The 240,506-nt window shown below is 43.8% G+C and overlaps 1 protein-coding gene across 1 annotated transcript; it reads left to right on the top strand.

Annotated features, from left to right (window-relative positions):
• The first annotated feature begins 8,121 nt into the window (after window positions 1-8,121).
• On the top strand, window positions 8,122-134,262 carry LOC120994921 (amine oxidase [flavin-containing] A-like). Its single transcript, XM_040423808.1, has 15 exons — window positions 8,122-8,302; window positions 49,596-49,690; window positions 64,481-64,618; window positions 90,279-90,383; window positions 93,441-93,532; window positions 95,108-95,249; window positions 97,500-97,649; window positions 98,185-98,344; window positions 99,592-99,688; window positions 101,267-101,320; window positions 105,019-105,076; window positions 106,561-106,658; window positions 118,374-118,485; window positions 121,525-121,587; window positions 133,944-134,262. Exons 1-15 carry the CDS (start codon window positions 8,257-8,259, stop codon window positions 134,100-134,102), a joined length of 1,569 nt encoding a protein of 522 aa, XP_040279742.1. The 5' UTR covers window positions 8,122-8,256; the 3' UTR covers window positions 134,103-134,262.
• Window positions 134,263-240,506: the final 106,244 nt, after the last annotated feature.

The raw sequence follows: 240,506 nt of genomic DNA on the forward strand, positions 1-240,506 counted from the left end.
CTTGAAACAAAAGCCATTGAAAAGCAATTGCTTAACGCATTTAGTTTAGATAACACGTCTCATAAAGCATGTGTGTTACTTGTACACAGACATGAGAAGACACAGAGGGGACCAGCATAAGATGCTATATACCCTCTGTGTCATCCACATATCCCCCCATACCAGTGTCATCCACAGATCCCCCCCATAACAGTGTTATCCACAGATATCCCTATAGCAGTATCATCCACAGATCCCCCATAATAGTGTCACCCACAGCTCCCCCATATCAGTGTTTCATCCACAGATCCCCATAACAGTGTCATCCACAGATCCCCCATAACAGTGCATCATCCACAGATGCCCCCATAACAGTGCATCATCCACAAATCGCCTCCATAACAGTGTCATCCACAGCCCCCCATATCAGTGTGTCCTCCACAGATCCCCATAACAGTGTCATCCACAGATCCCCCATAACAGTGCGTCATCTACCGATGTCCCCATAAGAGTGCGTCATCCACAGATCCCCTCCATAAGTGTCATCCACAGATCCCCCATAATAGTGTCATCCACAGACCACCATTAGTTCAAAACCCACCAAAAGCACACCTTTTAGCTCAAAATATATCTTTTTTTATTTTCCTCCTCAAAAACCTAGGTGCGTCTTATCATCAGGTGCATCTTATAAAGCGAAAAATATGGGTATTTGTCGTTCAGCTGTGCAGTTATATGTTCTAAAGCTCCTTTTGTCGTGTAATAGTGGCAAAATAAAAATATATTTGCCATTCAGCGATGCAGTTATATGTTCTAAAACTGTTTTTTGCGTGTATTAGGCCTCATGCACACGACCGTGGTGTGTTTTGCGGTCTGCAAATCGCGAATCCGCAACAGACGGATGGCGTCCATGCGCGTTCCGCAATTTGCGGAGCGGCTCCGACAGCCTTCAATATAAATGCCTATTCTTGTCCTCAAAGCGTGGACAAGAAAAGGACATGTTATATTTTTTTAGCGGGGCCACGGAACGGAGCAACGGATGTGGACAGCACATGGAGTACTGTCCGCATCTTTTGCAGCCCCATTGAAATGAATGGGTCCGCATCCGAGCCGCCAAAACGGCGGCTCGGATGTGGACCCAAACAATGGCCTTGTGCATGAGGCCTTAGGCCCCTTTCACACGAGCGAGTTTTCCGCGCGGGGGCAATGCGTGACGTGAACGCATTGCACCCCCACTGAATCCGGACCCATTCATTTCTATGGGGCTGTGTACACGAGCGGTGATTTTCACGCATCACTTGTGTGTTGCGTGAAAATCGCAGCATGTTCTATATTCTGCGTTTTTCACGCAACGCAGGCCCCATAGAAGTGAATGGGGGTGCGTGAAAATCGCGAGCATCCGCAAGCAAGTGTGGATGCGGTGCGATTTTCACGCACAGTTGCTAGGAGACGATCGGGATGGGGACCCGATCATTATTATTTTCCCTTATAACATGGTTATATGGGAAAATAATAGCATTCTGAATACAGAATGCATAGTACAATAGGGCTAGAGGGATTAAAAAAAATTAAAAATAATATAACTCACCTTAATCCACTTGATCGCGCAGCCCGGCTTCTCTTCTGTCTTCTTCTTTGCTGTGCACAGGAAACGGACCTTTGATGACGTCACATCACATGGTCCGTCACATGATCCATCACCATGGTAAAAGATCATGTGATGGACCATGTGATGACCGCAGTGGCGTCATCAAAGGTCCTATTCCTCAAAGAAGAAGAAAGAAGAGAAGCCGGGCTGCGCGATCAAGTGGATTAAGGTGAGTTAAATTATTTTTTATTTTTTTTTAACCCCTCCAGCACTATTGTACTATGCATTCTGTATTTAGAATGCTATTATTTTCCCTTATTACCATGTTATAAGGGAAAATAATAAAATCGACACAAAACCTAACCCAAACCCGAACTTCTGTGAAGAAGTCCGGGTTCGGGTCTGGATACCAAACATGCCGATTTTTCTCTCTTACAACGTTTTGCACCCGCACGGAAAAAACGCAAACATGAAACGCAATCGCAGTGAAAACTGACTTGTTTTAGTGTCAAAATCGCACCATTTTCCCTGAACGCATCCGGCCCCAATCCGCAACGCCCGTGTGAAAAGGGCCTAAAAGCTTTCTGCAGCCAGGAAATAACTGTTTTTTAACGCGATTCGCCGTGAATGAATTCGGATCGAACCAAATTTTTTCAAAAAATTTGGCGAACCGGCCGAATCTAATTTTTAAAAAATTCGCTCATCTCTAGTAATAACTTCAGAAATGAATTTCTACTGTTAAAAACCTTTTACCGAACTTTAGTTGGAACCGAACCCGAGTTTGGTAAAAGATTTTACACAGTAGAAATTAATTTATGAAGTTATTACCCAAAGACCCGCGAGACTTCGCAAAGTAATAACTTCGGCTCATAGGAGCTCTATACATTCTAATACTGTATGTTCACTCCGTACAGTATTCTAACAAAGTTTTATGCTAATTGACTTCGGATGTTTCATCCGAAGTCGATTCGCTCATCCCTAGTCACGATCATCACTGGTGACCCTTATTATAAAATCAGGTCTTATATCTACCTACTACTTTCTTTGTCCTTTCCTCTTAATTAGGACTGTTTAATACAATGGCTACGTAGATAGCAAAAGCAAAGAAGGGGCACACTCAAAAGGGCGCACGTGAAAGAACAAAGATGCACAATTTATTCAACCTAAAAACATATACAGTGGGATGCAAAAGTTTGGGCAACCTTGTTAATCGTCATGATTTTCCTGTATAAATCGTTGGTTGTTACGATAAAAAATGACAGATAAATATATCATATAGGAGACACGCACAGTGATATTTGAGACGTGAAATGAAGTTTATTGGATTTACAGAAAGTGTGCTATAATTGTTTAAACAAAATTAGGCAGGTGCATAAATTTGGGTACTGTTGTCATTTTATTGATTCCAAAACCTTTAGAACTAATTATTGGAACTCAAATTGGCTTGGTAAGCTCAGTGACCCCTGACCTACATACACAGGTGAATCCAATTATGAGAAAGAGTATTTAAGGGGGTCAATTGTAAGTTTCCCTCCTCTTTTAATTTTCTCTGAAGAGTAGCAACATGGGGGTCTCAAAACAACTCTCAAATGACCTGAAGACAAAGATTGTTCACCATCATGGTTTAGGGGAAGGATACAGAAAGCTGTCTCAGAGATTTCAGCTGTCTGTTTCCACAGTTAGGAACATATTGAGGAAATGGAAGACCACAGGCTCAGTTCAAGTTAAGGCTCGAAGTGGCAGACCAAGAAAAATCTCGGATAGACAGAAGCGACGAATGGTGAGAACAGTCAGAGTCAACCCACAGACCAGCACCAAAGACCTACAACATCATCTTGCTGCAGATGGAGTCACTGTGCATCGTCCAACCATTCGGCGCACTTCACACAAGGAGATGCTGTATGCGAGAGTGATGCAGAGGAAGCCTTTTCTCCGCCCACAGCACAAAAAGTGCCGCTTGAGGTGGGCTAAAGCACATTTGGACAAGCCAGCTTAATTTTGGAATAAGGTGCTGTGGACTGATGAAACCAAAATTTAGTTATTTGGCCATAACAAGGGGCGTTATGCATGGAGGAAAAAGAACACAGCATTGCAAGAAAAACACCTGCTACCTACAGTAAAATATGGTGGTGGTTCCATCATGCTATGGGGCTGTGTGGCCAGTGCAGGGACTGGGAATCTCGTCAAAGTTGAGGGACGCATGGATTCCACTCAGTTTCAGCAGATTCTGGAGACCAATGTCCAGGAATCAGTGACAAAGCTGAAGCTGCGCCGGGGCTGGATCTTTCAACAAGACAACGACCCTAAACACTGCTCAAAATCCACTAAGGCATTTATGCAGAGGAACAAGTACAACGTTCTGGAATGGCCATCTCAGTCCCCAGACCTGAATATAATTGAAAATCTGTGGTGTGACTTAAAGAGAGCTGTCCATGCTCGGAAGCCATCAAACCTGAATGAACTAAAGATGTTTTGTAAAGAGGAATGGTCCAAAATACCTTCAACCAGAATCCAGACTCTCATTGGAACCTACAGGAAGCGTTTAGAGGCTGTAATTTCTGCAAAAGGAGGATCTACTAAATATTGATTTCATTTCTTTTTTGTGGTGCCCAAATTTATGCACCTGCCTAATTTTGTTTAAACAATTATAGCACACTTTCTGTAAATCCAATAAACTTCATTTCACTTCTCAAATATCACTGTGTGTGTCTCCTATATGATATATTTAACTGACATTTTTTACCGTAACAACCAACGATTTATACAAGAAAATCATGACGATTAACAAGGTTACCCAAACTTTCGCATCCCACTGTACTCCCCTAAAAATAGATATACATAAAATGCAGGCTTTATACGGATATAAGACCTCTAAGTAGATAGGAATGAGTACCGTATATCAATGCGCCAGTCCCAGGGTGATTCCAGTAGCATATATGCCAGCTGTATACAGTTGAAATGAAGCCCGTGCTGATGAATAGAAAAGATGGTACATATATGCCGGCTATATAGCACTGGGAATGTAGCAAGTATCATGACATATACAGCGGCGCCCAGAGATCTCACTGCACTTACTATTATCCCTGGGCGCCGCTCCGTTCTCCCGTTATGTCCTCCGGTATGTTCGGGGACTTGGTTATAGTAGGCGGTGTCTGCCCTTGTTCTCCTGGGCGTCTCCTTCTCCCAGGCTGTAGCGCTGGCCAATCGCAGCGCAGAGCTCTGCGCTGTGATTGGCCAGCGCTACAGCCTAGGAGAAGGAGATGCCCAACAGAACAAGGGCAGACTCCTCCTACTATAACCAAGTCCCCTAAGTCTCCGCCTACTATAACCAAGTCCCCGAACATACCGGAGGACATAACGGGAGAACGGAGCGGCGCCCAGGGATAATAGTAAGTGCAGTGAGATCCCTGGGCACCGCTGTATATGTCATGATACTTAGTTCACAATGTTTGGACCGATGAAAGGTCCTCTTTAATATCAATGACTTCTGGTCGTTCCCAGTTAAATTCCAATTCATGTATGCGGCAATATTCACAGTTGGTAACACTGCATCACTTCCAAAAGTCACCTGGTAAGTTCACAATACCATAATGGGTGCTCCCCAGGAGCTGGGTCTTAACCGTCTTCACTGCCTCTTTGCAGCGCTGATTCCAGGCGGCCACACACCAGCGGCATCCCACGTGGTGTGCTAGACCTCAGCGTGGCGTCCCACGTGACCTGGTTGCTTAGGAGACCGGGTGAAGCTGAGATGACGTCACAAATAGGCGACCGCTTGCTCAAGATCCGGACAAAGCTGATTCTCCTTTATCTTCTTTTCTTATTGCAGATATTCTCTTGTAGGATTAGTAAGTGCAACGCTCACTCCTCACGCCATGGCATGCGCCGTCTCCTCAAACAGCTAATCGGCGGGGGTGTCAGGTGTCGGACTGCCTTTTTAGCACATTATTACAAGATGTAGGTCCCCCCTTTTGATTTTGCCCAGGGCCACATTTTGTCTAAAACCGGCCCTGCTGTTATGGGGACAGTTAATAAAATAAAATGGGTATATAGGGCTACTAGCGATTTCCCTGTAAAAAATAAACGAGGGCGTGGATTGGCCTCCTGGACACCTTTGGAACAAATTCAATAAACACACAAACAGACCAACAATCCATACTCGGGCAGCGCCAGGTACTTTTTCTAGTATACAGTATATATATATATATATATATATATATATATACACAATAGAACACGATGGCGGCACTGGACAAAAAGAGTGGCGGGTGCTAGGTGCAAGGGTATAGCTGCTTACCCAGTATAATAGACAGGAAACCGGACAGCACTCCAGGTAAAAATAAGTGGTTTATTCACCCATGTGGTGTAGGCCTACATCACATGGGTGAATAAACCACTTATTTTTTCCTGGAGTGCTGTCCGGTTTCCTGTCTATATATATATATATAATAAAAATCAATCTCTGTCTGTTCACCTGTCCTCTATAGACATCCAAATGCCTGAACTGTTGGACACCAATTTTGGCACTTAGGTACATCGGGTGTCTGGTAAGGTTTTCGGAAAAGGTCTCAGCTCTATGTAACATACAATTCTAGAGATAGTCCCAAAAAATATATTAGCCAACAGAAGGTTGCAGGTCTTTCACTCAAATCGTAACTGACATACACAAGGTCACATGTCCCTTATTAGCCAATTGAAGCTCGCAGGTCGAACAGTTTTCACATACACACAGTTTTACACCAGGTTTCCATAAAAACTCATCCATTTTTCTTCTGTTATAGGTCACTGTTAAGGGGGCGTGGTGATGTGGAGGTCACTGTTAAGGGGGCGTGGTGATGTGGAGGTCACTGTTAAGGGGGCGTGGTGATGTAGAGGTCACTGTTAAGGGGGCGTGGTGATGTGGAGGTCACTGTTAAGGGGGCGTGGTAATGTGGAGGTCACTGTTAAGGGGTGCGTGGTGATGTGGAGGTCACTGTTAAGGGGGTGTGGTGATGTGGAGGTCACTGTTAAGGGGGCGTGGTGATGTGGAGGTCACTGTTAAGGGGTGTGTGGTGATGTGGAGGTCACTGTTAAGGGGGTGTGGTGATGTGGAGGTCACTGTTAAGGGGGTGTGGTGATGTGGCGGTCACTGTTAAGGGGGTGTGGTGATGTGGAGGTAACTGTTAAGGGGGCGTGGTGATGTGGAGGTCACTGTTAAGGGGGCGTGGTGATGTGGAGGTCACTGTTAAGGGGGCGTAGTGATGTGGAGGTCACTGTTAAGGGGCGTGGTGATGTGGAGGTCACTGTTAAGGGGCGTGGTGATGTGGAGGTCACTGTTAAGGGGGCGTGGTGATGTGGAGGTCACTGTTAAGGGGGCGTGGTGATGTGGAGGTCACTGTTAAGGGGCGTGGTGATGTGGAGGTCACTGTTAAGGGGGCGTGGTGATGTGGAGGTCACTGTTAGGGGTCATGCACATGACCGTATGTATTTTGGGGTCCGCAAAAAATACGGATGACGTCCATGTGCATTCCGTATTTTGCGGAACGGAACTGCTGGCCCCTGATAGAACATCCTATCTTTGTATTTAATGCAGACAATAATAGGACATGTTCTATTTTTTGGCGGAACGGACATACGGAAACGGTATGCAGCACGCAGAGTAACTTCCTTTTTTTTTTAGCAGACCCATAGAAATGAATGGTTCCGCATACAGTCCGCAAAAAAACAAGCTGGAACGGAAAGAATATACTGTGTCACAACTGTACAGGTCTGTGCGCCTGAACAGCAAGGGGACAGATGTAGATTTCCGCTATAATCTATGGTGGTTTCCTGGTGCAGAGTATAACAAATATGACGGTCTGGCTAAGCTGACCGCACACCGAGCGCAGATTTGAAAGGCGATAAACGATGCGTAAAATCCCAAATAAGCTGCAACATTTTTTGTCAGCACAGTGTGCGCCAAACTATGTGATTTTTTGGCGCTGTAGAGATGATATGTGTGTATACAGGATATGATGCACGGTTTGGGTGTGTAAAACAGAGCGCGGATACAGTTACAGAGCGCGGATACAGTTACAGAGCGCGGATACAGTTACAGAGCGCGGATACAGTTACAGAACGCAGATACAGTTACAGAACGCGGATACAGTTACAGAGCGCGGATACAGTTACAGAACGCAGATACAGTTACAGAGCGCGGATACAGTTACAGAACGCGGATACAGTTACAGAACGCAGATACAGTTACAGAACGCAGATACAGTTACAGAGCGCGGATACAGTTACAGAGCGCGGATACAGTTACAGAGCGCGGATACAGTTACAGAGCGCGGATACAGTTACAGAGCGCGGATACAGTTACAGAGCGCGGATACAGCGCCTTTATAAATCATGCAGTGTGTACAGACTCCTAGTGCATAACTCTGCACTACAGATTGGACGCTATGGGACTCTCCCTTCCTGCTGTTGTTGTATGCAGAGGACTTTCTGAGAGGGCGGATGTCTGACAAGTTCTCCCATAGCCTTCAATGGCTGGGAACAGCCAATCCCTTGTACATTGTGCCTGTCAGTCCAAACCTGCAGCACACACAGAGCAGAGGCGGCAAAGCCCCTCACTGGAGCCATGCAGGGAGGGGGAGGGGCCGTGCGTCTGTCAGCCGGAGCTAGAAGCGCTCGCAGGGCTCTCAGAGGCCAGTGACTGAGGCAGCACAGCAGCCATGAGTTCCCTGCAAGATGTCATTGTCATCGGTGGAGGCATCTCAGGTCAGATAATTCTTCCTGTGCTTTATATACCAGCAAACCCCGCGCCTTGCTGCTGCTGACTATTGTAGGTTTCCAGGCAGGGAGTCCTGTGTGTCCAGCGTCATAGAAAGTCTAGAGCAATGCAGTTATCGCAGGCAGAACCTGCTCGGTGCAATCTGATCGTTGGCATGTAGGGTTGGATCCTCTGTGATGAAATCTGGCTACCTGGTCTCTTCTGCTACTTTATTGATGCTAATGGCTGCCTGGATCACATAAGGTTTATGTTCTGTATCCTTAGTTACTTAGATGTGAAAAGCTGACCTACCTGGCAGGGTGCCTGGTGGGTGGTCTGATGCTCCACACACACCCTAGGGTGGGCTCTTTACACCGGACCTATTAATAGAAGTGGAGATGGACGGTATACTGCGCTTTCCTCCGGTATGGTTGTATAAAGATGCCATTGTGTACATCTGGCATGGCTTTCCGTAAGTCCCCTGTGAATCACGGACTCCTGTTGTCTCCATGAACGCCATAGGCACCCATTGGGGCGCATTTACTATAGTGTTTGCGCTAGGGAACTTCGGTTTTCAAGTTCGGCGTACAAGTTTCGGGTTATCTAAGAATTGCGTAATGGATTCCCCTACCACGGACCATACGTTATAATCTATGGTAGCTGAATCCATAACGGAATTCATAGATACGCCGAACTTGAAAACAGAAGTTCGCTCATCCATAGTCTGCGCCCGTTTTTTGGAATAAAAATGCTGCTTTAGACAGTCTAATTAGTTTTTTGTCGCATTTACTACTGAAATTGCTGCTGTTTTGGTGGCTTTTTGTGCCTCGTTTGACTTAGGATTTTGAGACTCATTCAATAGTGTTCTAACTTTTGCAACTTTTTCCCGATCTATTTATGTAGGACCTAAATTTGTCACAAAAACAGTATAATTTCTACTCCGCTCCAGGGCTGGCGTACTTTTCTTCATCAGTTTTGAGTGGTGAAGTCCGATTTTTTTTTTTTGCACTAAAAGTCGCACTTTCAGGGAGACGTGCAACTTTCACAGCTCATTTGCACCTTTTTGTCACACGCATACTAATGAGACCAGTCCAAGTGAATATGAACCCGTCTAACTGAAACTGAACCACCAGAGGTCAGACTAATAAGGCTGAGTTCACACGAGCGGATGCCGTGCGTGGCATCCGCTCCGTAAAAGAGTGCCAAGACCCGATGCAGACTGCAGAGGCACGAAGCATTAACATGACTGATAATGCACCGTGCCTCTGCAGTCTGCATCGGGTCTTGGCACTCTTTCACGGAGCGGATGCCACGCACGGCATCCGCTCGTGTGAACTCAGCCTAACAGTACACATAGTCTACCGTACTTCATGCAACTTTTTATACGTACTAGACAAAAACTGACAGACAAATCAAATACGTTCATCTAATTTTTGCGAACTTAAAAAAAGGTGCCACGTTGACTTCTCTGTACAGAATCTCTGTACTCCCACATCTGTGGTTTTCCACGGACTGTGGTGACACCACGGAAGCATGCCCTATTCTTGTCCATTATTATGGATTCCTCATGCACATTAAAGTCTATGGGTCAGTGAAAACCATGGACACCACACAGATACCGTCCGTGCCGGATCTGCAAAACAGGCATATTGGCCGTGTGCGTTCCACATTTTGCGGAATGGAACGTCTGGCCCATAAGAGAGAAGTCATATATAGTGTTGAGCGAACTTCTGTTTTAAGTTCGGCGTCTAAAGTTCGGCTTCCGGTTAGCGGAGAATCCCGATATGGATTCCGAATTCCGTTGTGGTCCGTGGTAGCGGAATCAATAATCGGCCATTATTGATTCCGCTACCACGGACCACAACGGAATTCGGAATCCATATCGGGATTCTCCGCTAACCGGAAGCCGAACTTTAGACGCCAAACTTAAAACAGAAGTTCGCTCAACACTAGTCATATACTATCCATAATGCAAGAATAGAACATGTTCTTTATTTTTACGGATGCCACGGAACGGACATACGAATGCCGACCGCATCCGATCCATAAAAAATGTGGATTAGATGTGGACAAAAAATACGTTTGTTTGCATGAGCCCTTACTGATGGAAATAACTGACCAAATAAGTGAAATGTTAACTTTCGGACTCTTTTACACAAGTGTATTTACAATCCATATATGGGCTGGATTTTACGTACCGGAATCTGCTGCTAATTTTAATAAATAGATCTATTCACATGGGTGTGTAATGTCCGTCAGTATGTCCGTTTTGTCTCCAAATGCACGCACCTACAGTCTATGGGAGAGCATGAAAAATGCAGGGAGGAAAGAATACGCATATAAATCCTGATGAAATACTGATGACAATACTGATGGTAATTCATTAGGAATCCGTGCATAATCCAGAGCCAGAACACGGACAGATTTCAATACGCTCTTGTGAAAGAGGCCATAGGCCCCTTGCAGACGAGCGTGTCCAGATTAGATCCGGATGTGTTGCTAATGCGTTCAGTGAAAACTGCGCAATTTCTCAAACAAGTCCATTTAGATTTGTTTGCGATTGCATTCAGTTGTTCAGTTTTTATCTTGTGGGTGCAATGCGATTTAATGCGTTTTGCACGCGCGTGATAAAAAAACTGAATGTTTACAAACAACATCTCACACAGCCCCATTCACTTCTATGGGGCCAGCGTTGCGTTAAAATCGCAGACTATAGAACATGCTGCGATTTTCACGCAACGCACAAGTGATGCGTGAAAACCAACGCACATGTACACAGCCCCATAGAAATGAATGGGTCCGGATTCCGTGCGGGCGCAGTGCGTTCGCATCACGCATTGCACCCTCGCAGAATACTCGCTCGTGTGAAAGGGGCCTTAGTCTATTAGTCTACTTTCACACTAGTGTTTGTTTTCGGTATTGATATCCCTCATAAGGGCTGAATACCGGAAAAAACGCTTCAGTTTTATCCCCATTCATTGTCAATGGGGACAAAACTGAACAGAACGGAATGCTCCAAAATGCGTTGCGTTCCCAGACCGGAGAGCAAACCGCAACATGTTGTAGTTTGCTTTCTGTCCTGGGATGCGGAACAAGACAGTCAACGGGGACGGATCCGTTTTCTCTGACACAATAGAAAATTGATCCGTCCCCCATTGACTTTCAATGGAGTTCATGACGGATTCGTCTTGGCTATGTTAAAGATAATACAACCGGATCCGTTCATAAACGATGCCGACTGTTGTATTATCAGTAACGGAAGCGTTTTTGCTGGACCCTGCCGGATCCAGCAAAAATGCTGGTGTGAAAGTAGCCTTAGTCTCAGTATAAGGCCTTGTGCACACGACCGTTCTATTATGGGCGTCCCGTTCCGTAAATAGCGGAATGCTCACAGGCGGCATCCGTGTTTTGTGGATTGGCAATTTGCAGACCGCAAGACGCGGCACGGTCGTGTGCATGTAGTCTTCTACAGTAGCAGCAAAGTAGATCAGATTTTCGAAGTCTCATCTACACGGTGCGGAAAGTTTGAGCCCTTGTCAAAATCCATAAGTAACATGTGGATTTTTCTGCAGAAACGCAGCGCAGTCTGCACAAAGACTACACTGCCGTGTGCATGTGCCCTCCCAGTCCCAGAAATGTAATCTGCTGTGAATGCACTCTCGCAGTTTGGCTGACGAGATAAAGGGGAAGTCGGTGGAATGAAAAGTGACTTGGACCAGGCGTCAGCAACCGACTGCACTCTTAGGGCTGTAAAATGACAACTCCCAGCGTCCACACTTGCTTGGCTCCTAAAGAATAGTATGAAACATTCTGGGAGTTTATAGTCAGAACAGCCGGAGTGGCAGAGGTTGCTAGTCCCTGTCTTAGGCCTCATGCACACAGCCGTATCCGTACCAGACTCTGGTACAGTACATGTTTATCAGTAGTTGTCTTGAAGGGAATGGTGTTTATAGACAGCGTGGCCTATGGTCGCTCAGTAGCTGCACAGAATGTGTTGATGAATACGGCACATTCAGGTATACTGCTCAGTGATATGTCGGTATTAAAAAATATGGCTATATAGTCAGCGGGTGTCAGTTCTAGCAGAACACCTCTTTAGCCCCTATTCCTCTGCATGGAATCGGCTCGATTATACCAGGGATCTCAAGTCTCCCGGAGGTTCAGGGAGTCTCCCTCTATTAGATAGCGGCTCCCTGACACCCGCATGTGAGACAATAGACAATATATCCCGGAAAGGTTCACTGATAGCAGAGCAGAGAGATAGGAGAAGTGACAGGACACAGAGTTTAGATTGCAGGTTGAATTAACCCTTTAGGGTCAAATTGGCTTCTCAAGGAGAAATATATGTTAAAGGCATCCCTTCTTCTGTCTCATTCAGTAGCTATATAACTATTGAGAGAGATGTATTTTTTTTTTAATACATTTACACATTTAACCCTCCATTTTAATTATATTATTTACCCCAGTGTTAAATTCACCCCCCTGGATGCTTGTTTTTTTTTTCCTACAGTGGGGTAGATAATTACACACAGGGTTTTAAAGAATAAACTTCCTGACTCAGACCAAGAGCCGACTCAGCGAGTCAGCAAGTGAATGGAAGCATCCGCGCATGCGCATTGCGCAACCTAAGCTTCGGTTCACTTGCTTCATGTCAGCTCAGCGAATGAACCGAAGATTCGATTCATGAATCGGTTCATTTGAATGAACTGATTCAAATGAACCGATTAATGTGAAAAATCAGAACTTCCCATCTCTAGTTTACTCGCAGTAAACCTTTCCAGCAACCTGTAGCAGTGTCCCCTTCTCGGCTCGTGCGCACAGTGCAAGAAGAAGACGATGCCAGCAGTCTGCAATGGCGCATCAGGCTGAGCCTGTCCGCACGCGCGGGATCTCAAAGCGGGAGGAGGGAGAGGCGGCACTGAGGAGTAGAAGGCGGCGCTGGGCACGAACGGCGATGCGTGCGGCCGGGCACTATGCATCCACAGACCTTCCCTGCTTGGGCACCTTAATTCAATGATTGACAGGTTAGTAAAACCTGTTTTTCCGCAGAATAAAGCCACAAATAGCTTTTATAAGGCCACCTTAGAAATCCGAATGCTACCCTGGACATGAGCAGCTGTTTAGCTCACAGGGCTTATAGGTGGTGACAGAATCCCTTTAATCATATACATAAATATGATAATTTGGGGCAGGGTAATGAGCCCAGTCCTCCACACCATAGAGCAAAGTGTGCAGATACTGCATATGTTTGGAAAATGTAATAAAAGTTTGTGAAAGAAAAAAAAAGAAAACCTCCCTGAAATGAGTTTTTGCAGGTTGGGATGTCTGTTATACAGTTTTTCCACTAGGCCAGAGTTGCACATAGTACCTGGTACTTTTTTTGCTACCACATTCGAGGAGGTTCCAAGTGAGCCAAGCCGATACCATGAAGGTCACATGACCACACTGATGACTAGTGGTTAGTCTGAGGAGGTACTGTATATAAAATGGAAAACAAACTGCTTGGTACCAAAACATAGTAGAGGGAAGTAGGGTAAAGCCGGTGTTCTAACAAAAATCCTTACTTCGTGAAAATTCCTTACCCCTCGTGACTTCCGGGGGTGTGCGCCTCAGCGCAAGCGCACTACCACGTCACAGGTAAGGTAAAATTACATGGAACGCTGACTCATAGACACCGTGCCTGTCGCCCTCAGGGGGTAAGGAGATCGGACGGTCTTTTCTCCTTACCCTCACACTGCGCATGCGCGGATTGTGAAGTCTTACTTTGCTCCCAGCACTATCAGCCATCCGGGGGGTGGGGGGTGGGTGCAGCATATTGGGGGGCACAACTCTAACCCTTGTGAGGGTAAGGAGATTTCGCAATCCGCGCATTCGCAGTGTGAGGGTAAGGAGAAAAGATCGTCAGATCTCCTTACCCCTGATGGCGCGTGCGCGGTGTCCGTGAGTCAGCGCTCCCTGTAATTTTACCTTATCCGTGCCGTGGTAGAGCGCTTGCGTTGAGGCGCACACCCTCGGAAGTCACGAGGGGTAAGGTATTTTCACGAAGTAAGGATTTTTGTTAGAACACCGATACCATGTAGTAGAAAAGTGGCTTTTGAAAAGAACCACTCCATTGTCCAGAAGGCTATCACCTAGAAGACCACTTTTCAATGCAGTTTTGGATGATTTTCTGAGAGTGGTTTCGCTGTATCTTTATTATTATTTTGACTGTTTTCACTTATTTTACAGCACAGTGTAGAAAACATGTTAGGCTACTTTCACACTTGCGGCAGGACGGATCCGACAGGCTGTTCACCCTGTCGGATCCGTCCTTCCGCTATTTCGCCGTGCCGCCGGACCGCTGCTCCGTCCCCATTGACTATAATGGGGACGGGGCGGAGCTCCGGCGCAGTATGGCAGTTCGCGGTGAGAGGCCGCCGGACTAAAAAGTCGGACATGCAGGATTTTTAGTCCGGCGGCCTTTCGCCGTGCACTGCCGTGCTGCGCCGGAGCTCCGTCCCCGTCCCCATTATAGTCGAAATAGCGGAAGGACGGATCCGACAGGGTGAACAGCCTGTCGGATCCGTCCTGCCGCAAGTGTGAAAATACCCTTACCAGTTTAGGTGCTGCTGACAGATACTTTTCCACATGCAAATATGCTGCAGATTCTCATTGTAGACCCTGCAACAAAATCTCCTGCAATCTACTGCACAATGTAGTCCAGTGAAGTTGGTAATACAAAGGGGGAAATCCACATGAGTATGTTGCAGATTTCATTGCAGATTTGCCCCGTGTGAACATAGCCTTGTTATGGCTTCAGTTGTATTCTAAGGCTGAGTTCACACGGGCGAGATTTCCGCGCGGGTGCAATGTGTGAGGTGAACGCATTGCACCCGCACTGAATCCGGACCCATTTATTTCTATGGGGCTGTGTACATGAGCGGTGATTTTCACGCATCACTTATGCCAGGGCTCGACAAATCCCAGGCGCCAGGTCGCCATGGCGACCAGGAATTTAGTCCTGGTGCTTGGGTATTTGTCAGCCCGTTTTCAAAGGTGCCCGGGCAATGGGTGCGGAGCTGCCGTTCTGTCCGGAGGCAGCACCGTTTGAAACAGCTCCTCAGTGAGATGCTGGCAGCAGGGAGGGGAGGGACTCGGGAGGAGTGTAATCTGATCCTAGAGTGGAAGCTGCTTCTGCCAGCCCCTCCCCGCCCACCAACCAATCAGAGCTGAGGCAAGGCAAGCACTAGCAGTTCTGGGTCACTGACACAAGTACAGGAGGGAGTCTAGAAAGAATCGAATGAGTCTCGGGTTAAAAGAATCTAAAGATCCGACTTAGGCCTCATGCACACGACCGTTGTGTGCATCCGCGGCCGTTGCTCCGCTTTCCGTTTTTTTTCGCGGACCCATTGACTTTCAATGGGTCTGTGGAAAAATCGGAAAATGCACCGTTTGGCTTCCGCGTCCGTTATCCGTTTTTCTAGTCCGTGAAAAAAATATGACCTGTCCTATTTTTTTCACGGACAATGGTTCACGGACCCATTCAAGTCAATGGGTCCGTGAAAAATCACGGATGCACACAAGATAGTCATCCGTGTCCGTGATCCGTGTCCGTTTTTCCTATAATTTTCAATGCAAACTTTTTTTTTTTCACTTTTCATGTCCGTGGATCCTCCAAAAATCAAGGAAGACCCACGGATGAAAAAACGGACACGGATCACAGAACTACGGAACCCGTTTTTGCGGACCGCAAAAAAAAACGGTCGTGTGCATGAGGCCTTAGAGACTCATTCGATTCTTTGAGTTAAAAGAACCGTGAGTCAGAGTCTAGAACAGGTTACACTGAGGCTTTCGGCTGATGCTTTTGTTGCAGCAGTGATAAGATTAAGGGACAGGAGCAGAGAGATGAGAAGTGACAGATGACACAGTTTAGATTACAGTTTGAATTAACCCTTTAGGATCAAATTGGCTTCTCAAGGAGATATACACTCACCTAAAGAATTATTAGGAACACCTGTTCTATTTCTCATTAATGCAATTATCTAGTCAACCAATCACATGGCAGTTGCTTCAATGCATTTAGGGGTGTGGTCCTGGTCAAGACAATCTCCTGAACTCCAAACTGAATGTCAGAATGGGAAAAAAAGGTGATTTAAGCAATTTTGAGCGTGGCATGGTTGTTGGTGCCAGACGGGCCGGTCTGAGTATTTCACAATCTGCTCAGTTACTGGGATTTTCACGCACAACCATTTCTAGGGTTCACAAAGAATGGTGTGAAAAGGAAAAAACATCCAGTATGCGGCAGTCCTGTGGACAAAAATGCCTTGTGGATGCTAGAGGTCAGAGGAGAATGGGCCGACTGATTCAAGCTGATAGAAGAGCAACGTTGACTGAAATAACCACTCGTTACAACCGAGGTATGCAGCAAAGCATTTGTGAAGCCACAACACGCACAACCTTGAGGCGGATGGGCTACAACAGCAGAAGACCCCACCGGGTACCACTCATCTCCACTACAAATAGGAAAAAGAGGCTACAATTTGCACGAGCTCACCAAAATTGGACTGTTGAAGACTGGAAAAATGTTGCCTGGTCTGATGAGTCTCGATTTCTGTTGAGACATTCAAATGGTAGAGTCCGAATTTGGCGTAAACACAATGAGAACATGTATCCATCATGCCTTGTTACCACTGCCAGGCTGGTGGTGGTGGTGTAATGGTGTGGGGGATGTTTTCTGGGAACACTTTAGGCCCCTTAGTGCCAATTGGGCATCGTTTAAATGCCACGGGCTACCTGAGCATTGTTTCTGACCATGTCCATCCCTTCATGACGACCATGTACCCATCCTCTGACGGCTACTTCCAGCAGGATAATGCACCATGTCACAAAGCTCAAATCATTTCAAATTGGTTTCTTGAACATGACAATGAGTTCACTGTACTAAAATGGCCCCCACAGTCACCAGATCTCAACCCAATAGAGCATCTTTGGGATGTGGTGGAACGGGAGCTTCGTGCCCTGGATGTGCATCCCTCAAATCTCCATAAACTGCAAGATGCTATCCTATCAGTATCGGCCAACATTTCTAAAGAATGCTATCAGCACCTTGTTGAATCAATGCCACGTAGAATTAAGGCAGTTCTGAGGGCAAAAGGGGGTCCAACACTGTATTAGTATGGTGTTCCTAATAATTCTTTAGGTGAGTGTATATGTTAAAGGCATCCCTTCTTCTGTCTCATTCAGTAGCTATATAACTAATAGTACTTTCACACTTGCGGCAGGACGGATCCGGCAGTTTGTTCACCCTGTCGGATCCGTCCTTCCGCTGTTTCGCCGAACCACCGCTCCATCCCCATTGACTAAAATGGGAGCAGAGCTCTGGCGCAGCACGGCAGTGCATGGTGAAAGGCCGCCAGACTAAAAGTACTGCATGTCCAACTTTTTAATCCGGGAACTGCCGTGCTGCGCCGGAGCTCCACCCCCGTCCCCATTATAGTCAATAGGGTCCGTGGACGGAGCGGCGGTATATGTAACATGGTATACAGCATTATTGGGGGGCTCTATGGAAAAGTGGGGGGGGGGAGCACTATGGGGGCACCTACTGGGGGCTTTATGACGCGGCTCCGCCTGTTTCCTAACTTTTTTAGCTGGCTCCTAGATTCCAAGGAAATTTGTCAAGTCCTGACTTATGCGTTGTGTGAAAATCGCAGCATGCTAATACTTGTCCCCATCTAAATCGTCTAATTCCTGTAGATAATGATTGTGCCAGAGGGGCGTACAATACAGAGATCCCCTTATTCCCAACCATCCTTTACTCCACGCTTTGGTAAATAGCTTCCTAGATTCTCTATAGTCCTGTTGGATACTGGATAATCGCCCGGACTCTAATAGCGTAAACATGTTATCATGTAAGGAACTACTAACCAAGGTCCGACAGAGTAGACTTTTCTCTCATTGACAATAAAGCCATAGCTGTGCAGCTATAAAAATAACCCTTAAAATATGGAAGATTCAACCCTTCCTGTTCCATCTACTTATAAAGGTACTCCATCTTTAGCCTTACCTGTTTTCTTCCCCAAAGTAAATCGTTAATAATTCTTTCAATAATTTGAAAAACTTATCCTGAATCCATATCTGAGAATTCCTAAGGATATAGAGAAGTTGAGGTAATATCACCATCTTCACCAGGGATATTCTGTCGGCTCTAGATAAAGGAAGTCGAAGCCATACCATAACTTTTGACCTCAATTTACTAATCAATGGGATCAGGTTGAGCTGTAGAAAATCTTGAATCTTGGGAGATATAATCATTCCCAAGTATACAAATAAATCCGCAATCTTTAACATACTCAAAGGCCCAGCAATAGAATAATCAGGTCTTTCTAACGGCATAAGAGTTGTCTTTGACCAGTTAATATCAAGGCCCGAGACTTCACCAAAGGAATTAACTATTTGGATAAGTTCTGGAAGTACAGTATTAGTATGATTTATAAAAAACAGGACATCATCTGCATATAGGGAAATACGGTCCTCTACTCCTGATATCCCAAACCCTTCGCCTAACCCTAGCAGTTAGAGGCTCGATATAAATATCAAATAGTAATGGAGAAAGTGGACATCACAGTCGGGGACCTCTACTCAAGGGAAAACTCCTTGTCAAACTCCCATTAATATTCAGTCTAGCCGTAGGGGACTTATACAAGAGCTTAATCATATTTATGAATTTGGTACCAAATCTCATTTTCCTTAAAACCCTCCAGAGGAATTCCCGCTCCACCCTGTCAAACGCCCTAGAGGCGTCTAAAGACAGAATGGAGCGAGAACCTCCCCGGAAGACTGTATATTCGCATACAACTGATGCAGATTATAATGAGTACCTTTATTGGGAATGAACCCGTTCTGGCCGGGATGTATAATTGATGAAATAACATTGGATAGCCTTGTAGATAGAATCCTTGAGAGAAGCTTCATATCAGTATTCAATAAGGAGATTTGCCTATATGACCCTATATCTAAGGGGTCCTTACCCTTTTTCAATATTAATATTATTACAGCCTCTGTCATCGATTCTGGATACCTACCCTCCTTCAATGATCCGGTGAACACCTCCAAAAGACTGTGTTTAGGGTAGAATTCATATGGGAATCCATCGGACCCAGGGGAGGAGTTTCCAGAACATGCCTTCAGTGCTGCCTCTAATTCCTCTAAAGAAAGATCTACATCAAGAAATTCTCTTTGGATATCTGTAAGAGCTGGGAGAGAAATAGAATCCAAATATGAGTCCATCTCTTGATCTAAAATAACCCTATCTGTGTTGCGGTGCGGTTCACCATGTCTTGTATTGCCGTGCAGGCTGGCTGCATGCTTTTTGCGTACTGGCTGCGGGTGATTCCGTGCAGGCGGGTTGCTTTTGGCTGAGTGCTGGCTGGGTATTAGTGTGAACCTGCCCGTGTACGTGTGTACCCCTTTGACTGTGTCTGTAGTTCTGTATCCCGTGTTACTGGTTGCCAAGGGCAGCACCCGGTCCTGTATCCACCTGTGTGTGGTTCTTGAGTATCTGCTCCGGTTCTAGATCATCAGTTAAATGAAAGTGCAGAACCCCTTTAAGTTCCCATGAGCTGTGGGGCTTGGGGTCAGTTCTGTTTTGTCTGTCAGTCTGTCCTGTTTCGTTGTAGGTGTAGCTCCTTGTGTATGGTTCCGCCTGATTTTGCATTGTTGTATTCTGTACCTTGTTTTTGCCATGTCCTGTTCTGACTGTATATGCCCTGTATTTTGTTATTTGTTCCTGTTCTGTTCCTTGCCAGCCTAGCAGAGCTTATCTGCGTCTGAGCCTAGCAGAGCTTATCTGCGTCTTTCCATCCTTATACTTACACATTTGGTAAGTTTGTGTCTGGGTTTTCCTGTTGCTCGTTCGCCAGGTCTCGTGCATACCCAGATTCTACAGGTTCATTTCTGTTGAGTAGACACCTGGGTTTTCTATTGGGCCAATTGCCATGCAAGACATCCTGGGTTTCCAGTCCAGGTCCCCACAGCAATTCTGTGGTCCTCGTTATCCAGAAGTACCTTCCGCACATCATCTTCAGTCGTCAGACATGCTTATCCTTCTTGTGGATATTATGTGCTGCTATCCACATCTTCTGAAGCCTCTCGAGCCCTTGGGCTTCGTTTAACTGGGTTTTCCTCTTTTTGCCCAGTCTAAGGGTACTTTGACACTTGCGTTGTTTGATGCAGGCAGGCAGTTCCGTTGCCTGAACTGCCTGCCTGATCAGGCAAACTGTATGCACACGCATGTCATTTTTTCTGACTGATCAGGCATTTTTCAGACTGATCATGATCCTGATCAGTCTGAAAAATGCCTAATCAGGCAGATAAAATGCATTGCAATACCGGATCAGTTTTTCCGGTGTCATCAGGGAAAACGGATCCGGTATATTTTTTTCCCTCATTTTTAAAGGTCTGCGCATGCTCAGACCAGAAGGCCGGATCCGGCATTCAGGCAAGTCTTCAGTTTTTTTCGCCGGAGATAAAACCGTAGCATGCTACGGTTTTCTCTTTTGCCTGATCAGTCAAAATGACTGAACTGAAGACATCCTGAACGGATTACTCTCCGTTCAGAATGCATGGGGATATGCCTGATCAGTTCTTTTCCGGTATAGAGCCCCTGTGATGGAACTCTATGGCGAAAAAGAAAAACGCTAATGTGAAAATGCAGTGCGTTCTGCGCTCTCTTGCTGGCCTTCCTGGTTCATGCTCTTCCTGTCTTATTCAGGGTTCCTGTGCATTCTTTCCCCACATTTCTGTGCGGGGCCTTAAGACCGGCCTTAGATTTGTTCTAGTCTTTAATCCCCCCCCCCCCATGGTACTGCTTTGGAACGTCCCATGGTCTCCTGTGTCCCCTAATGATACGAGCGAGAAAATAGGATTTTTTGTGCTTACCTGTAAAATCCCTTTCTCGCTGAGACACAGCACCCACCCAGTAAGTTCATTGCTGGTTCTTTTTGGTGGGTCCCACCTGTTCTTGGTTCTGACCCATCTCCAGCTGTCTTTCCGCCAATTGGTTTCTGTTGGCTTCTCCTGGCTGCTCCTACTGCTTTTGTACAAACTGATTAGCTCAGTGTATTCAGGAGGGATATAGCTGAGCAGAGGAGCTAACACAGTTTTTGCCTAGTGTCGCCTCCTAGTGGCAGTAGCAGCACTCGGCAAGAAAAGGATTTTAGAGGTAAGCACAAAAAATCCTTTTTTTTTTTTTTTTTTCTTTTCCGGAACGGACATACAGATGCAGACAGCACACAAGCGGATTGCATGCGGACCAAAAACACCGGTCATGTGCATGAGGCCTTAATTTCCTTTTGGTCATGTAAATGTACCTTAAAAATCTTTCATGCCTTTATCAGCTCTAGCTTGCCTCTAAATGGGTTTTCTCATGACAAATGCCAATAACTGACTAGAGGCTCTTTCAGACAATTTATATGAAACCTGTCCATGTTCTGACTGGTAAGATGGACAAGTTTCAAACGGACCACTCATGGATGACTAGAATGATGAGTCTTGTGGGAAACATTCGAGCATGCTGCAATTTTCATCTGTGTGGAATATTATGCATGTAAATTGGCCCATTGACTATAATGGTTCAGTGTTCAGTCCAGGAGCTGTCCGTTCTATGCTCCGACAGCACCCAGACATGAACATTGCCTTTCTGAATGAGCCCTTAGGCCCATTGCAGACGAGCGTGTCTGGATTAGGTCTGCAATCAGGGAAAATTGTGCGAGTAGGTACGCAATTCCAGTCAGTTTTGACTGCGATTGTGTTCCGATGTTCAGTTTTTATTGCGCGGGTGCAATGCATTTTGCTCACGCGTGATAAAAAACTGACTGTGGTACCCAGACCCGAACCCGGACTTCTTCACTGAAGTTTGGGTTAGGTGTTGTGTAGATGTTATTATTTTCCCTTATAACGTGGTTATAAGGGAAAATAATAGCATTCTGAATACAGAATGTTTACTAAAATGTGGTTTTAGGGGTTAAAAAAATATATAATAATTAACTCACCTCATCCTGTTGTTGGCGCAGCCGGCACCTTCTTCTTTCTTCTTTTTTCAGGACCTGCCAAAGGACCTTTGATGAAGTAATCTTCTCTCTTCATTCAGCAGGACCTGCGCTGACGTCACTGCGCTCACCACGTGGTGAGCGCTATTACGTCATCAAAGGTCCTTTGGCAGGTCCTGAAAGGAGATGTCGGCTGCTCGAACAACAGGATGAGGTGAGTAAATTTTTTTAAAAAATTTTTAACCCCTCATGCCACATTTTAGTAAGCATTCTGTATTAAGAATGCTATTATTTTCCCTTATAACCATGTTATAAGGTAAAATAATACAGTAAATTGACTTTTATGAATTTACTTACATCATTGCATGATTTTCCTATTTTATGACGTAAAGTCATGATTTTATTAAAGACACGGAGGCGAGTATTGCTATCTCTTTCTTTACTAAAATCATATAGCAGCAAAGAACAAACATATCCATCAAAATGGAAACCATGGCAACCAATTCCTCCCCACTGTGCCAGTATAACAGTCCTGGTCTCTGTCAACTCCTCCTCTTTCTTTGGTAATGATAGTCCACCGGAAAACTGAGCGACGACCAAATACTCCATACAACCGAAACCAAACACGACTCTTCAACCGAAGAATGCAACTGGAAACTCAAACGCCATCAGCAGTAGGAAAACGGTAAATTCATCCTATGAAAAGAAAACAAAACAAAAGGTAGAAAACGCCCAAATAATGAAGTAAAACAATCTTCAGTAATGCATTGCAGTGTACATATAGTAACATAAAAAGTGAATGCAAACATAATATAAATTCACAATAATCACGTCCCAAATCGAGGGGGGAAAAAAATTAGGCGGGGCAATACTCTCCTCCGTGTCTTTAATAAAATCATGACTTTACGTCATAAAATAGGAAAATCATGCAATTTTATTACATGACACGGAGGCTCCTATTGCGAGTTTAAAGCTGACTTACCACAGAGGAAAAAACATGAACCGTAGGCCGGAAATAGAATTCACGAAATGTAGATACTCGTGACCAATCCGCCAGTCTCATAATGTCCTCCAAACGGGCACCTGCCACAGCCATGGAGGTTGCCGAAGCTCCTCTAGTGGAATGGGCGGTGAAAACCGCGGTATCCACACCTGCCAAGGACATAACCCACTTCACCCAGCGGGCCAGAGTGATCGTTGAGACCGGATGGAAAGGGCGCCGGTACGACAGAAAAAGCTGAGAACAAGCAGGAGAGCGATGAGGGAGATTACGACTACGTACCTCATACTCCCGGAGGCAAGCCACAGGGCAGAGGGCAGGAGAATCCGGAAAACACGGATAGGAAACGGACCGGATATTAGTCTTTGTGCGTCGTGTGATGTTAAACACAACCCCATCAGGAGTGAAAGAACGAGCGTCATAATCCAAAGCGCGGACATCGGACACCCTCTTGCAGGAGATTAAGCAAAATAAAGAAACCAACTTAGCTGAAAGCTGGCGAAGAGAAAGGTCTGTATTTGAAGGCCATGAGGAAAAAAGGGATAATACAGAGGAGACATCCCACGTAGAGGAGAAACGAGGTCTGGGAGGACGGGAGAGACGGGAACCTCTGAGAAGACGGCAAACTAGAGGATGCTGACCCGCCGGGCACCCCCCAAACCCGTGGTGAAAAGCAGAAATGGCGGAACGGTACAAGTTGATGGTACGGTAAGCCTTACCTTCCTCAAAAAGCGAAGTAAGAAATTGGAGCACATCAGTTACAGGAGCTGATACGGGATCCAGGTGCCCAGCCAGGCACCAATCAGCCCAAAATCTCCAGGCTGACCGATAAGACCGTCTGGTCCCTGGAGCCCAAGGCTCGTCCAATAGGCGTCTAGCTGAGTCCGAAATTCCAGCGACGTCCCAGGGTTCCCTGAAATTCTGCACGCCAGAAGATGGAGAGAGCCTTCGAGGACGAGAGGGTGCCCCTGAGCCGATGGATCTAACAAGAGGTCCGGGAAGACCGGAAGAAGTAGAGGGCATTGGATCAGACACTCCAGAAGTTGAGGGAACCACGACTGGGTGATCCAAAACGGAACTATAAGAACGAGTTCCGCGCCCTGATGGCGGCTTAGAGTTAAGACACGGGTTATCAGCACAAATGGAGGGAAAGCGTAAGAAATGTGGCTGGACCAATCCTGTAGAAATGCATCTACCGCCTCTGCCTCTGGATCTGGACGCCAGCTGTAAAACCGCGGAAGTTGGGTGTTCAGACGAGACGCGAAGAGGTCTAAACAGAAAGGACCCCAACGAGAGGATATGGACGAGAAGACCGCGCTGTCTAATCTGCAATCGCTGGAATCCGAAAGAAAACGCGAGCTCCAGTCTGCATGGGTATTGTGGAGGCCCGGAATATATTCCGCCGACACCGTGATCTCTCTGGCAAGGCAGAACGTCCAGAAATCCCGCGCCAGGTTGGATAAAGTCGTAGAATGCGTGCCTCCCATGGCATTGACATACCTGACCGCAGAGATGTTGTCCATCCGCAGTCTGATGCAAGCTTTGGCCAGGCCGTTTGCGAAACTGCGAACTGCAAAAGACCCCGCCAGCAATTCCAAGGCATTGATGTGGAGACCAGACTCCTCCACTGACCAGCGACCTCCGGTAGTCACTCCGTTGCAGTAAGCTCCCCAGCCTAGAAGGCTGGCATCCGACTCTATTGTGATATCCGGACGGGGGCGAAAAATCGCCTTCCCGTTCCACACTTCCAGGTTGTGGATCCACCAAGACAACTCGTCTCTGGTGTCTTCGTCCAAGGTGATCAAATCCGCGTAGGATGCTCCCGACTGGAGGTGGGCAATCTTGAGCCGCTGCATGCCCCGATAATGTAGAGGAGCTGGGAACACTGCCTGGATGGACGAAGAGAGGAGGCCTATGATCCGGGCCAGGTGACGTAGGGAGACTTGTGGAAGAGAGAGGGTGTGAAGGAGCTCCTTGCGGATGGCCCGCACCTTGGAGGGTGGGAGGCTGAGAGTCTCCGTGGATGAATTGATTGTGAAGCCCAAGAATTCTATTGACTGGGCCGGAGTAAGAGACGACTTCTCCGAATTGATAAGAAACCCCAAACGCGACAAAAGGTCCATGGAACACTGCAGATGAGTAAGTAGGACGGAAGGGGACTGGGCCATGATGAGGATATCGTCCAGATAAATAATAAGGCGAATCCCTCGACTGCGGAGACAGGAAATGACCGGCCGCAGAAGCTTGGTGAAGCACCAAGGGGCCGAAGAGAGTCCGAAAGGCAGACAAGTGAACCTCCACACCTCCGAACCCCAGAGGAAACGAAGTAGATCCCTGGATGACTCTGCCACCGGTACTGTCAGGTAGGCATCTTTCAGGTCCAGTTTGACCATCCAGTCCCTATGGAGCAGCAAATCCCTGAGGAGATGTATGCCCTCCATCTTGAAGTGCTGATATTGCACGAAGGCGTTTAGAGCCCGGAGGTTGATCACGGGTCGCATCTGGCCTCCTTTTTTGGCCACTAGGAACATACTGCTTATGATACCTTCCGTGGATGCGGGAGCCCGCTCTATGGCACCCTTCTGGCATAGCGCTGTCAACAGCCGACGCGATGAGGACGGGAGAACTGTAGGATGAGGCGGAGGAATCTGGAACCTGAGAGCAAATCAGATTTATGTGGAACCCCCGAACAGTAGAAAGAACCCATGGGTCGGCAGTGATGGTTGACCAAACATGGGAAAAAAGATGGAGCCTGCCCCCTACCCAAGGAATCAAAGAAGATGCTGGAAGACGACTTACCAAAAGGGCGTCGGGAAGATGAACCTCTGGCTCCACGGGAACGCCATGAAGATCCTCGGGTGGGGAAGAAGGCGGGCGGCTGCCGGAACTCCTGGGTGGAGGAACGATAAGGGAAGGAGCCTCGACCCGAACCACGGGTCTGATAGTATGTATGGCCGGACAGACGGCCCCTAGAGCTGCCGGCCCTGTTAGAGACCCGTCCCTGGAAGACGCGTTTCATCGACGTCTGAGCCTTGTCAAGGGCAGTGAAGGCTCCTACAAATCGTGACAGGTCCTTTATGAATGAATCCCCTAATAGTAATCCCTGGGCCTCTTTACCTGCCTCCGTCAGGGCTAAATTAAAAAGCTTGGGCTCAATCTTAAAAAGAATTGCTTTCCGCCTCTCAATAAAGAGCGAAGTATTAACGTTGCCTGTGAGGCACACGGCACGCTGAACCCATCCCCGGAGCTCCTCCGGATCTACCAGTGTATTCTGGGTTCTGGCTGACTCAGCCAATTCGAAAATTTTTGTCAGTGGGCCCAATAGGTCCAAAAGCTTGTCCTGACAGGACTTCAAGGCCGACTCAAGGCCCTTTTTTTGGTTCCAGCCCGATTTCGAAAGAAATTGACACATCTTCGGGTCAACTATAGGCGTTTCGCAGACCTTGTTGGGGATAATAGGTCTGGGGCACTCAGCTTTCATCTTATTACGCGCCTCCTTAGAAAGGGGTTGACGCACTCGGGCTTCCAGATATTTTGCCACATGTGAGGACGGGAGCCACTCTGCAGACCTGGGGTGATGTAATGCATCGGGGTCAAATAGGGGCTCACCCGCAGGATCCAAAATCGCAGAGGATTCCAAAGGAACCTGAATGGAAGCAGACCGTGGCGCGACAGATCTTGAGAATGGACCCGGAGGGTCCGAATCCAAAGATCGTCCTCCTCCAAGTCCTCAAACTCAACAGAGCGATACTGAGCATCCTCATCTGAGTCGAGTTCAGAACCCGAAACACTATCAGGCTGCGCTCTGGCGCATTTCCATTGCCTCGCCTTTTCTGCCTGGCGGGCATAGGCTCTCTTGCGCGAACGGGGCGCGCCATCCTGGGTGGCTACAATTACACCAGTCATAACGGTTCTGGAGGCAGATAATAAGTTTTCAGAGGGTTTGGAGGAGGAAGGACCAGCCATAAGGGCCTCAGAAATAGAGTTAGATATGGCTGAGGACATAGACCCCATAGCAGCCTGGATTGCTGCAGCCACAGAGCGCTGAATTGCTGAAGTCTGTGCATCCACAGACATGGCACCTGAATCTTGGGCATTAGAAGGCACCTCCATAATCTCAGGGGCAGATTCACCCCCACGCATGCTGTCCTTGGACATGGTGACAAATATAAGCAGTACTAAACTGCGCCTAATGCACCCAGTAATGACTTAAACTGATTATAATCGAGCCCCCAGCAATAACAACCGACTATGAGGGACTATACTGCACGAGCGGGACGCAGGAAGACTCCGGCAGCTCTCTGAGGGGAAAACGGCCGAAATCTCACTAAATACCGCGAGATCTCGCCGAGCGCAGAGAGGAGACAGCGGAGAGACGCGCGAAACGCCGGAGGCCTGATTGGGGAAATGGCGGCCGAAATCCCGCGAGATCTCGGCCGCCAAGGAGAGGAGACAAACAGAGCAGACCAGAGGGGATGGTGAGTGGCAGAAAGCACAGAAGCAGCGGCGAAATGGCCGAACAAGGGGAAATGAGGTAAAATAAACGGCGCTAGTAGTAAAAGAAAATACCTCAGGAAAAAATACCTGGGGAGAAAAAACGTATAAGACCCCAAATAAAAGAGGGGGTGGGAGAGAGAACACCCCACACACCGTAGGCAACCTACAAAAACCCACTAGCGATATAATGACAATCAATATAATAATTCAATTGCACAATACTGTAAAGCTCTGCCCACAGAAATAAGAGAGAAAAATGTACTTATCTGTGAGAAGAGCAGCAAAGAAAGAGGAGGAGTTGACAGAGACCAGGACTGTTATACTGGCACAGTGGGGAGGAGTTGGTTGCCATGGTTTCCATTTTGATGGATATGTTTGTTCTTTGCTGCTATATGATTTTAGTAAAGAAAGAGATAGCAATACTCGCCTCCGTGTCATGTAATAAAATCTCACCGCATCCGCACTTGCTTGCGGATGCTTGCGATGTTCACGCATCCCTATTCATTCCTATGAGGCCTGCGTTGCGTGAAAAAAGAATATAGAACATGCTGCGATTTTCACGCAACGCACAAGTGATGCGTGAAAATCACCGCTCATCTGAACAGCCCCATTGAAGTGAAATGGGTCCGGAATCAGTGCGGGTGCAATGCGTTCACTTCACGCACGGAATTCTCGCCCGTGTGAAAGGGGCCTTAGCCTCCAGTGTTTAAGGCTCTGTTGAACAGAACTAGCAGCTGCAAATGAACAGTTACCATGCACTACAGCATTAATGTATCGCTCCTACACTATTTCCATGGTGCATCAGTCATACATCAAGGACTATAAAGGTTGTATCGCATAAATTGCGTATAGTGCTGTGGCACACTAAATGAATAGCCTAGCATGCCGACTGTTTATTTGCTGTATGTAGCAGTCAGCATGTGTACATCACGCTATTTCATCCAGTAAAAAAAATCTGGAAATCATTTGAAAAGGATTTATTATTATAATTATTTATTAAATTTGAAACTGAAGCCTTGATGCAGACGTGATCAGAAATTAATTTTAAATCAATATTTCCACTAATCCTACACTTGCAAATTTGCACACGAGTGTGTGAGATTTTATGTTGGAACTTGGGTACGGTTTGTAGAGGACAAATGTTTACGATTTTATCTCCTCTAGGAACCTTGGACAGTGATCTTTATATTTTATGCTGTCTTGACACTCCTTATCAACAAGTTATTCCTTGTAAAGAAAATAAATATGGCTTAGGCTACATGCACATGACCGCTGTTTTGGTCCGCATCCGAGCCGCAGTTTTTGCGGCTTGGATGCGGACCCATTCCCTTTAATAGGGCTGCAAAAGATGCGGACAGCACTCTCTGTGCTGTCCGCATCCGTTGCCCCGTTCCGTGGTCCGCACAAAAAAAATATAATCTGTCCTATTCTTGTCTGTTTTGCGGATAAGAATAGGCAGTTATATTAATGGCTGACCGTGCCGTTCCGCAAATTGCGGAACGCACACGGACGCCATCCGTGTTTTGCGGATCCGCAATTTGAGGACCGCAAAACACACAATGGTCGTGTGCATGTAGCCTTACTGGCATAAAGTTCCATAAAGTGGGGTGTGGGGATCGACCGATTTTTTTTTTTTTTTTTTTTTTTTTTTTTTTTTTTTTTTTTTACAGCCGATACCGATAATCTGTGAACTTTTCAGGCCGATAGCCGATAATTTATACCGATATTTTATATCTCATAATATATATTACATTAGTTGGTAGTCACTGAGGTGGTCGAAATTTGCATTTGGCACTAGTATATTATAAATGTAAATTATAAATTAATAAAGCCCTTAGTTGGTAGTCAATTTATAATTTACATTTATAATATACTAGTGCCAAATGCCAATTTCTCCTTTTCAGATCAGACCTTTATTAACCCCTATCAGACCTCAGATGAATAAAATGAAAAAACTCCTCAACTCTCCTGCACCGCGGCTCCTCTTCATCTCCGAGTCCGGCGTCTCGATCCCCTGTCTTCTCCAGCCCGCGCTGCACTGTTACCTTACGGCGTGCAGCGTCAGGTCATAGTGCGCGCACTACGTCCTGACACTGTACGGGGTCAGGACAGTGCAGCGTGGGCCCCATCAAAGAAGACCAGGGAGGGTGAGTATTGGAAGCGCTTGCTGCGCTTCTTCCCCACTTCCGACACTCGATACATACTAGTACGCGCTTCCATAATGGAAGCGCTCACTAGTATTCGCTTTATACGCATTATCGGTGTATCGGCATGGTTAGATGCAGATACCGATAATGTACAAAATCCTGAATATCGGCCAATAATATCGGTACTTCCGATAATCGGTCTATCCCTAGTGGGATGTAGTGGGTCACAGCTAGCAGCCTGTAGTAGATGATAAAACTCTCAAGTTGTCTTTCGGTAAGTGTCAGCGTTTTTTAAGATTGCTTTTTGTCCCCTGAATTGACTTTTCTTTCTTACTGTTTTATGACCATTTTTTCTATTTTTCTTATTCTGGCCCAGATTTACTAATCATGAAATGGCCTAATCTTAGACAGGCTGTCTAGCAGGCTGGATGATAAATCTGGTGCCGGAGTAGTCACTATTCACTGACTATACCAACTATTGGTTGACTTACTTTGAGACAAATGTTTACGCTAGAATAGTGCTGAAATTCTGACACAAAATGGCACACCTTACGCCCTGCCGCTTTCGCACGAAGCACAGCAAATTTCCCACCAAGCCCCACACCCTCATAGAACATGTTGGAAAAAAGTGTTGATTTTTAGCACAGACACATTAGTAAATCTGGGCCTTTGTTCTTAAAAGTATGAAATACAGCCCCAGGGAAACATACAGACAATGTGAATAGGCAGTCTGCTGCCCACAGTCATATATTTTTTGGTGAAAAAGACTGACTGACTGGTTGTGGGGACTGGTAGACATTTGCCCAACTTATGTATTGAAGGAATTATGTATTAGATAATTTAGAATTTGCCTGCATCTATTAAAACAACCCCCCCAGATGAAGAAAAAAAAATCACATTAACTGGAGAATGAACAGAACGCTTACGTGGTGACCTCCTTTTCATCTTTTCAGTTGTAGATCTGCCAGTCTCTTGGCTTATTTTATGCCATCCAAGATGGCTGCACCACCTTTCAGACTACCTGATGGTCACAGTGCATTTTCTAATCCGAGATACTTCCAGTTGCCCTCAGATTGGCCAGCAAGCAGAAAGTGTCTTGGGGTATCACTGCATAGTATACATTATTTAGATTGAGTAGGGTTACATGATCTTGGATGACAGAAGAGGTCTGCAGCTGAAAAGATGAAAATGAGTGGAGGACTGCTTTAATTGTTGCAAAATAAGTGATGACACAAGTCTCTGCGGCGCATTGCCTATAGCACAGACCTTTCACTTACCAGTAGGAGGAGCGCCCGGCCGGTCACAGACATCGCAGGTAAGTATAATGCTTCTAAAATTGCTAAGTAACCATGGCAGCCAGGACTGCAGTAGCGTCTTGACTGCCATGGTAACCGATCGGAGCCCCAGCGATTAAACTGGGACTCCGATCGAAACTCTCCGCTGCCACCAATGGTGATTTTAATTAGGGGGGGGGGAGAGGGGTGGCCGCACTGGCCACCAATGAATATAATATTGGGGAGGGAGGGAGGGGGGCCGCACTGGCCACCAATGAATATAATACTGGGGAGGGAGGGAGGGGGGCCGTACTGGCCACCAATGAATATAATACTGGGAAGGGAGGGGGGGCCGCACTGGCCACCAATGAATATAATACTGGGGAGGGAGGGGGGGGGGGGCGCACTGGCCACAAATGAATTTAAAACTGGGGAGGGAGGGGGGTCTGGCCCCTGCTGCCTGGCAGCACCTGATCTTTTACAGGGGGCTATGATACGCACAATTAACCCCCTGAGGGGTTATTGTGCGGATCACAGCCACCTGTAAGAGATCGGGTGCTGCCAGGCAGCAGGGGGCAGTTATGTACACAGTTCTTTTAGTATATTCTAACTTGAAGCGTCCCCATCACCATGGGAACGCCTCTGTGTTAGAATATACTGTCGGATCTGAGTTTTCACGAAGTGAAAACTCAGATCTGAAAAAAACTGTTATGCAGACGGATCCGTTCTGAACGGATGCAAGCGTTTGCCTTATAGGAGCGGATCCGTCTGTGCAGACACCAGACAGATTCGTTCCGAACGCAAGTGTGAAAGTAGCCTTAGATACTCATCTCTGGTTACTCCTGTTGTCCTAAGCATGGGATTCCTGCTTGTCTTATCCCTGATTCCTTACTCCTTGGGTGCGGTGACTCCATACATGCCACCTCTGCTCTCAAAAGTTGCTGGTCATCTCTGCTAGCCATACATGTTTGCAACTTACTGTTTCTTCAAGGGACGCTAGCACCAATACCCAGTGTCAGTCTCCATTCATCTACCATTTTGTGGTTTATTAGCGAACCCAACCTACCCATTGATATGGGTCATCTGAGCAATAAGGTTTGTTTGGTTCCTGATCTGTTCAATGGAGTATGTCTTTTAAGTATCTCTTGCTATTCAATCTGACCTTCTTCCTGTCTTCAATTGTGAAACAACTCTGCCTATCAAAAGTCTGACTGTGTTTTCCATAATCTGCTTTGGTACCATGTATTAGAGGTCTATATATCTATTGGCTGTTTAAAGAGTGAAAACCAAGGAACCCGCTAGACTCTGCCCAGTATAACCCACATGAAGTACTTTATCATTCCAGAGGGGCCCCATAATCCTGGTAGGTCTTGTGTGTATGGTTGTACAGTACAAGGGAATTATTTATGTCCGTAGTCATCTATAGTGATAATTGATTGCTCCTCCATAATGTAGTCCAATTTAAATGTTTAAATCTATATACTAACATGTCCATGGTTTAACCTTCAGTAAATATATTTATCGTTTCAGACAAATGGGACCCTTAAAGGGGTTATCCAGGATATTTAAGTTTGTCCCTAGCTTTCTTCTGTTGGCCTGGCTCTCTGCCTCACTTTACTGGTCTTCCAGTCCTCGTTTGTCAACTTCCTCATGGACAGGGTCATGTGCACTGCTGCAGCCAGTGACTGGCCTCACCGGTGATGTGTCCACGTGCAGCATGTGACCTGGTATTAAAGGTACAGTGTCACCAGGATTTCACTTACTGAGCTATTAACATTACCACATCAGTCTCCACGATTTACATTACACAATACTAGTATTACTGCCCTGTGTCTTGTAATTTGTCTATAAAATTGCTTTTATTAATATGTTAATTACTTCAATAAAGAGCCCAAGGGGCTGTCCCTCCGGCCGTTGGATCCCAGCCGCATCCATTATCTTAGAGCCCAGCACCGCCCCACTGTTAATTTATTCACTGCTCATCGCCAACGTAATGTGTTTGTTGCACCCGAAACCTTGCGCATTTCCGGGTCGAGCGAAGCTGGCGCATGCGCACTTCGTTCTGTGAGCCCGATGCCAGGACATCGCGCGGGCGCTGACATGAGTATCCACGGCGCATGTGCGAGATTTCGGACGCAACAAACACATTACATCGGTGAGGAGCAATGAATAAATTAGCAGTGGGGCGGTGTAGGGCTCCGAAGTAATGGGCGCGGCTGGGCTCCAACGGCCGGAGAGACAGCCCCTTGGGCTCCTTATTGAGGTAATTAGCATATTAATAAAAGCGATTTTATAGACAAATTACAAGACACAGGGCAGTAATACTAGTATTGTGTAATGTAAATCGTGAAGACTGATGTGGTGATGTTAATAGCTCAGTAAGTGAAATCCTGGTGACACTGTACCTTTAATGTGCTGCTTGGGGGCATGTCATTGGCTGTAGCGGTTCGTTTGACCCTGCTGGTGAAGAAGTTGACAGATGGGGACCAGAAGACCAGTAACAGGGAGAAAGCTTTTTATCTTGTCAAGTGTGAAAAGATTACAGGATTTAGAGCATTTTCACTTACCCTAATTTTAGCCATGTATTTACTGTACACGTACAGGTAGGATTACTTTCATAATAGTTACCGTAATAATCTTTTTTCGTTGAATAAGAAAAAAAATGTATAGGCTTATCAGATCAAGCAAAGATTTATTTTAGTTTAATTCGCAAAATGTCTTAATACCTGGCCAGTTTGATGTACATAGTTTATAGTTTACATTAAGAAATTTAGTGAAATAAATGTAAAGTAAAAAATCCAGGGAGGGGCATAATCTTCACTTGATCCGGCTTATCAATATACTGACCTACTTTCCCACCATCCCCTACTGCTGTCTGTGTACAGATGTAGAAGAGCTAAAATCGACTTGATAACCCACGGCACAGTGTCCTCTTGGTTCTCATGACAAAAGCCATTGAAATCTATTAAAAAGTTAGTTATCTTTTTCTTGCCATTCTTTACTCAACGCTTAATCGGCTCTGCTGCATCTGTATGTTTCTATGCGATATAGTCATCTATAGGACCTGCCCCAAAATATATATATCATTTTTTTGGGAATAATCTGTAAGACCAGTTACCATCTCCTGTGTTGATGCACTTATTATTCTCAGTTTACAACTTTAGCTCTAAAGAATGCTTTTATTATTCCCCGAAAAACACTTCCACATGACCCAGTGTTGCATATTCTCAGTAAGTAAACTTTGCAGCCACGGTAACGGTTTTCCTAATCTAATGAACTGTGCATTCCAGCTTTTCAGAACTGTCATGGAAATGCCATTGAATAATTAGGACAACAGCAAGGAATTTTGAACGCACCCGATAGGGGCCAATGAATGCGAAACCCTCTTTAAAGTTACTGCAAATCCTTTTGTATGAGACGTGTTTTGTGGGGGAAAGCTATGCATTGATGGTTTTCTGATCTGTGTACATTTTCAGCACCAAGACATTATTTCAGTATAAATAGTGTATATTTGCATGTTTTGTTGGTGTGTGAACATGGAGTTCTCAAGAGTAAGGCTACTTTCACACCTGCGTTTGGGTGTCCGCTCGTGAGCTCCGTTTGAAGGGGCTCACGAGCGGTCCTGAACGCATCCGTACTGCCCCAATGCATTCTGAGTGGATGCGGATCCGCTGAGAATGCATCAGTCTGCCAGCGTTCAGCCTCCGCTCCGCGAGCGGACACCTGAACGCTGCTTGCAGCGTTCGGGTGTCCGCCTGGCCGTGCGGAGGCAAGCGGATCCGTCCAGACTTATAATGTAAGTCAATGGGGACGGATCCGTTTGAAGTTGACACCATATGGCTCAATCTTCAAGCGGCTCAATCTAAGTTATAATGCAGACGGATCCGTTCTGAACGGATGCAAACGTCTGCATTATAGGAGCGGATCCGTCTGATGAAACATCAGACGGACCCTCTCCGAACGCTAGTGTGAAAGTAGCCTAACCGGTAATCATTTAAAATGTATGTCAGGCATTAAACACAGCTTTACAATGTACATATAGAATACCTATAAATCTGGGCCATTAAAGGGAGTCTGTCACCTACATAACATGTTTTAAACTGAGGATATAGCTCTGTGGGAGGCGGATCCATAACACTGATGGTACCCATGTTTAGTTTTTCAGAGCCTCCAAAGTACCTAAAATAAAGTTTTAAAAATATGCAAATTACCTATCGCAAGTGCCCAGGGGCGGAGAGTGTGCTGCAAGTGCCCAGTGCTCCCCGCCTTACTTGCTCCTGACTCCTCCCCTCTGTATCGTCCGGCCAGCCCTGTATCCTTGCTGGGTCATTCTCATCTCCATTCATAATCTAGTGTCTGTTCGCTTCACCGCCGGGTCCAGTTACGTACACCGGCGGTAAAGCGCACAGGCTCTGGATTATGAATGGAGACGAAAATGACCCAGCAAGGATACAGGGCTGGCCGGACGATACAGAGGGGAGGAGTCAGGAGCAAGTAAGGCGGGGAGCACTGGGCACTTGCAGCACACTCTCCGCCCCTGGGCACTTGCGATAGGTAATTTGCATATTTTTAAAACTTTATTTTAGGTACTTTGGAGGCTCTGAAAAACTAAACATGGGTACCATCAGTGTTATGGATCCGCCTCCCACAGAGCTATACCATCAGTTTAAAACATGTTATATAGGTGACAGACTCCCTTTAAATTGCTTCAGAAATTATGCAGGTGCTGACAAAAAACGACACAAAAATCACTGCAACACATGTAGAAATATATCAATATTATCTTTATTAAGTTATAAAATACAGTGTAAAAACATCTGTCTGCCCTGAGGAAGCTGGCGCAAAACGCGTGTCGGGGTGTGTTTCTTTTTTGGAGGTGCCGATCTTGGTCTGTATTATACTTGCTTTTATTGATATTTCTTTGTCTTTAAAAAAAAGTTTCAGGGAATACTATATGGTCTTTGTCACTTTTTGTGCATATTTTTAACTTTATTAGACATTCTATGTGATATTATAGTTGACCCAAAACGGCACCCCCTTTGTGGCACCCCAATTGTTTTTATGCTGTATTTTAGGAATTAATAATTTTGATATATTTCTACCAGTGTTGCAGTGTGTTACTTGATATAGGTGATTTTTAATGTACATATAGAGCAAAACTGCATAAAAATACGGATACATTAAAATCCAATTTACTGTAGTAACCTTAGTTGTAGATCATAAACTCTGGTGGCAGACCGTAGACTAGATCTGTTTAAGGAGGGCCTCTCACCTTTCCTGACATGTCTGTTTCAGTAACTACTTGCATTCCCACATAATAATGAGTCTAGAATATCTTTACATGTAACTGTTGTATGTTGTTCTGTTCCTCAGTTATTGTGTTACCAGCAGGGTGGGTGCGATCCAATCTGACACTGTCCAGTCAGGCTGTCAGTGTGATACTGTGCAGGGACACCAAGGTGCAGATGCATTAATAAACTTCTAATATAAAAAAAGAATAGATGCATCTAATATATAAAGCTGAGTGTGTGTGTGTGTGTGTGTGTATGTCCGCTAAAGGAATGCGCACCATCGCATTTACAATCGCGAGATTTGGCACACAGGTACATCGGGTGTCCAGGAAGGTTTTAGATCAGATCTCAGCTCTCTAGGACGTACCGTTCCCGAGATATTCCCCAAAGATGCATTAGCCAATAGAAGCTTGGTCACACGACCCTTATCAGCCAATAGAAGCTTGCAGGTCCTCCACATACACAGTTTTACTTCAGGTTTCCATAACAACCCCGCCATTTATTTTCACTGCTGTAGGTGAGCTTTAAACGAAATCTGTCACCAGAATAATGGCTATTGAAGTAAAGCCATGGCCTAATAGCACTGTGTGCTGTCCGCATCTCTTCCGGCCCCATAGAGAATGAATGGGTCCGCACCTGTTCCGCATAATTGCGGAATGGATGCTGACCCATTCTACGGACGTATTAATAGACCCTTAGAGTGAGCTGTTCAAAAGGACACACCCCCGACCGTTTAGGCCACGCTCCCTCCCACTCCTCAGCCGACTGAGATTGAAAAAATGGCGTTAAAATCAATTTCTAGGTCCCGCTAAACCACGCCCATATCTGGTTAGGCCACGCCCCCTCCACTCCTTAGCCAACAGGGATTTAAAAAATTAAGGGAAAAATCAACTTCTGTCAGCTGCAGGGGTGGGAGGGAGGGTGACTTTCTCCCTGAAGATCACACTCAGACAGCACAGTGGCGCTGTCTTAGAGTGAGCTGTTCAACAGGACACGCCCCCCATCCAGTAAAGGCCACTGTTAAGGGGGCGGGCCCCTGTGGAGGTCACTGTCAAGGGGGTGGTATGCTGTGAAAGTCAATGTTAAAGGGGAAGGCTGCTGTAAAGGTCAAAGTTAAGGGGGTGGGCTGCTGTGGAGGTCACAATTTTAAGGGACGGGGAACTGTGTGGGGGGGTCAGTGTTACGTGGTGGGGGGCTGTGGAGGTCACTGTTTTGGGGGCGGGGTGCTGTAGATGTCACACTTATAGTGGATAGTGTTGGTATCTTTTAACGACACACACAAACATTAAATGAAATAGATTAAATATACCCGAGCGAAGCCGGGTCCTTCAGCTAGTTGGGAATAAAATTATCTAGATAAAATAAGTTATGCTGCACAGAAAAACACTGATGTGTGTATGCAGTATATAGTAGAAGTGCATATAGGAGCTGAGATGGCTTATTCAAGGGGTTGTCTGCTTTTTTTTTTTTTTCCCCCCTCAGGATAGGTCATCAATATCAGATCAGTGGGGGACTGACTCCCGGCAACCTCTCTGATCAACTGTTCGAAGAGAATGCAACGCTTGTATGAGCTTCGTCTTCTCTTTACTATTAAGGATACTTTCACACTTGCCTGCCGGATCCGGAAATCCATATGCAAACGGATAGCATTTGGATCTGGAGGCAGATCCGTCTGACAAATGCATTGAAATACCAGACCTGTCTCTCCGGTGTCATCTGGAAAACGGATCCGGTATTTATTTTTTTCACATTTTTAAAGGTCTGCGCAATACTTGGTACCGGATTCGGCATTAATACATTTCAATGGAAATTAATGCCGGATCCAGCATTCGGACAAGTGTTCCGTAATTTTGGCCGGAGAAAATACAGCAGCATGCTGCAGTATTTTCTCCGGCCAAATACCGTAAGAGGGACTGAACTGAAGACATCCTGATGCATACTGAACGGATTGCTTTCCATTCAGAATGCATTAGGATAAAACTGAAGCGTTTTTTTCCGGTATTGAGCCCCTAGGACGGAACTCTATACAGGAAAACTTTAACGCTAGTGTGCAAGTACCCTTACCTGCTCGCCGTCAAAATTGCAGCACCAAGCAAGTGTAATTACATCTCTGCTAACCCCATTCACTGCAGAGTGACGTCTGCTTCCCATTCATTTGAAGAGTAAGGAGCCGTTTGATTGTAGTGAATGGGAAGGTGGCATTGTAATCGCAATTGCAACGGCGAGCAGGTAAACAGTGAAGAGAAGGCAATGCTCATACGAGTGCTGTGTTCTTTTCATACAGGTGATCAGCGGGGGTGCCAAGAGTCAGCCCCCTGCCGATCTGATATTGAAGACCTATCCTGAAGATGGGTCATCAATATAAAAGAAAAGCGTAGAGTCTTTAAGAGGTTATCCTATGAATGGGTGATAAATATTGGATCCTGGAGGTCCGACTTCTGGAATCACCCAGCAATCACAAGAATGGAGGTCCTCAAGTGTCCTGTCTATATGCAGGGGTGTGTAGTGTGCATGTCAGTCCACCACTCCAGTCACTTCTGTGCATAGTTGCCAACAGTCCTGAATTTGCAGAGACTCTCCCTAATTTTCAGCGACAGGTAAATTCAGGCTTTAACCTACAGCTCTTTGAATCAAAAGAATAGAGGTCAGCTTATGTGTCCAAGTGAAATTCCCGGTGTGCCTAATCCTCTAACCCCGGAGAGGGGGATCCCGTGACCTAAGGCCCACTCAGAATGTCACTATATATAGCTGCAAAATATTAAAGCATATCTAAACTTTTCAGGATAATCTTCCATATGTGTATACATGAGTAATCGAACTTTGTGGCGATTATACATTCAAGTCACATTATTATTACCAGTTCCTACTTTCGACAGCAAGTAGCTCATGAAGGAAGTCGTGAGGTGGCTTGTTGGGTACATAAGGTGTGTGATAGGCCATCTGCATACATATCCCTCGTTGCTGTTATGGGTAAAAGGGGCAATTTATTAAAGTTGCAAAAAGGGATGATTATTGGCTTTCAGGCCAAGGGTGGCAGTATTTCTGAAACTGCATCGTTTGGTGGCTCCACTGTGAATAAGCGACATGGATACTGCTGAGCACCATGTGCCAATGATGAGAGAGAAGAACGTTGGTTACAAAGGTGCACAAGGAAATACTGCCAGAATGAACCAGGGGGCTACTAGACATGTCGAAAGCAAAAGTTCAGTGTACCTTACTGCGTATTGGGCTTCGAAGCAGACTGCACCGCTTCAACAAAGTTACATCTGCAAAAATGGCTTCCGTTTCCACAGCAGTATCTGAATTGGGCCTCCACTGATCGGCAATAGGTTGCCTTCTCCAAGGAGTCACGCATTCTGCTTCATCAAATGAATGGACGTTGAACAAACTTGAACCCAGTTGAGCATCTGTGAGACCACCTCGATCTTTGTGTTTGCTCTATGGATCCTCACCCACCAGCAACTATGGGATGTATATACTGAAGTCAGCATGGTGACAACCCACCAGGACCTTATTGCGGTACTCCCAGCCTGTTTAGCTGCTGTCCATGCTGCCCCTTTGCGGTTTTCCTGGATAGTAGCTTGAGGTCATAATAATGTGACTTGACTGGTTATGTACAGTGCATTCAGAAAATATTCAGACCTTTTCAGTTTTTGCACATTTTATGTTGCGACCTTGTAGTAAAATAAAACATTACATTTATTTTTGTTTTTTTCCTTTTTAATAAATTTACCAACATTTTTTTTATCTCTTTCTCATTATGAGATATTGAGTGCAGATTGATGAGGGAAAGCTGCAACATAACAAACTGTAAAAAAAGAGAAAGGATCTGAAGACTTTCAGAATGTATTATATCTGGCAGTTTTAGCAGTTTTCTCCTTTACATACTGCACCTCTAATTCTCCGTTATCTCTCAGCAGACATTGTATGGGCAATTTTCCAATTCCTGCACTCTAGAATCCTGGCTTTAAGAAGTCGTAAAATAGTAGTTTAATGGGCAGGTTGTGTTGTTCATTTACCAAAGTAACTTGACTTTGTCCCCGCCATCATGTTGCATCACTTTATTCTGGTTCAACTTTTATCACTGGGAAGAAAAGTGTACTTAAGGTTAAAAACAACTTTTATGTATGCGTTCAAATTAGTTATCTAAGTAGAAATGTCTACTCAGGAAATTGTTCCTAAGAGTAAATGATTACTGGTAATTTGAGCTGAGATTTGAAATTCATGGTTTATCATTTCATAATTGTATCCAAAATCAGTCATACAATCTCACACGTTCCCTATGTCTGAGCTCTGATCTTCCCTGTATGTGACACAACTCTGGAGTCCAGGGGCCCAAGATTGTAAGGGCACTTTCACACTTGTGTTTTTCTTTTCCGGCATTGCGTTCCGTCCTAGGGGCTCTACACCGGAAAAGAACTGATCCGTTTTATCTTAATGCATTCTGAATGGGGAGTAATCCGTTCAGGATGTCTTCAGTTCAGTCTTTTTGACTGATCAGGCAAAAGATAAAACGGCAGCATTCTGCAGTATTTTCTCCGTCCAAAATTCCTGATCAGTTGCCATTAATTTACATTGACCTGTATTAGTGCCGGATTCGACATTAAGAAACACCTGAAGGACGGATCCGTCCTTCCGGTCTGCGCATGCGCAGATCGGGAAAACTGTGGAAAAAAAAATACAAGACGAATCCGTCTATCTGCATGACAAGCAGAGAGACGGATCCGTTCTTGCAATGCATTTGTGAGACGGATCCGCATCCGGATCCGTCTCACAAATGCTTTCAGTCACATCCAGATCGGCGGATCCAGCAGGCAGTTCCGACGACGGAACTGCTTGCCGGATCACACTGCCGCAAGTGTGAAAGTACCCTAAACCTATCCCTACTCATGTCCCTTCAGATATTTTATTTTGACAGTCACCCTAATGCATTTAGCTTTGAAACAGCTCATGAGGGAGAGTTGTGTTGTTTGTATGACATTCAGGATAATGGCAGAGAAGTATGGAGCATTTATACTCTTAGGGTACTTTCACACTAGCAAAAACGCTTCCGTTACTGATAATACAACCGTCTGCATCGGTTATGAACGGATCCGGTTGTATTATCTTTAACATTGCCAAGACGGATCCGTCATTAATGCCATTGAAAGTCAGTGGGGGACGGATCCGTTTTCTATTGTGGCAGCGTGTGGCAGAGAAAACGGATCCGTCCCCATTGACTTGCATTGGGGGTCATGACGGATCCGTCTTGATCAGTTTCCCAGGACGGAAAGCAAAATACAACATGTTGCGGTTTGCTCTCCGCTATGGGAACGCAACTAAACGGAACGGAATGCATTTTGGAGCATTCCGTTCTGTTCAGTTCAGTTTTGTCCCCATTGACAATGAGTACGGACAAAACCTGAACCGTTTTGTTCCGGTATTGAGCCCCTATGACGGAACTCAATACCGGAAAACTTAAACGCTAGTGTGAAAGTACCCTTAGGACACAACATAAGGAAGGGACTGTGCAGAGACTGCAGATTATCCAGAATGGCCTTGCGCTGTGTTCCTATTCCTCCAGCTGTGCAATGCCTATAGACTCCTTCCACTTTGTGGAGATGATTGGTATCGGAATCTTACAGTTCATCCCCGCCTAAAGGCGGATTTTCACGGCACAGTTGTCGGGCTACTATGAATATTCATTCCCGTTAATAGGCCTGTATAAATGTGCTGCCAATCACCCGAAGAATGAGCAAAATGTTCGTTTATTGGGTCAAACGATCTTCCATGCTGAACATTAAATCATTATTTCTGGGCAGCACTGTGGTGTAAACAGCATTCTGCTGCCCAGAAAGAATGAATCTGTATGCGGGCAAGCGATGGCGGCAGCCATCGCTTGTCCCCATACAGTGGAGGAGATTGCTGCATGACGAGCAGGCAATTATTGGGAAGGAACAATCCCTTCCCGATAATTGCTTTCTTGGTCGGTGCATGTAAATGCACCTTTAGTATGTTTTGTATTAGATATTCTGCGCATGGATCGCTATCTACTTTATTCAGCAGGGGTTTGGTAAAGAGGACCTGCCATCAGTTTAACCATAATAATTTGCATACATTGCTGTAGTAATTTGCCTATATTATTCCTGGTGGCCCCCTGAGTATTGTGCTTGTTATATATATTTTATTCATTGTGACTCCTCCTTCATTCCCAGCATATGTTCCTCCTTAGTTCTGGTGTCCTATATGATAATCACAGCAATTTTCCCAAGGTGAAGTGTGCAGGGTTGTTCTGACATTGTCCAGTCATTGCGGACAGCGTCAGGCCAACTTGACCAAGTGTGATCTTGCAAGGTCTACAAAGACCTCGCAAGACCACACAGCCAGAGATTTCTGATTCTATCCACAATGGTTGGACAGCATCATAATGAACATGCAGACTCCACTTCAGGAGCATTGCTGTGGTTATTATCACCGCCATGGCAAACTAGAGTGAATTATCATATATGACCTCAGAATTAAGGAGTGACATGTCCTGTGAATAGGGTGGTCACATAGAAAACAAAACAACCACAATGATTAGGGGCCTTCCAGGAATAAAGCAAGGTATACAAATCATATTTCTTAAAAGTGCCGATTTCTGGGCTGCTCCTCTGACACCCAAGCTGGCCGCACAACTTCTGGGACTATCTGATGCAGAGTGTGTGTGCATCAGAAGTCCAAGACTTCCTGTTTGTGATGACCAATACGAGGTCAGGAGGAAGTACCTCGGGTTACCAAATGCATCAAGTAGTCTCAGAAGTAATGCAGCCCCAAAGGATGACAGAAGGAGCTCGGGAACGGACGGATCTGCAGCTGAAGTTCAAAAAAAGAAGGACAATAAGTGTTTTATTAGTTCGTTAGTCAGTTAATGTGAATATATATATATATATATATATATATATATATATATATTTTTTTTTTTTTTTTTTTTTCCCCCTCCGTGAACTGGAGGGTTGCTTTAAGTATCATCTGTGAGAACTATACTCGCAGTGTAATTGTGTACGTTTATTGCCATTGAATCCTGGTTTTCTTCAAGTATTTCAAATATCTTGTGGTTTATGCAGAAAAGGCATTCTTTATACACAGCTACCATGAACTATGCACACAAAGAAATGTCTCTTGGTTTCTTTTCGCCTGCCCCCACATATCATCTGAGTTTACACTGGTGGACTATATTAATCATGTGAAACGTATCTGTTTATTGGAATGGGTTGTCTGGGATTAGAAAAAACATGGCTACTTTCTTCTAAAAACAGCACACCTGTACATATGTTGTGTGCAATATTGCCGCTCAGCCACGTTCACTTATAGCAAACCTATGTTTTCACGGAACGCTGAACAAAGTGCATGCATGATCTTGCTTGTGTAAAGGTATTTGATCATCTCAGCCTGTTTTTGCAATGTTACATTTGTTTAGTTCCTACAATGTTTGTTTAAAATTTCTGGTGCACTTCTACTTGCCATCCTCTCCAAACCTGCAGGTGTGTACAATCTCTGTGCCTGGTTGGATTTCTGCCCCCTCACTACACAAGCAATTTCACGCCTGCACCAGGAGCATGCCTAAGGGCTATTGCTAGTGTTGAGCGAATCGAAGTTCACGAAGTGGAATTCGATTCGAATTTCAGGGAAAATTTGATTCACCGCAAAGCCGAATTTCCTCATGCTTTGTGGTAATGAATAAATTTTCCCTAAAATGGTGGTAAAACAAAAAAAAATCATAGTCACCTCATTCATTTGCGTGCGAAGAGTCTGCCGCGGCCATCTTGATTGAAGATCCTGCATGAAATCTTGTGCACAGTGACATATGGCGTCACCACACACCGCATAAGATTTTGCGCTGGATCTTCAAAAAAGATGGCCGGACTGTTCGCGATCAAATGGATAAAGTGAGTTGTTCTTTTTTTAACAATTTAACCCCTGACAGCCTTCAATGGTCATCTCAGAAGCCGTGATCAGCGATAAATGCGGCATCTGAGGGGTTCAGTGACGGGGGACGGCACAATCGCTGTTCCCCGTCAGTGCATCCGCTACTTACAAAGATATGCGCATTTTCTCTGTGAAATGCGAAAAAGCAGCCGAATCAAAGTTTTGAGAACTTTTCTCATCTGTAGCTAAGGCACACAAACGTATTTTTTTCCCCACATCTAATTCGTATTTTTTGCAGATCAGATGCGGACCCATTCACTTCATTGGGGCCACAAAAGATGTGGACAGCACACTGTGTCTCCGTTCCACGGCACCCACAAAAAAATAGAACCTGTCCTATCCTTGTCCGTATTACGGCCATGTGCATGAGCCCTAACCTTTGACCAAATGGGCTCCTTGCCTTGTTCTGAATGCCCCTTTTGATTTGTGAAGTACATGACTAATAGTTGTCCTGTGGACAGATTCTCCCACCTAAGCTGTGGCTCTCTGCAGCTCCTCCAAAGTGACCTCTTGGCTGCTTCTCTAATTAGTGCTCTCCTTGCCTGAGCTCTCAGTTTAGATGGATGGTCATGTCTTGGTAGGTTTGCAGTTGTGCCATACTACTTCCATTTTTGGATGATGGATTGACCAGTGCTCCACAACTTTATTCCTGACCTGTCTGGTGTGTTCCTTGGTTTTCATGATGCTGTTTGATCACTATTGTTCTCTAACAAACCTCTGCAGTTGTACTGAGAATAAATTACACACAGGTGGACTCTTTTTACTAATTACAGTGCCTTGCAAAAGTATTCACCCCTCATGTTTTGTTACATTACAGCGTTAAGTTCAATGTTTTGTTTATATGAATTTTGTGATCTATCAGAACACAATAGTCTAAGTTGGTAAAGTGAAGTCCTAAAAATATATAAATAAAACTATTGTTTAGAAATAGAAAACAGAAAATTGGCATGTGCGTATGTATTCACCCCCTTTGTTAGGAAGCCCATAAAAAGCTCTGGTGCAACCAATTACCCTCAGAAGTCACATAATTAGTGAAATGATGTCTACCTTTGTGCAGTCTAAGTTTCACATGATCTGTCATTACATATACACACCTTTTTTGAAAGGCCCCAGAGGCTGCAACACCTAAGCAAGAGGCATCACTAACCAAACACTGCCATGAAGATCAAGGAACTCTCCAAACAAGTAAGGGACAATGTTGTTGAGAAGTACAAGTCAGGGTAGGGCTATTTTCACACTAGCATTGTTTAAATCTGGCGTTCAATTCCGTCAGCGGAACTGCCTGCCCGATCTGTAAAAACGGATTACATTTGAATCCTGATCAGGATTTTGATCACAATGAAAAAATGCTTGGGAAAAAACAGATCCGCCATTTATGGACTTTAACTTATTTTCCACATTTTTCGGGTTTAACATGCAAAAGCCGGATCCGGTTTGACGGAACACACGGCGCCGGATCCAGCGTTAATGCAAGTCAATGGAAAGAAGGCCGTATCCGACATTTAGTCAAAGTGTTCCGGATTTTTGGCCGGAGGTAAAAATACAACATGCTATGGTTTTCTGAAAAGCCTGATCAGTCAAAAAGACTGAACTGAAGACATCCTGATGCATCCTGAACGGATTGCTCTCCATTCAGAATGCATGGGGATAAAACTGATCAGTTATTTTCCGGATTTGAGCCCCTAGGCCGGAACTCAGCGCCAGAAAAGAAAAACGCAAGTGTGAAAGTAGCCTTAGGCTATAAAAAAATATCCAAATCTTTGATGATCCCCAGGAGCACCATCAAATTTATCATAACCAAATGGAAAGAACATGGCACAACAGCAAACCTGCCAAGAGGCGGCCGCCCCCCAAAACTTACGGACCAGGCAAGGAGGGCATTAATCAGAGAGGCAGCATAGAGACCTAAGGTAACCCTGGAGGAGCTGCAGAGTTCCACAGCAGAGACTGGAGTATCTGTACATAGGACGACAATAAGCTGTAAGCTCCATAGAGTTGGGCTTTATGGCAGAGTGGTCAGAAGAAAGCCATTATTTTCAGCAAAAAAACAAAAAGGCACTTTGTAAGTTTGCGAAAAGGCACGTGGGAGACTCCCAAAATGTATGGAGGAAGGTGCTCTGGTCTGATGAGACTAAAATTAAACTTTTCGGCCATTAAAGAAAACTCTATGTCTGGTGCAAACTCAACACATCACATCACCCAAAGAACATCATCCCCCACAGTGAAACATGGTGGTGGCAGCATCATGCTGTGGGGATGTTTTTCAGCAGTTGGGACTGGGAAACTGGTCAAAGTTGAGGGAAAGATGGATGGTGCTAAATACAGGGATATTCTTGAGCAAAACCTGTCCCACTCTGTGTGTGATTTGAGGCTAGGACGTAGGTTCACCTTCCAGCAGGACAATGACCCCAAACACACTGCTAAAGCAACACTTGAGTGGTTTAAGAGGAAACATGTAAATGTGTTGGAATAGCCTAGTCAAAGCCCAGATCTCAATCCAATAGAAAATCTGTGGTCAGACTTAGGGTACTTTCACACTTGCGTTGTTTGATTCCGGCAGGTAGTTCCGTTGCCTGAACTGCCTGCCTGATCAGGCAAACTGTATGCAAACGCATGTCATTTTTTCTGACTGATCAGGAATTTTTCTGACTGATCAGGCATTTTTCAGACTGATCAGGATCCTGATCAGTCTGAAAAATGCATTGCAATACCGGATCCGTTTTTCTGGTGTCATCAGGCAAAACGGATCCGGTATTTTTTCTCATTTTTAAAGGTCTGCGCATGCACAGACCGAAAGGACGGATCCGGCATTCCGATATTTTGAATGCCGGATCTAACATTCCTATGGAAAAAATCAGGACATCCTGATGCATCCTGAACGGATTTCTCTCCATTCAGAATGCATGGGGATATGCCTGATCAATTCTTTTCCGGTATAGAGCCCCTGTGACGGAACTCTATGCCGGAAAAGAAAAACGCTAATGTGAAAGTAGCCTTAGGGTACTTTCACACTTGCGTTTTTCTTTTCCGGCATAGAGTTCCGTCCTAGGGGCTCTATACCGGAAAAGAACTGATTAGTTTTATCCCCATGCATTCTGAATGGAGTGCATTCCGTTCAGGATGCATCAGGATGTCTTCAGTTCAGTTTTTTTGACTGATCAGGCAAAAGATAAAACCGCAGCATGCTATGGTTTTATCTCCGGCCATAAAAAACGGAAGACTTGCCTGTATGCCGCATCCGGCATTTTTTTCCAGAGGAATGTATTAGTGCCGGATCTGGACAAATGGACAGACGGATCTGTTCTTGCAATGCATTTTTTTAAGACTGATCAGGATCCTGATCAGTCTTAAAATGCAATCAGTTGGCATACGTTTTGCCGGATCCGGCAGGCAGTTCCAGCGACGGAGCTGCCTGCCGGATTCCTGTGATGCAAGTGTGAAAGTAGCCTTAAAGATTGCTGTTCACAAGCGCAAACCATCCAACTTGAAGGAGCTGGAGCAGCTTTGCATGAAGGAATGGGCAAAAATCCCAGTGTTAAGATGTGGCAAGCTCATAGAGACTTATCCAAAGTGACTTGGAGCTGTGATTGCCACAAAAGGTGGCTCTACAAAGTATTGACTTTAGGGGGGTGAATAGTTATGCACATTGACTTTTACTGTTATTTTGTCCTATTTGTTGTTTGCTTCACAATAAAAAAAAAACATCTTCAAAGTTGTGGGCATGTTCTGTAAATTAAACTCTTAAGGACCTGTGACATACATGTACGTCATACCTGGACGGGACTTAAAGACCAGTGACATACATGTACGTCACAAGGTCCGCCGGGCGCTGAGGCACAATCGCGGGGGAATCGCGACACCATGGCTGCTCTTACCAGCAGGCAGCCATTCTGGGTAAGGGCAGCATGGTGCTGCACCGCCCCCCTGCAGCTTCAAGTGCTGCTATTGGCCGGTCAACGAACAATATATTTCAGTTAGTGTCAGTGAAGATTTTTGCACAAACGCATCTGCGTGCGTGCATTTTGCTGAGCACTGTAGTGGATTTTCATACTACAGTTTTTGCACGCACGTACGATCTGTGTGCGTGCTGCAAAGCACCGATCAGTAATGTGTTCATTTGCATCTGCACTTTTTATTTTTTATTTTTATTTTATTTTAAAAAAAGAAAAAAAGACCTGCAGTTAGTGGTAGTTAGATTGTCAGTTTATAATTTTGCACAATTGCACCATCTGCATACTCGCATTTTGCAAGCACAGAGCACCGATCAGTACTGTCCATTACTGATCGTGTCTGCTCGGTTTGCACTGCAAATTCTTTTTTTGTACAGGAAAGGCATTTTTTGTGCAGAAGACTTTTTTTTTTTTTTTTTTTACAATATTTTTTTCTTCTAAATTCAATTTCAAATTTATTACAAGCCCCTTCACGTGTGAAAACACAACACAAAATCAAGGGTTACACATTTCACACGTCACATCCCAATAAAATGAAAATCGCTTGTCCATCCCAACGAGTATACTCAGCTGAAGAGTCATATGCCATTCTTGCCTCCGATACGGAGTCTGCCAGTGAGGAAGAAGAGGATGCCACTTTCCTCTACCCCCTCATTATCATCATCATCCGCTAATGAGGGACCCTCTAGAAGGTGCCCCAGTGTAGCAGCGGAGGCAGCCCCCAGAGTGAACCCTTATTAAATTTCCGGATCTGTCTCTCTGGTGTCATCCGGAAAAACTGATCCAGTATTAATTTTTTTTTGCATCTTTATAGGTCTGCGCTTGGTACTGGATCCGGCATTAATACATTTCAATGGGAAGTGTTCCAGAATTTTGGCCGGAGAAAATACCGCAGCATGCTGCGGTATTTTCTCCGGCCAAATACCATAAAGAGACTAAACTGAAGACATCCTGATGCATACTGAACCGATTGCTTTCCATTCAGAATGCATTAGGATAAAACTGAAGTTTTTTTTTTCCGGTATTGAGCCCCTGTGACGGAACTCAATACCGGAAAAGAATAACACTAGTGTGAAAGTAGCCTTAAGTATACACTGTCTTACTTTTAGGTGGTATTAGTAAAGGTGAGTCAGTGTCTTATGTTTTAAAAACTTTACTCTTACCATTTTAGGTCTTACTGCTGCTAAGCTACTTGTGGACTCGGGACTGAGTGTTGTGGTGCTTGAGGCAAGAGACAGAGTTGGAGGCAGAACACATACTATAAGAGTAAGTATGCGATTTGACAAATATGTGAAAACTTTATAAAAGCCACATTCGACTGCTTCTAGTGGAGAGGCTTCATTAACAATAACCAATTTGTTTATGGACTATGAATACATGTTCTCTCTAAAGGGAATCTTTCACATTGAACATTTAATCTGATCCACGGGCAACATTTTATAGAACAGTAGGAGCTGAGCAGATCAGTGTTGTGAGAAAAAAAAATATATATATATACAGGTTCTTCTCAAAAAATTTGCATATTGTGATAAAGTTCATTATTTTCTGTAATGTACTGATAAACATTAGACTTTCATATATTTTAGATTCATTACACACAACTGAAGTAGTTCAAGCCTTTTCTTGTTTTAATATTGATGATTTTGGCATACAGCTCATGAAAACCCAAAATTCCTATCTCCAAAAATTAGCATATTTCATCCGACCAATAAAAGAAAAGTGTTTTTAATACAAAAAAAGTCAACCTTCAAATAATTAAGTTCAGTTATGCACTCAATACTTCGGGAACCTGTGAGTTTCCCCTGAAGACGCTGAATCGCGAAACATGTAGGGAAGCAGGCTTCAGTTTTTTAGGCAGGAAGGTCGTGCAGGGATCCTAAATCAATACAAGTTGGCACTAAGTGAGCGATCCAAGCCCATAGGGTCACATAGGTGTAAGAAGTGAAACACATCTTAGCCATAAAGACTGACATCCCGATCATGACTGTTTCCTGATAGTTTTAATCTTTTGATCCCCAGACTTAGATGTTTTTTTAGTAGTAAAAATAATAAAGACTAGTTTTAATGTACTGCCGGTGAGGTTGCATAAACACGCTAAGGTCCTAGAGACCACCTGATTTTATTTATTTTTTTCTCCTTGTTTGAATTATTAGCGTGGCAACCTCCTGTGGGATCCATTTGTTTGTTAAGAATGATGAGACCTGTACACGGTGGCTCTGGATGTTTCTACTCCAGACTCAGTCCACTGCTTCCGCAGGTCCCCCAAGGTCTGGAATCGGTCCTTCTCCACAATCTTCCTCAGGGTCCGGTCACCTCTTCTCGTTGTGCAGCGTTTTCTGCCACACTTTTTCCTTCCCACAGACTTCCCACTGAGGTGCCTTGATACAGCACTCTGGGAACAGCCTATTCGTTCAGAAATTTCTTTGTGTCTTACCCTCTTGCTTGAGGGTGTCAATGATGGCCTTCTGGACAGCAGTCAGGTCGGCAGTCTTACCCATGATTGCGGTTTTGAGTAATGAACCAGGCTGAGAGTATGTAAAAGCCTCAGGAATCTTTTGCAGGTGTTTAGAGTTAATTAGTTGATTCAGATGATTAGGTTAATAGCTCGTTTAGAGAACCTTTTCATGATATGCTAATTTTTTGAGATAGGAATTTTGGGTTTTCATGAGCTGTATGCCAAAATCATCAATATTAAAACAAGAAAAGGCTTGAACTACTTCAGTTGTGTGTAATGAATCTAAAATATATGAAAGTCTAATGTTTATCAGTACATTACAGAAAATAATGAACTTTATCACAATATGCAATTTTTTTTAGAAGAACCTGTATATATATTGTATTTTACTCCTTTCATTTCTGGGTCATACTGTGTGTAGAAGTCCAGTGGGCAGTCCTACTCAGTGATTGACAGCTATCTCTGTGTGCACACTTATACAGGGTAAGGCTCCATTCATACGTCCGCAAATGGGTCTGCATCCGTTCCGCAATTTTGCGGAACGGGTGCGGACCCATTCATTTTCTATGGGGACGGAATGGATGCGGACAGCACACAGTGTGCTGTCAGCATCCGCATTTGCGGAGCGCAGCCCCGATCTTCAGGTCTGCAGCTCCGCAAAAGATGGAACATGTCCTATTCTTGTCCGCAGCTTGCGGACAAGAATAGGCATTTCTATAGGGGTGCCGGGCGGGTGTGTTGCGGATCCGCAACACACCACGGACGTGTGAATGGAGCCTAAGCTGTCACCTACTGAATCGCTCACTCGACTCCCAAGCAAAGATTTAAATGAATAAAACCCAAGTTATACTGCACTAAACAGCCTTTTTATTGCAACAGATTCACTTTATTTATGCAGAATTTATGGCAATCGGTTTCTTTTAGTGTATTGAAATACTAAAACAGAATATTTATGGGTTTTTTTTGGTTCTCAATTTGCTACTATAAATTCTCTTTGCATCCAAAAAAACAGAAATGTGAGCCTGCCATAAGTTTTTGGTCCAAAATCCAATTCTTCTAAATTACACAGTCATACCGTTTAGCAACCCTCGGAATGCAAATGGTAATTTCTGATGAGATTTTGCACTGCAGTATATCTTGGAACTCAAGATAACTGCAGATTTAGCTGGTGTCGTCTCAATGGCACTGGAAACCTTTATGCCGTACTTAGATAACAGATTTGTTAAGTCTACTTACACATCGCGTTTTAGCTTTCAGTTTGTGAGGTACGTTCAGGGCTCTCACAAGCGGTCCAAAACTGATCAGTTTTGCCCTTAATGCATTCTGAATGGATAAGGATCCGCTCAGAATACATCAGTTTGTCTCCATTCCGCTCTGGAGGCGGACACCAAAATGCTGCCTGCAGCGTTTTGTTGTCCGCTTGACAAAACTGAGTCAAACGGATCCGTCCTGGCACACAATGTAAGTCAATGGGGACGGATCCGTTTTCTCTGACACACTCTGGCACAATAGAAAACGGATCCGTCTCCCATTGACTTACAATGGAGTTCATGACGGATCCGTCTTGGCTATGTTACAGATAATACAGACGGATCCGTTCATGACGGATGCATGTGGTTGTGTTATTTATTTTTAACGGAACCGTTTTTGCAGATCCATGACGGATCCGCCCAAAATGTGAGTGTGCCTTAGATGTACAGGATGTTGGAAGAACTTACCGATTTTGGTGGGATCAGCTAACCATGTAATCTGTATGGGGGATTCCTCACTCTCACCTGAGAGCAGATGGCAAGGGAGAGGAGGATCAGAAATCATCCTCCACGGCGGCACTTAGGCTGAGATGACCCTCCTCCCACTAGGTAGGTACAGGAGGAATAAATTAGATCCTACTCCAGTTCTTCCTCAGTGTCTTCATGTCCCTTCAAGGTGGGCAAAAGCAGGCCTGCATCTAGGGGCCTTGGATGTGCCTCACCACCCACATGCCCCATGTTGTGCCAGGCAGTCAGGTGCCGCATGGTGACTAGACACTCAGGGAGTCCCGCTGGTCTCTTAATAAGTTCAGCTCCAGTGGGTGACGTCACTGGGGGCCCGATGCAGCGTGGAAATGCCTGCTTCATGTATAGGTCTTCTGGCGTGCGGTTGTGCTTGTGACTATTGGCTGCGGATTCTGGCTCCAGATTCCAGGTAGATGACACCCTCTGATCTCAGGTCTGGAGGACGGAATTGTATAAAAGGGGCCATTATGGTGGTACTTCGTCTCTGCAAACATGCCTGAAGTAGAATAGACAGTACTGAGACTGCTCAGTGCATTGGAACCGTGATGCTAACTGCTAATATTTCTTTTGTATTTGTTATTTTCTGAGTGACTGGCTGTTGAAGTGATTCAATATTTCATTTTACAAAGGAGCTGTCAAAAATAAAAGGTAACATAGTACATAAGGCCGAAAAAAGACATTTGTCCATCCAGTTCGGCCTGTTATCCTGCAAGTTGATCCAGAGGAAGGCAAAAAAAACAAAACCCTGTGAGGTAGAAGCGAATTTTCCCCACTTTAGGGGAATAAAAAATTCCTTCCCGACTCCAATCAGGCAATCAGAATAACTCCCTGGATCAACGACCCCTCTCTAGTAGCTATAGCCTGTAATATTATTACACTCCAGAAATACATCCAGGCCCCTCTTGAATTCCTTTATTGTACTCACCATCACCACCTCCTCAGGCAGAGAGTTCCATAGTCTCACTGCTCTTACCGTAAAGAATCCTCTTCTATGTTTGTGTACAAACCTTCTTTCCTCCAGACGCACAGGATGTCCCCTCGTCACAGTCATAGTCCTGGGGATAAATAGATGATGGGATAGATCTCTGTACTGACCCCAGATATATTTATACATATTAATTAGATCTCCCCTCAGTCGCCTTTTTTCTAAAGTGAATAACCCTAATTTTGATAATCTTTCAGGGTACTGTAGTTGCCCCATTCCAGTTATTACTTTAGTTTCCCTCCTCTGGACCTTCTCCAGCTCTGCTATGTCTGCCTTGTTCACTGGAGCCCAGAACTGTACACAGTACTCCATGTGTGGTCTGACTAATGATTTGTAAAGTAGTAGGAATATGTTCTCATCACGGGTATCTATGCCCCTTTTGATGTAACCCATTATCTTATTGGCCTTGGCAGCAGCTGCCTGACACTGGTTTTTGCAGCTTAGTTTGCTGTTTATTAAAATTCCTAGATCCTTTTCCATGTCAGTGTTACCAAGTGTTTTACCATTTAGTATGTACGGGTGACTTGCATTATTCCTTCCCATGTGCATAACTTTACATTTGTCAGTGTTAGGCTACTTTCACACTAGCGTTCGGGTGTCCGCTTGTGAGCTCCGTTTGAAGGGGCTCACAAGCGGCCCCGAACACATCCGTACTGCCCTAATGCATTCTGAGTGGACGCGGATCCGCTCAGAATGCATCAGTCTGGCAGCGTTCAGCCTCCGCTCCGCTCAGCAAGCGGACACCTGAACGCTGCTTGCAGCGTTCGGGTGTCCGCCTGGCCGTGCGGAGGCAAGCGGATCCGTCCAGACTTACAATGTAAGTCAATGGGGACGGATCCGTTTGAAGATGACACAATATGGCTCAATCTTCAAACGGATCCGTCCCCCATTGACTTTCAATGTAAAGTCTGGACGGATCCGTTCAGGCTACTTTCACACTTAGAATTTTTTTTAAACTATAATGCAGACGGATCCGTTCTGAACGGATCCAAACGTCTGCATTATAGGAGCGGATCCGTCTGAGCAAACATCAGACGGACCCGCTCTGAACGGTAGTGTGAAAGTAGCCTTAAACCTTATCTGCCACTTATCTGCCCAAGCCTCCAATCTATCCAGATCCCTCTGTAGTAGTATACTGTCCTCTTCAGTGTAAATTACTTTACACAGTTTAGTGTCATCTGCGAAAATTGATACTTTACTATGCAAGCCTTCTACAAGATCATTAATAAATATATTGAAGAGAATAGGGCCCAATACTGACCCCTGAGGTACTCCACTAGTGACAGTGACCCAATCTGAGTATGTACCGTTAATAACCACCCTCTGTTTTCTATCACTCAGCCAGTTACTTACCCACATACAGATGTTTTCTCCCAGTCCGAGCATTCTCATTTTATATACTAACCTTTTATGTGGTACAGTGTCAAATGCTTTGGAGAAGTCCAGATACACGACATCCATTGATTCACCGCTGTCAAGTCTAGAACTTACCTCCTCATACAGGGAGTGCAGAATTATTAGGCAAGTTGTATTTTTGAGGATTAATTTTATTATTGAACAACAACCATGTTCTCAATGAACCCAAAAAACTCATTAATATCAAAGCTGAATATTTTTGGAAATAGTTTTTAGTTTGTTTTTAGTTTTAGCTATTTTAGGGGGATATCTGTGTGTGCAGGTGACTATTACTGTGCATAATTATTAGGCAACTTAACAAAAAACTAATATATACCCATTTCAATTATTTATTTTTACCAGTGAAACCAATATAACATCTCAACATTCACAAATATACATTTCTGACATTCAAAAACAAAACAAAAACAAATCAGTGACCAATATAGCCACCTTTCTTTGCAAGGACACTCAAAAGCCTGCCATCCATGGATTCTGTCAGTGTTTTGATCTGTTCACCATCAACATTGCGTGCAGCAGCAACCACAGCCTCCCAGACACTGTTCAGAGAGGTGTACTGTTTTCCCTCCTTGTAAATCTCACATTTGATGATGGACCACAGGTTCTCAATGGGGTTCAGATCAGGTGAACAAGGAGGCCATGTCATTAGATTTTCTTCTTTTATACCCTTTCTTGCCAGCCACGCTGTGGAGTACTTGGACGCGTGTGATGGAGCATTGTCCTGCATGAAAATCATGTTTTTCTTGAAGGATGCAGACTTCTTCCTGTACCACTGCTTGAAGAAGGTGTCTTCCAGAAACTGGCAGTAGGACTGGGAGTTGAGCTTGACTCCATCCTCAACCCGAAAAGGCCCCACAAGCTCATCTTTGATGATACCAGCCCAAACCAGTACTCCACCTCCACCTTGCTGGCGTCTGAGTCGGACTGGAGCTCTCTGCCCTTTACCAATCCAGCCACGGGCCCATCCATCTGGCCCATCAAGACTCACTCTCATTTCATCAGTCCATAAAACCTTAGAAAAATCAGTCTTGAGATATTTCTTGGCCCAGTCTTGACGTTTCAGCTTGTGTGTCTTGTTCAGTGGTGGTCGTCTTTCAGCCTTTCTTACCTTGGCCATGTCTCTGAGTATTGCACACCTTGTGCTTTTGGGCACTCCAGTGATGTTGCAGCTCTGAAATATGGCCAAACTGGTGGCAAGTGGCATCTTGGCAGCTGCACGCTTGACTTTTCTCAGTTCATGGGCAGTTATTTTGCTCCTTGGTTTTTCCACACGCTTCTTGCGACCCTGTTGACTATTTTGAATGAAACGCTTGATTGTTCGATGATCACGCTTCAGAAGCTTTGCAATTTTAAGAGTGCTGCATCCCTCTGCAAGATATCTCACTAATTTTGACTTTTCTGAGCCTGTCAAGTCCTTCTTTTGACCCATTTTGCCAAAGGAAAGGAAGTTGCCTAATAATTATGCACACCTAATATAGGGTGTTGATGTCATTAGACCACACCCCTTCTCATTACAGAGATGCACATCACCTAATATGCTTAATTTGGTAGTAGGCTTTCGAGCCTATACAGCTTGGAGTAAGACAACATGCATAAAGAGGATGATGTGGTCAAAATACTCATTTGCCTAATAATTCTGCACGCAGTGTAGAAACTGATTAAATTAGTTTGGCATGACCGATCCCTCACGAAGCCATGCTGATATGGTGTTATTTGCTTATTTCCGTTGAGATGCTCTAAGATAGCATCTCTCAGAAACCCTTCAAACAGTTTACCCACAACAGATGTTAAACTTAGCGGCCTATAGTTTCCAGGCTCTGTTTTTGGACCCTTTTTGAATATTGGCACCACATTTGCCATGCGCCAATCCTGTGGGACATTCCCTGTCAGTATAGAGTCTGCAAATATCAGAAATAAGGGTCTGGCTATGACATTACTTAATTCCCTTAGGATACGGGGGTGTATGCCATCCGGTCCTGGCGATTTGTCTATTTTAATCTTTTTAAGTCGCTGATGTACTTCTTCCTGGGTCAGACAGGACACTTTTAATGGGGAATTTATTTTTACATTCTGCATGTCATCTGACAGTTTATTTTCCTCAGTGAATACATTGGAGAAAAAAATATTTAACAGCTTTGCTTTCTCCTCGTCGCTCTCTGTGACTCCCCCCTCATTACTCTTTAAAGGGCCGACACCTTCAGATTTATACTTTTTAACATTTATATAATTGAAGAACATTTTAGGGTTAGTTTTACTCTCTTTGGCAATTAATCTCTCGGTCTCTAGTTTGGCTGCTTTTATTAGTTTTTTACATGTTCTATTTTTTTCCTTATAGTTTTTCAGTGCTTCGGTGCTACACTCCTGTTTTAGTGATTTATATGCTTTCTTTTTGTCATTTATTGCTTTCTTTACAGTTCTATTTATCCACATTGGTTTCTTTTTGTTCCTTAACCTTTTATTCCCATACGGTATGTACCTCTCACAATGAGATTTTAGGATGTTTTTAAAGATATCCCATTTTGTGGCTGTATTTTTTTTTTTGAGGACATTGTCCCAGTTAGTTAGACCTATGGCCTCTCTTAGTTGGCTAAATTTAGCTTTTTTGAAGTTTGGTATTTTTGTTCCTCCCTGTAGAAACGCTCTTTTGAATGATAATTGGAAGGTTATTACTTTATGGTCACTATTTCCCAGGTGTCCCCCAACCTGCACGTCTGTTGTTCTGTCAGGCCTATTGGTTAATACTAAGTCCAGTATGGCCGTCCCTCTAGTCGGGTCCTGAACCAGTTGGGAGAGGTAATTGCTTTGGGTTATTCCCAAGAACCTGTTTCCCTTATGAGATATACAAGTTCCAGTTTCCCAGTCTATATCTGGGTAGTTGAAGTCCCCCATAATAACCACCTCATTATGGTGGAATCTGATTGGTTGATATGGGCAAATAAGCCAGTTCTACTTTACCCCAGTTTGAGAAATAACCCCATAAATGTGTGGTTTGTTCAGTTAATCTTCCAGAATCTTGCTCTAAAAAGTTATGTGCAAAACACACAACTAAGGGTACTTTCACATTAGCGGCAGGGGAGTCCAGCAGGTTGTTCCGACAGGTGAACAGCCTGTCGGATCCGTCCTGCCGCTAGTTCACGTGTGCCCCCGGACTGCCGCTCTGTCCCCATTGACTATAATGGGTGCAGGGGCGGAGTTCCGGCAGCAGAACGGCAGCGTACGGCCAGAGGCAGCCAGACTAAAAGTACTGTCTGCACTAGTCCGGGGGCACAAGTGAACTAGCGGCAGGACGGATCCGACAGGCTCTTCACCCGCCGGAACAGCCTGCCGGACTCCCCTGCTGCTAGTGTGAAACTAGCCTAACATTGCCAATGTTTTAATTCACTCCCTTAAAGAGTAACTAAAGCCAGAATCCAAATACAAAAAAAACAAACAAAAAAAACAACAACAAGCAAAACATAACCTCATCTCCTTATGTATCTTTCCTATTTGCTCTTGTTTCATCAGATATCACAATTGCAGATAATGAAAAATAAACTAGAAAAGCAGTGCAGTAGCGCAGCCTAGTATCAGAGAATAGCATATCCCGGTATCGTATTGATACGGGTACAAAAGTATTGATTGGGTATCGAAAATGTTATACCCGATGCAACCATAATTCCCTGTGCATAAAATTCACCACTCTTTAATACAGTATAAGGCCTTATTCACACGTCCGTTGTTTCTTTCCTGATCTGTTCTGTTTTTTGCGGAACAGATCTGGACCAGATCTGGACCCGTTCATTTTCAATGGGTCCTGAAAAAAAATCAGACATTGAGCTGTCCGTTTGTTTTTTTTCAGGACCCATTGAAAATGAATGGGTCCAGATCTGTTCCGCAAAAAACGGAACAGATCAGGAAAGAAACAACGGACGTGTGAATGGAGCCTAAGTGGAACACTCCTGATAGGAAGCTGTTTATTCCTAGAACAATCAGGTGTAGACTCCCTTTGACAAGGAAAGTGCGTCTTTGTTAATTATTGCCCTAAGGTTGAAGTATCCCTAGCTAAATTGTCCAAGAATATTATTGCACTGTCCTCTGAGTCCAAAAAAAGTAAAGTCCAGCTTCTAATAAAAAGCGTTGCATATTCTTCAAAAATCATGAAAAATAAAATCCAAGTGTAACCTACTTACATGGGTCATGAGGAACGATCGTATTTTGGTATCTAAAACTCGTAGACTATAATGCTATTCATAATTTTTGAAGAATAAAGATGCAGCACTTTTTATTGAAAGCCGGACTTTTTTTTCACATTTTTTGGACTTTAATCATGCCTGATCCGTCATTTCTTTCCTCTGAGTATATGTGACCTCTAAAGGATCCTATGGTTAAGAAAATGGATATTTGTCTTTAAAGATCTTGGGAAGAAGTTTCGGCTTTGTTTAAGCAAAATCTGGCATCTACCTCTGTGTTTAGGTCCTTAAAGAGAGAGTTCATTTGGAGTGTTTATTAAAAGATAACTTCCTCTTGTTTTAGAAGCTTTGGACATTTTATCTGATGCCACTGTGGAGTCGTTAGGATTACAGCCAGACCCACAGCCTGCAGGAATATAGCTAGGTGGGCTCTGTGTCTCAACTCTAGGTTTGGAGAGTTAAAAGTTAAGACTTTGTAGTATTCCATTTTAGAGAAATATGTTTGGTCAGGATTTAGAGAAGATCTTGGAGAAGGTCATAAATAACAAGAAGTCTTTCCCAATTGATAATAGAAAAAGGAGATTTCCTTTGAAAAAAATACAAAAAAGGGGGTCCTTTCGCTCCAAAAAGAATGAAAAGTAGAACTCTCAGAAAGTGGGAAGGAGTAAGGGCTTACTTTTTAACCCCAAAACAATCGAGTCCTCTAAACAATGACTCCACAGGACGAGGGGGGAAAAATTACCACAAGCCCATAAACTTTGAACATACTAAAAACGGGTATAGCCTTCCATCCACCTGCCCCCTCAGTTTTCAGGTTCAGAAAATATTTGTATTTAATTTTCAGTGCTATAGTAACTGTATTTCTGAGTTATAACCTCTCTTCTGATCCTCAGCTGTGTCATGTGACCAGCAGTCTGACTGTCCAAATAACTCGGCATCTTATGTGTTATTATTATTTCCTATTCGCCGCGGTCAAGTCTAGAACTTACCTTCTCATGGAAACTAATTAGTTTGACATGACCGATCCCTCATGAAGCCATGCTGATACGGCGACGCGTTATACGCTTATTTTCATTGAGGTAAATCTTAGAAAATCTTCAAACAGTTTACCCATGACAGATGTTAAACTTAATGGCTTATAGTTTTCAGGCTCTCTTGTTGACCCCTTTTTAAATATTGGCACCACATTTGCTAAGCGCCAATCCTATGGAACACTCCCTGTCAATATAGAGTCCTTAAAGGATATTTCTCCATTGTTGAGAATGAAGCGGGGAAGGGGGTGGCTGTAGGACCCTGGGTTTCCCTAGGTCTGGCCACCACCCAGCGCTCTCCCCATAGAGATCCCACCGAAATGAATGGAGGTTGACTGCGCATGCGCAGTGCTCCCTCCACCACTTTCAGGGCTCTGTTCTCTGTGTAGGTGCGGATCGCAGAGGTGGGAGCTGCACCTTTCAGACAATGGGGGCATATTCTAGCGATATGCCCCCATTGTCTGAGATGGGGAATACCCCTTTAACCCCTTAAGGACTCAGCCCTATTTCACCTTAAAGACCCGGCCATTTTTTGCAAATCTGACCAGTGTCACTTTAAGTGGTGATAATTTTAAAACGCTTTGACTTATCCAGGCCATTCTGAGATTGTTTTTTTCGTCACATATTGTACTTCATGACACTAAAATGAAGTAAAAAATAATAATTTTTATTTATAAAAAAATACCAAAAATACCAAAATTCAAATACCAATTTCTCTACTTCTATAATACATAGTAATACCTCCAAAAATAGTTATTACTTTTCATTCCCCATATGTCTACTTCATGTTTGGATCATTTTGGGAATGATATTTTATTTTTTGGGGATGTTACAAGGCTTAGAAGTTTAGAAGCAAATTTTCAAAAACCCAATTTTTAGGGACCAGTTCAGGGCTGAAGTCACTTTGCGAGGCTTACATAATAGAAACCACCCAAAAATGACCCCATTCTATAAACTACACCCCTCAAGGTATTCAAAACAGATTTTACAAAGTTTGTTAATCCTTTAGGTGTTCCACAAGAATTAATGGAAAATAGATACAATTTCAAAATTTCACTTTTTTGGCAGATTTTCCATTTTAATAATTTTTTTCCAGTTACAAAGCAAGGGTTAACAGCCAAACCAAACTCAATATTTATGGCCCAGATTCTGTAGTTTACAGAAACACCCTATATGTGGTCGTAAACCGCTGTACGGGCACACGGCAGGGCGCAGAAGGAAAGGAATGCCATACGGTTTTTGGAAGGCAGATTTTGCTGGACTGTTTTTTTTTTTGACACCATGTCCCATTTGAAGCCCCCCTGATGCACTCCTAGAGTAGAAACTCCAAAAATGTGGCCCCATTTTAGAAACTACGGGATAGGGTGGCAGTATTGTTGGTACTAGTTTAGGGTACATATGATTTTTGGTTGCTCTATATTACACTTTTTGTGAGGCAAGATAACAAGAAATAGCTGTTTTGGCACTGTTTTTATTTTTTGTTATTTACAACATTCATCTGACAGGTTAGATCATGTGATATTTTTATAGACCAGGTTGTCACGGATGTGGCGATACCTAATATGTATACTTTTTTATTTATTTATGTAAGTTTTACACAATTTCTTTTTTGAAGCAAAAAAAATCATGTTTTAGTGTTTCCATAGTCTGAGAGCCATAATTTTTTCAGTTTTTGGGCGATTACCTTGGGTACGGTATGATTTTTGCGGGTTGAGATGACGGTTTTATTGGCACTATTTTGGGGTGCGTGTGACTTTTTTTTATTGCTTGCCATTACACTTTTTGTGATGTAAGGTGACAAAAAATGGTTTATTTAGCACAGTTTTTATTTTACATTTTTTACGGTGTTCATCTGAGGGGTTAGTTCATGTGATATTTTTATAGAGCCGGTCGATACGGATGCGGCGATACCTAATATGTATACTTTTTTTTTTTTTATGTAAGTTTTACACAATAATATCATTTTTGAAACCAAAAAAAAATCATGTTTCCATGATTCTGAGAGCCATAGTTTTTTCAGTTTTTTCACTTTTGGGGGTCTAATCCTTTACAATGCATTCCAATTCTTCTGTATTGGAATGCATTGGCTGTATGAGTAATACTGTGTGTATTACTCATACAGCTTCTGTCCTGTGAGATCCAGGGGGCTGGATCTCACAGGCTCGTCACCGGAAGGCAGCGCGCTGCCTTCCATGCCATCGGATCCCCCCTACAGCCGCATGGGGACCCGATGGCACCGCCACACGCCACCGCAAACCGCAGGTAAAGCCGCAAACCGCAGGTCTGAATTGACCTGCGGTTTGCAGCGATCGCCGACACGGGGGGATCGCGGGACCCCCCCACACATTTAGCCAAGGTGCCTGCTCAATGATTTACACATGACAAACCGGTACGTCATAGGTCCTTAAGGACTCGGGAAACATGCCGTACCGGTACATCCTAAGTCCTTAAGGGGTTAAATACCAGAAATAAGGGCCTGTTTATGACATAACTTAATTATCTTAGGATACAGGGGTGTATGCCATCTGGTCCTGGTAATTTGTCTATTTTAATCTTTTTAAGACACTGCTGCACTTTCTGGGTCAGACGGGCCACTTTTAATGGGAAATTTTCTGCATTTCATCTGACAGTTTATTTTCCTGAGTGAATACAGTGAAGAAAAAAATATTTAATAGCTTTACTTTCTCATCATCTTTCTCTGCAACTCACCCCTCATCACTCTATAAAGAGCCGATACCTTTAGATTTATACTTTTTTCCATTTATATAATTTTCTGATTGTAGATTTATTTATTCTATTTCCTGAACACGATTAAGTATTAAGAAAATTGCTTTACGTCAGCCCAATGGGCCATAGACACAGTGGTCAGGAGGGGACCTCATTGACTTCCGGCACTCCAGCTGTGGTGAAACAACTCCAAGCATGCTCCATTTCTGTGGGAGATCAGAGAACAGACAAGCAGTTGTGCATGCTGGGAGTTTCACCACAGCTAGAATACTGGAGGTTGATGATCTCTGGTATAGACCAAGAAGTTGCGCCTATTATTAGGCCTAGTGGCCAGTACAAAAACTGCAGAAATTAGGGTTTTGCTTAAATATAGATATTGATATGGAAAATTTCAAATAACATAAAAAATTCTTCAAAAATCTGTTAAACATAAAAACGTGATTTAAACAATAGGTAACCTTCTAATGACACATTCACTTTAACTGTTCATTCGCATATGGATTAAAAGTACTTTTTTTTCCCCCAGAAAGAAGCAATAGATCACTAAGGCTTCATTCACATCTATGCTGAAGTAGTCTGTTTCAGATGAGGAACAGACTACTGGAGTTACTGTATAACCGGATAAAGCTGCACACCGGCAGGCACCACTAGTTCTCCATTGAGAATAATGGTATCTGACGGGGAACCAGCAGCATTCTGGTATAAATGCCGGCTTTCGGTCAGATAGATACAGCTGCATGTAGAATTTGTCCTGCAGAAAGCCGGTATTTATGCTGGAAAGCTGCCGGATCCCATTATAGTCAATGGGAATCCAACAATGTGCAGCAATATCTTGCAATGTTGGACAGTGAGGGACATTTACTAAAGAGTGAATGTCACTATAGTGGCGTAAAGTTGCAAGTTACGCTGCATGCTATAAGTTTGCCATAATTTGCTATTCCAAGCGGCAAGAAAAGGAGGTGGGAGGTAGCGTAAGAGAACGGGGCTGCACGCGGCCTGCCGAATTTATTATAACTTAAGTCAGAAACTGACGTAAGTTATAGCAGAAGGGTGCGTCAGCCCCTAGCTGGTGTAGACATCAGTTTCTGGAGCACTGAATGCCAGATATGCACCTTATTTATTAAGAGGAATTTGAACATCTCACTAAGGCGCAAATGGGATCAAGACTTGTGTGTGGGAAGGCCCTCAAGTAACTCCGGTAGTCCATTCTTCTGCCGAAACAAACTACTGGATTACCGTTAGTAAAGATGTGAACCTGCCCAAATTGAAAGGTGTCCTTACATTCAGCTGAGCTAGCCCTACAAGGCATTGTGCCTGATTTTACAATGAATTGAGAGACTCCCTTTAAAAGACTTTACACAAGAGAACAACTCTGAGTCCTATAGTTCCAGATGCTCTTCTGAAGGATCATTTAATTATCATCCTTGATAATGGAGGTATCATAACTATATTGTATACTGTATCATGTAATAATTTCTCTTTTCATATTTCTGCCCAGAACAAAGAAGTTCAGTATGTGGATGTTGGTGGGGCCTATGTGGGACCGACTCAAAATCGCATTCTACGCGTAGCAAAAGAGCTAGGTTTAAAGACCTATAAGGTGAATGTGTCACAACGAGTTATCCATCATGTTAGGGTAAGTAATCTTTATGAATGTAGTGTATTAATTTCCTGCACAGAAGCATTCTGGCAGTCAAATGGTGTTTGAATGACCATTACTAGTAAAAGCTGTGTTTGTCAGGACCTAACACAGCATTAACAGTATGTCTCAGGATTGCATTATTAATCACGAGTAGAATATTTTTAATACCCCTAGGGATCAAGCAGATTTTGATGGTGACATTTTAGTTTTTCCATCCACTCCTTCCAAGAGCCATAACTTTTTTTAATGTTTCTGTAGACATATCAGTTTTTTGTGGAAAATATAATTGATGAGAGACTACAAAAAAAATCTTTGTGGAGGAAATGCAATTCTGCCTTTGTTTTATGGGTTTCCTTTTCATGACATTCACTATGTGGTAAAAATGACGCATTGCTTTTTTAAAAAAATAAAAAAATTATATATATTTTTGGGGGGAGGCATGGCGACCAAAAGCCGGCAATTCTACATTGAAATTTTGTTATATGTTGTTCACCATGCTGGATAAATAATAGGATGTTTTAATCATATACCAGCGATGTTTATTTTTTTAGGATAACTGGGAGTTGTTTTAACCCCCTTCTACCCCGGTCCAGTTTTCACCCTCCTGCCCAGGCCATTTTTTGCAAATCTGACATGTGTCACTTTATGTGGTAATAACTTTGGAACACTTTGGCTGGGTTCACACGAGCGGGTCCGGATTAGGTCCGGATGCGTCCCGGTGTATTGCGGCAATCCCGCCCGAGAAGGAATGCAATTGCAGTCAGTTTTGACTGCGATTGCGTTCCGATGTTCAGTTTTTATCGCGCGGGTGCAATGTTTTTTGCACGCGCGTGATAAAAAACCGAATTTCGGGCTTGGGATCGGTGTTCTGTAGATTGTATTATTTTCCCTTATAACATGGTTATAAGGGAAAATAATAGCATTCTGAATACAGAATGCTTAGTAGGTGATCAATTGAGGGTTAAAAAAAAAAAAAAAATTAACTCACCTCCTCCTCAGTCTCTTCTTTACTTCTTTAATGATGAGCTGTCGGCTAAAGGACCTTTGGTGACGTCAGATCACATGCTCCTATCAAATGGTACATCACCACGGTGATGGACCATGTGATTGGAGCATGTGATATGACGTCACCAAAGGTCCTTTAGCCGACAGCTCATCAGAAGAGACTGGGAACTACGCGATCAAGAGGAGAAGGTGAGTTAATTTGTTTATTTTTTTTTAACCCCTCCAGCGCTATTTTACTAAGCATTCTGTGTTCAGAATACTATTATTTTCCCTTATAACCATGTTATAAGGGAAAATAATACAGTGAATAGACTGTCACCTAGCAACTTGCTTGCGGATGCTTGCGATTTTCACGCAGCCCCATTCACTTCTATGGGGCATGCGTTGCGTGAAAAACGCAGAATATAGAGCATTCTGCGATTTTCACGCAACGGACAAGTGATGCGTGAAAATCACCGCTCATGTGAACAGCCCCATAGAAATGAATGGGTCGGTATTCAGTGCGGGTGCAATGCGTTCACATCACGCATCGCATCCGCGCGGAATACTCGCCCGTGTGAAAGGGGCCTTTTACTTGTTTAAGCCATTTTCTCGTGACACATTGTACTTCATGACAGTCATAGATTTGAGTCAATATATTTCACCTTTATTTATGAAAAAATCCCATATTTACCAAATTTTGTAATTTTCCAAATGTCAGTTTCTCTGCTTTTAACCACCTCCCATCCGCCCATAGACTATAAACGTCCGGGAGGTGGTTCTCTATTTCTGAATGGACATTTTAAAACGTCCGTTCAGAAACTGCAGCTGCACGCTAATCGTGCAGCTGCTGATCGGGTTGCCCGCTGTCAGTGACAGCAGGGCAACCCAGAGAGAAGGCAGGGACAGTTCCCAGGTGTCCCTGCCTTCTGGATCGCTGCATACACAGCGCTCGCCGAGCGCTGTGTATGCAGAGCAGGAAGCGCTATGCGTTTCCTGTTCCGGTCATGTGACCGCCGCGACTGGAGAGTGCAGGAGCTGTGTGAGGTCTTTCACAGACCTCGATCAGCCCTGCACTGAGGCTGTACAGCGCAGAATTATGCTGTACAGCCTCTCTGGGGGGTGCATTTCTTCTGTAACTGGGGCTACTATGTCAGCCCCAGTTACAGGAGAAATCAACAGTGAAAAAAAAAAAAAAGAAAAAGTGAAGTAAATGTCCCCCAGAGGTCTTGTATGACCTTATGGGGGACGAAAAGTGTAAAATAAAAAAATAAAGGGTTGAAAAAATAAAATAGAAAAAAGGTTTCACATGTAAAAAAAAAATGTTAAAAATATATAAAAAAAAAAATAGACATATTTGGTATTGCCGCGTCCGTAAAAACCAGCTCTATAAAAATATCACATGACCTAACCCCTCGGGTGAACACCGTAAAAAAAAAAAAAAAAAAACGGTGTCAAAACAAGCAATTTTTGTCACCTTACATCACAAAAGGTGCAACACCAAGTGATCAAAAATGCGTATGTCCCACAAAATGGTACCAATAAAACAGTCACCTCATCCTGCAAAAAATGAGCCCCTACATAATTAAATCTCTCAAAAAATAAAAAAAACTATAGCTCTCAGAACATGGACACATTAAAACATAATTTTTTTGTTTCAAAAATGCTATTATTGTGTAAAACTTTAATAAATAAAAAGTATACATATTGGGTATCGCCACGTCCGTAACAATCTGCTCTTTAAAAATGTGACTTGACTGAACCCCTCAGGTGAACGCTGTAAAAATAAATAAATAGAAACTGTGCTAAAACAACCAATTTTTTGGTCACCTTGCCCCATAAAGTGTTATAATGAATGATCAAAAAATCATATGTACCCAAAAATAGTAGCAATTAACCTGGCACCTTATCCCCTAGTTTCCAAAATGGGATTACTACTTGGGAGTTTCTACTGTAAGGGTGCATCAGGGGGCTTCAAATGGGACATGGCATCTAAAAACCATGTAGAGTTCCTTTTCTTCTGTGCCCTGCCGTGTGCCCATACACCAGTTTATGACCACATGTGGGGTGTTTCTGTAAACCGCAGAATCTGCGTAATAAATATTGAGTTTTGTTTGGCTGTTAACCATCGATTAAAGAAAAAAATTGATTAAAATGGAAAATCTGCCAAAAAAGTGAAATTTAAAAATTTGATCTCCATTTTCCTTTAATTCTTGTGGAACGCCTAAAGGGTTAACAAAGTTTGTAAAATCGGTTTTGAATACCTTGAGGGGTGTAGTTTCTACAATGGGGTCATTTATGGGGGTATCCACTATGTAGGCCCCACAAAGTGACTTCAGACCTGAACTGGTCCTTTTAAAAAGTGGGTTTTGGCAATTTTCTTAAAAATTTGAAGAATTGCTTCTAAACTTCTAAGCCTTCTAACGTCCTAAAAAAATAAAATGACATTTCCAAAATGATGCCAACATAAAGTAGACATATGGGGAATGTTAAGTAATAAATATTTTAAAAGCAGAGAAATAGAAATTTAGAAAATTGAGAATCTTTCAAAATTTTTGGTAAATTTGGGATTTTTTCATAAATAAAGGTGAAATATTTTGACTCAAATTTATGACTGTCATGATGTACAATGTGTCACGAGAAAACAATCTCTGAATGACTTGGATAAGTAAAGGCGTTCCAAAGTTATTACCACATAAAGTGAGATATGTCAGGCAAAATTAGGCCTGGTCAGGAAGGGGGCAAATGGCCCAGATGGCAAGTGGTTAAAACAGAAAGTAATACCTCATAAAATATTTATTACTTAGCATTCCCTATATGTCTACTTTGTGTTGGCATCATTTTGTAAATGTCATTTTATTTTTTAGGAAGTTAGAAGGCTTAGAATTTTAGAAGCAATTCTTAAAATTTTTAAGAAAATTTCCCAAACCCACTTTTTAAGGACCAGTTCAGGTCTGAAGTCACTTTGTGGGGCTTACATAGTAGAAACCACCCATAAGTGACCCCATTTTAGAAACTACACCCCTCAAGTTACTCAAAACTGATTTTACAAACTTTTAGGTGTTCCACAAGAATTAAAGGAAAATGAAGATGAAATTTCACTTTTTTGGCAGATTTTCCATTTTAATCCATTATTTTTCTTTAAAACATCGAGGGTTAACAGCCAAAGAGAACTCAATAGCTATTACCCTGATTCTGCGGTTTACAGAAACACCCCATATGTGTGGTGTAAGCTGACGTAAAGGCACATGGCAGGGCGCAGAAGAAAAGGAACGCCGTATGGTTTATGGAAGGCAGATTTTGCTGGACTAGTTTTTAGACACCATATACCATTTGAAGCACCCCTATAGTAGAAACTCCCAAAATGTGACCGTTTTATTGGTACTATTTTTTGCGGTACATATGATTTTTAATCACTCTATATTACGTTTTTTGTGAGGCAAGGTAACCAAAAAATGGCTGTTTTGGCACCGTTTTTATTTGACAAGTTGTTCATCTGACAACTTAGATGTGCTATTTTCATAGAGCAGGTTGTTACGGGCGCGATTATATCAAATATGTCTACTTTGTTTGTTTCAGTTTTACATAATAAAGCATTTTTGAAAAAAAATAATGTTTTTGTGTCTCCATTTTCTGAACGCCATCTATTTTTTTTATATTTTTCTGCCGATCATTTTGTGCAGGGGCTCGTTTTTTGCAGGAAGAGTTGACGTTTTTATTGGTACCATTTTTGGGTACATATGATTTTTTGATCATTTATTATTACACTTTATGGGGCAAGGTGACAAAAAATTGGTTGGCACAGTTTATATTTATTTATTTTTACAGCGTTCACCTGAGGAGTTAGGTCATGTGATATTTTTTATAGGGCATGTCGTTACGGATGTGGTAATACCTAAATGTATACTTTTTCTTATTTATTTAAAGAGGACCTTTCACCTGAAAATGCAAGTTAAACGAAAGATATACCCTTACTTGCCAGCCCCCGGGGGCCGGCAAGTAAGGGTATATCTTTCGTTTAACTTGCATTTTCAGGTGAAAGGTCCTCTTTAAAGGGAGTCTTTCACGCCGATTCACGGTATTAACCTAATAGACTTATGTCCACGGCATCCCCCCTATTAAAACTGTGCTTACCGTATGTTGCTTGCTATCATCGTTCTGCCGAAAAACACTTCGCATGCGCACTTCGCTCAACGAAGCCGCTGCCAGGAGTCCGCGGCGCATCAGGCTGAGCCTAGTGCGCAGGCGCCGGATCTAGCAGAGGGACGGGAGGATTGCGGAGGCGGGGCTGAGGTGAGGAAGGAGGCGCTGGGCACCAGACGGCGAGGCGGGCGGGCACCCTGGGTTAACGTAAAACCCCTTGGGCACCTTAGGTAGGTGAGTGACAGCTTATAAAAACCAGTTTTTTGGGCTAATAGATCCACAAGCAGGTTTAATAAGGGCAGTTTAGGATTCATGTTATTAGTACAGACCTGGTCATATGTTTAGCTTATAGGGCTCAAATCTCATGACAGAATCCCTTTAAATGTCCCTATTGAACCGAACCTGTGATCATTTGATCACTTGTACAGTACACTGCAATACAGTGCTTCATTTCAATTTGTTGTCATTTTACAGTTACCCTGTGAGAAACCCTAGGCTGCCATGAAAATTGAAATAAAAAATCAAAAATTGTGTTGCATGGAGGCCATTTAGAGGCCAGAGGAAGCCCACTCCCTCTAACTGCTGAAATGCTGTGGTTTATTTTGGCTGTGGCATCTGAGCAGGGGTGGACAGGCCCAATGGGTCGCCTGAGCCCTCCTCACAGACACCAGCCAGGTAAGTAGTGCTCTGACACAACCCTCCTGAGTTAAGCCGTATCAACTATATTGCCATCTTGAGGCAACTGGAATAGAAAGACAGAACATGGCAAGACAGAGGGGCATATTCTGGGGAGGTATTTTCTGCTGCTGGTGCATTATTTTGTTATGCACTGTTGTATTTGGTTCTGCTGGAGCAGTATGTTATGCTGCACTGTGGTATTTGGTTCTGCTGGGGCAGTATATTATGCTGCACTGTGGTATTTGGTTCTGCTGGGGCAGTATATTATGCTGCACTGTGGTATTTGGTTCTGCTGGGCCTCAGTATATTGTTCTGCACTGTGGTATTGGTTCTGCTGGGGCAGTATATTGTTCTGCACTGTGGTATTGGTTCTGCTGGGGCAGTATATTGTTCTGCACTGTGGTATTGGTTCTGCTGGGGCAGTATATTGTTCTGCACTGTGGTATTGGTTCTGCTGGGGCATTATATTGTGCTACATTGCGGTATATGGTTCTGCAGGGCAGTATATTGTTCTGCACTATGGTATTTGGCTCTGGGATGGTATTTTGTGCCACAATATGGTATTACTCACCTCGCCTACATATGTTGGCCTCACCTGTAACATGGGGCCACTTTTAGTTGATTTTCCAGGGCTACTTTAAGTTCTAAGTCCGTCCCTGCATCTGAGTGGTTCAGCAGCATGGGAAGGTGAATTATTCATCGGACTGCTGTTATCTGGCCATCTATGAAATGCATACAGTTTAAGGTTTCTGTTTATACAGCGTTGAAACACAAATGGTGGAAGTGTTCATTTCCTCTGCTGTGTTAAAACCGATGGGTGACATTTTTCTAGCTTGTGTATTTAAAAGGGTCATTTACATTCACGTTTAGCCAACAAATACTAATTAGATATGCAATCATGTATTTTCTATTTTGGAAAATAGTTGTAAAAGTATATTTGAATGCATTAAAAGGAAACTGTCCCAGCAACCTCCCTATCAAACTTGTTTTCATAGAAACATACTGTAGCTGTGGTTCACCTGATTAAAACACTGTTTTTTCTTTTGCTGATCTGAGGCTCTGTTCCTGAGTTATGCCTCATTCACACAGTCAGTGTTTGGTCAGTGATTTCCATCAGCCAAACCAGGACTGGAGCTACACAGACATAAAGTATAAGAGGAAGATCTGTACCTGTTCTGTGTTTACAGGGAGTGCAGAATTTTTAGGCAAGTTGTATTTTTGAGGATTAATTTTATTATTGAACAACAACCATGTTCTCAAAGAACCCAAAAAACTCATTAATATCAAAGCTGAATATTTTTAGAAGTAGTTTTTAGTTTGTTTTTAGTTTTAGCTATTTTAGGGGGATATCTGTGTGTGCAGGTGACTATTACTGTGCATAATTATTAGGCAACTTAACAAAAAACAAATATATACCCATTTCAATTATTTATTTTTACCAGTGAAACCAATATAACATCTCAACATTCACAAATATACATTTCTGACATTCAAAAACAAAACAAAAACAAATCAGTGACCAATATAGCCACCTTTCTTTGCAAGGACACTCAAAAGCCTGCCATCCATGGATTCTGTCAGTGTTTTGATCTGTTCACCATCAACATTGCGTGCAGCAGCAACCACAGCCTCCCAGACACTGTTCAGAGAGGTGTACTGTTTTCCCTCCTTGTAAATCTCACATTTGATGATGGACCACAGGTTCTCAATGGGGTTCAGATCAGGTGAACAAGGAGGCCATGTCATTAGATTTTCTTCTTTTATACCCTTTCTTGCCAGCCACTCTGTGGAGTACTTGGACGCGTGTGATGGAGCATTGTCCTGCATGAAAATCATGTTTTTCTTGAAGGATGCAGACTTCTTCCTGTACCACTGCTGGAAGAAGGTGTCTTCCAGAAACTGGCAGTAGGACTGGGAGTTGAGCTTGACTCCATCCTCAACCCGAAAAGGCCCCACAAGCTCATCTTTGATGATACCAGCCCAAACCAGTACTCCACCTCCACCTTGCTGGCATGTCGGGATTCGAACCCGTGACCAGCCACATCCCAGGCGGTAGCCCTGCTTACTAGGCTACCGTCCTCTCTGGACATTACTCCCTGAAACCTATTATGTAACCTCAGTCTTGCCAAGCCTTGCTCATCACCCTTGATTCCCCACACCTGGTACTTCCCTATATAAGTCCAGCCCCTTGCACTCTAGCTTGCTGATTATTGAGCTCCTGAGCCTTAATCAAGCTTCTCCTCATCTGCTGCTCTTGCTACAACTGGAAGTCCACTGCTGACCAGGAATTGCCTACCGACTACTCTTCTGCTTGTCCCTACCTACTGAACTGCTACCACCGTTGCCATCCGGATTGTCTGACCACGCTTACTGCCGCCTGCCCTGACCCACCGCCTGCCTACCGACTACGCCTCTGCCAGACTTCCTGCACCTACTACCTGCCTGCGGTCCTTGCCACTGGGCTCCACTCCTACCTCCAGCCAGCGGTCCTCTGACTCAGGTGAGCCTGTAGGACTGTTACAGAATAATCAGCCACACTATGGAGTCCGCAATGGCCACTCTGCGTAAGCAGGTCTCCGAACTTCAAGAATTTGGTACTACATATCAGGAGAAATTTGCCCAGCTCCAAGGCGTAGTCCAAAGCCAACAGAGGGAGATTATTGAACTACAGAGGCAACTCCTGGGCGTTCGCGGCGCGCCCGCAGACACCCGCATGCCACTCCCATCAAGATTCAGCGGCGACAGACGCCAGTATCGGGGGTTTCTAAACCAATGCCGCATCTATTTTCAGATGTACCCGGCCCCCTTCACCACCGAGAAAAAGAAGGTGCTATTCGTGGTCAATCTCCTGACGGATGAAGCATTAGCATGGGCATCACCATACGTGGAGACTAACAGTCAGCTCCTGGACAACCTAAACAACTTTATCACCGCCATGAGCCAAGTCTTCGATGACCCTAACCGCTGTGCGACAGCCGAGGCGCGACTACATGGTCTGCGGCAAGGGAGACGCTCCGTCGCCGAATACACCGCCGAGTTTCGCCGTTGGGTCACGGACACCACCTGGAACCCAGCGGCACAGAGAAGCCAATTCCGGCGAGGCCTGTCAGAATTAATAAAGGACGAACTCGCCAGAGTTGAGGCCCCGGACGATCTGGATGACTTCATTCAGTTATGCATCCGGATAGATCAAAGACTGTCCGAGAGGAAGAAAGAAAGACTCTGGTCCTCGGACCACAGACCCACTTACTCCTTCTCGTCCACCGCCCAGCGCGACCCCCAGTCAGTAACTGAACCTATGCAGGTCGACGCTCTACGTAGGTCTCTATCCACAGCTGAGAAGGAGAGAAGGCTGGCCGAAAACCTCTGCCTCTACTGTGGGGAGCCGGGTCATTTTGCCATCAAACGTCCTCATAAGATCCGAAAGACTATTGCCGTCACGGAGCTAAAGGAGCAACCACAGACTCCAACCCCGCCAGCAGCCCTGGAAAATAACAACACGGCGGCTCATGGATCCCACTTCATCGTCCCCATCCTCATCGACTTTGAGGGGCGACAACTCCCCTGTTCAGCGATGTTAGACTCCGGGGCGGGAGGCAACTTCATGGACCTAACCTTCGCCCGCGAAAAGAACATTCCACTGACAATCAAGGCAGCCCCCGTTGACCTGGAAACCGTCGACGGATCCCCACTCTCCTCGGGGCCGGCCACTCACGAGACCATCGAACTACAACTCCTCATAGAACCTGATCACCGTGAAAAGATCCACTTCTCTCTGATCGCCTCCCCGAAGTTCCCAGTGATCTTGGGCATCCCATGGTTGGCCACCCACAACCCCTCGGTGGACTGGGAAACCCGCTGCATACGATTCCCATCCGAGTTCTGAACGCTAAATTGCTCCCACAAACCCGTCCTTCCACCCGAAGACACCACCATCTCAAAACTATCCGTCAAGGATCTGCTACCCCCTCAATACCGTGAGTTCCAGGATGTCTGCGACAAGAAAAAGGCAGACAAGCTGCCACCACACCGACCCTATGACTGCCCTATAGAACTGTTGCCCGAGCCGAAATACCCTTTGGCAGTATCTACTCCCTCTCAGAGCCTGAACTCAAGGCTCTGAAAGAGTACCTGGACGAGGACCTGAGGAAGGGGTTCATCCGGCCCTCCACCTCCTTCGTAGAGAAAAAAGACTCCTCCCTGCGTCCCTGCATAGACTACAGAAAGCTTAATGACATAACCGTAAAAAAACGGTACCCGCTCCCACTGATTTCCGAACTCCTTGAGAGACTCCGGGAAGCGAAGATCTTCACCAAACTCGACCTTCGTGGGGCCTACAACCTCGTCCGAATACGCCCTGGGGACGAATGGAAGACCGCCTTCCGGACACGTTATGGTCATTTCGAGTATGTGGTCATGCCTTTCGGACTCTGCAATGCTCCCGCCACCTTCCAGCACTTCATTAACGACGTCCTCAGGGACATGCTGGATCTGTTTGTAGTCGTTTACCTGGACGACATCTTGATCTTCTCTGAAGACCTCGAGCAGCACCGCGAACACGTCCTCAGGGTACTGCAGAGACTCAGACAGAACTCTCTCTATATCAAGCTAGAGAAATGCGAGTTTGAGCGAACCACCACTCAGTTCCTCGGATACATCATCTCCCCAGAGGGCCTAAGTATGGACCCGGGGAAGGTCCAAGCTGTGATGAACTGGCCCATTCCGAAAAACGAGAAGGAGATACAAAGATTCATTGGCTTCGCCAACTTCTATCGGAAGTTTATCCGGAACTTCTCCAAGGTCATATCACCAATCACCCAACTCACCAAGAAGGCAGTCCCCTTCTCCTGGACACCCGAGGCCAAGGAGGCCTTCACCAAGTTGAAACTCCTCTTCACTTCTGCCCCAATCCTAATCCACCCGAACCCCGAGCTCCCATTTACAGTCGAAGTGGATGCATCAGACTCTGCGGTGGGGGCAGTTTTGTCACAACGGACAGGGGAGAGGATGCTATTACACCCGTGCGCATATTTCTCCCGCCAGATGTCCCCCTCCGAGAAGAACTATGACATCGGGAACAAAGAACTGCTGGCGATCAAGGATGCCTTCTCCGAGTGGAGACACCTGCTGGAGGGAGCCACCAACCCCATAATCGTACTAACTGACCACAAGAACCTCGAGTTCATCCGCAGCGCTAAGAGACTCTCAGCCAGACAGGCCAGATGGAGCCTATTCTTTTCCCGCTTCAACTATCTCATCACCTATCGCCCTGGATCAAAAAACGGCAAGGCTGACGCCCTCTCCAGAATGTTTTCCGAGCCCTCACAGAGTAACAAGGGCCAAAATAACATCTTACCCGAGAGAAGGGTCGTAGGGGCCACCTACTCTAAAGAACTCCTGGGCACAATCAAAGAAGGATACGAAAATGACCCCTTCCTCGCCCACCCCACAAGGAATATCAGCCTTACGTTTAAGAACGGTCATTGGTTTCATCAGGACCTACAACTATATGTACCAGAAATCGCACGGCTCGAAGTGCTCAAATTCAACCATGACTCCAAGCTGGCCGGCCATTTTGGCATAAGAAAGACCCAGGAGCTTCTCTCCCGCTCCTTCTGGTGGCCAACATACAAGGAGGACATCAAGAGGTACATCTCCTCGTGCACGGTCTGTGCCCGCAATAAGACTCTTCGTTCCTCCCCTGTGGGTCTGTTACAACCCCTCCCTATTCCCTCCCGCCCCTGGGGCTCGATCTCCATGGACTTTGTGGTAGACCTTCCTCCTTCAAAAGGGATGAACACTATCCTGGTCGTGGTCGACCGTCTCACCAAGATGGCCCATTTCATCCCCTACAAAGGCATACCCACCGCCAAACAGACGGCCGATCTAATTCTCAGAGAGGTCTTCAGGCTGCATGGGATCCCGGACGACGTGGTCTCCGACCGAGGCGTACAATTTGCCTCAAAGTTCTGGAAGAACTTCTGCCTGGCGCTCGGGGTTAAAGTGAACCTATCCTCCGCTTTCCACCCTCAGTCAAACGGGCAGACTGAGAGAACTAATCAGACCCTAGAGCAGTACCTACGCTGTTTCAGCTCCCACCTGCAGGATGACTGGCTTGACCATCTCCCCACGGCCGAGTTCGCCTACAACAATGCTGAGCATAGCTCAACCAAGCACAGCCCTTTCTTTGCTAACACAGGCTCGCACCCGGTGTTCATTCCCCACCTGCCCGTCGCCTCCACCCTCCCAGCAGTGGCCGGACGCCTAACAACCCTACAGGAGGCACAAAAGAACATTATAGACAACCTCCAGCTCGCCCAGAGGCGTTTTAAACAGGGAGCAGACAGACGTCGCAAACCCACCCCGGGCTTCCATGTGGGAGACAAGGTGTGGCTGTCCACCAGGAACCTCAGATTGAAGGTCCCCTCCAAAAAGTTGGCCCAAAGATACATGGGTCCGTTTCGGGTCACCGAACAAATCAACGAGGTCACGTTCCGGCTCGACCTTCCGGACTCCATTAGGATGCACCCTGTCTTCCATTGCTCACTCCTCAAGCCATACTCCTCAAGAATACGTTGTCGCAAAGATCCTTGACTCCAGGCTACAATACCTAATTGGGTGGGAGGGTTACTCTCCCGAGGATAACTCCTGGGAGCCAGAAGAAAATGTCCACGCCCCCAGACTGGTAAAAGAGTTCCACCAACGGCACCCCGGTAAGCCTGCCCCTGCGGTGCCCGGAGGTCACCTTGGAAGGGGGGGAGTACTGTCGGGATTCGAACCCGTGACCAGCCACATCCCAGGCGGTAGCCCTGCTTACTAGGCTACCGTCCTCTCTGGACATTACTCCCTGAAACCTATTATGTAACCTCAGTCTTGCCAAGCCTTGCTCATCACCCTTGATTCCCCACACCTGGTACTTCCCTATATAAGTCCAGCCCCTTGCACTCTAGCTTGCTGATTATTGAGCTCCTGAGCCTTGATCAAGCTTCTCCTCATCTGCTGCTCTTGCTACAACTGGAAGTCCACTGCTGACCAGGAATTGCCTACCGACTACTCTTCTGCTTGTCCCTACCTACTGAACTGCTACCACCGTTGCCATCCGGATTGTCTGACTACGCTTACTGCCGCCTGCCCTGACCCACCGCCTGCCTACCGACTACTCTTCTGCTTGTCCCTACCTACTGAACTGCTACCACCGTTGCCATCCGGATTGTCTGACCACGCTTACTGCCGCCTGCCCTGACCCACCGCCTGCCTACCGACTACGCCTCTGCCAGACTTCCTGCACCTACTACCTGCCTGCGGTCCTTGCCACTGGGCTCCACTCCTACCTCCAGCCAGCGGTCCTCTGACTCAGGTGAGCCTGTAGGACTGTTACATGGCGTCTGAGTCGGACTGGAGCTCTCTGCCCTTTACCAATCCAGCCGCGGGCCCATCCATCTGGCCCATCAAGACTCACTCTCATTTCATCAGTCCATAAAACCTTAGAAAAATCAGTCTTGAGATATTTCTTGGCCCAGTCTTGACGTTTCAGCTTGTGTGTCTTGTTCAGTGGTGGTCGTCTTTCAGCCTTTCTTACCTTGGCCATGTCTGTGAGTATTGCACACCTTGTGCTTTTGGGCACTCCAGTGATGTTGCAGCTCTGAAATATGGCCAAACTGGTGGCAAGTGGCATCTTGACAGCTGCACGCTTGACTTTTCTCAGTTTATGGGCAGTTATTTTGCGCCTTGGTTTTTCCACACGCTTCTTGCGACCCTGTTGACTATTTTGAATGAAACGCTTGATTGTTCGATGATCACGCTTCAGAAGCTTTTCAATTTTAAGAGTGCTGCATCCCTCTGCAAGATATCTCACTATTTTTGACTTTTCTGAGCCTGTCAAGTCCTTCTTTTGACCCATTTTGCCAAAGGAAAGGAAGTTGCCTAATAATTATGCACACCTAATCTAGGGTGTTGATGTCATTAGACCACACCCCTTCTCATTACAGAGATGCACATCACCTAATATGCTTAATTGGTAGTAGGCTTTCGAGCCTATACAGCTTGGAGTAAGACAACATGCATAAAGAGGATGATGTGGTCAAAATACTCATTTGCCTAATAATTCTGCACTCCCTGTAGAACAGCACCTGGTTTTGGCTCAAAATCACTGATGGAAATCACTGACCAAACACTGACGTGTGAATGAGGCATTTTTGTACTTTTTCTTAATATGCAAATTTGCCCTTTGGTGCAGTGAGGTTGTCACCATTGCTCTTGTTGCATCCAAGCTCCGCTCCTTTCTGTAGCCAGGGGCAAGGCAGTGGGAAAGCAGGGTGTTGTCACAAGGACAAGACCTCTTCATGGACATCATATAGTGGTGGCTTCCCCCTCCCTGCAATGTAAGAGCTCTGGCAATCATTGCAAATTCACAGAATGTTCATATTTGCTTAGACTTTTCTGTTCTGTTTCGTCAGAAATATGACCAAAAAACCCCCAAAATGAATAACGTACACAAACGGAACACCTTCCATTTCTATCTTTCATTAATTGATTTCCACATTAAAACAATTGGAGAGCTCTGTCATGTTTCTATTATTTTGGATGGAATAAGTCCTACAGACAGTACTTTTTGTCCCATCAAAAATAATGGACATATGCCAAAACAGAGTCCAACTGAGCATAATGGATTCTGATATTATACCATTTGAAATCAATGGTGGTTATAGCAACAAACAAAAAAATCTTTGTTCTTTAAAAGAACAACAGATGCCATTATAACTGATGTGAACTTCTCCTGACATTTTGAATGGCCGACATTTAATGCTTCATTTTTCCCTCGGCAGAGGTGACTTATATGGCCAAACACAACTTCCCAGGGGTAACAGCTGAATACAGGGAGTTAGAGACGCTGGATCTGTAGCAAACAGCTGATCACCATTCTTGCTTCTTTTGAAATAAAGGTTGTCTTTGTGAGACAAGCTTGTCTGTGTCACAATTGTTGCAAGCCACAAAGAAATGTACCGGGTCACAAGTTCTGCACCCATGGTTTAGATAGAGAAGTTCAAGAACTGCAAATACACAGTCGATTCACATTATTATGACCACTTCCTACTTTCGATGTCGGCAGCAGGTACAGCACATCATGAAGGAAGTCACGTGTTGTGAGCTGGCTCGGTGGTTATGTAATGTTTGCAATAGACTGTCACACACCTCCCTTGTTGCTGTCATGGGTAAAAGGGGCGATTTATCACAGTTGCAAAAAGGATGATTATTGGCTTTCAGGCCAAGGTGGCAGTGTTTCTGAACCTGCGCAGTTTGTGAACTTTTCATGTGCTGCTGCAGTGAAAGTGTATCGTGAGTGGACAAAGGGCACCATTGAGAAAAAGTGACATGGAAACTGTGGAGCACCACCTTGTGTTGATCTGAGAGGTGAATGTCGGCTGTGAAGGTGCACGAGGGCAGAACAACATGATGCAGTGGGGCAGCTCACCACCAAATTAAGCCAGTTGTCTACAAGATGTGGTTCAGTGAACCCTACTGCGTATGGGGCTCCGAAGCAGAAAGAGATGGTCAAAGGCTTCAATTTTCACAGCAATATCAAATTAAACCTTCACTGATTGGCAAAGGGTTGCCTTCTCTGATGAGTCACATTTTCTGCCTCATCGAACGGATAGACATTGGCATATCTGGGAAGAAACATCAGAGAACAAACACCCTACAACCATTGCTGGAAGAACACAAGCTGGTGGTGGCAGCGTTATGGTCTGGGGCAGGGCTCGACAAATCCCAGGCGCCAGGTCGCCATGGCGGCCAGGAATTTAGTCCTGGCGCTTGGGTATTTGTCAGCCCGTTTTCAAAGGTGCCCGGGCGATGGGTGCTGAGCTGCCGTTCTGTCTGGAGGCAGCACCGTGTGAAACAGCTCCGTCACAGCACACAATAGCAGAGACGCTGGCAGCAGGGAGGGGAGGGGCTCGGGAGGAGTGTAATCTGATCCTAGAGTGGAAGCTGCTTCTGCCAGCCCCTCCCCTCCCCGCCCACCAACCAATCAGAGCTGAGGCAAGGCAAGCACTAGCAGCTCTGAGTCACTGACACAAGTACAGGGAATCGAATGAGTCACAGGTTAAGAATCTAAAGATCCGACTCAGTTAGTGACTCATTCGATTCTTTGAGTTAAAAGAACAGTCAGTCAGACTCTAGAACAGTTTACACTGAGGCTGTGGCTGATGCTTTCGCAGCAGTGATAAGATTAAGGGACAGGAGCAGAGATATGTGAGAAGTGACAGGACACAGTTTAGATTACAGTTTGAATCAACCCTTTAGGATCAAATTGGCTTCTCAAGGAGATATATATGTTAAAGGCATCCCCCCTTCTGTCTCATTCAGTAGCTATAGAACTAAGGGTACTTTCACACTTGCGGCAGGATGGATCTGGCAGGCGGTTCACCCTGTCGGATCCGTCCTTCCGCTGTTTCGCCGGACCGCAGCTCTGTCCCCATTGACTATAATGGGGGCAGAGCTCTGGCACAGCACGGCAGTGCATGGTGAAAGGCCGCCGGACTAAAAGTACTGCATGTTTAACTTTAGTCCGGCGGCCTCTCACCGCGAACTGCCGTGCTGCGCCGGAGCTCCGCCCCCGTCCCCATTATAGTCAATAGGGTCCGGGGACGGAGCGGCGGTATATGTAACATGGTATACAGCATTATTGGGGGGGCTCTATGGAGAAGTGGGGGGGGGGGGCACTATGGGGGCACCTACTAGGGGCTTTATGATGCGGCTCCGCCTGGCTCCTAACTTTTTTAGCTGGCTCCTAGATTCCAAGGAAATTTGTCAAGCCCTGGTCTGGGGAATGATTTGGTGGCATTCTCTGGGCCCATTCATCCATGTGCAAACTACTCTCAACCGATTTTGGTATGAATCCATCCTTGCAGATCATGTACACCCAAACATGTTGATTGTCTTCCCTGGGGTGGATAGGATCTTCCAGCAAGATAATGCAACAGGTCACATGGCTTCAAATGTCCGACAGCTGTTTGACCAAGACTTCTCAGTAATACCCTGGCTCTCTAATTCCCTAGACTTGATCCCAGTTGATCATCTGTGGGACACCTCGATTGTCATGCTCACTCTATAAATTCTCCCCACACAATCTTCAGCAGCTGTGGGATGCACTGCAGTCAGCATGGCTTCAGATACCTGTGACATCCTACCAGGACCTTAATGTCACGGCGGACAGGATCTAAGATACACAGATAACTAAACAAACAAGTTTCTAGGCGAGAAGCTGGGGATAAGGTCACCTCCTAGCAAATCCCTAACCGCTCTCCCTATACTGCTTAGCCCACATTCAGACCCTTATGGTGGGAATAATGTGTCCTCGTGCCTGGGCTTAAAATACCCTAGAATCCCTGAGATGGTGAAAGGGGAAAAGGGGCAGCCTGCTCCCTCAGAACCAGGAGAGGACAGACGTTACTAAAACAGCCTAGACAGCAAACCAAAGAAATCAGAAACCAACTTATCTTATCAGAGCAGGAACAGCCAATCCTTCCTTCCTTGCTTCCACAGCCTGACAGAAGCTATAACCTGCACTGAACCCTGGGAGTGAGAGTAATTTAAACCAACGACCCCACCCAGAGCACCTGAAGGGAGGCGGATCTAGCACGACTCCAAAACAAAACAAATGACTAGACACGTGCTGCTAGTCTGGCAGACCTCCGCACATCGTCTGATCAGGGCATGACACTTACTAGGTCGCTCCCAGCCCATCTAGCTGCTGTCCCTGCTGCAGACAGTGGTTACTCTGTGTGGCAAACCCAGCCACTGTATATTGTCATTCCTGTATGTACGATGTTATTGCATATGTGTATACCACTTTAAAGAACCAAGCGTATATATATATGTTTTGGGTAATATGGTTCAGGTAGGCTGTAACGTTCCTATGCTGGCTGCATGAAAACCGCCAGCATTCATGCAATTGTATGTTATGTGAGGGCACCCAGATAGCTAATTTTATTGTATTTGTGTATTCTGAGCGGCATTCACCTAATGATATGCCCTCAGACTTGAGCTATCTGGGAATATGTTAAATGTCTGTGTTTGTTGGGAGAATGTGACATTGTGTGTTTGGGTGGTGATTTCTGTCCGGTTGTTCCCACATGTGTATTGGTGATTTCCCTTTGTCTTGAGAGATAATTGGATTACTCCTCGGGTGTCTTCATGGCAGAGAGGAGGAAACCATGATGCATTGTGGGGATGTGTTGTGTCGGTGTATCCTGAGTTGCTGCATATCTGTCCTGTGTCGCAGTCTTCCTTCTGGTCCACTAGGGGCGTGTCCACCAGATGGGCAGCTGCATAAATACGGGCGGGTAGCCCTCAATAAAGTGTTCCTGTTTTTACATTCAACATAGAGCCTCGTCTCATGTGTATGGGGATTGCTATACGCTGTATACTCCCCTGGCTATAACTCCTAGCTCTTGTAAGAGCTTGCTCCTGGTTCCTGTCTCTGGATTTAGGAGAGGTTCACCCACTGGAGCCTGGAGCCTCTTCATAGGTCCAGGGTGGGTAGGAGACGGCGAGACCTCCACCAAGCTTCTGCGGTTCGTGGGGTCTGCAGTGCTGACGGTGTCAAGTGGAGTGCTTGGAGTCCTCTGGAAGCACTAGGAGCATCTATCGACGGCGGTACCCGGTCGGGGTGCTAGGCATTCCGTTACAGTTCTTGGGAGGGAAGGATTGTATGCTGTACCGGCCTATTTGGATCATTGCCTGCTTTTCCTGTCTACCAGCGGAGACCTTGTGGATCGTGCTACCCCTCCGCTACACTCTGGATATTAGTTGGGAGTCATAATAATGTGACTTGACTGTGTATATTTCCTATGTACTTACATAGTCTGTAATAATGAAAAGACTCAAATACATCAGTACATGAGAACTCGATTATCTCTAACTGTAAATCATAAATTAAAATTCTTACCCAGTGGTCAGAAATGAATGTGTTGATTAATATTACAGTGCTAATATCCTTTTATGTTCTAATGTCCATGGATCCTTCATTCCTGAACACAAGTCACTTGTTCCTGGAAACTGTATACGGTCATCCGCTTTGATAATATGTTGACACAGCCTTCGACATTAGGGGGAATATCGCTAGGGTATGCCCCCAATGTCTGCAAAGTGCCGGAGGGCGAATCGTGCATGTGTGGCCGCCCTCTATTTATTCCTATGGGTGTGCCAAAAATAGCCAAGCGGTGGTTTGGCTACTTCCATAAGCACCATAGAAGTGAATGAACGGTGGCTGCTGAGACATCCAAGAATAACCAAGGGTGCCTCATGGCTATTTTCGGCGTTCCCACAAGAATGAATGGAGGACGGCCACGCAGGCCGATCACCAGGCCCTTTCAGCCACATGACTTGGTCACAGCTCAGCAGTGTAGTGGTAGAAACTACTTGAACCTTCTGCGCCTGTTGAAAAAATAAGGATGCGATGGATCCGCCAAAGTTATGAAGAGGAGCAGGCCATAACTTTGGCGTATCCAGTGCCAGTTCTAAATGTAAGACAGCTTGCGAGCTGTCTTACATTTAGACTGTTTTCTAAAATAAGCGTAGAAAATTATGAATGAGACGGACCTCCCGGCTCGTCCCTTTACCTGCCTATGCCACGCCCACAATTTTACACCTGGCGTGAGCAGGGAAAATCACAGATAGCGACACAACTAACCATTGCTTCACTATCTGTGCCTGAAGTACTGCGTCATAAAAAGAAAGAGAGTGATCCTCCCTATTCCCCTTCTCACTACTTTACTTCCTCACCCCTTGGTTCCTGTATAGTCTTTGTCTGTCTGTTAGTTTTTTGTTCATTATCCATTTCTTTAGTTATTTTATCTGACCTTTATGTACCAGGCAATTGTGATTGCTCTACTCTTTTTTTTTGCTTGTATTGCCTTTCAACTGTCAAGCACATGTTGGAACTTCTAATATGTTCAATAAAAATAGATTTAACCATAAAGGAAGAAGAGTGGGTCTGCTGAATTTGCCATGGTTTCATTTCAAAATAAAAATAAAATAGTTTGGGCAGGTAAAATGACAGATAAGGGTACTTTCACACTAGCGTTATTCTTTTCCGGTATTGAAATCCGGTAAAGGGTCTCCGGTAAAGAATGCATTGTCCTAATGCAGGGCTTGACAAATTTCCTTGGAATCTAGGAGCCAGCTAAAAAAGTTAGGAGCCCCTCCTCCCCTGTATTAAAATCATTGGTGGGCAGTGCGCCCTACCCCCCCCCCCCCCCCCCCCCTCTCCGGTATTAAAATCATTGGTGGGCAGTGCATCCTCCCCGATATTAAAATCATTGGTGGGTAGTGCGCCCTCCCCTGTATTTAAATCATTGGTGGGCAGTGCGCCCCCCCCCCCCCCAAGTATTAAAATCATTGGTGGGCAGTGTGCCCTCCCCGGTATTAAAATATTTGGTGGGCAGTGCGCCCTCTCCCCCCCAGTATTAAAATCATTGGTGGGCAGTGCGCCTCTCCCCCCGACGCTCCTTCATTACACTACTGGGACTCCGATTGGAACTGCCGCTGCCACCAATGGGGGGGGGGGGGGGGGAGGGCGCACTGCCCACCAATGATGGGGGAGGCCGTCCCCTATCGTACCGCCACTCGCCACAGTTCTGAGAAGGAGAGGCGCCGCAGCGATGAGGAGCCTGAGCCAGTAGTGGTCCTCTTCACTGTAGTCTGGGGCGGGAAGCGTGAGGGGCGGGCCTAGTAGACGTGGACTCCTGCATGACGCCGCGTTTACTCTAAACTTAAAGTGATACTGCACCCGGCTGCTGGTGTGCTGGGCCTATTTTCAAGCAGGGGCAAATACCCAGGCGCCAGGATTTGTCAAGCCCTGTCCTAATGTATTCTGAATGGAAAGCAATCCATTCAGTATGCATTAGGATGTCTTCCGTTCCATCCCTTGTGACCAGATAAAATACCTCAGCATGCTTCAGAATTTTTTCCGACCAATATCCCGGAACAATACCGTACTTGCCGGATCCGGCATTAATTTCCATAGAGATATATTATTGCCAGATCCGGTACCAAGTGTCCCGGAAAATGCCGCATCGCCTGATCTGGTTTTCCAGTCTGTGCATGCATCGGAACATAGGAGGAGCTATTTTTTTCTTTTGATCTATAAAAACCGTAGCCGGTATTCCGGATGAGACGGATCCGGTATTTGACCGGATCCGTAAAAAATGGCTTTCTGTTTGTACACGGCTTGCCGTTGTCGGAATAAAAAAACGATAGTGTGAAAGTACTCTAAAATTGGCACATGTACCTATAAGGAATGGTGCTTAAAGGGAACCTGTCACCTGGATTTTACGTATAGAGCTGAGGACATGGGTTGCTAGATGGCCGCTAGCACATCCGCAATACCCAGTCCCCATAGCTCTGTGTGCTTTTATTGTGTAAAAAAAACGATTTGATACATATGTAAATTAACCTGAGATGAGTCAGAGCTTGAAAATATGACTCTTCTCTGGTCACACAAGTAAGATATGACTCTTTTATGTTAATTTGCATATGTATCAAATCATTTTTTTTACACAATAAAAGCACACAGAGCTTTGGGGACTGGGTATTGCGGATGTGCTAGCGGCCATCTAGCAGCCCATGTCCTCAGCTCTATACCCAAAATCCTGGTGACAGGTTCCCTTTAAAAGGATTTAGAAGAATATTGTTTCTTGGCTGTGGGAAAACCCCTCTAACCACTGTGTAGGCTGAATGTCAGAGATGGAGAAATGATTCTGAACATAATTTTTGCTAATCTTTTTGCTTAGTTCCTTTAATGTGTGGTTTCTCTTTAGAAACAACATACAAAGTGGTTTCCATCTGCCTGTGATTTTATGGAAGTGCGATCTATTTTACAAGGAGGTTGAAAAAGTTTATTTTTCATGTTCTCTCCTTTCTATAACCTTTCCTCTGCAGCTCTTTGTGAGAAAGATAAGAAGAAAAGATAGCTTTGTGAAGCATTATGGTTCACAGCAAGGTTTCCCAGATCTAATGATTAATGGCTCCAATATACGGCCAACGCTTTTATGGAAACAACAAGCAAAGGCAGTTTATTATAGATGCACTGTTGTACTTCGGCTCTGTCACGTACACTGCGGATTCAGCTCCCCTGTCATCTGTTAGATTTCAGCATTCAATAATAATTACACTTCCATAAGATAGTCAGTGTGATGCACATTGATCCCTGGCTGTCATTAAATCTTACTTCTTGTCAAGCTCCATTGACATTTGCAGCAGTTTTAATCCATCACGTAAAGCACGATCCCTGCAGTTGAATTTGAGCCAGAAATAACACCTTTGGCACAGTGATACAAATGATAGAATTCTGCTCATATTGGGAAACAAATTGAACATTTTGCCTTTATATATTTTTCTTTCTGCCTGAAGTACAGTAAGTACACTGTAAACTAATCTGAGCCTGCAGCGCTTTCTAAAGGTCAGCGAACATATTCTTGGAAAAATGCATTCTGAGTAGCTGCACTTAAACCTATTGTATTGATATAATGGCTCCTGTTTATGGAACAGACCTAGTGCTATGAAAAAGTACAGGCGTTAGCCCTAGCCAGCAATCGCACTACTGCCTACATTTCTGTTTTGCAAGACCTCCACCGATCACGAGAACGTGGGCCTTGTACCTTGTGGAGCCCCCCGTGAAATGGCCGAGGCGGCTTGTCGGAAAAGCACTCTCCGCATCCGCAGCTCCATTCATTTCTATGGGAGCGCCGGAGATGGCTGAATATAGCCGCCGTTCTTGTGATAGGACCCCCACTGCTCTGATAGTTATTTCCTATCCTGTGCATAGGGGATAACTTCTTATAGCCTGAACACCCGTTTAAGGCAACCAGATTTTTATCTTATAGTTTATGGCTGATGGGGTTTTCCAGGATTTTGATACTAAAGGCCTACCTCAGTATCTGATCAGTGGGGGTCCGACACCTGCCATCCCTGACGATCAGATACTTGTAGAGACTGTTTCAGTTTTTAAAGAAACATGCCGGCACTTCTATTTTTGAACAGCCTAATATTCCTTTTTCTTTACCTTCTGTAAAGGATTAACACAAACTGGATAAATAGTTTTATTGGTTTGACTTGGAACTCAATGTGTAATATTTCCAGTGCATTTGCATTTATGGAAATAAGTTATTATAATGATTTTGCAATTTATTAGCTTTTTTTAAACTCACTGCTATTTATTTTTTATAATTAACACTACATTCTATAATTAGGTTGTACATGTAGTGAGTGTTTGTGAGCAGGTATGTATGTAGATGTGGTTATATCTATAGTACAAACTTGCCAACCCTCCAGGAAAAAGGGGAGACCTCTCAAATTCCCATCAGTGCTGGCAAATCACCTGCACAGGGTATGGAGGACATGTCATGAAAGTGGTGGGGCATACAAGGTAGGGGTGTGCCCACACGTGAAAAAGATGGCCTGCTTGTTCATGTTGGGTGTATGGTGCACACTGCAATGCAAATTCTTCATGATTTACTCCAAAGAAGTGTACAAGTCTTATTAAATGTTGTCCAGTATGTGGTGGAGGAGGGCTTTACGTTAGTTTGGGGGCCTCCGAAGAATGGACTGCTCCGTACTCCTGAAACCCTTTATCTGGCCTTGGATCTAGCTCTGCATTTCCTCAGCGCATACCCAGGGCCTGTACAGGTATAGTTTGATACCCAGGTTTTAGACGACTCATGTACTTGACAAGGAAAGTGTAGACAAGGAATTATGAGAAATGTACATTGACAAAAAACAATGCACCAAGACGGAGTTGTTGGAATCGAATGAATATTTATACGTGTGAATGTAATGATGATATATGTAAGCGATTACAATATTATAATGAAAGCATACATTTATTGGGGAAAACTGTACAATTGAATGAAGGCTCAAGTGCCATGTTGAGCCGCCTCTAGCCTCGATACAAAATTATATATGGTTTGTCATAGAGACATACAGGTTTTGTATGGTATCCTGAGGCACATTTGCCCAAAAATAGATAGTCTATATATCCTGCACACTCAGGTGGCCAAAGTTGGCATACCTGCTGGTCCCATAAAAGTTTGATTGGCAATAGATTTTGCCACCGAGCAGGTCAAGGAAGTGTCGCAATCTGGCAGTGTGGGTGAGCATCATCCTGCTGAAACATGCTAGTTGTAAGCTCTGCCATGAGAGGCAACACATGTGGCCACAGGATGTCACATATCTGCAATGGCTCCCCAGATCATCACATCAGCAGTTGGGGCAGTGTTTTGCAACATAGGAAAGGCAGGATTGAAGCTCTAGCCATAAGGCCTCCGTACTCGAATCCACCTGTCGTAGGATCCCAAACTGAACCTGGATTTGTCTCTAAAGACGATACGGTTCCGGTCTGTAGCCGTCCAGGTTTCTCATTCATGACACCACTGCAAACGAATGCGGCGGTGGCTGGAGATCAGTGGCAGAATACTAATAGATTGTGGGTAGGAAAAGAGGGTGGGGCTATGTTGGCTCCGCCCACAACAGGCCTACCTTATGCTGGTCACTGTCTATCATCATAGTATTAATAAAAAAGGTTGGCACTCCACTTAGGCCTCTTTCACACTTGCGTTGTCCGGATCCGGCGTGTACTCCACTTGCCGGAATTACACGCCGGATCCGGAAAAACGCAAGTGTACTGAAAGCATTTGAAGACGGAACCGTCTTCCAAATGCTTTCAGTGTTACTATGGCACCCAGGACACTATTAAAGTCCTGGTTGCCATAGTAGGAGCGGGGAGCGGGGGAGCAGTATACTTACAGTCCGTGCGGCTCCCGGGGCGCTCCAGAGTGACGTCAGAGCGCCCCATGCGCATGGATGACGTGATCCATGTGATCACATGATCCATGCGCTTGGGGCGCCCTGACGTCACTCTGAAGCGCCCCGGGAGCCGCACAGACGGTAAGTATACTGCTCCCCACTACACTTTACCATGGCTGCCAGGACTTTAGCGTCCCGGCAGCCATGGTAACCATTCTGAAAAAGCTAAATGTCGGCTCCGGCAATGCGCCGAAACGACGTTTAGCTTAAGGCCGGATCCGGATCAATGCCTTTCAATGGGCATTAATTCCGGATCCGGCCTTGCGGCAAGTGTTCCGGATTTTTGGCCGGAGCAAAAAGCGCAGCATGCTGCGGTATTTTCTCCGGCCAAAAAACGTTCCGTTCCGGAACTGAAGACATCCTGATGCATCCTGAACGGATTTCTCTCCATTCAGAATGCATTAGGATAAAACTGATCAGGATTCTTCCGGCATAGAGCCCCGACGACGGAACTCTATGCCGGAAGACAAGAACGCAAGTGTGAAAGAGCCCTAAGTTATGTTGCTCATTGATGGGGTGGGAACCCAGTATAATCAGATTCTGGGAAATCACGGCACTCAAGTTGTTTACAAGTGAAACTGTATTTTATAAAGTACTGTTTCACTTATATACAACTTGACTGTCCATCATCGGATCTAAGGAGGGGGAGAGATGGAGCCATGTCACTGATGTCAGGTCAGTGACAGATTAGTGCAGCCGCCCTGGGTGATGAAGTACAGTGACTGATAGCTGATAGCTACGCCGCTGGTTCCTGTGAGTAATGAATTAAAATATAATTAATTGGTAAAGAGAATTGGCATTTGATTGATTTTTTATATATTTTTTTTGCTTTCATTTTCAGAATGTGTTCTTCTTTTGTTATCACATAATTATAGAAATGTGTAACATCTCTGCATTTGATTTAGTATGAAGATTTTCACTTCTATAGTAATTAGTAGTATATTATAGTACGGTAATTTATCTTTTTTTTTCTTTCCTTTATTAGGGAAAAACCTATGCATTTCATGGAGCTTTTCCACCAGCGTGGAATCCTTTGGTCATTTTGGATTACAACCATCTATGGAGGACAATTGATGAATGGGGAAAGGAGGTAAAGTATCTAGCAAATTTAAGTTATATGTGAATGTATGATATATGCAACATAATAATATGGATTAAAGGGGTTTTCCGATATTTAGATATTGGTGGCCTGTCATCAAAATTGCTCATCAATACCAGATCGGTGTGGGTTCCACACCCTGCCCTCTCATCGATCAGCCTCCGTTGCCATAAGCAATTCATAGGACTGAACTGGAGGCACAAGGTTCCATCCACTGTATAGTGGCCGTGTCGGGGTATTGCTTCTCACGGTCCATTCAAGTGAGGCTACTTTCACACTTGCGCTTGATCGGCAGACGGATGCTCCGTTCAGTACGGATCCGTCTGCATTAATAACTTAGAAAAATTCTGTTCAGACTTTCAATGTAAAGTCAATGGGGGACGGATCCGCTTGAAGATTGAGCCATATGGTGTCATCTTCAAGCGGATCCGTTCCCATTGACTTACATTGTAAGTCTGGACGGATCCGCACGCCTCCGCAAGCAGCGTTCAGCTGTCCGCCTGGCCGTGCGGAGGCGAGCGGAGCGGAGGCTGAACGCCGCCAGACTGATGCAGTCTGAGCGGATCCGCATCCATTCAGACTGCATCAGGGCTGGACGGAAGCGTTCTGCTCCGCTCGTGAGCCCCTTCAAACGGAGCTCACGAGCGGACAGCAGAACGCTAGTGTGAAAGTAGCCTGAATGAGAGCTGAGCTGCAGTATGCCAGTGTCAGAATCTACACAGTGGACAGAGCCTTTTATCCACTGTATAGTGTTCATAGTTTTCGGTTCTGATAGTTTCCAGAAATGGCTAATTGGTGGACTATAAATCAAACTTTTTCAAAAATCTTCCTTAAAAGTGCCTACGTCTTATAATCTACAGTCAGGGAGATCCAGCAGTGGCAGACCTCCTTAACTGCTTCCTTAATGATCTGGCAGAGCGCTCACACAGCATTTTGCTAGATCAGTGAGAGAGGAGTGCATCTGCACACTTCTTTCTGTCCCTACCTGACGCCAATCCATGTGATCAGGGCAGGCAGGAGAGGAGGGTAAAGGATCATAGAGAGGACTGTGTGAAACACAGGACTCTCCATCCTGAAGGTCTCCAAGCTGCAGGGAAGGAGATGAAAGCTCTGACTGAATGCAGATTGATGATGTCACTAGTGCTAGAGGCCAGACCAGGAAGAGCTGTGTAGTGGGTGTCAGTGTACAGAAATGTGAGTCTTTATTAAACATGATATGTGTGTGTCAGCTGTGTATGCAGCAGTGCTGTGTGTGCGTGTGTCAGCTGTGAAAGTAGCAGTGCTGTGTGTGTGTGTGAGCTGTGAAAGCAGAAGTGCTGTGTGTGTCAGCTGTATATGCAGCAGTTCTGTGTGTGTCAGCTGTGTATGTAGCAGTGCTGTGTGTGTGTGTCAGCTGTGAAAGCAGTAGTGCTGTGTGTGTCAGCTGTGTATGCAGCAGTGCTCTGTGTGTATACTAAGTGTTTGTGTGTGTGTGAGTGTATATATATATATATTACAGCTGCAAAGCTGTGTGTGTATAATGTGTGTACCGTACAGCTGTGTCATGATTAATGTCAAGATCATGGAAAGTAAAAAAAAAATGCCTAAAAAATATATAATCTAGCATAACAAGCATGGCAGAACACTACAAAGTAGGCTTGAGCGAATCGAGCTTTGGGATCATACTGTGCAGCATTAAATGTATTGGCTCTGTGTAGGTAAAATTTGTCTCTGCTGAAGTCACGCAAGACTTTGGGGAATTAGTACGGTATTCCTATTAACAATGATGTTTTTGAACGAATCAACTTCGGATCTATGATCCAAAGCTTGATTCGCTCAAGCCTACTCCAGAGAAATGACAGGAGATTCATTTACTTGGATACATTTAATGAGGTGAGCACATGCCCTATTGCTGTTTGTTTCAATTGTCAGAAAATATCACACTAAGGTTAATAGGAGATGACCAAAACTATTAACTCCCGTATGCTAAACCGCAGAGTTAGGGTACTTTCACACTTAGGTTTTTCTTTTCCGGCATAGAGTTCCGTCCTAGAGGCTCTATACTAGAAAATAACTGATCAGTTTTATCCTAATGCATTCTGAATGGAGAGCAATCTGTTTTCAGGATGCATCAGGATGTCTTCAGTTCAGTCTTTTTGACTGATCAGGGCAGAGATAAAACTGCAGCATGCTGCGGTTTTATTTCCGGACCAAAAAACTGAACACTTGCCTGAATGCCGGCATTTTTTTCCATAGGAATATATTAGTGCTGGATCCGGCATTCAAAATACCGGAATACTGGATCCGTCTTTCCGGTCTGCGCATGCGCAAACCGAAAAAAAGTAAAAAAAAAAAAATGCCGGATCTGTTTTTCCGCATGACACCGGAAAGACGGATCCTGGATTTCAATGCATTTGTAAGACGGATCAGGATCCTGATCAGTCTTACAAATGCCATCAGTTGGCATACTTTTTGCCGGATCTGGCAGGCAGTTCCGGCAACGAAACTGCTTTCCGGATCACTCTGCTGCAAGTGTGAAAGTAGCCTTAGTGACCAACAAGGGAAGGGTTAATAGGTATCACTTTCTGTTGTCTTGTAGTCAGGTGTATCCTGTAGTCTGAAATTTTTTCCTAGAAAACCCCTCTAAACATGATAATTTAAAGTTTTTTCTTTTTAGTGATTTGTTACATTAATTAAAGGCACAATAATTGTTTGCTATATATTTTATATGTGCTTGTTTTTTGGTTTGTATGCCTTTTTGGGGAAGTCTGCATATGGCTGAAATTCAATGCTGTTGTACTTCTAATGCATTTCATACTTTTTATGCAGCTTCAGAATTTATATAAAGTCTATTATTTCATACAAATGAATTCATAAAATGATATATATATATTCATGTAATGAACCTATAGCTATAAACAGAATTGTTTAATTAAAGCCAAGTATTTTATTTTTAAATTATTTTTATTTTTAACTAACAACGATGCCAGTGCCTAGGGGTAAATACAGTTCTGGTAACGAGGAAAATTGTAAATGATGGTAACTATTATTTTTTTTTTTTTTGTTCAGATTCCAGTTGACGCTCCTTGGAAAGCACCACATGCTGAAGAGTGGGACAAAATGACAATGAAGGAGTTTATAGACAAAGTTTGTTGGACAAAGTAATAATTAAGTGTTCAGTATATTGTAAGACTATAGTTAATTTTGAAAATATGCAAAATAATTAGTATTTGCAAGCAGTTTCCTGTCTAGTGAAGTCCCAGTATCTGTATTAAAGGTATTGTCAAGATTGAAAAGGAATCTGTCACCAGTTTTCTGCTGCCCTAACTAAGCGCAGCATAAACTAATTACAGTTCTCCTTATTAAAACAGTGGGCCACTTTATTGAACTGACCCAGCAATTTTGCGAACGTCCTGCACCTGGCTGTCCTCAACCATCACAGCCATTATTAACATAGCTCAGTCCAATTGTATTGATTGGGATTAAACTGCAATGCCAAAAACAGCTACTATACAGTGTACGGCTGCAACACTCGTCCCAGTGGGGCAGCCCCCTCAAATAGCTGAACCCCCACCAGTCGGATATTGATGAACTATACTGAGGATGGAGAACCAAGACCGTATGCTACAGATGTTCTGCCTGACAATATCTTAGAAAAGACTGATTGTTAGGCAGTGTTTCCCTAGCGACCAGATGGGATTGGTCAGCTGCTATCCATCCCAGGCTTCACTATTAGGCCTCATGTACACGGCCCCAAGCTGCAGCAGAGGGATCCAGACCCATTCAACTTGAATATGTTCTATTTTGTGAATATGTTCTATTTTTTTTGGTGCAGAGGCACGAAGAGAAACCACACGGAATAGGTCCGCATCCGTGATGCGGTATACAAACAGCTGGTGCCCGTATATTGTGGACCCGCTGTTTGCGGACCACAATACGGGCATGGCTGGGCAACGGCCGTGTACATAAGGCCTTAATTAGAGTTTTCCAAGATTTTTTTACAGATGATTTTTCCTCTGAATAGGTCATCAGTATCTGATCGGTGGGGGTCCGACTGTCGCTGATTAGCTAGCATCGGCGTATCCTGCATATGTTCTTCTCCTCAATACACTGCTATTCACCTGTTAGATACCTGGGCAGTCAACTGAAAGCCAGGTCACATGATACTTGTGAGGGTCACATGACTGACACAATGTTTAGTCCTATCCAGCTCTTATATGGATGCATATAACAGGACTGAAATGGGCCATACCATTTTTCTTCTTTAGGGAGAGGCTGCTGTATGGATATAAAAATGGTCTGCAAGCAAAATTTTAAATAGATGTATATAAGAAAGTTGTTCACTATCTGGTTCTCTAAATAAATAAATAAATGTAATCATTAAAACTGGAATACCTCTTTAAGGGGGTTCTCCCTATAGGCTGTGGACACATATATGGAATATTGACAAATGTCTCATAATTAGAGGTCCCAGTGGTCAACCCTGCACCCATCAGGCATATCCATTTGGTACAGTATGTGGTAAATGTCTTTATTATGAAAATCCCTTTAAACTAAACTGATGTAAAATCCCTGTGACTACCTGATCCTGCTGTCATACCATTTTTGACATGTATGGCCATATGTGGTTGAGATTACACTTTATTACAGTATTTATTATGGTCTCCACATTTGTAGATGAAGAATGCTTTAATAAGACTGTATGTAATATCAAACATTTACATGTATTTTAACAGGGCAGCTAAAAGATTTGCTCAGCTTTTTGTAAATGTGAATGTCACTTCTGAAACGCAACATGTTTCTGTCCTATGGTTCGTCTGGTATACAAAACTCTGTGGCGGAACACAACGAATGTTTTCAGTGGAAAATGGAGGACAGGTAATTCATGTTTTATAGTGCAAATTCAAGATTCAATATGTAAATAAAAGTCACAAATGGCTCATGCCATTTTTGGACAAAAATTGCAACTTTTTGTGATTTAACACCGTTCTCGCCATTTGTGGTGTGGTTAGCTATGTTAGACACACACCAGATTTATCAACTGCGACTTTTTTTTTTTTTTAAGTCAGAAAAAGAGGTGAATAGGGAGGTAGCAAAAATAGAGTAACAGTGTTATTTGTAAAGATGCACCAAATGTATCAAACAATGTACGACCTTTGGTAAAATACATCAATGCAGACAAAAAAACTGACTTAAAAAGTTTCCCCATGATAAATTCTCCTCATAAAATGTAAAAATAGCAATGGCGAGTGAAATTGCTTTGAAACTGTGCCATAATTTAAGCAGAAGCCAATTCTCTGCTGTAAGCCAGAGAATCGCTAACCTCAGTTATTGCCAGGAAAGCATGTCTGCCCATAAAAAGGCTCAAAGTTCAAAGTAATACTACATAGACGGGAATAAGTACAACTTTTCTAAAGTTCAGCCTGATTTTTACTCTGAGCAGATAGTAGAGTCATACTCTCCTGGTTCAAATTCAGGATTTTCGCTGCCCGGAATGCAGAAATACTAGTGTTACAGAGTATAATAGAGACTTGTACGTCTGTAGCATATGTTCTGAATGTGACATGAGGAGGCTTGATCGTAGCATCTCTCTCCTTGTAAACCTCGCACTCTCTTCACAGATCCAAAATAGTTAGGACACATTTTATAAAATAACTCTAGACATATGATAAGTTCTAGTAATGCTCAAAGAGTTGTATGAGTGAAAAATTCAGGCAACCCCTATACATGTGGTAAAATAACAAAAGAATGGATACTCAACCCTTTTCTCCTCTGCTTCTTCCAACACTGAGCTTTGGTCTTCCCCACTGGTTTGTTTTTCTGGTTGCCGCAGTTAGGTTTCAAGCACATAGATCACTGCTGCAGCCATTCACTGGCCTCAGCAGTGATGTCCTGTATATTCTGTGTACAGAACGTCGCCACTTAAGACTTCCCGTTCTGTAGATATCAATTCTTAGTAGTCATCACATTATCATCACAAATATCAAAGCAAGTAACACAGGGTGACACCATTGCCAATAGGTGATGGACACAGCTCATATCCCCCATCCTCCCTGCACAGTGACTGGTCAGAGAGCATGCAAACACATCTCCCCACAGATGTCAATCAGTCTTCTCCTGACTGAGATTTCCCATCTCCATATGACTGCTGTAAAGCAAATATATGATTGCAGAACTCCAGGAGGACTATACCTTTTCCATAGACACAAGTGTAATCAGTTTGTACCAATAGCAGTAGGAGACAGACAATACAAATAGTTGCAAGAAGAAAGCAACATGTTCTGAACCCAGTAAGGGAAACCACGAGAATGGAGGGCAGCATCTGTGTCCCCCAATGAACTAAGCGAGAAAAGGACGTTATAGTAAATACTAAAATCCAATTTTCTTTCGGGGACACAGCACAATGGGACAGTCTCAGAGGGTGGGAAGAGAAAAGCCATGCTAACTGCCATAGAATAGATCTGGTAGATAGGAAAAAACTAAGAGAAAGAAATAAATGCTCAAAAACAAGGTAGAGTCAAAAGAATCATGGTTTACCTCAAGGAGATCCTGAGGGGCTGGAGAAGGAAAAAAAAAAAAAAGATACAGCCCCTGCCATCAGGGGTGCACCACCAATAAGGCCAGGTGAGGCGATCGCCTCAGGCAGCACCAAGTAGGGGCAGGAGCGGCAACCTAAGGGCCATGAGATTAAGGGAAGGGGTTAGGGTAAGAAATTGGCTTTGGGGAGGGAGGGGCGCCATTTCAGTTTTTACCTCAGGCAGCAGAAAGGCTAGGTACACCCCTGCGTGCCATATAAAAGTAAAACAACCTAGAGTACAAATGAACAAGAAAATGAAAATCGCCTTCTCAATAGCAGAAGGGGGGCTGAGGACCTACAGACAAGGATTCCTGTCCTACAGCAGAGCAGATAAAAGGAAGGCCTGGTTAAGAAAAAGATGCACATAAGTATTGTTAGAAGGAAAATGGCCTTTTCTAAAACTGCCTGAATACCCAGGGAAAGAAGCAGAGGAGGGAAGATGTATAATTAGTATGATACTTTAAATATTGTTTTGTTTTGTAGTGAATTGATAAATTGAACTGTATTATCTGAATTTTCTTTTATTCATTATCATTTTTTATTTTGATTAGGAGAGAAAGTTTGTTGGAGGTGCTGGTCAGGTTAGTGAGAAGTTAATGGAGCTTCTTAAGGATCGTGTTAAATTAGAGAGTCCAGTGGTGAGGCTTGATCAGACTGGTGAAAATGTCATTGTGGAGACCTTAAACCATGAAGTCTATCAGGTAAGTTCCTTCATTTTATTTATGTATTTTTTTACGTTTAGTGCTGTTTGACATCTGGTTTATAGGAGTATATTGCACAATCTCTTTATGAAGCTACACCATCTGTGGGCCATGTGCAAGATGTCCCCGGCATTGTCCAGTATGAATAATTATCAAAAAATTTATGGAAAAATGTATTTGTATTATCATTTCATGCTTATTGTTCAAGTTCTCTTCTTCTATGCTTGGAGGCAGTGAACTAACAACGAAAATTATCAGAACTTAGTCAGGATGAGCTTTTTACAGTGCATCAGTCTAGACCAGGGATCAGCAACCTTCGCACTCCAGCTGCTGTGAAACTACATCTACCAGCATGCACACTTTCTTGGCTGTTCTTGTAACTCCCATAAAAGTGAAAAGAGGCTTCTAGGAGTTGTAGTTTCAGAACTTCTGAAGTGCCGGAGGTTGCTGATCCCTGGTCTAGACATTACTCTGTGAGCTACTAGTGGTCAGTGGAAGTACTATGAGTAATAGTAATCAATGTTTTTTTTTTCAGGCCAAGTATGTAATAAGTGCTATACCACCAATTTTAACTGCAAAGATTCATTTTAATCCTGAGCTGCCACCTATTAGAAATCAGTTAATTCAGAGGCTTCCAATGGGATCTGTAATAAAGACCATGATGTATTACAAGGAAGCATTTTGGAGAAATCTTGGTAAATATACATTGAAACTAGTATGCTAATATGTGTTTTACGAGAATAAGCTTTATGTATAAGCCATAACTCTCAAAAGAGTAGATACTGATAATCATCATACTGAAATGTATCAGCCTTATGGACACTGCGATTGCTATTATGCTGTTCTGGTTTACAGGATGTAGGCTGCCATAAGCAGCTCTTGTATTCTGCAAATGGCGCTATTTAATCACTCATTTCAACAGGGATTGATTCAGGTAGAAGTAATACTTCCGAGTTTTCTTCTTTAGGAGTGTTATGGGCAGTCAACTTCAATTGCTTACATTGCCGCTTGTTGTTTGCAAATGCTGTATAGACTGCGTATAAGTGTGTACTGTATCTAAAGGCCTGTGTTGGACTGGCATGCCTTGGGCCCACCAGTAAAATGTATTCTGGGGGCCTATTGTAACACTACGTGCAAATATTATCTGTTCATGCAGTAGCAGACAGCAGCAAGACTCTGTAAGAAGATTGATTATGGGGGCCCCTGCAACAACTTCTAGAACGTAGGTTCCTGATGAAAGATGATACTGGCCGGCCTGCCATTGTACCTAGAAGTCATCGCAGCTACCCTGTGCATCTATAATAATACACTGGGTAGTTTGTTACATAATCTACCCAGCTTTTTATATGAACATAGGCTTGTTGAGGTGCTGTAGGCTGCCTGTCTGTATGTAGTGCAGTCAGTGTACCGTGCCATGTGCCACTTGTGCGGGTGGTGGGGGACTAGGGAGATTCACCTGGTCCCCTGTGTTCCCCTGTACTCAGTGGAGTAGACCGCTGCTATTACATGCAGCAATCTCCCCCTCAGTATAGGGAGAAGTGATCGTTATGCCATCGCTCTTCTCTATACTGAATCATTGTTTGCCGGCAGCAGAAAAGATTAGACACCACAATCTGCCGCCTGCAAACGATTATTTTTAAACCTGTTAAAAAATTGGGATTTCCCCATGAACAAACGTTTGCTCGTTCACCGCCAGATCATCGCTAATAAACGTCAATACAGCCTTAACATTGCCTGCAGCACTAATGCAACATCTCACTGAACGAACCGTTTTGCTTTAGGATGCTCATGTATTTCAGACCTTTTACATATGACAAATACTCAGAAGAGCCCGCTACTGGACAAAAAATATAGAAATAAGTTATAAACTTGTATAACAGAAAATAATGGTGTATATCTGTCGCTCATTACTTCTTTTCTCTCATTCCTTGTTTTCCTCTAGATTACTGTGGAGCTATGTTTATTGATGATGAAGACACTCCAGTTGAGATTACCTTAGATGATACAAAGCCTGATGGTTCATGCCCAGCTATAATGGGGTAAAAAAATGTTATCAATGCAAAATGTTAACTATAGAAATGTGATATTGCAGGTGGTTAAAGGGGTTGTCTCCCTTCAGCAAATAGCATTTATCATGTAGAGAAATTTAATACAAGCCACTCACTAATGTATTGTTATTGTCCATATTGCCTCCTTTGCTGGCTTAATTCATTTTACCATCGCATTATGCACTACTTGTATCCAGGGGTTACGACCACCCTATAATCTCGCAGCGGTGGCTGTGCTTGCACACTATAGGAAAAGAAACTCCTGCAGTCCCGGGCACCAGAGAAGTCGGCGCCCGTTCCTGAGGTGTAAAGAATATCAACAAACAGCCCTTGCCCTGCGTGATACAGAACATTTTAACAGTGGCATTTTTTTCCCCATCGCTTTACTCCTTTTAAAGGACAGAACAATGAAAGTAATGGAAGCCGCAGTGCCATAAAATAATGGCAACTTTCACATAATGAGTGTCTTTTTCCCCCCAAAAAACGAGGGAAAAGATGAATGCTTGTATGTCTAATCAGCACAACCCAGACATTTTCCAGATCACAGTATCAGATTAATTGCACCAAACACAATATTAAACCAGGCACAATGCCTTGTATTGCTAGCTTAGCGGAATGGAATAATTCCTTTCACTTAGCGATCCATTGATTCATTATGGAGAAAATGTACTTTTAATCCGTATGCAGATTAGCAGTTAAGTGCACTGAGAGCTCTGTGCTCCTTGCTTTTCGTGCTTCTCTGCCAGCCTCTCTTTCTCCTTGATTGACAGGGTCAGGTTCCTGCATAGTCAACTTGCCTGGCCCTGTCATTCAGGAAGGAGAGGGAGTGGTTGGCAGAGGTCCACTTAACTGTAACACCTACTATACATAAAAAAGCTGGAAGTAGATAACACAGGATCCACCAGTAAATCCTCTCCAGGCACCAATGTCTTCTGTCCCTGTGACTGTTGTGAAGCATCTCTAAGTGCTCTCAACAAAGCAGAGCAGCAGCTCAGAAAAGATGAGCTCCTCATAATTATGTACAGAAAATAGAATATAAAAATCAACAGAAAAATGAATGTCAGTGATATTGCCATGTGATATCAAAGCTTTAACCCCTTGGAACCTGTATTCAAAAGGCCCAACTCACACTTAGTCTTTTGCCGGCGGAATTTGATGCAGCCACCGTTCCAGAAAGCTGCAGCATCACCGATTGGATACAATGGGTGGCGGCACTGCTGTTCATGTGGAAACCGCGCCAACTATGTCCGAATGGACGCCACTGGAAACCACTGCAGGTGTCCATTCATGGTTTAGCTCCATTCAATGGTGCTAAACCACAAGCTTGTCCGTAGCATTTACATTGTAAAACAGCAGCCCTAAAAAAACAGAGGAGCTTCTGCAGCGGAATACCCAGCAGTTTTTCCCTTTTACAAAATTCATCAAGTGGTCAGGGCTTCAGAAGCTGTACGTTATGGTGAAATGTTGTTCCAAAGGAAGATACAGTGTGAAAAATAACAATCTGGACATTCATTGTCTGATAAGCTTGTATATATCTTAAGTGACATCCATTATTTTTCCTCTCTTTAGTTTCATTTTATCCAGAAGAGCATCTAAATTGACACATCTTACTAAGGAGGAGAGGTAAGGGTCTCTTGGGGGTTTTGATCAAATCAACAAGGTTTTTATTTATGGGCAGGAATGTAAAAATCATTACATTTGATTAGTATCTCCCCTTAACCCCTTCACGCACTGATCGGGCGGGTGCAGGATCCGTGGCAGGGGTCCGGCAACCACTGATAGCCGGACCCCTATTGTATGCGCCAGCATCTGTGAAATCGACGATGCCGGCGCATTAATCCCTGCACGGCCGCGGTCAGCGCTGACCGCGGCACGTGAGATGTCCGTGCAGGGAGGAAGCAGCCATCGGGTCCCCGCGCTGCTGTCACGGGGACCTGATGGCAGGGAAGGCAGCCCGATGCCTTCCTTAGGCATCGTGGCTGCCTTCCGCGAGAGCCTGTGAGATCCAGCCTCCTGCAGAAGTATTGTGATGCATTGTAAAGGAGATCAGACCCTCAAAAGTTGAAGTCCCAGAGTGGGACAAAAAAAAAAAAAAGTGAAGAAAATACATTTTTCTATTTTTTTTTTTTTTTTAAGTTTCAAGTAAAAAAAAAAGTGTTTTTCCCAAAAATAAAGTTAAAAGAATTGTAAAAAATAGGGGAAAAAATAAAAGTAGATATATTAGGTATCACCGCGTCTGTATCGACCTGTTCTATAAAAATATCACATGACCTAACCCCTCAGGTGAACACAGTCATAAAAAAAAAAAAAAAACTATGCAAAAAAATTTTTGGGGGGTCCCTTTACATCACTAAAAGTACAACACCAAGTGATCAAAAAGGCATATGCCCCCCCAAAGTAGTACCAATGTAACCGTCGCCTCATCCCAGAAAAAATTAGACCCTACATAAGACAATCGCCCAAAAAATAAAAAAAAATAGGGCTCTCCGAATATGGAGACACTAAAACATGATTTATTTATTTTTTTTAAATGCTGTTATTGTGTAAAACATTAATAAATATAAAAAAAATACATATTAGGTATCGCCACGTCCGTAACAAGCTGCTCTATAAAAATACCACATGATCTTACCTGTCAGATGAACATTGTAAATAACAAAAAATAAAAACAGTGCCAAAACAGCTATTTTTTGTTATCTTGCCTCGCAAAAAGTGTGTAATATAGAGCAACCAAAAATTATATGTACCCTAAAATAGTACCAACAAAACTGCCACTTTATCCCGTAGTTTCCAAAATTGGGTAATTTTTGGGGAGTTTCTACTCTAGGGGTGCATCAGGGGGTCTTCAAATGTGACATGACAGCTTAAAATTATCCCAGTGAAATCTTCCTTCCAAAAACCATATGGCGTTTCTTTCCTTCTGCGCAATGCCGTGTGGCCGCACAGCAGTTTATGACCACATATGGGGTGTTTCTGTAAACTACAGAATCAGGGCAATAAATATTGAGTTTTGTTTGGCTGTTAACCCTTGCTTTGTTAGAAAAAAAATAATGTAATGTAAAATCTGCCAAAAAAGTGAAATTCTGAAATTTCATCTCCATATTCTATAAATTCTTGTGGAACACCTAAAGGGTTAACAAAATTAGTAATATCAGTTTTTAATACCTTGAGGGGTATAGTTTCTAAAATGGGGTCATTTTTGGGTGTTTTCTATTATGTAAGCCTCACAAAGTGACTTCAGACCTGAAAGTTTGCTTCTAAACTTTTAAGCTTTCTAACATCCCCAAAAAATAAAATGGCATTCACAAAATGATCCAAACATGAAGTAGACATATGGGAAATGTAAAGTAGTAACTATATTTTTAACAATTGTATTGTTTCCTAAACCTGATAAGGACATTTATCATCTCGAGTTCATATAGACCGATCTCCTTCCCCGAAGTCAACATTGCATAATATACATGGGCTCTTCGCAAATCTTTGGGAGCAGTGCAAACCTCGGCCCCATACTGTCTCTAGATGCCCTTTAAGGCCGTCAGCAGTGTGGAGTGGAGGTTTCTCTGGGTTATTTTGGAAAGATTTGGCTTGGGCTAAGCATTTATTACGAGGATAAAACTCCTTTAATATAGACAGCTAAAATACCATATTTTTCAAACTATAAGACTTTTTTCCCCCTAAAAAAATTGTGGAAAATTGTATTAGTTTGCAGGAGGCGAGGGCTGTACTCACCCTCCCTGGTATTCTTCCATTCTGCACTGTCAGGACCTAGTGCATGTAGGCGCGCACTATGACCTGACGCTGTGCGAGTTCAGGTCATTGTGCAGTGTGGGCCAGAAGAAGACCAGGGAGCGGAGAATCCTGGATCTGCAGAGTGGCAGCGCCGTCTGGAGCAAGTGAAGTACGTTTTAGAGTTTGGGGGTCTAATTTTGGGGACTGATGAAAAGTTTTTTCTTATTTTTCTCCTCTAAATCCTAGCTGCATCTTATAGTCCGAAAAATACGGTATTAATAAATAGTGGGATTATTTTGAGTTTGGTAGAGATACAAGGCAGGGTCCTCTCTGTCCCTTAAGCCTCATGCACATGACTGTATTTTTCGTTCTGCATCCGATCTGCATTTTTTGCTGATCAAATGCAAACTCATTAATTTCTATAGGGTTGCAAAAAATGAGGACAGCACACAGATGTCATCACACGGATGGCATTGTGTCAGAGAAAACGGATCCGTCCCCATTGACTTGCATTGTGAGTAGGGATGAGCAAATCGACTTCAGATGCTCCAATGAGCCGAAGTTATTACTACGCGAAGACTTCATGTAATAACTTTGTGAATTAATTATTACTGCAAAAAACCTTGATACCGAACTCGGTTTGGTTCCAAGGTACCACTTGGAACCGAACCCAAGTTCGATACAAAGGTTTTTTACAGTAAAGTTAATGCACAACGTTATTACAGTCTCGCGCGATGCAGATGGTTGTATTATCATGACTGAATCATTTTTGCTGATCCATGACTGATCCAGCAAAAACGCTGGTGTGAAAGTAGCCCAAGTTTTCACCATCTGTAGGTTTTGTAAATCTGCCCCAGTTTTATTTATTAGGCTCTATTAGCAAAACAGCACAAAGTGCTAGTAGAAAGCAGCTTCCCATACACAGGGCAGCACAACCGCTTTAGGATATGTGAATGAATGTTAAAAAAGAAGAGAGATCCAAGATGTCTTCTTGCAGCTTTGGGCGCTGAATCTACTTTCACAAGAAGAACTGTACTAAATCAGTTTGTGTGATGAAATGAATGTATTTGCAGCTCAAATTTGTTTTCTAAAAATGCTTTTTCACATGAGCGATAGGGAATGAGTCAGGATCTGTTCAGGGAAAAGCTGATGGTTTTGCAGGAAATTCAGTCAGTTTTGTCTGCAATTGTGTTCTGTGTTTTAGTTTTTTCAGCTCGGATGCAATCACCGTTTTTCACGCAAGCCGCATTCATTTCTATGGGTCCAAGGCTGCCTTAAAAAACACACAATATAGAACATGCTGCAATTTTTTCCTGAACGTAAAGATGACACAAACCCATTGAAATGAATGGGTCAGGATTCATTCAGGATTCTATGCGTTCGCTCCACGCGTTGCATCCGGATGGAAAACTCACTCATGTGAAATTAACAAAACTTATTCTTTGCAGGCTGAGTGAAGTAGAAAGGTGCCACAACAAGACATGGTTAATTCCTTAATTTAAATGGCCTAAAATTGGGGAAAAAATGAAATGATTAGGAGTGGTTATATAAATAGGCCCATATCTAAATATGCTTTGTTTTATTATACATAGAAAGAGAAGAATAAGTGAGTACTATGCCAAAGCAATGGGAACTGACAAAGCTTTACATGTAAGTTGTCTTTTGTTACTACAACTGTATAGTATGACTTTCATGGATTTATCTTCAAAGTACATGTTAAACGTCTCAATAGTCGGAGTTGTTGCATATATGTATACTGGGCTACTACTTTTTGTAGTGCTACTATTGAATGAGAGCTGCAGTCCATAAGATGGCATCCAACCTAATCTGCAGCCTTGTCTTGATAGTTAACGTCAATCAGTAGAGCTAAAAAAGTCACAGTGACGCCCTAGCCTTAGGGCTGATTCTCAAGGCCATGATCATTCCGGGAAATACGGCCCCTGTATAGGCCGCATCTTCCGAACCGATCATGACTCCCCTGACCCAGACTGACTGCATTATAGTGATTTATTGCAGTCACTTGGTATGTGATCACAGGTCAATTGTACTGTATCCACATGGATGGTGAGTACAGTACATTATACCCCTGATCAGATAGCAGCTAACTGCACCATAAATCCCTATGATGCAGTCAGATCTGGTCAGCAGAGCTGCTGTTGGTCCACGACATGCGGTTGACATACCGGCCGTGTTTCCTGGACCTATTATGGTCATGTGAATCAGCCCTAAATCCTGTGAATGGAGCTTCAGCGTGCATGCACAACCCCCTACAATCCATATATGTGGGATACAGGAGTCATGTTCTCATGATCAGTAGAGGTCACAGCATTCGGACTCTGAACAATCAGATTCTTATCTTGTGAATAGCAAATAAGTTTTAGATCTTTGATCAACCTCTTTAAAGAGGACCTTTCACTAGTTTAAAAACTAACTATATCTGTGGGCAGAGCGGCGCCCAGGGGTTCCCCTGCACTTACTAGTATGTCTGGGCGCCGCTCCGTTCGCCCGGTATAGGCTCCGGTGTCTGCAGCTCCCTCTGTTGTACTGGGATGGAGATTTTGTATTAGGGTTGTCCCTTGCTGCAGCGCTGGCCAATCGTAGCGCACAGCTCATAGCCTGGGACTCCAGCCGATCATCTATTTGAGAAAGCAGCAGCGCTCGCAGTAGTGACACGGCCTTCTCGAGCTTTTCTTAGGCTGTGTGACCACACGTTCATATGGCCTTGCCAGGAGTGGACAACCTGCAGCACTCTAGCTGTTGTTGGGAGTTGTAGTTTCACAACAGCTGGAGTGCCACAGGTTGCCCACCCTTGGCCTAGGCGCAGCTCAGCCCCATAGAAGTGAATGGGTCTGAGCTGTGATACCAAGTACAGCAGCTATACAATGTACAGCACTGTGTTTGATGAGAAGGGAGAAGGCCGCAGCGCTCACAGGAGTGATGGGGCATTCTCAGTCAGCTGATCAGTGGGGCCCCGGATGTCAATCGGAGACCGATGACCTTTTCAGAGGATAGACCATCAGTATTTATGTCTCGGAAAACCCTTTTAAATTACACCTTCTTTACCATTCTTATTTATGATGTAGTAATTTATGTTTAGTATATGACTACTAAATGTCCTGTTTGTTATTGAATAGCCTGTACATTATGAGGAAAAGAATTGGAGTGAGGAACAGTATTCTGGGGGCTGTTACACTTCCTACTTCCCACCAGGAATCATGACACAGTATGGAAGGTAATGTGGAGCAAATCAGTGTAAAATGAGAGACTGCTCGTGTTTTTGCAATGTGGGTACGTTGAGAAGATTTAAGAACTGACTAGCTACTGAGAGCTAATGTGCATTTCTTTCTAGGTGACATGATCTACGATCTGTAATTTTTTTGTCACTTTTGAAAAATTTGAAGAAAGCATAAAGAGGATCTGACAGCTCTCCTAACGTCTGTTTTAGTAAAAAAAAAAAAAAATATTCCCTATTATATAAAAATTATGGAGAATGCTTTCTTAGAACTTTGCATTGGGAAATTGTCTAGATAATGATAAATACTTGAGATAATTGATTCAATTTAAAGAGTGTCTGTCACCATAATCTCTGGACCATTCATTAAATGTAGCTGACGAAGTGGAATTAGTTTAGAATTTCAGTAAAAATTCGATTCGCAACGAATGCGAATTTCCTCAAGCTTCGTGGTAACGAATCGCAATTTTCCTAAAATGGCGGCTACACGCGTGAGGACATGGGGCAAGGAACTCTGGGAAGGCGAGATCACCCAGATTGACATGCCTGCATGCAGCCAATCAGCAGCTAGCCAGCACTGTGATGTCACAGTCCTATAAATACTGCAGCCATTTTACATTCTGCCATTTTCCAGCGTTCAGAGTCAGGGACAGATGTGTGAAGGCGCAAGGGACAGCAAGTGGAAAAATAATTGTGGGGAAAAAAAAGACAGAAAAGGGAGGAGGGAGGATTCATTTCACAGCATCTTAGTGCAGGGAGAGAAGTCAGAAGGTGCTAGGGACGTTGTCAAATAGTCATTAGACAGCTCTGTCATTCCATCAATTTGCTATTGGGCTGCAAGCTTTTATCTTAGTATCTTATTTAGTACTACAAGAAAAATATATACACATTTCACTTCTGTAGTTATTTCTGGTGAAAGCGTATAGGGGTATATTTCATTAAAGAAAGAAAAATATATATCCACTGCACTGTTGCAGATATTTCTGTTGAAAGTGTATAGGGGCGTATTTCAGTAAAAAAAGAAAAATATATACGCACTGTTACAGTTATTTCTGTTGAAAGCATATAGGGGCGTATTTCATTAAAATATATATATATATATATATATATATACGCACTGCACTGTTGCAGTTATTTCTAGTGAAAGCGTATAGGGGCGTAGTTCAGTACAACAAGAAAAATATATGTGCACTGCACTGTATCACACATGGTCTTATTAGATACCCAGATCAGCAGACAGTATCACACATGGTAGGATTAGATATGCAGCTCAGCAGGCAGTATCACACATGATAGGAATAGATACGCAGCTCAGCAGGCAGTATCAAACACAATAGGCTTAGACACAGGACTCTGCAGACAGTATCACACATGATAGGATTAGATACACAGCTCAGCAGACAGTATCACACATGATATGATTAGACACACAACTCAACAGGCAGTATCACACATAATAGAATTTGATACGCAGCTTAGCAGGCAGTATCACACATAATAGGATTAGATACACAGCTCAGCAGACAATCAATAATCAATAGGTATTTTAAATGTCATGCAAAAATTGCAGTATATACTGTCACCCAATGTGTCTGAATTGTATTATGTACATTTGTAACATGTAATGGGACTGTTAAAAGTATATAATAATCTCTGCATAATACTGTGGTTGGTGTGTGTTATTTTTAATATAATAAATATAATACTAGACTAGCACTGTATACTGACACCAAGTGTATCTAAATCATAGTATACGACATATAGAATTGTAGTGAACAATGGCACAGGTCAAAAAGTATGGTAATCTTTGCACAGTAAAGAAAGAGCATCCATTGGAGGGATTTGTTTAATGTATACAATATATTATTTTTTATGTATGTTAAATGTAAGACAAAGACCTGATGTGAACCTGGCCAAATTTCACAATTGTAATTCTATTACCAGGTCTTTACCTTAAGTTCAGGTATTTAGCTAGTAACACAATGCGCCACCTGCTGTCTGAACATTGTATAGCTAGTAACACAAAGCGCCACCTGTTGTCTGAACGATGTATTGCAATTTATCCAATTTAGATATAACGTCATTTCGTGACATACATCTCAGGACATGTTAAGATAAGTGATCAGTTAAGTGTGGACACATCTGTATTTCTGGTGAAAGCGTATAGGGACATATTACAGTACTTCAAGAAAACTATGTACGCACTTCACTCTTTAATTTTTTTTCTGGTCAAAGCGTATAGTGGCAAATTTTAGTGCAAGAAGAAACATATATTCTCAGTGCACTGCTGCAGTGATTTCTGTTGAAAGCGTAGAGTTGTGTATTTCAGTACTTAAAAAAATATATATACGCACTTTAATCAGATTCTTAATTTTTTTTTTGGTCAAAGCATATAGTGGCCTATTTCCGTCCAACAAGAAATATATATTCTCAGTTCACTTCTGCAGTTTTTTCTGGTTAAAGCGTATATGATCGTATTTCAGTACAACAAGAAAAATATATTCTCAGTGCATTTCTGCAGTTAATTGTGGTGAAAGCGTTTAGTGGACTATTTCAGTACAAAAAGAAAAATATATTAGTCGCTTTTAGGGGTGTTTTAATTTCCATTTAATTTGTTTATTTCCGCTACAAGTATGTCAGGCAGAGAAGTGCCAAGCCATGCACAGAGGAGTGGCAGAGGCCTGAATGTTTCTGGTGCAAGCAGATGTCGCAGGAGAGTAAGGGCCGTGGCAGCAGGAGTCGCAGCGTGACGCCTGAGCTACCGGTGTGATCTAGCAGTCATGTCTTGACCAGCAACCCAGCGGTTCTTGATTGGTTAACTCGGTCATCCACGTCATCCCAAGTGACATCAGGGTTCATCAGACACAACCCTTAGTAGGCATGGCCCGGGAGCAGGCCCTGTGCCCTCACCTGTCCTCAACCTGCCTTTTCTGTTCCCTCACCGTGAGAAGTACTACATGCTGTAGGCTCAGTTCCACTTTTCACCGAGGAAGAGCTACTAAAGGACAGTCAGCAGCTACTGCCCAGCCAAGATCTGGAGGAGACATCCGCCGCTTCCTATGCTAGGCGATGAGGAGAGTGGCACGGGAGCGTGTGTTGCGAGCGGTCAGGCTCCTGACTCAGAGACCGTGGAGGAGGACATTAGTGATGTGCCTACACTACTCGATGATGATGATGAAGCCGATCGCACTTGGGAGCCAGGTGAAGAAGGGGCTTCGTCATTATCAGGAGAAGAGGGTGGCAGCTTGCCTGTGAGCCAGTGGCGGAGACAGCAAGTCGCTAGCGTGGCCGGGAGTCAGCAGGGTGGCAGCAGTGGGAGGTCGGGAGCCAAATGGGCATGGGGTAGACGACCCGCTTTGCAGCAGCCTACCTGCCCAGAAAGGAGTGGTGCACAGGTTCACGGAAGCAGCGGCGGTAGCAGTCAGCCAGTGAGTAGTGTTGGGGGGGGAAATCAGGTGCTCAGCGGTGTGGCAGTTTTTTGTGAAGCCGCCAGAGGAGGTCAACATGGCCATATGTAGAATATGTGGGCAGAGTGCCAATGTTGGCACCACAGCCCTGCGTCAACATACTGTATGCAGCGTCACCATAAAGTGGCCTGGGAGAACCGTGGCTCTGATTTGTTGGTCCAGCCTGCCGCAGCTACCGCTACATCACCCAGTGGCAATCACCCAGTTTCAGCCAGTCAAGGCTCCACCACCTCAGCCGAAGGGAGCTGTCTGTCAATCCCATCTTCTGCTGGTCCAGATGCTCCTGCTCCTACTTCTCGTCAGTCATTCCCTCAGCAATCAATCACCGAATCGATTGCCAAGAGACAGCAGTATGCCTGCACGCATCCCACGGCGCAGAAGCTGAACGTGCTCCTGTGCAAGTTGCTGGTTCTGCAGTCCCTCCCTTTCCAAGTGGTGGACTCTGCACCTTTCAGAGAACTGATGGCTTGTGCCGCGCTGAGGTGGAGAGTCCCAAGCCGTCATTTCTTTGCTAAAAAGGCAGTACCAGCCCTCCACACACATGTAGAACAGAAGGTGAGCCAGTCCTTCAGTCTGTCGGTGTTTGCCAAAGTTAACGGCAGCACCGACGTGTGCAGCTGTAACTACGATCGGGGACAATACATGTCCTTTACGGCCCACTAGGTTAATGTGGTTCCTGCACAGCCACACCAGCAACTTGGCCAGGTGATGCCACTTCCGCCTCCACGTTGTCACGCCGTTGGTCATGCGACAATGTCTGCCTCTGCCTCTTCATCCTCCACCATGTCCTCAGCCTCCACTGCAGGGACAAGTCACAGTGCCCCTCCAGCATACCACATGGGCAGGGCGTGGCGTTGTCACACTGTCCTGCACCTGGTTTTCCCCTCACCCATGACGGCACCCTGTGCGACTCAGGACCTCCCATCAGGACAGGAAACCTGAGAAGATAAAAATGGGCACACCCCCACCTAACACCAGTTCAGGTTTCCTGTCCTCCGAATGGGAGATCCTGAGAAGCAGCGCAGCAGGCTCGCTGCACGACATACCTTCAAGAAGCACCAGCGCTGGGGGGGTCTGTGGCCAGATGCCGTGAGAAGACCTATCCCTGGGAGCGGTAGTTCTGTGGCCGTGCCGGAAGCCGATCCCCACAAGTCTGCCTGCGCCTGCACTTTTACCGGTCCTGCGGGGAGCCACTGTGGCTGTGTTCAGGCGGCTCTTCACGCTGGATGCCAGGTTCCAAGATGGCGCGTCCAAGCGCCTAAGCGCAGGCGCGGGGCCGTCCTTTACGGGGGCTGGCTGATGAGGGGGGGGGGGGGGGGCAGGGCTTCTCCCGGCACGCAGGATCCGGAAGTGGAGATCCGAGGCGCGTCCTTTAAACTATAAATCCGGCGGCAGGTGCAGGCAGCCAGCGGGGGCACAATTTTTTACTTTTGTGCTGAAGTAGTGATCCAGCTTACAAGCATGTCGGAGCCTACAGATGGACGCGCTGAACCCCTGGAACCCTTGAGGCCTGCAAGTCCGGTACTGGTCCTAAGGACGGGGAAAGGAAAATGTCATCATGGGTGAGAACGTTCCTTTTTGTTTACTAATGAGGTGTTTTTATATGATTAATTTTAGATCTCAAAGCCACCTAAAAAGTCGTCTTCCAAGACAAAACACAAAGAGTGTGCGGAATGTAAAACGACCCTATGTGCATCCTATCAGAAACCTTTGTGCTCAGCATGTATAGATAAACTTGTAGCGGAACAATCCCAGACCCTTACTAGATCCATGAAGTCTTTAATCAAGGCATCCTTCAAGGCATTCAGTAAAAGCCGTACCAGGTCCCCAGATAAATCCACAGAGTATGACAGTATAGAAATGGACTCATCCGACAGTGAAGTCAGAGAATCCGGGCAGTTATTTTCTAGTAATTCGGACTCCTCGGACGATGAAGATTCAGGGAGGTCTTTCTTTTCCCCTGAGGATACGCAGCCGTTACTAAGAGCAGTCAGAGCAACTATGCAGTTGGAAGACATTAAGCAGACCAGATCGGTGGCGGACCAGGCCTTCCAGGCATTAGGCCCTAAAAAACATAGGGTTTTTTCTATGCATGAAAACATGCAGGCGATTATTAAAAGAGAATGGAAAAATCCTGACAGAAAATTCTTCATACCCTCCTCTGTGAAAAGGAAATATCCTTATGAGGAAAAGGTCTCCTCAAGCTGGGATAGGGCCCCTACGGTAGATGCACCAGTCGCCAAAGTAGCAAAGAAATCTGCCCTCCCCTTTGATGATCTGGGTTGTCTTTCGGACCCGTTAGATAAAAAAGCAGACATATATCTAAAACGGGCTTGGGAAACTTCTGCTACTTGTCTTAGACCTGCAGTTGCAGCCACTTGGGTATCCCGTCCCTGAGACTATGGATTAACCAGCTAGAAACACATCTTAAAGAGAAAAAGCCTAGAGAAGAGCTCTTGGCTTCTCTTCCCACCTTCTCAAAAGCGGCAGATTTTTTAACAGATGCATCTACTGATGTTATACGCTTTGCCGCCAAATCCTCAGCCATGACAAATGCGGCAAGAAGAGCCATTTGGCTTAGATCCTGGAAGGGTGACCAGGGGTCTAAGGCCAGACTCTGTGCCCTTCCGTGTGAGGGCGATAGGTTGTTTGGGTCCTCTCTAGATGATATCCTAGAGAAGGCCTCTGACAAAAGAATCCCTTTTTTCGTAAACCCCAGGTAGGATCAACCAGTCAGCGGACGAATTCTCGCGCATGCGCCGTGCGCGTCTGTCTTCGGCGCAGGCGCAGTTAATATCTGACCGCTTTCTGCACAGACATCTCCACGGTCAGACATTAACTGCGCCGAGGACAGACGCGCACGGCGCAAGCGCGAGAATTCGTCCGCTGACTCAGAGGGAGGATCGCATTCCAGAGGAGATGGGCGGGCTGGAGGGACGCGCTGGGCGGCATTTTGTGAAGGTAGACCGAGCCTCTAGGAGCCTCTAGCATATCGATAAAAGTTAGTTTTTTATGGAAACGGCTGCACAAAAAGCTATTGTTTGGTAGAGCAGACACTAGCGGATCGCTAGTGTCTGACAGCTAAATATGACAAAACGAGGTGATAGAAACCCTTTAATTACATGCAATTGCAAAAGAATTTAGATCCAGGTGCTGGTTTGAAAAATGTAGAATATGTATTGTGAACACAACCCTTTTAAGGCTACTTTCACAGTCGCGTTTTGTGCGAATCCATTCAGATAATACAACAGTCTGCATCCGTTCAGAATGGATCCGTTCTGTATTATCGTTAACATAGCCAAGACTGATCCGTCTTGAACACCATTGAAAGTCAATAGAGGACGGATCCGTTTTCTATTGTGCCAGATTGTGTCCGTGACCATTGACTTACATTGTGTGCCAGGACGGATCCGTTTGGCTCAGTTTTATCAGACAGACACCAAAGCGCTGGAAGCAGCGTTTTGGTGTCCGCCTCCAAAGCGGAATGGAGACTGAACTGATGCATTCTGAGAGGATCCTTTTCCATTCAGAATGCATTAGAATGCAAACTGATCCGTTTTGGGCCGCTTGTGAGAGCCCTGAACGCATCTCACAAACGGAAAGCCAAAATGCCAGTGTGAAAGTAGCCTAAGTTTACCGCTTGTGAAGAAAAGCAGGGGATTTATAGCTCTGTAACAAATAGAGCTCTGACAATTAAAAATCCATAATAAAATATATCAGCACAGCATCATACCGTGTATCCATGTCTGATATGCATTTTTTGAGGATCGCACACGGACCCATTAATTTCTGTGGGTCTGCATCCGCGAGTCTTTTCCGCTAATTATAGAACATGTTCTATTCTTGTCTGTATTGCAGACCAGAATAGTCATTTCTAGTTATGGGCATGAGGAAAATGCGGATTGCACACAGATGTCCATATTTTGCTGATGTGTAGTTTGCGGACCGCAATACGGACACAGTTGTGTGCATGATGTCTAAGAACCAAGTAATCTGGTTAGACGGGGCAGCACGGTGGCTCAGTGGTTAGCATTGGTGCCTAGCAGCGCTGGGCTCCTAGCTTCAAATCCGACCAAGAGCAACATCTGCATGGAGTTTGTATGTTCTCCCCGTGTTTGCGTGGGTTTCCTCCGGGTTCTCTGGTTTCCTCACACACTCCAAAGACATACTGATACGATCCTTAGATTGTGAGCCCCATTGGGGACAAGTGGATGCTAATGTCTGTAAAACGCTGCGGAATATAGTAGCGCTATATAAGTGCATAAAATAAATTAAAAAAACACATAAATGTCTTCTTATGATGTCCTGTTTTATGACATATAAGCCCAGATTTACTAATCCTAAAGATGGTGTAAGCTTAGACATGATGTCTAGACCTCTGCCAGATTTATTAACGGGTTTGGGCTGGTGCAGAGATGGACTCTTTTCTATGACTCTATACCAACTTGTTGGCTTACTTTTAGACTGATTTTTACACCAGAGTTGCGCCAAAATTTTGCCACAAAATAGTGCATCGTAGGCCCCAGCCCATTTCCAATGAATGTCCGCCCACTTTGCACCAAGCCATGCCCTCTTGTTGACCATGTAAAAAATTGTAGACACCCTAAGGGCCTCATTTATTAAAACTGTCTTAGTTGCCAGTCGCAGCCAGATAAAGCTCAGCTTTCACTTTTTTAAGAGCCGTTTAGGACATGAAAGTTGAGCTCTGATTGGTTGCTGTGGACAACTAAGACCGTTTTACTGTTAGACAGTTTTGATAAATGAGCACCTAAGTGTGCCAATTTTTGCCACTTTTTGTCACGGCTGTATGTGAGCAACAAGAGCATGCACAGAAAATAGAGCTACTGACCGGACCCAAACTAGGGAGGATAAAGGGTGACCCCTGTCAGACCCTTAAAAGCTCTCCCTATGCTGCTAAGCCCATGCCCGGATCCAAATGGTGGAAGGAGGCATGCCCGCGTACCTAAGACTGATGACCACTGTAACCCCTACAATAGTGGAAGGGGCACGGCCACCGGTGCCCTGCTCAGTATATGGAGGGAACCGTGGTCGCCTCGGATCCAGTCAGAAAACACACAGATACACAGCAATGTCTGCACACTTAGCTGAAGGGCTGCAGCCGCAGTGAAGACGGATCCAAAAACAGGCTGGCAATATCCGGAGTACTTGCTGCAGCAGAACACAGGTCCAGTGAAAGGATAGCATACAAGGGAAGATACTCAAGCAAGAGCTACAACCCAAATGAGAAATATAATCCACACCTACAATAGGAGGAGGGGGAATATAAAGGCAGGGAAATCAAACGGAGGAGGAACAGCTGGGAGGAAGGAAACAGAAAACTTCTCCCAGCTCTAGTAGTGACATCATCACAGGGGTGGAGAAACAGAGCTGTTAGAACGTCCCAAAGCTCTGGTAGTGACACTTTTATAGACAGATTTTTGGCACAGACAAATAAATCTGGACCATAGGTTTTAAAATGGTCTAATGAGCATCTTAGTTTTTATTTGTGTTCCTAGATTAGCGTTGGATACAACTTTCACAGAATCCTAGACTTATTTACGTTAGTAAAAACAAATCTGAGTATAGATATAGGTATTCTGGAAGGTAAGGTGGAGCAGTATATTAATTTTGTTAGTCTTTAATGTATGACCAGTTCATTTTTTGGCAGAGATGGATTATTAATATTATTTATTATTAAAGCGCCATTCATTCCATGGTGCTGTACATATGAAAAGGGGTATATATACATAATACAGACAATTGCACTAAGCATAAACAAGACGAGTTACAAACTGGTACAGAAGGAGAGAGGGCCCTGCCCGTGAGGGCTTACAATCTACATGGTATAGGAGAAGGACACAGTAGGTGAAGGTGAAGCTGGTCATGGCGGTATAGAGGCAGCAGGGTCACTGGTTGTAGGCTTGTCTGAAGAGGTGGGTTTTTAGGTTTCTTTTGAAGGATTCCACTGTAGGTGAGAGTCTGATATGTTGGGGTAGCGAGTTCCAGAGTGTGGGGGATGCACGGGAGAAATATTGGAGGCGATTGTGGGAGGAAGTGATAAGAGGAGAGGAGAGAAGGAGGTCTTGTGAGGATCGGATATTGCGTGTGGGGATGTATCGGGAAAGAAGCTCAGAGATGTAGGGAGGGGACAGGTTGTGGACGGCCTTGTATGTAATTGTTATTATTTTGAACTGAAATCGCTGGGCAGTGAAGGGATTGGGAGAGGCAGAGGAGTAACAGGGGGAGAGGTGGATTAGTCGGGCAGCAGAGTTGAGGATAGATTGGAGGGGTGCAAGAGTGCTAGATGGAAGGCCACAGAGGAGAATGTTGCAGTAGTCTAGGCGGGAGATGAGGGCATGTAGAAGCATTTTCGCAGATTCAAAGTTGAGGAAAGCACGGATGCGGGAGATGTTTTTGAGTTGGAGGCGGCAGGTGGTGGAAAGGGCTTGGATGTGCGGTCGGAAGGACAGGGCAGAATCCAAGGTCACTCCAAGGAAGCGGACTTCGTTGACTGGGGAGAGTGTGCAGCCATTGATCGAGATAGATAGGTCTGTTGGGAGGGTGAGCAAGATGGGGGAAAGATGATGAATTCTGTTTTATCCATGTTAAATTTTAGAGAGCGAGAGGAGAAGGATGATATAGAAGATAGACATTGTGGTATTCTGGATAATAAGGTGGTGATGTCTGGACCAGAGAGGTAGATTTGTGTGTCGTCAGCATTCCCTCTATGAGATGTCCCAGGCCAAAAGTGGAAATGGAGAAGAGCAGGGGTCCTAGGACAGAGCCTTGCGGGACACCAACAGAGAGGGAATGAGACAAGGAGGTGGTGTGAGAGTGGTAGATGCTAAACGTCCGGTCTGTGAGGTATGATGTGATCCAGGAGAGGGCCAAGTCAGTGATGCCAAGAGATGGGAGAGATTGCAACAGAAGGGAGTGGTCGACACTGTCAAAGACAAAGGACAGGTCAAGGAGAAGGAGGACAGAGTAATGTTTTTTTGTTATGGCTGTTAGTAGGTCTTTAGTGACTTTGGTAAGGGCAGTCTCAGTTGAGTGGTGGGGTTGGAAGCCAGATTGTAGCTGGTCAAAGAGGGAGCAGGAGGAGAGGGGAGAGGACAGTTCAGAATGGACATGATGTTCAAGTAGCTTTGAGGCATACGGAAGAAGTGATATGGGGAGATAACTGGACAAAAAAGATGGGTCAAGTGAAGGCTTTTTGAGGATGGGTGTAATGGTAGCATGTTTAAAAGCAGAGGGGAAGACACCAGAGGTTAGTGATAGGTTGAAAAGATGAGTTATGGCTGGGTAAACACTGTGGTGAGGTTAGGGATGAGGTGGGATGGGATTGGGTCAAGTGCACAGGTGGTGAGATGTGATCTGGAGAGTAGAGTGCAGAGTTTTTCTTCTGTAATGGTGAAGAAGCGGGTTTTGGGAGAAGAGGACTGAGCAGTTGTGTAGAGGGTCTTTGGGTACTGTGTACTGAAGCTTTCTCTGATGTTCACTATCTTTTGTTTGAAGTATGCGGCAAAGTCCTCAGCTGAGATGAGTGGAGAGGGTGGGGGCGCTGGGGGACGGAGAAAGGAGTGAAAAGTGTTAAAAAGTTGTTTAGGGCTGTGGGCCAGGGAAGATATGAGAGATGTGAAGTAGGCCTGTTTTGCATCAGCGAGTTAGGATTTGAATATGGTGAGGGATTGCTTGTATGCCGTGAATTGATCTTTATAATGGGATTTCTTCCATTGCCGCTAAGCAGCCGTGGAAGCTTGTCTGAGTTTTTTGGTCAGGTTTGTGTGCCAGGGTTGTCTGTTGGTTTTTCGGGTTTTGTGTGTGAGGGGGGCAACAGTGTCCAGAGCTGTACTTGTTGTGGTGTTATACAGGGTGGTTGCAGCATCTGGGTCTTGGAGGGAACAAATAGTAGAGAGTGGCAGAAGAGAGTCAGAAAGCAAGCAAAAGTCGAGATGTTTAAGGTTCCTGCGGAGGTGTGCTAGTGTGTGGAACGGGGGAGCAGCAGAAGAGACCAATGAAGAGAAGGTTATTAAGTTGTGGTCGGATAGGGGGAGAGGCGCATTAGAATCTGGTTCCATCAACTGTACCATTCTTGGTGTCGATGGAGGCCCGAAACAGCCATCTTTACTGTTGTACAGGCTTTGGCATCCTTTTGTATGTGTTAATGCAATGTCAAACATGGCGTTAGGTACAGTAATTTGTGTATTGAGTAACTATGAATTGCCTAAAGCATGTCCTTTCTCAACAGTGTCATTCGGCAGCCCTGTGGGAAACTTTACTTTGCTGGAACGGAAACCGCTACTCAGTGGAGTGGATACATGGATGGAGCAGTCCAGGCTGGGGAGAGAGCCGCCAGAGAGGTACTGTTTCTACACAATTATTTTTGCTACTTATTAAAAATAATTATAGAAGACATTGAAAATAAAATAAAAAAAGTTTATTGTTATGGAGAGACTACAGAAAGTTTTATTGCATGTTCCTTAAGGTGGCCGGCGCAGTGTGCTTGTCTCTCTAATTATCATTAACAAGCCATCAAACATTACCAGGCAGCTTCATCCATAGAACATCTGTACAGACATTTCTGCCGCTCTTCTGACCCCAGTATTGCGAACAGAACCTCTTGTAGAACATCGAGGATGTTGATTAAAATGAAATTAAACACATGAATCTACATTGTTTCTCATTTTCCAAATCAAATGTTTTAATGAGGATCTGGCTCCATTTAGAGTGTGTATTTTTTCAGATAACTTCTCAGTTAAAAATCATCTCAATGCAGTTATGTTTTAGAGCCCTCTAGTGGAGTTTGCAGCCAATTGCACTTTCTATCTCACATATGCATTTCTGTATTCTGGCTCCTTCAGCATCCTGTACCTACCCTCTTCATTTTTTTATATTAATTGCCCCTCCACACACACACGTATATTGTAGTTTGGTTTTGTCCAGTCATTTCTTCATGTTCTTCTTAGGCTCTGTTCACGGACACTAGGCCAGAACCCGACAGACCCCATTATAAGTTAATGGTGTCTGTAAGGCACTACAGGTGTCTCTAATGTACAGTAATCCATTATTTACATGTTTCTGCTCCTGTGATGGAACATGAAAACTTAACATAAGGGTCCATTCACACGTCCGCAATTTCGTTCCGCAAAATGCGGACCCATTCATTTCTATGGGGCAGCAAATGCCAGATCCGGAATTGCGGATCCGCACTTCCGGGTCCGCAATTCTGATCCCGAAAAATATAGAACATGTCCTATTCTTGCCCGCAATTGCGGACAAGAATAGGCATTTTCTATTAATTGCCGGCGATGTGCAGTCCGCAAAATGCGGAACGCACATCGCCGATGTCCATGTTTTGCGGATCCACACACACGGACGTGTGAATGGACACTTAGTGTGAACATTGCTTTGTATTATTTAAAACTGTTTTATTTATTTTTTTCTATAACGTATACAACACTTAAAGGGGTTTTCTAGCCTGGAGATATTGATGACTTATCCTTAGGATGGGTAATCAATATCCGCTGGCTGTTTCGGGCATCCATCAACGCCAAAAATGGTACAGTTGATGGAACCAGAAGCACAAGGTTCCATCCACTGTGTAGTGTCCATGCTGGCATATTGCATTTCTGCTCCCATTCAAGTGTATAAACAGCATAGTATGGTCTGAGTTGCAGATATGCCATGTGACCAATGAAGGTGACGTCACTGGCCTATTAAGAAACCACGGCCTCGTCAACAACATATATCAGCAGGGGTGCCAGGAGTCAGACCCCACCAACTGACCTTCTGGAAAACCTCTTTAATATTAGTTTTTTTCCCTAATTTGTTGTAAGGGACACACAAATCAGTTTCACTTCAGTGATGTGGCATATCCATGTCTTGTTATGAACAACTTACTTTGTCATATACCAAAGTCCAGACAGATGCTCTGGCAATTAGAGGGAGCATATTGATGATAAATTGATTGCTCTTGCATGAGAAATTTAGATCTCTGACTCCTGGCACAATATAATAGGGAACTATTAAAACTTAAAAGGCTTTTTCTGGATCTGGACATTTTTGAAATCTCCTTTTACCTGTTAAAAAATAGATAGTAAAAAAAAAAAAAAAAACTAGAACGGAACCTGTCACCTGCACTACGCTGCCCTCACTGAGGACAGTACAGTGTAATGTCAGACCCACTCATTTCAGCAGTCAGTCACTTCTGAGATGGCAGTCCGTACTTTTAGAGTACTGACCTGCTGAAGCCCGCAGTGCACACCAGAGCTGCGCCGGAGAAGAGTTTGTTGAGGCTCGCTGTCCCCACCTTAACCCGCCTCTGGATGATGACAGGATTCTTTTCTATGCACAACAGGTAAGAAATCTGTTACTCATCGTCCATAGGTGGGGGCAGGGAAGATTATTGGACCTATCTTTGTCACACCGCTTGCATGGGGTTCGGCATGTCGGTACTCTAAAAGTACCGACTGCCATCCCAAAAGTGACAAACCACTGACAGCGGGTCTGTCACTGCACTATGCTGCCCTCAGTGAAGGCAGTATAGTGCAGGTGACAGGTTCCCTTTATTAATAATATTGCCTATCTCCATTGATTTCATGGGGGAAATGTAATAAGACTGGTGTTTCTGACACTAGTCTTAATAGGAAAGCTTGCTGGCATATGAAGCGCTAAAAATTAGTAACAAAGCACATGCCTCTCCATAAATTTTGGCACATCTTTGGGAGATCCATGACCCAGAAAAAGACATCTATGCCAGCAAGACGCTGGTGTAGATTTCCGGTGTAACACATATGCATTATGTATCCTACTAAAGGATTTTTGAAAATGGTCTGATCTCTTAAAATACAAGCTGATTTAGTTATAGGAACATTCTTTTTTAGCATAAATTTACTCATTGCTGTTTGCATGCAGGGAGATCAGCAGATTTTAGTCTGTTTTGCAATAAACTGTGCTCAACTGTATCCCAGTCACAGAACACAGGCTGCCATAAACAGCTGTCTTATTGTCTGATGGGTCTGAAGGCAAACTCTAAGTGCTCATACATCTTCTATAGTTGTCAGCTTGTTTGGCCAGCAGCTGTTCATCCTGATTTCCCTTATACATGCATGCACATATGTGTTTCATTATATGAATCACTAATATATTCTTTAAATTTGCTGTAAAGGTAGAGCTTTATTTTAATTGGAATAGGAAGGGTGATTTGTTTTATACGCTAAGCTTGAAAATCCTTTTTTTTTTTATATTCCCATACAAGTATTTTTTTTTTATTCTGCAGATCTAAAATTGTAATGTTCAACCCTAATCAACATTTAGTAGAAACTGTTCTATTCAAATCATTATGTGCTATCATACTGTGAAATGATAAAACTGTAAAAATTCATTACTAATACTTACAGGTAATGTGTAAAATGGGACTCATTCCGGAGAATGAAATATGGTTGCCTGAACCAGAGAGTGCGGTAAGTTCTGCATCGCTCTTTCAATTCATATAATTAATGGCTGAGCTTCACTCTTTTCTCTGTAACACCATTCTCTGCAGTTCATTATCTACACCAGGCAAGCTCAACCAGTTGTAAAACTACAACTCCCACAATGCCCTGCTGTAGGCTGATAGCTGTAGGCTGTTCAGGCATGCTGGGAGTTGTAGTTTTGCAACAGCTGGAGGGCCGCAGGTTGAGCATGCCTGATCTACAGCTTCCCTCTAGCTGAACAATGTAAGCGGCGCTCTGTAGGGAGAGCTGATGAAAATTGAAGCTGGTGGGATGCAGCTGTAGGAAAATTGTCCTAATGATTATCATTTGTAAATAAGATATGACTTCATCATGAGCACGCAAGCTAGAATTACAAACCCGTAGCAGCAGATCTTTTTTTCTGTTTCATATATTCTGACATGACTGACTTTACCCAGGATGTATGCCCCAGATTTATGCTTCCTACATACACACGACCTTGTCCGTATTGCGGTCCGCAAATTGCGGATCCACAAAGTACAGCTACATTCCGTGTGCACTCCGCATTTTTCTCAGTCCTATTAATAGGAGTGGCTATTCTTGTCCGCAATAAAATGACATGTTCTATAAATTACAGGACATACGGATGCGAACAGTACGCAGGCGACATTTGTGTGCTGTCCTTTTTATTGATATGTTTTGAAGACCCATAGAAATGAATGCTTCCTTGTGCAATCCGCAAAAAAAGCGCAATTGGATGCACATCCAAAATACGGTCATCTGCATGAGGCCTTACTTTGTGACTCAAGACTAGCACCAGTGGACCCTGTCAACTTATAATGGGTAGCCGCCCTCCATTCATGTGTATGGGGCCGCCGAAAATAGCCGAGCTGGCTCAGCTATTTCCGTCGGCCCTGATAGAAATGTATTGGAGCGGTGGCTTGCTCGCACAGTGCTTCCATTCACTTGTATGGGGAGAGAGCTTGGCGGTGGCCGGACCCTGGGAAACCCGCTGCTCTGCCCGCACCGTTCTCAGCGTAGGTGCGGGTCCCAGAGGTGGGACCAGCACCTATCAGACAATGGAGGCATATCCTACTGATATGCCCCATTGACTTGTGATGGAAATACCTCTTTAAAGCTGCCAAAAAAACATTGGACAAAAGGCAGATGGACCTGTCAGATCATTTTTGTGGCCATCAATCAGTGAGTGGTTTCATAAATCTACAGTGTTCATAGTAATAAAGAAAAGTAAATGAAGGTAGTCTACTCTAGTGACTGCTCGCCATCACTTCAGGATTTGGAAAACATGGTTGTTGTCCCTGAAAAAAAAGGTGCCCCATACCTGTCCACAGATTGTGTGTGGTTTTACAGCTCATTCCCATTCACTTCAGTGGAACGCAGCTGCAATACCACGCACAACCTGTGGACAGGTGTTGTGCTGTTTCTGTAAGAAAGCTGCCATGTTTTCTACCCTTGAACAACCCCTTTACCTTCAGCATAGCAAACCTCTTTTTTCAGAGCTCAGTTTTTCCTATGGAGTTTCAAGTCACCTATTCTAATATAGGTATAATGTTACTATATAGTGTTCTAGAATTTGAATTAGTATTTGCACGTAAAAAGCTGTTTAAAAACTGCCAGGAATCTTAAAGAACACAGAGTCCTGCTCCCACTGCCAAACATAGAGTGATTGACAGCAGTGCATACTATCTTATACGGTAAAAACTGTCAATCAGGCCGTGTGTGCCGTGAAAAGCAGAACTCGTAGGCTTTTTCGATGATTTCTGGCTACAGATTTTCTTTTCTTTTTCATTAAAATATAGAATCGCATCATAAAACCAATATATCCCCCGAGCTCAGCATCTCCCTCTCTTACAGAAACTGCTCTTAGATTGGAAGCATATAGAGACCTGACAGATTGACTTTAACTCATTGTTTATGCAGGGAACTTGGAGCTCTTCATGGGAAAATGGAGCTCTGACGGCATAAAGATATGTTATGAAATGAATCAGCATAGAATGTTGGCCAAAAAAACAACAACGTAATGATAAAAGGCTGAGATAAACTTCTGGCTTTGATGCAATCCTCATGTGATGAAGGGTTAAAATGGCTAAACAAACATAGATCAATTATGTTTTTGGATTATAGTCAAACCTTAAACTTCTATACAGTATTATGCATGCCGTGGAAAGAAAATATCAGTCTTAATCATGGTCTATTATAAATATATCCCACATTTAGAAAATGTATTTTTTAATGTTGGATTCACATGAGGATTCTGTGGCGTTTTTCACCACTTTGGCGGAGGTGTCTTCTGCACCAGCGTTTCTTTTGCTGAATGAACACCAGCTCCAGATGTTAGCTGAAAGTCTGGGAAATATGAAATGCAGTACACACAAGATTTTTTTTGTCACTGGTGTTTTTTTCAATTTGGTGCTATGTTTCATGTGTATGGCGTTTTTTTAAATGCAGCATGTTGAAGCTATGAAGCTTAAAAAAAAAAACATCATCCATACAAAAAAACAAAAAAAAAGGGCCATAAAAAACACATACACACACTTTGGAAAATAATGCAAGCAGTTTCTGTGACATCCTTTCAGTGGTAAAAAAATAACGCCAGACCAAATTCATGTTTGTGGCCCTTAGCCTTGCATCAGTCATGACCATGTCCGTGCTACCTTAATATGTAGTGTTGAGCGCAAATATTCGAATAGCGAAATTTTTTATCGAATATCGGCACTTCGCTAATTCTCGAATATTTCGAATATAGTGCTATATATTCGTTATTTCGAATATTTTATTTATTTTTTATTGTTGCCCTAGCTTTTCAAAAGGCGGTACTTTTAAGAGATGATTCCCTGCTCCCTGCCCGCTCAAGTCAGTGCTCGTTGCCGCCTCTATCTAATTCCCGTACGCATGGGAACGCCTCCATGCTAGAATGTACTGTTGGATTTGAGAATCAAGTTGCAATCGCAATGCGAATAATATAACTTGAATAAATCGCATAACGATTTTAACTTGTACCTGGTTTACAATGGTTGGCTTTCTTGAATTAGCGAAGATGGAGAATATTTCGTTTTGACTAATAAATATATTCGTCATCCTCGCTAATTGAAAGTAATTTAGTAAACCAGGTCTAAGTTGAAATCCCAATGCGATTAATTAAAGTTATATTAATCGCATTGCGATTTTAACTTGAAGCTGCTGCTGGTTCTCTAATGGAATGGGTCAGCTTGCTAGAATTAACGAAGTTAACGAATATGGAATCTAGCAGTGCTAATTTGTAATCGCAATGCGATAATATTTGCTATTATTATTAACCGCATTTCGAATCCAACATTTATAATCCACTATTCTTAGATCTAGTACTATATTTGTTTTGTGGAGCATTAAACATAGGGAGATAAATCGCCTTACTCCATACATACGACGTAGATGTCATTATTGCGTAATGCGATAATAACAAATTGAGGAAGATGTAGAATACTTCGCTATCTTCGTTGATGTCGATTCTACATCAGCGAAGATAGCGAAGTATTCTACATCAGCGAAGATAGCGAAGTATTCTACATCAACGAAGATAGCGAAGTATTCTACATCAGCGAAGATAGCGAAGTATTCTACATCAACGAAGATAGCGAAGTATTCTACATCAACGAAGATAGCGAAGTATTCTACATCAACGAAGATAGCGAAGTATTCTACATCAGCGAAGTATTCTACATCAGCGAAGATAGCGAAGTATTCTACATCAACGAAGATAGCGAAGTATTCTACATCAACGAAGATAGCGAAGTATTCTACATCAACGAAGATAGCGAAGTATTCTACATCAACGAAGATATCGAAGTATTCTACATTGTAGGTGCTGAAAAGACGCCCCCATAGCACCTAGAGGCTCATTTGCATACCAATAAAACTACGTTTTTTAGGGTTACCGCTGCAGAGAAAGGAATTACAATAGCATGGTTAGGTAGAGCAGACACTAGCAGATCGCTAGTGTCTGACAGCTAATTAGGTCAAAATGTGGTGGTAGAAACCCTTTAAGTTATAAGGCAATTAGAAGTTATAATTTATAACTTCTAATTCTAAGCTTAAATCGCAATATGCGAATGATTAAATTGCATATTAATCGCGATAAATACAAAAATGACGAATATTCGATTTTGACGAATGTAAGACGAATATTCAATCGAATATTTGCAAAATCTAATATGGCACCTCCCGCTCAACACTATTAATATGGTAATACATTTTGTGTGTAATTACACTATAATAAGCTTTATGCTTCAACAGTCAAAAACATCCTTATAAAACAACAGAAATAGGAAATATGATTTTTAAGAAAAAAAAATCTAACTTCTTCCGGGGCACCTAGAAATTTATTTTGACAGTCTAGAATAGGTTAAATGCTTTTATTTTTTCCTAAACATCTTTACAGAGATGTCTGCAGAGAGATTGTGCAGCTACAGGAGCGGGGAACTAGTTGTCAGTGACAGCCGGGCTCCCTTTTGAGAATGCCATGATCAAGAAGAGGTAAGTAGGGATTAAATCACGGCACTGATCCTGAGAAGTTTTCAAACGAAGTTCATCCAAGATGGAAGCTTTATTGGGACTATTTGTTTCAGGCCTGATGAAGGCACTGGTTTAGTACTGAAACATGTAGTCCCAATAAAGCATTTTATCTTGGATGAACTTTATTTGATGACCTCTCAGTACCAGAGGTGTGGCCAAGTCCCTTATCTTTTCTTGTTCATGTGACTCTTTATCCAGAGGATTATGCAGGAGCTGGGATTCTGCTTATTTGTCAACACTAGGGTTGTGTCTGTTGTTTGCACAACCATCAAAGGTAGAGCGCCCAATCACACTCTATACAGACAATACTGTTCAAGGTGCACTGTGTTTAATTCTCTTTTGCATCCCGATTGAGAAGGCAGACCTGTGTTTTTTATTTACCATCCATGCTTTCCCTATCACTGTATATCTGTGTGCACAGATCAGGAAGCATCAGTGCTGCTTCCTTCTCCATTCGTAGTAATCATATATGTACAGTGTTCCCTCTGATTTCCAGGTAACTGCAAATGCTCTTGGTTCTTAGCAGATTCAGATCAGCCCTGCATTGCAAATCAGGATACTGTAATCCCCTGTAACTGGAGCAAATATGTCAGCCCTAGTTATAAGACAAACCAGCATTAAAAAAAGTAAAACATACTGTTAAATACCTCCAAAGGTTTTGTATGCAGGCACAAAGTTTAAAACAAATAAACAAATACGGTACATAAAAACAAGCTTTAAAAAATAAATATTAAAATTAATAATCTAGAAGCTTACATTGCAGCTTCAAGCCCCAGCAACCATAAACCATCCCCTGTATCAAAATGTTCCGGAGACACAATTTAAAAATGTATTTCAGATACACTGTTCTATTTAAAAAAGTGGAAAAATGTAAATAACAGGCAATTTTTACCTTCTTTTTACTTTTTCATGCGTATAAAAAAGCCTATTTAAGCCAGGCTTTAGCAGAGCAGCACTTGTATAGGCAGGAGCAGTGATGTGCTATGGAGCTCCTGCCTGTACAACGTTCAGTGTGGCCGTAAGAATGTCTGTACTCCCATAAACAGTGGTGTATGGAGGTACGTATTGCAAAATGCTATAGGGCTAGGCTATTTCACTGAGAAAACATTTAAAAAAATAATAACGTATATTCGCAAAAATTCATTTTATATCATTTACAGTGGGTTTTAATAAAGTTTAATAAAGTTTATAGAATGATTTAGGTACACGTAAAAAACAAACAAAAAAAGTAGACATGAAAACCACACCCACATTGAAAAGGTACACTAGCAAAAACCGGCAAACGTCTGGTGCATGTGTTTTTCCTGCAAAAACACGTGCAAAAAGGTGGGAAAATCACCAGAAAAAAACGTGTGAATCCAGCCTACGTGCAGCATAGAAGCAAAAAACAGACAAAATAACATTGAGCTGGCTGATTTGTCAATCTGGGTTATCTGTTGACAAAGGTGTGGCATTGTAGTTGTCCTAAGCTCTTTCAGACGAGCATGTCCTTGTGGGGAAATCATGCTCCTTGTGTGGGCATGATTTCCCGTTATGGACACTGCTCGTTTTGCAGGTTTGCACAGCATAGTGATGATTTATAATGCTGTGTGTCTCTGCATGACCTTACTTCTACACCTGATTCTGTAGCAGTAAGGTCATGCAGGGACACACAGTGCTATAATTCATCACAATGCTGTGCAATCCTGCGAAACGAGCAGTTGCCGATAACGGGAAATTACACTCGCACAAAGATTTCCGCACAGGACATGCTCGTCTGCATCAAAACTGATTGCACCCGCGCGGAAAAAAACTGAAACCCTGGACGCAATTGCAGATAAAAGAGACTGATCGTCCTTGCTAAATGGTGTGAGTTTCACTGAACACATCCTGACAATCCGTATCGTTTGTGTTAAAGAGGCCTTAGGGTCCATTCACACGTCCGTAGTGCAATACACCCGGCCGGCACTCCCATAGAAATGCCTATTCTTGTCCGCAATTGCGGACAAGAATAGGAATTTTTTTTTTCCGGAGCCGTGGACTGGAATATCGGCGGCGCGCTCCGGAAATGCGGATGCGGACAGCACATTGTGTTCTGGCCGCATCCATTCCGTCCCCATAGAGAATGAATGGGCCCGCACCTGTTCCGCACAATTGCGGGACGGATGCGGACCACAATTGCAGACTTGTGAATGGAGCGTTAGGCCCCTTTCACACGGGCAAGATTTCCGCACGGGTGCAATGCGTGAGGTAAACGCATTGCACCCGCACTGAATCCGGACCCAATCATTTCTATGGGGCTGTGCACATGAGCGGTGATTTTCATGCATCACTTGTGCGTTGCGTGAAAATTGGCTCATGCTCTATTTTGTGCGTTTTTCACGCAACGCAGGCCCCATAGAAGTGAATGGGGCTGCGTGAAAATCGCAAGCATCCGCAAGCAAGTGCGGATGCGGTGCGATTTTCACGCACGGTTGCTTGAAGACGATCGGGATGGGGACCCGATCATTATTATTTTCCCTTATAACATGGATATAAGGGAAAATAATAGCATTCTTAATACAGAATGCATAGTACAATAGGGCTGGAGGGGTTAAAAAAAAATAATAATAATTTAACTCACCTTAATCCACTTGTTCACGCAGCCCCGCTTCTCTTCTGTCTTCATCTTTGCTGTGCACAGGAAAAGGACCTGTGTTGACATCACTACGCTCATTACATGGTCCGTCACATGATCCATCACCATGGTAAAAAAGATCATGTGATGAACCATGTGATGAGCACAGTGACGTCATCAAAGGTCCTATTCCTCAAAGAAGACGACAGAAGAGAAGGCGGGCTGCGCGAACAAGTGGATTAAGGTTAGTTAAATTATTATTACTATTTTTTTAACCCCTCCAGCCCTATTGTACTATGCATTATTGTTGTGGCAGGCCAAGGGTCAGCCACGTGATGATCGTTGCCTCGTGTTCAGGTGAATGACGTAGACGGAGGAAAATGACAGAAGTCTGAGTATAGTTCAAAACCTTGTCAGGAACCCAACATGAAAGTGTCCTGGACCCTTTATTTATACACAGTTCAAAGGGTGTAACCCCTCAAAGTAAAACATGATTGGTTTACAGACATTTCAATAATGGCTTTTGAATCCATCTATTGATTGGTTAGTATTTTACAAGTTTTCACTTCTCCAAAAATGTGTTAACTAATGAGTTTAGGTTTTTAAGGAAAAAAAGATGCATATTTTGGTTAGTAGTACGTACAAACCTTATCTTATCTTAACACACACAGTTCACTTCTATAGGTTTTTAGCTTATGCTTGTTCTCTTCCAAATGTCACCACATTATATCACATATACAGAGAAAATTGAAAAACATCTTATGAATTTTATATCCACTTTCAGAAAAGCTGAATCATTTCCTTGACAATTATGTATTAAGAATGCTATTATTTTCCCTTATAACCATGTTATAAGGGAAAATAATACAATCTACACAACACCGATCCCAAACCCGAACTTCTGTGAAGAAGTTAGGGATTGGGTACCAAACATGCCGATTTTTCTCACGCTCGTGCAAAACGCATTACAAATATTTTGCACTCGCGCTGAAAAATCGTGCATTTTCCCGCAACGCACCCGCATCTTATCCGGGCTAAAAACATGACGTTACATTGTATTACACTGCCCAATATTCGGCAATGATTGATGATAATCGTCATTGCTGCTTGTTTGCACCAGCCTGATTACACAGATGCAAATGTTGATTATTATTATTTTTTTTAATAAAGACCAATTGAAAAAATGATTTTTAGACCAAAATTTGTAAAATGCAATGCTAAAAAAAGCATTGCCCTCAAAGGTGTTCATAGCCTTTAAGTTTGGAACCACCAACTTAATTAAGGGTCAGATCACATTTTTGACAGCAACTACCACCAAAAATGGTGATCTGTTTTGGTTCTTCCATAACATTTTGCAGCAATTTTGCTTTAACCGTGCAAAAAAACTCCAATAGATCTTGAGCTAGGTTCGCACCACGTTTTGCATCCTGTTAAGATATACGTACACAAATTTTTCTTTTGTCAAATTAAGGCCTCATGCACACGACCGTTGTGTGCATCCGTGGCCGTTGTTCCGTTTTCCGTGATTTTCTGCGGACCCATTGACTTTTAATGGGTCCGTTGAAAACTCGGAAAATGCACCGTTGTTCATCCGCGGCTGTGATCCGTGTTTCCTGTCCGTCAAAAAAATATGACCTGTCCTATTTTTTTTTGACTGACAACGGTTCACGGACCCATTCAAGTCAATGGGTCCGTGAAAAAACACGGATGCACACAAGATTGGCATCCGTGATCCGTGGCCGTTGGCAACTTTCACACAGACTGATCACAGATCCGTCTGCATGAAAGCTTTTTCAGATATGAGTTTTCACTTCGTGAAAACTCATATCCGACAGTATATTCTAACACAGAGGCGTTCCCATAGTGATGGGGACGGTTCAAGTTAAAATATACTGAGAACTGTGTACATGACTGCCCCCTGCTGCCTGACAGCACCCGATCTTTTACAGGGGGCTGTGATCCGCACAATTAACCCCTCAGGTGCCGCACCTAAAGGGTTAATTGTGGCTATCATAGCCCCCTGTAAGAGATCAGGTGCTGCCAGGCAGGAGGGGGCAGACCCCCTCCCTCCCCAATATTATATTCATTGGTGGCCAGTGCGGCCTCCCCTCTCCCCCCCCAGTTAAAATCACGTTCCGAATCCCCCATCATTGGTGGCCAGTGCGGCCTCACATCTCCCCCCCCCTCTAATTAAAATCACGTTCCGAATCCCCCATCATTGGTGGCCAGTGCGGCCTCAAATCTCCCCCCCCCCCCCCCTAGTTAAAATCACGTTCTCCCATCATTGGTGGCAGTGGAGAGTTCCGATCGGAGTCCCAGTTTAATCGCTGGGGCTCCGATCGGTAACCATGGCAACCATGACGCTACTGCAGTCCTGGTTGCCATGGTTACTTAGCAATTTTTAGAAGCATTATACTTACAGTACAGACCAAAAGTTTGGACACACCTTCTCATTCAAAGAGTTTTCTTTATTTTCATGACTATGAAAATTGTAGATTCACACTGAAGGCATCAAAACTATGAATTAACACATGTGGAATTATATACATAACAAACAAGTGTGAAACAACTGAAAATATGTCATATTCTAGGTTCTTCAAAGTAGCCACCTTTTGCTTTGATTACTGCTTTGCACACTCTTGGCATTCTCTTGATGAGCTTCAAGAGGTAGTCCCCTGAAATGGTTTTCACTTCACAGGTGTGCCCTGTCAGGTTTAATAAGTGGGATTTCTTGCCTTATAAATGGGGTTGGGACCATAAGTTGCGTTGAGGAGAAGTCAGGTGGATACACAGCTGATAGTCCTACTGAATAGACTGTTAGAATTTGTATTATGGCAAGAAAAAAGCAGCTAAGTAAAGAAATATGAGTGGCCATCATTACTTTAAGAAATGAAGGTCAGTCAGTCAGCCGAAAAATTGGGAAAACTTTGAAAGTAAGGGCTATTTGACCATGAAGGAGAGTGATGGGGTGCTGCGCCAGATGACCTGGCCTCCACAGTCACCGGACCTGAACCCAATCGAGATGGTTTGGGGTGAGCTGGACCGCAGGGTGAAGGCAAAAGGGACAACAAGTGCTAAGCATCTCTGGGAACTCCTTCAAGACTGTTGGAAGACCATTTCAGGGGACTACCTCTTGAAGCTCATCAAGAGAATGCCAAGAGTGTGCAAAGCAGTAATCAAAGCAAAAGGTGGCTACTTTGAAGAACCTAGAATATGACATATTTTCAGTTGTTTCACACTTGTTTGTTATGTATATAATTCCACATGTGTTAATTCATAGTTTTGATGCCTTCAAAGTCATGAAAATAAAGAAAACTCTTTGAATGAGAAGGTGTGTCCAAACTTTTGGTCTGTACTGTACCTGCGAGCTGCGATGTCTGTGACCGGCCGGGCGCTCCTCCTACTGGTAAGTGACAGGTCTGTGCTATAGGCAATGCGCCGCACAGACCTTTCACTTACCAGTAGGAGGAGCGCCCGGCCGGTCACAGACATCGCAGCTCGCAGGTAAGTATAATGCTTCTAAAAATTGCTAAGTAACCATGGCAACCAGGACTGCAGTAGCGTCCTGGTTGCCATGGTTACCGATCAGAGCCCCAGCGATTAAACTGGGACTCCGATCGGAACTCTCCACTGGCCACCAATGATGGGGGATTTGGAACGTGATTTTTAACTGGGGTGGGGGAGATGTGAGGCCGCACTGGCCACCAATGATGGGGGATTCGGAACATGATTTTAACAAGGGGGGGGGGAGATGTGAGGCCGCACTGGCCACCAATGAATATAATATTGGGGAGGGAGGGGGTCTGCCCCCTCCTGCCTGGCAGCACCTGATCTCTTACAGGGGGCTATGATAGCCACAATTAACCCTTTAGGTGCGGCACCTGAGGGGTTAATTGTGCGGATCACAGCCCCTTGTAAAAGATCGTGTGCTGTCAGGCAGCAGGGGGCAGTCATGTACACAGTTCGTAGGATATTCTAACTTGAAGCGTCCCCATCACTATGGGAACGCCTCTTTGTTAGAATATACTGTCGGATATGAGTTTCACGATCTAACTCAAATCCGATGGTAGATTCTAACATAGAGGCGTTCCCATGGTGATGGGGACGCTTCAAGTTAAAATATACCATCGGATTGGAGAAAACTCCGATCCTATGGTATATTAACTCCTGACTTTACATTGAAAGTCAATGGGGGACGGATCCGTTTGCAACTGCACCATATTGTGTCAACGTCAAACGGATCCGTCCACATTGACTTGCATTTTAAGTCAGGACGGATCCGTTTGGCTCCGCACGGCCAGGCGGACACCAAAACAACATTTTTTTTTCATGTCCGTGGATCCTCCAAAAATCAAGGAAGACCCACGGACGAAAAAACGGTCACGGACCAACGGAACTCCGTTTTGCGGACCGTGAAAAAATACTGTCGCGTACATGAGGCCTAACCTTAAAATTGCGTGTGATTTTTTGATGTTTAAAGTTTTTTTTTTATTTATTTTTTTTATAAATGAAGTAATGGTGTTTCTTTTTCAGGCATTGTTTTTTTTTTTATCTTCTCTATAGGGGAAAAAACACCTGAAAAAAATGTCCTTCACACTTTTGTTACAAAATGCTATACTGTTATAAGAAACACCGTAGAAACAGCATGTGGTATTAAAAATAATGCCAGAGGCTTCTGTGGCCTTTTTTTTATTGGACTCCAGAGCAACTTTATGCATGAAGGAAGCCTTAGGGCTGTTGTGTCGCAACTTGGGGTCCCCAATGCACCGGCAACATCCGTGCGGCGGCCGGGACGGATTGAGACCCATTCAACTTGAATGGGTCTGTGATCCGTCTGTACCGTAAAAAAATAGAACATGTTCAATTTTTTTTGCGGTGCGGAGGCACGGACAGAAACACCACGGAAGCACTCCGTAGTGCTTCCGTGGGGTTCCGATCTGTGCTTCCGCACCGCATCTCCCGGATTGCAGACCCATTGCGGTGCCTGTGTATTGTGGACTCGCTGTATGCGGACCGTAACCAGTTTTTTTGTTTTTGTAATAGAAGTTAATTGTGGTATGTGGATATGGTGGGAAAGGTTTTTTGTTATGTTGAAAAAAAATAACCAGGATGAAAAAAACATGGTGTGAACATTTCTTAACATTTTATGAAGATATATGAGGCATTGTCATCTAACGCTGTGATCTTTCTCTTGTAGGATGTTCCTGCACTACCATTTAATAGATCGTTCTTGGAAAGAAATTTGCCATCAGCTCGAGGATTTGTTAGGTTCATTGGCTACTCTACATTCATTGCTTCGGCAACTGCTCTTGGGTTCTTTGCATACAAGAAAGGCTTCATTGCTCATGTTAAATAAGTTCACAATACTGGTCTCATTTTCATGGTGACAATCAGCCGATTCTGTTGTGTTATTTGGTATACACAGCGTATAAGCCACATGCCACGTTAACCTTATCTCTTAGGGCTCATGCACACAAACATATTTTCTTTCCATGTCCCATCATTTTTGGTTTTTTTTTGCAATGGAAGTTACTCCGTGTGATTCCGTGTCCGTATTTCCGTTCCGCCAAAAAATAGAACATGTCCTGTTATTATCCGCATTACGGACAAGGATAGGACTGGTCTATTAGGGGCCAGCTGTTCCATTCCGCAAAATATGGAATGCACACGGACGTCATCCGTATTTTTTGCGGACCGCAAAATACATACGGTCGTGTGCATGAGCCCTTAGGGTATGATACTACCGTGTAATCAAGTGCGGAAAATCTTCGCTGATTTTCAGTACAAGCAATGTTGATGTGATTTTGAGAAATCTCGTCTATACATGACAGACAAATAAAAACCAGCAGGGAAAATTGTACCACTGTGCAGATTTTAAATTTGCAGCATATCTATTATACTTTTCCGCCAAAGATTTCATTCTTTGCAATGTTAATCCGCATATAAGTTTTCATCCTTATGGATTGTATATTACAGTGAAAGTATGTATGAGTTACATGCAGATTTTATCTTTTGCATTGCGAAAAGTGGAATCCACAATGGAAATCTGCAGCATAAATTGACTTTTTACGTAGCATGTAAATTATATTTGTTTAAATCTCATCCACTTTGCTGCTACTGTAAAACTCTGTAGACTTTCCCTCTACAATTCCATGGTAGAAAATCTGCAGCCTATCCATCCAGCGTGGACATACCTTTATGGATAAATGATTAATACTGTTTGTGAAAGTAGTATTTTATAAAAAAAAATACATAATAATCATAACCATTTTAACATCTTCTGTACTCTTCTACTACTTCTAGATGTTGCCTACGGTCTATATACTAAAATAAGAAATGCTGTAAACTATGCAGTTTATAAATAAGCTAGGATCAACAAGGGAATTATGTTTTGCACATACCATATGTATTCAGTTCTTGACCCCCCAACCTGAAACATTTAGAAAAGGGAAAGGAGTCTTTGTAATAGGAATGTCTGATCACACTAAGTACCATAGTTCTTCAGTGTAGCAGGTTTGTACTATTGAAGGACTCTCTGATTTACCCGTACAATGTGAATCATTCCGTCTGCAAATAGCAATTATAAACTAGAAGAGAGCTATCCCATATTAAATAAATTTGTCACGTTTCGCTCTGGAACCTCTAAGTGAACTCCACACTGCCTAAGGTGGGCAGACTATTAAGTTTATAGCCTCTAGACCAGGCATGCTCAACCTGCGGCCCTCCAGCTGTTGCAAAACTACAACTCCCAGCATTCCCGAACAGCCAACAGCAGGGCATTGTGGGAGTTGTAGTTTTACAACAGCTGGAGGGCCGCAGGTTGAGCTTGCCTGCTCTAGACTATTGAGGAGATTACATGTTTTCAGCCTCTATTATATATTGCTTTAATTATTCTTTCTTGCTCAATTGTTATGTGTAGTATAGTATGGTGTATTAATAGACATAACTACTGTGGCACGAGCCGAGAATTGGAAACAAACATTAATATGAATACTCTCTCCCAATAATTGTCCCATGTAAATATGCCGCCCAATCACCATGTTGGTTTGCCGGATGTTCTCATTTTTTTATGTAACACATAAAGTCATCCTTCGGCAGTACATCGCCTTATGTAAACAGTGGTGATCCGTCAACAAACAATGAATCTGTATGGGGACGAATTATCGCAGTGGCGATTGTTCATCCCCATACAGAAAGGATGATTGCTGCACATGCAGGCAGCTGAACGAGCAAGTGATCATTGCCCTGTGTCTTGGCCCGTGTAAAAGGGCTATACACCTACAGTATGCAGTGTCATGCATACAATCCAAAACAGCTATGATTTTTTTTCTCCTGATAGATCATTATATCCGAACAGAATATTGCGAATATAACGAACGTTAAAACAGTGGAACTGTTACAGTAACAGTTGCAGGTGCCTGACAAATCTATCAAAAGTATGCACACGGCATGTTTAATTTGGCATCATTTGCTAGACATGTTACACTTCTTTTATCTATGCCGCAGATGGCTATCCTAAAAGTAAGCCTGTATTTTTCACCAGAAAATTGCATATTCTACATTTTAATGCCCCTCTTTTTTCTAGTCAAAATCAGTAGGTTGCAAAACATATATCTAAAAATACATAAATTAGGGCTGATTTATTTTGGTGCCTTTATTTAATTTCCCCAATTAGGGTACAGACACAAATGACGACTCACGTGGAAAATCAGCAGTGGATCTGCCAGAATTTTGCAGCAGCAAAACCTGCACCAAATAGAGCGGTTTTGCTGCAGATTTCACCCTTTCCATTGCAAAGAGTTTAGGTAGGGTACGGAGTCTCCTTAAGTGCTCTTTCACACGAGCGGATCCCGTGCGTGGAATCTGTTGCGTGAAAGAGAGCCAGGCTCTGTTCCGGACAGCAGAGACACGGAGTATTAACATGATTGATAATGCTCCGTGCCTCTCTGTGACCTTTTTACTACAAAATCACAGTGACAACTTTATCTCACTGTGATTTTGTAGTAAAAAGATCACAAAGAGGCAAAGAGCATTATCAATCATGTTAATGCTCCGTGTCTCTGCTGTCCGGAGCGGGGCTTGGCTCTCTTTCACGCAGCGGATCGCCCGGCAAAATTTGTCAGGGGTATGAATTATTATGGGCAGCACTGTATGTATTTAGAATGTTTTTTTCTGTTTGTTTTTTGTTAGCCAGACCCAAGTCTACATGTATATGATCAAAATAGGATATATAGAACATAACATGAGACTGAACAAGTTGAAGATAATTAGGACTCAAGATTTCATTTTTGCCACTACTAGTGTTCATGCTTGTAATTATAGAGGTTTTACATATAATAGAGCTATAATTTTTTACTGTATTAAATACATTGTGTTATAAGCTCACATGGGTAATGAATATATATACATCACAGTGTTATAATAATCTGTTAAAGGGAACCTGTCATTAACTTTATGCTGCCCATACTAACGGCAGAATAAAGTAGAGACAGGTGAGTTGATTTCAGCAGCCTGTCATTTATAAGTTAAAAGTCAGTGGTTGCCGAGAACCAACATCACAATCATTGCAGACTGGACCTGGAAAAGAGTCACGACCACCTGAGAAGAGTCCTGGTTATTCATGAATTCCTGCTCTCCTCGCCCACCTGCTGATGATTGACAGTCTTCTACTTGGTTTTCTCCTTTTCTTCCTAGGAGAGAACTGCCAATCATCAGCAGATGGGCGAGGAGAGCAGGAGATTATGAATAACCAGGACTCTTCTCCGTTAGCTTTGACTTTTTTCAAGGCCTGGGCTGCAATGTTTATGATGCTGGTTTTTGGCAACCACTTACCTTTAGCTCATCTGTGACACACAGCAGAAATCAGAATTTCTGTCACTATTTTATGCTGCCCTCAGTGAGTTCAGCATAAAGCTGATGACAGGTTCCCTTTAAAGAACAAATTCTTTTAAATAAAATTTGGATTTAAAAAAAACAACCTGTTATCTTTTCAAGAAAATGGAGAATACTAGAACTGTATACTGAAATGAAGGTCGTTTGGTTACAGATTCTGTACCATAAAATCTGCAATAAAGTACAGTACAATACCTATGATTTCCGTTTTGTAAAAATAAAAAATTCTATGCAATTTGAGCGTATGCTGCTTATTTTAAAGTCCACTGAATGCTATTTTATCTCAGAGTTGCTGTCAATTTCCATCAAACATTTCACTGGATATAGAAGATATTTTCTATACTCCCCCTGGCAAAAACTCTGCTCTCAGCTTGATTTGTTGACTATATTGGGCAGACAAATCTCAAGGTCTTGTTCACACAGTATTTCTTTTATACTCATCAAAGCCAGTATGTGCAACACAAAAGAAGTGAAATACGGTATTATTTTTACACCAAGTTCTCGTTTTTCTGTTTGCTTTACTATTATGGGTTCTGTAAGGATTATTGGGCCTAGCATAGTCTGAAATAACCACTGTATGAATTGAGAATACTTCTTCAATAAAACAACCATCATTTGTGACATCATTGCCACCAACCTTCAACTTACAGTCTCTAAGCAAACTGCAGGGTCAGGGATCAGACAGTTTCATGCTATTAATGATGATTCACGTTACTGTCAGACTTTGCAGACAGAATCTTTTTGGCCCTGGGTGGTATACTGTATATGGCTCCCCACTCTAGGGTGGTGGGAGGAATCAGAAAGCGGTTAAAATTGTCACTTAAAGGGGTTGTCCGGGCTTTTTCATATTGATGACCTATCCTTAAGATAGGTCATCAATATCAGATCGGCGGGGGTCCGACACCCGACACTCCCGCGGATCAGCTGTTGATGAGACACCACACATGCGGTCTCCCTTCTCTCTTCCTGCCTGTTGCTGCTGTCCCATAGACATACGGCGGAGAGCAGGAAGGGAGACGCCACGCACGCAGAGGGCGCACAGTCTTCTCAAACAGCTGATCTGCGGGGGTGTCGGGTTACCTGTGAGTACTGTTAGAAGAATTAGAATAAAGAACAGAGAAAAAAGAGGAAGTTAATTCAGACCCGTAGGGATCACGGAGTATCCCAAAGGAATGAAAAATCGGGGCGCCGACAGGGGTGGTGGAAAAAGGAGAAAGAGAATGTGAGGGAGAGGGAGGGGAAGGCAGCTCCAGAAAGTGTTTGTGATTACAGACACTTAACAAGATAGTATATACGTGTGTAGGGTGATATATCTGCCGTGTTGAACAGAGTCAAACACTTGCAGTAAAGACCCCAAAGAAAAAATGAGGGAAAACGAGCGCCAAACCCTGTGTCAAAGAACAGTTGAAAAATAAAAAATGGAATAAGAGTAGAAGGCACCAATTGCAGTGATAACTACTATGTTGCACAAAATATATCATAAAGCATTAGAGTGGAGTAAGGATGATGGGTACTCCGGATGGAAAACCTGGATATACAAGGCTAGTAGAAAAGGGACCGACTAAAACCATGTAAGCATAGTAAAAATAATAATATAGTAAAAATAATATAAATAGTATAGTAAAATTTGTGTAAACAGTGTGGAGTGCCCCTTACTACAGTTACACACAGATGAATAAATAAAACTCACTTCACTGGGGGGTAGTCATCAGGATAAGCATAATACACCTGTGACTTGAACCCCCCCGGCCAGGATCACATGTAGAATCGTAGTGATGGAAGGCAGCAAAAATCCAGTGCTTCTGATCAATCACCTTTAATATGCATATGTGGCTCGACGCGTTTCGGGGACAACAATTCCCCTTCCTCAGGAGCATTACATAACCAAATGACAATAAAGTAAAAGAATTTATACCTTGATAACCCTGAAAAGGGCGCAATTTTCAAAAGACCGGAAGTGGTATGACGCCGCTTCCGGTATTTGGAACGCATATGCGTACCATATACAAATAAAGCATCTTGAATAATAGTGGTAAAACATCAAGTAATGTAGTGTGTAATACAAAACGAGCTAGATATATCCAGAGTTGCCCTTTGTATGGAAGAACTATGTCTAGCAACTCAGATATATCGGACCGGAAAAGCCCCTGACTTCCGCTCTGTGGACCGCAAAGAGATGCGCTCCACCAGGGACCAGAGACGGGGGTCCGGTGGCAATATCTACAAATACTACAAGTTCCTCTATCTAACCGTGGGGATTACTTGCCGGAATATTCAAAAGTCCTGTGAATTGTTGCGTCGGGACAGGACGCTCCGGGCCGGAAGTGTACCTGACTTCCGCTCTGTGGAACGCACCTAATGCGCTCCAACAGAGACAGGAGCCAGGGTTTCCGTTCCGTGACATCAAGGCTCCGGCGGAACGCACAGTGCGGGTCAAAAAAGACCCATGATGTTTAGCAATTAATGCCAAAGGAAGAAAGTGGCATATAAAAATGCCAGTAATGCACAGATATAATAATATGGTATACAATGGGCATGGAAACATGCATATAAATATATAAAAGTAGGTATAAAAGACTCTTTCTATAAAAATATTCATATACGTATATATACATATGAAATAAAATATATAAGTGGAAAATAATAATAGTATTAGTAATGAATAATTAATTAATAAATAGTAAATGAAACACTGATGAAATATAAATATATAAAAATATATAAAAATATAAAATAAAATGATAAAAAGGAAAAAATTAAGATGTTGATGGATAATGGATAAGGAATTAATTAGTAAGTATAAAATTAGTAAACTTAATAACATATTAGTGGATAATGAATAAAGAATTAATTAGTAAGTATAAATGTAGTAAACTTAATAACATGTACAAATAAGTGAGTAAAAGTCGGGTCACATTATCATTTCTTTACTAAAGGGTGGCGCTCTGCATTGGGTATTTGGGTATTTATGCCTACTTTAGGCAGTAGGTCTGAGTAAGGGACACAGTGTATCGATACAAAATCACAGGAATGTAGTGGATCCATAACTATTTTTATTATTATTATTGGTATTTTGGTTTTCGGTATTTTAGTTATCCGAGTAACACGTAATTTCGATAGTGGAGTTTTAATAATTGGAATGTTCTAGAGATTCATTCAACCCGAAAGGGGTCAGGGTGTTTAATTTGAAAATCCAAAACATCTCCTTGCGGCAGAGGGTTTGGTATGAGTAAGGTACCCACTCCAAAGGCGTGACACGAAGTGAACTAGAGTCCCCGTCGTGATAGATAGAAAAATGCCGGGAAACACTGTGGGTGACCACTTTGCGATGGATATTCGAACGATGTTCGTTCATCCGTTCGCGTAAAGATTGTGTGGTGCGACCCACATAGTATATATCACAAGAGCAGTACAATAAATATACAACGAAAGATGTGCCACAGTTCATCTCTTGCCGCAAGGGGATTGTACCCTCCAATTTGGCGAGGGATAACACTTTGGTGTTATGAGAAATCATAGCGCAACATTTGCACCGAGCCTTCCCACATCTAAAAGACCCTACCTTGCTAGGGTGGGTAGTGTTTCCCAAAAACCTCTCCATTGTTGTTAGTTTGTCTGTGTCACCAATTTTAGGGCATGAGGGGGCCAAAATTTCTTTCAATGTTCTGGCTCTCCGAAATGTCAATATAGGGGCCTGAGGGATACTTTTGCCAATGATCGGATCTTTTAACAAGATCGGCCAATGTTTCATGAAGGTGTTTTTGATGGCATGGTGTTGTGAATTGTATCGAGTGATAAAATTCAAAGGAAATTGTGTGGATTTCTTTCCTCCATCTATATTGGTTGTGGGGACAGGCTCTTTTCTGGTCTCAAGGGTCCGTCTTTTTGAATCTGCAATAAGGCCTTTAGGGTAGCCCTTTTCCAGAAATCTCTTCCCTATCGTCTCCAGTTGTCCCTGTAGTGTTTTTTTATCGGAACAATTCCTCTGTATTCTACGCATTTGACCGTATGGAATATTATTTTTCCAACGGTAATGATGACAGCTCTTATAGTCGAGATAGCTGTTAGTGTCGACCTGCTTAAAGTGTGTTCTGGTCGTGATGCAGTTATCCTTTGTACTCAAGTGAAGATCCAGGAAGGTTATTTCTCTCTGGCTGTACTCAAAAGAGAATGAGAGATTCCAGCTGTTTTTATTTAGTATTTCCACGAAAGTGCATAGATCTCCTGCATCACCATCCCAGATGAAGATAATGTCATCTATATACCGTTTGTATAATCGAATATTGGGATGTGAGAGAAGCCCCATCTTATCCTCAAAGTGACCCATGAAAAGGTTAGCATACGATGGGGCAAATTTCGTCCCCATCGCGGTACCCTTTTGCTGGAGATAAATTTTGTCCATAAAGGAGAAATAATTGTGTTGTAAAATGAAATTGATAGATTTAACTAGGAACTGACATTGTGATGGTGGCATTTTGGGGTCAGAGCTGAGGGTTGCTCTAATAGCTTCAAGGCCTAAGGAGTGTGTGATATTGCTGTATAAAGCAGCAACATCTAGGGTGACCCACTGGTATTTGTCTTCCCACTTCACCATCTCCAAAGTGTGTAGTAGATGAGATGTGTCCCTCAAATATGATGGTAACTGGATAACATAGTTTTGTAATATACCGTCAATATATTCGGAAAGGTTTGTGGTCAGTGAACCTATACCCGAGATAATAGGTCTACCCGGGGGGTTAACCAGGGACTTGTGAATTTTGGGAAGGAAATAAAATTTTGCCATGGCTGGGTGGGGTATTTTCAGATATGTTCTTATTTTCTTATCGACAATGCCCAGGGAATAACCTTCATCTATGAGGTTATATAGTTCTTTCTTGTATGTAGCTGTAGGGTCTGTAGCTAAACGTATATAATACGTCTCATCAGATAGTATATGGAGGGATTCAGAGATATAGTAGCTACTATCCATAACCACTACCCCCCCTCCCTTGTCCGCACTTTTAATGACAATATCTTTATTTTCTGTTAGTGTTTTTGTGGCCATTCTTTGTTTGGGGCTAAGATTATTGGCCCCCAGGAGGCCAGGGGTTGAAAGGTATTGTTTGAGATCTGCTAGAACCATATTGTAGAATGTTTCTACATGTGAGCCTCTACTAGTAATGGGGTAAAAACTGGATTTAGGTTGGATATTAGATGGAATGATAGTTGTGATCGGAGACGGTGTCGATCCCACGGATTCTAAGATAGCGGAGGTGGCAGGATCTGGGTTAGTGTTAGAAGGAGTGGCGATAATGCTAGTCTGTTGTGTTTGAGCTTTAGTGGAGAAGTGTCTATGTAATGTGAGTTTCCTTGTAAATTGATTTAGGTCTACAAATAGTTCAAAAAGATCGGGACTGTTAGTAGGACAGAATGATAAACCTTTACCAAGGAGTTCAATTTCATTACGGTTCAGTGTGTATTTAGAAAGGTTGAAAATACCCTTCGATTTCTCAAAAGTATTCAAGTTAGTGTAGGGTTCTGTACTTTGTCTGTGTTTTTTGGTTTGGGTTTCTTGTTTAGTGGTGCATTTATTTCGGCCTCCTCTGCATCCTCTCGGTCTGCGTTTGGTCGTTTTTTCTTTAGGCTTGATACCGGAGTGTAGAAGTGGGTTATTTTCAATGATTGGGGTGTGGAGGGAGTGCTGGGGAGTGGTGTTTCTAGTGGTCTGATGAACGGACTCAGGGATAGGATACTGGTAAGAATTTTTCTGGACGGCGGGGTGGGGTTCGGGGTTCTGATTGTGGGGGAGACTCTGTCTAAAAAAGTGTCCTCAGTCAGATTAGATGGAAGAGCTAGGAATTGGTCAGATTCAGTGGGTGTTGAAGAATGAGTAGAAAAATTTAAATCAGTACATTCGGTATCGGGCAGTGATGAACTGATCTCGGGGTCGGGTGAAGCATTAATTTTGGCATTGGTGGATAGTTCCTCAGCTATATGATTATTGATAACTGGCAGAATATCAGACTGGTCAGCTGATGTTGATTTAAGAGAATTTACTTTGGGTAAAAGAGAAGCTGGTATATGTGTATCCGCTACAGATATTATTTGAGGAGGAGTAGATTCATGGCGTGACTTAGGACCAGACAGCGATGCCGGTTGGTTTGGATGTCCTAGTGGGGTAATATGATTTGGTTTAGAATATGTTGAATAATCCATTTGTCTAGGCGGAGCGGGTCTACAAATCCTCGTCTTAGGGTCCCTTATCGTATTTCTATTGAAAAAGATAAGTCCCTTTTGGGGTATTTTAAGGGTCTCAGAACATAATAAGGGATCATGATGATTGTAATCTTGATTCCTATTGTGGGTTCGAAGGGAGCGGAGTTTAGTCCGCTCCCAATTCCTAATCTTATTGGTGGAATAATCTGTTAGATCTCTTAGGAGCTTCTTGCCTTTTTCCCTAACGACATCATATTCAAAGCGTCTGAGCTCTTCCCTTTTTCCTTTTAAGGGATAATTTATATATTGTTTATTTGATTCTCCAGACAATAATTTTTTGAGGAGTATAACCAGGTCAGAACATATTAATTTCCGTTTAGTAATTAATAATTTAATCATTTTAAAGGAAAGTTCATCACTGATTTTCAGCCAGTTCCTAGTAAATGATATATCATCCGGAAAAGATGATTTCATTGGTGACCTTAGGCCTCTAGGTATAATGTCTAAGGAGAGATAGATCGTCAAAAAATAACCATCTACCTCATTGCGGATGAAGTCTTTCATTAGTCTCAGGATATTAAGTTCTGTTCGCAACGTGGTTGTGGAATCCTTGTAGCAATTCTTACTCTGATCCACTATAGTGTCCACCCACGTTCCATTAGGTGTTTCCTTGAGTTTTTCAATGTCTTTGGTGAGAAGAAAACTTTTGATTTCTCTTTTTATTCTATGCGTAAGCTTGGTCGCATCCATGTTGAAGTAATCCCACCCTGCGTCTGCCGCTCTTCCAAGCCCCGGCAAGGGGGGGTCCCCATGCCGGTCCATGTGGAATAAAGAACAGAGAAAAAAGAGGAAGTTAATTCAGACCCGTAGGGATCACGGAGTATCCCAAAGGAATGAAAAATCGGGGCGCCGACAGGGGTGGTGGAAAAAGGAGAAAGAGAATGTGAGGGAGAGGGAGGGGAAGGCAGCTCCAGAAAGTGTTTGTGATTACAGACACTTAACAAGATAGTATATACGTGTGTAGGGTGATATATCTGCCGTGTTGAACAGAGTCAAACACTTGCAGTAAAGACCCCAAAGAAAAAATGAGGGAAAACGAGCGCCAAACCCTGTGTCAAAGAACAGTTGAAAAATAAAAAATGGAATAAGAGTAGAAGGCACCAATTGCAGTGATAACTACTATGTTGCACAAAATATATCATAAAGCATTAGAGTGGAGTAAGGATGATGGGTACTCCGGATGGAAAACCTGGATATACAAGGCTAGTAGAAAAGGGACCGACTAAAACCATGTAAGCATAGTAAAAATAATAATATAGTAAAAATAATATAAATAGTATAGTAAAATTTGTGTAAACAGTGTGGAGTGCCCCTTACTACAGTTACACACAGATGAATAAATAAAACTCACTTCACTGGGGGGTAGTCATCAGGATAAGCATAATACACCTGTGACTTGAACCCCCCCGGCCAGGATCACATGTAGAATCGTAGTGATGGAAGGCAGCAAAAATCCAGTGCTTCTGATCAATCACCTTTAATATGCATATGTGGCTCGACGCGTTTCGGGGACAACAATTCCCCTTCCTCAGGAGCATTACATAACCAAATGACAATAAAGTAAAAGAATTTATACCTTGATAACCCTGAAAAGGGCGCAATTTTCAAAAGACCGGAAGTGGTATGACGCCGCTTCCGGTATTTGGAACGCATATGCGTACCATATACAAATAAAGCATCTTGAATAATAGTGGTAAAACATCAAGTAATGTAGTGTGTAATACAAAACGAGCTAGATATATCCAGAGTTGCCCTTTGTATGGAAGAACTATGTCTAGCAACTCAGATATATCGGACCGGAAAAGCCCCTGACTTCCGCTCTGTGGACCGCAAAGAGATGCGCTCCACCAGGGACCAGAGACGGGGGTCCGGTGGCAATATCTACAAATACTACAAGTTCCTCTATCTAACCGTGGGGATTACTTGCCGGAATATTCAAAAGTCCTGTGAATTGTTGCGTCGGGACAGGACGCTCCGGGCCGGAAGTGTACCTGACTTCCGCTCTGTGGAACGCACCTAATGCGCTCCAACAGAGACAGGAGCCAGGGTTTCCGTTCCGTGACATCAAGGCTCCGGCGGAACGCACAGTGCGGGTCAAAAAAGACCCATGATGTTTAGCAATTAATGCCAAAGGAAGAAAGTGGCATATAAAAATGCCAGTAATGCACAGATATAATAATATGGTATACAATGGGCATGGAAACATGCATATAAATATATAAAAGTAGGTATAAAAGACTCTTTCTATAAAAATATTCATATACGTATATATACATATGAAATAAAATATATAAGTGGAAAATAATAATAATAATAGTATTAGTAATGAATAATTAATTAATAAATAGTAAATGAAACACTGATGAAATATAAATATATAAAAATATATAAAAATATAAAATAAAATGATAAAAAGGAAAAAATTAAGATGTTGATGGATAATGGATAAGGAATTAATTAGTAAGTATAAAATTAGTAAACTTAATAACATATTAGTGGATAATGAATAAAGAATTAATTAGTAAGTATAAATGTAGTAAACTTAATAACATGTACAAATAAGTGAGTAAAAGTCGGGTCACATTATCATTTCTTTACTAAAGGGTGGCGCTCTGCATTGGGTATTTGGGTATTTATGCCTACTTTAGGCAGTAGGTCTGAGTAAGGGACACAGTGTATCGATACAAAATCACAGGAATGTAGTGGATCCATAACTATTTTTATTATTATTATTGGTATTTTGGTTTTCGGTATTTTAGTTATCCGAGTAACACGTAATTTCGATAGTGGAGTTTTAATAATTGGAATGTTCTAGAGATTCATTCAACCCGAAAGGGGTCAGGGTGTTTAATTTGAAAATCCAAAACATCTCCTTGCGGCAGAGGGTTTGGTATGAGTAAGGTACCCACTCCAAAGGCGTGACACGAAGTGAACTAGAGTCCCCGTCGTGATAGATAGAAAAATGCCGGGAAACACTGTGGGTGACCACTTTGCGATGGATATTCGAACGATGTTCGTTCATCCGTTCGCGTAAAGATTGTGTGGTGCGACCCACATAGTATATATCACAAGAGCAGTACAATAAATATACAACGAAAGATGTGCCACAGTTCATCTCTTGCCGCAAGGGGATTGTACCCTCCAATTTGGCGAGGGATAACACTTTGGTGTTATGAGAAATCATAGCGCAACATTTGCACCGAGCCTTCCCACATCTAAAAGACCCTACCTTGCTCTGGTCCCTGGTGGAGCGCATCTCTTTGCGGTCCACAGAGCGGAAGTCAGGGGCTTTTCCGGTCCGATATATCTGAGTTGCTAGACATAGTTCTTCCATACAAAGGGCAACTCTGGATATATCTAGCTCGTTTTGTATTACACACTACATTACTTGATGTTTTACCACTATTATTCAAGATGCTTTATTTGTATATGGTACGCATATGCGTTCCAAATACCGGAAGCGGCGTCATACCACTTCCGGTCTTTTGAAAATTGCGCCCTTTTCAGGGTTATCAAGGTATAAATTCTTTTACTTTATTGTCATTTGGTTATGTAATGCTCCTGAGGAAGGGGAATTGTTGTCCCCGAAACGCGTCGAGCCACATATGCATATTAAAGGTGATTGATCAGAAGCACTGGATTTTTGCTGCCTTCCATCACTACGATTCTACATGTGATCCTGGCCGGGGGGGTTCAAGTCACAGGTGTATTATGCTTATCCTGATGACTACCCCCCAGTGAAGTGAGTTTTATTTATTCATCTGTGTGTAACTGTAGTAAGGGGCACTCCACACTGTTTACACAAATTTTACTATACTATTTATATTATTTTTACTATATTATTATTTTTACTATGCTTACATGGTTTTAGTCGGTCCCTTTTCTACTAGCCTTGTATATCCAGGTTTTCCATCCGGAGTACCCATCATCCTTACTCCACTCTAATGCTTTATGATATATTTTGTGCAACATAGTAGTTATCACTGCAATTGGTGCCTTCTACTCTTATTCCATTTTTTATTTTTCAACTGTTCTTTGACACAGGGTTTGGCGCTCGTTTTCCCTCATTTTTTCTTTGGGGTCTTTACTGCAAGTGTTTGACTCTGTTCAACACGGCAGATATATCACCCTACACACGTATATACTATCTTGTTAAGTGTCTGTAATCACAAACACTTTCTGGAGCTGCCTTCCCCTCCCTCTCCCTCACATTCTCTTTCTCCTTTTTCCACCACCCCTGTCGGCGCCCCGATTTTTCATTCCTTTGGGATACTCCGTGATCCCTACGGGTCTGAATTAACTTCCTCTTTTTTCTCTGTTCTTTATTCCACATGGACCGGCATGGGGACCCCCCCTTGCCGGGGCTTGGAAGAGCGGCAGACGCAGGGTGGGATTACTTCAACATGGATGCGACCAAGCTTACGCATAGAATAAAAAGAGAAATCAAAAGTTTTCTTCTCACCAAAGACATTGAAAAACTCAAGGAAACACCTAATGGAACGTGGGTGGACACTATAGTGGATCAGAGTAAGAATTGCTACAAGGATTCCACAACCACGTTGCGAACAGAACTTAATATCCTGAGACTAATGAAAGACTTCATCCGCAATGAGGTAGATGGTTATTTTTTGACGATCTATCTCTCCTTAGACATTATACCTAGAGGCCTAAGGTCACCAATGAAATCATCTTTTCCGGATGATATATCATTTACTAGGAACTGGCTGAAAATCAGTGATGAACTTTCCTTTAAAATGATTAAATTATTAATTACTAAACGGAAATTAATATGTTCTGACCTGGTTATACTCCTCAAAAAATTATTGTCTGGAGAATCAAATAAACAATATATAAATTATCCCTTAAAAGGAAAAAGGGAAGAGCTCAGACGCTTTGAATATGATGTCGTTAGGGAAAAAGGCAAGAAGCTCCTAAGAGATCTAACAGATTATTCCACCAATAAGATTAGGAATTGGGAGCGGACTAAACTCCGCTCCCTTCGAACCCACAATAGGAATCAAGATTACAATCATCATGATCCCTTATTATGTTCTGAGACCCTTAAAATACCCCAAAAGGGACTTATCTTTTTCAATAGAAATACGATAAGGGACCCTAAGACGAGGATTTGTAGACCCGCTCCGCCTAGACAAATGGATTATTCAACATATTCTAAACCAAATCATATTACCCCACTAGGACATCCAAACCAACCGGCATCGCTGTCTGGTCCTAAGTCACGCCATGAATCTACTCCTCCTCAAATAATATCTGTAGCGGATACACATATACCAGCTTCTCTTTTACCCAAAGTAAATTCTCTTAAATCAACATCAGCTGACCAGTCTGATATTCTGCCAGTTATCAATAATCATATAGCTGAGGAACTATCCACCAATGCCAAAATTAATGCTTCACCCGACCCCGAGATCAGTTCATCACTGCCCGATACCGAATGTACTGATTTAAATTTTTCTACTCATTCTTCAACACCCACTGAATCTGACCAATTCCTAGCTCTTCCATCTAATCTGACTGAGGACACTTTTTTAGACAGAGTCTCCCCCACAATCAGAACCCCGAACCCCACCCCGCCGTCCAGAAAAATTCTTACCAGTATCCTATCCCTGAGTCCGTTCATCAGACCACTAGAAACACCACTCCCCAGCACTCCCTCCACACCCCAATCATTGAAAATAACCCACTTCTACACTCCGGTATCAAGCCTAAAGAAAAAACGACCAAACGCAGACCGAGAGGATGCAGAGGAGGCCGAAATAAATGCACCACTAAACAAGAAACCCAAACCAAAAAACACAGACAAAGTACAGAACCCTACACTAACTTGAATACTTTTGAGAAATCGAAGGGTATTTTCAACCTTTCTAAATACACACTGAACCGTAATGAAATTGAACTCCTTGGTAAAGGTTTATCATTCTGTCCTACTAACAGTCCCGATCTTTTTGAACTATTTGTAGACCTAAATCAATTTACAAGGAAACTCACATTACATAGACACTTCTCCACTAAAGCTCAAACACAACAGACTAGCATTATCGCCACTCCTTCTAACACTAACCCAGATCCTGCCACCTCCGCTATCTTAGAATCCGTGGGATCGACACCGTCTCCGATCACAACTATCATTCCATCTAATATCCAACCTAAATCCAGTTTTTACCCCATTACTAGTAGAGGCTCACATGTAGAAACATTCTACAATATGGTTCTAGCAGATCTCAAACAATACCTTTCAACCCCTGGCCTCCTGGGGGCCAATAATCTTAGCCCCAAACAAAGAATGGCCACAAAAACACTAACAGAAAATAAAGATATTGTCATTAAAAGTGCGGACAAGGGAGGGGGGGTAGTGGTTATGGATAGTAGCTACTATATCTCTGAATCCCTCCATATACTATCTGATGAGACGTATTATATACGTTTAGCTACAGACCCTACAGCTACATACAAGAAAGAACTATATAACCTCATAGATGAAGGTTATTCCCTGGGCATTGTCGATAAGAAAATAAGAACATATCTGAAAATACCCCACCCAGCCATGGCAAAATTTTATTTCCTTCCCAAAATTCACAAGTCCCTGGTTAACCCCCCGGGTAGACCTATTATCTCGGGTATAGGTTCACTGACCACAAACCTTTCCGAATATATTGACGGTATATTACAAAACTATGTTATCCAGTTACCATCATATTTGAGGGACACATCTCATCTACTACACACTTTGGAGATGGTGAAGTGGGAAGACAAATACCAGTGGGTCACCCTAGATGTTGCTGCTTTATACAGCAATATCACACACTCCTTAGGCCTTGAAGCTATTAGAGCAACCCTCAGCTCTGACCCCAAAATGCCACCATCACAATGTCAGTTCCTAGTTAAATCTATCAATTTCATTTTACAACACAATTATTTCTCCTTTATGGACAAAATTTATCTCCAGCAAAAGGGTACCGCGATGGGGACGAAATTTGCCCCATCGTATGCTAACCTTTTCATGGGTCACTTTGAGGATAAGATGGGGCTTCTCTCACATCCCAATATTCGATTATACAAACGGTATATAGATGACATTATCTTCATCTGGGATGGTGATGCAGGAGATCTATGCACTTTCGTGGAAACACTAAATAAAAACAGCTGGAATCTCTCATTCTCTTTTGAGTACAGCCAGAGAGAAATAACCTTCCTGGATCTTCACTTGAGTACAAAGGATAACTGCATCACGACCAGAACACACTTTAAGCAGGTCGACACTAACAGCTATCTCGACTATAAGAGCTGTCATCATTACCGTTGGAAAAATAATATTCCATACGGTCAAATGCGTAGAATACAGAGGAATTGTTCCGATAAAAAAACACTACAGGGACAACTGGAGACGATAGGGAAGAGATTTCTGGAAAAGGGCTACCCTAAAGGCCTTATTGCAGATTCAAAAAGACGGACCCTTGAGACCAGAAAAGAGCCTGTCCCCACAACCAATATAGATGGAGGAAAGAAATCCACACAATTTCCTTTGAATTTTATCACTCGATACAATTCACAACACCATGCCATCAAAAACACCTTCATGAAACATTGGCCGATCTTGTTAAAAGATCCGATCATTGGCAAAAGTATCCCTCAGGCCCCTATATTGACATTTCGGAGAGCCAGAACATTGAAAGAAATTTTGGCCCCCTCATGCCCTAAAATTGGTGACACAGACAAACTAACAACAATGGAGAGGTTTTTGGGAAACACTACCCACCCTAGCAAGGTAGGGTCTTTTAGATGTGGGAAGGCTCGGTGCAAATGTTGCGCTATGATTTCTCATAACACCAAAGTGTTATCCCTCGCCAAATTGGAGGGTACAATCCCCTTGCGGCAAGAGATGAACTGTGGCACATCTTTCGTTGTATATTTATTGTACTGCTCTTGTGATATATACTATGTGGGTCGCACCACACAATCTTTACGCGAACGGATGAACGAACATCGTTCGAATATCCATCGCAAAGTGGTCACCCACAGTGTTTCCCGGCATTTTTCTATCTATCACGACGGGGACTCTAGTTCACTTCGTGTCACGCCTTTGGAGTGGGTACCTTACTCATACCAAACCCTCTGCCGCAAGGAGATGTTTTGGATTTTCAAATTAAACACCCTGACCCCTTTCGGGTTGAATGAATCTCTAGAACATTCCAATTATTAAAACTCCACTATCGAAATTACGTGTTACTCGGATAACTAAAATACCGAAAACCAAAATACCAATAATAATAATAAAAATAGTTATGGATCCACTACATTCCTGTGATTTTGTATCGATACACTGTGTCCCTTACTCAGACCTACTGCCTAAAGTAGGCATAAATACCCAAATACCCAATGCAGAGCGCCACCCTTTAGTAAAGAAATGATAATGTGACCCGACTTTTACTCACTTATTTGTACATGTTATTAAGTTTACTACATTTATACTTACTAATTAATTCTTTATTCATTATCCACTAATATGTTATTAAGTTTACTAATTTTATACTTACTAATTAATTCCTTATCCATTATCCATCAACATCTTAATTTTTTCCTTTTTATCATTTTATTTTATATTTTTATATATTTTTATATATTTATATTTCATCAGTGTTTCATTTACTATTTATTAATTAATTATTCATTACTAATACTATTATTATTATTATTTTCCACTTATATATTTTATTTCATATGTATATATACGTATATGAATATTTTTATAGAAAGAGTCTTTTATACCTACTTTTATATATTTATATGCATGTTTCCATGCCCATTGTATACCATATTATTATATCTGTGCATTACTGGCATTTTTATATGCCACTTTCTTCCTTTGGCATTAATTGCTAAACATCATGGGTCTTTTTTGACCCGCACTGTGCGTTCCGCCGGAGCCTTGATGTCACGGAACGGAAACCCTGGCTCCTGTCTCTGTTGGAGCGCATTAGGTGCGTTCCACAGAGCGGAAGTCAGGTACACTTCCGGCCCGGAGCGTCCTGTCCCGACGCAACAATTCACAGGACTTTTGAATATTCCGGCAAGTAATCCCCACGGTTAGATAGAGGAACTTGTAGTATTTGTAGATATTGCCACCGGACCCCCGTCTCTGGTCCCTGGTGGAGCGCATCTCTTTGCGGTCCACAGAGCGGAAGTCAGGGGCTTTTCCGGTCCGATATATCTGAGTTGCTAGACATAGTTCTTCCATACAAAGGGCAACTCTGGATATATCTAGCTCGTTTTGTATTACACACTACATTACTTGATGTTTTACCACTATTATTCAAGATGCTTTATTTGTATATGGTACGCATATGCGTTCCAAATACCGGAAGCGGCGTCATACCACTTCCGGTCTTTTGAAAATTGCGCCCTTTTCAGGGTTATCAAGGTATAAATTCTTTTACTTTATTGTCATTTGGTTATGTAATGCTCCTGAGGAAGGGGAATTGTTGTCCCCGAAACGCGTCGAGCCACATATGCATATTAAAGGTGATTGATCAGAAGCACTGGATTTTTGCTGCCTTCCATCACTACGATTCTACATGTGATCCTGGCCGGGGGGGTTCAAGTCACAGGTGTATTATGCTTATCCTGATGACTACCCCCCAGTGAAGTGAGTTTTATTTATTCATCTGTGTGTAACTGTAGTAAGGGGCACTCCACACTGTTTACACAAATTTTACTATACTATTTATATTATTTTTACTATATTATTATTTTTACTATGCTTACATGGTTTTAGTCGGTCCCTTTTCTACTAGCCTTGTATATCCAGGTTTTCCATCCGGAGTACCCATCATCCTTACTCCACTCTAATGCTTTATGATATATTTTGTGCAACATAGTAGTTATCACTGCAATTGGTGCCTTCTACTCTTATTCCATTTTTTATTTTTCAACTGTTCTTTGACACAGGGTTTGGCGCTCGTTTTCCCTCATTTTTTCTTTGGGGTCTTTACTGCAAGTGTTTGACTCTGTTCAACACGGCAGATATATCACCCTACACACGTATATACTAGAAGAATTAGAAGACGCCTATGTGATGCCTGCAAGAAGCCCCCGCAAAGTCCCACTGTTGAAAAAAAAGACATGTGCTGAAGAGGTTACAATTTGCCAAGAGAAATGGCGCAACATTTTGTAGACTGATGAAAGTAAGATTGTTCTTTTTGGGTCTAGTGGCCAGAGACCGTTTGTCAGACGACCCCCAAACACTGAATTCAAGCCACAGTACACTGTGAAGACAGTGAAGCATGGTGGTGCAAGCATCCTGATATGGGGATGTTTCTTATACTACAGTGTTGGGCCTATTTATTGCATACCAGGGATCATGGATCAGTTTGAATACATCAGAATACATGAAGAGGTCATGCTGTCTTATGCTGAACAGGAAATGCCCTTGAAATGGGTGCTCCAACAAGACAACGACCCCAAACACACCAGTAAACGTGCAACATCTTGGTTCCAGACCAACAAGATTGACGTTATGGAGTGGCCAGCCCAATCCCCGGATCTTAACCCAATAGAAAACTTGTGGGGTGACATCAAAAATGTAGTTTCTGAGGCAAAACCAAGAAATAGAAAAGAACTGTGGAATGTAGTCCAATCATCCTGGGCTGGAATACCTGTTCACAGGGGCCAGAAGTTGGTTGACTCCATGCAACACAGATGTACAGCAGTTCTCAGAAACAGTGGTTATACAACTAAATATTAGTTAAGTGATTCAAAGGAAAGCAAAATCTTCAAACATTTTTCAGTTTATATAGTGAATGTTTGATATGAATACAAGCACTGCTATTTTTTAAAGTCTAATATTCACTTTTCTTTAAAAAAAAATTGATGAACAACACAAATTTGATATATTTTTCTTCATGTTTTGATTTGGAATAGAATGTGTAGTGTTTCCAATGCATTTGTGTGTATGGAAATGAAAGCTATTAGAAGGATTTTGAGCTTTATTCACTTTTTTAAACACACTGCTATTATTTTAACCACAACTTTAAGTGCATAAAATAGAATTGGAACTTCCAGTATGAATAAAAGATACTGCTGTAGCATTGGTAAAATCTTAATAAAAGAACAAAATAAGAAAGGGAGACTTAAATGCTATAGGCACCTTTTGTAAATAAAAAATACACAAATGTATTTATTATTTGGATCAGCTACTCTCAACTACTTAACAGAGAATCCGTCAGCTGACGGACTTTCTGTAACTCCTCCCGTCAGCAAACGGGAGCGTGCACTGCCTCTCTCTCTCCCTGCTAATGCCAGCACTGGCCTGCCATGTGTTTTACAACCCCTAATACACAAAAGTTCCTGCTACAGTGATATTATATCATGAAAGTTGGGCATTTAAGTAGAAGCATGCAATGGTGATTTCCTCATCTCAAGCAATTTATTGAAACAAAAGCCAACAACAGAGGTGGGTATACCCCCACAAAAAATGTCAATATCTCAATAACTTGTCATGTGGCCTTGAGCATCAATTACAGCTTGACAACAACGTCTCCTGCTGTTCACAAGTCGACTTATTGCTGAGGCATGGCATCCCACTCTTCTTGAAGGGCGGCCCTCAGGTCATTGAGGTTCTGGGGTACGAGCCTCTACACAGCGACTCATCTGATCCCTTAAGTTTTCAATGGGGTTCAGGTCTGGAGAAAGTGCAGGCCACTCCATTTGAGGTACCCCAGTCTACAGCAGCCATTCCCTAATGATGTGACTTCCAGGAGCTGGCGCATTGTCGTCCACGAAGTTGAAATTAACATAGAAACATAGAATGTGTCGGCAGATAAGAACCATTTGGCCCATCTAGTCTGCCCAATATACTGAATACTATGAATAGCACTTGGCCCTATCTTATATGAAGGATAGCCTTATGCCTATCCCAGGCATGCTTAAACCCCAGTGTAGGGCCTATGTTTATGCTGAGGCACAATGGCTGTGAATGGTACAGTGGCAAGCCCATACTACTTGAATAACATCATAAATCCAAAGTGTAGGGCAGTTCTGTATTGACTGGAAAGACCTACCCACACTGTAACACCACCAGCAAGTGGTCGTCTGGTGAAAACTGTCTGATCCATAGCTCTGTCCTTGACATCTCCAACGTCGTTGGCGGCCAACATTTCTGCTGAGCTTGAATCGACTTTCATCAGTGAACAGCATTGAGGCCCACTGGTCCCTCGTCCAGCGTAGATGCTACCTGGCCCATGCAAGACGATGACGCCTGTGATCAGGTACCCTTGCAGGTTGTCTAGCATGCAGACCACGCTGATGTAAATGGATATGAATGGTTTGACGTGACACTTGGGTGCCTCTCGCCTCCCTTGAATGTGCTTGGATTTGTGTGGCATTCATCATCTGGTTCCGCAGGGCATTGTTCACAATGAAGCGCTCATCAGTGTGGGATGTGGCCAAAAGACATCCACTTCTATGCCTTTCTGGGACTCTTCCAATCTCACTGTATCTCAGTTGCAACCTGTTGATGACATTCTGTGACACTCTAAGCTTAGTGGCTGAGAACATCCTGCTTGAAGTTTTGCAATGGCGAGGTGTCGTCTGGGTCTCATGATGTCAAAACGGGAACAGCAGGATAAGGAGGTCAGTTTAAATACCAATTCTAATTGAATCAGGAAATTTATTGGGATACTCCTGGATCAAACACCTGTTGTGAATTTTGCTGTTAAGCTCCTGTTACAGAGCAGCAAGTTGTGCACAAATTACTGAAACATTGTACAGCTGGACATGTTCATTCAAAAGTTTCGAGGTCGCATTAAGTTCATCTGTAAAGGTTAGAGAGCATTTTAGGTTCATCCTGAAATGTCATCCACAAGCCAAATATCCCTGTGTGTGTGTGTATATATAAATATAGATTAGTCCTGACTTCTGCAGTGTGTATGTGCGTGTGTGTATATAGTCTTGGAGGTGTGTTTGGGGTCGTTATCATGTTGGAATATTGCCCAGTTTCCAAAGGGAGGTGTTTATGCTCTGCTTCAGTTTGTCACAGTACATGTTGTATTTCATGGTTCCCTTAATGAACTGTAGCTCCCCACAGCCTGCAGCACTCATGCAGCCCCAAACCATGACATGCCCACCAACATGCTTGACTGTTATATAAGCTGTACACTGACTACTTTTACATTGTATCAAAGTGTCACATCTTCAGTGTTGTCCCATGAAAAGATATAATAAAATATTTAGAAAAATGTGAGGGGTGTACTCACTTTTGTGAGATACTATACAGTACAGACCAAAAGTTTCGACACACCTTCTCATTCAAAGAGTTTTCTTTATTTTCATGACTATGAAAATTGTAGATTCACACTGAAGGCATCAAAACTATGAATTAACACATGTGGAATTATATACATAACAAACAAGTGTGAAACAACTGAAAATATGTCATATTCTAGGTTCTTCAAAGTAGCCACCTTTTGCTTTGATAACTGCTTTGCACACTCTTGGCATTCTCTTGATGAGCTTCAAGAGGTAGTCCCCTGAAATGGTTTTCACTTCACAGGTGTGCCCTGTCAGGTTTAATAAGTGGGATTTCTTGCCTTATAAATGGGGTTGGGACCATCAGTTGCGTTGAGGAGAAGTCAGGTGGCTACACAGCTGATAGCCCTACTGAATAGACTGTTAGCTGCTTTTTCCTTGCCATAATACAAATTCTAAGTAAAGAAAAACGAGTGGCCATCATTACTTTAAGAAATGAAGGTCAGTCAGTCAGCCGAAAAATTGGGAAAACTTTGAAAGTAAGGGCTATTTGACCATGAAGGAGAGTGATGGGTTGCTGCTCCAGATGACCTGGCCTCCACAGTCACCGGGACCTGAACCCAATGGAGATGGTTTGGGGTGAGCTGGACCGCAGAGTGAAGGCAAAAGGGCCAACAAGTGCTAAGCATCTCTGGGAACTCCTTCAAGACTGTTGGAAGACCATTTCAGGGGACTACCTCTTGAAGCTCATCAAGAGAATGCCAAGAGTGTGCAAAGCAGTAATCAAAGCAAAAGGTGGCTACTTTGAAGAACCTAGAATATGACATATTTTCAGTTGTTTCACACTTGTTTGTTATGTATATAATTCCACATGTGTTAATTCATAGTTTTGATGCCTTCATAGTCATGAAAATAAAGAAAACTCTTTGAATGAGAAGGTGTGTCAAAACTTTTGGTCTGTACTGTATGTGTATATGTATGTGTATATATATATATATATATATATATATACTGTGGGGATTCGCTCTGGCAGTTAGGATTAGCGGGTGCAGTACAGAGGCAAAGTACAAGTTCTTGGTTCAAAACATCAGTGTTTATTCACACGCGAAAGCAAAACAAAAACAAAGTTGCTTGGTGATCGTTCACACACATTAAAAGTTCATATACAAAACAGTCACCTTTTCACCTGGGTGTTACTTCACACACTGTTGGAAGTTCTGCCTTGTCAAGTCCACAGGCAGGCGTTAGGCGGCCTGTGCGCCCACACAGGGGTCTGAGCCCTCCAGCCTGGCTCAAGCCGCAGATCCCAACACAGCCCTCAGATCACAGCACACAGACCTCCTGAGCTCCACTGTCAGACGGAGGTAATCCTCTCCACCTGGCAGTGCTGGCTGGTTTTTATGCCTGGCAAAACCTGGCCTGGAACATGGGGAGTAGTCACCCACCAGCACTTTGACTACTCCCAGTAACAACTGTCCCGGATCAGCTATTATAGCCATACTAGGTATCAAGGTGTCAAACAACAACTGCTGCTGACATAAAAAACGTCTCTTACTCCCTCGGTGACACGTACCTATCATCCATAGGATGATTCCTTGTACCTTCTTACATACCCTCCCCCCTTTTGTTCAACCCTGAGGGGGTGAACACATGCCATACAGTATACTTGGGATAGGGCCCCCGCGTTTCCCTGCAACCGGCCTGCCACGGTGTTCTACAGAGAACTTAAAGTTTTGTAAGGACAGGAACCACCTGGTGACTCAGGTATTTCTCTCTTTGGCCTGGCTGATCCACTTGAGAGGGGAGTGGTCAGTCACTAGGTGGAATGTTCTCCCCAACAAATAATAGCGGAGAGACTCGAGTGCCCACTTGATAGCCAGGCACTCTCTCCACTATACTGTACCTGGTCTCGGCTGGGGTGAGCTTGCGGTTTAGGAAGACAATGGGATGCTCCTCCCCGTTGACTTCCTGAGACCGTACAGCACCGAGGCCTACTTCGGAGGCGTCCGTCTGTACTGTGAATTCTCGCTTGAAGTCGGGCGTCACCAAAACTGGGGACCGACACAGGGCTGGCTGTAGCTGGCCAGCTAAGACCTATCCTAGGTTGCTAATATAGCTTATATGTTTATACAGCTAAACCTGCCAAAAACCTTAATACAGTTCCTATGTTTGTGTGTTAAAGACAAAAGCAGAGTTATTTACAGTGACTTCATGTTTGGATGTCATGTAATAGTTATATTTTGTGTCCACAGAAGCAGAAAAAGATAATATGCCTTTTAAGATTCATTATATAATGTAAGGTAAGCTCAATGACATAGCAGAAACAACAGAAAGCATAGAGTTAAACTGTTGTTGCTGGGCAGGAGTCTCGACCAATCACAGCCAGCCTCACACACAGCAAGAGTTTTGACCAATCACAGCCAACCTCACACACAGCCTGTGTGGGAAATCCCCCTAGCAGGAGCTGCTAGAATCATTACACCAGAGGAGAAAAGCTGAACAGACATTCCCTCCACTAAGAGCTGTGTTTTATGGAAGCAGAGAGGCCAAAATAGGTATTTAAAACAGTTATATAATGTTCCTACTGTTAATATAGTGATTAGAACTGTATACTGAACTAGTTATATATGTGTTTACTTACAGTTCCACCAATTACTACAAAGTTCACAATTGCAACCATTCAAATTCCATATTGCAATCCAAATTGCATACAACCATACCAGATCATACTCAACCAATCTGCAAATAGTTACTGCATACTGCAAATTGCAACCAAATTCAGCAAGTAGAACTATTAGTTAGACCTCAGAGAGATCATAAAGTGCTTAAATAACTTAAAGTGAGAGTACAGATACTCAAGAGAGAAATACATCCACTATTTTATGTTGAATGACAATTAACAGTTGAACCACCATCTTATGCATACCTCCATTTTGTGATATCTTTTCAACACGTGTTATGTACATGGACTATCTGCTGTGGAGGCGGCCGTGTTATATATGAAGAAAAGTTGTAGTTAATAAAGAAGTTATTTCAAGCATTTAGTGTGCTCTTTAAACCTACTGTTTCCATAGAATGGCGCTAGAGTAATAGACAGTCTGGTTAGACTAAAAGTCAGAGATATCAAAATTCTTCTAATGCCACCCTTAGAAGGCGAAGCGATAGCGCTCCTCAACTTGCACAGTAAAGAGCGCATTAGAGCAGCGGAGCTCCAGCATATACCGCCGCGCAGCAACTGTTCCCTGAGTGAGCAAGCAAAGACACCTCAGCGGAGCTACCATAGAGGCCATAACATGTGTGCATTAGTCAAACGGCAGCCGACTCTTAAAGTGGCAGAACGGCAAAGGCAAAATAGAGAGAGCGCCAGCCCTCCTGCGATCCCTAGAGAGAGAAAGAGATGCATGGTGGGAGGCCAAAGTCCAGAGCTAGAGTGCCCGCACCGCTATCCATGGAGAGACCACGTACTGCAGCCAGCCAGTTTCCCGCCCCTAGGCCCAAAGCCTGCAGCAGCATATCCAAGCCAGCGCATCGCAAGTTAGCACAGAGCATTGCAAGTCAGCGCAGAGTATCACATCATATAAAGAAAAGACATGTTTCCTTTAAGACTGACATTTGTTCCTGCTCTTCAGAATAAGGCCAGATCTTTCCTTTTATTACTTATCATTGAATATAGGCTTTGGCATAAAGTGACATTTTTTGTGTTCAGAAATAAGAGACTTGAAAGTAAAAACAAAGGACAGTTTGTAGTATATGGACTCTAAAGTATTTAAAGTGAAAGTCATTTATTTCTGCATTTTGTCAGTATTGCATTTTAAGTGAAAGGCATCTTATTATTTATATTGATTGTGATAGCATTGAAAGTAAAAATGTCTGAGCATCATATTACCATGCCACTGTTAGAGGATGCAAAGATAGATAGAGTAGAAGTTGAAGAGCAAGGGAACCTGTTTGAGGTAGAAGAGTTTGATGCAGCATTAGTCTTGCCTCAAACAAATATAGCCCAAGCAGATGAACTAAGACGTTCATCACATGCCAGAAAAGTGACTCCAAAGATGCTGAAAAATTTGGAGCAAGAAGCAGCGCTGAAAGGAAAAAAGTTTGCCAGAATGTATGATAAGTGGAAATTATACATTAAAGACATTCGTAAAAAGCTAAAGCAAGAAAGTATAAAAGGGAACTTTAGTGATATGGTAGAGACGGTACAAGAATCTGAATCAGAGCTTATGGCAGCATATGTCAACCTGCGGTCGTTTACGACACCTTCCCAGGATATTGTAAGGAACATGGACACATGTACTGCAGTCACTAAAGATTTAGTAAAGCTCATGATAGAACTTTCATCAGCAGCTAATTATACCAGTATAGGTTGTGGCTTAGAACCTATACGGACAGCACTATTATAGTGGTATATACATTTAGTGTATTTTATATCTAATTTATAGGGCCATTTTATAGTATAATGTATTATTTTCTACAGGGTTTATGTTTTATTATAATCGATGGGTGCTTTTATGATGTGATACTATTAAACTTATGGTTCATTTGTAAATGATTGCACTAGTCCATGTATTGCTTGCCAGTACTGTACAAAAATATTTATATTTTCTACACAAATTGTGAGCGCACGGCATAATTACTACACACACATCACAGCTTCATTACGTATGAATACTACTGTATGAAACTGTAGTTCCATGTGCCATCTGCTGTTTACAAACCGCAATTGCACCCTGAATTTTTCTCACTACTATTGTTACGCGCTTCCTTAGCTAATGAAACACAATATCGCTATGCGCTCACTCGATTCTACTATGAGCGCTAGCGCGGCTACATCTGTATGAACACAGGGCCAACACAGATGCCTTAAGCTGTCAGGTGCACATGCAACAGGTCAACCAGTTTCATAGGTACAAATCTGCTGACAGATACCCTTTAAAGGGCCTGAGTAAGCCACATGTGTTCCTGATAAGCCATCACTGTCTGAACTAAAAATAACACATGCTCCCTGCTGTGGTGGTCTGGTACATGACCTCAGCATTGACTGCTTTATACTGCTCATACAGACAGTCTTGTATATGCAAGGTGGAATTTCAGTGAGCTGCAGCATTGCAGAATAAATGGTGCAAAGGTAGAACATTCTGTCGCTACAAGTCCAAGAGGGCATTCTAGACAAATAAGAATGGCTGAATTGTGCAAATACTCTCCTGGCCATGGTCAGCACCTACTACAAGTCATTATAATTTTTTTAAAAACATTGTACTACCAAATTTATGATGTACAGGGAACATGTTTTATATTCCCTAAATGCAATGAAGCCACAATGTTCCTGCTATTGTTATTGACCATGTTGCAGAACAGGCAGCTGATCTGCTGTGTTTCTTCTCTGGCCCAGGCTCATCATATGTTAGACAGCATGACTGCACTTCAGCTTACACATTTGAAAGGAGGGATGGGGAGTGGAAGCAATGCTCTGCTCTGTTGCTGTTTGGGATGAGAGATGTCTATTGAGGGGGACGAGGAGAAGGTGGAAAGGCACCTACTGCCTGGATCAGATCTTTACAACTATGAAAAGTGTCAGTGGCACCTGTCCTCATTGCAGTGGTTTCTCTTCACCACTACCATGGAAAAAAAAGACCCAGTGGGCCGAGAAAGACATGCCCTTTCCCTGGATATAACTGCTGCTTCGCCTGTCGATAATGGTATACATCTTGCCACACAGAGACAATTTCAAGGTGTGGCGCACATTCTCCGCTATGCGAGAGTAAAAGGTAGGGACAGCTTTCTTTGAAAATTAATGATGGCCAGGTCCTGGAACCGCAGCATACATTTCGCTGGTGACACTGCACAATTGCTCCTATTTCCTTAAAAAAAAAAAAAAAAAACTGTTGCAACTTTGCTCCAATTTAAAATTGCACAGTTCAATGCATTGTACTACTGTGCTAATATACCACTTCAATTCAAAGAATTTTACTACTGCATTAATTTACCAGTTAAATTCAACACATTGTACTGCTGTCTCAATATACCAATTAATTAATTTATGCTGCGTTAATAAACTAGTTAAATTATTGATACCAGTGTGCAGTGTGTTCGTAGAAGGGAAAGGACATTTCATTGAGTGTGTCTGTTAATTAGTGAAAAAAATTTGCTAACATTTAATAATCAGTATACCAAACCTGTGATTTGTCATTGTTGAAATAGGTCTCATAATAAAATGTCTGGTAAATGAGTTAAAAACTAAAAACATTCTCCAAAGGTGATGCAGTTCCACACATTCACCTAAATTTAATTCAGCAGTGAGGCATTATTATTTCTGACCCTTTTAAGGGGTTTGTGTCACTTCAGAAAGTGGCATTTATAATTTAGAGAATGTTAATAAAACCACTTACTAATGTATTGTTATTATCCATATTTGCTGGCTAGATTCATTTTTCGATCACATTATACACTGCTCGTTTCCATGGTTACGACCACCCTGCAATCCAGCAGCAGTGGCTGTGCTTGCACAATATAGAAAAACACAGTAGTCAATGTGAGCTCCCATGGTCCCGGCCACCAGAGAGGTCAGCGCTTTTTCCTATAGTGTGCAAACAAGGCCACCTCAACCTTTTCTAGAGGCACCATGATTTTTGTCCAGGCCACTATTAGTTTTTTTTTTTTTATTATTATTATTCTGTTGAACTACAATTCAAAAGCAATGTCTGAATTTCAGTACATGTTTATTTATTATAACTTTTGTCAGTTTCAAGTTATTTCAATTTGTTATAGTGTTTTCTTTCTTTAACCCCTTAGTGACCACCCTTTTTACGGTGGTCACTAAGGGGCCTTAGGCTGGGCTGCCTCTTTTTTTACAGCGCCCCAATCTAAGTGCTGCACGGGTTCCACGTGCAGAGGGGAGCAAGGGCGCTCTTGCTCTAACAGCTCGAACCGGTAGGGGTGCTGATCAGGCTGTTTAACGCTTTAAATGCCTAAGACAATGTCGCCCTGCGCATGTAAAGCGCTGACAGGGGAAGCGGACTGCCTCTGTCTCACATCTGCACCCCGCAAATGTGATTGCGGAGGGCCGATGTGTGTGAAGGCTGGCTGGGGTCTGATGTAGGCCCCAAACCAGTCTTGAGTAGTTTCCAGAAGGCAGTGCCTCTCTGGCACAGCCTGTTGGTCAATGTTAGTAAAGCACTCACATTAAAATGCAATGCACTGTAGAGATAATGCATTGCATTTTAAAATCAATCACAATGTTGTCTGTTATAGTCCCCTTGTGGGAATATTAACCTCTTCCCGTCACACTAACACCGATCGGCGTCGGTCCGGCGGCTCCCTCAGGTCACACTAACGCCGATCGGCATCATCTCGGGAGACCCGAGATTTGCTGTGAACGCGCACGCGTTCACAGCGGCGCGCTGTTCGGAAGTTATACTACAGCCTGCCAGCAATGATCATTCGCTGGCAGGCTGTAGATGTTAAAATAATCGCATCAGAAAGGTATATCAGACGCTGTTTTGTTAACAGCGTCTGATATACCTGCCACCTGGTCCTCTGGTGGTCCCTTTTGCTTGGATCGACCACCAGAGGACACAGGCAGCTCTGTAAGTAGCACCAATCACCACAATACACCCCCCCCCTTCACTTATTAACCCCTTATTAACCCCCTGATCACCCCATATAGACTCCCTGATCACCCCCCTGTCATTGATCACCCCCCTGTGAGGCTGCATTCAGACGTCCGTATGCGTTTTGCGGATCCGCAAAACACAGACACCGGCAATGTGCTTTCCGCAGGTCTTAGATCAAAGGTACAATCTTATGTTTCACGGTGTATTATATGTCTCAGAAATTAGGATGCAGCCTAATAAGAATACTGGTTACTCACCATTTGAGGTCCTAATGGGAAGACCCTTTCCCACCCCACCCCTTGGGGTCCAAAGGCCCCTATGATAGAAAAAGGGGATCTAGAAGTAGTACAGGCAGAATATGTGAGGAAACTTGTAGAAAATTTAGATCAATTTGAGCAAGATATTGCTCGTGTCTCTCCTTTCTCTCCACAGGAACCTACGCATCCTTTCCAACCAGGAGACGTGGTGATAGTCCAGCGCCTGGCAAAAGTCTCATATTCCATTAACTTGTGACAAAATAAAATCTTACATGAACTCACCATACCCCTCACGGAATCCAAATGCGTAAAAATGCCCTGTGAAATCCTAAAAGTACTCATTGGAATTTGGGCCCCTTTGCGCATCAAAGTGTCACACATGTGGTATCGCCGTACTCAGAAGAAGTAGGGCAATGTGTTTTGGCGTGTATTTTTACATATACCCATGCTGGGTGAGAGAAATATCTCTGTAAATTGACAACTTTGTATAAAAAAAAATTAAAAAGTTGTCATTTACAGAGATATTTCTCACACACAGTATGGGTATATGTAAAAATACACCCCAAAACACATTTCCCTACTTCTCCTGAGTACGGCGATACCACATGTGTGACACTTTTTTGCAGCCTAGGTGCGCAAAGGGGCCCAAATTCCTTTTAGGAGGGCATTTTTAGACATTTGGATTCCAGACTTCTTCTCACGCTTTAGGGCCCCTAAAATGCCAGGGCAGTATAAATACCCCACAAGTTACCCCATTTTGGAAAGAAGACACCCCAAGGTATTCCGTGAGGGGCATGGCGAGTTCATAGAAGTTTTTTTTTTTATATTAATAAGATTGTTATTATACCCATAGCTCCAGACCTACCTTCTCTGCTATCAGCTATTCCTGCCCATCAGTTTTTCTCTGTTATTGATTTGGTGAATGCATTTTTTTTCTGTCCCAGTTGACAAGGAGACACGGCCACTTTTTGCCTTCACATTTAAATTTCGCCAGTATACATGGTGTAGAATGCCTCAGGGTTATGTAGACTCTCCAGTAGTCTACTCCATTGTCCTCTAAGTTACACTGCGCCCTTGGACTGCCCTTCATGGTTCTGTCCTTCTACAATATGTGGACGATCTCCTCATATGTAGTTCTACTCGGGAGGCTTGCCAGGCAGACTGTGTTAGTTTAGTACTGTGGTAATGTGAAAGCGGTCACAACATTTCTAGGAAGAAATTACAATGGCGTATGGAAAGTGTTGAGTATTTAGGCTTTGTTCTCAGTAAAGGTGAAAGGACAATCAGCCATGCCAGAATTACCTCCGTACTGGGTCTGCCCCGCCCACAAACCAAGAAAGACATGTTGACCTTTCTTGGCATGATTGGTTACTGCCGCCAATGGATTGCTGATTGTTCCTACTATGATAATATTCATAGACATGCCACTAATACTGATATGCCTGACTTCATTAAATGGTCTGATGACATGTTACAAGCTTTTAGTCATTTGAAATGTGCAATGGTTTCAAGTCTTGGTTTGGGCCTACCCGACTATGGCGTGATGTTTCACTTATTTGCCAGGGACAATTGTAAAACCATGGCAGGAGTCCTGGCGCAGGATCATGGAGGTAAATTCTGCCCTGTTGCTTTTTTCTCAGAAGTGGTTCCCGTACAGGTTCAGGGCATGCCTGCATGTCTCCGGAGTTTGGCAGCCTTTTCTATGGTCGCTGAGATAGCCACGCCTATCACCCTAGGTCACCCCACCACTCTATACCTCACACAATGTTCAGGCCCTATTGTTTTGTTGCTATCTAATCCTCAACTTCTAATCAAATACTCAGTACCCACGTTCGGTCCAATGGCTATACTGAATGCCCTGCTTGGCTACAAGGGAGAGCAGGATGATTTGCCTCCTCCCCATGCATGTACTGTCCTTATACATGAACATACCTCACCTAGGCCTGACTTACAGTCCACACCCATTGAAGGAGCACCTGATGTTTTTGTGGATGGATCCTGTTCACGCCCTAATGACAACACTTATCATGCAGGATACGCTGTGGTTCAGCTCCCTGATGTTATACTGGAATCGAAGCCTATACCTTTTCAGTCGGCCCAAGCAGCTGAACTGATTGCCCTCACTAGAGCTTGTTGTCTTTTTGAGGGGAAAGATGTAAATGTATACACCGATTCCAAGTATGCCTTTGGGGTTGTCCATGATCATGGGGTAATCTGGCAGAGGAGAGGCTTCATAGCTGCAGATGGGAGACAAATCTCACATTCCACCCTAGTACATGATCTCCTGGCTGCCTTCCAATTACCAAGCAAAGTTGCTATTATCCGTTGTAAGGAACATACTGGTCTACAAACGCACATAGCTAAAGGGAATGCCCTAGCTGATTAGGCAGCAAAGGAGGCTGCTATTAGAACGGCAGCAACAGTTCAAATGCCTTCCCTAGTTCCAGTCATTACCTTTACTGACATTCTATTGCTCAGCCACCAGGATTTGGCTACCAGTAGTGACAAAATAGAATGGCAGTCGGTAGGTGCAGTACAAGACCCTAATACGGGTCTTATCTGCAAAGAGGGGGAGCCATGTATCCCAGTTGCAAGCGCCCCGATTTTAATTGCACAATATCATGGTCTTGGCCATAGGGGAGCACAGGCAACCACTGACCTCATTCAGAGAGATTTTTTTATACCAGGTCTTAGATCAAAGGTACAATCTTATGTTTCACGGTGTATTATATGTCTCAGAAATTAGGATGCAGCCTAATAAGAATACTGGTTACTCACCATTTGAGGTCCTAATGGCAAGACCCTTTCCCACCCCACCCCTTGGGGTCCAAAGGCCCCTGTGATAGAAAAAGGGGATCTAGAAGTAGTACAGGCAGAATATGTGAGGAAACTTGTAGAAAATTTAGATCAATTTGAGCAAGATATTGCTCGTGTCTCTCCTTTCTCTCCACAGGAACCTACACATCCTTTCCAACCAGGAGACGTGGTGATAGTCCAGCGCCTGGCAAAAGGACGAAAACAGACTGAGTTCCCGTTTGGACCACCCACCCGAGTGGTAGCAGTCACCAGAACAGCGTTTCTCACAGAAGAGGCTACAATCTGGATTCACGCTAGCAGAGTGAAAAGGGTCCCTGAGGCTTCTTCTCTGGTGACAGACAAAGACAAAGAGGGTGAAGCAGTTGTGAATTCCCTGAACAAAGAGGGGAACTCAAAAGAAGTTTCCCTGAAAAGTGCCTTGCCACAGGCTGAAGATGATGACCCCACAATATTCTGGGAGATTTGTTTGTCTGCTGATAATTATTAATCTTTGTGTTTTCTTGCCAGTCTGGCTTATTACTACATGTATTTATCACCCAGAGGAGATGAGTTTCTTCTGCGGTGCACCAAATAATCAGCCAGTATATAAAAGAGCTCAGGAGCAAGATCCCTTTGCTCCCGTCCCCTTTTATTCTGAACAGAATAGTATAGTCAGGATGGCAAATGCCCTACATGTTAGTTCATTGTGCCTTAAAGACTTACAGAGCCCACGGGATCTTATACAAACGTGTTATTGCTGTGCCTACACCCGATGAATCCCTCCTTGAAGTCTGGTCGATGGCTAACAATACACAATCTTTTATTCCCTTGTATGACTTCTGTGGGGAGTGTCAGAAATTAGGAAATAGCAGGGATAATATTAGAATAACTACTATTAATGTGACTGCAGCAGAAACTTGTTTTACTTTTTCCTAGGATATGACTTTATATTGTGATAATAGAGACATAAAAAGTGGATTACCTAAGAATAGTGTATATGATTATATTGACGACACTTGTAAAAAGAATAGTAGGCTTGCTAGCTCCCTGGATAATTCCATGAGTTGTAATAAGACCATTGTGACTCCCAGTTTTATCTATAACATAATGCTCCCTAAGAGATGGTTTTTGTCTTGTGGTAACAGCACCTACAATTACATTCCTGCTAATGTTATTGGAGGTCCCTGTGCGTTATCCAGGCTGACTTTGGCCCTTCCCAGTCAACCCCCTATCAGGAGAGCTTACAGATCAGTTACCAAGACTTTATTAGAAGACTATGACTCTACTTTACCCCTTCTCAGCTGTACAGAATATACAAGTTTGGGCGCCTCTATATTAGGAGTGCCTGGACTGGCTATATACAATACTCGTACTATAAATTCTATTGCATGTGACTTAGCTAAATCTCTGAATCATACCTCTATCGCCTTATCAGACATGTTTTTAGATATACAAGGCATAAGAGGAGCAGTGCTAGAAACTAGATTTACTGTAGATTATCTGTTACTGAAACACAATATAGGATGTCAAGATTTTAAAGGAATGTGTTGCTTTAATTTATCTGATCATTCCAGATCAATCCAGTCCCATATACAAGCTAATTGAAATTGCTAATAATATCAGGAAAGATGTTGATTCATCCTCTTGGTGGGACTGATTATTGAGCTGGCTGCCGGATTTGAGTTGGTTAAGAACATTATTGATCAGTATTATAATTATAATTGCTTCCTTGATTGTCATATGATGTTGTATCTAATGTATCCCTTCCCTCATACAGATGTTTTGTGTAATGTGTCCAAAACCCACAGACCCTGGACAATCATATGCTACTTACATCTCTATGAGAGAAAGAAGATAAGTCATATTCATGACTTAAGAGGGGATTGAAGGGTTAAATGGAATTAGCTGTATGATCTGTATGAAGGACAGGAGGTTGGGTGACATCATATTAAAGGGTGACTATATTTACATTGACCTTCTGTCTGTATAAGGAACTGTTCCTAGTCAGCATTATTATAATGAGAGCTGCAGCTGTTCTTGTATGTATGTATGGATGTATATATAGACCTGTATTGTAAGGAATAAACAGAACTGTTACTGACATCATACTGCATTTGTCACATATAAGTTCTCCAGGCGCCTGTCTTCGGGGACAAATGAAGAAATCAAGGTGCATTGATAAGGAAAAGACACTTTCAATACCCATACTGGGTGAGAGAAATATCTCTGTAAATTACAACTTTTTATATTTTTTTTATATTTACAGAGATATTTCTCTCACCCAGCATGGGTATATGTAAAAATACACCCCAAAACACATTGCCCTACTTCTCCTGAGTATGGCGATACCACATGTGTGACACTTTTTTGCAGCCTAGGTGAGTAAAGGGGCCGCAAGTCTAACGAGTACCTTTAGGCTTTACAGGGTTGCTCACAATTTAGCCCCGCCCAAAATGCCAGAACAGTAAACACACCCCACAAATGACCCCATTTCTGAAAGTAGACACCCCAAGGTATTCACTGAGGGGCATAGTGAGTCCGTGGGAGATTTTTTTTTTTTTGCCAGAAGTTAGGAGAAATGGAAACTTAATTATTATTTTTTTCCCTCAGAAAGTGTCATTTTCCGCTAACTTGTGAAAAAAAATTAAATCATAAATGAACTCACCATGCCCCTCCGCGAATACTTTGGGGTGTCTTCTTTCTAAAATGGGGTCATTTGGGGGGTATTTATACTATCCTGGCATTCTAGCACCTCAAGAAACATGACAGGTGCTCAGAAAGTCAGAGCTGCTTCAAAATGGGGAAATTCACATTTTTGTACCATAATTTGTAAACGCTATAACTTTTGTGCAAACCAATAAATATACACTTATTGGATTTTTTTTTTTATCAAAGACATGTAGCACAATAAATTCTGACACAAACGTGTATAGAAATGTAATTATATTTGAACAATTTAACCAGAGAAAGTAAAAAATACACTTTTTTTGAGAATATTGCGGCCTATTTTGATATCGGAAATACGAAAAATGTCAGCAGCAAATACCACCAAAAGAAAGCTGTATTTGTGAGAAGAAAAGGAGGTAAAATTCATTTGGGTGCCAAGTTGCATGACCGTGCAATAAACCGTTAAAGTTGTGAAGTGCCGATTTGTAAAAAAGGGCCTGGTCACTAGGGGGGTATAAACCTGTGGTCCTTAAGTGGTTAAATGGTTAAAAAAAACACATTTAGGCTCCATTCAGACGTCCGTAGTGCATTGCGAATCCAAATTTCGTATTTGCTAAATGGTGCGAGTTTCACTGAACACATCCTGACAATCCGTATCGTTTGTGTAAAAGAGCCCTTAGGGTCCATTCACACATCTGTAGTGTAATACACCCGGCCGGCACCCCCATAGAAATGCCTATTCTTGTCCACAATTGTGGACAAGAATAGGACATGTTCTATTTTTTTCGGGAGCCTCGGACCGGAAGTTTGGGGGCACGCTCCGGAAATGCGGATGCGGAAAGCACATAGTGTGCTCTCTGCATCCATTCTGTCCCCATAGAGAATGAATGGGTCCGCACCCGTTCCGAATAATTGCGGAACGGATGCGGACCCATTCTACAAATGTCTGAATGGAGCCTTATTAAATAAATAAAAAATCCAGTAAAATAAAAAATACACTTTTTTTTCCATTGAAAATAATCTCCCCCATATGTTTGGTATCGCCGCATCCATAATTACCAACACTACATAAATATCATGTAAATTATCCCCTATGGTGAACCCCGTAAATAACATTTAAAGCATGATAGAATTTCTAATTTATATTTAGTTGCCACTGAAAAAACGTAATAACAAACAATCAGAAAGCGGCATTTACTCAAATATAATACCAATAAAAACTACAAGTTGTTCCACAAAAATCAAGCCCTCACACAACTCCATAGAAATAAAAATAAAAAAGTTGTGTGTCTTGGGAAGTGGCGATGCAAAAGGATTTTAGTCCTTTTAAAAAAAAAGGGGTTTTATTGAACAAAAAACTATATGTATTTGGTATCATTGTAATCGTACTGACCCAGAGAGTAAAGATATTATTTATACTGGAAAAATAATGCCTTTAAATTTATAACATACTGTAAAAACAGTGGCAGTATTGCTGTTTTTCCCATCTCCCTCCCAGAAAGAGTTAATAAAAGTTGATCAGAAAGTTATGTGTACCCCAAAATGGCACCATTAAAAACTACAACTTGTCCTGAAGAAAACAAGCCCTCATAAATCTATATAGATGGACTTCTGAACAGCGTAGGAAGGTGCAAGGGTCCGTCGTTGACGGAAGGTATGTGTCACCGAAGTTCCTGGCCTCGGTGAAGTAATAGCCGGTATTTTCAAGTGTCAGCGACAGCTAGTGCTGGTTGACACATTGCTATTTTAGTATGGCTGTAAGCTGATCCGGGCCGGCTCTTACTGGGAGTAGCCAAAGTGCTGGGTGGGTGGCTGCTCCCCACGCTCCAGGCTGGGTCTTTACTGGTCATATCAAACCCAGCCAGCAGTCTCAGCTGGGTGTGGATTACTCCTCTCTGACAGTGGAGCGCTGTCAGTCCCTGTGTGTTTTGGGATCTGAAAACTTGTGCCGTGCAAAAGGGCTGGGAGCCGCATTCTGAGAAACAGGCCCCTAAAGCCTGCTTTGGACTACAGGTGGAGAAACTGCAAACCAGGTGAAGGTTTTTGTTCTGTGGACTTTTCATGGTGTGAACAAATACATAGACTGCAAAATGTCACTTTTTGTTTTCCCTTATGTGTTAATAAAACACTAAACTGTTTAAGTTAAAGACGTGTGGTTGCCTCTATACTGCGTCCGCTAGCCTGTCTACCAGAGCAAATCCACACAACAGGCATCTATTACCTTGTCTGTTTCATGCTGTGCAGCTACTACTGCCGATATAATTGCTGCCACTATTACCCCTACATAGCTTACCCCTTCTTCATCCACACTGTACTGCTCCCAAAATAAAGTGGATATTTTCTGAATGCTTGTTCAGAACAAGCAATTTTTAATTGTAGAATATTGGGTAGGTATATTGTAGGGAGATCATATGGAGACTGCAGGGATAGTACAGGCTCTATGTATTTGCTCTGTCCATCTTGTTCCACTGCTATGTCATTCATTCTTAACCGCTTCACGTCCGCCCATAGACTATAAACGTCCTATGGGTGGACGTCTATTTCTGACAGCACGTTTTAAAACGTCCTGTCAGAAATAGCAGCTGCACGCTAATCGTGCAGCTGCTGATCGGGTTGCCCGCTGTCAGTGACAGCAGGGCAACCCTAAGACAAGGCAGGGGCAGTGCCCAGGTGTCCCTGCCTTCCGGATCGCTGCTGTGTCTGCAGAGAAGGAAGCGCTGTGCACTTCCTGTTTCGGCCCGGCGGTCATGTGACCGCCGTGACCGGAGTGTGCAGGAGCTGTGTGAGGTCTCTCAGAGACCTCGATCAGCCCTGCTGTGAGGCTGTACAGCGCTGGATTGCTGCTGTACAGCCTCTATAGGGGTGCATTTGTCCTGTAACTGGGGCTACTATGTCAGCCCCAGTTACAGGAGAAATCAACAGTGAAAAAAAAAAAGAAAAAGTGAAGCAAATGTCCCCCAGAGGTCTTGTATGACCTTATGGGGGACGAAAAGTGTAAAAAAAAATTAAAAAAATAAAGGGTTGAAAAAATAAAATAAAGTTTCACATGTAAAAAAAAAAAAAAGTTCCCAAGTTAGGAATAAAAAAAAAAATTAAAAATAGAAAAAATAAAATAAAATAGACATATTTGGTATTGCCGCGTCCGTAAAAACCAGCTCTATAAAAATATCACATGACCTAACCCCTCGGGTGAACACCGTAAAAAAAAAAAAAAAAACTGTCAAAACAAGCAATTTTTGTCACCTTGCATCACAAAAGGTGCAACACCAAGTGATCAAAAACGCGTATGTCCCACAAAATAGTACCAATAAAACCGTCACCTGATCCCGCAAAAAATGAGCCCCTACATAAGAAAATCTCTCAAAAAATAAAAAAACTATAGCTCACAGAACATGGACACATTAAAACATAATTTTTTTGTTTCAAAAATGCTATTATTGTGTAAAACTTTAATAAATGAGAAAAAGTATACATATTAGGTATCGCCACGTCCGTAACAATCTGCTCTATAAAAATGTCACTTGACTGAACCCCTCAGGTGAACGCTGTAAAAATAAATAAATAGAAACTGTGCTAAAACAACCAATTTTTTGGTCACCTTGCCCCATAAAGTGTTATAATGAATGATCAAAAAATCATATGTACCCAAAAATAGTACTAATAAAACTGGCACCTTATCCCCTAGTTTCCAAAATGGGGTCACTTCTTGGGAGTTTCTACTGTAAGGGTGCATCAGGGGGCTTCAAATGGGACATGGCATCTAAAAACCATGTGGAGTTCCTTTTCTTCTGCGCCCTGCCGTGTGCCCATACAGCAGTTTATGACCATATGTGGGGTGTTTCTGTAAACCGCAGAATCTGGGTAATAAATATTGAGTTTTGTTTGGCTGTTAACCATCGATGTGTTAAAGAAAAAAAATTGATTAAAATGGAAAATCTGCCAAAAAAGTGAAATTTAAAAATTTGATCTCCATTTTCCTTTAATTCTTGTGGAACGCCTAAAGGGTTAACAAAGTTTGTAAAATCGGTTTTGAATACCTTGAGGGGTGTAGTTTCTACAATGGGGTCATTTATGGGGGTATCCACTATGTAGGCCCCACCTGAACTGGTCCTTAAAAAGTGGGTTTTGGAAATTTTCTTAAAAATTTGAAGAATTGCTTCTAAACTTCTAAGCCTTCTAACGTCCTAAAAAAATAAAATGACATTTCCAAAATGATGCCAACATAAAGTAGACATATGGGGAATGTTAAATAATAAATATTTTATGAGGTATCACTTTCTGTTTTAAAAGCAGAGAAATTGAAATTTAGAAAATTGAGAATTTTTCAAATTTTTGGGTAAATTTGGGATTTTTTCATAAATAAAGGTGAAATATTTTGACTCAAATTTATGACTATCATGAAGTACAATGTGTCACGAGAAAACAATCTCTGAATGACTTGGATAAATAAAGGCGTTCCAAAGTTATTACCACATAAAGTGAGATATGTCAGTTTTGCAAAATTTGGCCTGGTCAGGAAGGGGGCAAATGGCCCAGATGGGAAGTGGTTAATCTGTTCAGTTATACATAGACGTACTGTGTATCAGACCCATTGTCAACAGGCGGTGTAATATATAGGCACGTTTATATGGTTCATCTGTTGGGCCATTTATACTTAATCGGTTCTGTTATACTTAGACTGGCTGTGCATCAGACTTAGTCTCCATGGGGATGTGGAAAAATCTGAGATAACCACTTGTACTTATAGAAAAGAGACAGCTGGCAATACCACTTTATTAGCCCTGTCCTGTCATCCGAAACGCGTGGTTAAAAACATCCCTAGGGGTGAATTTATCAGATTAAGGAGGAAATGCTCAGATGATTCCACCTTCCTCATAGAGGCAGAAAAGTTGACTGCTCGGCTGCAGATCAGAGGTTCCGGCCAGTCTTTAATAGACACAGCTAAAAAAACAGCTCTTGCATTACCCAGGTGAGACCTGGTTATTCCGAAGTATAAAAAATTAAAAGGTTTAAAACAAGGAGGCCAGACTGCAATGCCATTCTTTATAACTAACTATAGTCTTGAGTATCCGGATGTCTGCAAGATTGACAGAAAGAATCTGACAGTTTTGCGCACAGATGCCGCCTGGAAACCGATTGTGGACAAGGGAATAAAATGTGTTGCCCGCAAGGCGCCAACACTTTCTCAAAAACTCAGTCCGAGTCGGTTTTCAGATGGTACGGTACCACAACAATGTTGGCTTAGGTCCAAAGGGATGTTCAAATACGGGCACCGCATTTGTACGTGTTGCAGTGTCGTACAAACAGGACGGTATGTGGCCTCTGTTGCAGCCCAGCAGTCATTTGAGATACAACAATACATTAACTGCAATACCACACATGTGGTGTATTGTGTGTCTTGTTCTACATGTCAATTGCAATATGTGGGATGTACATCCAATGCCCTCAAAGTTCGGATATGCAGACATATCTCAGATATATCTCATGCTTTTGTAAAAAATGTGTCAGCAGTCAGCCAGCATTTTGCCTCCTGCCACCAGGGCAATATTGCTGGCATGAAAGTTCAGGGCATTGAACGAGTTAATTTTCAGAAACGGGGCGGAGACCATAGGAAAGCTCTTCTCAATAGAGAAGCCTATTGGATTTTTAGATTTCAGTCCTGTATGCCTTTGGGCCTTAATCAAAGACAAGATTTAATATTTCATTATTAGATGTATCTTCTTCTCTTGTCCTTGAGGGGCGGTTCTTGCGTGGGAGGAAGAGAGGGGAGAAAATTAAAAGATTTTTATTTTATTTTTTCCCTCTATCTTCTTCTCATGCAGTTCTGTTCCTGTGTCTCAGTGGTATATGCTGTGGGTGGGGTGAAAGCAGTCTAATTGCCAATCAATAATCCACAGCTGAATCACTGCTTTTACTCTGTATATAAGATTTGTCAGTCTTATTCTCTGTATCATGAGGAAGGATCTGTAATATATGTTGATCCGAAACATGTTGATGAAATGAGCCTGATGTTTGGTTTTTAAGCACGTTTCCTAATAAAACACGCACTGCGAGGTGAAGCTGGACAATCTATTTCTTTCGCTAGTCTCAACAGCTGGTATAATATATAGATACGTGTACCTAGTTTATCTGCTGCCTGCGCCATTGATAATTAATCTGTTCAGTTATATATAGACATACTGTGCATCAGACTCATTGTCAACAGGCAGTGTAATGTATAGGTTTCTAGTCCATCTGCTGCACCATTCATACTCCATCTGTTAGATTTCTGATTCAGTTACTGTAAACTATGGCCAACAGACAGTTGCCTAGGCCCTCAAAAGGAACGGACAGTGGCAAAAATGTTGCTGTAGCTGGCACAAGTAGCAGCAGAAGAAGTTGTGGTGGTAGCAGCAGCCACAGCAACAGGCCAGAACTGCCACTGTCATCCAGCAGTCGTGTTTTGACCAACAATCCAGCTGTGCTTCAATGGTTGACTCGCTTTTAAACATCATCTCAGGTGACAAGTATACACACGGACAGGAATTGGTAGGTTCCTCTGACACCACACTCAATCACTCAATTGGTATGGCCCAGGAACAACCTCGGTGCCCTCACCTATCCTGCAACTGCCTCTTTCTTTTGCTGCTCCTTATGCTCGGGAAGTAATATCTGCTGCTGGCTCTGCTCCACTTTTCGGCGAAGACGAGCTTAGTGAGGACAGTCAGCAGCTACAGGCCAGCACAGACTAGGAGAAGAGGTCCACCGTGTCCTCCCTTAGACGTGTAGCTAGTGATGACAGGTGGGAGCACGTTTTGTTAGCGGTCAGGGATGGGTTCATGAGACTGGTGAGGGTGACATAATTAATGAACAACTACCAGAAAGTTTAGACTAGCACATTCATAGTCGCAGGTGCACATCCATAAAGATAGCATACAGGAAGCAAACAAAGGTATGGCAACAAAACATTTCACACACAAACAATAAAACTGGGAAATAGGGAGTATTCTAAATTAAAATGGTATTATACCTACTATAAATGAAGAAAATAGAAGCTCTTTGCACACATTTTTGATCAAAAGTGTGTCGAGCCCATCTACCAGGCGTCAAGGTGGCTTCTGCAGATGGGTACCTAACACTAAGGGCCCTTGCAGACGAGTGTTGGTCACGCTGCGGGTCCGCAGCGCAGCTCCCAGCCTGAACTCCCAGCACTGACGGGGTCACCTAGCATTATATTGATTTATGATGCTATGTAACCCTTACAGTTCTGGAATGTTTTGGATAGCACTGGCATAATGCTGTCAGTTACTGTATATATAATACATTCCAGATGTGTAAGGGTTACATAGCATCATAAATCAATATAATGCTATGTGACCCCCGGCAGCGCTGGGAGTTCAGGCCGGGAGCTGCGCTGCGGACTCGCAGCGTGACCAACGCTCGTCTGCAAGGGTGATAACAGAACTGCCTCTCCTGGGCTTGACAATGTTCATGGCAGTGTAGGAATCCCCTACATTTATACTCTGCTCAGAAGCCCTAGGCAGATTGGCGGGGAGTGTTCAATCTAAAAGAGGCCGCTTCCCTCAATATATGCTACAAGAAAGTTTAATTTAGAATAATCCCTATTTCCCAGTTTTATTGTTTGTATGTGAAATGTTTTGTTGCCATACCTTTGTTTGCTTCCTGCATGCTAGCTTTATGGATGTGCACCTGTGACTATGAATGTGCTAGTCTAAACTTTTTTGTAGTATATATTGAGGGTAACTGCCTCTTTTAGAAAAACCATGGTACTTATGTAGTGGTACAGCTTGACGCAGAAACCGCTACATCTCCCAGTGGCCAGCACACCTTCTCCAGCAGTCAAGGCTCCTCAACCTCAGCAGAAGGAAGCTGTCATTCCTTCCCTTTATCTATTGCTCCTGATGCTACTCCTACTTCTCATCACATGTTTCATCATAAATCGATCACCGAGGTGATTGCAAAGAGACAACTGGATGCGTGCACTCATCCAATGGCGTAGAAGCTTACCATGCACCTGGCCAAGTTGCTGGTACTATAGTCCCTCCCTTTCCATATCATAGACTCCTGAATAGTGATGGATGAACATCGACCGGGACGTTTAGCGAACGCGTGTTCACGATCAAATCTTCGCGAACCGCACATTTGCGGAGGGCCCAATTCACTTTAATGGCAGGCGAACCTGAAAAACATTCAGGTCCTGTTTGCAGCCACCAAATACTTACTAGAAGTGCACAAATAGTCCCACAACATGGAAAGTGACATACCAGAGGGGGATCATTGGCAAAGATTCCACCAAAAATATGTATTTTAATCAGAGACCATTTTTATGCGTCTTAAAGGGAGACTCTCAAAAATTACAGAAAATAACGTGATGATGTGGCTGGAGGTACATTAGGTGGGCACCGGCTAAAAATTTTACTGTAGGCCACTGGAGTACAGGCCCCAAAAATTAGGCATTCACCTGACAGAAAAGGCCTTTTATGTCGCTGTATATTCATAAGACAAGGACCATTTTTTGTTCTCTGTTTTGGCGGATATGTGTGGGCTGGCATGAGGAAATTCAATTACACGTTGTCGTCACAGGTGTTGAATTCCTCCGATATCCATGCCTTATTCATTTTTAGAAATGTGAGGTAGTCCACACTGTCGCGAGCTAGGCGAGTACGCTTATCGGTCACGATCCCCCCTGCTGTGCTGAACGTCTATTCGGACAGGACACTCGATGAGGTGCAAGACAAGAGTTCCATGGCAAATTGTGCCAGCTCTGGCCACAGGTCAAGCCTGCACACCCAGTAGTCCAGGGGTTCCTCGCTTTTCAGAGCCTCCACATTGGCCGTTAATCTGATGTACTGTAGTCGGACACCTGTGGGTCTAGGCGTTCCCTGAGGCTGGATCCGGAGGGCGGCAGTTGATAGGTTGGCTGCAAGAATGATCTCATATACGAAGTGACCAACACATCTTCAAACCGCCCTTTTTTTGCAGGCGCGGTAGGATTGGTACTCGCAACTGTTTTGCTGTGTGTGTAAATTCCTCTGCCAGTGCCCGCAACAGCAGAATGCAGCATCTTCGCAGCAAGGCCTGGAAATGCTGCATTCTGACAGCCCTCTGTGATGCTGGTAACTTGTCCGCCATTTTGTGTTTCTACCGGGGGTTTAAGTACGTTGCCACCCAGTAAAGGTCCTTGCCCTTTATGCTTTTTATACGGGGGTCCCTCTTCAAACACTGGAGCATGAAGGCCCCCATTTGCAATAAATTGGAAGCGGTGGAGCGCCCTGGCTCCTGCTCATCACCCAGGAGAATGTCGTCCTAGATCTACTCCCCACAGCCACAGACAACACCAGGGATCCCCGAAAACCACAGACAAAAGGAGGATGAGAGAGCCGGTGCTCAACCCCACCAGTCCTGCTCTGGCTTGGAGGAATCAGCACACGGCGCGGCAGGCTGCGTTACCGCAGTGTTCTTCTCCAGACTCGATGTGCCGGATATGGAAACTGAGAGCAGACCGGTGTGGGTGGCATGTGGAGCTAAATTTGTACTAATTTATTGTGGGCTTTACAAAGTTAAAATACCTTTAAATAAAAACAATTTCAACTTAAAATTCAGCATTTTGTATGCATGGGAGCACATTCCTGCTCTAGATGAAGAGTCTGCTGCTGTCAGAGGTGTCAAAGTTTATTTGTGGTGTTGCCCCGGTCTGTTGGGTGCCCATTCCTGGGAACACATTCCTGATGCAAAGAACCTGCTGCTGTCTGTCCTGATCATGCTGAGTTATGTGTAGGCCTTATACTCCACTGTTACAATGTACCTGCTGCTTCTGTCTGTCCTGACCCTGCTGAGTTATGTGTAGCTCTTATACTTCATCATTACTATTACCCACTGCTGCTGCTGTCTGTCCTGATCCTGGTGAGTTTGCCATGGACTAAAGGGGCCTTACTGAAACCTTATAGTTTAAAATTACATGAAAACATAACAGTATTAAAAAAGTACGCACACGTTTTAACTACACAAACTATTCATTCAAAAGCTGGAGCCAAACATGGCTCTATGGCAACTTTTTAAGCAGCTCGTGCAGGTCACACAACTCCTGCATCTGATTTAGTTGCAGCGCATCAAACTGCTGCACCTTCAGTGCAAGATTCCTCTGCTGCTCATGGATAGCCTTCACCTTCTTTGCCAGCTGCCACTGCCGATACTGGATCTCCTGCATGTTTTTTTTCTTCTCCTGCTGCAACTTGTTCAGGAGTGCTTTAAATTTACTGAGTACTGTTTTGTTAGGATTTTTTTTTTAGAAAATTACTTGCAATTCAGATTAAGAGGCAATTAGTGCATTGTGTGTAGTATTTGTTTAAGCACTGCTGATTTACATCTCAATTTGCTAAGTAATGATATTTATGCTAATTATATAGTTGGTTAGTTAGTGATAGTTAAGTAGAGTATAATGTTATTTATCTGGCTAGTTAATGGTTTTTATGTAGATTACAGAGTTAGTGTCCAGTGTTGTTGTTTTCCATTGCTGTAGTTCGTGTTGTCCCCTCGCTGTTTTTTCCCAACCATCGAAGTAATAGTACAGCGCAGTTAGACGTGACTTGCCGCCCAGAGCCGTACTATTACGGCGCAACACCCGGCCACCAGGCATAATCGTTCGGGAACAGGGGTGCAAAGGCTGCACTGCCGAGCAGGCAGCCATGTTAACTAAGGGCTGCGGGAGCTTTTTCCGCCGCTTGAAGCCCCGATCGCTGCTATTGGCTGGATTCCTTACACATGCGCATTGCAGCTCTGGAGCTGCAGGGGGAGGGGGGCGGTGGGTGTCATGTGGCAGTGACCGACGATGAAGAAATTATCACCTGTCTACTCCGAGGTGAGACAGGGGACATCAGTGTTTTGGGTCACCTGCCAGAGCTGTTATTGGCTAGAACAACGCTCCAGTCAATGGCAGGGCTGTAGCTGTACAGGAAGATTCACAATACGAAGAGAATAAAGAAAACGAGTTGCGGCACTCACCAGGATGCAGTCGGTACCTTTATTGAGGCTTACTTGGAAGTAGATACATTAGGATCCAGGGGCGGACACAATGTTGCAGGCGGCGACGGCCGTTTCGCGCGTGGGATCGCGCTTCCACAGGCCGCTCAATACGTCATGGCGCAAGTGCGCACTTTATGGAGGCGGGCAGGGAACGGCCGGTGCCGTCATACACAGCTGTTCGCCCCTGAAATAAACGACATATATTAAAAACATGCGCACAGCAGTGACAGTGCAAATATAAGCAAGTAGCACATAAATACAGGATCAAACAACGTTGACTTGCTAATACCCCCACACAGTGGGACATGTATGCAAGAACCCGGATAAGTTGGAAAGACAACATACAAAGACAATGTATACAGTATCCCTGTAAACAAAGGGGGGATGCACGCAAAATTAGCATAATCAAAACAGGCACGTAACACAAGGTTAAGTGGACAGAGGCACCTAATATCAAAAAGATGACAAAAATGCCTAACGCAGGGCGTATGGAGCAAAAAACAAGAAACAAAAAAACACACAAAATGACCAGACATGGAGAGACAAGGACCCGTGAATGTATGCACAGATAAAAGAGCGTATTTAAATTACAGAAAGACAGACATGTCATTTCTGTCATTCATGCCCGCTGGGCCCATAGCGCCCGTCTGAATTATCCACCTTGCCTCCCTCTGCAGGAGTAGGCGATGACGATCCCCTCCACGAGGGATGGGACATGCTCCACCCCTGCAAAGGAGAGGCAACGCGGATGAGCGTCATGGGCAATACGAATATGGTCAATCAGGCGAGGACTGCCTCTGCCTGACCTAATGGAGCCGACATGCTCGCGTATACGCTCAAAAAGGGGGCGTATAGTCTTGCCTATATAAAAACGTCCACATGGACAAAAGATCACGTAAACAACGTAGGACGTACGGCAATTAATAAACTCTCGCACTGTGTGCGTAACACCACCAAAAAATAAATGCTTACTGCACACATTAAGTGCGCAGAACGAGCAATGACCGCATTTGAAGTTGCCCTTAGGCTTACCCAGCCAAGTCTCGCCCTTAGGTGTAGAAAAAACACTCCTAACGAGTTTATTTCTAAGTGTCGGGCATCTCCTAAATGCGATCAAAGGTTTCTCGTCCGTAACGCTACTGAGAGATGGATCCCCTCTCAAGAGGTCCCAGTTTTGATTAATCACTTGCTTAACCGTGTCTGCGGCAGCACTGTATTGGAACGAAAATGCAAAGTGTGATGGTATAGAATTAGTTTCTCTCTCCCTGAGTAGGGAGGTACGATCCAATTTAGCGGCCTTACGCATGGCCGCTGAAACACCATTCGACGGATAACCCCTATCCAGGAGCCTATTACGAAGCTCCCTGGCTTGCCTGAAGAAGCCTTCATCCGTGTCATTGATTCTGCGTAATCGGACAAATTGTCCATAAGGGACAGCACGTTTGACCGAGGGTGGATGAAAACTGGTCTGGTGGAGGAGGGAGTTAGTTGCTGTGGGTTTACGATGGCCACTAGTATGTACAGTGCCATCCCTGACTGTGACCTGCACATCCAAAAAGTCCAGGGATTTACCGCCAAACTTGACGGTGAACCTCATGTTCATCTGGTTATGTGCATTTAAATGATCCACAAAAGCATAACACAACTCCTCACTCCCCCACCAGACCAGGAAAATGTCATCCACATACCTCAGGAAAAGGTGGATGTGGCGTAGATAGGGGTTATCCGTCGAAAAGATGTAGGTCTCTTCAAATACCGCCAGGTACAGGTTTGCAAATATTCCAATTAGCGGATAAGGAGGTGAGACTCTTCTGGACCATTGAGTCCCTTAAATCGTATAAAGAAAGCGGACGGGTCCCTCGAGGCCTGCGCCTGTTCAAAGACATTGTTCAGTATGACGATGATCCCCAGTTCACAGGGGAGTGGAAAGCTGCGCACCAGCGCTTCTCTACAGAGCTCATGGAACTTCTTTTGGCCCGCGATCAGCGGGAGTATGTGGGGGTCACAGAGGAGCTAGCCAAAGCACGGGAGGAGCTTCAGAGACCGCTCTTAGAATCACAGATGGCTGGGTTTGATAAGAGACTCAATAAAAAACTATTCACCACACAGGCAGAGATCAAGGACCGGAAAAGGGATAAATTCATCCGGGACAAAAATGATTACGACCAAGACCGCGTATTTGATTGGGGTAAAAAAAAGATTCGCCCCAAACGTATGCCGCGCAGAGGTCGCCACAATTTCTGGGCCACTGATTTCGAGTCGAGCCTATCCGAGGGCAACGGAGCCAATTCGGGTGAAGAAGCAACCCCTTTAGAAAAGGCACGAGAAGGGGGCGTGGCCGACGTTCAAGGAACAGCAAGAGAAACCCGAAAGTCCACGAGGAGGAGGTGCCAAGTCACCTGGCGGCAGTAGAGCATGATGAACTGCACCTTGATGCACCCACCCAAGATATTGTCATCAATCTCACGGGCTCTGAACTGCCCCCGGGCTGTATCCCACTCCTCAATAGGGGGCTGGGATACAGCCTGCCCGGGCAGTTCAACCTAGTGGATTTTGAGATTGATCTTTTTTTATCAGTTCGCAAGTTATACCTTAAAAAGGCGTTTGCTGAGACCCCTGCCCATTGCCACAATCCTTTACAGGGAGAGGTCCCAGCAACCATGTCCCTTACCGACTTTCATCTGTCGGGCAGATTCACTGAGGAAGAAATTGCATGTATACACTTTCTGTCCAACACTGCACCAGATGAGCCGTTGGCTACAGGGGACCATCTGAATAAGTACACAGGGGGCGTCAGGTCCACCTTCCTTCCTCCCATGCCGGCCGGCTCTGCTATAGACCTCTTCCACAAACAAGTATTAAGAGAAATTTGTGCGCTGGTGTACCCGGCAGCACCTTCTAATCTATCGATGGAAGAATCTCAGGCTCTTTTGTGGTTGAGTAAGCAGACCAGTATGGTCATCAAGCCGGCCGACAAGGGAGGGAATGTGGTCCTGATGCCCAGGGAATATTATCTGGAGGAGGCACATCGGCAATTGGGAGATTGCATGGTTTATTCTAAACTTAAGGGGGATCCCATCCCCGGTATATCATCAAAATTATATGCTTTAATTAACCGCTATATTTTTAATGGCTTTCTACCGAATAACATGAAAGAGCGTCTCATACCGGCCTTTTCCCAAAATTCCCACATGGTATTTTATACCAAAGGTTCATAAATCACTGACCCGACCCCCGGGTCGTCCCATCATCGCGGGGATCGGCTCAGTGACAGAGCCCCTGTCCAGCTATGTTGACTGGCTCCTCAGGCCCCTGTTACGCAGTACTCCGACCTATTTGAAGGATACGGGTGACTTTCTTCGTGCGCTCAGCCACCTTGAGTGGCAGGAAGACTTTCACCTCGCCTCTCTTGATGTCGAGAGTTTATATACTCGCATTCCAAACGACCTGGGCCTTCAGGCAGTCAAGACGGTTTTACACAAAACCAATAAGAGCGTTATGTTCATAGATTTTATCCATGAAGCTTTGGACTTAGTCCTTAGCAACAACGTTTTCCAATTTGATGGTCTCTGGTACCGCCAGGTACTAGGTACGTGCCATGGGCACTCCTGCTTCGTGCACATTTGCAAACCTGTACCTGGCGGTATTTGAAGAGACCTACATCTTTTCGACGAATAACCCCTATCTACGCCACATCCACCTTTTCCTGAGGTATGTGGATGACATTTTCCTGGTCTGGTGCTGGAGTGAGGAGTTGTGTTATGCTTTTGTGGATCATTTAAACGCACATAACCAGATGAACATGAGGTTCACCGTCAAGTTTGGCGGTGAATCCCTGGACTTTTTGCATGTGCAGGTCACAGTCAGGGATGGCACTGTACATACTAGTGGCCATCGTAAACCCACAGCAACTAACTCCCTCCTCCACCAGACCAGTTTTCATCCACCCTCGGTCAAACGTGCTGTCCCTTATGGACAATTTGTCCGATTACGCAGAATCAATGACACGGATGAAGGCTTCTTCAGGCAAGCCAGGGAGCTTCGTAATAGTCTCCTGGATAGGGGTTATCCGTCGAATGGTGTTTCAGCGGCCATGCGTAAGGCCGCTAAATTGGATCGTACCTCCCTACTCAGGGAGAGAGAAACTAATTCTATACCATCACGCTTTGCATTTTCGTTCCAATACAGTGCTGCCGCAGACACGGTTAAGCAAGTGATTAATCAAAACTGGGACCTCTTGAGAGGGGATCCATCTCTCAGTAGCGTTACGGACGAGAAACCTTTGATCGCATTTAAGAGATGCCCGACACTTAGAAATAAACTCGTTAGGAGTGTTTTTTCTACACCTAAGGGCGAGACTTGGCTGGGTAAGCCTAAGGGCAACTTCAAATGCGGTCATTGCTCGTTCTGCGCACTTAATGTGTGCAGTAAGCATTTATTTTTTGGGGGTGTTACGCACACAGTGCGAGAGTTTATTAATTGCCGTACGTCCTACGTTGTTTACGTGATCTTTTGTCCATGTGGACGTTTTTATATAGGCAAGACTATACGCCCCCTTTTTGAGCGTATACGCGAGCATGTCGGCTCCATTAGGTCAGGCAGAGGCAGTCCTCGCCTGATTGACCATATTCGTATTGCCCATGACGCTCATCCGCGTTGCCTCTCCTTTGCAGGGGTGGAGCATGTCCGTCCCATCCCTCGTGGAGGGGATCGTCATCGCCTACTCCTGCAGAGGGAGGCAAGGTGGATAATTCAGACGGGCGCTATGGGCCCAGCGGGCATGAATGACAGAAATGACATGTCTGTCTTTCTGTAATTTAAATACGCTCTTTTATCTGTGCATACATTCACGGGTCCTTGTCTCTCCATGTCTGGTCATTTTGTGTGTTTTTTTGTTTCTTGTTTTTTGCTCCATACGCCCTGCGTTAGGCATTTTTGTCATCTTTTTGGTATTAGGTGCCTCTGTCCACTTAACCTTGTGTTACGTGCCTGTTTTGAGTATGCTAATTTTGCGCGCATCCCCCCTCTGTTTACAGGGATACTGTATACATTGTCTTTGTATGTTGTCTTTCCAACTTATCCGGGTTCTTGCATACATGTCCCACTGTGTGGGGGTATTAGCAAGTCAACGTTGTTTGATCCTGTATTTATGTGCTACTTGATTATATTTGCACTGTCACTGCTGTGCGCATGTTTTTAATATATGTTGTTTATTTCAGGGGCGAACAGCTGTGTATGACGGCGCCGGCCGTTCCCTGCCCGCCTCCATAAAGTGCGCACTTGCGCCATGACGTATTGAGCGGCCTGAGGAAGCGCGATCCCACGCGCGAAACGGCCTTCGCCGCCTGCAACATTGTGTCCGCCCCTGGATCCTAATGTATCTACTTCCAAGTAAGCCTCAATAAAGTTACCGACTGCATCCTGGTGAGTGCCGCAACTCGTTTTCTTTCTTCTCTTCGTATTGTGAACCTCCACTCGATGATTCTTCGTTGCTGAGCACCGCGCACTGGAAATCTTCATACCGCATGTTAACTGCTGACAGCGGTCACACTAGTGGGGGCAGTGCCGCCGTGGTTTCCTTTTCTCCCCTAACCTTATTTGATTGCTGTACAGGAAGAGGCAGAACTTCCCTGCATGCAGTCATTCTAGCTGGTGACTGCATTCAGAGAGGTTATGTACCTTTCTGTGCTGCTTGCGGCTTGCTGGGAAATGTGGTGCACACCACTGCGATTTAACCCCCTTCATGCTGACAAGAAAAAAGAAGAAAAAAAGAAGAAAGAAGAAGAACATTGGGAATTGCTGAACAGATTTTTGTTTTCATTTGCAGCTGTTCCACATCATTCCCAGCTGGAGTCCCCCAGACAGCAAGAAAGGGAAGTACCCAAAAAGATGCAGAGTGTGTTCAAAAAGGGGTATTAGGAAGGACAGCACTTACCACTGCAAAACATGCCCTGAAAAACCTGGCCTGTGCATGAAGTAGTGTTTTAAAATCTACCACTCATCAATGGTTAGAGATGGCCTTGCGGTTCACCCGGCGGTCGTTTTGCAGCGAACTTTGCTCGTTGGCGGTTCGCCGAACAAGCGAACATATGGCGATGTCCACCGGCGCCATATTCTTTTGCATTGTGCCGAACTTTGACACATCCATCAGGTGGAACAGGACAGTCAATTGAGACATTTCACCACATGGACACACCCCCTACCCTATAAATAAACCTGATGTGGCAGCCATTTTACATTCTGTTTTTTACCAGTGTAGGGAGAGGTTGCTGTGTGGAGCAGGGACAGACTGTTGTGGCCCTATTAGCTAGCATTTGGTGTCCCTAACAGTCCTTTTAAGGACTGGTATAGGTGTGCTATTGATAGGTGTGACATACTGAAGGGTGTGATCAGTACAGTTTCTAGGTAAAATTTCTCTCAGGGCGAGTGTCAAAAAAACTCCCCCCCCCCCAAAAAACAACTGCTCGATAAAATCATATCAGAAGAGTACTTGCAACCGTCTCACCATATCTATATATTTTTTTTTAATGCAAATTGCGGGTCCACAACACACCCGCCCGACACCCCTATAGAAATACCTATTCTTGTCCGCAGCTGCGGACAAGAATAGGACATGTTCTATCTTTTGTGGACTCAAGCTTGGTGGCTCACCTCAGATGGGGTTCTGGATGTGGTGCTACTAGCCCAGTGTAGAGGATCACCCCTCCTCTAGTGATAAATATAACAAAAATTGAAAGTGAGGGCGAGCACTCAACACCTGTAGCCAATTAGTGGTGCATAAAATTTTATTAAATCACCATATAATAATATGACATATAAATGGACCATATAAACTAAAATGCAATATAAAATGCCACTTTAAAGAAAAGGTTAAATAGTAGCAGTCTCTTGTATTCAAGGCTACTATAGAATGTAGCTAATGCGTTTCACCGCTGCGTTTCACTGTCCCATGCGCATATTACAATAGTCAATGAGTTTGGCTGACTCGTGTGCGCTGCTCCAATATCAGCCAAACAATAGTGCAGGTAGATTTAACAGTGTCCGCTACCACATATGGACTCGGCTTAGTGTCCTCAACTGCCAATGGTCAAATGGCCGAGCACATTTAGTTAATAAGCCTCACCGCATGAGGTTTGAACCAGTAGTGTTCCTACCTTCCTCTGGTTTCGAGGACGTTAATCCAGACGTGTGCGGTGGGTCAGCTGCGAGCGACTGCTCCGGCGTCCAGCTCGTGGTGTCTGTGATCAGCTATTTCCTGATCTCGCGGGACCTCGGAAGTAGTATGTGCCTGGACTGCACAGCAATACTAAGAGTTTCTGTACTTCGCGTCTCAGGAATCCAGCTTCTTCCGATAGTTATGTTGTTCGCATGGCCATGCGTCGATTGCGGAGATGCTTCTGTTGCAGGTGTGCGGCCCAGACGCGTTTCGGGAACTCCTTCCCTTCGTCAGTGGTACAGCAACACCTGCATTACTCCGCCTTTTATATCCTCATCTAGCCCCCAAATCCTGGATCACCGGATTGGCTTTCAACTGCATGGAATGTACATGCGTTTTTTCAAGCGGTTCTGATGCGGTTTTTTTAGGGACATGCGTTTTATCATAAAATAAATTCCTTATGACAATCTATATATCCTGCATGGGACACATATGTAATTTCCAATTGTGCAAATGAATAATAATGTTAACATCCAAATAGACATGCATGCATAGAATAATGACATTTTTCAACAGACTGCGACATGGATTAATCCAATAAATTAAATTCAACCATGATTAGTGGCATGTATAACACCATAGTGTCTCTTCTTATATATAGAAAATATGAAAAAATAATACAAATACAAATAATTAGATAAAAATCTATAAGATATAGACTACCAGTAGAACATAACTCATATAAAAGTATATATATATATGAATGCACCTGGTATCAATGGTGTGATGTGATATAAAAAAATACATACACTTAAAATGTATAAAAATATATATTTGGCTGGGAGAGAGAGTTAAAAATATATAATAGAATATAAAAATGTAATATAAAAATATAAAAAATATAAAAAAATGAGAAATGCACTTACAGGCTGGGTGCATGTCAGATAGATAATAGGGTTCAGACTGACTGTATGTGCTGGATCCAGTCTGAACCCTATTATCTATCTGACATGCACCCAGCCTGTAAGTGCATTTCTCATTTTTTTATATTTTTTATATTTTTATATTACATTTTTATATTCTATTATATATTTTTAACTCTCCCAGCCAAATATATATTTTTATACATTTTAAGTGTATGTATTTTTTTATATCACATCACACCATTGATACCAGGTGCATTCATATATATATATACTTTTATATGAGTTATGTTCTACTGGTAGTCTATATCTTATAGATTTTTATCTAATTATTTGTATTTGTATTATTTTTTCATATTTTCTATATATAAGAAGAGACACTATGGTGTTATACATGCCACTAATCATGGTTGAATTTAATTTATTGGATTAATCCATGTCGCAGTCTGTTGAAAAATGTCATTATTCTATGCATGCATGTCTATTTGGATGTTAACATTATTATTCATTTGCACAATTGGAAATTACATATGTGTCCCATGCAGGATATATAGATTGTCATAAGGAATTTATTTTATGATAAAACGCATGTCCCTAAAAAAACCGCATCAGAACCGCTTGAAAAAACGCATGTACATTCCATGCAGTTGAAAGCCAATCCGGTGATCCAGGATTTGGGGGCTAGATGAGGATATAAAAGGCGGAGTAATGCAGGTGTTGCTGTACCACTGACGAAGGGAAGGAGTTCCCGAAACGCGTCTGGGCCGCACACCTGCAACAGAAGCATCTCCGCAATCGACGCATGGCCATGCGAACAACATAACTATCGGAAGAAGCTGGATTCCTGAGACGCTAAGTACAGAAACTCTTAGTATTGCTGTGCAGTCCAGGCACATACTACTTCCGAGGTCCCGCGAGATCAGGAAATAGCTGATCACAGACACCACGAGCTGGACGCCGGAGCAGTCGCTCGCAGCTGACCCACCGCACACGTCTGGATTAACGTCCTCGAAACCAGAGGAAGGTAGGAACACTACTGGTTCAAACCTCATGCGGTGAGGCTTATTAACTAAATGTGCTCGGCCATTTGACCATTGGCAGTTGAGGACACTAAGCCGAGTCCATATGTGGTAGCGGACACTGTTAAATCTACCTGCACTATTGTTTGGCTGATATTGGAGCAGCGCACACGAGTCAGCCAAACTCATTGACTATTGTAATATGCGCATGGGACAGTGAAACGCAGCGGTGAAACGCATTAGCTACATTCTATAGTAGCCTTGAATACAAGAGACTGCTACTATTTAACCTTTTCTTTAAAGTGGCATTTTATATTGCATTTTAGTTTATATGGTCCATTTATATGTCATATTATTATATGGTGATTTAATAAAATTTTATGCACTACTAATTGGCTACAGGTGTTGAGTGCTCGCCCTCACTTTCAATTTTTGTTATATTTATCACTAGAGGAGGGGTGATCCTCTACACTGGGCTAGTAGCACCACATCCAGAACCCCATCTGAGGTGAGCCACCAATCTTGAGTCCACAGACTTTCTATATTTAATCACCCCTTGTGTGAGCTCCTTCAGACGGGATTATGGACATCTGGCACCATTTAGAAGCCAAAAGGCTGAGAGCAGAGACTTTTAAATTTAATGAAGTGAAAAATGCACAATCGGGAGACAGGGACATGTCAGATATTTTTCGTGAACTAGAGGGACTCCTACAAAAACAACTAAAACAACATTGGGAGATTAGGTCCCTCCAACAATATTTAGAGAATGAGGATATACCAAAGGGTCTCCTATGCAATAAAGTTCCTGCACAAGATTTACTCAGCGACAAATTTGAAGAGGAATGGAATGCCTTATTGGCTTCACATTCAGTGTCGCTGATTAAATTAATTATTAAAAGGAGAACTGAAATATTGGGTGATCTCAATATTAAAATTACAATTTTAAAAGAATTGATTGAAAAATTACCTAAAAATGAAGAATTTGAGAACTGGCAGGAAAGATTATGTAGGGGCCTAGATAGGATAGAAAGTGAAATAATAAATAGAAAAGGGAGGAAACACCAATATTCCCAGAGGAACTATCAGGCAGATAATACTAGGGACCACCCGAACGTATCTGAGGATAACCCCTTAAATAATAAAGAAACAGAAGAAGAGATTATACAAGATAGATATGCGGTAACGGTTAATAATAGATATGACCAGCTATCTAACCAACATTTTTTAGACCATACCCCAGCACATCACAAGACACGAATAAGACACAGAGAACACACTCCCCCAATTCACAACCAAGAATCACCAACACACAGATACAACTTGAGGCACAAAAATCATTATCCAACACAGATTTCAGAGAATCACCAACACCACAATCCCCAAGGGAGAGACCACAACACATATCTCCCAAGGAATCAAAGGGATTCCAGGAAAAATTACCACCAAGATTACACAGAGGCACGAAAAAAACCAGAAGAAGTTGTAGAAAGAACAAGGTATCACAGGAGACACCGTTAAATACAAACACCACAATAATTAATTTAAGTTCAATTAATCTCACCAATCCACAAATTAAGTTATTAGAAAAAGGTCTTAAATTTGCGCCAACTGAAAAATTAGATAAATTTTCCGCATATATAGGGATCCAAAAATACGTAAGAAATATATGTTTAAAAAAACACTTCTTGAAGAATCCAATTACGAGGAATACACCAACAGATCCGAGAAAACCCATACTTAAAAATAAATCCACATTCTTCCCTAGGAATGAAATTAGTGCTGAAATGGCTACCTTCCAAAGGAATGTGGAAGAGGATATACGCAAATTGAAAGTAGGTTCGACACACCAGGACAATCTGACCAGACAAGAACATCAAGCTATTAGACAGTTACAAAAAAATGAAGCCATCACGATACGACCCGCCGATAAAGGGGGGGCAGTGGTCGTTTTAAATACAGTAGACTATAATGATGAATGTCTACGTCAATTGTCAGATATTGAGACATATATACAACTAAAAAACGATCCACTAGATGACTTTGAACAAGACCTGAAACTATTGTGCACCAAAGGTTTAGAACTCACAATAATCACGAGACAAGAACATGATTTCATTTTGGGGACACAGAGGAGACTACCTGTCTTCTATTGTCTCCCCAAAGTACACAAAAGCCTGGACAAACCACCAGGCAGACCAATAGTTTCGGGAATTGGTTCAATATCATCTAATCTGTCTAAATACATAGATGTACAGATACAACCGGTAGTGAAGAAAACAACCTCGTATATAAAAGATACAACCCACATTATTAAAATATTGGAAGAAATGAGAATTGAAACTGGGTGGATTATGGGTACTCTTGATGTCCAGTCACTGTACACAGTGATTGACCATCAACAAGGTGTATCAGCAGTAGGGGAACAATTAAGAAGAGATGGAACAATGGATGAAACATGTATTGAATTTATTTTAGAGGGTATAAACTATATTTTGACCCACAATTATTTCTATTTCGAGGGCAACTTCTACCTGCAGAAATGCGGGACCACCATGGGAACCAGATTCGCCCCCAGCTATGCTAATTTGTTTTTGGCAGAGTGGGAATTTAATACCATCAAACCCCGGCTGGGGGTGGATCTGGTCCTATGGCGGAGATTTATCGATGATGTCATCTTTATTTGGAATAAGAGTAGAGAAGAACTGAATTCTTTCCTGGATGAAATTAATCAAAACCAGTTTAATTTGAAATTCACTGCAAATATTGCAGAGGAGACAGAATTCCTGGACTTAAAAATAAAATCGGTAGAAGAAAGGTATATATGTAACACATTCTCGAAACCCACCTCAAAAAACAGCTTCATACAGTTTACTAGCTGCCACTTACCGACTTGGCTGTTAAATGTGCCATACGGTCAGTTTCGCAGAATAAAAAGAAACTGCACACAAGATGAAGATTTTGAGGTGGAAGTAGTCAAGATGAAAGATCAATTTATGGAGAGACAGTATCCCGAAAGAGTGATCAATTTAGCTCTAGAAAAAACGAGAAATCTGGACAGAAGTAGTTTCTTCATAAATAAGATAGATGGGACAGAGACTATACAAGATAGTGAGATTATTAACAATAAAATTATCTTTCCATTCACGAATAGTCATAAGCGACTACAGAAAATTGTTAAAACCCACTGGCACCATATCTTATGTGATAAAAAGATAGGCCATCTGTTACCAACCACCCCGGCTTTAATATTCACCAAGGCACCTAATCTAGGTTTAAAAATAGCCCCATCAATTAAAAGATCTAAAACAATGAAAAAGGAGAATACAATCTTGGGCTCCTGGATGAATTTAAAAGGTTTTTTTAAATGTGGGAAATGTATGGCCTGCAAGGTCAACCCCACAACTAGAAAAACCACTACCATCTCCTCAATGCAAAATAACTTCATATGGGAGATCAAAGACTGCATCACTTGCAATACGTCGGGAGTCATCTACCTAGTCCAGTGCCCGTGTAGGAGACAGTATATAGGGAGAACTAAACGTCCCTTGAAGACCAGGTTGGCTGAACACATAGCCAATATAAGGAAGGGTTATGACAAGCATTGCCTGTCCAAACATTATAAAGATATACATAATAAAGATCCCTCCGGCCTGGTCTTCACGGCACTGGAGAAGGTAGAGAGACACTGGAGGGGTGGAAATTACATTAAACAGATGTCTAGGATAGAATCCAAACATATTTACCAGTTTGGATCTCTGTTGCCAGTGGGCTTGAATGCTGAATTGGAGATTTTTGGTTTTTTGTAGACTGGGTGCCCCCATTCCGACTCTTACGACTTAGTTAGGTCGTTTATCGACACTGAGTCGTGGACTCGGTTGTGGGCCCCCAGTCTTATTCATCACATCCAGCACATACAGTCAGTCTGAACCCTATTATCTATCTGACATGCACCCAGCCTGTAAGTGCATTTCTCATTTTTTTATATTTTTTATATTTTTATATTACATTTTTATATTCTATTATATATTTTTAACTCTCTCTCCCAGCCAAATATATATTTTTATACATTTTAAGTGTATGTATTTTTTTTATATCACATCACACCATTGATACCAGGTGCATTCATATATATATATACTTTTATATGAGTTATGTTCTACTGGTAGTCTATATCTTATAGATTTTTATCTAATTATTTGTATTTGTATTATTTTTTCATATTTTCTATATATAAGAAGAGACACTATGGTGTTATACATGCCACTAATCATGGTTGAATTTAATTTATTGGATTAATCCATGTCGCAGTCTGTTGAAAAATGTCATTATTCTATGCATGCATGTCTATTTGGATGTTAACATTATTATTCATTTGCACAATTGGAAATTACATATGTGTCCCATGCAGGATATATAGATTGTCATAAGGAATTTATTTTATGATAAAACGCATGTCCCTAAAAAAACCGCATCAGAACCGCTTGAAAAAACGCATGTACATTCCATGCAGTTGAAAGCCAATCCGGTGATCCAGGATTTGGGGGCTAGATGAGGATATAAAAGGCGGAGTAATGCAGGTGTTGCTGTACCACTGACGAAGGGAAGGAGTTCCCGAAACGCGTCTGGGCCGCACACCTGCAACAGAAGCATCTCCGCAATCGACGCATGGCCATGCGAACAACATAACTATCGGAAGAAGCTGGATTCCTGAGACGCTAAGTACAGAAACTCTTAGTATTGCTGTGCAGTCCAGGCACATACTACTTCCGAGGTCCCGCGAGATCAGGAAATAGCTGATCACAGACACCACGAGCTGGACGCCGGAGCAGTCGCTCGCAGCTGACCCACCGCACACGTCTGGATTAACGTCCTCGAAACCAGAGGAAGGTAGGAACACTACTGGTTCAAACCTCATGCGGTGAGGCTTATTAACTAAATGTGCTCGGCCATTTGACCATTGGCAGTTGAGGACACTAAGCCGAGTCCATATGTGGTAGCGGACACTGTTAAATCTACCTGCACTATTGTTTGGCTGATATTGGAGCAGCGCACACGAGTCAGCCAAACTCATTGACTATTGTAATATGCGCATGGGACAGTGAAACGCAGCGGTGAAACGCATTAGCTACATTCTATAGTAGCCTTGAATACAAGAGACTGCTACTATTTAACCTTTTCTTTAAAGTGGCATTTTATATTGCATTTTAGTTTATATGGTCCATTTATATGTCATATTATTATATGGTGATTTAATAAAATTTTATGCACTACTAATTGGCTACAGGTGTTGAGTGCTCGCCCTCACTTTCAATTAATGTTCTATCTTTTGCGGAGCTGCGGACCCGAAGATCGGGGCCGCGCTCCGCAATTGCGGATGCAGACAGCACACTGTGTGCTGTCCGCATCCATTTCGTCCCCATAGAGAATGAATGGGTCCGCACCTGTACCGCAAAATTGCGGAACGGATGCGGACCCATTTTGCGGACGTGTGAAATGGAGCCTAACCCCTACACAGTGTAGAGGTATACTGTATATTGTGTGGCACAGTGTAGGCTATATGTGTATAACATAAACATATTTCACATGAAAACTTACAATTACTTGGCTTGGCCCTTGGGGGTCTCGGACACCACTTCCACACTTTGGCCGGGGGCTCGGCGGAGCTGATGGGTTTTATCCTAATGAGAAAGATTTCATAATAAGGATTAAGGGGCAGAGGGATAGCAGAGCAGGGAGAGGCTGGTGCTACTACTAGTGGGTCATACCATGTGGGAGTAATAAAGCCCACCATAATGCCCCCCCAGTAGTAATAATTCTCCTTATAATGTGCAAAACATACCCCCTTGTAATGCCCCCAGTTGAGCTAATGTTCCCATAATGTGCCAATATAAAATACCCCTTCTCAGTGCCCCCGTAGATGACCCCATAGTGCTCCTCTCCCCCCTTCCCCATAGTACCCACCATAATGTGTCCCAGTATAAAATGCCCCTATACAGAGCCCCCATATAAAATACCCCTTCTTTTCAGCCTATGTAGATGTCCCTATAGTGCCACCCAATAATGTGCCAGTAATAAGTGCCCCAATAGATGCCCCCCAATCATGTACCAGTAAGATGTGCCCCCAAATCATGTGCCAGTAAGATGTTCCCCCATAGATGCCCCCCAATCATGTGCCAGTAATAAGAGCCCCCCACCATCATGTGCCAGTAGCCCCCTTATCATGTGCCAGTAGCCCCCCTATCAAGTGCCAGTAGCCCCCCTATCAAGTGCCAGTAGCCCCCCTATCAAGTGCCAGTAGCCCCCTATCATGTGCCAGTAGCCCCCCTATCAAGTGCCAGTAGCCCCCTATCATGTGCCAGTAGCCCCCCTATGAAGTGCCAGTAGCCCCCCTATCAAGTGCCAGTAGCCCCCTATCATGTGCCAGTAGCCCCCCTATCAAGGGCCAGTAGCCCCCCTATCATGTGCCAGTAGCCCCTCTATCATGTGCCAGTGGCCCCCCTTATGTGCCAGTGGCCCCCCTTATGTGCCAGCGGCCCCCCTTATGTGCCAGCAGCCCCCCTTAAGTCTGTGCCAGCAGCCTCCTGTCTGTGCCAGAAGCCCCCCTTATGTGCCAGTAGCCCAGCTTATGTGCCAGTAGCCAGTAGCCCCCCATATGTGCCAGCAGCCCCCCTTATGTCTGTTCCAGCCCAGCAGCCCCCCTTATGTGCCAGCAGCCCCCCTTATGTGCCAGTAGCCAGTATCGCCCCTTATGTGCCAGCAGCCCCCCTTATGTCTGTGCCAGCCCAGCAGCCCCCCTTATGTGCCAGGATTGTCATTTTTACATATAAAAAAATAATAATAAACTTATACTTACCTCCTCCAGGATGCGATGCAGGCCTCTTCCGGGATGTGTCCCTCGCTGGCTCAGGCGGCGCGATGACGTCATCGCGCCGCGACCGGCCTCTGATAGGCTGCTGGCCTAGTGCTGGCAGCCTATCAGAGAAACAGGGAGGGGACACACCTCTCCCTGCCAGCTGCCGCATTACAGACATTTGTATCGCCGTCCTAAGGAGCCCGCCCGCCACAAGAAACGGCCCTGGGTGTGATATACTTATAATATACTTTCTAACATAGACAGTATATTATAGTGCATTTGTATTGTGCAGCAGTTGTGTGCGGTTCTGCTGCGATACTGCAGCTAGATAGAGGGACAAACGCTATTTGAAGTAACTAATTGCAAATGATACATGTTGCCCCCCCCAAAAAAAAAATATTAATGGGTGTGATATACCTATAATATATCTTCTAACATAGAAAGTATATTATAGTGTATTTATATTGTGCACCAGTTGTGTACTGTTCTGCTGAGATACCGTAGCTAGATAGAGGGACAAAAGCTATTGGAATAACTAATTGCAACTGGTGTGATATACCTGTTGCCCCCCAAAAAAAACAGATTAAGGGGTGCGATATACCTGCTTCCACAAAATACTGATTAAGGGGTTTGATATACCTGCTTCCACAAAATATTGATTAAGGTGTTTGATATACTGGCTTCGAGCAAATACTCATTAAGGGGTTCTATATACCTGTTTCCACAAAATACTGATAGAGGGGAATGATATACCAGCTTCCACCAAATATTGATTGAGGCCTGCGATATACCAGCTTCCACCAAATATTGATTAAGGGGTTTGATATACCTGCTTCCAGCAAATTCTCAATAAGGGGTTCTATATACCTGTTTCCACAAAATACTAATATAGAGGATTGATATACCGGCTTCCACCAAATATTGATTGAGGCATGCGATACACCAGCTTCCACCAAATATTGATTAAGGGGTTTGAATACCAGCTTCCAGCAAATACTCATTAAGGGGTTCTATATACCTGTTTCCACAAAAAACTGATATAGAGGATTGATATAGCGGCGTCCACCAAATATTGATTGAGGCCTGCAATATACCCGCTTCCACAAATACAGCTCTTATATAGGGACTCTGGCACGGGGTAATTTTAAAAATGACAGACAGAGGAAGAGGCAGGCCATTCCGCTGGTGTGTGGTAGAGGTCGGGCAGGTGCAACAAGCCAAAGCCTAAGTGGGAAGTTAGAGAAGGTTTGTGCGATTACGTCAAAGGACGCACCAGAGTTGGTTGAGTGGATCACTCAGCCTTCCGCTTCTGCACCCACCTCATCCTCTGTATCTGCACCCTCCTCACTCTCTGCTGTGTGCACCACCAAAGACACCACCACGACCACCACCACCATAGCCCCTCCACTCAAGTCAGAGGATTTATTTTCCCATCTATTCCAACACCTTACTGATGCGCAGACATTCTTGGCATCGGATCAGGAAGAAGAGGTAGCAACGGCCGCTACCTAGGGGTCTGATGACAGTACCCAGATCAGCCCAAGGACGGAGATCCCCACTGTTGCTGCCTACTCTGAGATCTCTAATATCAGTGGTGGTGAAGGTGACGATGATGACGTGTCGATGGATGTCACGTGGGTGCCCACAAGAGAGGAAGAGGAGGGGAGTTCAGAGAGAAAGACAGAGCAGCAGGTAGGGAGGAGAAGCAGGCAGAGCTCACAGTGCACAGGAGGCAAAAAGCAGACTGCAAATGTATCTGGAGCGATCCATCCACCATGCACGGTCATATCTGGCGCTCCCAGGACGCCGGCACATGGCTCTGTAGTGTGGGCTTTTTTTAACCTATCAGCTGCTAACAATAGTGTTGACATCTGCAGCCTGTGCTGTCAACGCATAAGTCGCGGTAAGCCCAACACTCAACTAGGGACGACCGCCTTATGAAGGAACCTGGCCTCCCATCACCGAGCCCAGTGGGAGCAACACAGTCAGAACCCACAATCTTGGTGCTCCACGTCCTGCATCTTCTCCTTCTCCTCTCTCCTCCCATTTGTCCTTCACTCCACCTTCCACCGTGCCGTTGTCGCAATCATTTGGCAAAAGGCAGGCTACCGTGGCCCAAATGTTCGAGCGTAAAAAGTTGATGACGCCGGATAACCCTCTTGCCCAACGGCTGAATACTGGCTTGTTGGAACTGCTAGCCCACCAACTACTGCCATATAAACTGGTGGACTCGGAGGCCTTTAGAAAATTTGTGGCCATTGGCACACCGCAATGGAAGGTCCCCGAAAAGAAAATATTTCTCCCAGAAGGGCATCCCAGAGCTATATGGCCACGTTCAGCGGCAAGTGAATTTATCTCTGGCACCCAGTGTCGGTGCCAAGATACATCTGACCACAGACACGTGGTCTAGCAAACACGGGCAGGTAAGGTACATAACTTTTACTGCCCACTGGGTGAGGCTTCTGACGGCTGTCAAGCATGAAACCCGCGGCACCTGTGTGGATTTGCTGTTACCACCACGGTTTGCATGCAGGCCTGCCTCTTCTTCTCCTCCTCCTACTCCATCCTCCGTATTCTCCTCGGCTGACTCCTCCTTTTCCACTGCTACCGCCTCTTCTGCTGCACTCCCCAAGCTCTACAGAACCTATTCGACGTGCCAGGTGAGATGCTGCCATGCTGTGCTGCGGCTATTGTGCCTGGAAGCCAAGAGCCACAACGGTCCTGCACTGCTTTCAGTTCTGCGGTCACAGGCCAATCAGTGGCTAACCCTGAATAATTTTACAGTTGGTAAATTGGTGTGCAACAACAGTGCCAATCTGCTGAGCACTCTGAAACAGGGCAAAATGACACATGTGCCGTCCATGGCACACGGTATAAGACTGGCACTCAAATATGTGGGTCATATGAAAAGTGGCAATTTATTGTAACAGTTATGGTAAAATCAGCACATAATCATGAATAAAAAAATATACAATGTAATACAATCTGATACAATAAATGTAACAATTAAAAATAGTAAAAAGTCAAGGCCGCAGGGTAAACGCACACTGGTGGTGCTGTATCAAATGATCGAAAGTGCACTGGTAGTATCCCTCGATCATATAGGGATATGTGTATATAGAATTTCCATATATAGTCCACAGGGGGTGAATCCTTCAAGGTTTAGCGATATTTTGAAAAAGTCTTGAACTTAGTTGTGCAGTGATTCATTGCCAAATACCCCGGGGTCCAGGACAGGCTTGCGGCAGGCCAGGTAAATCTCTGGCCATTTTAGAAGGTCTTACACGGCAATGGCTCGCCTTGCTGACGTTCAGCGGCGACACCACCTACCCGTCAGACGTCTGATTTGTTACAGCCCGACGCGCTGGAACTCCATCTTGTATATGCTTGATAGGCTGCTCTAGCAGCAATGTGCCTTTAATGACTACCTGTACAAACTCTGCAGCAGGACAGGTTGTGGGGAGCTTGGTTTCTTTTCACCGCGCCAGTGGCTGCTCATGCGCGATGCATGCAGACTTCTGCGGCCATTTTATGAGATCACCAAACTAGTCAGTCGCAGCCAGGGCGTCATCAGTGACATCGTACCTTACTCCTTCTTTATGGAACGTGCATAGCGTTGTGTCGTTGATCAAGCCGTCGAGGAGCAGGAGCTGGAAGATAAGGAAGTCGCAAGGCTGAATGAATTCCCAGGGGTGCTACTCCATCGGATACAAGTCAGCTGGAGTCTGAAGAGGAGTCATAGGAGGATGGTGCCTGGGGGGAGGAGGTGGAGTAAGAAGAGCAGGCTTTAAACTTTTCGGAGATCCCTGGTGTTGTCCGTGGCTGGGGGGAGGAGACCGAGGATGACATTCTTCTGGGCGATGAGCAGGAGCCAGGGTGCTCCACCGCTTCCAACTTAGGGCAAATGGGGGCCTTCATGCTCCAGTGTTTGAAGAGGGACCACTGTATAAAAAGCATAAAGGACAAGGACCAGTACTGGGTGACAATGTACTTAGACCCCACACAAACACAAAATGGCGGGACAAGTTACCAGCATCACAGAGGGCTGTCAGAATGCAGCATTTCCAGGCCTTGCTGCGAGAGATGGTGCATTCTGCTGTTGCGGGCGCTGGCAGAGGAATTTCCACCCACAGAGAAACAGTTGTGGGTACCAATCATACCGTGCCTGCAAGAAGAGGGCGGTTTGAAGATGTGTTGGTCACTTTGGATATGATATAATTCTTGCAGCCAACCCATCGACAGCTGCCCTTCGGATCCAGCCTCAGGTAATGCCTAGAACGACAGGTGTCAACTACATCGGATTAACGGCCGATGTGGAGGCTCTGAAAAACGAGGAACCCCTGGACTACTGGGTGTGCAGGCTTGACCTGTGGCCAAAGCTGGCACAATTTGCCAGGGAACTCTTGGCTTGCCCCTCATCGAGTGTCCTGCGTTCAGCACAGCAGGGGGGGATCGGACCGATAAGCGCACTAGCCTAGCTCACGACAGTGTGGACTACATCACACTTCTAAAAATGAATGAGGCATGGATCTTGGAGGAATTCAACACCTGTGATGACCATGTTTAATTGAATTTCCTCATGCTAGCCCACACATATCCGCCGCCACACAAAACAAAGAATGGTCCTTGTCTAATGTAAATACAGCGGCATAAAAGGCCTTTTCTGTCCAGTGAATCCCTAATGTTTGGGGCCTGTGCTCCACTGGCCTGCAGTAAAATTGGTATACAATGACCGTCTAATACCTCCAGCCACATAATCACTTGATGTTTTCTGTACGGTGAATGCCTAATGTTTCGGGCCTGTACTCCAGTGAGCTACAGTAAAATTGTTATTCAGTAACCGCATAATGTACCTCGAGCCACATAATCACAATTTCTTTTATAGCAGGTGAATGCCTAATTTTTAGGGCCCATACTCCTGTGGACTAAAATAAAAATTTTCTAGGCTCCAGCAGGGCACACTTTTGAGAATTTCCCTTTAAGACGCATAAAAATGGCCCATAATTAAAATACATATTTTTAGTGGGAATTTTTGTAATTGATCCCCTTCTATTATGTCACTGTCCATGTTGTGGGACTATTTGTGCACTTCTAGTAAGTATTTGGTGGCTGCAAATACGACCTGAAGGTTTTTTAGGTTCACCGGCCATTAAAGTGAATAGGGCCCACCGCGAACTTGCGGTTCGCGAACATTTGATCGCGTTCGCGAATCGTCCCGGCCGATGTTCGTCCATCACTATCCATGGTGAATAAATTTTATTTCATCCTTTATGCTCACTCTAATATTTCCACTTTATATCTCTGATTTAAAACAGTTGGATATCACGTGGAATTGGACTCTAGAATTTATTACACTACATAAACATGTATACATATAATTAGATAAAATATGTTAAAAATACATAAAAAGCAACAAGCAACAATAAAAAACAATGTATAGAAGGCGTATGGATATCGCTGTATTCAGGGCCGTCTTTAATATTGATTGGACCCTGGGCAAAAATTTACTTGGGCCCCCTGTATCCCGCCTTCCCACACCTTAGGCAATCACGCCCTCCACCACAACACACACATAAAAAATCCACACACCTGGTAGAGTCCAGTGAATAACTGTAAATACTTCCAGTTCTGAAGACTCCAGCGCCTCAGGATCAGTGCTCTGGGCAGCTGGGCTCAGGCTGGAAGTGGGCACCACTCTGCAGGAAGGAGACCAGGGCTCGGCTCACTCTAGTGTTACAGTGCACCCCATGGTATGCAGTATAGCACCCTATAGTATACAGCACCACACAGTATACAGTATAGCACCCCACAGTATATAGTAGAGCAGTATAGCAGCCCACAGTATACAGCACCCCACAGTATACAACACCTCACAGTATACAGTAGAGCAGTATAGCAGCCCACAGTATACAGCACCCCACAGTATACAACACCTCACAGTATACAACACCTCACTGTATACAGCACCCCAAAATATACACGATACAGCCCCCCACACTATACAGTACAGCAGTATAGAACTCCACACTATACCGCACCCACAGTATACAGACCCCCACAGTATACAGGCCCCCACAGTATACAGGCCCCCACACAGTATACAGCCCCCCACACTATACAGGCCCCCCCACAGTATACAGCCCCCCACACAGTATACAGCCCCCCCCACCCAGTATACAGCCCCCCCCACACAGTATACAGCCCCCCACACAGTATACAGCCCACCCCACAGTATAAGCCCCCCACAGTATACAGGCCCCAACACACAGTATACAGCTGCCCCACACAGTATACAGCCCCCACACAGTATACAGCCAACCACACAGTATACAGCCCCCCCACACAGTATACAGCCCCCCCACACAGTATACAGCCTCCCCACACAGTATACAGGCCCCCCACACAGTATAAGCCCCCCCACAGTATACAGGCCCCCACACAGTATACAGCCCCCCCCACACAGTATACATCCCCCACACAGTATACAGCCCACCACACAGTATAAGCCCCCCCACAGTATACAGGCCCCCACACAGTATACAGGCCCCCACACAGTATACAGCCCCCCCACACAGTATACAGGCCCCCACACAGTATATAGGCCTCCCACACAGTATACAGCCCACCACACAGTATACAGCCCACCACACAGTATACAGCCCACCACACAGTATAAGGCCCCCACACAGTATACAGGCCTCCCACACAGTATACAGCCCACCACACAGTATAAGGCCCCCACACAGTATACAGGCCCCCCCACAGTATACAGGCCCCCCACAGTATACAGCCCACCACAGTATACAGCCCAGCACACAGTATACAGTCCCACACAGTATACAGGCCCCCCACAGTATACAGCCCCCCACAGTATACAGGCCCCACACAGTATACAGGCCCCACACAGTATACAGCCCACCACACAGTATACAGCCCACCACACAGTATACAGACCCACACAATATACAGCCCCCCACACAGTATACAGCACCCCACTATACAGTAGTTTACAGTATATTAACATAACAGCCCCTGTCACCTTTTTCTGATGTAATCTTCACACAAAAAAGCTCCACAGTTAATTCCTGCTAGGACCTGTGATGACCTCAAAGCCATGTGACCAGTAATTTCTAGGTTACTGGTCACATGGTGATGATGTCATTAAGGTCCTTGATCACAACTTTAACACAGTACCATGCCTGTGTAGCTGACAGCTTGACACCCGGGGCAGTAGCTAGCAGGGCTCAAGAGGCAGCTGCCTTGGGCCCCCCAGGAGCAACTGGGCCCGGGGCAGCTGCCCCTTTTGCCCCTTGGTAAAGACGGCCCTGGCTGTATTCACATGAATGTAAAATGTCACATTCAGGGTTCGCTATATCAAACAAACTGCATCCGTATCTTCCCTATGGGGATGACTCTTTGGATCACAGCTGTTGTGATAGAGCGGTTTCTCCTAATTCGCTTGTACAATTGTACTCAAATTGCAGACATCATGGACTATGCCGTCCGTACATACAGTCTTGTGAAAAAATTAGGACACCCTTTGAAAGCATGTGGTTTTTTGTAACATTTTTAATAAATGGTTATTTCATCTCCGTTTCAACAATACAGAGAGATTAAAGTAATCCGACTAAACAAAGAAAACTGAAGAAAAGTCTTTTCAAGATCTTCTGTAAATGTCATTCTACAAAAATGCCTATTCTAACTGAGGAAAAAGATAGGACACCCTTGCCCCTAATAGCGAGTGTTACCTCCTTTGGCTGAAATAACTGCAGTGAGACGGTTCTTGTAGCCATCTACCAGTCTTCGACATCGGTCTGAGGAAATTTTACCCCACTCCTCAATGCAGAACTTTTTCAGCTGTGAGATGTTTGAGGGGTTTCTTGCACGTACAGCCCTTTTCAAGTCACCCCACAGCATCTCAATGGGATTCAAATCTGGACTTTGACTTGGCCATTCCAGGACTCTCCATTTCTTCTTTTTCAGCCAATCTTTGGTTGATTTACTAGTATGTTTTGGGTCATTGTCATGTTGCATGGTCCAGTTCCGCTTCAGCTTTAATTTTCTAACTGATGGTCTCACATGTTCTTCAAGCACCTTCTGATACACAGTAGAATTCATCGTGGATTCTATGATGGTGAGCTGACCAGGTCCTGCTGCAGCAAAGCAGCCCCAAACCATGACACTTCCACCTCCATGCTTCACAGTTGGTATGAGGTTCTTTTCTTGGAATGCTGTGTTTGGTTTACGCCAAACATGTCCTCTGCTGTTGTGTCCAAATAATTCAATTTTGGACTCATCTGTCCAAAGAACATTATTCCAGAAGTCCTGGTCTTTGTCAACTTTATCGCTGGCAAATGTCAGTCTGGCCTCGATGTTTCTCTTGGAAAGCAAAGGTTTCCTCCTTGCACACCTCCCATGCAAGTTAAACTTGTACAGTCTCTTTCTGATTGTAGAGGCATGTACTTCTACATCAACAGTAGCCAGAGCCTGCTGTAGTTCTCGAGATGACACTTTAGGGTTTTTGGATACCTCTTTTAGCATCTTGCGGTCTGCTCTTGGGGTGAACTTGCTGGGGCGACCAGTCCTGGGCATGTTGGCAGTTGTTTTGAAAGCCCTCCACTTGTAGACTATCTTCCGGACAGTGGAATGGCTGATTTCAAAATCTTTTGAGATCTTTTTAAATCCCTTCCCAGACTCATAGGCTGCTACAATCTTTTTTCTGAAGTCCTCTGACAGCTCTTTTGCTCTCACCATGGTGCTCACTCTCACTTCAACAGTCAGGAGCACACCAAACTAAATGTCTGAGGTTTAAATAGGGCAAGCCTCATTCAACATGCAGAGTAACGATCTACTAATTATGTGCACCTGGTGTGATATACCTGTGTGAGATCTGAGCCAATTTAAGAGGGAATACATGTGAGGGTGTCCTATCTTTTTCCTCAGTTAGAATAGGCATTTTTGTAGAATGACATTTACAGAAGATCTTGAAAAGACTTTTCTTCAGTTTTCTTTGTTTAGTTGGATTACTTTAATCTCTCTGTATTGTTGAAACGGAGATGAAATAACCATTTATTAAAAATGTTACAAAAAACCACATGCTTTCAAAGGGTGTCCTAATTTTTTCACATGACTGTATATTCCTATGTGCCGTATAATAGCTCCATATGTACAGTGCCTAGAAGAGATGGTATCTAAAGGTTATACGTGTTTCCTTTTGAGCAATGTTCAGATTGTCCATCCAATTTTAACCCACTATGGTATCTAGGCACGTCATATGTGTAATTCCAGCCGTGCTGTGACTTTCTTTATCCCACGTATAGAGGGCTTTCTATCTTGAGGATATAGTCTCTATACCGTACCAATATAAAATTGTATCCAAGATGTCTTTTTACTCACTGTGTACCTGGATGGTTCACTTTATTCGACACGCGGAGGTTTCTGCTGTGGCGTCCCACAGTTCGGCTGCTCTCCGTTTCAGCGATGTTAGTTTCGGTTTCGCCGAGGTCTCACCTTACTTCTCGCGAGAATCCTGTTAAGAATATTTACTTGCGTGAGTAGGATAGCGCTTCTTTGGTAGTAATTTTTCGTGTATTAGTACATGGCCATGTACAATCGAGATTGCTTGTCACACAGGTATTCCGCCCAGACGTGTTTCGAGATCACTTGTCTCTTCCTCAGTGGGTAACCTGTGTGTGTTACCCACCGAGGAAGAGACAAGTGATCTCGAAACGCGTCTGGGCGGAATACTTGTGTGACAAGCAATCTCGATTGTACATGGCCATGTACTAATACACGAAAAATTACTACCAAAGAAGCGCTATCCTACTCACGCAAGTAAATATTCTTAACAGGATTCTCGCGAGAAGTAAGACGAGACCTCGGCGAAACCGAAACTAACATCGCCGGAGCAGAGAGCAGCCGAACTGTGGGACGCCACAGCAGAAACCTCCGCGTGTCGAATAAAGTGAACCATCCAGGTACACAGTGAGTAAAAAGACATCTTGGATACAATTATATTGGTACGGTATAGAGACTATATCCTCAAGATAGAAAGACAATAAGGTCCAAGGGTGTAGCTGATTACCCCATAAAATAGATAGGAAAACCGGACAGCACTCCAAGTAAAAAACAAGTGGTTGTTTATGCACCCATGTGGTAAGGCAATGTTTCAGCTCATACAAAGAGCCTTTTTCAAGCAATGAACACAAGTGCATCATGGGGTATATATAGTCCAACCCCTCCATACAAAGATCAACAAAGCAATATACATCAATTATCATATTAAACAAAAATAAAGTGTTGCAAATACATTAAAAAACCTATAATTCAAACACAGTGCATATGGTCCATGTGAGGACATATCCATATAAAAATAAATTGCATACATGTTAGCAATCATACTAAATTGCATAATAAAGTGCCAAGTGCCAACAATTGAATACATGTGTAAGACATCAATAAATATATAAGTGGGAGGAGTGATGCGATGCATGGAAATCTGTAAAACAGAAAGAGGGGATAATGACATACCCTGCAAGAACACCTGAGTCCCACATGCAGACTATCGCCAAACCCAGCGTACGGAAGTTGCTGCTGCGCAGGCGCCAGGTTGCGTCAAAGACCTACGGCATGAGGTCACAGCGTGCCGTTTGTGGAGCATGCTCTCTAGCTATTGGCCATACCGGCGGCCATTTTTCAATAGGTCGAGACCTCTCCTACCGTGCGCGCATGCCCATTGGTGTTGAGATACGGGCAGCGCCATCACGGAGTATGGCAGTATACACCACGTCATAGATACAGGGTATTTTTTTGGAGAATATACGGGGAGGCTGTATCTCAACAGAGGTACAGACCCTCTCCCCGTTGGGCTCAATGTGTCGGCAAGCATGACGGGACTCACCACGCCTATCTCCACAAAGCCCACAATACATCTCCAATTTACACCCCTTATAGAGATCGCATTAATAATCAAAGGCTAGTGTACAGCAAAAAATAATATATATTTGACACAACCTGGAATACAGCATAAATGCTGTCAATAATATAAAATAACATAAGCATGCGGACGCAGTGTTCATATGCAGGGCATGTCCATTCCTCATTCTCCAGCATCCATCCCATCTGTGAGAATAAAAGAAAGAAAACAATAAATATAAGGTATGGCTTGTTGTGTTCATAATACATTATGTACATCCAGGATCACGACTTCATCACATACACAAACACACTGTAGGGCAAACTGCTTCCCTAAGAATACAATCCTGGATTATAATCCATATTAAGCCCGTTGGGTTTCAAGCAATCCGAAGTATATATCCAATATAACTCCTTCTTTTTCAACTGATGTTGAAAAAGAAGGAGTTATATTGGATATATACTTTGAATAAACAACCACTTGTTTTTTACTTGGAGTGCTGTCCGGTTTTCCTATCTATCTAAATATGTATACACTCACAGTGAGGTAGAGATGTATGATGTAAACGGCTGATTTGCTACCTGTCACACAATGTACTAAGTACTAAGTATGTCATTTGTAAAGGGATGAAATACTTATTTGCATAACTGTATATATGCACATTACAGAGTGTAGGAGAGAGATACAAAAGTAATGTAAGCATTGTACCTGGGCATATTCTGTTACGGATCTCTGTGATCCAGCCAATGTGCCTCCTCTTCAAATCTGACTAATGTTTCATGATGGCCATCGCACTATGCTTTCCCTTATACACCCTCCTAAGCTCCTTCCTTAGATCTCTTACGATCCTCTGTTTTTTATCCTGGACCCGGGACCTGTCGTCCCCCCCCCCCCCCCCATTTTTATGCATCCTAAAGGGAAATTCTCAAAAATGTGCCCTGCTAGAGCCTAGAATTTTTTTTATTTTAGTTCACGGGAGTATGGGCCCTAAAAATTAGGCATTCACCTGCTATAAAAGAAATTGTGATTATGTGGCTCGAGGTACATTATGCGGTTACTGAATAACAATTTTACTGTAGCTCACTGGAGTACAGGCCCGAAACATTAGGCATTCACCGTACAGAAAAGATCAAGTGAATATGTGGCTGGAGGTATATTAGACGGTCAAAGGATATCAATTTTACTGAAGGCCAGTACAAATACATGTCAAATACATATGTTTAAAAGAACTAAAAATATAAAATTGGATTAAAAATATGGCTTACAAAATCCCCCCTCTTGAATAAACCCCAAATGATAATAAGTGAACAATCAAGGTACACAGTGAGTAAAAAGACATCTTGGATACAATTATATTGGTACGGTATAGAGACTATATCCTCAAGATAGAAAGCCCTCTATACGTGGGATAAAGAAAGTCACAGCACGGCTGGAATTACACATATGACAGGCCTAGATACCATAGTGGGTTAAAATTGGATGGACAATCTGAACATTGCTCAAAAGGAAACACGTATAACCTTTAGATACCATCTCTTCTAGGCACTGTACATATGAAACTATTATACGGCGCATAGGAATATATGTACGGACGGCATAGTCCATGATGTCTGCAATTTGAGTACAATTGTACAAGCGAATTAGGAGAAACTGCTCTATCACAACAGCTGTGATCCAAAGAGTCATCCCCATAGGGAAGATACGGATGCAGTTTGTTTGATATAGCGAACCCTGAAAGTGACATTTTACATTCATGTGAATACAGCGATATCCATACGCCTTCTATACATTGTTTTTTATTGTTGCTTGTTGCTTTTTATGTATTTTTAACATATTTTATCTAATTATATGTATACATGTTTATGTAGTGTAATAAATTCTAGAGTCCAATTCCACGTGATAACCAACTGTTTTGAGTGCCGGTTCCATCTTTTCAAAAACTTTTTACTCAGAACTAGGGGTGTTTCTTTTGAACCTGATCACCAGGCGTGGCGAACCAAAGTGAGCCATCTGTTCATTACCTGTAGAGCAATATCTCTGATTTAGTCCACCTTGCTTACATATGCACTTTCCAACAACCAATACATAATTTTTCATGCGAGACAACTGTTAGGTCAAAAATGCCTTTTCCACCCCTTAAAATGTTCGTACGGGGATGCTCTTTATGAAATTAGATCACTTGTTGGGTTTTTTTCATTTCTGGGGACCTCAGGAATTTATTTAATGCGATATGGCACCTAAAATACATGTCTGCCAATTCAGGCCTGTCATCAAAATTCATATTTGGTAGTTTTACTCTAGAGCCCTGCCATGCACCCATATATCATTTTTTGAGCACATATGGGGTGTTGGCGTATTCGGGGGGAAATGGGGAGATAAATGTGGGCTGAATTTTGTCCGGTAACCCTTTGTGAAAGTGAAAAATGTGGGTGGAAAATTGTAATTTTTATTTTTCACAGCCAAGCATTTCCTAATTCTGTGAAATGCCTCATGGGTCAAAGTGCTCAGTATATTCCTTGAGGGGTGTAGTTTCAGGAATGGGTCATTTTTGGGCGTTTGTCACTGTCAAGCCTGCTGTGTGGCCATACATCAGTTTTTGAGCACACATGGGGTGTTTTTTGTAAACTCCAGATTTAGGGTAATGGATTTTAAGTTTTGTTTGGCTATTAACCCTTGATGTGTTTCAGAAAAATCGATTCAAATCTGCTAACATAAGTGATTTTTATTTCATTCCCATTTTCATTTCATTCTCGTGGGCCATCTAAAGGGTTAACAAAGTATGTAGAATCAGTTTTGATTAGCTTAAGGGGTGTAGTTTCTAAAATAGGGTGATTTATGGGTGGTTTCCACAATGTAAGCTCCAGAAAGTTACTTCATAATTGAACTGGTCCTGAAAAAATTGGGGTTTGGAACAGTTCTTAAAATTAAAAAATTTCATTCTAAACTTCTAAGCCTTCTAACGACCCAAAAAAAAAATATTTTTCAAAAAGATGCAAACATGAAGTAGGCATATAGGGAATGTAAAGTAATAACTATATTTGGAGGTATTACTATTATAAAAGAAGAGAAGTTGAAATTTAGAAATTTGCTATTTTTTCCCAATTGTTGGTACATATTTTTGAATGAATTTTTTTAAATCAATTTTACCACTATCATGATATACAATATGTGACAAGAAAATCTCACAATTGCCTGGATAAATAAAAGCTTTTTAAAGTTATTACTACATAAAGGGACACATGTCAGATTTGCAAAAAATGGCCTGAGCAGGAAGTTAAAAATTGGCCTGGGGTAGAAAGGGTTAATATTTCTGAATATGTTATTCATACAGAATTATATTGCTGTGTGCACATATTTATCCTCCTGGCAGGGGCTGGTGACATCCTCCTCATCATAAACTCGGGGGGGGGGGAAATCCGGCTGGTGGGAGGGTCCGGCCCCGGCCTCTTCCGCCACCACCTCGCCAACATCAGGTGGGGGAGGGGCATCCACATTCTGGGAGGGTGGCGCCTGCTCTCCATCCTCCTCCTCTTCTACGGAGACCTCCTCCACCACCTCCAAATCCTTGGACTGAGGGAACGGGAACCCCTGTAATCACACAATAGTCATAATTTTGACAAACCTCAGAAATCATAACAAATGCAAATTAAGTGGAGGATGTATCTAATGTAATGATGGACGGGGCCTTTTACTGGAATACAGGATGATGATTGCAGTTTATGTATATATATACACACGATTATATATTTTTATGTGTGTGTGAAACGTACGAAATCAGCCGGTTACATCATACATGTCTACCTCGTTGTGTGTACAAAATAAAATAAAAAATAAATAAAAATAAAAAAATATATACCGTATTTTTCGCTTTATAAGACGCACCTGATGATAAGACGCACCTAGATTTTTGAGGAGGAAAATAAGAAAAAAAAATTTTTAACCAAAAGGTGTGCTTTTGGAGGGGTTTTGAACTAATGGTGTGCTTTTGGAGGGGTTTTGAACTAATGGTGGTCTGTGGATGACGCACTGTTATGGGGGGACCTGTGGGTGACGCACTGTTATGGGGGGACCTGTGGGTGACGCACTGTTATGGGGGGACCTGTGGGTGACGCACTGTTATGGGGGGACCTGTGGGTGACGCACTGTTATGGGGGGACCTGTGGGTGACGCACTGTTATGGGGGGACCTGTGGATGACGCACTGTTATGGGGGGACCTGTGGGTGACGCACTACTACGGGGGATGTAGCATCATATATAGCATCTTATGTAATGGGGGTCACTATTCACACAGGGACAATATACTGTGACACATCTGATACTGTGACCAGCATAAGATGATCTTATGCTGGTCACAGTATCATGTGTCACAGTATATTGTCCCTGTGTGAATAGTGACCCCCATTACACCACAGGGCACACAGTAGACTTTATATGTAAAATCTTTTAATGGCTCTGCTTTCTTCTATACCAGTACTCACTATGAAAGCAGCAGTCCGGCCAGCACGTGACGTCACTCACTCAGTCAGTCACGCTCCTGCCAGCTTCATTAATGAAGTGGGAGGAGCATGACCGAGTGAGTGACGTCACGCGCCGGCAGGACCGCTGCTTTCATAGTGAGTACTGGTATAGAAGAAAGCAGAGTGTAATGAAGCCGTTTTCATATGTAAAGTCTATAATCTTCAAGTAGTGTCTCTGCTTTAAACTAGGGCAATCCTCTGTAGTGCAACTCACTATGAAAGCGGCAGGCAGAGCGGCAGCGTAACCTCGCGATTCTCACTCATTAATGCTCCTCCCACTTCCTTCCCATGAATGAGTGAGAATCGCGAGGTTACGCTGCCGCTCTGCCTGCCGCTTTCATAGTGAGTTGCACTACAGAGGATTGCCCTAGTTTAAAGCAGAGACACTGCTTGAAGATTATAGACTTTACATGTGATAATTACCGTGAGCGGGGTCCGATGTATTACAGTACAGTGACTGCATCGGGCCCCGCCGCGAGTGTTGCCAGCCTCCGTCCCCTCCTCCCACCCCTCTGATACATCGCGGCTTGCGATGTATCAGCGTGACCAAAGTAAACATGGCAGTGTTCGCTTTATAAGACGCACTGCCATTTTCCCCCCACTTTTGGGGGGGAAAAAGTGCGTCTTATAAAGCGAAAAATACGGTATATATACTTAGCACAATGAAGAGGCAGCACTTCCAGCTTTAGGTGAACGGGTGAGGACCCCAAACTTTATTCCAAGCGACGTTTCGGCCTGCTCAATGAGGCCTTTATCAAGCCTGATAAAGGCCTCATTCAGCAGGCCGAAACGTCGCTTGGAATAAAGTTTGGGGTCCTCACCCGTTCACCTAAAGCTGGAAGTGCTGCCTCGTCATTGTGCTAAGTATATATCGTGGAGGAAGGGCCGACCTCTGTGGGGAATTGCACCCAGTTCACTAATTCTGACTGTGCTGCTGCATTATTTGTGTGTGTATATATATATATATATATATATATATATATATATAATGGAACACGATGGCGGCACTGGACAAAAAAGCTAGCGGGTGCTAGGTCCAAGGGTGTAGCTGCGTACCCCATAAAATAGATAGGAAAACCGGACAGCACTCCAAGTAAAAAACAAGTGGTTGTTTATTCACCCATGTGGTAAGGCAACGTTTCAGCTCATACAAAGAGCCTTTTTCAAGCAATGAATACAAGTGCATCATGGGATATATATAGTCCAACCCCTCCATACAAAGATCAACAAAGCAATATACATCAATTATCATATTAAACAAAAATAAAGTATTGCAAATACATTAAAAAACCTATAATTCAAACACAGTGCATATGGTCCATGTGAGGACATATCCATATAAAAATAAAGTGCATACATGTTAGCAATCATACTAAATTGCATAATAAAGTGCCAAGTGCCAACAATTGAATACATGTGTAAGACATCAATAAATATATAAGTGGGAGGAGTGATGCGATGCATGGAAATCTGTAAAACAGAAAGAGGGGATAATGACATACCCTGCAAGAACACCTGAGTCCCACATGCAGACTATCGCCAAACCCGGCGTACGGAAGTTGCTGCTGCGCCGGCGCTAGGTTGCGTCAAAGACCTACGGCATGAGGTCACAGCGTGCCGCTTGTGGAGCATGCGCTCTAGCTATCGGCCATACCGGCGGCCATTTTTCAATAGGTCGAGACCTCTCCTACCGTGCGCGCATGCCCATTGGTGTTGAGATACGGGCAGCGCCATCACGGAGTATGGCAGTATACACTACGTCATAGATACAGGGTATTTTAGAGAATATACGGGGAGGCTGTATCTCATCAGAGGTACAGACCCTCTCCCCGTTGGGCTCAATGTGTCGGCAAGCATGACGGGACTCACCACGCCTATCTCCACAAAGCCCACAATACATCTCCAATTTACACCCCTTATAGAGATCGCATTAATAATCAAAGGCTAGTGTACAGCAAAAAATAATATATATTTGACACAACCTGGAATACTGCATAAATGCTGTCAATAATATAAAATAACATAAGCATGCGGACGCAGTGTTCATATGCAGGGCACGTCCATTCCTCATTCTCCAGCATCCATCCCATCTGTGAGAATAAAAGAAAGAAAACAATAAATATAAAAGGTATGGCTTGTTGTGTTCATAATCCATTATGTACATCCAGGATCACGACTTCATCACATACACAAACACACTGTAGGGCAAACCGCTTCCCTAAGAATACAATCCTGGATTATAATCCATATTAAGCCCATTGGGTTTCAAGCAATCCAAAGTATATATCCAATATAACTCCTTTTTCAACTGATGTTGAAAAAGAAGGAGTTATATTGGATATATACTTTGAATAAACAACCACTTGTTTTTTACTTGGAGTGCTGTCCGGTTTTTCTATCTATCTATCTATCTATCTATCTATATATATATATATATATATATATATATATATATATATATTTGTGTTCGGATAGGCTATCAGAAAGCGTGCCCTACCATGACCCCCTTACAATAATAAGCAGTAGAATTATGCCATAACTGCTGTCGTAAAAGTAGCCTAAAGTGGGCCACCTTAGTAGTCTGAGAATTGAAAAAGGGGGAATGGGTGGGCGGGTGAAAAGCGATGAGCCGTGCAACGTAGGCTATGGGGGTGAGACTTATATGCTGTGAGAGGGAGCCTCCCCTCACACAAATACGGCAATACCTTTGCCTCAATACTTGTGTTCGGATAGGCTATCAGAAAGCGTGCCCTACCATGACCCCCTTACAATAATAAGCAGTAGAATTATGCCATAACTGCTGTCGTAAAAGTAGCCTAAAGTGCCCAAAAAGTACAACCGTTAGAGTAGTTACCCTTTAATGAAAACGTATTATGACAACAGGTTACGAAAGGCAACAGACATTTCTTGGCATGGGTCTGGAATGTACAGTCGTGGCCAAAAGTTTTGAGAATGACACAAATATAAGTTTTCACAAAGTTTGCTGCTAAACTGCTTTTAGATCTTTGTTTCAGTTGTTTCTGTGATGTAGTGAAATATAATTACACGCACTTCTTACGTTTCAAAGGCTTTTATCGACAATTACATGACATTTATGCAAAGAGTGAGTATTTGCTGTGTTGGCCCTTCTTTTTCAGGACCTCTGCAATTCGACTGGGCATGCTCTCAATCAACTTCTGGGCCAATTCCTGACTGATAACAACCCATTCTTTCATAATCACTTCTTGGAGTTTGTCAGAATTAGTGGGTTTTTGTTTGTCCACCCGCCTCTTGAGGATTGACCACAAGTTCTCAATGGGATTAAGATCTGGGGAGTTTCCAGGCCATGGACCCAAAATGTCAACGTTTTGGTCCCCGAGCCACTTAGTTATCACTTTTGCCTTATGGCATGGTGCTCCATCGTGCTGGAAAATGCATTGTTCTTCACCAAACGGTTGTTGGATTGTTGGAAGAAATTGCTGTTGGAAGGTGTTTTGGTACCATTCTTTATTCATGGCTGTGTTTTGGGGCAAAATTGTTAGTGAGCCCACTCCCTTGGATGAGAAGCAACCCCACACATGAATGGTCTCAGGATGCTTTACTGTTGGCATGACACAGGACTGATGGTAGTGCTCACCTTTTCTTCTCTGTACAAGCCTTTTTCCAGATGCCCCAAACAATCGGAAAGAGGCTTCATCGAAGAATATGACTTTGCCCCAGTCCTCAGCAGTCCATTCACCAAACTTTCTGCAGAAGATCAATCTGTCCCTGATGGGTTTTTTGGAGAGAAGTGGCTTCTTTGCTGCCCTTCTTGACACCAGGCCATCTTCCAAAAGTCTTCGCCTCACTGTGCGTGCAGATGCGCTCACACCTGCCTGCTGCCATTCCTGAGCAAGCTCTGCACTGGTGGCACTCCGATCCCGCAGCTGAATCCTCTTTAGGAGAAGATCCTTGCGCTTGCTGGACTTTCTTGGACGCCCTGAAGCCTTCTTAACAAGAATTGAACCTCTTTCCTTGAAGTTCTTGATGATCCTATAAATTGTTGATTGAGGTGCAATCTTAGTAGCCACAATATCCTTGCCTGTGAAGACATTTTTATGCAACGCAATGATAGCTGCACGCGTTTCTTTGCAGGTCACCATGGTTAACAATGGAAGAACAATGATTTCAAGCATCACTCTCCTTTTAACATGTCAAGTCATTTTAACCCAATCAGCCTGACATAATGATCTCCAGCCTTGTGCTCGTCAACATTCTCACCTGAGTTAACAAGACGATTACTAAAATGATCTCAGCGGGTCCTTTAATGACAGCAATGAAATGCAGTGGAAAGTTTTTTTTGGGATTAAGTTAATTTTCATGGCAAAGAAGGACTATGCAATTCATCTGATCACTCTTCATAACATTCTGGAGTATATGCAAATTGCTATTATAAAAACTTAAGCAGCAACTTTTCCAATTTCCAATTTTTATGTAATTCTCAAAACTTTTGGCCACTACTGTACGTAAAGTACGACGAGGACTTCCATCTCCCTAGTTTCCTGATGACATGGACCGGGACATCGTTCTTGGAGGCGGCTGAGGCGGCACCGATACGAAACGAGTGACCCGTGATGCTGGCTGGGTTAACATTGATATTGACAAGTAGTGCTCTAACGTACTTAAGGAAAACCTGAATGCTGAGAGGTGTGCCGTTGTGAGGCAGCAATGGCGAGTCTGCTAACGACGTACGTATGTGAAGCAACCATTGGTTCAGGACTTCGACTGGACACCATTGATTACCGGTGGGAAAATACCTGATACGCACCACCTCCCCTGGACGAGCGGCTTTAGACTGTTCTAAATTTAGCAAGTACCCTGGACTATCGGGAATTAGATCTTTCTTACGAAGAAACTTTGTGGAAGTGGCTGGACACGTGAATTCCCCGGGTCTTAAGAAGCCGAAAAAAGATAGGTATAATGCAGTTTCCACTAATCTACTAGTCTCTAGACCAAAGGGGCAGTTATGTAGCATGTCAGTGACTGCCCTAAACATGGGACCTGTGAAAGGCTGACGGCCCGTGGTTTTCTGAAAAGTGGTTTTCTGTATACCCCGTAACATAGCTTTAATGGGATAGGCAGAAAACAAGGAAGGCTGCTCAGGGTGAGCCAGATAACAGTAATGCTGGATTCCTGCTAGATATAGCTTGATTGTGTTGTAAGCTAACTTCAAATTTGAGTGGCAAAACCCGATAAAAGCCATTAGGTAGGTTATGTGTCCCATATCTAGTGGTGGATGTGAGACTCTGAACTTGTTAAACAACAACCAGGCTGTCTTGTACACCTTCAATGTATTTTCAGAGAGGGACTGTTCCACCAGGGATCTGGCAGTGAGGAGTAGTGGTGCTACTGCATGACTAGCAGGTTGTGCTGCGGGATCCTAGTTGGTAGCGGATCTGCCCCTGGAGAAACCTGTAAAAAGAATGGAACGTTAAGCCTGGATAGAGCGTCTGCAGCAAGATTCATCTGTCCTTGAATATGCGTGCAAACAAAATTGAACCTATGCTGTAACGACAACCACACAAACCTCCTCAGAAATGCCATAACTTCTCTGGACCCAGACCTGCCCTTCATAAGGATGTCCACCAGTGCTGCATTATCTGTTAAAAACAACACGGTCTGATTACCCCACAGACTACCCCATGTATGAGCTGCTGCCACTATAGGATATATTTCAAAAAGGGGGGATGACTGTAGAAAGCCTGGAATAGCTAAAACCTCAGGCGGCCAAGGACTGGCCACCCAATGTTTCTTGTAAATGGCCGCGAACCCGGTAGAAGAAGCTGCGTCCGTGTGGACAATCGGGGAACGACTGGATATAGAGGGAACAAAAAACGACACGCCGTTCCACTGTGCCAAAAATTCATCCCACATCATGAGATCTGCTAAAGCATCCTGATCTAACCTAAGTATGCTATCCTGATCCGGGGCTATGGGTAGAAGCTTCAGCAACCTGGATATGAATGATCTACCTTGTGGGATAATTCTCATTGCAAAGTTCAACATACCAAGTAGACTCTGGAGATCTATTTTAGTGGTGACTCTAACACGTGCAAGTCTGTGTACTACCTCTCTGATCCTGATTAACTTGTCGTGAGGTAGACTTGCTTTCATGCTATCTGTGTCCAGGCGAATGCCTAGAAAGGTAATGATATTAGCTGGACCCTCTACTTTATTGGGGGCTACGGGGACTTTAAGGTCTTCAAAAACTCCTCTCAACACCGTGAGATCTCGTGGCACCTGTGTGGGTGGCTCGATTAACAGGAAATCGTCCAGGTAGTGGATTACGTGATGCACCCGAAAACATTTGCTAGTACCCAATGCAAGCCTTGAGCAAACTGATCAAATAACCAAGGACTCGACTTAGCGCCAAAAGTCAGCTTGTTCGCAAAATAATACTGCCCTTGCCACTTAATGCCATGCCACTGCCACAGCTGAGGTTTAAGGGGTAACAACTTAAATGCATCCGTGATATCAGCTTTTGACAACCAGGTTCCCTTGCCTAGTGACAGAATGACCTGTATGGCCTCATGTATGGAAGAATATTTCATAGAAACTTCCTCAGAGGGTATCAGTGAATTGAAACTTGGAATGGAGAGTGAATGAGGAGCTAACAAATCGTTAATTACCCTTTTTTTATTGGAAAATTTCCCTGTGACAACACCTATGGGGTTAACCCTCGAACACTTATATGGGGACTGTGCCATTGGGCCTATCAAATATCCCTTCTCTAACTCGACAGCTAGCAATTGTGAAATAGAGACCGGGTCTCTGACGGCTGACAACAGATTTTTGCATTCATATGTGACCTGCGGCAGCGCCACCAAACCAGTGTGGAAGCCATGCCGAAGACCATCGAGCAAAAACTGTACCCAATTCTGATCTGGATGACCTAGTAAATATATGGCCAGTAAATCCGTATCTACCACGCTTAGTCACGCCGAATGTTGCCCTTTCTGAGGGCACACGGTGACAGAATGAGCCCTGAAACAAAGGGTACACAAGTGCAGCAGCCTACATTGATTATAATAACAACCTGTGGTGTTAAAGTTGTTACATATCTGTGATTTCCCAAGGTATTTGATCGGGCGCCCTAACTTGTCTACGCCTGCTGCAAGCCTGGCAAACGGAGGTTGGGGGGTATGGCTAGCTTGTGCTCGTTCTGGCCTAGCACTAGCGCCCCAATCTGTAGCATGTGCATAAGAGCCGCAGCTACTACACGCCGGGGCTTTGAGACCTGCAAAATGCCGGCAAAACAGGTCGGTATCGACTATGGACCAGTCAACGGTATGCTGAAATTGCCTCTGCGCGGCTGCAGCTTTGGCTGAAAAAGATCTGTGATACTCATAAAACGCTGTACCGCCATATTTGTTGGCTAAATCCACAACTTTGTATAAATACAGATCCAGCTCCTCTCTTCTGTTAGGACTCACTGAACACACCACATCTCTAAACAAGCTAAATGCCAGTACGAACTCTGCTACGGTGAGTTTCCTGTTAAGCCTGACATCTCTGGACTTCAGGATCACTGAAACCTCCCCACACGCTATGGTCTTGTTGTCCGGCATTTCGTGCATGGCTATGAGCAAGGAAGCTAAGTTGACGTCCTTACCATCTAATATGTCTTGACGCACATTGGCTGGAATGAAATGAGATGGTGCTATATTAGGAGGGCTGACCTGGGAGCCAGCAATTGAGGACTGGGTGAGTAACTGTACGGTAGTATTCGGGCTAACAGCATTTGAAGTAGAGGCCGTACTTTCTATCGCCTCTAATCTGGTCTGAAAGCGGGACAAAGAAGATGCCATCGTATTGACTACAGCGTGAAGTTGTGACAACGAAGTTTGTATCATGTTCATGGACACCGAGTCCTCCCCTGAAGCAGGGGGTTCTGAAAACAGCAACCTGTAAAGCTCCGCTTTCCTGGCGGTCGCTGGAAAAGGAATTCCTCTCCTTGACAGCTCTGCCGTGAGTCTCAGCACAGTCCAGGACCTGAGAGCTGGAACCGCCTCTCTTTCGGACTGGGAATCTTCATTACTCTGAGATGCCAAACCTCCTTCCACATGAGATTGCTGAGACATCCTAACTAAAAGAAACTGTGGTTACCTATGGGTACCGACTCTCGTGCTCCCAACACCAGCGTCACCGGACACGTGATATCTGAGCCTGCTAATATGCTGTCCCGCCCAGTGAAGCGGGCATCGTACTCCTGAACCTGTTGATACGCCCACGGCCCACGGTAGTCGTGACAGACTCCGAGCGTCTGTAGTCGTGACAGACTCCGAGCGTCTGTAGTCGTGACAGACTCCGAGCGTCTGTAGTCGTGACAGACTCCGAGCGTCTGTAGTCGTGACAGACTCCGAGCGTCTGTAGTCGTGACAGACTCCGAGCGTCTGTAGTCGTGACAGACTCCGAGCGTCTGTAGTCGTGACAGACTCCGAGCGTCTGTAGTCGTGACAGACTTCGAGCGTCTGTAGCCGTGACAGACTTCGAGCGCCTTTAGCCGTGACAGACTACGAGCGTCTGCAGTCGTGACAGATTTGAGCGTCTGTGACTATAGGCGCCTGCAGTCGGCACAGGCCTTGAGCGTCTGTAGACGTGACAGAGCCCCGTGCCCGCACCAGTGACAGACCACGCATGCCTATTGGTAATAAGCCACGAGCGTCTGCACTCGTGACAGACCACGAACGCCAGTACCCGTAACAAACGACACAAGAGCTGCGGACCTGCCAGGTCTAAGTGACGTAACCATGCCCGTGAGAGACTCAAAGAATCCTGTATTCGTGACAGGACCTAGTGCCCTACAGCCATGACAGACGATGAAAGGAATATATGCTTTTCCCCCCTTTTTTTTTTTTTTCATATTATATTATTTTTATTTTTTCAGGAGTAGAATACCCTGCATAGAATGTGCTTCACCCTCGTGCTACTAAACCGTGACACAAACTCCTGCCCCCAAGAAAGACCCCGTGTCACCTACCTGTACCAATGTGGGTACACCCTACCGCTCTGAGTTGAAGGGGAAAAGGGGAGAAAGGAAGGAGAAAAAATTCAACGTATTGTATTACCTCTACCTTCTCTTTTCTTTTTTATTTTTTTCTTTTTTTTATTTATTACCTGCCGGAAACAAAGTGACCGGAGATTCGTAGTGGCAATATGTGCTGTGGGATGATGATCCTACTGACCTGTAAGAGACACCGCGGTTACCACCTAGAACCCTGATAACCTAGACTCTATGAGCCATACTTCTAGTGTTTAGGTGTGCAACCACTACGCGTTTCCCTTGCGCTGACTGAAGATGAGAAAACTACTATGTGTGTGATAATGAGAGAGCCATGAGGTAGTGTGGTGTGTGGGCTGCTGCCTGCAGTAACTACTGCCTAGTTGTATTATTACACAGTGGCCATGAACCGGACAAGGCAATGTGCCCTGAAAACCTTGACTGAGGGCACTGAAGTGTACTGCCAGACTGCCCTGCCAAGGACCACCGTGATTGTGGCCCCCGCCGAAGGGACCATGAACTGCCAGCACACGTGTACCGTACTCAGATGCCGACCAGTGGGGCACATGCCCCAGAACGTAACACACGCCCCTGCCATGCTCATAGATGCGAACGTAGCCGCACCGGCTGTGACTGAACAGCCGCTGAGTGAGAGTGAAGTGGCCAGTGATCGCCGCGCACACGTTGCAAAAGTCAGTGTCATTCTTGCCACGTACCGACGCCCAACGCCTCCCCCCCCACCAAACCTTATCACCTTAGTCAGATGCTTGCAGCCAGAGAACCAGAGCTGACGCTGAGACTCTGATCGCGCTCTGCCACGTGACGCCTCTGACCGCTGCCGAAGGTGCCGACCCGGAAGTGAACCTCACCGGAAAAGCGATGAGCCGTGCAACGTAGGCTATGGGGGTGAGACTTATATGCTGTGAGAGGGAGCCTCCCCTCACACAAATACGGCAATACCTTTGCCTCAATACATATATATATTACACAAAAAGTGCAGCAGCACAGTCAGAAACGGTGTACCGGGTGCAACTCCGCACAGAGGCTATTCCTCCACGAAATATATCAAACGAATGACGAGGCAGCACTTCCAGTATAGAGTGAACGGGTGAGGACCCCAAACTTTATTCCAAGCGACGTTTCGGCCTGCTCAATGAGGCCTCATGAGCTTGATAAAGACCTCATTGAGCAGGCCGAAACGTCGCTTGGAATAAAGTTTGGGGTCCTCACCCGTTCACTCTATACTGGAAGTGCTGCCTCGTCATTTGTTTGAGATATATATATATATATATATATATATACACACACACACACACTCACCTAAAGAATTATTAGGAACACCTGTTCTATTTCTCATTAATGCAATTATCTAGTCAACCAATCACATGGCAGTTGCTTCAATGCATTTAGGGGTGTGGTCCTGGTCAAGACAATCTCCTGAACTCCAAACTGAATGTCAGAATGGGAAAGAAAGGTGATTTAAGCAATTTTGAGCGTGGCATGGTTGTTGGTGCCAGACGGGCTGGTCTGAGTATTTCACAATCTGCTCAGTTACTGGGATTTTCACGCACAACCATTTCTAGGGTTTACCAAGAATGGTGTGAAAAGGGAAAAACATCCAGTATGCGGCAGTCCTGTGGGCAAAAATGCCTTGTGGATGCTAGAGGTCAGAGGAGAATGGTCGACTGATTCAAGCTGATAGAAGAGCAACGTTGACTGAAATAACCACTCGTTACAACCGAGGTATGCAGCAAAGCATTTGTGAAGCCACAACACACACAACCTTGAGGCGGATGGGCTACAACAGCAGAAGACCCCACCGGGTACCACTCATCTCCACTACAAATAGGAAAAAGAGGCTACAATTTGCATGAGCTCACCAAAATTGGACTGTTGAAGACTGGAAAAATGTTGCCTGGTCTGATGAGTCTCGATTTCTGTTGAGACATTCAAATGGTAGAGTCCGAATTTGGCGTAAACAGAATGAGAACATGTATCCATCATGCCTTGTTACCACTGTGCAGGCTGGTGGTGGTGGTGTAATGGTGTGGGGGATGTTTTCTGGGCACACTTTAGGCCCCTTAGTGCCAATTGGGCATCATTTAAATGCCACGGGCTACCTGAGCATTGTTTCTGACCATGTCCATCCCTTCATGACCACCATGTACCCATCCTCTGATGGCTGCTTCCAGCTGGATAATGCACCATGTCACAAAGCTTGAATCATTTCAAATTGGTTTCTTGAACATGACAATGAGTTCACTGTACTAAAATGGCCCCACAGTCACCAGATCTCAACCCAATAGAGCATCTTTGGGATGTGGTGGAACGGAGCTTCGTGCCCTGGATGTGCATCCCTCAAATCTCCATCAACTGCAAGATGCTATCCTATCAATATGGGCCAAAATTTCTAAATAATGCTATCAGCACCTTGTTGAATCAATGCCACGTAGAATTAAGGCAGTTCTGAAGGCAAAAGGGGGTCCAACACCGTATTAGTATGGTGTTCCTAATAATTCTTTTGGTGAGTGTATATATATATATATATATATATATATATATAATGTATACACTCACAGCGAGGTCATAGGCGTGCGCACGGGGTGTGCCGGGTGTGCCTGGGCACACCCTAATCACCTCCGTGCTGTACTGCCATCTGCCAACTCCTGATGCGATCCTTCACATAGGCTTCAGGCGAGTGGTCTGAAGCCTATGAGACAGTAGAGCCCTAGAATGGATTTGCTCCAGGGAGGTCTGATGATCGGAGGAAGAGGCGGAGTCTCGTCATACAGGGGGCGGGGCCTCAAGATGTGCAGGAGATTCAACAGAGCACGTTGTTGGAGAGAGGAGCAGAAGCTACAGGTCAGTATGTGGCAGTGGCGTAGGGATCGCCATAGCAACCATAGCAGTGGCTATGGGGCCCTACGCCACTGGGGGCCCGTCCGGATCGCATTCATTTTTTTTTTTTTTATTAACACACACACAGGCACTGGCAGTCAGGCCCGACCGCCCGCCCAGTGTAGTGGGTGGGGCGTGGGCGGTCCGCGGCTCAGGCCTGGCTGGGGGGAAGCCGCGTCAAGTCAGGACTCAGGACTGGAGCAGGCGGGCCCGGGGAAGAAGATGAGGTAGGTGGTGGAGGGGGCCGGAACAGGGGTGTACCCATAGGCGTGCGCACGAGGTGTGCCTGGGCACAGCCTAATCACACCCCTGTGCTCCGCCTCCTGCACTGCCAGCCATGCACATGCGGCGTCACGTTACGCTGCCGCCGGCTGCCTATTTTGAATGTGAAGAGCGGGAGCCTGCCTGCCCGCCCCCCCGCGCCCAGTGTGCCTAATTGATCTTCAGGATGTGTCATCAATACAGAAGTGAATGGATTCTGATCTTTTGTGCACTGCCAGCAGTCTGCCACAGTAAAAAGAAAAAGAGTCCTGACTGTCCCCAGTAAGTTAGTGAAGTGTCAAGTGATAGATAAGGATTATTAGATAGTAGTAGTATACATACTAGTACATACTTTGCACAAGTTTATTATTTACAACTTAAAGGGAACCTGTCACCAAAAAATACTATTAACAGCTTAATAAGCAATTTTTTTGGTGACAGGTTCCCTTTAAGTTGTAAATACACGCCGGATCTCAGTGCCGGGACCGCACTCCCAGCCCGCATGCGCAGTAAAGGGCTGCTGTAGCCTGTAGCGCGATCCCGGCTCCGGCTCGTACACTCAGCCGGCTTCAGTTTCGCTACTGCGCATGCGCCCAGCATCTTTTGTAACTGCGCTAGCATGTAAGGCTGGCGGGCGCATGCGCAGTAGCGAAACTGAAGCCGGCTGAGTGTACGAGCCGGAGCCGGGATCGTGCTACAGGATACAGCAGCCCTTTACTGCGCATGCGGGCTGGGAGCGCGGTCCTGGCACTGAGATCCGGCGTGTCAATAAAGGCGGCGGGAGGCGGGGAGAGCAGGATTGGAGACGCCTAGGCCACTGCCCCCTTGACTTCAAACCTGACTTGAAGCAGGGGGCAGCGACTGAATAAAACATCGATTTCTCAAGGAGGCTAAATGAAGAAAAAGTGCATTAGGAAACTACTATGCAGCACTATAAGGTACTATTAACAGCTTAATAAGTGATTTTTTGGTGACAGGTTCCCTTTAAGCTTACTTACATAAGGAACGCGGGGTCCGTCTTACAATAGTTGTCGGCCTCCACCCCCTGTTGGGGGTCAGTCACTGTCAGGGACACTGTTAGGGGGGGGGGGGGGGCCATAATTTTTTTTTGCTATGGGGCCCATGCATTTCTAGCTACGCCCCTAGTATGTGGAGGAGAATAGTGACTGTTATGTGTACTTGGGGGGCTTTTTACAGGGGCTGAAGGGAGGAGGAATAATCCTTGTACTGGAGACTGTATGTTAGAGGAATCTGAAGAGAGGGTAGTGGGGGTGATATTATTTACATGGGACTGTATGCTGGAGGGGCTGAAGGCAGGGGGAGTTTTGTATTTTACATGGGACTGTATGTTGGAGGGGCTGAAGTGGGGCGTGATGTATTTTACATGGGACTGTATGCTGGAGGGGCTGAAGAGCACCATAATTATTACTATTAGGGTCCATTCACACGTCCGTAGTGTTTTGCGGATCCGCAATACACCTGGCCGGCCCCCTCATAGAACAGCCTATTCTTGTCCGCAGCTGCGGACAAGAATAGGACATGTTCTATTTTTTTCCAGAGCCGCGGACCGGAAGTTCGGCAGGCCACTCCGTAAATGCGGATGCGAAGACCACACTGTGTGCTTTCCGCATCCATTCCGTCCCCATAGACAATGCATGGGTCCGCACCCGTTCCGCACAATTGCGGAATGGATGCGGACACATTCTGTGGACTTGTGAATGGAGCCTAATACAGAGGGGACCATTATAAGAATAATAATAACACAGAGGGGCCAGTATATATAATAGTTATACAGAGGTCATTATACTTATGGGCACTACGGGGGAGTGGAGGTCTGTTATCTGAGGATGATAGTAAAGTGAGAAATCTAAACATTTTTCTGTGAAACTCTGCAGAGATGTGGCTTAAAGAAGTTATCATGGCGGTCTTATCTCCGAATGAAGACGTTCAGGAAAATCTACATCACAGGAGATGTCACTGGATGTAACAGGTATGTGCTGCTGTATTCTACTGTATAGTGTGTACCATTATATGTAATGTCCATCCACATATCTTTTTGGGGAGGGGGGGATGGCTATAGGATTTGATACCGTATAACTGAGGGGTATCAGGGTAAATTACAGGGGGTAATATAACTGAGTAGGGCTATCGGGGACATTATTCAGGGGGTAATATAACTGAGGAATCATGGTAAATTATACAGTGGGTAAAACTAAGGGGTATCAGGGTACATTATTATACAGGGGTAATATAACTGAGGAGGGCTATCTCAGGGGACATGATAAAGGGGTAATATAAAACTTATATAATATAAGTTATATTACCCCTGTATAATGTCCCTGATAACCCTCCTCAGTTATATTACTCCTGTATAATTTACCCTGATACCCCTTAGTTATATTACCCCTGTATAATAATGTACCCTGATACCCCTTAGTGTATTTGTGTGTGTATATATATATATATATATATATATATATATACACACACACACACATACATACATACATACATGCATGGCGTGTGTTTGTGCTTTAGGGTGCACACGCTAATGCAATAGGCTGCGCACGCCTATGAGCGAGGTAGAGATGTATGATGTAAACGGCTGATTTGCTACGTGTCACACAAGGTACTAAGTATGTCATTTGTAAAGGGATGAAATACTTATTTGCATAACTGTATATATGTACATTACAGAGTGTAGGAGAGAGATACAAAAGTAATGTAAGCATTGTACCTGGGCATATTCTGTTACGGATCTCTGTGATCCAGCCAATGTGCCTCCTCTTCAAATCTGACCAATGTTTCATGATGGCCATCGCACTATGCTTTCCCTTATACTCCCTCCTAAGCTCCTTCCTTAGATCTCTTACGATCCTCTGGTTTTTATCCTGGACCCGGGACCTGTCGTACCCCCCCCCCCCCCCCTTTTTATGCGTCTTAAAGGGAAATTCTCAAAAATGTGCCCTGCTAGAGCCTAGAAAATGTATATTTTAGTCCACAGGAGTATGGGCCCTAAAAATTAGGCATTCACCTGCTATAAAAGAAATTGTGATTATGTGGCTCGAGGTACATTATGCGGTTATGCAGCGTACTCAAGTTAGGTTTAAAAATGTTCCTGGGTGTTGTAGTGCAATTGTGACACTAACCTGAGACAGCTGACTCTCTGCAAGGGCAGGTGATGATAAGTAATGTTCGTGACGCCAGTGCCAATTAAACGGTGGCACGCCGTTTGCTGATAGCAGGAATAACTGAGGAACCACGTGATGTTAAAACAAAACTCAAACTTTAGTAGTCATCATGCATGGACATAGATGGAAGCGCAGTTCCTTTGCAGACAGTTGGTTGCAGTACATTTGATGCAGGCAATATATATATAGCAAGGTGACTTCAGAGTGTTAAACACAGGATTTGTAGTACAGGCGGCTTGCACTCTATTCCTGACTGATCCTGGAACATAGAAACTCTTCTCCAAGGCCCAATGCCCTAGCTCTGGCGTATATCCTTGGTTTTATCTCTATCAAGTACCTCCTCTGTTGTCTTTAGTACCTCTTGCTTTTCTGAGCTTGCCTCTCTCTCTCCCAGCACTGACTCTGGAAACTTCTGAACTCCCAGGCTGTTTAACAGTGGTCTTCCTGCTTCTGCATATATAAATTCAGGAGGGGAACCTTCTCCTTGGATCTGGAACCCGGTTACAGGGACTGCAATACCCTCTCCTGGTCCGCAGGCTTCGGGCCTGGACTTGACTCTGACATTGTCTAGTCTCCAACTTGGTTCTCACTCTGGTTGGGCTAGACTACAGACTGCAGACTGACTTTTCCTTCCCTGACTGGGCCTTATATAAACTAGGGCTCCCTAGCTCCCTCTAGTGACTAAGAGCTGGAATGACACCCCTAGCAGGCCTGTACATGCACATTTTACAGCAACAGGGAAATACATAGCATTACATTACATTTTATAAAGATGACTTATACCAACTTCCCCATAGATAAGGGGGGACGACAGCACACCAAGTGACCCTTCTGTAGTGACGGGCATTACAGTCCCCGTACACTACAGTTACTGAATAACAATTTTACTGTAGCTCACTGGGAGTACAGGCCCGAAACATTAGGCATTCACCGTACAGAAAAGATCAAGTGAATATGTGGCTGGAGGTAGATTAGACGGTCAAAGGATATCAATTTTACTGCAGGCCAGTACAAATACATGTCAAATACATATGTTTAAAAGAACTAAAAATATAAAATTGGATTAAAAATATGGCTCACAAAATCCCCCCTCTTGAATAAACCCCAAATGATAATAAGTGAACCATCCAGGTACACAGTGAGTTGGGTTGCTGCCCACCATCTTTTCCAGTCTCTGCACGCTTCCCGCAGTTTGAAAAAGGTAGCAAAACTAGGCCAAGCCAGCATTACGCATACGCAAATACTCATATTACATGCCCAATTTTCGCGATCGAGAAAATCATGTCGAATATGAGTAATATTCGCAAAATATTACAAATTAGAATATTGCCCCTGACGCTCATCACTAGTCGTTCATGGCACGTTGTTGCTGGAGCAGCCTATCAAGCATATACAAGGTGGAGTTCCATCGCGTCGGGCTGTCACAAATCAGACATCTGACGGGCAGGTGATGTCGCCGCTGAATGTCAGCAAGGTGAACCATGGCCGTGTGAGATCTTCTAAAATGGCCAGAGATTTTCCTGGCCTGCCGCAAGACGTCCTGGACCCGGGGTATTGGGCAACGAATCGCTGCACGACTAAGTTCAAGACGTGTGCCATGCACAGCACATTTTGCCCTGTTTCAGTGCACTCAGCAAATTGGCACCGTTGTCGCACACCACTTTACCAACTGTCAAATTGAGCGGGGTTAGCCACTGATCGGCCTGTGACTGCAGAGCTGAAAGCAGTGCAGGACCGGTGCGGCTCTTGGCTTCCCGGCACAACATCCGCAGCACAGCAAGGCAACTTCTCACCTGGGACGTCGAATAGGTTATGGGGAGCTTAGGGGGTGCAGCGAAAAAGGCGGTAGCAGTGGAAAAGGAGGAGTCAGCCGAGGAGAATACGGAGGATGGAGTAGGAGGAGTAGAAGAAGAGGCAGGCTTGACGGCCGTCAGAAGGTTCACCCAGTGGGCAGTAAAAGTTATGTACCTTCCCTGCCCGTGTTTGCTGGACCACATGTCAGATGTATCTTGGCACCGACACTGTGTGCCAGAGATATATTCACTTGCCTCTGAACGTGGCCATATAGCTCTGGGATGCCCTTCTGGGAGAAATTTTTTCTTCCGGGGACCTTCCATTGCTGTGTGCCAATGGCCACAAATTTTCTAAAGGCCTCCAAGTCCACCAGTTTATATGGCAGTAGTTGGCGGGCTAGCAGTTCCGACAAGCCAGCGGTCAGCCGTTGGGCAAGAGGGTTATCCGGCGTCATCAACTATTTACGCTAAAATTATGGCTGGGTGATGGCAATGCAGCCTCTGCGTTGTAATCTTGGGATTTCTTCGCCAATGACGTTCTCTACATCCTCCTCCTCCACCATGTCCTCAGCCTCCGCTATAGGCACAGTTCAGAGTGGTCCTCTATCATACCACTTATGCAAAGCACTGCATTGTCATGCGGTTCTGTACCTGGTCAGCATTGGCGTATGGAGTCACAAACAGGAGGAACTGCTCTACATCAATCAAAAAATCAAATCCTGGCTGTCTTCTCGCCAACTGGACATCAGAACCATATTCACGCATCAAAAACGCATCAAAACTGATTGCACCCGTTCGGAAAAAACTGAAACACTGATCACAAATGCAGACAAAACTGACTGAACTTGCTTGCGAAATGGTGCGAGTTTCACTGAACGGACACAATCCGCATAGTTCGTGTGAAAAAGGCCTAAAACAGCATTTTTTAGACTGAGAACAGGCATAGACATTATAGTAAATGTGCCCCAATTAGTGTTGAGCGAATCGAACCTGATGAAGTGGAATTCAATCAAAATTTCAGGGAAAATTCAATTCACCGCAAAGCCAAATTTTCTTGTGCTTCATGGTAACTAATCGGTTTTCCCAGAAAGGCGGTAAAAAATAAATAAATAATCATACTTGCCTCATCTGTTTGAGCGCAAAGAGCCAGCTTTCACATCTTGATTGAAGTTCTTGAGCGAAATCCTGTGCATGATGACGTATGACATTACCACGCCAGCCAACGTAATGATGTCATCATGGGCCGCGTAAGATTTTGCTTTGGATCTACAATCAAGATGGCGGCATCCTGCTCTTCGCGATCAAATGGATGAGGGTAAGTATGATTTTATTATTTACACTGTAATATTGATATCAGATGCCGCGATCAGCAATGAACGCGGCATCTAAGGGGTACAATGATGGGGGGGGGGGCGGCTCAATCGCTGCTCCCTGTCATTGCACCCACTATTTACAAAGAAATGTGCTTTGTGATAAAGTAATTAGTCACAAAGCGACTATTTTTGTAAAATTCGGCAAAGCAGCCTGCTCAAATTTTCGAATACTTTGCTCATCACTAGCCCCAATGTTTCTTGATCTGTATGTCGGAACATCAGGTGGTCAGGTGTCTTAATCACCCTGCTATTTAGATCTGTGGGCAGTGTGCCTGGGAATTCAATCTGTCTTCTGAAAAGCTGTGTGTTCGCTGCTTGCTAAACTGACCAGAGTGTTTGTACTTCTTTCCTGACTTGTGTGGTCAGCAGTGTTCCCTCTAAGCCTTGGCAGCTGCTGAGCAGGGTCGGCTCAGAGCTGGGCACAGCGCCATCAAAGGTGGGCGATAGGAAAACCTAAGATAATTGTCACTTCAAAGAGCATACAAACCTCTGCGCCATCCCATACAATACAGTATAACCCCTGCACCATCCCGTACAATATACAGTATAGTCCTCTCTGTTAGGCCTCATGCACACGACTGTTGTGTGCACCCGTGGCCGTTGTGCCGTTTTCCTTTTTTTTTCGCGGACCCATTGACTTTCAATGGGTCCGTGGAAAAAACGGAAAATGCACCGTTTGGCAGCCGCATCCGTGAGCCGTGTTTCCTGGCCGTGAAAAAAATATGACCTGTCCTATTTTTTTCACGGCCAACGGTTCACGGACCCATTCAAGTCAATGGGTCCGTGAAAGAACACGGATGCACACAAGATTGGCATCCGTGTCCGTGATCCGTGGCCGTAGGTTAGTTTTTATACAGACGGATCCGAAGATCCGTCTGCATAAAAGCTTTTTCAAAGCTGAGTTTTCACTTCGTGAAAACTCAGAACCGACAGTATATTCTAACACAGAAGCGTTCCCATGGTGATGGGGACGCTTCTAGTTAGAATACACTACAAACTGTGTACAAGACTGCCCCCTGCTGCCTGGCAGCACCCGATCTCTTACAGGGGGCCGTGATCAGCACAATTAACCCCTTCAGGTGCGGCACCTGAAGGGGTTAATTGTGCTGATCACGGCCCCCTGTAAGAGATCGGATGCTGCCAGGCAGCAGGGGGCAGTCTTGTACACAGTTTGAATATCATTGGTGGCCAGTGCGCCCCCCCCCTCCTCCCTCTATTGTAATAATTCGTTGGTGGCACAGTGTGCGCCCCCCCCCCTCCCTCCCGCTATTGTAATAATTCGTTGGTGGCACAGTGTGCGCCCCCCCCCCCTCCCTCCCGCTATTGTAATAATTCGTTGGTGGCACAGTGTGCGCCCCCCATCGGCCCCCCCTCCCTCTATAGCATTAACAACATTGGTGGCCAGTGTGCGGCCTCCCATCTCTCCCCCCCCCCCCATCATTGGTGGCAGCGGAGTTCCGATCGGAGTCCCAGTTTAATCGCTGGGGCTCCGATCGGTAACCATGGCAACCGGGACGCTCCTACAGTCCTGGTTGCCATGGTTACTTAGCAATAGTACAATAGTAGAAGATTCATACTTACCTGCTCCAGGCTGCTGCTGCGATGTTCGTGTCCGGCCGGGAGCTTCACCTACTGGTAAGTGACAGGTCTGTGCGGCGCATTGCTAAATGAACTGTCACTTACTAGTAGGAGGAGCTCCCGGCCGGACACGAACCTCGCAGCTCCCAGGTAAGTATGAATCTTTACTATTGTACTATTGCTAGTAACCCGCTGCCACCAATGATCGGGGGGGGGGGGGGGGGGGGAAGATGGGAGGCCGCACACTAGCCACCAATGTTGTTAATGCTATAGAGGGAGGGGGGGCCAATGGGGGGCGCACACTGTGCCACCAACGATTTATTACAATAGAGGGAGGAAGGGGGGGGGGGGCACACTGTGCCACCAACGAATTATTACAATAGAGGGAGGAGGGGGGGGCCGCACTGGCCACCAATGATATTCAAACTGGGGAGGGGGGGGTCTGCCCCCTGCTGCCTGGCAGCCCTGATCTCTTACAGGGGGATATGATAGTACAATTAACCCCTTCAGGTGCGGCACCTAAGGGGTTAATTGTGCTGATCACGGCCCCCTGTAAGAGATCGGGGGCAGTCATGTACACAGTTTGTAGTATATTCTAACTAGAAGCGTCCCCATCACCATGGGAACGCCTCTGTGTTAGAATATACTGTCGGAAATGAGGTTTCACGATCTCACTCATATCCGACAGTATATTCTAACATAGAGGCGTTCCCATGGTGATGGGGACGCTTCAAGTTAAAATATACCATCGGATTGGAGAAAACTCCGATCTGATGGTATAAAAGGGACTCCAGACTTTACATTGAAAGTCAATGGGGACGGATCCGTTTGAAATGGCACCATATTGTGTCAACGTCAAACGGATCCGTCCCCATTGACTTGCATTGTAATTCAGGACGGATCCGTTTGGCTCCGCACGGCCAGGCGGACACCAAAACGACTTTTTTTTCATGTCCGTGGATCCTCCAAAAATCAAGGAAGACCCACGGACGAAAAAACGGTCACGGATCACGGGAAAACGGAACCCCGTTTTGCGGACCGCAAAAAAATACGGTCGTGTGCATGAGGCCTTATCACTGGACATTGCTCTCCATATAAACCATACAGGGAAAAAAAATCTTTGATCCAGAGAACTTACATAGAAAAACTAATAACCAAGAGGCTAAACAAAACCCAGTTTCTGACCCTTATGTTAAAACATAACTTTCATTTGATTGCTTTAATACCTAAACACCTAAAGGAAAAAAATTATTAAAAAAAGCTGCTGTTTCTCTAGATGACCTTATGTTGATAGCAGTGGTAATAGAGTCTCAAGGGTCTATAAAAGCAGCTACACTATTTTTACAAACCATTGAGACTCTATTAACACTACTCTCAACATAAGGTCATCTAGAGAAACAGTAGGTTTTTATTTTTTTTTCTTTCTCTTTAGGTGTTAAAACAGAACTTTAATTAGATTGCTCTAACACCTAAAGGGGGAAAAAAAAGAATTTTAAAAAACTGCTTTTTCTCTAGATGACCTTATGTTAATAGTAGTGTTAATAGAGTCTCAAAGGTCTGTAAAAATTGTGTAGCTGCTTTTATAGACCCTTGAGACTCTATTAACACTACCATAAACATAAGGTCATCTAGAGCAGTGGTTCTCAACCTGGGGGTCGATCGGCCCTTTCCGGGGGGTCGCCTGAGGCTTCCTATTGTGGGTCGCCCGCACAACGGCAGCGGCCCCTTATCCTCGCGCATAGGAAGTGATGTCCTATCACTGCCTGTGCTTGAAGGAGCCTGACATCTGGACGGGTAAGTCGGGCCGCCTGTCTGCTGAGGTCCGAGTTTTTTCGTTAATGACACCGCCGCTGAGCACCACTGCCACCAATGATTTAATTGAGCCTGGCTGAGCCTGGCTAATTTAATTTTAATTATTTGGCTGAGCAAGGCTTAATTTATTTGGGGGGACATGAAGCACCATTGATTTATTTATTTGGGGGAAACCTGATGCACCACTGATTTATTTATTTGGGGGTACCCTGAGTACCGCTGATTTATTTATTTGTGGGACCCTGAGCACTTCTGATTTATTTATTTGGGGGGGACTTGAAGCACCACTGATTTATTTATTTGAGGGGTACCCTGAGCACCACTGATTTATAAAAAAAAATTTGGGGGGAGTACTGTGAGCACCACTGAGTTATTTATTTGAGGGGTACTGTGCGCACCACTGATTTATTTTTTAGGGGGTATTTGTTTATTATTTATTTTAAAGTTATTTATTTGGTTTACAAATATTTTGTATTTATGCTAAAGTTCTGTGGTTATGAATGAATACTTGTGTATTTGAATTAACATTTGGTGTATTGGTGTCTGTGCGTGTTTTTGGTGGGTCATCATAACAGTAGCAAAATTAGTTATGACGTAGCAAGGAAAAAAATGTAATGGTTGGGGGTCACCACAACATGAGGAACTGTATTAAGGGGTCACGGCTTTAGAAAGGTTGAGAACCACTGATCTAGAGAAACAGCAGGTTTTTAAAATTATTTTTTTCCTTTAGGTATTAAAGCAATCAAATGAAAGTTATGTTTTAACATAAGGGTCAGAACAGAACCGCACACAAAATGTCTCCTGCGGAGTGAAGAAAGACCTTGCTAAGTGCTAACCTGACACTGGCTAGGACGTCTAACTTACACATCTTCTTGTATATAGCGATATGTACCATGCTGGTATAACCTGGGCATCTCCTGTATATAATTATATATGTACAGCTGGTATAAGTAATACATCTTCTTGTATACAGTGATATGGAACATGCTAGTATAACCCAGGCATCTCCTGTTGTATATAGTTACCGTGTTTCCCCGAAAATAAGACCTACTTCCAGTTTTGCCTCTTGCTGTAATATAAAGCATCGCCCCGAAAATAAGACCTCCCCGATAATAAGGCTCCCCGGAATATAAGGTCCCAGAAGCTACTGTAAGGCGTCGGACTCCTCTGGACCGTAGCGTTGGGCGCCGTCGCGCAGCTCACTGATTGGCCGCAGCGCAACCAGAGCTGTTCAGGCAGTGTGAGGTCTGTTTAAATCAGAGAGCCTGCGCCGCCGCCAGGACAAGCTGCCGCCTGCTGCTCGCTCTGCCCTGACGGAGTCTGGCTGACTCACATTTAGACAGTGAGTGAGAGGCGCAGGGCAGGAGTCGGGCACATTGTGTGGAATCTGGCCGGCACGGACACACAGGGGTGACTGAGGTGGTGGGGGGAAAATGTCTGATAAAGTGGTTGGGGGATGTCTGGTGAAGGTGGGAGGGGGGAGAGACTAAATAATCCACTGGCACAGGGGAGGGGGATCACTTAAAATGACACAGGGGGATCAGATGGGGGAATTAAAATGACACAGGAGGATAAGAAAGGGGTACTCAAATGGTAATCCCCCCTCAGATTCTCCTGTGTCATTTTGATTCCCCCCTCTGATCCCCCTGTGTCATGGAAAAAGAAGACATCCCTGAAAATAAGACCTAGCGCATCTTTGGGAGCAAAAATTAATATAAGACACTGTCTTATTTTCGGGGAAACAGGGTATATATATGTTACTTTTTCCCCTATTTTCCTTTGTTGAGACAAGCAACATTGCCAATGCAAAACCTGAAGGGAATGCAATGCTGTTCCAGAGAGACTCACTCTAGCCTCTCTAAGATGGCGGCGCCAACCAGCATCCCCTTGTTTTGCATTGGCTAGTCTGCTGTGATAAAACCTCCCATACAGTACATGCTGTTTTCATTGCTTTCTTAGGTAACACAGACACAGCTCCTGCTGCCCACATGAAGGACTTATCACTATCAGGCTCGGCCAGAGACTCATTCACTTCACTCACTCTAGCCTATAGGATTAAAAATAACTAAGATTGTTTAGTGTTCTCCCCTACTACTGACATTCTACCGTCATTGATTGCTGAACTGGTCTCTCCTGGTATTTCTAGAGTGTTAACTTGTGACAAGAAGTGGAGAACAGCGGGGGAGAATAGTGGCACTGAGAACAGCGGGGGACAATAGTGGCACTAGTAGTCTACTAGTGCCACTATTGTCCCCCGCTGTTCTTATTGAAGGTAGCCCATAAGAGAAACTCAGTCTCACTCTACCGTGTGCCTCTGGCCTGGCTCTAAGATGGCGGCGCTGCCACCACTACCGCACCTTACTGCCTGCTGCTGCTGCTCAGTCCTCCTCTTCCTGAAAAAAGAAGGAGGGAGAAGTAGCAATACGTGGTAGCTGGTAGGCGGCGCCCTGCTGTGCTGAGCCGCACAAGACTACGAGGAGGACATCGGCGCCGTCACGCAGATGAGTCTGACGACAAGTGCTGGCATTTTGCCAGCAGCGTTAGCGAACTTACCGACGCGCTGTAGGCTGAGTGAGCGGGCATTATAAAATTGTGAGCGGGCCACAATAATTGCTGCGCGGCCACCACCCGCGCAGCTACTGGTCAGCCTGTTCATCGATATCGCATACGTCTGCAATGTCTTATTCGTCTTCATCATGTCTTTTGGTTATGTCCTGTTCTGCCTGTGAATGCCACGATTCCTGTGTGTATTCTGATCTGCATGGTTTTAGGTTTATGCTTTGATCCCGATTTTGTGTCTTTGGTCTGGTCTTGCTTAGTATGCTCGGGTTCTGGCTGTGTGACCAGGTTCCTGCAGTTTTTATTGCAGGTGCTTGCTCTTTGTCCCTGTACTTAGTCAGCATAAGGACTGTCGACCAGTTGCTGGCTGTTGTTTATGACAGATCGTCCAAGTAGCTAGGGCCAGTGGTTGGGTGAGACTAGGTTTGCACTGTTCCCAAGCTGTATGTTCTGTTTGATTCTGAGCATGTTTGGGTCTTGTAACCATTGTTAAATAAACCAGTCATCTTGCCTAGTCTGTGCCCTGAAGTCTTGTCTGAGTTTGCTTGTAATACTTTCAGTGGCTCTTGTAACCCCTTAATGTGACAGATGTACTTGCCAGTATGTGAAATTTGATATCTAGGAAAGTGGTGTGTGGCACATGAAAGGCGGAGCTGTAATTTTTTTGCCCATGGACATGCTCCCTTTTTGTCCCGCCCCTTTTTTATGGCACCTTACCCCATTTCAGACAGCAGCTGTGCCCAGGAGATCTGCCATCTCTTCCAGGAGTTCAGAAGGTATTTCCTTTTTCTGGGACATTTCTGGATACTTTTAGTAACAGCAGCTGAGCGCCTATATATTATTATTATTATTATTATTAGAGATGAGAGAATTTCATGTTATGAAATTCGCTCACGCTTCGTTTGGTGGTAAAAGCAGAATTGCGTTATGGATTCTGTTACCACGGACCATAACGCAATTCTATGACAGAATGCATAACGGAATGCCTTTAGAGGCATTTCGTTATTTATTCCATCATAATAGAAGTCTATGGGTTACAAAACAGATCCGTCCCATTTCCGTTATGCAGGAGAGGACTCCCCTGCATAACAAAAATATAAAATTCGCTCATCTAATTATTATATAAAGCAAAGATGTTGACTGTTAATAGAAACCCCCCCGAAAGAGGCCAAGTGCACATTCCATGCATGCTGCGATTTATCTAGCTTTACAAAAATGCCTTTTTACATATACAATATATATGTTTTCATCCTTGCAGCCTTCTGGGCTTCGTGCCATGTTTCACAAAGGACTGGTTTAATTATGGATTCATCATTGTACTGAAACACACAACATGAAATAATGCTCAGTGTTGCAGTGTCTTGTTTCCATAACAACCTATATGCTAAATTAAATTTGACATATTTCATATATTTACTTCAGTATCAGCGCACAATACGATTAACTGTGTGAAGGATGTGTTACTATGGCAACATCTTATATGAAAACTGGTGAATAGGTGTGGATCACGCTGTTTTTGTCTAATTGTGTAAGAATAAAGACATACATGTGTAAATTAGTATTTATTTAAAAACAACGTTCATTTCATTGCGCAGTACATATAATATACAAGTACACAACGTAACAACAAGCATGAACTTAAAAGGGTATTCTTAAAATCAACAGGATAAGTAATAAATATCTGACTGCTGGGGGCCCCACCAATCACAAGAATGTATAGGACCTTCTCTCCAGAACAATTCTGTCACTCATTAGTAAGTTTAAGACTGGGCCATTTACCTCCCTTAGGCCTCATGCACACGACCGTTGTTGTGTTCAGTTCCGCAAAATGGGGTTCCATTGTTCCGTGATCCGTTTAAATGTGTCTTCCTTTATTTTTGGAGAATCACCAGACATGGAGGAAAGTAAAAAAAAAAAAATCTAAGTCAAGTTTGCCATGCAAATGATAGGAAAAAACTGACGCGGATGACAATCTTGTGTGCCTCCGCGTTTTTTCACGGTCCCATTGACTTGAATGGGTCCGCAAACCGTTTTCCGTGAAAAAAAATAAAAATAGGGACAGGTTATATTTTTTTGAAGGACTGGAACCGCGGATGGCAAACGGTGCATTAGCCGAGTTTTCAACTGACCCATTGAAAGTAAATGGGTCTGCAGAAAACCACGAAAAACGGAACGGACACAGAATAAAACAACGGTCGTGTGCATGAGGCCTTAGGGACAAAGTCTTTTTTTCTTACTACGTGTGTCTTTGAAAGCTTTACATAAAGGTTGTTTTGTTATAAGGGATGTATGGTTATGTTCACTGAGGACAAGGTTAGAAGCTACAATGTGGCGCAGGTGTTTTTTTTTATTACTTATTCATTTTTAGTCTTTATTCTTATTTTACACTTTGTGCCCTCCATAAGGTCATACAAGACCTTTGGGGGCATGTAACAATTTTTTTTGTTTTATTGTAGATTTCTTCTATAACTAAATCCGACATATTAATTCCATTTCCAAAGGGAACACAGCTCTCAGAGAGGTCTTATACAGCTGTACAGCCTCACTGAAGAGCTGATCTGCATCTGCTAAGACCCAGCAGCTCATGCAGACACCCAGTTCCCAGTGATCACGTGATTGCTAGGACCAGAGCAGTAAGTGACATTACACTTCCTTATCCGTATAGACAGTTCCCATTGTCCTTGCCTTTTCTATGGGGAACCCTGCTGTCAATGACAGCAGGGCTCACAGCTGCACTATTAGCATGCAGCTGGGAACTCTGCCAACACATTCAGCAAGCAGTTAAAGGGGTAATTCTACATTTGACGTTTATAGCCCATCTGATCACTAAAACCAGAGTCATGAGCCCCCAGTTCCTCTTCAATTCGTTACAAGGAAGTGGTGGTACAGCATATGCATTTAATGTCTGTGGCAGGGATCAGCAACCTTCGGCACAACAGCTGTTGTGAAACTACAACTCCCAGCATGCACCATTTATTTCTATGTGAGTTCTTAGAAGAGCAGAGCAAGTATGCATGCTGGGAGTCGTAGTTTCACAACAGCTGCAGTGCCAGAGGTTGCCTACCCCTGGTCTATGGGATGGACAAAGATAGTCAAGTACAGCAGAAAACTGAAAGCAGCATAAATC

Source organism: Bufo bufo, chromosome 3 (assembly GCF_905171765.1).
Source record: "Bufo bufo chromosome 3, aBufBuf1.1, whole genome shotgun sequence".
NCBI lineage: Eukaryota > Metazoa > Chordata > Amphibia > Anura > Bufonidae > Bufo > Bufo bufo.

Excerpts from the sequence above, each read along its gene's own strand:
- LOC120994921 (XM_040423808.1), top strand. The coding sequence starts at position 8,257 with ATGAGTTCCCTGCAAGATGTCATTGTCATCGGTGGAGGCATCTCAG. Across the intron at positions 64,619-90,278 it reads GAGTTATCCATCATGTTAGG|GGAAAAACCTATGCATTTCA; the intron begins GTAAGTAATCTT and ends TTCCTTTATTAG. Across the intron at positions 93,533-95,107 it reads GACAAAGTTTGTTGGACAAA|GGCAGCTAAAAGATTTGCTC; the intron begins GTAATAATTAAG and ends GTATTTTAACAG.